Here is a 288,358-nt window from a genome sequence, read left to right on the forward strand (position 1 = left end):
TGCTAGCATGTATGTACATGGTGTGAACCTTATTGATAGTATATCAGGTAATCAAGTCTCCATCTTATACAATCTTACAGTGACTACACATAGAGTATATCCATATCCAACACTCATCATGAAAGCTGTGAATGTTTTAGTAAGCCATCTGAGATGAGGTAAAGAATTGCTTAATGGCCCCCAGTCACAGAGAAGCTTCCACAATTAACACCTAAAAAGAAAGAAAAACTTGCATTTATATAGGTCCTTTTATGACCTCAGGATGTTCCAAAGTGCTTTACAGCCAATGAAGCACTTTTGAAGTGTAGTCACTGTTGTAATGTAGGAAATGTGGCAGCCAATTTGCACACGCAAGCTCCCACAAATAACAATATGATAATGACGAGATAATCTTTTTTTTGTGATGTTGATTGAGGGATAAATATTGGTCAGCGTAACTCCCCTGCTCTTTTTTGAAATAGTGCCATGGGATCTTTTAAATCCACTTGAGAGAGAGGCAGGGCTTCAGCAATGTTCCCTCTTATTTTTGGGGGGGTGCATGGCCCCTTTAAATGAGTGCGCAACTCTTTTAAAGGGACTGCGCAGCCCATTCACAGTTTCGCGCAGCCGGTCCCAGGTTGTGCGGGACTGACAGAGAGGGCACCTTATAGGGAGCGTTGGGCCTCGGTTCAACATTTCATCTGAAAGATGGCACTTCTGACAGTGCAGCATTCCCTCAGTACTGCATCTCAAAACCCTTTCCATCTCAGAGACTGCAGTGTGTGGCTTTTTAAAACTCACTTTGTTTTAAAACACAACACATAACCATAACTCATTCCCAAATCCTTTCTGTGATGAAAAGAATAATAATACTCACATAATCATGGTGTCAGCAACTGTAATAACTTCAACCAGAATGCGCAGATATAACTTAGACCTTATTTTAAAATTATACATTCTAACCTATCAATATTTTCATTCTAATTTCTATGTCCACATTGCTGCAGTTCCTCTACCAATATTTTAGTGAGTACATACCGTGACTGTCCATTTATTCAAGAAATCTAAATACCAGTGACCTTGATCATAAGTACAGGCAGCTGCCTGTAAAGCTTCCGCAATTGTGTAACACACTGGGTGCAGCCTTACTGCCCACCCTAAGAATGTGCATTAATTATCTATCACAAACTTTATTTGCATAAGACATAAAGATCAAATGTTTAAAATGAAATCAGAACCCATTCTGACTGACAGTAATAATCCTCGCCCTTCTGCTTTTTACTGTCTTCATAAAACTTGTTCCTGCAGGGGTAGTTTTTTGTTTGCGGTGTTTAAATTGCATGGCACAGATCAGCCAACCGAAGGTTATTAAATCATTAAACTGCATAAGTGGCATTTGGTTGGGTCAGAGATTTTATCTATAAAATTAATATACTGCACCTTGAAAACAAAAGATCACAGGACAAGGTACAAATGAATTGGAGACAGAAGCACTATCTCCAGCAGTAGAATTTACTAACAAGCAAGCAACATGAAAACGAGTCCAATATTCTGACCCTCAGACTTGATTTGCTGTTTAATGCCCTCCAGACTTTATAACCAATTATTGTGACGTGCTAAAATAGCTGTGTTAAAATCATCGAGTGTGTGGTAGAGCTGGGAAGGGATAGAAACATAGAAAATAGGTGCAGGAGTAGGTCATTCGGCCCTTTGAGCCTGCACCGCCATTCAATGAGTTCATGGCTGAACATGCAACTTCAGTACCCCATTCCTGCTTTCTCGCCATACCCCTTGATCCCCCTAGTAGTAAGGACTACATCTAACTCCTTTTTGAATATATTTAGTGAATTGGCCTCAACAACTTTCTGTGGTAGAGAATTCCACAGGTTCACCACTCTCTGGGTGAAGAAGTTTCTCCTCATCTCGGTCCTAAATGGCTTACCCCTTATCCTTAGACTGTGACCCCTGGTTTTGGACTTCCCCAACATGAGTGCCCTTCTGACTGAAGTACAGTCCATGGTTGTGGTGGAGAAATTTAATAAGCAATGTTAGTGCAATTACTACAAGAGGTGACAGATAAGCTGATCACCATGGGCTAGACTTTCCATTATTATGTAGATCGCCCAAAAATGGGCGCTATTTTCAGCATTGGCATTTATTATGCAGTTTGAGATCGCTGGATTATCGCCCATTTTCAAAACCCCAACTTTCCACTTTATAAAATGGGCGTTACCGCGAGCGAAGTGAAATGGGCATTAGCGGTAAATATTTTGCCCTTCTGCCATAAAATGTCAGCGCCCATAGCAACGCCATGACAATGGTCGTTTCCTGTGTTTCAGGAGGTCAGGGGTCATCAATACATGCGCAGAAGAGGAGAGAGGGAGCAGAGAGGTACTGAAAGTGTGTATGGGTGTGATGTGTGGTGTTTTGGCTGTTGTGGGAGGTAGGAAAGAGATATAGCAGCAGTAAAAAGAATTGAGAGCATAAATAATGTTGTTTGCACGGAGATTTTGTGGAAAAAATATAATTAAAATGGAAGGCACAGAGGAGGCCACACAGCATGCTGTGAAGGGTGAGGACGCAGGCGAAAGCAGTGAGGTGGGAGAGGAACTAGTGGGAGGACGAAAACGAGCTTGGAGATTCTCCGACGAGGCAGATGCCTCCCTCCTGCAGGAGGTGAAGTCATGCTGGGGTCAATTGACCCGGGGTGGGAAGCCCACCCCAAAGGTTTACCAGAAGATTTGGTCTCGTCGGCGATGAACGAGGTGCGCGAGGGCAACTAGTGCCGCAAGTGCTGAAACGACCTTGTTGGATCCGCCAGAATAAGTATTACATTTATTTACATTTACTTATATATTTATAGAATTTGAATTGTAAGTATACTGAGTGATTAAAATCAGATGTGATCTCTTACACTTATACCGGGAATGTTTTACTCAAAGTCTGCGTTGACGGTGTACGTCTTTAGGTAAATAGTGATAATTATCATAATAATCATGATTATATCTGTCAGTTATGTGTTGTATTAGTCTCTGTGACAGTACCTAGCAATGATCTCATGCAATGATCTAATGCCATGTCGTGCTGTTACCTTTTGCAGAAGAAGCTCTCATAGAATAGTGCCAAGCAGTGGCGCACGGATGGTGGGCCACCAGTCATCAACAAGCTGACAGACATCGAGGAGCGGGTGCTGGCTTTAGTACGGAGCCACCCCTGGTCAGCCACGCAAGCAGCAGCAGAATCTGATATGATGCCACGTGAGTAAAGTATACACCATTGCGTGATATTAAGTCAATAGATGCCACACCCACTAATATCCGAACAATAATATATGATAGACGATTGATCAAAGTGTTTTTTAAATAAATATGGCCTCATGAAAATCATTGTAATGCAGAATTTGGTCATGGCCATGAAATGTGATGTCTGTGACGATTTTGAAAGTGGTAATGCTTTTGTTGTGCATATGATGTGTGTAGCGTTTGAATCACCTTGTGACCCTAGCAGCCCCTTCTTCTCTAATAGCCTCATTTATGTTTTGTAGCTCAGCCAGCAGCGCTGCCCCATGCAACACCACCAAGCCAAGAAGCTGCGGGTCCGGCACTGGATTCGCCGGGGATCGTCAATCTGGTGCTGAAGAGCCCGAATCTCGCCTGTGGAGCAGCAGGGTGCCTTCTCCACTGATGACAGTGTCAACTTTGAAGAGCCTGCATTGACAAGCTCCATAGTCTATGCAACACTGATGACATCTAGTGCTCCTGTGGCCATGCCCTCCTTCACCGTGGAGGTAGTGGACCCAAGCACCTTGCCGCAGGGCACCCCAAGTGTTCTCCACGAGCGGCAGATCTGAGCGGGGCCATTGTACACTTGTACAGGAGGAGTGTTGAAATAGGTCAGCAGATCCTCCAGACAATGGGGGGCATATCCCAACAGCTGGCCAGCATGTATGCCACCATGACCGAGTATGTGCCACGGATAGCGGTGGCCCTGGAGGTGATAGCCAAGAACACTGGTGGCAGAGGGCTCCCAGAGCACGGAGCATGGTCCCGGAGCATGGCACTGCACCCCAAGATGCTGCACCCATTGCCAATGACACGTGAGAGCAAGGAGGAAGCTCTTGCTTCTGGCTCGGAGGACATTCCCTCCTCAGGACCGTCCTCTCCCGTATCCGGCCAACCAGCAGATCTGCCATCATCCCCTTCAATGAAGCAGAGCTTGAGGAGCTCTTCGGCAAGGCGGCTTGGAATCGGGAGGGGAAGGGGAAGGGATAGAGGTGGGGAGGAGAAGCGGGGGAGGGGGGGAAAGGAAAGTGAGGTGCATGGCCGCAGGAGTTGTATTGGTCACAGTATTTTTATGTTGTGGTTGCTATTTTGTTGGGAGGTTTGGGGGAAGGGGGGAGAGGGGTACCTTGTTTTTTTGCATTTGTGTTCTATGTTTATGAAGTTTTGTTGGAAATGTGAAAAATTTAATGAATGATATAAATGTTATCAATTTGTTGTGGGGTGGGGTGTTTTTTACAGTTATAATTATGATTTTATACAAATGTTCTCATTAAATGTTTTTTATTTCACATAACCTTGTTGCGCATTGTCTCAGATAAGACCGCTTCTCCCTGTAAGTTCATGGGGTGTAAGTTCTCGTCCTCCTCAGAAGTCTGCCACCTCTTTGACTGGGCACATAATGCTCTTGAATATACCTTCTGCCGTCTCTAGTCTGCAGTATGTGCATAGTCATCAAGACAGGCTGAGAAATTACAGGCCCCATCACAATAACAATCAGTATTATATCTATTGTTCACAAATAATAAATTTACCTACTAAAACACCTAAAAGAAATCGTCCACAGTATGATAAAATGTTTGTTCAGATGTTCAAATCACCTTAAAAGAACTACACAGTACATCAAAACTCCCCAGAAGTTGAAGCAGCCTTTTATATGAATCGACCTCTGACTTACAAAATGGCACTGGGTTTAGTTCAGGTGTGAGCAACTTTTTCTCAGTGTTTTTTTCGGCGAGAGATATTTTCTGCGATATGTGGCCGAGGTGCCGAAAGTAACACTCGGCGATATTATGGGCATTAGTTTCGCCCATTCTGATCTTTACAGCAAAAAAAAGTGGGCGGGCGGTATTATTAATTCTTGGTGTTAACTACATGTTGAAAGTAACACTGGGCGATAAGTGAGCGATACATGGGTATTAGTTTCCATTTTGTTGCGAAATGGGCGATATCTGGGCGCTATGCCTCATCTCAACGTTAAAATGGACGTTAAGTGGGCGGTATCAATGCAAAAATAATGGAAAGTCTAGCCCCATAAGTTTCTGTCACATCACACTCCAAATCTGTTGAAGGTAGAAGAGTCTGAAGGCTCAGTAATGACAAGAGTGGAAAGGTTGAGCCAGGGTGAAGGGAGCCATACTTCTTTTTTCTTAACATGCGAGTCCAATCAAGGTTTGTTGATTGTTCACCAATTATCTGTATGCACAGATAGAACTGAACAGACGTCCTTTCCAATTTCAGCTCGCAAGGTCTATAATTCCACTGGATCTAATAATACACCCTTTGTCCAGCCCCTGATTCTCTCTGCAAAATTGAATGTTGAGCAATATCCAATGTTCATTTCCCTGAAGAAGAAAGTGGCCATAAACAAACATCACAGTAAAAAGATTTGTAGTAATGTAGTAAATAGAACCCTTACTTGGACATCATAGGCTTCTCCGTCCTTTCCTTTGTTCCATCTGCTATGCTGACTCTGTTATTGACACCTGAGTTGTGCTTCTTTATCATCAGGCTAATGTGATCGGGGCCCGAGACCACGTCCACCCCATTTACTGTAGTTCTGGTCTCACTCCATCCCCCTCTATTCACAACAATGATATTATCTCCCTTGACCTCAACCTTCCAGCCCAGCAGCCTCAGTATGCATTAATTTTGATGGATGGAATATTGGAGAGTCTTTTAACAGATGTCTTGTTCTTTGCACCAGACTCACTTTCCTGGAATGCACTACTCTACCCGAGAAGTACAAGAGTGGAAAATTATCTCTCTAAAGAGCTCATTTTTAACATGTTGGCCCTGAATTTTCATGCTGTTTTCTGTATTTGTCTGTACAAAATTGGGGCATCTTTTTTTGGGCAACAAAATTGGGATTTCACCAGTTTTCCACCCCTATCTTGGCCCTTCTGAATTTTCTGCGATGATTTGGCACTTCCTGCAATCCGTCTGTTGAAACATAGAAACATAGAAAATAGGTGCAGTAGTAGGCCATTCGGCCCTTCGAGCCTGCACCACCATTCAATATGATCACGGCTGATCATGCATTCCTGCTTTCTCTCCATACCCCTTGATCCCTTTAGCCATAAGGACCACATCTAACTCCCTTTTGAATATATCTAACAAACTGGCCTCAACAACTTTCTGTGGTAGAGAATTCCACATGCTGACAACTCTCTGAGTGAAGAAGTTTCTCCTCATCTCAGTCCTAAATGGCTTACCCATTATTCTTAGACTGTGACCCCTGGTTCTGGACTTTCCCAAAATCAGGAACATTCTTCCTGCATCTAACCTGTCCAATCCCGTCAGAATTTTATATGTTTCTATGAGATCCCCTCTCATTCTTCTAAATTCCATTGAATGTAAGCCTAGTCGATCCAGTCTTTCTTCATATGTCAGTCCTGTCATTCCGGGAATCAGTCTGGTGAACCTTCACTGCACTCCCTCAATAGCAAGAATGTCTTTCCTCAGATTAGGAGACCAAAACTGAACACAATATTCAGGTGTGGCCTCATCAAGGCCCTGTGCAACTGCAGTAAGACCTCCCTGCTCCTATACTGAAATCCTCTCACTATGAAGGCCAACATGCCATTTGCCTTCTTCACCACCTGCTGTACCTGTATGCCAACTTTCAATGACTGATGTATCATGACACCCAGGTCTCGTTGCACCTCCCATTTTCCGAATCTGTCACCATTCAGATAATAATCTGCTTTCCTGTTTTTACCGCTAAAGTGGATAACCTCACATTTATCTACATTATACCGCATCTGCCATGTATTTGCCCACTCACCTAACCTGTCCAAGTCATCCTGCAGCCTCTTAACATCCTCCTCACAGCTCACACTGCCACCCAACTTAGTGTCATCTGCAAACTTGGAGATATTACATTCAATTCCTTCGTCTAAATCATTAATGTATATTGTAACCTTGCGGTACCCCATTAGTCATTGCCTGCCATTCTGAAAAGGACCCGTTTATTCTTCCTCTTTGCTTCCTGTCTGCCAACCAGTTCTCTATCTATGTCAGTACATTGCCCCCAATACCATGTGCTTTAATTTTGCACACCAATCTCTTGTGTGGGACCTTGTCAAAAGCTTTTTGAAAGTGTAAATACACCACATCCACTGGTTCCCCTTTGTCCACTCTACTAGTTACATTCTCAAAAAAGTCTAGAAGATTTGTCAAGCATGATTTCGCTTTCATAAACCCATGCTGACTTCGACCGATCCTATCACTGCTTTCCAAATGCGCTGCTATTACATCTTTAATAATTTATTTCAACATTTTCCCCACCACCGATGTCAGGCTAACCAGTCTATAATTCCCTGTTTTCTCTCTCCCTCCTTTTTAAAAAAGTGGTGTTACATTAGCTACCCTCCAGTCCCAAGGAACTGATCCAGAGTCGATATAATGTTGGAAAATGACCACCCAATGCATCCACTATTTCTAGAGCCACTTCCTTAAGTACTCTGGGATGCAGACTATCAGGCCCTGGAGATTTATCAGCCTTCAATCCCATCAATTTCCCTAACACAATTTGCTGACTAATAAGGATTTCCTTTAGTTTCTCCTTCTCGCTAGACCCTCAGTCCCCTAGTATTTCCGGAAGGTTATTTGTGGCTTCCTTAGTGAAGACAAAACCAAAGTATTTATTTAGTTGGTCTGCCATTTCTTTGTTTCCCATTATAAATTCACCTGATTCTGACTGTAAGGGACCTACATTTGTCTTCACTAATCTTTTTCTCTTCACGTATCTGTAGAAGCTTTTGCAGTCTGTTTTTATGTTCCTTGCAAGCTTACTCTCATATTCTATTTTCCCCTTCCTAATTAAACCCTTTGTCCTCCTCTACTGAATTCTACATTTCTCCCAGTCCTCAGGTTTGCTGCTTTTTTTGGCCAATTTATATGTCTCTTCCTTGGATTTAACACTATCCCTAATTTACCTTGTAAGCCACGGTTGAGCCACCTTCCCCATTTTATTTTTATGCCAGACAGGGATGTACAATTGTTGAATTTCATCCATGTGATCTTTAAATGTCTGCCATTGCCTATCCACCGTCAATCCTTCAAGTACCATTCGCCAGTCTATCCCAGCCAATTCACGTCTCATACCATCGAAGTTACCTTTCTTTAAGCTCAGAACTCTAGTCTCTGAATTAACTATGTTAAATTAAAAAGTAGGACCTCAAAGGTAGTAATCTCAGGATTGCTACCAGTGCCACGTGCTAGTCAGAGTAGGAATTGCAGGATAGCTCAGATGAATATATGGCTTGAGGATGGTGCAGAAAGAAGGGATTCAAATTCCTGGGACATTGGAACCGGTTCTGGGGGAGGTGGGACCAGTACAAACTGGATGGTCTGCACCTGGGCAGGACCGGAACCAATATCCAAGAGGGAGTATTTGCTAGTGCTGTTGGGGAGGGGTTAAACTAATATGGCAGGGGGATGGGAACCTGTGTAGGGAGACAGAGGGAAGTAGAATGGGGGCAGAAGCAAAAGATAGAAAGAAGAAAAGTAAAAGTGGAGGGCAGAGAAACCAAGGCAAAAATCAAAAAGGGCCACATTACAGCAAAATTCTAAAGGGGCAAAGTGTGTTAAAAAGACAAGCCTGAAGGCTCTGTGCCTTAATGCGAGGTGTATTCGTAATAAGGTGGACGAATTAACTGCACAGGCAGCAATTAATGAATATGATATAATTGGCATCACGGAGACATGGCTCCAGGGTGACCAAGGCTGGGAACTCAACATCCAGGGGTATTCAACATTCAGGAAGGATAGACAGAAAGGAAAAGGAGGTGGGGTCGCGTTGCTGGTTAAAGAGGAAATTAACGCAATAGTAAGGAAGGTTATTAGCTTGTATGATGTAGAATCTGTATGGGTGGAACTGCGGAATACCAAAGGACAGAAAACACTAGTGGGAGTTGTGTACAGACCACCAAACAGTAGTAGTGAGCTTGGGGACAGCATCAAACAAGAAATTAGGGATGCATGCAATAAAGGCACAGCAGTTATCATGGGCGGCTTTAATCTACATATTGATTGGGCTAACCAAACTGGTAGCAATACGGTGGAGAAGGATTTCCTGGAGTGTATAAGGGATGGTTTTCTGGACCAATATGTCGAGGAACCAACTAGAGGGCTGGCCATCCTCGACTGGGTGATGTGTAATGAGAAAGGACTAATTAGCAATCTTGTTGTGCTTGGCCCCTTGTAGAAGAGTGACCATAATATGGTAGAATTCTTTATTAAGATGGAGAGTGACACAGTTAATTCAGAGACAAGGGTCTTGAGCATAAGGAAAGGTAACTTCGATGGTTTGAGACTTGAATTGGCTAGAATAGACTGGCAAATGATACTTAAAGGGTTGACGGTGGAAAGGCAATGGCAGACATTTAAAGATCACAAGAATGAACTTCAACAATTGTATATTCCTGTCTGGCATAAAAATAAAATGGGGAGAGTGGCTCAACCGTGGCTTACAAGGGAAATTTGGAATAGTGATAAATCCAGGGGAAAGGCATATAAATTGGCCCAAAAAAGCAGCAAATCTGAGGATTGGGAGAAATATAGAATTCAACAGAGGAGGACAAAGGGTTTAATTAAGAGGGGGAAAATAAAGCCTGAGAGGAAGCTTGCTGGAACATAAAAACTGACTGCAAAAGCTTCTATAGATATGTGAAGAGAAAAAGATTAGTGAAGACAAACGTAGGTCCCTTGCAGTTGGATTCAGGTGAATTTATAATGGGGAACAAAGAAATGGCAGACCAGTTGAATAAATACTTTGGTTTTGTCTTCACGAAGGAAGACACAAATAACCTTCCGGAAATACTAGGGGACCGAGGGTCTAGTGAGAAGGAGGAACTGAAGGAAATCCTTATTAGGCGGGAAATTGTGTTAGGGAAATTGATGGGATTGAAGGCTGATAAATCCCCAGAGCCTGATAGTCTGCATCCCAGAGTTCTTAAGGAAGTGGCCATAGAAATAGTGGATGCATTGGTGATCATTTTCCAATAGTCTATTGACTCTGGATCAGTTCCTATGGACTGGAGGGTAGCTAATGTAACACCACTTTAAAAAAAAGTAGGAGAGATAAAACGGCTAATTATAGACCGGTTAGCCTGACATCAGTGGTGGGGAAAATGTTGGAATCAATTATTAAGACGAAATAGCAGCGCATTTGGAAAGCAGTGACAGGATCAGTCCAAGTCAGCATGGCTTTATGAAAGGGAAATCATGCTTGACAAATCTTCTGGAATTTTTTGAAGATGTAACGAGTAGAGTGGACAAGGGAGAACCAGTGGATGCAGTGTATTTGGAAACGCTTTTGACAAGGTCCGACACAAGAGATTGGTGTGCAAAATTAAAGCACATGGTATTGGGGGTAATGTACTGACGTGGATAGAGAACTGGTTGGCAGACAGGTAGCAGAGAGTCGGGATAAACGGGTCCTTTTCAGAATGGCAGGCCGTGACTAGTGGGGTGCCACAGGGCTCAGTGCTGGGACCCCAGCTATTTACAATATACATTAATGATTTAGATGAAGGAATTGAGTGTAATATCTCCAAGTTTGAAGATGACACTAAGCTCAGTGGCGGTGTGAACTGTAAGGAGGACGCTAAGAAGCTGCAGGGTGACTTGGACAGGTTAGGGGCGTCGGCAAATGCATGGCAGGTGCAGTATAATGTGGATAAATGTGAGGTTATCCACTTTGGGGGCAAAAGCACGAAGGCAGAATATTATCTGAATGGCGGCAGATTAGGAAAAGGGAAGGTGCAATGAGACCTGGGTGTCATGGTACATCAGTCATTGAAAGTTGGCCTGCAGGTACAGCAGGTGGTGAAGAAGGCAAATGGTATGTTGGCCTTCATTGCTAGGGGATTTGAATATAGGAGCAGGGAGGTGTTACTGCCGTTGTACAGGGCCTTGTTGAGGCCTCACCTGGAATATTGTGTTCAGTTTTGGTCTCCTAATCTAAGTAAGGACATGCTTGCTATTGAGGGAGTGCAGCGAAGCTTCACCAGACTGATTCCCGGGATGGCAGGACTGACATATACGGAGAGACTGGATCGACTGGGCCTGCACTCACTGGAGTTTAGAAGGATGAGAAGGGATCTCGTAGAAATATATAAAATTCTGACGGGACTGGACAGGTTAGATGCAGGAAGAATGTTCCTGATGTTGGTGAAGTCCAGAACCAGGGAACCCAGTCTAAGGATAAGGAGTAAGCCATTTAGGACTGAGATGAGGAGAAACTTCTTCACTCAGAGAGTTAACCTGTGGAATTCCCTACCGCAGAGAGTTGTTGATGCCAGTTCATTGGATATATTCAAGAGGGAGTTAGATATGGCCCTTACGGCTAAAGGGATCAAGGGATATGGACAGAAAGTAGGAATTGGGTACTGAGGTGAATGATCAGCCATGATCTTATTGAATGGTGGTGCAGGCTCGAAGGGCCGAATGGCCTACTCCTGCACCTATTTTCTATGTTTCCCTGTTTCTCCATCTTAATGAAGAATTCTACCATATTATGGTCACTCTTCCTCAAGGGGCCTCGCACAACAAGATTGCTAATTAATCCTCTCTCATTTCACAACACCCAGTCTAGGATGGCCAGCTCTCTAGTTGGTTCCTCGACATATTGGTCCAGAAAACCATCCCTTATACACTCCAGGAAATCCTCCTCCACTGTATTGCTACCATTTTGTTTAGCCCAATCTCTATGAAGATTAAAGTCACCCATAATAACTGCTGTACCTTTATTGCACGCATCCCTAATTTCCCGGTTGATGCCATCCCCAACCTCACTATGAATGTTTGGTGGTCCGTACACAACTCCCACTAGTGTTTTCTGCCATTTGGTGATCCGCAGCTCTACCCATACAGGATTCCACCTCATCCAAGCTAATGTCCTTCTTTACTATTGCGATAATCTCCTATTTAACCAGCAACGCTAACCCACCTCTTTTTCCTTTCAGTCTATCGTTCCTGAATATTGAATATCCTTGGATGTTGAGTTCCTAGCCTTGGTCACCCTGGAGCCATGTCTCCGTAATGCTCGCCTTGAGACACAGAGCCTTCAGGCTTGTTTTTTAACACTCTTTGTCCTTTTAGAATTTTGTTGTAATGTGGCCCTTTTTGATTTTTGCCTTTGATTTTTCTGCCTTCCACTTTTACTTTTCTCCTTTATACCTTTTGCTTCTGACCCCATTTTACTTCCCTCTGTCTCCCTGCATAGATTCCCATCTCCCTGCCCAATTAGTTTAAATCCACCCCAACAGCACTAGCAAACACGCCCCCAGGACATCGGTTCCAATCCTTCCCAGGTGCAGACCATCTGGTTTGTACTGGTCCCACCTACCCTAGAACTGGTTCCAATGTCCCAGGAATTTGAATTCCTCCCTCTTGCACCATTTTTAATTTAATTTACTTTTTAATTTAACTCCTAGCTCCCTAAATTCAGCTTGTAGGACCTCATCCTGCTTTTTACCTACATCGTTGGTACCTATATGCACCACGACAACTGGCTGTTCACCCTGCCCTACAGAATGCCCTGCAGCCGCTCCGAGACATTCTTGACCCTTGCACCAGGGAAGCAACATACCATCCTGGAGTCTCGTTTGTGGCCACAGAAACGCCTATCTTTTCCCCTTACACTAGAATCCCCGACCACTATAGCTCTACCACTCTTTTTCCTTCCCTCCTGCGCAACAGAGCCACTCACGGTGCCATGAACTTGGCTGCTGCTGCCTTCGCCTGATGAGCCATCTCTCCCAAAGTGGTATATCTGTTTTGGAGGGAGATGACCGCAGGGGACCCCAGCACTACCTTCCTGCCACTGCTCTTCCTGCTGGTCACCCATTCCCTATCTGCCTGTGTAACCTTTACCTGTGGTGTGACCAACTCACTAAACATGCTATTCACGACATCCTCAGCATCGTGGATGCTCCAGAGTGAATCTATGTGCAGCTCCAGTGCCGCAATGCGGTCTGTCAAGAGCTGCAGCTGGATACACTTCCCGCACACATATTAGTCAGGGACACTTGAAGCGTCCCTGATTTCCCAGATAGCACAGGAGGAGCGGCCTACAAAAGGCCCAGAGCCGGTTAGGCGTCGGAGAGTCCATTAGAGGCGGGAGTTCCGGGGTCGGAGCGACAGCGGCCTACAAAAAGCTCAGAGTCGGTGAGGCATCAGAGAGTCCAGGAGAGGCGGGAGTTCCGGGGTCAGAACGGCAGCGGCCTACAAGAGGACAGCTTGTGCAGCTGCAGCAGGGAAGCAAAAAAGAAGTAGAAAGAAATCAAAAGGTGATGTCACAGCCAAGGGGGTAAGTAATTGGCTGGTGATTGGGACGTAGTTTTTCTTTTTCTTCCTTTATCAGTAAGTAACCTTTAGCATTGTTGTTCCCATTTAAATTTATCTAAGGGTAAGTCATGGCAGGAGAGCTCGGACACATGTTACGCTCCTCCTGTACTATGTGGGAAGTCAGGGACGCCTCTGGTGTCCCTGACGACTATGTGTGCGGGAAGTGTATCCGCCTGCAGCTCCTGACGGGCTGCATTGCAGCACTGGAGCTGCGGGTGGATGAACTCTGGAGCATCCACGATGCTGAGAATGACGAGAATAGCACGTTTAGTGAGTTGGTCTTATCGCAGGAAAAGGGTACACAGCCAGATAGGGAATGGAAGACCAACAGGAAGAGCAGTGCAAGGAAGGTAGTGCAGGGGTCCCCTGCAGTCATCCCCCTGCAAAACAGATACACCGCTTTGGGTACTGTTGAGGGGGATGACTCATCAGGGGGGAACAGCAGCAGCCATGTTCATGGCACCGTGGGTGGCTCTGCTGCACAGGAGGACAGGAAAAAGAATGGGAGAGCGATAGTGATAGGGGATTCAATTATAAGGTGAATAGATAGACGTTTCTGCAGCTGCAAACAAGACTCCAGGATGGTATGGTGCCTCCCTGGTGCAGGATGTCTCAGAGCGGGTGCAGGACATTCCAAAAAGGGAGGGTGAACAGCCAGTTGTCATGGTACATATAGGTACCAACGATATAGGAAAAAAACAGGATGAGGTCCTCCGAGACGAATTTAAGGAGCTAGGAGTTAAATTAAAAAGTAGGACTTCAAAAGTAGTAATCTCAGGATTGATACCAGTGCCACGTGCTAGTCAGAGTAGGAATCGCAGGATAGCTCAGAAAAATACGTGGCTTGAGGAGTGGTGCAGAAGGGAGGGATTCAAATTCCTGGGGCATTGGAACCAGTTCTGGGAAAGGTGGGACCAGGGAGGGGGTTGTGTGCTGACGTGGATTGAGAACTGGATGGCACACAGGAAGCAAAGAGTAGGAGTAAATGGGTACTTTTCAGAATGGCAGGTAGTGACTAGTGGGGTACCGCAAGGTTCTGTGCTGGGGCCCCAGCTGTTAACATTGTACATTAATGATTTAGACGAGGGGATTAAATGTAGTATCTCCAAATTTGCGGATGACACTAAGTTGGGTGGCAGTGTGAGCTGCGAGGAGGATGCTATGAGCCTGCAGAGTGACTTGGATAGGTTAGGTGAGTGGGCAAATGCATGGCAGATGAAGTATAATGTGGATAAATGTGAGGTTATCCACTTTGGTGGTAAAAACAGAGACAGACTATTATCTGAATGGTGACAGATTAGGAAAAGTGCAACGAGACCTGGGTGTCATGGTACATCAGTCATTGAAGGTTGACATGAAGGTACAGCAGGCGGTTAAGGAAGCAAATGGCATGTTGGCCTTCATAGCGAGGGAATTTGAGTACAGGGGCAGAGAGGTGTTACTACAGTTGTACAGGGCTTTGGTGAGGCCACACCTGGAGTATTGTGTACAGTTTTGGTCTCCTAACTTGAGGAAGGACATTCTTGCTATTGAGGGAGTGCAGCGAAGGTTCACCAGACTGACATTTCAAGAAAGACTGGATCAACTGGGCTTGTATTCACTGGAGTTCAGAAGAATGAGAGGGGATCTCATAGAAACGTTTAAAATTCTGACGGGTTTAGACAGGTTAGATGCGGGAAGAATGTTCCCAATGTTGGGGAAGTCCAGAACCAGGGGTCACAGTCGAAGGATAAGGGGGAAGCCATTTAGGACCGAGATGAGGAGAAACTTTTTCACCCAGAGAGTGGTGAACCTGTGGAATTCTCTGCCACAGAAAGTTGTTGAGGCCAATTCATTAAATATATTCAAAAAGGAGTTAGATGTAGTCCTTACTGCTAGGGGGATCAAGGGGTATGGCGAGAAAGCAGGAATGGGGTACTGAAGTTGCATGTTCAGCCATGAACTCATTGAATGGCGGTGCAGGCTCAAAGGGCCAAATGGCCTACTCCTGCACCTATTTTCTATGTTTCTGTGTTTCGAAACCGGACGGTCTGCACCTGGGCAGGACCGGAACCAGTGTCATAAGAACATAAGAACATAAGAATTAGGTACAGGAGTAGGCCATCTAGCCCCTCGAGCCTGCTCCGCCATTCAACAAGATCATGGCTGATCTGGCCGTGGACTCAGCTCCACTTACCCGCCCGCTCCCCGTAACCCTAAATTCCCTTATTGGTGAAAAATCTATCTATCTGTGATTTGAATACATTCAATGAGCTAGCCTCAACTGCTTCCTTGGGCAGAGAATTCCACAGATTCACAGAAGAAATTCCTTCTCAACTCGGTTATAAATTGGCTTCCCCGTATTTTGAGGCTGTGCCCCCTAGTTCTAGTCTCCCGGACCAGTGGAAACAACCTCTCTGCCTCTATCTTGTCTATCCCTTTCATTATTTTAAATGTTTCTATAAGATCACCCCTCATCCTTCTGAACTCCAATGAGTAAAGACCCAGTCTACTCAATCTATCATCATAAGGTAACCCCCTCATCTCCGGAATCAGCCTAGTGAATCGTCTCTGTATCCCCTCCAAAGCTAGTATATCCTTCCTGAAGTAAGGTGACCAAAACTGCACGCAGTACTCCAGGTGCAGCCTCACCAATACCCTGTACAGTTGCAGCAGACCTCCCTGCTTTTGTACTCCATCCCTCTCGCAATGAAGGCCAACATTCCATTCGCCTTCCTGATTACCTGCTGCACCTGCAAACTAACTTTTTGGGATTCATGCACAAGGACCCACAGGTCCCTCTGCATTGCAGCATGTTGTAATTTCTCCCCATTCAAATAATATTCTCTTTTACTGTTTTTTTTTCCAAGGTGGATGACCTCACATTTTCTGACATTGCATTCCATCTGCCAAACCTTAAATAATTGTTTAAGGTCTCAGCCATTTCCACATTTCCCATTATTAAATCCCCCTTCTAAGGGACCAACATTTACTTTAGTCACTCTTTTCCGTTTTATATATCTGTAAAAGCTTTTACTATCTGTTTTTATGTTTTGCGCAAGTTTACTTTCGTAATCTATCTTTCCTTTATTTATTGCTTTCTTAGTCATTCTTTGCTGTCGTTTAAAATGTTCCCAATCTGATAGTTTCCCACTAACCTTGGCCACCTTATACGCATTGGTTTTTAATTTGATACTCTCCTTTATTTCCTTGGTTATCCACGGCAGATTATCCCTTCTCTTACTGCCCTTCTTTTTCACTGGAATATATTTTTGTTGAGCACTATGAAAGAGCTACTTAAAAGTCCTCCACTGTTCCTCAATTGTGCCACCATTTAGTCTGTGTTTCCAGTCTACTTTAGCCAACTCTGCCCTCATCCCACTGTAGTCCCCTTTGTTTAAGCATAGTACGCTCGTTTGAGACACTACTTCCTCACCCTCAATCTGTATTACAAATTCAACCATACTGTGATCACTCATTCCGAGAGGATCTTTTACTAGGAGATCGTTTATTTTTCCTGTCTCATTACACAGGACCAGATCTAAGGTAGCTTGCTCCCTTGTAGGTTCTGTAACATACTGTTCTAAGAAACAATCCCGTATGCATTCTATGAATTCCTCCTCAAGGCTACCCCTTGCGATTTGATTTGACCAATCGATATGTAGGTTAAAATCCCCCATGATTACTGCCGTTCCTTTTTCACTTGCCTCCATTATTCCCTTGATTATTGCCCGCCCCACCGTGAAGTTATTATTTGGGGGCCTATAAACTACGCCCACCAGTGACTTTTTCCCCTTACTATCTCTAATCTCCACCCACAATGATTCAACATTTTGTTCATTAGAGCCAATAACATCTCTCACAACTGCCCTGATATCTTCCTTTATTAACAGAGCTATCCCACCTCCTTTCCCTTCTTGTCTATCTTTCCGAATTGTCAGATACCCCTGTATGTTTAATTCCCAGTCTTGGCCACCCTGCAACCACGTTTCTGTAATGGCCACCAAATCATACCCATTTGTAATGATTTGTGCCGTCAACTCATTTACTTTATTTCGAATGCTGCGTGTGTTTAGGTAGAGTGTTTTAATACTCGTTTTTAAACCATGATTTTTAGTTTTGACCCCTCCTTCGGCCCCTTTATATTCATACATATTGTCCCTTCCTATCACCTTGTGGTTTACACTTACCCCAGTGCTACTCTGCTCTGTTGCCTCCTTCCTTTTGCATTCTTTCTTGGGATCCTGTTCATCTGAGCTCTCACCCATTCTAACTAGCTCAGAGCCCTCTCCTGTGTTCCGAATACTCCTTGCATTGAGGACCGAGCTTTCATGCTTGCCTTTTTATTACACTTTGACCCTTTAGAATTTTGCTATACAGTGGCCCTTTTTGTTTTATGCTTTAGGTTTCTCTGCCCTCCATTTTTACTATTCTCCTTTCTGTCTTTTGCTTATGTCTCCTTTTTGTTTCCCTCTGTCTCCCTGCATTGGTTCCCATCCCCCTGCCATGTTAGTTTAACTCCTCCACAACAGCACTAGCAAACACTCCCCCTAGGACATTGGTTCCGGTCCTGCCCAGGTGCAGACCATCCGGTTTGTACTGGTCCCACCTCCCCCAGAACCGGTTCCAATGCCCCAGGAATTTGAATCCCTCCCTGCTGCACCACTGCTCAAGCCACGTATTCATATGAGCTATCCTGCGATTCCTACTCTGACTAGCACGTGGCACTGGTAGCAATCCTGAGATTACTACTTTTGAGGTCCTACGTTTTAATTTAGCTCCTAGCTCCTTAAATTCGCCTCGTAGGACCTCATCCCGTTTTTTACCTATATCGTTGGTACCAATGTGCACCACGACAACTGGCTGTTCACCCTCCCTTTTTAGAATGTCCTGCACCCGCTCCGAGACATCCTTGACCCTTGCACCAGGGAGACAACATACCATCCTGGAGTCTCGGTTATGGCTGCAGAAACGTCTATCTATTCCCCGTACAATTCCCCTTACAATCCCCTTACTACTAGGGAGATCAAGGGGTATGGCGAGAAAGCAGGAATGGAGTACTGAAGCTGCATGTTCAGCCATGAACTCATTGAATGGCGGTGCAGGCTAGAAGGGCCGAATGGCCTACTCCTGCACCTATTTTCTATGTTGCTATGTTTCTATGAATCCCCTATCACTATCGCTCTCCCACTCTTTTTCTTGCCCTACTGTGCAGCAGAGCCAGCCACAGTGCCATGAACTTGGCTGCTGCTGCCCTCCCCTGATGAGTCTTCCATCTCAACAGTACTCAAAACGGTGTATCTGTTTTGCAGGGGGATGACCGCAGGGGACCTCTGCACTACCTTCCTTGCACTGTTCTTCCTGCTGTTCTTCATTCCCTAGCTGGCTGTGGACCCTTCACCTGCGGTAAGACCAACTTGCTACACGTGCTACTCACATCATTCTCAGCATCGTGGATGCTATTGAGTAAATCCACCCTCAGCTCCAATTCCGCAATGCAGACCGTCAGGAGCTGAAGGCAGATACACTTCCCGCACACGTAGTCGTCAGGGACACCGGAAGTGTCCCTGAGTTCCCACATGGTACAGGAGGAGCATATCACGTGACCGAGCTCTCCTGCCATGATTTAACTCTTAGATACACTTAAATTGGCAACAACAATGCTAAAGTTTACTCACTGTTATAGAAGAGACAAAAGAAAAACTACTCACCAATCACCAGCCAATCACTTACCCCCTTGCATGTGACGTCACCTTTCTGTTTCTTTCTACTTCTTTTTTGCCTTCTCCCTGTAGCTGCCTCTCGCCGACCCCGGACTCACTGGCCTTTTGTAGGCCTCTCCAATCCCCGGAACTCCCGTCTCTTGCCGACCCTGGACTCACTGGCCTTTTGTAGGCCTCTCCGATCCCCGGAACTCCCGCCTCTCGCCGACCCCGGACTCACTGGCCTTTTGTAGGCCACTCCGATCCCCGGAACTCCCGCCTCTCGCCGACTCGCGCTGCTCCTGGTCTCACTGGCCTTTTGTAGGCTTCTCCGATGCCCGAAACTCCCGTCCCTTGCCAAACTCGCGCTGCTCCTGGTCTCACTGGCCTTTTGCAAGCCTCTCCGATCCCCGGAACTCCTGCCTCTCGCCGAACTCGCTCTGCTCCTGGTCTCGCTGGCCTTTTGTAAGCATCTGTGATCCCTGGAACTCCCGCCTCTCGCCGAGGCGGGAGTTCCAGGGATCGGAGTCTTTGCTAGTGCTGTTTGGGAGGAGTTAAACTAATATGGCAGAGGGATGGGAACCTATGCAGGGAGACAAAGGGAAATAAAATGGAGACAGAAGCAAAAGATAGAAAGAAGAAAAGTAAAAGTGGAGGGCAGAGAAACCCAAGGCAAAAAACAAAAAGGGCCACTTTACAGCCAAATTCTAAAGGGTCAAAATGTGTTAAAAAGACAAGCCTGAAGGCTCTGTGCCTCAATGCAAGGAGTATTCGGAATAAGGTGGACGAATTAACTGCGCAGATAGCAGTTAACGGATACGATGTGATTGGCATCACGGAAACATGGCTCCAGGGTGACCAAGGCTGGGAACTCAACATCCAAGGGTATTCAGCATTTAGTAAGGATAGACAGAAAGGAAAAGGAGGCGGGGTGGCGTTGCTGGTTAAAAAGGAAATTAATGCAATTGCAACGAAGGACATTAGCTTGGATGATGTGGAATCGGTATGGGTGGAGCTACGGAATACCAAAGGGCTGAAAATGCTAGTGGGTGTTGTGTAAAGACCACCAAACAGTAGTAGTGAGGTTGGGGACAGCATCAAGCAAGAAATAAGGGATGTTTGCAATAAAGGTACAGCAGTAATCATGGGCGACTTTAATCTACACATTGATTGGGCTAACCTAACTGGTAGCAATGCGGTTGAGGAGGATTTCCTGGAGTGTATTAGGGATGGTTTTCTACACCAATATGTCGAGGAACCAACCAGAGAGCTGGCCATCCTAGACTGGGTGATGTGTAATGAGAAGGGACTAATTAGCAATCTTGTTGTGTGAGGCCCTTTGGGGAAGAGTGATCATAATATGGTAGAATTCTTTATTAAGATGGAGAGTGACAAAGTTAATTCAGAAACTAGGGTCCTGAACTTAAGGAAAGGTAACTTTGACACTATGAGGCACGAATTGGTTAGATTAGACTGGCAAATGATACTTAAAGGGTTGACAGTGGATAGGCAATGGCAAACCTTTAAAAACATATGGATGATCTTCAACAATTGTACAGCCCTGTCTGGAGTAAAAATAAAATGGGGAAGGTGGCTCAACCGTGGCTAACAAGGGAAATTAAGGATAGTGTTAAATCCAAGCAAGAGGCATACAAATTAGCCAGATAAAGCAGCAAACCGGATGACTGGGAGAAATTTAGAATTCAGCAGAGGAGGACAAAGGGTTTAATTAAGAAGGGGAAAGTAGAGTACGAGAGGAAACTTGCCGGAAACGTAAAAACTGACTGCAAAAGCTTCTATAGATATGTGAAGAGAAAAAGATTAGTGAAGACAAACGTAGGTCCCTTGCAGTCGGATTCGGGTGAATTTATAATGGGGACCAAAGAAATGGCAGACCAATTGAACAAGTACTTCAGTTCTGTCTTCACAAAGGAATTCACAGATAACCTTCCAGATGTACTAGGGGATCGAGGGTCCAGTGAGAAGGAGGAACTGAAGGATATCCTTATTAGGCTGGAAATTGTGTTAGGGAAATTGACGGGATTGAAGGCTGATAAATCTCCAGGGCCTGATAGTCTACATCCCAGAGTACTTAAGGAAGTGGCCCTAGAAATAGTGGATGCATTGGTGATAATTTTCCAGCAGTCTATCGACTCAGGATCAGTTCCTATGGACTGGAGGGTTGCTAAAAAAGGGGGGGGAGAGAAAACGGGTAATTATAGACCAGTTAGCCTGACATCAGTAGTGGGGAAAATGTTGGAATCAATCATTAAGGATGAAATAGCAACGCATTTGGAAAGCAGTGATAGGATCGGTCCAAGTCAGCATGGATTTATGAAAGGGAAATCATGCTTGACAAATCTTCTGGAATTTTTTGAGGATGTAACTAGTAGAGTGGACAAGGGAGAACCAGTGGATGTGGTGTATTTGGACTTTCAAAAGGCTTTTGACAAGGTCCCACACAAGAGATTGGTGTGCAAAATCAAAGTACATAGTATTGGGGGTAATGTACTGACGTGGATAGAGAACTGGTTGGCAGATAGGAGGCAGAGAGTCGGGATAAATGGGTCCTTTTCAGAATGGCAGGCAGTGACTAGTGGAGTGCCGCAGGGCTCACTGCAGGGACCCCAGCTCTTTACAATATATAGAAATGATTTAGATGATGGAATTGAGTGTAATATCTCCAAGTTTGCTAATGACACTAAACTGGGTGGCGGTGTGAGCTGTGAGGAGGATGCTAAGAGGCTGCGGGGTGACTTGGACAGGTTAGGCAAGTGGCAAATACATGGCAGATGCAGTATAATGTGGATAAATGTGAGGTTATCCACTTTGGGGGCAAAAACAAGAAGGCTGAATATTATCTGAATGGCGGCAGATTAGGAAAAGGTGAGATGCAACGAGACCTGGGTGTCATGGTACATCAGTCACTGAAGGTGGGCATGCAGGTACAGCAGGCGGTGAAGAAGGCAAATGTTGGGCTTCATAGCTCGGGGATTTGAATACAGGAGCAGGGAGGTCTTACTGCAGTTGTACAGGGCCTTAGTGAGGCCTCACCTGGAATATTGTGTTCAGTTTTGGTCTCTAATCTGAGGAAGGACGTTCTTGCTATTGAGGGAGTGCAGCGAAGGTTCACCAGAGTGATTCCAGGGATGGCTGGACTGTCATATGAGGAGAGACTTGATCAACTGGGCCTTTATTCACTGGAGTTTAGAAGGATGAGAGGGGATCTCATAGAAACGTATAAGATTCTGACGGGACTGGACAGGTTAGATGCGGGAAGAATGTTCCCGATGTTGGGGAAGTCCAGAACCAGGGGACATAGTCTTAGGATAATGGGTAGGCCATTTAGGACTGAGATGAGGAGAAAATTCTTCACTCAGAGAGTAGTTAACCTGTGGAATTCCCTGCCGCAGAGAGTTGTTGATGCCAGTTCATTGGATATATTCAAGAGGGAGTTAGATATGGCCCCTATGGCTAAGGGGATCAAAGGGTATGGAGAGAAAGCAGGAAAGGGTTACTGAGGGAATGATCAGCCATGATCTTATTGAATGGCGGTGCAGGCTCGAAGGGCCGAATGGCCTACTCCTGCACCTATTTTTTATGTTTCTATGTTTCTATGACACGGGTCTGGCTCTCCTGCCATGACTTAACCCTTAAATTACCAAGAGCTCATTATAATATATAATAGTAGGAACAGTGGCACTACAGCCCTGAATTTCCAAGTTTTATGCTCACAATGCCACTTTAATAAATTAAAATGAAAGATAAAAGGCACAGCCACTGACACAATCAGCCAATCCATAGGAAAGTGAAATGTGTCTGAGAAGTCTGGAAAGTTTGAGTAGCAACTCCTACAGCTGGGAACAACTTTTTGAAGCATTTTCTTTTGGGTATTTGGCTTACATTGCTTTGTACATGCTTTTTGCTGCTTCTGGAAGCCTCAGATCACTGGGAAATTTTATCCCCTCACACCCCACCCCCCACCACCAATCTCAGTGAGGGATTCTCAGGAGCAGATATGGCATTTCCCATGGGTATACCATTGTATTCCTGTATAATGGAAGAGGAGCAGCAGCAGAAGATAGAGGAAAGGAGAATAAAAGGGATGCATTAACCCCATCACCAAAAAATATGCAGGCAACACAAAACCTATAAGGATATTTTTGAGTAGATGAGTATTAAGAGGCTGTGCTTCAATAAAGAGACAACAAGAGAGCTCTACCATCTACTGCATGAGAGCCTGAAGCCATGGCCATCTCCCTGCACTGCTCTGTCTGTGGCTATGAAGGTGACTCAACTATTATGGCACAGGCTCATTTCAGGCAGCCACAAAGGATCTCTGTAATATCAACCAGGATACCGTACAGACATGTCATCATCATAGGCAGTCCCTCGAACCGAGGATGACTTGCTTCCACATCAAAAAGTTTGCAGGTGTTTCAATGATGGGGCTAAAATTCCAGATCCGAACTAAATCTTGAAGGGTGGAAGATGCCTGTGCGTGGATTTTTTAACGTGCGGTGTCCGTTGCACACCAGCCACCACACGGGCTTGACAGAGCTAGATCTTGGTCGAGTAGCAAGGATTAACCAAGACAACTGGAGACCTGCTCTGCTGCACAGACCTAGAGCGCAAACATATCGCAGTGTGGGCTGGCCTGTGCTACCCCTGGGCCTCCGTCTCTCCTGGGCCCCGATCACGTCCCTCTACAGTCTCTCGTCACTCCTTCGCCCCGTTCTTGCTGCTCCTGATGTACCTGCCCACGCTCCAATCACCGACCTGGATCTTGGTGACGTCCCTTTTCACTGCCGTTGCTCTCCTGCTCCAGCACGTGCTGCTCCCTGGAGTGGTATGCTGCCACGCGGTTCCTTCCGCTCCCTGGCCTGCTCCGATGGTGCTCGGCCGGGGGCCGCACAGACTGCTGGGCTAGGCTGCCACGCTGCTCCTTCCACTCCCCGGCCTGCTCCGGTGACTGACTGACTGACACACTCTACTGGAGAGCTGGGAATTTATTGACTTTGGCATCACAGCAAGGCAGCAGCAAGATAGAGCCATCCCATTTTATGGGGAACTTGGGTTTGCCAAGGTCCAGTGTGCAATAAATGGCACTCATGTTCTTTGTGAGCTCCTACAGAACACAACGTCAACATCCTCAAGTTAGGCTTCCACTTCCTGTAAGCAGCGATTGTGTGCAACAACATGGAAAGGATGTTTTGGAAAGGATAGGATCATGTCAATGGCTGATATGCTGGAAGTTGATAAAATGCAGTCATCTTGCAAAATTCGTCCCTTTATGACTTCTTCAAGGAAGACAGTCAAGTCAATGGATGGCTTGTGGATGACAAAGCCTATACCCTGCTCCCATGGATAATGAGCCCACTGGAGACCTGATCAGCAGTAGAGGGTATTAAAGAAGCACTTTCACTGCCTTGACAGGTCTGGGGAGACTCTCTAGTATGCTCCAGCTCACGTGTCCCGCATTGTTGTAACCTTCTTTGCCTAGCATAACTTCACCATGCAAAAAGGCCTGGACTTGGACATTGCTGGGGAGGGGCCTTAGCTGCTTTGGAGGCAAAAGTACATGGAGGAGAACATTATGACAACCTTCACTCAGAGGACTCCTGACCAATTGTTGCAAGGGGCATCACAGCACAACTGATCATTGAAATCTTCTCCTTGGTTTAATAGCTACGTTAGATACCAGTGCCTTAACTCCGTCTCATTGAACTTCAGGTAAAGCACCAATCCAGTATACATCCTCGAACATCACAACATGTCAGAGCTCTTTGTCCCTACTTAGCCATTATACCTGATTGAATGTTTGAATGTAAGCACCAAATAATTGCCCTCTTTCCTATATGTCTCTACCCTCTAGGAATAACAAAGTACAATTCAAGTGCGCATTCTATTTTAATATAATATAGTCCAAAGTGAATACATGCCAACCTACTCTTTCTTCACACTGTACTTCCCCATGGTGGCAAAATGCAAGTCTTTCTTTCTAAACATGCTTTTCGTTCTCCTATTCTAGTGCTTCTCCTAGGTGCAACCTGAGGGCTAATATCACGAGAGGTGGTTGGCTTCTCATGTTCTACAAAATGTCAGGGAAGGTCAGAGGCCTGCTCTGCTGGTTTCCTGAATTGTGGGCTCTTCTTTGATGCCCATTCTCTGGTCAATTTCCGAACTGATCCTGTGGGAAACATTCTTGAAAAGTGGCACAGTAATACTTTGGAGACATCCAGTCAAGTTACCTGACAGTGAGACGAATGGGCATACCATTCTGCTACTTACCTGCTACTGCAATCTTTTAGCCAGAACTGGCTTTTTAAAGGTTGCACTCTTTTGCGCTGGGAGTTACTGGAAGTTAGAGATCCAAATAGATCGCCACCCTCTAAATGGCATCTGAGACCTATGTGAACAGGGCAAGCAATCGTGTGTCTCCTTAACCAATCCAATTGAAGAATTGTTAATGAGCAGTGTAGAATCTGAATGAGGACGTGTCAGTTAGAATAATGAATTCAATGTCAAATCAGGTACAGAAAGCAAAATAAAGAGAGAGAAAGATTGGATTAAGAGAGAGAAAAAAAGAGAAAGAAACATTTTTATTTAAATTTAAAAATAAATCTCTGACAATTATGACTCCAGACTTGTAAAAGTTCATTTTCAGTGCCAGGGAGGTTGTTTGGCAGTAATTAAGACTTATCGCATCATTAAAAGGGTACTTAGACTGAAATGGACAAGCCCTAACTTTTTGTGGCGAGTTTAGTCCATATCTACCACGTAGGTACAGGAACTTCACGCCATACAATGTATTTGAATGGTACATCAGGTGGTGAGATGCTGTTTTCACAAAGCTGACTGAGGGGCAGTGCATCTCGGACAGTAACTTCCTGATTTTCGTGTTTAACTGAGCATGTGCGCTCGCCAGAAGTTGCTGTCTGATTTGCGCATAAATAACTGAATGCTGTTAGCCTCACTATTATTTTCACAGTAAATTCTGTGCCAATGTAGCAACTGCAATGTAACAACCAATGGTCAGGCTGCTGTAGCTGCTCCTATTGGTCTCCATGATTCTTGTGCTTTGTAAGGGATTTTTGCTTTGAGTAGTTAAATACAAATGTGGTTTTCTATATGTTAGAAATCAACCTTCAGGCCTAGAAATTCATAACCGCTTGGATTAACGGCCACTGAAAATGGACACAGCGATACCCGAGAAAAGTTTGCGCTCCTGGTGGTGTTAGTGCAGGCCTGGAAGTTGAAGTTCCGTCCTGAAGTGGCGTTCCAGCTTCTAACAGCCTCTGGGAGCGAGGCTATGGAGTTCTCAAGGAATTATGGGCAATTAAAAGGGCTAAGAATTAAAGGGGCAATGCGTTCAGAACTAATTAAAATTAAAATGAAGTGAAATTTCAGTTTTCAGCCCTTAGTGCCTTTAAAAAAAAATTAACCTTAAAAAGAAGCCCCAAATGGGAGTCTTCAGCACTTAAAGCTGAATTTCCTTTCATACATCAAAAAAATGAGAAAAATGCTTCAACATTAACACAAATGGCTCAATAAACCAGGGAAGGGACACCAGGGTCCCACATGCAACATTTCAGTTTTGTGCAGATGGTCAACACTGCGAGAGAGGTCCTCTACCCACAGGTGCCAGGAGGCCCTTCAGAAATAAGAATGTGGGACCACATCACCAAGGCCATTACTGCCAGTGCCCACCACTTGGCTCCAGTGCCCACCACCTGGCTTCAATGCCCAAACAAGCTTCATGACCTCAGATCACCGGTCAAGGTCACTAAATGCATTTCAAAAGTCATCTCCGACCAAATGCACCACGAGCCTCACACACTGCTAAATATATGACTCTGGTACCCCCCAATCACTCACCTACCAACAATCTGTACCAATCATGAGGCACATCTCCCATTCCTAGCCTCACCTCCTTCCCTTGGAGGAGACAGTGCCGGCCATTCTTGGCAGGGACATGGTTGAGCCCTTGGCCAGCGGCAGGGCAGAAAGGATATAAGATGCTGGTATCAGCAGAGATAGAGAGCAGCGAGGCCATGGAGGGATTTGAAAACAAGGATGAGAATTTTGAAATCGAGGTGTCACTTAACCGGGAACCAATGTAGGTCAGCAAGCACAGGGGTGATGGGTGAACGAGACTTGGGTGCGAGTTAGGACATGGGCAGCCGAGTTTTGGATGATCTCAAGTTTATGTGGGCTAGAACATGGGAGGCCAGTCAGGAGTACATTGGAATAGTCAAGTCTAGATGTAACAAAGGCATGGATAACAGTTTCAGCAGCTGATGAGCTGACGCAGGGGCAGAGACAGGCGATGTTACGGAGTTATGCTGCAGAGATGTGGTCGGAAGCTGATTTCAGGGTCAAATATGACATCAAGATTGCGAACAGTGTGGTTCAGCCTCAGAAGATGGGAGAGGGATGGAATCAGTGGCTAGGGTACGGAGTTTGTGAATGGGACTGAAAACAATGGCTTCGGTCTTTCCAATATTTAATTAGAGAAAATTTCAGCTCATCCAGCACTGGATGTCAGACAAGCAGTCTGACAATTTAGAGACCATGGAAGGGTCGAGAGAAGTGGTGGTGAGATCGAGCTGGGTGTCATCAGTGCACATGTGGAAACTGACGCTGTGTTTTTGGATGATGTCACCAAGGGGCAGCATGTAGATGAGAAATAGGAGGGGGCCAAGGATAGATCCTTGGGGGACACCAGAGGTAATGGTGCAGGAGTGGGAAGATAAGTCATTGCAGGTAATTCTCTGGCTATGTTTAGAGAGATAAGAATGGAACTAGGCAAGTGCAGTCCCATCCAGCTGGACGATGGAGAGGCATTGGAGGAGGATGCAGTGGTCAACTGTGTCAAAGGCTGCAGACAGGTCGAGAAGGATGAGGAGGGATTGTTTACCTTTGTCACAGTCACAAAGGATGTAATTTGTGATTTTGATGAGAGCCATTTCGGTACTGTGGCAGGACGGAATCCTGATTGGAGGGATTAAAAAATGGAGTTGCGGGAAAGATGGGCATGGATTTGGGAGATGAAAGGGAGGTTGGAGAGGGGGCGGTAGTTTGCAAGAACGGAGGGGGGCCAAGGGTTGTTTTTTGAGGAAAGGGGTGATGATGGCAGATTTGAGGGAGAGGGGGACAGTACCTGAGGAGAGAGAGGCTAACATGCGAGTCAGAAAAGGAAGTTGGGTGATCAATACAGTATCCTACTTCTGGCATGCACCTCTTGCTTTCCCACCCTCCCCTCAATACAACTCCACCCTTGTGCCTGCCTCTACTCATTGGAATTCAGAAGAATGAGAGGTGATCTTATCGAAATATATAAGGTTATGAGGGGGCTTGACAAGATGGACGCAGAGAGGATGTTTCCACTGATGGAGGAGACTAGAACTAGGGGGCATAATCTTAGAATAAGGGGCCACCCATTTAAAACTGAGATGAGGAGGAATTACTTCTCTCAGAGGGTTGTAAATCTATGGAATTCACTGCCTCAGAGAACCCTAAGGAGGCTGGGTTATTGAATAAATTTAAGACAGAGATAGACAGTCTCTTAACCGATAAGGGAATAAGGGGTTATGGGGAGCGGGCAGGGAAGTGGACCTGAGTCTATGATCGGATCAGCCATGATCGTATTAAATGGCGGAGCAGGCTCGAGGGGCCGTATGGCCTACTCCTGCTTCTATTTCTTCTCTTCTTATGTTCCTCAGTTCCTCATTTCACACGCCCAAGAAATTCCAAGCCAGTGGTTGGCCAAGAAGAGGGAGAGGAGAGTGAAGAAGAAGAAGAAGAAGAAACACCGTCACTTGATTTGACACTCCCAGCCACCAGCTCCTCACCTGGGTTTTACAGTGGTAATCGCTACCACTCCGACTGTGCTCCCACCCTGTCGGACATGCGTGGACACCCCACTGACTGGCACAACCACCTTTCCGCCCCACGAAGGAAATTACCCTGCGGGAAATTGCCCCATGGGAGCGGCGCCGCTGTCAGTCGGTTCCACTGACAGCTTTCCCCTGCGGGAAGCTGCGTGTGTCTGGGTGGCGCGTCCATTCTTAAAGGAGAGGGCGCACTGCCATGGACGCCATATTATTTTTTTTGTCGGCCAACAGCCAGCTCGGTCCGACGATGATGCCCACGGATTCAGCCGGACCGCCAACAGGCAGCCCCGCACCCCCTCGAGTGCTAGGCCACTGGCCTGGCCGAAACCCTCCCTGGTGGCCCAGTGGACCTAACTTAAAAGTATGCAGAGTTCGCAGCGGCCCTCACCTTTAACTGAAGGTGTTGTGTATGCAATAACTCAATGGAAAGAATACTGTAAACTCTGAACAGGTACAAATATGGCTCTACTTTATTAGGGCCCAAAATGATTACATTACAAAGTGGCTGGCCTTTTATACCTGGGCTGCACACACGTGCGAACAGCCCAATGACCTCCGACAGTGGTGCCACCTGATGCATAACCCAAGCATACATACATGACAATATTCACCTTTAAGATATTAGTAACGGTCTTTTTACAAATTGAGACGGTCCGGGGCTTTTTGCTCCTGAGTTGAACGTCTCAGTTCAACTCCAGCCTTGGGCGAGTGTTCTGAGTCTGTTATGACTGCGGGCTGGATAGCCGATCTGATGGGAGTGGCAATGACCACGTCAGGGATTGAAAGTCCAGATTCATTGACCATGTCAGTGATTGAAAGTCCAGATTCATTGATGACAGCGGAGTCCTCTGATGACTGAAGGTTGGTTGGTCACTGATTGTGTCTTCCTCAGACTGTCCCGGTTCTTCCATGAGCCGCAGCTTTATCTGATCGACATGTTTCCTGCATGTCTGCCCATTCTTGAGCTTAACGATAAACACTCTGTTATGCTCCTTGGCCTTAACAGTACCGGCGATCCATTTGAACCTTGACCGAAATTCAGTAGATACATTGGATCATTGATAGAAATGTCGCGTGACACAGTAGCGCAATCGTGATACCCTTGCTGACTTTGACGTCTGTATTCGACACGATTATTCAAGTCAGGGTGGACAAGAGAGAGCCTGGTCTTGAGACCTCTCTTCATCAATAGTTCAGCAGGGGAGACCCCGGTAAGCGTACAGGGTTTTATCCTGTAACTAAGCAATATTCATGACAAGTGAGTTTGCAGTGAACCTTGAGTTACACGTTTCATACTCTGCTTGATGGTTTGGACCGCACGCTCTGCTTGTCCATTGGATGCGGTTTTGAATGGTGCTAACCTCATAGAAACATAGAAACATAGAAAATAGGTACAGGAGTAGGCCATTCGGCCCTTCGAGCCTGCACCACCATTCAATGAGTTCATGGCTGAACATGCAACTTCAGTACCCCATTCCTGCTTTCTCGCCATACCCCTTGATCCCCCTAGCAGTAAGGACTACATCTAACTCCTTTTTGAATATATTTAGTGAATTGGCCTCAACAACTTTCTGTGGTAGAGAATTCCACAGGTTCACCACTCTCTGGGTGAAGAAGTTTCTCCTCATCTCAGTCCTAAATGGCTTACCCCTTATCCTTAGACTGTGACCTCTGGTTCTGGACTTCCCCAACATTGGGAACATTCTTCCTGCATCTAACCTGTCTAAACCCGTCAGAATTTTAAACATTTCTATGAGATCCCCTCTCATTCTTCTGAACTCCAGTGAATACAAGCCCAGTTGATCCAGTCTTTCTTGAAATGTCAGTCCCGCCATCCCAGGAATCAGTCTGGTGAACCTTCGCTGCACTCCCTCAATAGCAAGAATGTCCTTCCTCAAGTTAGGAGACCAAAACTGTACACAATACTCCAGGTGTGGCCTCACCAAGGCCCTGTACAACTGTAGTAACACCTCCCTGCCCCTGTACTCAAATCCCCTCACTATGAAGGCCAACATGCCATTTGCTTTCTTAACCGCCTGCTGTACCTGCATGCCAACCTTCAATGACTGATGTACCATGACACCCAGGTCTCGTTGCATCTCCCCTTTTCCTAATCTGTCACCATTCAGATAATAGTCTGTTTCTGTTTTTACCACCAAAGTGGATAACCTCACATTTATCCACATTATACTTCATCTGCCACGCATTTGCCCACTCACCTAACCTATCCAAGTCACTCTGCAGCCTCATAGCATCCTCCTCGCAGCTCACACTGCCACCCAACTTAGTGTCATCCGCAAATTTGGAGATACTACATTTAATCCCCTCGTCTAAATCATTAATGTACAATGTAAACAGTATGTTTGATATCATTGAGTTTCATGAACTCTTGAAACTCCATACTGGTGAAGCAAGATCCGTTGTCGCTTACAATGATGTCAGGCAGACCCATGCATAGCAAACATGACACAGAGGCTCTCAATGGTAGCTGTGGATGTGCTGGATGACACTCTATCCATTTGGAATAAGCATCCACCACAACTAAGAACACCTTTCCTAGGAAGGGACTTGCAAAGTCAATGTGGATCCTGGACCATGACCACAGATTCTGCGGCGATTCCGCTGGTGCTTTACTAAGCTGCATGTAAGTGTTGCACTGATGCACACATGATTCCAGATCAGAGTCAATTCCAGGCCACCATACATGAGACCTGGCAATGGCTTTCATCATGACAATACCGGGATGCGTGCTATGTAGATCATGCACAAATTTCTCTCTGCCTTTCTTGGGCATAACAACACGTTTACCCTACAGTAAACAATCTGATTGAATGGATCGTTTGTCTTTGCGACGGATGTAAAGTTTGGTCTCCTCACACATTTGCTTGGGTATGACAGGCCAATCACCATTACGGATACAACGTTTCATAACCGATAATATCGGGTCCTGGCTGATCCAGGTCTTAACTTGTTGGGCCGTGACAGGGGTTCCTTCACTTTCAAAAGCATCCATGACGAACAGTAGGTCTGCCGGTTGTGGTGTTTCCACCTCCGGTGTTTGACAACGGCAGACGGCTCAATGCATCGACACAATTCTCAGTGCCAGGTCTATGGCGAATGACATAATCAAAGGCAGATAATGTCAGCGCCCACCTCTGGATGCGGGACGATGTATTGGTATTGATACCTTTGTTTTCCGAAAACAATGAAATGAGTGGCTTGTGATCTGTTTCCAGTTCAAACTGAAGACCGACAGGTACTGATGCATCTTTTTAGCCCCATACACACAGGTTAGTGCTTCTTTTTCTACCATGTTGTAGGCTCTTTCCGCCTTTGACAAACTTTTTGAAGCATATGCAACAGGTTGTAATTTGCCTGACTCATTAGTCTGTTGGAGCACGCAACCAACTCCATATGATGAAGCATCACAGGCCAATACTAGACGCTTACATGGATCATAATGTACCAGCAGCTTGTTAGAGCAAAGCAGATTAGTAGCTTTCTCAAAAGCTCTATCTTGAGATGCACCCCAAACCCAGTTGTCGCCTTTTCTTAGCAGCATGTGCAGTGGCTCTAATAAGGTACTCAATCGAGATAAGAAATTACCAAAATAGTTGAGTAGACCAAGGAATGAACGCAGCTCTGTCACATTCTGAGGCTTAGGTGTATTTTTGATGGCCTTGGTTTTCGAGTCTGTAGGCCTGATACTGTCAGCAGCAATTTTCCTCCCCAGGAATTCGACTTCTGGTGCCATGAAGACGTACTTCGAGCGTTTCAGTCTGAGTCCCACTTTGTCCAGACGATGTAGAACCTCTTCCAGGTTGTTCAGATGTTTGGGGGAGTCACGACCTGTGACTAGTATGTCACCTTGGAACACGACGGTTCTGGGGACAGACTTCAGTAGACTCTCCATGTTACTCTGAAATATGGCTGCAGCCGAGCGAATTTCAAAAGGGCACCCATTGTAGATAAACAGTCCTTTATGAGTGTTGTGGCACGTAAGTTTCTTCGACGTGTCAACCAGCTCCTGTTTCATGTAGGCCGACGTCAGATCCAGTTTTGTGAATGACTTCCCCCCCCCCGGCTAACATTGCAAACAGGTAATCAGCCTTTGGTAATGGGTATTGATCCTGTTTCAAAACTCGGTTGATCGTAACCTTGTAGTCTCCACAAATCCTGACAGTGCCATCACTTTTCAACACGGGAACAATGGGGCTGGCCTATTTGTTAAATTCGACCGTGATATGATCTCTTCACTTTGTAGTCTTTCCAGTTCGATTTCGACCTTCTCCCTCGTGTGCAGAATTGCCCGAGCTTTATGATTGGTGGGTCTTGCATCCGAGTCCACGGGGATCTGCACCTTGGCTCCCGTGAAATTGCCGATGCCTGGTTCAAACAGTGAGCGGAACTTGCTCAGCACTTGAGCACATGGAATATCCTCCTCCGACGACAACGCTTTGATCTCGTTCCGGTTCCATTTGTTTTTTTCTAACCAGTTCCTGCCGAACAGCGTTGGACCATTTACCTGGAACAATCCATAACGGTAAATCGTGAACTGCACTTTCATACGACACCTTGATTACTGCACTGCCAATCACCGTTATGAGTTCTTTAGTGTACGTACACAACTTGGCATTGACTGGCCTCAGCTTAGGCCTTACAGCCTTGGTATCCCACAGCTTGTCGAATGTCCTCTCACTCATTATTGATTGACTCGCAACCGTGTCCAATTCCATCGATACTGGCACACCATTAAGTTTTACATTAATCATTATCGGTTGGCTCTTTGTTAGAAATGAATACAGTCAATGCATTTCCTCCTCTAGTATCTCGGATTTCATATCTGGATCCGCGCTAGACTGGTCATCATCCTCCATGTGGTGTGCTCAGTTGCGGACACATACGCTGGAGATGCCCCACTCTCGAACAGCCTTTACAAATATACTTTTTAAACCGACACTGATGATGCCGAAGATTTCCTCCACAATGCCAACACGGTGATAGCGGATTCATTCCCATTGGCAGACTTTGAGCAGCCACAGGTTTCGTGTATGCAGTCGGGTAGGCCCTGCCAAATGCAGCTCTGCCAAACGACAATACTGTCTTGTTTACAGTACTTGCCGAGTTTTCAATGATATCTGCTTTAAGTTTTTGTCCGTCGTCATGCATGATTGGGCAATCGTGATGGCCTTGCTCAAATCCAGCGTCTCCGCCGTCACTAGCTTACGCAGGATCACCTCATGGCTGATGCCGATTACAAAGAAGTCTCGCAGCATGTCTGCCAACGCAGTTTCGAACTTACATGGTCCAGCTGGATGTCTTAGGACGGCAATGAACTCCGATACATCCTGGCTGTTAGATCTCTTAATTTTCAATGAGATTCGAAATCTGGTAGTAGGTTAAAATAACTTTATTTCAGCAGCTTCAGCAGCAGCAGCAGTAGTTCTTGGCAGAGTTCCAGCTCTTTGTTACACTGGAGCACATGTCGGAAAATGGCTGAATTTATATCGGATCAGCTTACAACAATGATCTCGTCCCCTTTGATACTATTAGCTCAATTGACTCAACAGTATGAGTTGTTAACCCATGGTTGGCTCTCAGCCCAAAGTCCTGAGATGTTAAATATGATTGATGGCCTAATGCATCGTGCCATTTCACACATACGCAATCTAACTGCTGTCTGTGTTTTCTCCCAACTTTGCAGCTTGCTTGTATTCTCTATCAATCCCCCCTTTGATTCTTTCAAAAACTGAATCATAAAACATCAGGCATCACTGGTTAAATATTCTACAAAATAATTTCATATATGCTAATAGAGTTTCCTTCTAAAATTTGTTGATGTGTTTCGCCACATGTCCGGACTAGTAGCTTCCACACAAATTTACACCAACCCAAATTCCATCATGGCCACAATGAAAGTCTGGTTTTAGTAGGTTAATTAACCTCATTCCAATTTAATCCAAACCAATATCTTAATTCAACCAGTAAACAACCTTCCCTTAAACATAACATACCCCTGTGCCACGTACAGATGGTCTGCTGGGACCTGCAAGGTGTCTCACCTGCGGGACAGCAGCTACAGCCACTTGGTCACAACATAAACAAACAATATAAAAGTAAAATAATTACAACGAATAGAATTAAACCTTCCACCAATGAAGTTCCTATTGAACCTAGCCATTCGGTGGCCCCGCTCCACAAAGTGAATGATGGGGGCTGCTTAAGTTTTCCTATCTCCTTTTGGATATGCTCCACTAAGTGGATAATTTCTTTGGAATTATCTGGGATATATGTGCAATACTCAGTTCCGAGTAGAACGCAAGTACCTCCCTTTTCAGACAGGATGTAGTCAAGGGCCATTCTATTCTGTGGGGCTACTGTGTGGATTGCGACCATTTCTGCATTGATTTTAACTGGGGCCTCTGAGGTATCATTGGCTACCTGTTCCACAACTGATGCCATGTTAATGGATTCCCTTGCCAGTTTGGCAGTCCCATACCAAGGGACCAGAATGGCCAAGAACCTCTCTGTTTCTGTGATAGCTCTCTTAGGATGGTGTAGATGTTCTGACACGGATGTTATATGATACATGTAAGGCACAATGTAGGCTAAATAGCAGGATCCCATCCAATTTTGAGGCAGCCAAGGATAGGCCTTGTGGCCACACACCCAATAGGTGCCATTATAGGCAATGAATGTTAGCTGTTTCTTTGTCATCAACACTCCGGGGCTTCCAGGCCTTTCCATCTGTTTTATTCAAAATCCCCATTACGTTAAGAACTCCCACATCGGCCCAGTTTGGATGGTTCCGTGGCTTGATTACATTATAATTCCGGGAGCAGTTACTATACCTCATATTTTGGCCCCCTGTCATGTTTCTAATCAGACAGACCGATTCCCCCGGTCTTCCTACCCCCATTGTATTAGTGATAACAAAAAATGGGGGCCATTTGGAATTATTGTAGCACGGTTGGTACCCCCCTTCAAAGGTAGTCAGATTGTAACCTGCTGACTTCCATTAAGGTGCCCAGTCTTCCGTATCCTGAATTGCATTGCCTGTTTTGTTTTGATTAATTATCCACTCAGCCATTTCCGAGATATTCAAGCGAACTGGCCTCAAGAGAATCCCTCCCTTTGAGTGAATAGGAATATGCGGACATACCCAACAACTGGAAATGTTACCTTGTTTGGCATAAACGTATGACATATATAAAAAGGTATTTACATGTAATTCCCTGGGTACTCTACTATTTCCCTTTGGTGCAGAAGGTCGGCTAGTAAGAAGGAGGCAAATGCCTAGAATACCTACAGTCAGTCATACAGTAAATTGATACATTTTGGCAAGAAATAATTGTCCTTATCAGATTTCAGCTTCAGTTACGGGTGCTCGTTTAACGTGTGAGGCGTGGATCCAGACTTTCTTTCCTTGGATTTTAACAGCTGCCTGGGTGGTCAATAACATTTAGTAAGGTCCCTCCCACTTGACACCCAAAGGTTCTTTATGCAACTTTTTCACATAAACCCAGACTCCCGGGATGATGTCGTGTCCTCCTTCGGGTGGATTACCCCAAGCTGCCGATACCTGTCGGGAAACAGAACTAATAGCATTGATTAGGTTCTGACAGTATGATAACAAAGTGTCACTCATTAAGTGAATATCAGCTCTGTGTAAATCGATAGTTCCTGGCAGCGACATGGGTCTTCCTGTTATAATTTCAAACGGGCTTAGACCTGTAGTTCTGTTTGGGGTTGCCCTAATGCTTCATAGCACTATTGGTAGTGCCTGGGGCCATGGTGTTCCTTCTTGGTGATATTTGGCAAGCTGTTGCTTCAGAGTTCGATTCATTTGCTCTCATTGTCCTGATGATTGTGAGTGATAAGGACAGTGTAAATCCCACGTAATATTCAGTAACCTACAGACTTCTTGACAGACAGCATCTGTGAAGTGTGTTCCCTGATCTGAGTCAATGCTACTCGGGACTCCCCATCGGGGAATGTAATCCTTACACAAGACCTTCGCAGTGTGATTGGCTGTGGCTCTTTTAGTTGGGACAGCTTCTATCCATCTAGAGAATCTGTCGACCATGGCAAGAATGTTAGTGTATCCTTGGCATGGAGGGAGAGATATATAATCGACCTGCTGGAATGGTCTGACAGGGGCAGGGGGCCTGAGTTGGGGCATTACCGTGATGGGTCCAGAATTATTTTTCTGGCAGACCACATAGCGGTCTGTTACCAGCTGGACATGTTTTTTAAATCCCCGACCCCACCAGCTTTTCTGGAACCGTGTTGTCATCTGTTGTGAGGCCAAGTGTTCCCACGAGTGGATCTGTTGGCCAAAAAAGGCATAAGCGCTTGTGGCGCGACTGGCTTGTCGGTAACTCTTTGTCTCCAGACACCATCTTCACATAGCTTAATTCTTGCCTTGATCTATGTCCATTTTTCCTCTCAGGAGCACTCGTCTTGCATTGTTTGAAGGTCTCGTGTCAGAGTCCTGAGTGCTTTCAATCTGCACAGCTGTGTTGGTTCTTCTGGGGGAGCGCCCTGTGGGGTGGCATCTTTAGCTGCCTGGTCGGCTAGGGCATTTCCCTGTGCTTCTGTGGTATTTTCCTTGGTATGGGCCTTACACTTCAAGATGGACACTTCCTGAGGTAATTGTATGGCCTCTAGTAAGTCTCGGACTTCTTTTCCATTTTGGATAGGTGTACCAGCAGCAGTGAGGAATCCTCTTTTCCGCCATAACAGACCAAAGTCGTGAGCGACTCCAAAAGCATAACGCGAATCTGTGTAGACATTAGCTGTCTGTCCTTCTGCTATTCGACATGCTTCTGACAGGGCCCGTAACTCGGCCTGTTGTGCTGACATTCCTGAGGGTAAACATCCTTTTGCCACTACCTCATATAAGGTTGTAACTGCCCATCCTGCTTTTCTGGTACCATTGTCAACAAAGGAGGAACCATCTGTAAACAGCATGAGGTCTGGGTTGTGCAGAGGCTCCTCTGCTGCTAAGGCTGCTTCTTCTGTTTCTTTTAAAATCTCCATGCAGTCATGCTCTTCACATTCTCCCCCCCTCTTGCTCCCTCGATTCTGACATCAGGAGCATAGTTGCGGGATTAACCGGGCTGGCCGGGACGATATGGAGATTAGGAGCTTCCAAAACTGCTGTCCAACGGGTCAATCTAGCTGCCGTCACCTGAGACAATCTATTCATAGACAGCAAGATGTGTACGGTGTGGGGACACTTGACAATCAGCTTTTGGTCGAGGACTAGACCCGCAGTGATCATTACCGCTCGACATGTAACTTCCATGGCCCTTAGGCAACTTCCCCATCCGAGGGCTACCGCATCCAGTTTTGCCGAATAATAGCCAATAGATCTTTGCCGATCCCCATGTTCTTGTGTCAGTATAGCTGTCATGTATCCTTCTTTCTCATGGACAAACAGGGTAAATGGCTTACCACTGTTGGGGATTCCCAGAGCCGGTGGCGAACACAAAGCCTTTTTCGAACTCAGGAAGGCCTCTTGCTGTTCCTTATTGAGGGTGATGGCTTCTTTAGAGGCACGTTTACCCTTTAAGATATCATTCAATGGCTGAGCAAGCTGTGTGAAGGAGTCAATCCAATTTCTGTTAAAGTTACACAATTCCAAAAAAGACCTTAGTTCCTGAATAGTGGTGGGTTTTTTAGCAGCCCGAATGGCTGCGGTTCTATCCTGGGTAAGTTCTCTCTTTCCTTGTGAAATCTTTTGTCCCAGATATACAACCTCTTCTTGGGATATTTGTGCTTTGTCGATGCTGGCTTTATGTCCTTTCAGCCAAAGGTGGTCCAGCAGAGCTCGTAGATCTTGCTCATGGTGTTCTTCCGTGTTTGAAGCTAGCAGGATATCGTTTAAATATTGGATGACTGTGGATGACAGGGGAGGTAATTCTCGCAAATGGCTTTGTAAAGCCATGTGGAATACCGTAGGGCTGTTGTGGAAACCCTGCGGTAACCGGGTCCAAGTACACTGCTGTCCTTGGACAGTGAAAGCAAACCACTGTCGAACCTCCGATGCCAGAGGCACCGACCAAAATCCCTTGGCCATATCTATAACCGAGAAATATTTATGTTCCGGTTTGAGGGTATTAAAAATGGTGGCGAGATCTACGACCAAAGGAGCTTTTTGATCAATACACTGGTTAGCTTTCCTATAATCGACGGTCAAACGCCAAGTCTCATTAGATGTCTGTACCGGCCATACGGGGCTATTGGAGGAGCTATGCGTTTTAATAAGCACCCTTTGTTTCTCCAATTACTGAATAACAGGTAGGATTCCCGCGATGGCACTTGGACTGATAGGAAACTGCTTAGTGCATGGAGGCTTTGTCCCGGTAAATGATGCAGGCTCCATCTGGAGTAGACCACAATCGTTCTTATCTTTAGCCCATATCGGGTGTTCCTTCAATTCTTCTTTCTTCAAAGTTCTAATTGACCATGTCACCCAACCATCCTCGAAATGCAACGATGAATCTACTTGGATAAGGACGTCCATTCCCAAAAGGGGTTGATCTACTGGGCCTATCCAGACCGGCGTGGTTAGTTCATGTTGACCCAGCCCTATAAGTATTGGTGTTGTCCTTTTAACTTCCATTTTATGATCCCCAACTCCATAGGCTGTACGTGCCCTACCATCCAACGGCAAAGAGTCTCCATATTGTAGGGGTAAGCATGTTAATTCTGCCCATGTGTCTAAAAGATAGTCCACATCCTTATCGCCCACCCTCACAGTTATATATAGCCCATCTCCCCTTTGTTGTATTAGTGCGAGGAGGGGGGCCAGGGCGGGCTCTAATCATTTTTTGCTATCCCAAGTAACTCTTTCTGTTGTTGTATTGTCAGTTGCTTAAATGCTTCCATGAGGTCATTATTTTGTGACAAGCCTGGTTTTTTGGCTGAGTTGTATCCCTGACCACGTTCTCTTCCCTGGCCACGACCTTGCTGTTTCGCCCTGCACATCTTGGCCCAGTGACCTTCTTTCCCACAATAATGACATTTTCCGGGTAATTTTCCTAATGACTGTTTATTGGAATCCTGGGATTTCCATCCCATAGCCTGCAAGGCTCGGACTTTAGCTCCCATATCCCTGTCTAATTGGTTACATCGATCCACCAACGCTGCAAAGATAGTTCCTCTAACTTCCCAGTCCGGTAACATTACCTTAAGCATTTTGGACAGTTCTGCTTTAGACATGCCACGAAAGTTGCTTTCAGGGGTCCAAACACCTGTTCATCCATTTCCTCATCCGTATGATTCATACCCGAATGTTCTAGCCACGTGCATCTAAACCGCTCGTCATATTCCAGGACCTCCTCTGTTGCTTTCTGTTGGCAGGCCGCAATTTTTCCCCAGTCTGTCTTAGCTGGACTGAAGGCTTGCAGCCAATGTTTAATCGCCTCCCACCCTGCGTTTAATTCTTGCTCATCCTGCCCCAAAGCTTCTTCTACCTTGGCATGCAATTTTCTTCCTTGTGTTTTTGGCACCATAATGGTCAAAATTTGCACTCCGTCCCAGGGATGAAGTTGATATATATTTCTTAGGCGGTCCAATTGTTTCCACGTTTTCACTCCCCCTTTCTTTGGATTGGGCAACTCCTTGGACCATTTATCAATTTCTCTGGGTCTGCCGGATCATGAACTAAGTATTTTGTATACTCCCTTTTCTTTGTTCTTTTGTTTCCTTCCTCAGCCGCAGTCTCTTCTGATTTGACTACAACTCGTTTTTTTTTAAACGGGGCAAAACGCACCCCTAATTCTTCATCCTGCGGCCCTGTATCATCGGAGGACTCAGAAACCGTATCTATTCCTTGGTCGTTCTTCGGGTTTGTGCTTTTAATTTATCCAAACATGGGTACCCTGGGAATTGACCGATACATTTTCCTTTTCCTATTACTGTCTCTTGACCTCAAGATTTTTTCCGTTCTTTAATTTCACCTTTAAGACCTTTAACTTCTGCTTCCGACTTTTCAAGTTCAAGTTTTTTCTGTCTTAGTTGGTCCTTTGTACTGATCAGATCCCTATCATGTTGGGACCGCGTCATGATTTCATTCCGCTGTCGGACTTGTCCCATAATGGCTAGGGCCCATCTGGTTCATTCTTTATTTTTCATACGGGTTGTTTTTCCCCAGACCCTTTTGATCTCGTCCAAGGACCATTGTCCTTTGAAGGTACCGTACTTTCGTTCAATCTTGATACAGGTTTAAGATAAGTCGAATTGTTGCTCTATGTATTCTTTCAACTGTTGGAGGATTTCGTCTATCAAAATCTCAGGTGGGGCCCGCCCGTCTTTAACAGTTGTAGGCAATTCTTTGCTCTTAACTTCTGCTGCCATAGTACTGATTTCTTTACTGGGGTCTCGAGTCGTAGGCTTTCCAGCCGGGTCAGTGCGTCGGTAATTAATTAACTAACACACCGCCGAAGTTAGACATCTATACGGGACCTCGAGCCGACTACCAACTGGAGGGTTCGCAAACCGGAGGCTTTCGGAATCGCGTAGAGGGAGGGTGAATTTAGACAATTGACTGAGGACTTTTATAAAGAGGAGTCCTTACCTCTGTATGCCGATGTAGGTCCGATGTCCAAAATTCAGTTTCTTCCCTCAGCGATCCTGTTTGTGATGCCAAAAATTGTTAGATCTCTTAATTTTCAATGAGATTCAAATTCCGGTAGTAGGTTAAAGCAACTTTATTTCAGCAGCTGCAGCAGCAGTTCTTGGCAGAGTTCCAGCTCTTTGTTGCACTGGAGCATATGTCGGAAAATGGCTGAATTTATATCGGATCAGCTTACATCAATGAACTCGCCCCCTTTGATACTATTAGCTCAATTGACTCAACAGTATGAGTTGTTAGCCCATGGTTGACTCTCAGCCCAAAGTCCTGAGATGTCAAGTGTGATTGATGGCCTAATGCATCGTGCCATTTCACACGTACGCAATCTAACTGCTGTCTGTGTTTTCTCCCAACTTTGCAGCTTGCTTGTATTCTCTATCACTGGCCCTCAGAACGAACGTGCGTATAGAATCGATATCTTGAGATGATGATGCCTTCATCTGGTTTGAGATGGTCACGTACCAGAGCACACAATGTTTCATGGTCCTTGTCCATTGGACTTAAGGGCGAGAGGAGATTCTTTATGAGTCCATAGATTTTCGGACCGCAAACCGTGAGGAGGACCGCCCAGCGCTGAACTGCATCTGCCTCTTTTTCCATTTTGTTGGCCATGAAGTACTGGTTGAAGGGAGCTACAAAGTCTGCTCAATCTTTTCCCTCCACGAATCGCTCTAGAATTCCAATTGTGCTCATTTTTGCATATGAAGGTACTTGTGACCTCATCGCCAAATGTTGTGTATGCAATAACTCAATAGACTGAATTCTGTAAACTCCGAACAGGTACAAACCTGGCTCTACTTTATTAGGACCCAAAGTGATTAAATTACAAGATGGCTGGCCTTTTATACCTGGACTGCACACACGTGCGCACAGCCCAATGACCTCCGACAGTGGCGCCACCTGGTGGCTAGTAAACCCAAGCATACATACATGACAGAACGGGAGGGATGCTGTGGCATGTCAGCGATGCTGATGACTGGGCGGGGCGGCTGACCTGACCGAAGGCCACTCCTGCCCCACACCCGCCCGGAACGCCGGTGCGCTTGGAAAAAATTTCGAAGTGCTGAATTTTACCGGATTCTCCGCTCCATGGATTACAGAGGAGAAAAACTTCAAAGGTCGGTAAGTGCGCCCCATTTGTGGCGGCTCAATTTCGGCGCCTGAATCTTGTGGAGATGACGATGATTATAATAATCACAATTATTTTCTGTGTTGCAAGTTTCAAAGCAGTGTTTGTGTTCTTTTGTGAAACAGAGCATGTACTGTCAGTGTAGCAATAATTCCCATTCTGTATCTTTTTTTTCCTGAAAAGCCACAAACCCTGGTGGAAGATACTGGCAGAAAACAAAACCACCTTGTTTAACTCAGTACTCTGCAGCACTGACATCATTTGAAACTGGAACTTCCCTCAAAAGCTAGTAGTGAATTTGAAGAGGCAAAACAGCTTTGTGATGGGTGAGGAAGGATTTAGTTAAAGATGGGGTCGCTGTTCTATATGGAGGTCAAGTATAACCAAGGTATCTGCTGAGGTTCTTTGTGATTCTAACATCATGAGATCACTGAGGAAATGGAGGAAGTCTCAGAAGCGTGAACAGGAGAACAAGTCTTATTGTACAAGTAAAGTTGATGAAAGCTGATTTAGTTAGAGCTGCAAAGTCTATCACCCAGTTGGGTAATGTCATGGAACAAAGATCCTCTGCTCTGCAGACTGCCACAGGAAAGCAAGGAGCCCTCAGACACACAAGGGAGTGTGCTACAGTTACAGCATCTCTCAGGAATACTCTGGCTGCATTGGATAATAGTACTATGCTCTCAACTATTTTGAGTTGTATCAGTAATCAAGTGCCCCCCTAATTAAAGGGGGGGGGGGCACACTCTAAAAACTTTACAATACAAAAAGTGTCCCCTTGTTTTTTTTTTTTATTGGGGGCACTAAGATCACAAATTATACAAGTGTCCCCTGGCTAAAGGGGAGGGGTGGGGGGGCACTAAAACCGACAAACTTAAACAAATTAAACTTTGGACATGGTTCAAATTAAAATTTGGTTGCCGGGGGTGCTGATGCACTCCAATACCTCCGGCGCCCACCTCTCGTGGAAGGCCGAGAGCGTACCGGTGGACACCGCGTGCTCCATCTCCAGGGACACCCTGGCTCGGATGTAACCGCGGAAGAGAGGCAGACAGTCGGGCTGAACGAAGTACTATGCTCTCAGGCCTCCTGGATTATGGTCTGCTGTTGTTCCTGCTGCTCCTCTACCTACAATCTATCTATTAAAATACAAATTTGTTGTTATACCCATGCTGCTGCGCTCACTGAAAAATATAATCTTAAACTTATCTCCTAAGTTATCTACTGCTGGAACTCTGCCTGCTCCCTGTCGTGATTCAACTGTGAAAGGTTAAAGGAATGTGTGAATCAAGTAAACCCTGAGTAAATGGGCATGTTTCATATTAATTGATATTTAATGAGCAAAAACCTATTAAACTGAGTGAGTGTATTAATGCCCATTAGATCTGTTTACTCCTGGGATCAATTTGAGAAGCAGGTACTCTATTATCAAAATGCTGTACGTTAATGTACAATTAATGTATTCACTAATCTGTTGCTCAAGCAAATTAATCCCCATCATTCGCCCTGTCAATTGTTCATTTAGTTTTTTTCTTTTCCTTTTTGCACATGGAGGTAATAACCTGCTTTGAATTGCAGGCTTTCTAAGGGAGACATGGCCCTCTATTCGCTGGAAATTGGAGATGAGTGAGCTGCCCAGCTTTTAAAAATAATGAATACATTCATGAGTAGATAAGCTGTGAAATGTAGACCTGGTATCTATAGAACAATCACATCACATGCTGTTATGCAACATATGTCTTTACACCCAAGTAAAAACAATTAATTAAAAGGACAACACTTACCACAGGAACTTTCACAAATCTGGTGATCAGAACAAATGCACATTGGGGTTATATTGGGCTGTGTAACGCCCATTTTTAAGGTTTTCCACGGCCAAATAAAGCTCGAAAATGGGGTCTGAGATGTGCACGCACATTTCTGACAGGAAGTGCGCAGTACGCCATCTTGGTAAAGGAGTTTGCATGCATGCCTAATGACTGTCAGCAGCATGTAAAGAAGAAGGAAGCTTATAATGTAGGCAGGCCCTTTCTGCCAGGGCTCTACGTGATCAGATTATTCATGAGCGATACCAGTAACCTCAACTATACCTCTCCATTTGCCAACAGTCCCACAATCCTTACCTTTCCTCTATCACTAATGATCACATCATCCTCTTTCCGACAACATATATTGGTTCCTCTCTCAGTTTGCCGTGAAAATAAAAACCAGCACCAAATGCTAATTCAAATCCAAATTTATCAATTCTGCACATATTTAATAATTCATTGGCAGAGGACTGGCGGATAGCTAACATAATACCTATATTTAAGAAAGGAGATAGAACATGTCCAAGGAACTATAGCCGTGTCAGCTGTGGCTCAGTGGGTAGCACTCTCTAGGTGCGAGGGGCTAGGAGTGAGCAGGTGCTGCTGATTACTGCAGGAGTTGAAGTGAGTGTGTAGAAAGTTGGTGATGGGTTTTTGGGTCTTTTAAAAAAAATTTGAGGGCCTTTTGGCCCATAAACATCAGCCAGATGGCTGCTGAGGGGTCTGGAGTGCCGGACCCCTCAGAGGACAATGCTCCCAGTGTGAATTTAATCAGGGGAGAGAATGTCTTGAGAAGAGAGAATAAAAGGCCCAAAGATTTGGGCAGGGACCACAGGAGGTATGGAAAAGAAAACACAGTGATGGTTCAGTGCCAGGATATGGAGATGCTAGCCTGGGGTATCATCCAGGCAGTACATGAGGACTGCGGGGAGGGAATTTGCTTTGCTTTACGACCAAAGCCAAAGGTTGGATTCGAAGTGACGGTCAGTGGCCGAGAGGAGGTGGAAAGACGTTTATTGAGCCTGAAGGTCGGTGAGAAGTACATAGATGTATCTTTGCTGTATTCCGAAGAGGTGGTAGTTTCATTCTTAAACCTGTCGGTTTATGTTGAGAACGATGTGCTGATAAAAAAGTTGGAGCTGTGGGGCATTAAACTTTGCTCAGTAATAAAGAGGAGATATTATCCTGGAGCATGGGTAGCCGATGGAACCCGTTATGTAAAAGTGCGGTTCCCAGAGGGGGTGAAGTCATTACCCTACAGCATAAAATTCGAGACAATGGAAGGAGTGCAATACTTCCGGGTTCTGCATGATAACCAGGTGAAGGTTTGCTATTACTGTCTTGGACACGATCATTTAGTAAGAAGCTGTCCCGACTTGTACTGTTATTGATACGTTCACAATAAAGGATGATCATCATCATAGGCAGTCCCTCAGAATCGAGGAAGACTTGCTTCCACTCTCAGCAGAGTTCTTAGGTGGCAGTACAGTCCAATACGAGACTAAGTTCCCAGGCAATTATGGCAGTGCGGCGTTCCGGTCTGTCTCTGTTGGGGTTGTCCATGAGGGTCCTGACGTTCCAGGTCCCAAATTTCATGTTAGAGGAGTGGAAGATGCCTATGCGTGATTTCTTTTAACGTGGGGTGATCGTTGCATGCCGGCTACCACACGGGCTTAGCTGAGCTAGGTCTTGGTCCAGTGGCAAGGGGGTCCAGGATGATTGGAGACCAGGCACTGCTGTATGGGCCTAATTGCCGGCAGCAAGGTGTTGGCCGCTGCAGGAGGTCCAGCCGGGAGACGCCGATGTGCGGTGTGGTGGGAGGACTGAGGTCTCGGCTGTATGTGTACAGTGTAATGTTTCCCTGTCGCTGTGCCTGCTTGTGTCCGGCGGCCGTCTGGGTAGCAGCTCCCGAGGGAGATCCCCTGCTAAACAGCTCTTCGGTCCTCAACCTTCCACCTTCCACTGTAATAGACCCCAATAGGGGGTCTTAAAGACCTAAATCTCCACCCTAATTATTGACTTCATGGGGGAGTGATATTATGTATTTAACCCCTTGCAACCTGTATTACACTACTACCAGAGGGCCTACCTGTTGGAGTCCCAAGGCATCCCAGCATCCCTTGGGAGCAAGGCATATAAGCAGGCCACCCACGAGGTACTTGCACTCTGGAGTCTAATTAAAGGAGTTAAGGTCACACTTGCTACAAAGAATGAAACTGAGTACTGTGTACAATGAACGAGTGTGACCTTAGCTCCTTCAATAAGACTCCAGAATGCTGGTACCTCGTGGGTGGACTGCTTATATACCGTACTCCCAAGGGATGCTGGGATCTCCTGGGAGTCCAACAGGTAGGCCCTCTTGTGGTAGTGTAATACAGGCTGCAAGGAGTTAAATACATAACATCACTCCCCCGTAAAGTCAATAGGACACTTATTTACAAAGGTGAGATGATCTGGGGCTTTTTGCTCCCTTGTCGATCGTCTCGGTACAAATGCGGGTGTGGGTGAGTTGGTTAGCTCTTCACTGGGCTACTGGGCAGCCGGCCTTGCTGGGCTGCTGTGGATGGTGAGTTTGGCTTCTTAGAAACATAGAAAATAGATGCAGGAGTAGGCCATTCGGCCCTTTGAGGCTGCACCACCATTCAATAAGATCATGGCTGATCATTCATCTCAGTACCTCTTTCCTGCTTTGTCTTCATACCACTAGACCCCTTTAGCCATAAGGGCCATATCTAGCTCCCTCTTGAATATATCCAACGAACTGGCATCAACAACTCTCTGCGGTAGGGAATTTCACCGGTTAAAAACTCTCTGAGTGAAGAGGTTTCTCCTCATCTCAGTCCTAAATGGCTTACCCCTTATCCTTAGATTGTGTTCCCTTGTTCTGGACTTCCCTAACATCGGGAACATTCTTCCTGCATCTAACCTGTCCAGTCCCGTCAGAATTTTATATGTTTCTATGAAATCCCTTCTCATTCTTCTAAACTCCAGTGAATAACGGTCCAGTCGATCCAATCTCTCCTCATATGTCAGTCCAGCCATCCCGGGAATCAGTCTGGTGAACCTTGGCTGCACTCCCTCAATAGCAAGGACATCCTTCCTCAGATTAGGAGACCAAAACTGAACACAATATTCTAGGTGAGGCCTCACCAAGGCCCTGTACAACTGCAGCAAGACTTCCCTGCTCCTATACTCAAAACCCCTAATTATGAAGGCCAACATACCATTTGCCTTCTTCACCGCCTGCTGTACCTGCATGCCAACTTTCAATGACTGATGTACCATGACACCCAGGTCTCTTTGCACCTCCTCTTTTCCTAATCTGCCGCCATTCAGATAATATTTTGCCTTCGTGTTTTTGCCCCGAAAGTGGATACCTCACATTTATCCACATTATACTGCATCTGCCATGCATTTTCCCACTCACCTAGCCTGTCCAAGTCACCCTGCAGCCTCTTAGCGTCCTCCTCACAGCTCACACCGCCACCCAGTTTAGTGTCATCTGCAAGAGATATTACATTCAATTCCTTCATCCAAATCATTGATGTATATTGTAAAGAGCTGGGGTCCCAACACTGAGGCCTGCAGCACCCCACTAGTCACTGCCTGCCATTTTGAAAAGGACCCGTTTATCCTGACTCTCTGCTTCCTGTATGCCTATCAGTTTTCTATCCACGTCAGTACATTACCCCCAATACATGTGCTTTAATTTTGCACACCGATCTCTTGTGTGGGACCTTGTCAAAAGCCTTTTGAAAGTCCAAATACACCACATCCACTGGTTCTCCCTTGTCCACTCTACTAGTTACATCCTCAAAAAATTCCAGAAGATTTGTCAAGCATGATTTCTCTTTCATAAATCCATGTTTACTTGGACTGATCCTGTCACTGCTTTCCAAATGTGCTATTATTTCATCTTTAACAATTGATTCCAACATTTTCCCTACTACTGATGTCAGGCTAACCAGTCTACAATTACCCGTTTTCTCTCTCCCTCCTTTTTTAAAAAGTGGTGTTACATTAGCTACCCTCCAGTCCATAGGAACTGATCCAGAGTCGATAGACTGTTGGAAAATGATCACCAATGCATCCACTATTTTTAGGGCCACTTCCTTAAATACTCTGGGATGCAGACTATCAGGCCCCGGGGATTTATCGGCCTTCAATCCCATCAATTTCCTGAACACAATTTCCTGCCTAATAAGGATCTCCTTCAGTTCCTCCTTCTCACTAGACCCTTGGTCCCCGAGTACGTCCGGAAGGTTATTTGTGTCTTCCTTCGTGAAGACAGAACCAAAGTATTTGTTCAACTGGTCTTTTGTTCCCCATTATAAATTCACCTGAATCTGACTGCAAGGGACCTATGTTTGCTTTCACTAATCTTTTTCTCTTCACATATCTATAGAAGCTATTGCAGTCAGTTTTTATGTTCCTGGCAAGCTTCCTCTCAGACTCTATTTTCCCCCTCCTAATTAAACCCTTTGTCCTCCTCTGCTGAATTCTAAATTTCTCCCAGTCCTTAGATTTGCTGCTTTTGCTGGCCAATTTATATGCCTCTTCCTTGGATTTAATACTATCCCTAATTTCCCTTGTTAGCCACGGTTGAGCCACCTTCCCCGTTTTATTTTTACTCTAGACAGGGATGTACAATTGTTGAAGTTCATCCATGTGATCTTTAAATGTTTGCTATTGCCTATGCACCGTCAACCCTCAAAGTATAATTTGCCAGTCTATTCTAGCCAATTCACGTCCCATACCATCGAAGTTACCTTTCCTTAAGTTCAGGACCCTAGTCTCTGAATTAACTGTGTCACTCTCCATCTTAATAAAAAATTCTACCATATTATGGTCACTCTTCCCCAAGGGTCCTCGCACGACAAGATCGCTGATTAGACCTTTCTCATTACACATCACCCAGTCTAGGATGGCCAGCCCTCTAGTTGATTCCTCGACTTATTGGTCCAGAAAACCATCCCTAATACACTCCAGGAAATCCTCCTCCATCGTATTGCTACCAGTTTGGTTAGCCCAATCTATATGTAGATTAAAGTCGCCCATGATAACTGCTGTACCTTTATTGCATGCATCCCTAATTTCTTGTTTGATGCTGTCCCCAACCTTACTACTACTGTTTGGTGGTCTGTACACAACTCCCACTAGCGTTTTCTGCCCTTTGTTATTCCGCAGCTCCATCCATACAGATTCCACATCATCCAAGCTAATGTCCTTCCTTACTATTGCGTTAGTTTCCTTTTTAACCAGCAACGCTACCCCACCTCCTTTTCCTTTCTGTCTATCCTTCCTGAATATTGAATACCCCTGGATGTTGAGTTCCCAGCCTTGGTCACCCTGGAGCCATGTCTCCGTGATGCCAATTATATCATATTCATTAATTGCTGCCTATGCAGTTAATTCGTCCACCTTATTCCGAATACTCCTTGCATTGAGGCACAGAGCCTTCATGCTTGTCTTTTTAACACACTTTTCCCTTTTTGAATTTTACTGCAATTCAGCCCTTTTTGATTTTTGCCTTGGGTTTCTCTGCCCTCCACTTTTACTTTTCTCCTTTCTATCTTTTGCTTCTGCCCCTATTTTACTTCCCTCTGTCTCCCTGCATAAGTTCCCATCCCCCTGCCATATTAATTTAACACTTCCCCAACAACACTAGCAAACACTCCTCCTAGGACATTGGTTCCGGTCCTGCCCAGGTACAGACCGTCCGGTTTGTACTGCCATCACCTCCCCCAGAACCGGTTCCAATGTCCCAGGAATTTGAATCCCTCCCTTCTGCACCACTCCTCAAGCCACGTATTCATCTCAGCTATCCTGCGATTCCTATGCTGATTAGCACGTGGCACTGGTAGCAATCCTGAGATTACTACCTTTGAGGTCCTACTTTTTAATTTAACTCCTATCTCCCTAAATTCAGCTTGTAGGACCTCATCCTGTTTTTTTACCTATATCGTTGGTACCTATATGCACGACGACAACGGTTGTTCACCCTCCCCCTTCAAAATGTCCTGCACCCGCTCCGAGACATTATTGATCCTTGCACCAGGGAGACAACATACATCCTGGAATCTCTATTGCGGCCGCAGAAACGTCTATCTATTCCCCTTACAATAGAATCCCCTACCACTATAGTTTTCCCACTCTTTTTCCTGCCCTTGGTCCACTATGATGTCAGGTACCACTTGTGTGTGTGTTGGAGGGCCGAAGTTGGTGGTGTCTTCTTTGGGTTGTTCGTAGCTGTTGGTGAACCGCAATTTGATTTGGTCCAAATGTTTTCTGTATGTTGGTCCATTGGCCAATTTGACCTGAAACACCCTACTCCCCTCTTTGGCTGTGACCGTGCCAGAGAGCCATTTGGGACCATGTCCATAATTGAGTAGAAACACAGGATCATTGATCTCAATATCGCATGACAAATTTGCGCGGTGATGGTACACAATTTGTTGATGCCCCCTGCCCTTCACGTGATCATGGAGATCAGGATGGACAAGAGCGAGCCTTGTTTTGAGCGCCCTTTTCATGAGCAGCTCGGCTGGGGGAACTCTGGTGAGTGAGTAGGGTCTGGTGCGGTAGCTGAGCAGCACACGGGACAGCCGGGTCTGCAAGGAGCCTTCCGACAAATGTTTCAAGCTTTGCTTAATGGTCTGAACAGCCTGTTCTGCCTGGCCATTGGATGCGGGCTTAACCAGGGCAGATGTGATGTGCGTGATCCCATTGCGTGGCAAACATGGCTCGTAGACTTTCAATAGTGGCCACGAACGTGCTTACAGACATTATCGCACATTCAATCCATTTTGAGTATGTGTCCATGACAACCATAAACATTTTGCCTAGAAATGGGCCTGCATAGTCCACATGGATCCTCGACCACGGTTTGGAGGGCCACGACCACAAATTTTACGTTGCCTCTCTGGGTGCATTGCTCAGCTGAGAGCAAGTGTTGCACTGGCGCATGCATGACTCTAAACCCGAGTCGATGCCGGGCCACCACATATAGGATCTAGCTATGGCTTTCATCATTACAATGCCTGGGTGGGTGCTGTGCAGTTCACAAATGAATGAATCTCTGCCTTTCTTGGACAAAACCAAGCGATTGTCCCACAATAGACAGTCCGCAGGGACATGTAGGGACATCTCGTCTTTGCGCCTGCGGAACGGCTTAATCACCTCCTGCATCTCCGCTGGGACGCTGGACCAGCTCCCATGGAGGATACAGTTTTTTACCAAAACAGTAAATGATCCTGGCTGGTCCAGGTCCTGATCTAGCGGGCCGTAACAGGGGACTTTCCGTTTTCGAATGCATCCATTACCATGAGCAAGTCCGCTGGCTGTGCCATTTCCACCCCAATGGTGGGCAATGGCAGCCGACTGAGAGCATCTGCGCAGTTCTCTGTGTCCAGTCTGTGGCAGATTACATAGTTGTATGCCGACAGCGTGAGCGCCCATCTTTGGATGCGGGCAGAGGCATTGGTGTTAATCCCGTTGCTCTCAGAGAACAGCGATATGAGTGGCTTGAGGTCAGTTTCAAGCTGAAACTTGAGGCCAAATAAGTACTGGTGCATTTTTTTTATCCCGTAAGTGCACACCAGAGCCTCTTTTTCAATTATGCTGCAGGCCCTTTCAGCCTTGGACAAACTCCTGGACGTATAAGCGACCGGTTGCAAAATCCCCGATTCGTTAGCCGGTTGTAACACATACCCGACCCCATATGACGACGCATCGTAAGCTAGCACTAATCTTTTACAAGGGTTATACAGGACAAGCAGTTTGTTTGAACATAACAGATTCCTGGCTTTCTTAAAGGCAGCCTCTTGTGAATTCCCCCATACCCAGTCGTCTCCCTTGCGCAGTAGCGCATGTAGGGGTTCTAGCAGGGTGCTTAACCCAGGTAGGAAATTACCAAAGTAGTTAAGGAGTCCCAGGAACGACCGCAGCTCCATCACGTTCTGTGGTCTTGGCGCGTTCTTGATGGCCTCTGCCTTGGCGTCGGTGGGGCTGATGCCGTCTGCTGCGATTCTTCTTCCCAAGAACGCGACCTCCTGTGCCACACTTCGAACGTTTCAACCTGAGCCCCATGCAATCCAACTGACTAAAAACCTCTTCCAGATTCTTCAAGTGCTCAATGATGTCCCAACCTGTAATGAGTATGTTGTCCTGGCAAACCACGGTGCGAGGAACCGACTTTAGCAGGCTCTCCATGTTCCGTTGGAAGATTGCCGCGGCTGACTGACTTCCCAACGGGCACCTGTTTAAGATGAACAGACCTTTGTGCGTGTTGATGCAGGTGAGGCTTTTTGAAGAGTCCTCCAGATCCTGCGTCATGTAGGCTGAGGTCAGGTCCAGCTTGGTGAACGTCTTCCCTCTAGCCAGGGTCGCAAATAGGTTGTCTGCCTTGGGTAGCGGGTACTGGTCCTGTGGTGAAAAACGGTTAATTGTTACTTTATAGTCCCCATAAATTCTGACCGTGCCGTCCTCTTTAAGTACCGGGACAATCGGACTGGCCCACTCGTTGAATTCCACCTGCGCAATGATGCCTTCTTGCTGCAGCCTGTTCAGCTCAATTTCCACTTTCTCACACATCATGTATGGTACCGCCTATGCCTTGTGGTGGATGGGTCGCGTACCGGGAACCAAATGGATCTGCACTTTCTCCCCCGAGAAGCTTCCAATGCCTGGCTCGAATAACGATGGAAACCTGCTCAGAACCTGGGCACATGAGGCGTCGTTGACGGACGAAAGCGCTTGGATGTCATCCCAGTTGCAGTGGACTTTTCCCAGCCAGCTTCTGCCAAACAATGTTGGGCCATCCCCTGGCACAATCCACAGCGGGAGTTCGTGTACTGCTCCATCATAGAAGACTTTGACTTCTGCACTGTCAATTACAAGGATTAGTTCCTTGGTGTAAGTCCTTAGTTTGGTGTGAATGGGGCTGAGCTTGGGCCTGTGTGCCTTGTTGCCCCACAGCCTGTCGAAGGCCTTTTTACTCATTATGGAATAACTCGCATCCGTGTCTAGTTCCATCGATACTGGAATTCCGTTCAGTTCAACTTTCAACATTATTGGTGGACATTTCATGGTGAATGTGTGTACCCCGTGCACTTCTGCCTCCTCAGTACGAGTCTCCAATTCAGCCTGATCCACAGTGGATCAATCTTCCTCTGCAACGTGGTGGTTTGCAGCATTTGCAGGGTTTGCAGCTCGCCTGCACATTCGCTGGAGGTGTCCCATTGTTCTGCAACTGTTGCATGCATAGTGCTTGAAGCGGCATTGATGGGGCCGATGATCACCTCCACAGCGCCAACAAGTTGTTAACGGCCTCACATTAACGATTGATGGCGGACTCTGGGTCTTCTGAGATCGGGCAGCAGCAGCCAGCGTGTACGTTCTGCCGTGTATATTCCTGCTCGAAAACGATGTTACTTTGTGCACAGTACTGGCCAAAACTTCTTTACTCTGCGAAATTTGTTTGGTTTTGTTCCTGGTGGACATGAATGCCTGGGCTATCGTTATGGCTTTACTTAGATTTGGAGTTTCAACAGTCAACAGTTTGCGAAGGATTGCCTCATGGCCAATGCCCAGTACAAAAAGGTCTCTAAGCATTTGTTCTAGGAATCCCTCAAATTCGCAATGTCTTGCGAGGTGCCTTAGTGCGGCGACATAGCTCGCCACTTCCTGGCCCTCCGACCGTTGACACGTGTAGAACTGATATCCCGCCATCAAAACACTTTCCTTAGGGTTTAGGTGCTCCCGGACCAGCGTACACAATTTTTCATAGGATTTAGCTGTTGGTTTTACTGGAGCTAGGAGATTCTTCATGAGGCCATAGGTTGTTGCCCCACAGACAGTTAGGAGGATCGCCCTTCGTTTGGTAGCATTCTCGTCCCCTTCCAGCTCATTGGCCACAAAGTATTGGTCGAGTCTCTCATTGAAGGCCTCCCAATCATCCCCTCCTGAGAACTTCTCCAGGATACGAACTGTTCTTTGCATTTTCATGCAGTTGTTCGTTACCTCGTCGCCAATTGATACATTCATAATAAAGGATGAAACTGTGTACAATGAGCAAGTGTGACCTTAGCTCCTTTAATAAGACTCCAGACTCCAAGAACCTCATGGGTGGCCTGCTTATATACCGTGCTTGCAAAGGATGCTGGGATCCCTTGGGACTCCAACAGGTAGGCCCTCTGGTGGTAGTGTAATACAGGTTACAAGGGGTTAAATACATAACATCTATAACTGTGACAAATCTGGACACATCGCTCGGAACTGCAAGGCAGACATCTGTGCGGTTTGTCGCAAAGGTCCCATCTGCTGTGTGAGGCAGAAGGAAGCTCCTTGAGTGATGAGGAGATGGGAGAAGGAGCAGGAGCCGGTGGAGGACACAGCCGCCAAATGGAGTGAGGAAAGAGTGCAAGAAGAGGCAGAAAATTGCAGAGCAGAAAATAGGATGGAGATGGTGGAAAACACACCAAGTATGGTGGAAAAGGACAAAGTTAGCGGAGGATATCATGGGTCAGGGACAGAGTCGAGCAATAATATGGCTTGCCTTCAGGTGTCCGTGGGGGAGCAGAGGCGGGTGCGGGATGCGGGGTAAGTGTAAAGTATTCCAAAGAGAGACGGGGAGTTGTACATCTTGGGGAGCAGGAGGGGGCAAGACCAGGAGAGAGTGCAAGAGGCAGGATCCTTATAGGGGCAGCAGGACGGGAGCGGGGAGACAAAGATGCCAAAAGGGAGCAAGATGGGTGGAGTCGTGCCATTGTCCCAGAGAGAGAAGAAACAGGAAGCAAGGGTCAACGGTGGAGGTGAGGCCAAAGGAAGTGGCACTGTTGGAGAAACCATGTTAGCAGGAGGACTCTCTAAGAGAGATTCTGTATCTGACAGGGAACAGGGATGGAGAATTACAGAAAAGCTCGAGAGTGAGGAGTCAGAGAAGGATGGAGACACGGAATTGGGTGGCGGGGCGGGGCATCATGTGGAAAGGGAAAGGTTAGTGAGGGGCAGAAGGGGGGAGAAGGGGCAGTTCCACAACCTAAATTTAATGTAAGGAAGAAGCTGAAATTGCAGGGAAAGTTAAAACTGGAGGTGAGAAAGAGCCAGAGTCTGCAGGAGAAAGCAACAGCTGCCCAAAAGGTTGGGAAGGAGTATGAGAGGAGGGAAGGGCCAGAGATTAAATGATGATGGGGGGATTATCAGGCACACTTCTTTTATTAGGAGCAATGATTACATTGGTCTTGATTAATGTGAACGGACTGAGGGGGGAGAAGAAATTGCAGCAGTTGTGTCTGCAAGAAACCTTTTGGGATGAGGATATCCTAGAAAGAGTTCAGAAGGTTTGGAAGGGAGAAGTGTTTGCAAGTTGCGCAAATAATAACTGTAGAGGGGTGGCTGTTTTAATGAGTTCATCCATAAAAGAGAACATTCTATTGGTGGACAAGGACACTGAGGGGAGATTTTTACAGCTATAGGTACAAATGAATGAATTAAATTGTGATCTCTTTAATATCTATGCGCCGGATGACCATTGCAAGGTGTCATGAGTTGTTTCGGTGGTTATTCACAGAAGGGGCAGAGGCGGAAAACCCTTGCATAGTGGGGGATTTTAATGTATTTTTATCTTGGATGGACATTTCAGCCCAGATGACCTATAAGGATGATAACTCCAGAGAGATGATTGTAAAAATGATGGCAAATTTAAATTTGAGAAATTTAAGATGGCATCGGAACCCCATAAAAAGGGATTTCTCCAGTAGAGATTGTGTGAGTGATGTTTTTAAACAGAGCCAAATTAGATTTTGTGTTAATGCAGGAAGGGTTAAGTTCTGAGGTGATGGAGATTTATTATAAAAAAAAGTATTGGTTCTTAAAATTAGGAACAGCAGAGTTAAGATCGGTCCAGGGTTGTGGATTTTAAACAATCAGTACCTGAAAGAAATTGCATTTAAAGAAGAGATTTAAAATAAAATAAAGAATGCTCGGAAGGAACCTTTATTTCTGAAAGAAAAAAGAGTTTGGTAGGACAATTTCAAATATGAGTTAAAGTTTTTTCGGTACGTTATGGGAAAGAAAGAACAGCTAACTGGTGTCAAGAAGAAAATATAAACAGAAGGTTTACAAATATCTGTAAAGCAGTTGACGTAGGGGATAAGGGAGCATAGACTAAGTGGAAGGTTTTAAAGGAAGAGTGGGAATTATTGCAAGCTGAAAAATGCAAGGGGGCCATTCTCCGCACAAAGGCTAAAGATGCATTGGAGGGAGAAAGATGCACTAGATATTTTCTAGAGCAAGAGAAGTTGCGACAAAGTTTATCATTAATTGGAGAGTAGAAGGTTGGGGAAAAGATCATTAATGAAAGTGGGGAGATTATGGAGGCAGCTAGTAGCTTTTACCAAGAGTTATATACAAAAGAAGTCATTTCCAAATTGACGATGGAGAAAGTTTAAAGAGGGTTTAAAGGAGGATGAGAGAAGCATGTGTAACAAAGAAGTAGGATTAGTGGAAATAAAAGTAGCAATAAGTGGAATGGGGGTGAGGGATGGGCGCGGGTGGTGGGGGCGGGAAGCCCAGGGTCCGATGGACTAAGTGCAGAATTTTATAAAGAATTTTTAGAGATTTTAAGTCCATTGGTCTTAGAGGTTTTTAAGGAGATTAAAACTAAGGGAAGCCTGGCCCCATCTATGAGGAGAGGTATTATTAGCTTAGCTTATAAAAATAAAGGGGATAGAAGGGATCTGGAGGCCCATCACATTATTAAATGTGGATTATAAGATCTTGGCGAGGGTTATGGAAAATCGTATGAAGGAGGTGATGCCGAAGATAGTTCCACCCTCTCAGTCCTATGGACTCATGGGCCAGGACATCGCTGACTCTGTGGTCTCAATCCGAGATGCGATAGAACTCATGGAAGAGAGTGGGAGTGAAGTTTATGTGCTAAAGATGGATCAAGAGAAAGCCTTTGATAGAGTCCCTCATGAGTTTTATTGATGGTTTTGGAAGTATTTGGTTTTGGGAAAAATTTCATTGAGTGGATAAGGATTTTTTATTCAAACATATTTAGCTGTGTTAAATGTAATGTTTTTTATCCAAGTATTTTCCAATAGAGATCAGTGAAACAGGGTTGTCCCCTGTCCCAATTGTTGTACACATTGGTAGCAGAACCATTAGGTTACATGATGCGAAAGGAACAAGACGTAGTCGCGATTGCGGTTCCCAATTCCAGGCAGGTGTCGGTGATACATCAATATGCAGATGACACGACTTTAACGTTGAGAAATAGGGAGTCAGCGAGGAAAGCTATAGGAGTAGTGGAGGAGTATTGTGGAGCTTCAGGAGCCAGAGTAAATTATAATAAGTCCCAATGCCTGATTGTGGGAAGGAGTAGGAGGGAATGGTTGGGGTAAAGCTCTTTTAAGGTGGTGGAGGTTTTAGAAGTTCTAGGGTGCAAAAAGGATAGGGATGAAGTGGATCGACTAAATTGGGAACTGAAGGTTATGAAAATTAAAAAGATTTGGGGAAATGGGAAAAAAGGTGGTTGAAAGTGCAAGGAAGAGCAACAGTGGTGTCAGCTCTCCTGCTACCTAAACTATGGTACTTATTGACGATGGAGGATATTCCTGAGTGGGCGGAAAAGTCTATCTGAGGGGCTTGTGTAAAGCTTTTATGGGAAGGGAAACCAGTCTTGGTTGCTTACAATACCATCATTGGACAGTGAAATCAGAAAGGACTCAATTTCCCAGATATTGAATTGAAGAAAAAATCCTTTAGAATGAAATGGGTGAAGAGATTTCTTCAGAAGTCAAATACAAGTTTTTGGAAGAGTTGTTTCCAGCATTTTTTTAAAATGAAGTGGGATAGGAGAACAGAGAATATTTTATATGGAATACAACAATATATTTTTGAAATCGATTAAACTTTTCCCTAGGTTTTATAAGGGGGTTGTAGACACTTGGGTCTAATTTTTAAAAAGTGTGCAGTTTATGCCCAAAGATGCTGATGAATTTTTAGAACAACCCTTATTTTTGAACAGGTGGATCAACATTGAAAGAGAGGTATTATTTAATCAAGCTTTTATAAAAGCTGCTATTATGTATGTGAAAGATGTATTATATGAGGTAATTCCAGGTTGGTTGCCGGAAGCTGTAGTGAGGGACATGGTTTGGGAGGAGGATCAGGAGATAGAGGAAAAAGCAATTAAGATCATGTATGAAAAGATTGTGAGGGAAATGTCACAGGACTGGTGAAATAAATAAATACACAAATCTCCAAAGGAGGTATAATGCATCCCGCTTTTCCAAGCTTTCTGTTGGAGAACGTGAAGCAGGTCCAAGTTGACAACTGTAATACTCGCGATTTTTATGAGGTATTTAGAGAATGGAGATTTAAGACCCCTGCAGTTTTGGCAGAATATATACCCACAGCTGGACTTCAACAGGATTTGGAAGGGAGTGTGGGCGAATTTTAAATGTACAGAGTGGATTGAACTGGATTTCAAATTGGCTCATAACTGGATTTTTACCATGATAGTCTTATGTAAGATTGGACGAGTAGAGGTGGCAACTTGCCCAGTGTGTGGGACGCGGAATGAGACTCTGTCCCATTTACTGGTGTTATGTCCGCAGTTAAGGGATTTTAAGTACTATGTTCGACAGTTGTGTGAGGTTTTCTTGCTGGGTGAGGACCGAAGAGCAAGAATGGAAATCCCGTGGGACTCAATTTTGAGATGGAGATTGCAAGAGAGTCTGCCCGAGTCTAGTGGAGTGGCAATTAATGTAACATTCAGTTTGGCTAGATTTGTGATTATGCAAAGAAGGAATGCTCTATTTTAAGGGGAGGAGAATAAACCTAAAAGAGTATTTTAAATATGAACTAAAAGATCATTATAAGGCTCTGTGGATGTTTTATTCAGAAAATAATTTAAAGATAGTATTTTATGATCAATTTTTAAAATACAATAGATTATTATATGTTACAGGAGACAAATTGAACTTCAGGTTTTGATGTTAATATGTGTTGGAGGAACAGCTGTGCAGAGGTGCGAAACGGATTTTTATAATACAATGGGAATGATCATGATGTTGTAACTGTTCTTAATGTTCAATAAATATTAATATTAAAAAAAAGTGGGTAGCACACTCGTCTCTGAGTCAGAAGGTTGTGGGTTCAAGTCCCATCCAGGGACTTGAGCACATAAATCTAGGCTGACACTCCAGTGCACTGCTGAGGGAGTGTTGCACTGTCGAAGGTGCCATTTTTTGGATGAGATGTTAGACTGAGGTCCCATCTGCTCTCTCAAGTGGACGTAAAAGATCCCATGGCACTAGTTTGAAGAAGAGCAGGAGAGTTATCCCCGGTGACTTGGCCAATATTTATCCCTCAATCAACATAACAAAAACAGATTGTCTGATCATTATCATCATCATAGGCAGTCTCCCGGGATCAAGGAAGACTTGCTTCCACTCTAAAAATGAGTCCTTAGGTGGCTGAACAGTCCAATACGAGAGCCACAGTCCCTATCACAGGTGGGACAGATAGTTGTTGAGGGAAAGGGTGGGTGGGACTGGTTTGCCGCATGCTCTTTCCGCTGCCTATGCTTGATTTCTACATACTCTTGGCGATGAGACTCATTATCGGTCATTATCACATTGCTGTTTGTGGGAGCCTGCTGTGCACAAATTGGCTGCCGTCTTTCCTACATTACAACAGTGACTACACTCCAAAAGTGCTTCATTGGCTGTAAAGCATTTTGAGTCGTCTGGTGGTAGTGAAAGGTGCTATATAAATGCAAGTTTTTATTTTATATGCCTGTCCACTTTACATCGGTGGTGGGAAAAATAATGGAATCCCTAATAAAGGAGAAAATGGAACAACATCTAGAAGCCAAAAATATAATAATGAATAGTCAGCATGAATTTCAAAAGGGAAAGTCTTGCTTGACTAACCTGCTTGAATTTTTTGAAGGGGTAACAGAGAGAGTAGACAAAGGTAATGCAGTCAGTGTAAATTATCTAGATTTTCAAAAGGCCTTCGATAAGACATAATACACTGATGAATAAGGTCAGAGAATGTGAAATAATGGGACAAGTAGCAGAATGGATAGCTAGCTGGCTTCAAGACAGAAAGCAGAGAGTAGGAGTAAAGGGTGGCTATTCTCAGTGGCAGAAGGTGGGTGGTGGTGTTCCACAAGGATCAGTGCTGGTTCCATTGTTGTTTACAATGAATATTAATGATTTAGACTTTAGATTCAAAATCAAATTTCTAAATTTGCGGATGACACCAAATTGGGGGGGGGGGATAGTTTATACTAAGTAGGACTGCAACATATTACAGGAAGACATTAATAAACTTGCAGAATGGACATATAATTGGCAAATGAAATTCAACACAGATAAATGTGAAATATTACATTTTGGTCAGAAGAATAGGGAGGTCACTTATTACTTGAAGGGTGCGAGTTTGGGTGGGGCAATGGGATCTCGGAGTATAAATACACAAATCAATAAAAGTAGTGTCATAGGTTAACAAGGCCATAAAAAGCAAACATGGCACTAGGGTTTATTTCCAGAGGGATAGAATTGAAAAGTAGTGAAGTTATGCTAAACCTGTATCGAACCTTGGTTAGACCACACGTGGAGTACTGTATACAATTCTGATCGCCATATTATAAAAAGGATATAGAGGCACTGGAGAGGTAAAGAGAAGATTTAAAAGCATAACACCAGAAATGCGAGGATATACCTATCACAAAAGGATGAACAGACTGGGTCTCTTTACAGTTGGAAAAAGAAGGCCGAGTAGTGACCTAATTGGATCTTTAAAATGATGAAAGGTTTTGATAGAGTAGATACAGAGAGAGTAATTCCACTTGTGGGAAATAGCATAACTAGAGGCTATCAATATAAGATAGTCATCAAGAAATCCAATCGGGAATTCAGAAGAAACTTCCTTATCTAGAGTGGTGAGATTGTGGAACTTTCTATCGCAGGGAGTAGTTGAGCCAAACAGTATAGATGCATTTAAGGAGCGGCTAGATAAGCACATGAGGGAAAAGGGAATAGAGGGTTATGCTGATAGAGTTAGATGAGGAAAGAGGTAAGGAGGCTCGAGTGGAGCATAAACACCAGCATGGACTGGTTGGCTGAAAGGATATATAGCACAGAACCAGTCCAATGTAATTCTATGTAATTCACTCATTAAATATTGCATACAAAATGAAACTAATCACCCTTGTGCATTCCCTTAGTGCCTGTCCTCCATATGCCATTACCTTTCCTAGATGAAGTCCTTATCTGAATCCTCTGCAGCACAACTAATGTGCGACTTCACCCTTTAGTGAGCTGGCACCTGTGTTATACTTTACCCACGCCTTGGTTCCCACGCATTTGTGGCCAGTGTCTCACCACGTGCAGACCCCTCCTCTATCCTAGCCTCTAAAGTATGTGCAGTAAGATTGAGTGATGGTGTGTCTCCCTGATCACTGTCTCCTTCCTCTTCCTCCTCTAATGGGGAAGATTCTGGTTCTTGGGTATCTGAAATGTAAAAGGAACAAGGGTTGGGTTGTGGTGAGGGGAGAGAAGAAAATAAGAAGTGCAAGCTTAGACCATTTGCAGCTTGTAAATCAGAAGAGATTGTGGGATGAGGGAGAAGTGGGACAAGAGAAGGAGGATTAGGTATGTAGAGACCCTGATCATCAATGTCGCCAGCCCCACCAGTAGCCACGGCCTCAGCAGTGCATCTTCCCAGGATGGTCAGCACTGTCTCCTCTATGGGGGTTAAAATGTGCAGGTGCGCTTGTCCTCTTCCAGTTTTTTGTTGCTGCTCCTGTTATGTGCCAACTTATTCTGCAAGAAAGAGGGAAGTGTGTCAATGAGTGTCCTGCAATATGTTTGGGTGATGTGGCTGTCATGCTTGAATAGCTGTCAGTGTGTATGAGCTGTGAGTTGTGGGTTTGAAGCTAGCAACATTGCTAAATGTGAGGGTGAGGCATACCATATGAATTGAATGGTTGAGTACTGATTGATAGAGATTGTTGGTAGGTAATAGATGGGGGTGTAGTGCATTGAGCAGTGGATGAGGCTAATGGTGCAGTTAGTCGAATTTGATGTTTGAAGATGAACTCACATATCTTGATAATTCGCTTCAGATCATTAAACTTCTTCCCACACTGCATCCATGTTCTCGGAGCTGTTATCCTTGCATTGACATCTGCTCTACCTCCTCCCACTGCTTCATGAACATATGTCTCAAGGGTCTCCTGTCCCCTCTGTGGATACAGGACATTATTCCTTCTCTCCACCTCTTGCATCAAGGACTACAGTGCATTATTAGAAAACCTCGGTGTCTCTCTCTCGCAGGTTGAACCACCCTGACAAAATTCTTCAAAATCAATTCACTTCCTAACACCACTTCCAGCAGCCACAATGCACCTACCCTTTAAGAGATGCAGGCTACCTTTAAGTAGTGCTAGCCACTCGTGCTATCGGATCCCCTGCTGATGCGTGCAGCCAATGAACAGCACGGGTAGCACTGGCTGCACACAGCAATCATGGCAATCAGCAGGCAGTATGAATTTAATGTCCTGCCTGCAGTGCAATGAAAAGGCGTGGGTTAATTGGGGACCCGACCCCAGCGCCTGTTTTCAGAACTTATGCAATTTAAACCCCATTATTTGCTGGTCAACAGGTCTGCATTACATGAGATGTTGGGGCCGAAATTCAGTGCCGCCAGAAAGCTGGCAGTGTTGAAGCCTTTTTTCCCCGATTAGTGCAGCGGCCATTGGATCCAAATTCAGCTTTTTGACCACAAAAAAGTGTTCCAGTCTTATTAGCCCTTCAAACCTGAAAGTTTGCAGTCTTAATTGGGGCGTTATTCCCATGGGAAATTCACCCTTAGAGTGATGTGGCTGCCATTGCAGCACAGGCATGAGGGAACGAGCGTATCGGTGCTGCTTTGGAGAGGATGGCCGTGGCTCTGCAAGAGTCGATGGAGAATCTAAGTGCTGTCATATCTGATGGCTTTAACACTGTGGCTACTCGCATGCAGTCTCAGCTGGATGCCTCCCGAGACGTCAGTGTTGCTTTCGTGGTTGGGTCCACCACAGGTCACGGGGGACCTTCCAGTGTGGCGCCACAGCACTGAACGCTCCCTCAGATTGATGGTGGTGGTATTGTGCCACTCCTGGTGAGGTATTTAGGTTCCTCGGGCCAGGATATGGATGATACGCTCCCTCTGGCTCACAGCATTCCTGACCCCAGACCTGTCACTCCGCCAGTGCCTTCACGCATGGCCTCCCAGGAGGATGTTGACCAGTCTCCAGCCGGCCCTTCCAGGCCCAAAGCAGTTCAAGGGCATCCGAGAAAGACATAAGAACATAAGAAATAGGAGCAGGAGTAGGCCATATGGCCACTTGAGCCTGCTCTGCCATTTAATATGACCATGGCTGATCCGATCATGGACTCAGCTTCACTTCCCTGCCCGCTCCCCATTACCCCTTATCCCCTTATTGTTTAAGAAACTGTCTATTTCTGTTTTACCTTTATTCAATGTCCCAGCTTCCACAGCTCTCTGAGGCAGCAAATTCCACAGATTTACAATCCTCTGAGAGAAGAAATTTCTCCTCATCTCAGTTTTAAATGGGCGGCCCCTTATTCTAAGATCATGCCCTGTAGTTCTAGTCTCCCCCATCAGTGGAAACATCCTCTCTGCATCCACCTTGTCAAGCCCCCTAATAATCTTATACGTTTCGCTAAGATCACCTCTCATTCTACTGAATTTCAATGAGTAGAGGCCCAACCTACTCAACCTTTCCTCATAAGTCAAGCCCCCTCCTCTCCGGAATCAACCTAGTGAACCTTCTCTGAACTACCTCCAAAGCAAGTATATCCTTTCGTAAATATGGAAACCAAAACTGCACGCAGTATTCTAGGTGTGGCCTCACCAATACCCTGTATAACTGTAGCAAGACTTCCCTGCTTTTATACTCCATCCCCTTTGCAATAAAAGCCAAGATTCCATTGGCCTTCCTGATCACTTGCTGTACCTGCATACTAACCTTTTGTGTTTCATGTACAAGCACCCCCAGGTCCCGCTCTACTGCCGCACTTTGCAATCTTTCTCCATTTAAATAATAACTTGCTCTTTGATTTTTTTCTGCCAAAGTGCATGACCTCACACTTTCCAACATTATACTCCATCTGCCAAATTTTTGCCCACTCACTTAGCTTGTCTATGTCCTTTTGCAGATTTTTTGTGTCCTCCTCACACATTGCTTTTCCTCCCATCTTTGTATCATCAGCAAACTTGGCTACGTTACACTCAGTCCCTTCTTCCAAGTCATTAATATAGATTGTAAATAGTTGGGGTCCCAGCACTGACCCCGGTGGCACCCCACTAGTTACTGATTGACATCTGCAGCTTCCACAAAGGGAACACAGCAACCTTCCCAGACCCATGAGGCAGCCTCAGGGGAGACACTGAGGCAAAGTCACAGATTAGGCATGCATAAAATCATCATAGGCAGTCCTCGAAGTCAAGGATGACTTGCTTCCACTCTAAAAGTGAGTTCTCAGGTGGCTGAACAGTCCAATGTGGGACCTACAGTCTCTGTTACAGGTGGGTAAGGAGCCTGGGTTGCCGCACGTTCCTTCCGCTGTCTGTGCTTGGTTTCTGCATGCGCTCGGCGACGAGACTCGAGGTGTTCAGCACTCTCCCGGATGCTCCTCCTCCACTTTGGGCAGTCTTAGGCCAGGGACTCAGGTGCCGGTGGGATGTTGCACTTTATCAAGGAGGCTTTGAGGGTATCCTTGAAGCATTTCCTCTGCCTACCTGAGGCTTGCTTGCCGTGTCAAGGCTCCGAGAAGAGCGCTTGTTTTGGGAGTCTCGTATCAGGCATGCGGACGATGTGGCCCACCCAGCAGAGCTGATTGAGTGTGGTCAGTGCTTCGATGCTGGGGATGTTGGCCTGATCGAGAGCACTGACGTTGATGGGTCTATCCTCCCAATGGATTTGCAGGATCTTGCGGAGACAGTGTTGGTGGTACTTCTCCAGTGCATTGAGGTGTCTGCTGGAAATAGTCCACGTCTCTGAGCCTATAGGAGGGAATGTATCACGATTGCCCTGCAGACCATAAGTTTGGTGCCAGATTTGAGGTCCTGGTCTTCAAAAACTCTCTTCCTCAGGCGACCGAAAGGCTGCGCTGGCACACTGAAGGTGGTATTGGACCTAGTCATCGATGTCTGCCCTTGCTGATAGTAGGCTCCCGAGGTATGGAAAATGGTCCACGTTGTCCAAGGCCTCACCATGGATTTTGATAACTGGAGGGCAGTGCTGTGTAGTGGGGTCAGGTTGGTGGAGGGCCTTTGCTTTACGGATGTTTAATGTAAGGCCCATGCTTTCGTACGCCTCGGTGAAGGTGTTGACGATGACCTGGAGTCGTCTGTATTCTGTAGTTTTGATGACAGAGGATAGGATGACCTTGGCGGTGGTGGAGGTTGAACAGATTCCCATTTGTCACCGCTTGGAATGCTGAGCTGGGGCAACGTTTCCAGTCTGAGTCCCTGGATTTAGATTTCAGTTTTCTCTCTGTGAATCTCAAGATCTCTATTTCTTTCTCTCTCTCTCGTTTTTTCTTTCCCCTTTCTCTACTCCTATTTCTTTATTTCTCTCTCTTCCAATCAAATTTTCTCATTCTGTTTCTCATTCCCTTTCCTCACTTCTATCTCTTTCTCTTTTCTCTTTTTCTCCCTTCCCTCTATCTCTCGCTCCCTCTCTCACCCTCTCTCTTTCTCTTTCCCTCTCCCTCTCACCCTCTCTCTCTCTCTCTCTCACCCTCTCTCTTTCTTTTTCCCTCTCCTCTCATCCTCTCTCTCTCTCACCCTCTCGCTCTCTCTCACCCTCTCTTTCCCTCTCCCTCTTTCCCTCTCTCCCTCCGTCTCTCTCTCTCACCCTCCCTCTTTCCCTCTCCTTCTCGCCCTCCCCTTGAATGCAGATTCTGTGCTGAACTCCTTCGGTCCATTGAAGAGGCTCCTGGACTTGTTGCTGAGCAATACGGAGCTGGCTTTGGGATCTCGCCCCATTCGGAGCCAGCTGATCTCCCCCAGATGATCTCTGTGAGACCGACTCAGCTGCTATTACTTCGAGGACTCTGGGGAGCTTCCAACCCATCCTCAGGTTTGGATCTTACCTTCTTGTCACTCTCTGCTCTCATGGCTCTGAGATCTCTGCCACTCTGCACCGGCCCTAAAAGCTGGCGGGGGCATCGTCAGCTGAAGGGCCGGCTTTTTCACGCTGAAAATGGATCCGGGGACGGAGTGGCAGCGGTGCGCACTTTTAGCGTGTCACTACTGCCACAAGCCCCACCCTGCCATGAGAATCGGCGGTGGCCCACGCCGCTGCAAGAACTTCCGGGCCGAATCTATGTCGGGGAGGCCAGTTGAACCCAAAGCAGCGGCCGCAAACAGATAGTAACGGTCCTTCCTGGGACTGTGAATTTCGGGGCCATAATCCTTTTACAATTGATATACTCTCTGAAACCGTTTCTCTGAGTGATTATAGGACTGTGGATATTGACAAGAACAATCAACATTTTAGGATAAGATTTCTGAAAGCACAAACCAGTTTTGCACTGTATTAATCACATGGCCTGACAAGGAAGAGGACTAAGAGGAGACCTGAGAGCATTTTAAAATTATGAAGGGGTTCAATAGGGTTCACATGGAGAAACTGTTTCCACATGTGGGTGAGTCCAGAACAAGGGGGCATAAATATAAGATATCCAATAACAGATCAAATAAAGGATTTAGAAGGAATTTCTTTACATAGAGAGGGGTGAGGTTGTGGAACTTGCTGCTACTTGGAGTGGTTGAAGCAGATAGCATTAGTCAATCTTATAGTTAGAATTTAGACTCAGGGATTAATGCTCTGACCATATAATGTGCTAATGCATTCATACTCAGTTTAGCCATTTTTAATGTCTGGTTTGGGGAGGGGAAGAGAAGGTGCTGCAACAAAATAATAAGAGACATGCAAATAACAGTAGCAGGGCAGAACTTGCAGATTGTGGACTCAATTTCCCCCAGTGATTTTTGCCGTTTTTTTGACGCGCGCCACTTTTTTTTGGCCTAAATTAAAAAATCCAAGTTTCCTCAATCTTTGTGCGCCAGCGTAACTCTGTTACAATTCTCTTAGGTTTGTTTTTGTGCGTCATAGGGGGCGTAACCTGATGTCTGCGTCGGTTTTTCACAAATTTGCAAGTTTGGCCAATTTACATTTCTCCGAGGATGGCGTATATGACCATTCTCAAAAAACCTTCTGGGCACATAAGGAAAACCAGTGCACATTAAAAAATCAGCGCAGAAACACGCCATTGTTTTTAAGCGAAGTTTTGGAGGGAGTCAAGAACACATACATATGCATAATCAAGCTTAAATGTTTAAAATTTAAAAAGCAGGAAATGGAAGTTTAATGGAATTCTTTAATTTTGATTTTTTTAAAACTGATACGCCACCACCGAACGTCTCCAAACCGGGCTCGAGGGGAGGAGCGTCGGCTGGCAAAATCAGTCCCTTGCCCGGACACAGGGGCTCGGGCCTCGGCTTGAAAAGAAGCTCGGGAAGGGGAGGGGGTCTGTGGAAGGTGCATGGAAGTCATGAGAAGCCTTATTACTATGCATCAAATGAAGCCCGGGGAGGGGGCGGTTTCCCGATCATTGTGCCTGCTCAGACCTGAGTGCGATCCATACTAGGGCGTTGACCTTAGTGAGAGAGAGGGAACAAAGAACCTTGTCCTGCCTGCCGTTTTGAGCTTCTTGCAAAGGTACAATTTAATTATGGGGGCAATACTGACAATGTCATACCTTATGCAAGCTTTCTGCATGATGATGCTGCGGAGGAGACAATTGATTCAACGTCATCGCATGAGGAACCTCAGAGCACGTAGGGTGATGAGCAGGAGGCCTTACCTATCTCGGGTATGTTAAGACAAGCATTCGTACATGCACCTGAGTGAAGCAGACTGTCAGAAGGCAGAGTTTCTGCAAAGAAGTTGTAACTGAGATCTATGAGTTAGTAAAAGCAGACCTGCAACCTAGAAGTGTCAGGAAGACTGCTTTGTCAGTTATAGTGAATGTTACAGCTGCACTTTCATTCTATGCATCCGGATCATTCCAGGCCACAACTGGGGATGTGTGCTCCATTTCTCAACATGCAACACATATCTGCATTTGGCAGGTGATTGCTGCACTATATGCCCGGAGGAATGACTACATAAAGTTCCCCATGACCGCCTAGACAATGTGTGAAAGGGCTGTGGGCTTCTCCAGGATTGCTGGCTTCCCAAAGGTACAGGCCTGCATTGATTGTACCCACATTACCTTGTGAGCACCTTTGGAGGATTCCGAGATGTTAAGGAACAGAAAAGGCTTCCACTCCGTTAATGTGCAGCTCGTGTGTGATGACATGCATTGCATTATGTCAGTTAATGCAAGATACCCTGGGAGCACTCATGATGCTTTCATCCTACGCAACAGTGTTATATCTGCCATGTTTCAGTAGCAGCCAGAAGAGCAGAGCTGGGTACTTGGAGACAAAGGGTACAGCCTCACCATTTGGCTCATGACGCCCCTATGCGGAACCCGGACGGAAGCTGACTGGGAATATAATATGTCGCACATTGCGGCGCGCAGCATAATGGAGAGGATCATTGGCATCTTGAAATAGTGTTTCCGATGCCTGGATCATTCCGGAGGCTACTTACAATATTCCCCTGAAATTGTCGATCAGTTCACTGTTGTGTGCTGCATGCTGCATAACTTAGCCATCATGAGGCAGCAGCAGCTGGTGGTAGAAGACCCACCTGCGGTGAGAATGGCTGATGATGATGAGGAAGATGCAGATGACGAGGACGAGGAGGACAAGGACAAGGGAGCTATATAACTACCTGAACCCGGAGCACGACTGCGGAGGAGGGCGGGCCGTCGTGCCCCTTTAACGATTGCTCGAGCCTTGCGCCAGCAGCTCAGCCGTGAATGCTTGGCTGCCTGAATGTTCAGCGGCAACCATTTCAAATGGACCATGTTTACTGTTTGGACCTGTTCCGTAATGTGTTGTGTTAATGGAACAAATGATGGAAATGATTTTTGCTTACTTCAAAAAGTTGTGTTAATCATGGAACAAAATTGTAAATGATTCATTTATAATTTAAAATATGTTATTTAAAAGTTTAATAAACATTTGTTTGTACTTAACTTTAATAAAAATATTCTTGTATCAAACTTTCAAGTTTTCAGTTAAGATCACTTACAAACTCTAAGATCACTTAAAAACTTTAAGGTCACTTACTAACTTTTAAACTTGTAAATTTACATAACTTACAAAAAAACTTTTAATTTGAGAACAGTTACAACAGTAACAACAATAATAGCAACAGCAGCAAAGAAAGACTGCACCCATCTCTCCTCCACCTTATTCTAAGACCGCCCGCTGAGCTTGGTCTTGGTGACTCCACCACCATTGCCCGCAGACGGTGGTGCAGCGTTTCTCGGGTTGGTACCAAGCTTATTCTTTCGAACATCTCGGGTAATGCGCACTTCTTGATTGGGTGGGGGTGGGGGGGGGGGTGGTAGGCAGTAATGTGGAAGGCCCAGCTTGGGCCTCTTTAGAGGCTGGTCTGGGGATTGGAATGAGAATGGCAGTTGATTCTGTCAATGGGCGCAGGGTCTGGGTGTGTTCCCTTATTGCAGCAGCTAACTCTGACATTCCTTCCCTCATGTTCACTGACAGTGTTTTAACCACCTGCAACAGTTCCTCCCTCATGTTCGCCGACAGTGTCTCAGCTACCTGTGACATGCCCTCCCTCATGCTGAGCAAAAGTGTGTCAACTACCTGCAACATTCCTTCCCTCATGTTCACTGACAGTGCTTCAACTACCTGAAAAATTCCCTCCCTCTTGGTCACTGACAGCGCATCAGCTACATACCACATTCCCTCCCTCATGTGCACCGACATTGTTTCAGCTGACTGAGACATTCCCTTCCTCATGTGTTCCCATTTGTCGTGAGAGTGTTGTTACTTCTCCCGACAGTCCGGATACCTCATCGCCCACCCCACTGATGCTCTCCGCACTCATTGCCATCATCTGAACCACATTTGTTAGATCCTGCATCGCAGGCGAGTGTTCTTGAGCTCTCCTTCCCCTCCTCACCCTGGGTGTGGCTTGCTGCATCCCACTGGGACCTGCAGCCTCAGACGGTGGGGCCCTGGGTGTGGCTCGCTGCATCCCACTGGGACCCGCAGCCTCGGACAGTAGGAAAGCATGGAATGTCCCACCAACACATACCACTCATGGAAGGGCCTGGCATCTGCATCTCCTCCAGAGTGAGTACAACAGTGTGGCTTCCATCCATACCCCCACCCTTCCCCCTCACTCCCATGCTCTTGGTCTGGAAGGTGGGATTGGAAGATGCTTCAGCTTCATCAGGATTGGCCTCAAGTGCTGCAAAATATAACAGAACAGACAAATAGTTAGCAGCAAAGAAGGGGGCAGGGTGGCAGGCTCACACAGCACAGGTAGCAGGTTGATTTGAAGGACTATGATGAATGATAGCACATTGCATCAACCGAAGCGTAGCTGACGGAGACATCCCCAGGAACCGAAGCATGGCTCGCCGTACAGTACTTAACATTTAACAAAGCCAGATTGTGGAATTTGCAGGACTTACCCTCTCCCTTGAGTGTGGGCCCAGCTTGTGCAGTGGTGGCTGCTTTTGTCCAGGCAGGACCCATCAAAGCAGCGACCCTCTCTTCCAAGGGTATCAGTGGCTGCAGATTTGAGGGGCCTCCTCCTGTTTGAGTTCTTTCTCGTTTATTGCGTGCCATCTTCCTCTGCAAAGATGAAAATATAACTTTTTAGAGAGGGTGTCTTTCTGCTGGGTGGCACATATAAGGCTAGTCAATTACATTTACAATTTCAATTCCATTAAATAAATGAAAATATTACTTACACTAAGTACTTGACCAAGGTTCTGCCACTTCTTTTTGCACTGGCCTCAGACCTCGGGGTGGTCACCATTACACAGTAATCTTCTGCAAGTTGGTTCCAGCGTTTCTTCATTTCTTTTGGTGGAACTTTTATGTGACCTCCGCTAGTGTCCAGCTTGTGCCAGCTGGCCTCAATGCTTCCACTTCACCATGTAAGAAATTCTTGCTCCTTGTGCCGTGTTGCATCTTGTACTGCAACTCTGATTTTTCCAATGTGAATTAAAGTTCTCACACACAACTGGCTTTTTAAAAATGTCCGAATGCAGACCGGGAGCTGTACTGGGCATGCATGCCCATAGCAATCATGTCAAAAACGTCCCTTTTTTTTGTGCATGCAGGGGGTGGGGAGCGCATTGTTTTTTCAGCGCAGACATTAGGCTCCAACCCCCGAAGCTACAAGACAGGCTACGCAACACCAATTTCCAAAAATAGAATGGGGAAACTTGTTACTTTTTTATGGAGTAGTTGGGGTGAAGAAAAACGGGGGTAACTCTGGAAATACGCCAAAATACAGCATTTGGGAAAATTGAGCATACAATATTCATGTGTTTGATGTCAGGAAGATAAAGTCATTTGCATCACACTGATACCAAACATAATGTTGTCCTTTATAGCAAAATTGGTGGTTTGGCAACAGTAGCAGGACCACCACTGGGGTTGAAATTTAATGAGTAAAGCTCACTGAGTAAACACATACAAGTAATATACACAATGGGAGAGTATGTAAGACTTCCAGTTGATTAATAGTTGTAACTTGTAGTTTTTTGGACTTTATGGCAAACTATGCAGTGTAGTATCCTGAACAGTTTTTTTTTAAATCATGAAAGTCTTATTTTAAACTAAATGGCTTTCTAGCACATTCAGGACCACAAATTTATTCCAATTTTTTTTAAAGATTTTGAGCAATTTAACATGGAGCCCAAAAGTCTGACTTAGATGGGATCTGTTGATTGTATTCTGTTTTTGTTCATCAAAGAACTGTCATGGTTCAGGTATAGCTTATATATAATTGCAACTATTTGAAACCTCTGCCAGTAGAACTTCATAATTTTATGATATATTTAGCTAGGGTCTTTGTCAAAAATCATTGCATTGTCTTCTGTCTGGTTAAAACCATCTGCAAATTATTTTCTGCTGTATAAGATTTCATTGCATTTGTGGCTTTGTACTAAATAATCTGGCCAATCATTCATCAGCATCCTAGGCTGATCTGTGTTAACATATTGTTCTAATATTTGAAGCAAAGCTTGTGTGGAATTCTTCATTTGCACTGCACTATATGATCCATGTATCCAGAGATGCCTTCGGCATACCAGACTTGCATGTCTGATTTCTCTTTTTTGGAAGAGTTTAAAGAAAATTCCAGATCTATCGGCTTGCTTTTAAAATTCTGCAAATTAATGGCTTTCTAAGACCCTTCGAAATCTTGATTCTACACTTTCAAATTTATTGTCAAAATGCTGTTGCTTGGTTTGTGTAACATCAACAGTTCTATCCGACCAGGCTTCAACACACCCCTTCATTCGGAAATAATTCTTTAATTAAAGGTGTTGCAAGATATTGAAATTATATATTTAGGATTTTAAGGAGGAAAAATTCATCCCCTTTGTGTCTCCCGTTAACACCTGCAGATGGTGCTAATAGGGCGCTAGAGCATTATCGTGGGGCGAGGCGAATCTAACGGCGTATGCCAAACCCACCCCCCCCCACAGTGCCACCGGTAGCAGTTATTGTCGGGAGCGTCAATGCCAGGTGGATCGTGACATCAGTGAGTGTGCCTGACCCTCCAAGGGTATTCCAAGAGCACTTCTCCTATCTTCAATTAAGCGAGGAGCAGTGTATTAGAAGGCTCCATTTCACCAAGGAGGCGGTCACAGAACTCTGCCACCTCCTTACGAGCAGACCTCTAGCTTCAGATCAGGGCGACCATGGCTCTCTCAGTGGCAGTCAAGGTAACCGTTGCCAAATTTCTTCACCAGTGGATCCTTCCAGTCTGCATCATCATCATAGGCAGTCCCTTGGAATCAAGGAAGACTTGCTTCCACTCTAAAAATGAATCCTTAGGTGGCTGGACAGTCTAATACGAGGACCACAGTCCCTGTCACAGGTGGGACAGATAGCCGTTGAGGGTAAGGGAAGGTGGGACAGATTTGCCGCATGCTCTTTCCGCTGCCTGTGCTTGATTTCTGCAAGCTCTCAGCAATGAGACTCGAGGTGCTCAGCACCCTCCTGAATGCACTTCCTCCACTTAGGGCCGTCTTTGGCCTGGGACTCCCAGGTGTCAGTGGGGATATTGCACTTTAACAGGGAGGCTTTGAGGGTGTCTTTGTAACATTTCCTCTGCACACCTTTGGCTCGTTTGCCATGAAGGAGTTCTGAGTAGAGCGCTTGCTTTGGGAGTCTCGTGTCTGGCATGCGAACAATGTGGCTGCCCAGCGGAGTTGATCAAGTGTGGTCAGTGCTTCAATGCTGGGGATGTTGGCCTGGTCGAGGACGCTAATGTTAGCTATGTCTCCTGTTGCAGACGCACTAACATCTCGCAGTTCGCAGTCCATCGCTGCATCCGGGAGATCTCAGAGGCTCTCTACAGTAGGAGAAGGGACTACATTTTCTTCCCCATCATCAGGGAGAAGCAGGATGAACATACATGTGGCTTTGCCAGGATAGCGGGATTCCCCATGGTGCAGGGTGCTATTGACTGCGCCCACGTGGCTTCGTGGACACCACATAACAATCCTGAGATCTTCTGTAACCACAAAGGCTACCACTCACTTAAGGTGCAGTTAGTTTGCTGGAGCGCCGGGCCCTGGAACATCGTGGTGAAGGTGCGGTGAATGAGGGTACTGGGCCCAGAAGAGCCGAAGGCCCAGGGGCAGCACGGGCCAGCCCACAATGCGATATGTGTGCGCACTAGATCCGTGCAGCAGAGCAGGTCTCCAGTTGTCCTGGTTAATCCTTGCCACTGGATGAAGGCCTAGCTCCGTCAAGCCCGTGTGGTGGCTGATGTGCAACGGTCACCAAACGTTTTAAAAATTCACGCACAGGCATCTTCCGCCCCCTCAACTGGAGTTCAGGACTGGAACATCGGGTCCTTCATTGAAACATCTCTGAACTCTCGTGGAAGCAAGTCATCCTCGTTCGAGGGACTGCCTATGATGATGAGTTAGTGTGCGACCACAGACAGTGAATCCTCAATGTTAATGTCCGCTATCCTGGCAGCAGTCACGATGCTTTCATCCTGCGCCAGACCGGTGCGCCAACACTCTTCCAATCACCACCTCAAGCTCACGGCTGGCTGGTCGGAGATAAGGGCTACCCACTCTCCACCTGGCTCATGATTCCCCTCCGTAACCCCACCACTCCTGCCCAGTGCTCATATGAGAGCCAAACTGCCACCAGGAACATTATCAAGCCAACCATCGGCCTGCTGAAGCAACGGTTCTGCTGCCTTGACCGCATAGAAGGAGCCCTCCAGTACTCGACTGAGCAGGTTTCCCATTTTGTCATAGTCTGCTGCATGCTTGGCCATCATGAGGGTGAAGCCCTTGCCACCAAGGATTGCAGGACCACCTCAGGAGGAGGAAAATGGAGAGGAGGATGAGGAGCAAGACGACCGAGAGAGGAGGCAGCCATTAAATCGACCGGAAGGGCGGTCGGTGTGTGATCGCCTCATCAAACTGCGGTTTGAATAAATTAAACACCAGATCCCCGTTGCTCACCAGATCCTCATCATTCCATCCCTGTCACAGGCCACATCACACGCAAAGCTGAAATGAGACACACCACAAAAGAATTCAAACTGAATTAATAAATTTATCAAAATCAGTGAAAACATATTTACAACAAAAATATTAACTATTCACCCTTGTACAATTCCTTAGTGCCTCTCGTTACTGTGTCTTTGCCTACTCTAGTGATCATACGAAGTGTTAGCCCAGTGGATGCAGCAGGGCTGGTGGAAGGCTGCTGACTGTCCATCAGGAGACTTCAGATGGCCTTGCACAACTCCCTCAACCAGCTCTGGGCCTGGAAGACCCGACTATAGACTGGGCGGCAGCAGACTAGGCTTGCTGGATGACTGGCAGCGACGAGGGCAATGGTGGAGTGGCAGTGGTAGGAGCAGGTTCCTGCTCCACTAACCCACTGCCACTCCCCTGGGGCAGTACCTCAGCATCTCTTGCTTTCTGTTGGAGCACAGATTGCTGGCCTGCTGTGAAACTGTGAAGGCCCCGATAGATAGTGGTAGACACAGCCACAATAACAGCTGTTATGTCTCAAATAAAGCAATGTGACTGAGTACTGTAGACTTGAGTAAGTGTGACCTTAGTCTCTTTATTCTGACTCCAGAGTGCTGGTACAGCACGGGAGGCCTGCTTATATGCAGTGCTCCCAAGGGATGGTGGAATCCGTGGGACTCTAACAGATGCACCCTCTGGTGGCGGTAGAATGCTGCTTACAAGGTGTTGCATACATAATATCACTCCCTCCCCCAAAGTCAACAGTACACTTATTTACGGGGTGAGATGGTCTGGGGCTTTCCGCTCCCTAGTCGATCGTCCCGGTACAAACACAGGTGCAGGTGAGTTGGTTGGGCCTTCGCTGGGCTGCTGCAGAGCTGGCCTACATACACTACAACTGGCGACGGGAATACGGGATCATGAACTACACGCTCAACATGTCTAACCTCAGCAACTTTCAGCAATTTACGGAGGGGGAGGATTGGGACTCTTTCGTGGAAAGATTGGAACACTTCTTCATAGCCAATGACCTGGACGGGGACATACCGGCCACACTATCGAACAAACGCAGGGCCATCCTGCTTAGCAGTTGTGGGCCCACCATTCTAGGTCTCGTCAGGGACTTACTAGCCCCGGAGAAGACAACCACCAAGATCTATGAGGAACTTGTAACAATCATACAGGAACAACTAAAACCGAAAGAAAGCATCCTCACAGCCAGGCACTGGTTCTACACTTACCGGCGACCTGAGGGCCAAGAAACTGCACACTTAAGAAGACTAGCTGCACCGTGTGAGTTTGGCGACCACCTTAATGAAGCACTAAGAGACATATTTGTCATCAGAATCGGCCACGAAGGCCTCCTACACAAATTGCTCTCGGCTGACACTACGGTCACCCTGCAGAAAGCAATTCAAGTGAGCCAGGCCTACGTGGTTTCGGCCAGCGACTCCAGGCGAATACTGACCCAGGATTCTAAACTGGCGAGCGCAGTGCAGCACAATGACACTTCTAAAGGCAGAAATGCTGCCCCGAGTCCCGCAACCCTGAGTCCGCCACATGGGGCAAACTGGATGGCCCCTTGCTGGCGCTGTGGAGGAAACCACAGGGCCCACCAGTGCCGCTACAAAGACTATGCATGCAAAGGCTGCAAAGAAAAAGGGCACCTTCAGAGAATGTGCAGAAAAGGCTGTACTCACTGTGTCTCTGATGAGTTGGCTAATCACCGGGGCTCCGACACAGATGAAGATGTAGCTGCTCTAACCCTGGGAGAGGAGTATGGAATCTTTACCTGCTCCACTGGAAGTTCTCCATGGATGATGGAAGTGGACATCGATGGGGTCCCAGTCTCTATGGAGATCAACACAGAGGCGAGCCAGTCTGTGATGAGCCAAAAGACCTTTGAAGAAATTTGGAGGAATCCAGCCACTCGACCAAAACTGTCCCGTGTCCAGGCAAAGCTGCTCATCTACACCAAAGGTAAAATCCAAATCGTTGGCAGTGTAGACATCCGGGTCTCCCAGGGCGGCGTGTTGCACAAACTCCCCCTGTGGTTTATAGCCGGCGACGGTTCCACGCTGCTGGGCAGGAATTGGATGAACCGGGTCCACATCAGGCGAAGTGGTGCTGTGGAAGAAAAGACCACCACAGCCTGCCTGCAACAAGACCACAAAATGGCTGCAGCAGACCTGCATTCAAAATGGCCTCCTCCATGCCACGAGTCAACATGGAGGAGCATCATGTGACATCGAGCGGCCAATCGGATTTGAAAGCTCCCTTAAAGGAAACCGGTAACCAAAAAAATTTAAAGGGGAAGTTCCAACTATTTGAGTACACGGACTTTAAAGCTAAAGATGCAATTAAAGGGTGCAAGTATGGAAATGTATGCAATGTAACCATGAATTGTGATGCTGGTTTAACTAATGTGACTAATGAGATGAATGCAGGTGTCAGTAAGGATAAGAACAAGTTTATTATGCTTAACAATAATGATAGAGATTGTGAAATGCCGAATGTAACCATGTCTGTTGAAACCAGGACACCCAAAAGTGATGCAAGTGCTAGAATGTATAATGCAGGCTCGACTATGTGTGATCAGAGCCAAGGTGTCATGTATACCGGTCATCCACTGCCAAAGGACATTGGGTCCTACAGGGACCATGCTAATGCCAATGGAATCCCCCTGTGGGAGACCCCCAGGTCCAGCAGGCTACCTGACCATGTAGCTTGGACCTTTGGAATGAATGTGATGCCCCTTGCAGGACACACACACAGGCAGTGGGAGCAGACCCACTACAGGGACAGTGGTCAATGGGCAGCCCAGCCACCACCAATGGCAACCGGCACCAGACCATCCCTACAGCCCCTGGCCACCAGGACCAACACCAGAAACATGAGGCCAATACCCTCCAGCTTCCCTGGTAAACCCTGGGATGACCTGACCTTCACAAGGAGCCCACCCAGTCTTGTGGCCCTATCCACCACCCCACAATTACCCACACCACAGTGTATAACACCACCCACTGCTGCCATGGTTACCTCCCCGAGGGATCCCACAACAGTGACACCCACTTGGTTTGTGTGTGAGGGAGGGGAAACGTACGAGGCCAGCCTCAAGCACAGGGGTCACACCTGGCAACCACACAACCCCCACCACAACTTCCCATAGCTCACCACTGCTCACCTCCCCTGGTGATGACAACAAGGGTATGAAAAATGCTCAGGGGGGAGTATTGTTGTATATGCATGCCTGTTTACTGTGTGATGTCTGTAACACTGTATGCAACATTGAATGTGCCCTTGTACTGTACACACCTTACTGGTACACTAGAGAGTGCTGTTACTGGAGACCCAGGGGTTACCGGCACACAGCAGGTAACCCAGTATAAAAAGCTGCTAATAAAAGACTGCAAGCCTGCAGAGTTTAAGACCATACCCTGCCTCGTGGAGTCATTACTAAAGGTGCCTACATACACTACAGTTTCAACCTGAGTCCCACACGATCTAGTCGACTTAGAACCTCTTCCAGGTTCTGCAAGTGTTCGATGGTGTCCCGACCTGTGATCAATATGTCGTCCTGAAAAACCACGGTGCGCGGAACCAACTTTCGCAGACTCTCCATGTTCCTTTGAAAAATAGCCACGGCTGATCAAATCCCAAATGGGCATCTATTGTAGATGAACAGATCTTTGTGCGTGTTGATGCAGGTGAGGCCTTTTGAAGATTCTGCCAGCTCCTGCGTCATGTCGGCCGAGGTCAGGTCCAACTTGGTTAACGTGTTCCCTCCAGCCAGCATCTCAAATAGGTCGTCTGCCTTGGGTAGCGGGTACTGGTCCTGCAGCAAAAAATGGTTAATCGTTACTTTATAGTCCCCACAAATTCTGACCGTGCCATCGCCCTTGAGAACCGGAACAATTGGACTGGCTCACTCATTGAACTCCACCAGCGCGATGGTGTCCTCTTGTTGCAGTGAGTCTAGCTCGATCTCCACTTCCTCTCGCATCATGTATGGCACCACACGTGCCTTGTAGTGGATGGGTCGTGTACCGGCAACCAAGTGGATTTACACCTTCGCCCCAGAGAAATTGCCGATGCCTGGCTCAAATATTGATGGGAACTTGCTCAAAACCTGGGCACATGAGGCGGCGTCGATGGACGAAAGCGCTCGGATGTCGTCCCAGTTCCAACGGATTTTTCCCTGCCAGCTTCCGCCGAATAGTATTGGACCATTACCAGGTACAATCCATTGAAACATAGAAACATAGAAAATAGGTACAGGAGTAGGCCATTCGGCCCTTCGAACCTGCGCCACCACTTAATAAGATCATGACTGATCATTCACCTCAGTACCCCTTTCCTACTTTCTCTCCATACCCCTTGATCCCTTTAGCCGTAAGGGCCATATCTAACTCTCTCTTGAATATATCCAATGAACTGGCATCAACAACTCTCTGCGGTAGGGAATTCCACAGGTTAACAACTCTCTGAGTGAAGAAGTTTCTCCTCATCTCAGTCCTAAATGGCCTACCCCTTATCCTAAGACTATGTCCCCTGGTTCTGGACTTCAACATCATCGGGAACATTCTTTCCGCCTCTAAGCTGTCCCGTCTCGTCAGAATCTTGTAAGTTTCTATGAGATCCCCTCTCATCCTTCTGAGCTCCAGTGTATAAAGGCCCAGTTGATCCAGTCTCTCCTCATATGTCAGTCCCGCCATCCCGGGAATCAGTCTAGTGAACCTTCGCCGCACTCCCTCAATAGCAAGAACGTCCTTCCTCAGATTAGGAGACCAAAACTGAACACAATATTCCAGGTGAGGCCTCACTAAGGCCCTGTACAACTGCAGTAAGACCTCCCTGCTCCTGTATTCAAATCCCCTAGCTATGAAGGGGATTTGAATACAGGAGCAGGGAGGTCTTACTGCCTTATTTGCCGTCTTCACCATCTGCTGTATCTGCATGCCCACTTTCAGTGACTGATGAACCATGGCACCCAGTCTCGTTGCACCTCCCCCTTTCCTAATCTGCGGCCATTCAGATAATAGTGTCATCTGCAAACTTGGAGATATTACACTCAATTCCTTCATCTAAATCATTAATGTATATTGTAAAGAGCTGGGGTCCCAGCACGGAGCCCTGCGGTACTCCACTAGTCACTGCCTGCTATTCTGAAAAGGACCCGTTTATCCCGACTCTCTGCTTCCTGTCTGCCAACCGGTTCTCTATCCACGTCAGTACATTACCCCCAATACCATGTGCTTTGATTTTGCACACCAATCTCTTGTGTGGGACCTTGTCAAAAGCCTTTTGAAAGTCCAAATACACCACATCCACTGGTTCTCCCTTGTCCACTCTACTAGTTACATCCTCAAAAAATTCTAGGAGATTTGTCAAGCATGATTTCCCTTTCATAAATCCATGCTGACTTGGACCGATCCTGTCACTGCTTTCCAAATGTGCTGTTTCATCTTTAATAATTGATTCCAACATTTTCCCCACTACTGATGTCAGACTAACTAGTCTATAATTACTCGTTTTCTCTCTCCCTTTTTTAAACAGTTGTGTTACATTAGCTACCCTCCAGTCCATAGGAACTGATCCAGAGTCGAAATACTGTTGTAAAATGATCACCAATGCATCCACTATTTCTAGGGCCACTTCCTTAAGTACTCTGGGATGCAGTCTATCAGGCCCCGGGGATTTATCGGCCTTCAATCCCATCAATTTCCCTAACACAATTTCCTGCTTTATAAGGATATCCTTCAGTTCCTCCTTCTCACTAGACCCTTGGTCCCCTAGTATTTCCGGAAGGTTATTTGTGTCTTCCTTCGTGAAGACAGAACCAAAGTATTTGTTCAACTGGTCTTCCATTTCTTTGTTCCCCATTATAAATTCACCTGAATCTGGCTGCAAGGGACCTACGTTTGTTTTCACTAATCTTTTTTTCTTCACATATTTATAGAAGCTTTTGCAGTCAGTTTTTATGTTCCCAGCAAGCTTCCTCTCATACTCTATTTTCCCCCTCCTAATTAAACCCTTTGTCCTCCTCTGCTGTATTACAAAATTCTCCCAGTCCTCAAGTTTGCTGCTTTTTCTGGCCAAGTTATATGCCTCTTCCTTGGTTTTAACACGATCCTTAATTTCCCTTGTTAGCCATGGTTGAGCCACCTTCCCCATTTTATTTTTACTCCAGACAGGGATGCACAATTGTTGAAGTTCATCCATGTGATCTTTCAATGTTTTCCATTGCCTATCCACCATCAATCCTTTAAGTATCACTCGCCAGTCTATTCTAGCCAATTCACATCTCATACCATCAAAGTTACCTTTCCCCAAGTCCGTGCAGTGCTCCATCATAGGAGACTTTTACTGCTGCACTGCCAATTACAGGGATCAGCTCTTTGGAGCATGTTCTCAGCTTGGGTCTTTGTGCCTTGTTGCACCACAGCCTCTCGAAGGCCTTTTTGCTCATGATAGACTGACTCGCACCCATGTCCAATTCCATGGATACTGGAATTCCATTCAGTTCAATTTTTAACATGGTCGCTGGACATTTTGTGGTGAAGGTGTGTACCCCGTACACTTCTGCCCCCTCGGTTCGAGTCTCTAGTTCAGTTTGATCCGCCATGGATCAGTCTTCCTCTGCAATGTGGTGGTTTGCAGCTCGTCTGCACATTTGCTGGAGGTGTCCCATTGTTCCACAGCCTTTGCACGGATAGTGTTTGCAGCGGCATTGATAGGCTCGATGATCACCTCTGCAACGTCAACAAGGTGTTAATTGCCTCGCATTCACGCTTGATGGCAGACTCTGGTTCATCTGAAGTCGTGCAGCTTCAGGCATGTACATTCTGCCATATGCACTTTGCCTGAAAACGACGTTACTTCGTGTACAAAGATGCTGATGCATCTTTATGCTGCGAAATTTGTTTGGTGTTATCGCTGGTGGATGTGAATGCCTGGGCTATCATTATGGCTTTGCTCAGGTTCGGTGTTTCAACAGTCAATAGTTTGCGAAGGATAACCTCATGGCCAATACCAAGCACAAAGAAGTCTCATAGCATTTGCTCCAGGAATCTATCGAATTCACAATGTCCTGCAACGCGCCTTAATTCGGCGACGTAGCTCGCCACTTCCTGACCTTCAGACCGCTGACATGTGTAAAATCAATACCTTGCCATCAGAATGCTCTCCTTCGGATTTAGGTGCTCCTGGACCAGCATACACAGTTCTTCTTACGATTTGGTTGTTGGTTTCACCGGAGCAAGAAGATTCTTCATGAGGCTATAGGTTGTTGCCCCGCAGACGGTGAGGAGCATCGCCCTTTGTTTGACAGCATTCACATTCCCTTCCAGCTCGTTGGCCACGAAGTATTGGTCGAGTCGCTCCATGAAGGCTCCCCAATCGTCATCTTCTGAGAATTTCTCCAGGATACCAACAGTTCTCTGCATTTTCGTGTGATGGTTCATTATCTATTACTCGTCGCCACTTGTTGTGTCTCAAATAAAGCAACGTGACTGAGTACTGTAGACTTGAGTAAGTGTGACCTTAGTCTCTTTATTCAGACTCCAGAGTGCCAGTGCAGCATGGGAGGCCTGCTTCTATGCAGTGCTCCCAAGGGATGCTGGGATCCTTGGGATTCCAACAGATGCGCCCTCTGATGGCGGTAGAATGCTGGTTACAAGGTGTTGCATACATAACAGATTCTATCTACGAAACTGCAACAGCGCATCCTGTGGAGGAGCAGGATATCTCTGACAGCACCTTCCGGATTTACGCGTTTACCTGCGCACGTTCTGCCACCAGAAGTTGCTGTCAGTTTTACTCAGTAATGATGATGAGCACTGACAGCCTCACTGTTATTACTATTGCAAATTGTGGGCCGTTGAAGTGTAAGCATGTGCACTATAAAGAACCTCCTGGTATTCTCTAAGCTAATTTGTGCAACAACTCAAAATGTAACTTTTCTCAAACGAGATCAGTAATTCTGAAAAAAAATTGTTCTTCCAAGTGACTTCAACAACAACAACAACTTGTATTTATATTATGCCTTTAACATGATAAAATGAAAATTGGACACCTAGCCACATAAGGAGAAATTAGGGCAGATGACCAAAAGTTTGGTTCAAGAGATCAGTCTTAAGGAGCATCTTAAAGGAGGAGAGAGAGGTAGAGAGGTGGAGAGATTTAGGCAGGGAATTCTAGAGCTTAGGGCCTAGGCAACAGAAGACATGGCCACCAATGGTTGAGCAATTACAATCAGGGATGCTCAACAAGGCAGAATTACTTCAAAACAAACAAGTAAACACTTTTGTGGTAAATTTTGACAAAATAATTTACAAATGCTTATCTTTTCTTCAGAGAGATAGAGGGAGACTGGGGAGAGAGGGACAGGCAGATAGTAAAAGACTTTCCTCCCTTGCTTAGAACAGCATGGTGGTAATTAATGTAGATGAAATTGTAATATAGAGCTCGCCCTAGTGGACTACTGCTCAACCTAGTGTGCTACTGTGGTGATGCAACTGCTGATATACATAATAAAAGCATCACATGACATGGTCACATGACAAGTTCCTATAGAGCCATCTTGTGTAGTCTGTGTGTTTGTGATGTAAAGAATATATTACATTGGTGAACGAGGATAGGGTAATTGGATTCCCTAGCTGAAATTTTTTAGTGGATATTTCTGCCAACCAACAGAGAGACTTTGAGAGGTTCTTTGTATTGCAGCACAGGTAAAAATACAAGGTAAATTACAAGCACACTTGGCTTAACTGAAGAGTCCAGATGGCCGAACCTATGGAAATAATAGGGCGCTTGGGTGAGTCCCATCATGACCGAAAGACTTTCGGAGCATAAGTGGAGTGGCTAGAAATGTTTTTCACCACAAATAGTATCATCATGATGAAAACTGTAACCGGGTGGTGTTAGAAAGGAAATAGGATATTTTCCTGACGGAAGTAGGCCCCAAAGTGTTTGAAACCCTGAAAAATGTGCTTGTTCCCATCAAGCCAAAGGACATGCTACTGATGGAGACAGCACTACTGTCCTGAGCCCCTGGAAATTGCTGAAAGTTATCGTCTTGGAATACGAGATCAATTAACTGACGAGAGTATCAGTAAGTACATTGTAGCATTAAAAAAGCTATCCATTCACGGTAATTTCAGAAACTTTCAGGATCGAGCATTGCGTGACCGCTTTGTTTGTGGGATGAAAAATGAAGCAATCAGAAGAAAGTTGGTGACAACCTCTAACTTGACACTATGTCAATGGATGCAGGTTAAAAGTAAAAGCAAGTTGGGCCCCAAGGATCTTATTGAAACATATAAGATTATGAGGGGGCTTGACAAGGTGGATGTTTCCACTGATGGGGGAGACTAGAACTAGAGAGCATGATCTTAGAATAAGGGGCCACCCATTTAAAACAGAGATGAGGAGAAATTTCTTCTCTCAGAGGGTTGTAAATCTGTGGAATTCGCTGCCTCAGAGAGCTGTGAAAGCTGGGACACTGAATAAATTCAAGACAGAAAAAGACAGTTTCTTAAACGATAAGGAGATAAGGGGTCATAGGAAGCAGGCAGGGAAGTGGAGCTGAGTCCATGATCAGATCAACCATGATCTTATTGAATGACGGAGCAGGCTCGAGGGGCCGTATGGCCTACTCCTGTTCTTATTTCTTATGTTCTTATGTTCTTATAAGGCTTCAGCAATTGTCCAAGATAACAGCACATTGAAGTCGTGCTATCGGTTCGTAGGACAGCACATCGCTCAAAGCTGTCCATATGTGAAGGCGGAGTGTTTCTTCTGCAAGAAAACTGGGCATCTTGTGAAGGCGTGCTGATTGAAGAGTAAATCAACTTTCCATGCTATAAGTAGAAATTGCCAGAGGCTACATAGCATTGAAGAGAAGCAACAGGATGAGGGCGTTCTGGAGATACATGTCATCAGAAACACAAAGCTATCTAACAATGATTTGTGATGTATCGTCGTCCAAGTAGACATTACAGGAACCAGGATACCCATGGAAATCGACACTGGTGCATCTGTGAGCATAGTACCAGAATCGCTATATCTCGACAAGTTGAGTGATTTTCCATTGGAGAAGTTAAAGATAGAGCTGCGAGGCTACTCAGGAGAGCATCCCTGTGATAGGACATATCACCGTACCAGTTAAATACAAGGATCAGTTTCAGAGCTTGCCTCTCATAGTAGTGGCAGGAGCCAAGCCTGCCTTGTTAGGTAGAAATTGGTTGGGATCACTGAAACTGGATTGGAATGAGATTTTTCACGTGGAAATTAAATTTGCATCGAAGGATGATGTCATCAAACAGTATCCAAAAATGTTCCGCAAAACAGGTAGTCCGATCCAGCATTTCAAGGTGAGTGTCTGGGTACAGAAGGACGTTAGACCAGTTTACTGCACTTTGTTACGTAAAGCTGAGCCAAGAACTCAAAAGCTTAGAAACTGAGAACATTACCTCTAAGGTAGATCTAAGTAATTGGGCAACACCCATTGTTGTTGTACTTAAGTCATTTGGTAATGCTGATGCTATGTCCAGGTTGCCAGCCCTATCACAAGTTACACCCTATAGAGAAGAAGTGTGCTATTTTTCATACATTGAACTGCCAGTCACAGCTGAAGAGATTGATAGAGCAACCAAGTGTGACCCAGTAATGTCAAAGATGTATGATTACTTAACAAATGGCTGGCCAAACCAGGTATCAGAGGAAGATATTCATCCATACTTCGTTCATAGGAATGAATTATCAGTTGTAAGCAAGAAACCACCATCAGTACCATTACAACCATGGAACTCTCAGTGTGTGGCAAAGGTTATATGTAGATTTTACTGAGCTAGAAGGACAACAATTGTTCATTGTGATTGATAGTCATTCAAAATGGGTAGAGGTGTTTCCGATACGGAAAATAACAAGTAAAACACGAAACAATTTGCGAAGATTGTTTTCTTCATATGGGCTCCCAGAAGAAATTGTGTCTGATAATGGGCCGCAATTTTGTTCAGAAGAATTTGCACCTTTCATGAGCAGAAATGGTGTGAAACATACCAAAATACCACTGTATCACCCTGCTTCAAATAGTGCAGTAAAGCACACGGTACAAATTGTAAAACGTGCTCTCATCAAACAAATGTTGATGAATACTTTGGTTCGGTATTCACTAAGGAGGACACAAACAACCTTCCGGATATAAAAGGGGTCAGATGGTCTAGTAAGAAGGAGGAACTGAGGGAAATCCTTATTAGTCGGGAAATTGTGTTGGGGAAATTGATGGGATTGAAGGCCGATAAATCCCCAGGGCCTGATGGACTGCATCCCAGAGTACTTAAGGAGGTGGCCTTGGAAATAGCGGATGCATTGACAGTCATTTTCCAACATTCCATAGACTCTGGATCAGTCCCTATGGAGTGGAGGGTAGCCAGTGTAACCCCACTTTTTAAAAAAGGAGGGAGAGAGAAAACAGGGAATTATAGACCGGTCAGCCTGACATCGGTAGTGGGTAAAATGATGGAATCAATTATTAAGGATGTCATAGCAGTGCATTTGGAAAGAGGTGATATGGTAAGTCCAAGTCAGCATGGATTTGTGAAAGGGAAATCATGCTTGACAAATCTTCTGGAATTTTTTGAGGATGTTTCCAGTAGAGTGGACAAGGGAGAACCAGTTGATGTGGTGTATTTGGACTTTCAGAAGGCTTTCGACAAGGTCCCACACAAGAGATTAATGTGCAAAGTTAAAGCACATGGAATTGGGGGTAGTGTGCTGACGTGGATTGAGAACTGGTTGGCAGACAGGAAGCAAAGAGTAGGAGTAAATGGATACTTTTCAGAATGGCAGGCAGTGACTAGTGGGGTACCGCAAGGTTCTGTGCTGGGGCCCCAGCTGTTTACATTGTACATTAATGATTTAGATGAGGGGATTAAATGTAGTATCTCCAAATTTGCGGATGACACTAAGTTGGGTGGCAGTGTGAGCTGCGAGGAGGATGCAATGAGGCTGCAGAGTGACTTGGATAGGTTAAGTGAGTGGGCAAATGCATGGCAGATGAAGTATAATGTGGATAAATGTGAGGTTATCCACTTTGGTGGTAAAAACAGAGAGACAAACAATTATCTGAATGGTGACAGATTAGGAAAAGGGGAGGTGCAACGAGACCTGGGTGTCATGGTACATCCAGTCATTGAAGGTTGGCATGCAGGTACAGCAGGCGGTTAAGAAAGCAAATGGCATGTTGGCCTTCATAGCGAGGGGATTTGAGTACAGGGGCAGGGAGGTGTTACTACAGTTGTACAGGGCCTTGGTGAGGCCACACCTGGAGTATTGTGTACAGTTTTGGTCTCCTAACTTGAGGAAGGACATTCTTGCTATTGAGGGAGTGCAGCGAAGGTTCACCAGACTGATTCCCGGGATGGCAGGACTGACTTATCAAGAAAGACTGGATCAACTGGGCTTGTATTCACTGGAGTTCAGAAGAATGAGAGGGGATCTCATAGAAGCGTTTAAAATTCTGACGGGTTTAGACAGGTTAGATGCAGGAAGAATGTTCCCAATGTTGGGGAAGTCCAGAAGCAGGGGTCACAGTCTAAGGATAAGGGGTAAGCCATTTAGGACCGAGATGAGGAGAAACTTCTTCACCCAGAGAGTGGTGAACCTGTGGAATTCTCTACCACAGAAAGTTGTTGAGGCCAATTCACTAAATATATTCAAAAAGGAGTTAGATGTAGTCCTTAGATGGCACTAAAGGAATACTTGCACTTATCGATGTTGTCCCCAGTGGTAGCCACATGGACCAGCTGTCACAGGGAAGGCAACATGTGGGCCCACGCGCCTCTGAACACTTTCTGCTGGATATCTGGCTCACCACCACGAGTCCTCTGTTGCTCTAAACGGTTGTGAAAAACCTTCGCCTGCAAATCAAATAAGGCTTGCTGAGTAGCGGTGTGCTGACGCCTTGACAATGCGTGCAAGTGTGGGTTCATTACATGCAGGTGTAAGTGTGACATGAAAGGAAGCCTCCATTGCCAGAACGCACACATATATAAACAGGCCTCAGCAATCAAATGCTGCTTCAGTGACTATATAGTGAAGTTGGGAGATAAGAGAAGGTGAAGGAGAGGCTCGCAAATGCAATGTGTGGAGTCGGGGGAACATGTACTCACTTTCAGCAGTCGAATGAAGTCGTTGAGCCTTTTGTGGCATCGGGTGGGCGGTGCTGTCATGAATGGAGGTCCCGACACTTCCACAGCGATCTCTCTCCAGTCATCAACAAACACAGCACGAGTCGCTCTGCTTGAGTTGGGGTAAAGATTGCACCTCCTTCCCTCCACACCTTCGATCAGGGTCTCGAGTTCCGCATCGGAAAATATGCTGGCCCTCCTTGCTCCTCCTGGATTCGCCATGCCTTCGCAAGAAACCGATTCCCTGCTCAGGGCCCAGCTGCAAACCCTGCCCTTTCAGAAGGCCAGGGAGCAGCTGGCTCGTTAGCAGTAAATCGGCACCAGCTGAATTTTGTGGCCCAATCGGCCACTCCGCCCCCACACTGCTGCAAACAGCCCATTCCCGCCACCAATACCGCTCCGCTCTTTTCTGCAACCAAAAATTTCCAACTTATGGCCGCCGCATCCATTGCGGCAGTAAGGAATGGCAAAAGGCGGTAGGTACACCTCGTTTTGGGCGGTGGGCAATTTCTGCCCCATCTTGTGTAGTCTGGGGGGCCAAAAGTAAGCTCCTGAATAAGGCCCGTTACTGCCCGTTTGCGGTGGCTATACGGCAGAGTCGAGCGGTCGCTGATTTCTGGTTGAATGGCCGCTGCAAGCTAAATTCAACAGGGGGGTTTTTCTGGTGGTCCCCACTTCTGCCCCGCCGCTGCTGAGCGGCTGTGAGTGCGTCATCAGTGCGCGCATTGCCGGGACCCCCCCCACCTCCCGCGAAATGTAGCCATATAAATCTTGTTGCTGCTGAGCAGTGCCCCCGACAGCTTTTTTTGTTGGTGCACCTTTGATGCCTTCGGTAAACCCTGGCTGCGCGGCCGCCATTTTATTTTTTTTGCCGGCCAACTTCTATGTCGGCCAGACTATTGTTCCACTCGGTTCAGTTGGGCCGCCAGCAGGCAGCCTGGCACCCACTCTTGGGTGCCACCCTCTTGGATGCCAGGCCGCTGGCCCAGCCGAAACCCTCCGTAGTGGTCCAGTGTCCGATCGCGACTGATGGCCGATTCGCTCCCCTTTAATGGAGGCGAGATATGTGGTGATGCAGACGCGCAATGACATCACCATCGCTCCACTCCGCTGCTGAGTGACAGTGGCAGAGAATCTGCCCCGCCTCCATTTCCGCCCCTCATCAGCACTTACTTCCGCCTTTTTGACCGACTTCCTGGCCGATTCAAAAAAAAAACAAAGAGCTGAATTTCATAAAAGAGGGAACCTCTTCCGAAACGGCAGTAAAAGCTCTTAAAAAAACAGTAGGTGAGCCAGCTTTCCGGAGGGACTGAATTTCGGCCCCTGTGCCTTTGTGATGTCGTAAACAATATATCACAGGAATGAAAACCGAACGGGTTCTATAACCGACAAGTGTCAGATTACCATCCACTTGCTGATGACAAAATTGGCACTCCCCAATGATGTGGAACACAGCAGAGCTTGTTTAAATGTACACACAGTGACAATTAACCTTGAAGAAATAGTTGCCGAGTGTAAGAGCTTTGCAATACATTGTGAAAGCACAAGAAGCTGTCACTACTGATGAGGAGCCTTGGTCTGTCTTCATCAGCTTTCTGTTGCCACCTCGCTTCCATTCTCACTAGCGCCCACAGCCACTCCTGCTGATTATTTGCAGAGGTTCCTGTTCGTGCATTCTCAGGGTTTTGAGCCTTGGGCCGGAATTTTCTGATGTCCATGCGAGCGGGATTGGAGCTGGGTCGGAAGGGAAATTTGAAATAAATTGAAGCGGATCAGGAACCCGCCAGCTTCCCGCCATTATGCGCCTTTCCAGCACGGCAGCGACCCATATGGCAGAGGTGGCCAAGTTAATTCAGATGACTATTAGATACTTGTCAGACCCTTAAGCATATTTTAAGCCTACCTTTCAAATTTCCCTGGATGACCACAGGAATAACGCAGCTCAAGGAACCATGTCTGTGAGCCTGAGGCGGAAATTCAGTGGCTAGTGATGGAACTCAATAGTGCACAGCATGGAAAGCACAATAAATACTCGCACTTGACACCTGGTTACTTTCCTGAGGCAGATGCTGTTACTGAGTGCATTGTCAGCACAGATTTAGCTTTCTAGATTTTGCAAATCTTTTCAGCAAAGTTAGGACCACTGTCACCTCATTGGTACCACATCATACCATTGACAGATTACTTCTGCCATCTCTACTTGACCTGCATCTATTACAGAAGCATGGCCTCACCTTGTCCTCAGAATCAGATCACGACGAGCCCCCACACCAGCAGCATCAGGCACACCAGCAGCACCAACAACAACACCACCAATCTTCTCCTCACCAACCTGATGTTGCACAGGACAGAGGGCATCAGTGCAGGGCTGCACCACGCTGGAGACGATACCCCAACACAGTGTATACAGGCAGAGGATGAGCTTACTCAACATGACGGAGCAGAAGTGCCAAAGGAGGCACAGGCTCTCGTGCCAGGTCATTGCAGATATTTGCAGATTGCTGGAGCAAGATCTGCAGTCCAGAGGAGCGGGTGGCCACGCCTTACCAATGGCTGTCAAAGTCACCAGCTCCCTCAACCTCTTCACTTCCGGCTCCTTCCAGGAATCTGCAGCAGACCTTTGCAGCATCTTGCAGTCGGCCACCGATAGATGCATCACAAAGGTCACCGATGCCCTGTTTGGCAAGTCAGCCAATTATATCAACTTTGCCACTGATGAAGCCACTGTTACTAAGCGGGGGCAGAGCTTTGCCACAGGTGCAGGGCGTCATTAACTGCACACATGTTGTTATCAGGGCACTCCATCATCACCCAGGAGTGTTTGTCAACCACTCCCTCAATGTGCAGCTCGTCTCCAACCATAGGAAGATCATCATGCATGTGTGCGCCAAATTCCCTGGCAGTTGCCATGACTCTTTCACCCTGCGCCAGTCCACCCTCCCTCAGCTTTTCATTCCTCCAAACAGACTTTCCAGCTGGCTGCTTGGAGACAAGGGCTATCCACTGAAGACGTGGCTCATGACACCCTTGAGGAGGCCAAGTACCGAGGCTGAAGAGAGATATAATGAAATATATATATATATATATATATATAGTCACACCCCAGAGGAAAGCACAGGTTCAGGAAAGAGAGGGTATGACCATTAGGGGGCCGAGTAGCAGGGATTTTGGAGAGGTTGAGAAGGAGGTCCTGCGGACACTGGTCCTGTCCAACAGGTATGATGTACTCGCTACCTGTGAGGACAAGGAGAAAGACTAATGAGGACAGCCACAATGCAAACTAAGGCACTGTGGCTCAGAAGGCTGTCCAAAGGCGGGGGGGGCGGGGGGGGCAGGGGGAAGAGCAGAACAGAAATATTGTAGTAATAGGGGACTCTATAATTAGGGGGATAGATAGCGCTCTCTGCAGCCAAGAACGAGAATCCCAAAGGGTGACTTGCCAGGGTAAAGGATATCTCACGGCGGCTGGAGAGGAACTTGGAAAGGGAGGGGTAAATCTAGTTGTCATGGTCCATGCTGGAACATAGGCAGGAACTGGGAGGAGGTCCTGCTGAAAGAGTATCAGGATCTAGGCTCTAAATTAAAAAGCAGGACCTCAAGGGTAACAATCTTTGCATTATTGCCTGAGCCATGTGCAAATTGGCATAGAAGCAGACAGATCAGGAGAATGAACACATGGGTAAAGGGTTGGTATGGGAAAGAGGCATTCCTTTTCATGAGACACTGGCACCAGTTCTGGAACAGGAAGGAGCTGTACCGATGGGACAGGCTCCACCTGAACTGGGATGGGACTCGTGTCCTAGCGGAATGGGTAAATAGGGAGGTTGCAAAGGCTTTAAACTAGTAAAATGGGGGGAGGGATCTATAAGAAACATAACCAGCCTAAATATAAACAAAACAGGAATAGAGAGCATAGGAAAGAATAAAGTAAAGGAGGACATTGATGACAAAGGAATAAATAGAGTTATAGAACCCGAGTCTAAAAAGATGGTTAAACATAAAGTGAGAGGAAACCCTATTAAAAAATGAGTTAAACTCTCTGTACAGCAATGTACGCAGTTTCTGTAATAAAACAGGGGAGCTGGAAGCAATCAAGCGTTGCGAGGAACCAGACATAGTAGGGATTACTGAGACATGGCTAAAACAAAATCAGGACTGGGAATTAAACATTGCAGTGTATAACATATTTAGAAAAGATAGAGAGGGGGAAAAAAGGAGGTGGAGTAGCTGTACTTATTAGGGATAACATCATGGCAGTAGAAAAAAGTGATGCAGCTATCAGCAAGACAAAAATAGAATCCATATGGATAGAGATAAAAGATAATAAAGGATCAATCACACTAATAGTTGTAGTCTACAGACCACCTAATAGTGGAAGGGAGGTGGAGGAGGAAATAAACAGACAAATTAGGAAAATGTATAAAACACATAGAATAATAATCATGGGGGATTTCAAGTACCCTGATATTAATTGGACAGAAGAGATAGATAAAGGGGATAAGTGAATAGAGTTCCCACAATGTGTATAGAACTCCTTTCTAAACCAATATTTAAAAAGCTCAAAGGGAGGATTCGCTATTGGATCTAGTAATGGGGAATGAACAAGAGCAGATAAGAGAAGTAAAAGTAGGGGAACATCTAGGCAATAGTGACCATAATATAATACGCTTTAAGATAATAATTGAGAAGGATATAAGTATAACCAGGTAATACATTGGAGAAAATCTGATTTTGAAGGACTGAGAATAGAACTTGGGAAAATAAAATGGGCAACAATATTGTCAAGAAACGATGTAGAGTAGCAATGGGAAACATTTAAAACAGTGTTCAACACAGCGCAGGAACAATATATTCCGCTAAAAGGAAAGAACAAACTAAACACTAATGATACTCCATGGATGAATAAAGCCATAAGAGAACAATTGAGGGGTAAAGAAATAGGCATACATTAAGTACATAGATAGTAGGGGAGTGCATGATAAGGAAGAATATGAAGAGATTGGGAAGGAAGTCAAAAAAACATTTGGGAAGGTAAAGAGGAACTGTGAAATTAAATTAACAAGGAACATAAAACAAAATAATAAAATATTTTGCAGGCACATCAATAAAAATGGAAGGTTTGGATGGGAATATGGTAATTAAGGGATAGACCACAGGTAACGGTAGAGAGATGGCAGAAATATTAAATCATTATTTTGCTTCAGTACTTACCAAGAAGATAGAATAGGTGGACATGACATTGGATGATAAGATTAGTAATGAGATAAGTGCATTTAAAATAAAAAGAGCAGATATATTAAATAAACTAATCAAACTCAAAGAAGATAAAACCCCTGGTCTGGAAGGATTGCATCCATGCATTTTAAAATAATCTAGGAAAGAGATAGCAGAGGCCTTACTGCACATATTTAATAATTTGTTAGAAAAGGGTGTAGTGCCAGAGGACTGGTGGATAGCTAACATAATACCTATATTTAAGAAGGGGGATAGAATATGTCCAGGGAATAATAGACCAGTCAGCTTAACATCGGTGGTAGGAAAAATAATGGAATCCCTACTAAAGGAGAAAATAGAAGAACATCTAGAAACCAAAAATGTAATAATGAATACAAAAGCAAAATACTGCGGATGCTGGGACCTGAAATAAAAACAGAAAATGCTGTAAATCTGGAGAGAAAATCTGAAGAGAAAAACAGAGTTAACGTTTCAGGTCGATGACCCTTCATCAGAACTTGTGAATGTTCGAATGTTTCAGGTCGATGACTCTTCGTCAGAATAATAACGAATAGTCTACATGGATTTCAAAAGGGAAAGTCTTGCTTGACCAACCTTGTTGAATTTTTTGAAGAGGTAACAGAGAGAGAAGACAATGGTAATGCAGTAGATGTAATTTATCTAGATTTTCAAAAGGCCTTCACTAAGGCACCCCATAATAGACTGATGAACAAGGTCAGAGAATGCGGAGTCAGGTGACAAGTAGCAGAATGGATAGCTAGCTGGTTTCAAGACAGAAAGCAGAGAGTAGGGATAAGAAGTAGCTATTGACAGTGGCAGAAGGTGGGTAGTGTTGTGCCACAAGGATCAGTGCTGGGACCACTGTTGTTCACAATTTATATTAACGATTTAGACTTTGGAATCAAAAACACAATTTCTAAATTTGCAGATTACACAAAATTGGAGGCGATAGTCAATACTGAGGAGGACTGCAACAAATTACAGGAGGACATTAATAAACTTGCAGAATTGGCATATAATTAGCAAATGAAATTCAATACAGATAAATGTGAGATATTACATTTTGGTAGGACGAATAGGGAGGTCACTTATTACTTGGAGGGTTTGAGTGTCGGTGGGGTAGAGAAATAAAGGGATCATGGAGTGCAATACACAAATTGCTAAAGATTGCAACACAGGTTAGCAAGGTCATAAAAAAAAGCAAACCAAGCACTAGGGTTTATTTCTACAGGTATAGAATTGAAAACTAGGTCAGTTATGCGAAACCTGTATTGAACCTTGGTTAGACCACACCTTTGGTCACCATATTATAAAAACGATATCGAGGCACTGGAGAGGGTGCAGAGAAGATTTACAAGGATGATACTAGAAAAGCGAGGGTATATATATCAGGAAAGGATGAACAGGCTGGGTCACTTTTCTTTTGAAAAAAGGCGGCTGAGGGGTGACCTAACAGAGGTCTTTAAAATTCTGAAAGGTTTTGATAGAGTGGATACAGAGAGAATGTTTCCACTTGTGGGGAAGAGCATAACGAGAGGCCATCAATATAAGAGTCATCAAGAAAACCAATAGGGAATTCAGAAGAAAATTCTTTATCCAAAGAGTGGTAAAGATGTGGAACTCGCTACCACAGGGAGTGGTTGAAGTGAATAGTATAGATGAATTTAAAGGGAGGTTAGACAAGCATATGTGAGAGAAGGGAATAGAGGTTTATGCTGATAGATTTAGATGAGGGAAGACAGGAAGAGGCTCGAGTGGTTGTAATTTACCAAAATTCCCTGGATTCTGGGGAGGTTCCAGCAGATTGGAAAACTGCAAATGTAACTCCCCTATTCAAAAAAGGAGGCAGACAAAAAGCAGGAAACTATAGACCAGTTAGCCTAACATCTGTGGTTGGGAAAATGTTGGAGTTCATTATTAAAGAAGCAGTAACAGGACATTTGGAAAAGCAAAATTTGGTCAGGCAAAGTCAGCATGGATTTATAAAGGGGAAGTCATGTTTGACAAATTTGCTGTAATTCTTTGAGGATGTAACGAACAGGGTGGATAAAGGGGAAACCAATGGATGTGGTGTATTTGGACTTTAGAAGGCATTTGACAAAGTGCCACACAAAAGGTTACTGCACAAAATAAAAGTTCACAGGGTTGGGGTAATATATTAGCATGGATAGAAGATTGGCTGACAAACAGAAAACAGAGAGTCGGGATAAATGGTTCATTCTCTGGTTGGCAATCAGTAATGATTGGGGTGCCGCAGGGATCAGTGCTGGGATCCCAACTCTTTACAATCTATATTAATGGCTTAGAAAAGGGGATTGAGTGTTAAATAGCCAAGTTTGCTGACGATACAAAGATGGGAGGAAGGGTAATGTGCGAGGAGGACATAAAGAGGCTGCAGGAGGACATAGACAGGCTAAATGAGTGAGCAAGAATTTGGCAGATCGAGTATAATGTTGGAAAGTGTGAGGTCATGCACTTTGGCAGAAAAAATCAAAGAGCAAGTTATTATTTAAATGGAGAAAGATTGCAAAGTGCTGTAGTACAGCGGGACCTGGGGGTACTTGTGCATAAAACGCAAACGGATAGTATGCAGGTACAGCAAGTGATCAGGAAGGCCAATGGAATCTTGGACTTTATTGCAAAGGGGATGGAGTATAAAAGCAGGGAAGTCTTGTTACAGCTGTACAGGGTATTGGTGAGGACACAGCTGGAATACTGCGTGCAGTTTTGGTTTCCATATTTACGAAAGGATATACTTGCCGTGGAGGCAGTTCAGAGAAGGTTCACTAGGTTGATCCCGGGGATGAGTGGGTTGACTTATGAGGAAAGGTTGAGTAGGTTGGGCCTCTACTCATTGGAATTCAGAAGCATGAGAGGTGATCATATAGAAATGTGTAAGATTATGAGGGGTCTTGACAAGGTGGATGCAGAGAGGATGTTTCCACTGGTGGGGCAGACTAGAACTAGAGGGCATGATCTTGGAATAAGGGGCTGCCCATTTAGAACTAAGATGAGGAGAAATTTCTTCTCTCAGTGAGTTGTAATTCTGTGGAATTCGCTGCCTCAGAGAGCTGTGGAAGCTGGGACATTAAATAAATTTAAGACAGAAATAGACAGTTTCTTAAACGATAAGGGGATAAGGGGTTATGGGGAGCGGGCAGGGAAGTGGAGCTAAGTGCATGATCAGATCAGATGAGTGGAGCATAAACGTCGGCATTGACTGGTTGTGCGAAATGGCCTATTTCTGTGGCATATATCCTCTGTAATCCTATAAAAGCCACATTTCCACCAGATGTGTCATAGAGCATACAATAGGCATGCTGAAAATGTGCTTCAAATGCCTTGACAGATCTGGAGGAGCCCTTCAGTACACACCAGCTAGGGTCTCCAGAATCATCGTAGTCTGCCAAACCCTGCACAATATAGCGTAGCAGCGAGGACTGCATGGGGAGCAAGGCTCTGAGCACGCAGTCTCTTCAGAGGAGGAGGAGGAGGAGGAGGAGGATGAGCATTAGCTGGAAAACAAGGAGGAGCAGAAGGAACCTGTGGTCCAGATCCCACCAGCACCCGAGCATGTTGCTGCCCGGGAGGCCAGGGATGGCCTCATCCTGGCCAGATTTGCTTAACTTCAGGCATTATACCCATATGACTGCCATTTGCTGAGCTAGGCTCCCAACATTCCACAGCAACACCACAAAGCATCCGTACATTGACCAGGTCATTCCTTTTACACTGACCACCATTGCTGGAGGTAACTTTATGTCTCACCATTCACTCCAACTCACTAAGCCACTTCTAAAGTTGCAGACACAATTGGCCATGGTGAAAGTGGTAAAAATTAGAAATTTTATCTGTGACATCACATTAACAGAAACTTCACACACAGTTATTAAAACACCCAAGTGATTACCCTTGTGCATCTACTTGTGTTTCATTTTTCTCTTACGTGTGCTTCGATGAGGTGCTATCCCCTGAGGCTTCAGCAGAAATTGAGGCAGCCTGCTCACTTCCTGCTGCGACTGCATTGACACTTGTGACAAATGTCCTCTGGGCCTTGGAGCCTGTGATGGCCCCGTTAAAGTCTACGCCTCCTGTGGCTGTGCAGGGGCAGACTCGGCCATCGCGATCCCAGGAGGCATGTGGGGCTCTGACTGAGAGGGAGGCCATGGGGGAGAAGTGTGAGCACTTTGAGGGGAGCCCACACTTCCATGTCCGCTCTTACCATCATTATGCACATGATGAACATTCACTGGCTGCTGACATCAGTCCCCATATGAGTGACTAATGTACGTCATGTGGATGTATGATATGTAATTCTGTCACCGGGTTGCTGAGATGCGCCCTTTCTCCATCTGCCACCTCTAACTGCTCTGCGACTCCTGAAACCTCCAGGGTGGTCTCCTCTGCTGCAATTAAGGTGGCCAATGATTTGCCACCTCCGGTTCTCTCCCTCTCTTATTGTGGGATCTCTTCTCCTGCAAGGAGGCAAAGAGGAGAAGTTTGAGTGAGAGTGATGGAATGAGTGTAAAGAATGGATAGGTAACATTTTTAGAGGGAGACGATGAGGGAGTGTTAGGCCAATGCCAAATGCCCTCCCTGTGTGTTGTTAGTTGGTATGATTGCATTAAGATGCGGGTGAGTGTGAGGGGTCGTTAGTCAGATGGGGATGTGATAATGTAGATTGAGAGAGAGGGATGGATGGATGTGCAAGGTATATTGGTGTGAGTAATGATGTGCAGGAGCAGGCTTGGAAAGGCAGAGTGATGGGAATGTGATGAGAGGTACAACATGATGATGTTGAATGCAGCTTTGCATTTACCTTTCCTGATCTAATGAGATAATTGAAGTGTTTCTGGCACTGCACCCTGGTCCTCATGACAACATATCTACCGTTGACCTCCTCTGCTATTTGGAGCCAGGCTCCTTTGGTCTGCTGGGGAAGTCTGTTCCACCCATCCGAAGGGAAGAGAATCTCCCTGCGTGCTCTCACTTCCTCCACAAGCATATGGAGGGATTCGTTTGAGAACCTGGGTGAGCCCTCTGCCTCTGTGCAGTCATGTTTGCAAGTGTTTGGAACACTCCAATGGTGCAGTACAATGCCTGTACAATCCTAGATAAACCTTCAACTACAATGTGGCCATGGCTCCTTTAAATTTCCTGGCTGAAAACGCGTCATCGATGCGTCATCAGATCCACATCATTTAATGGAGCCGGGTAACATGCAGGGCTGCCTTAATAGGCGCCATTAATGGTGGCCCCTTTCCGCCCCACATGGTAAATTGCCCTGAGGGAAATTGCCCCGTGGGAAATTGTCCCGCGGGAGCAGAGTGGCCACCAGTCGGTGTAACTGACAGCTTTACCCAGCGGGGAGCTGTGTGTGCCTGGGCGGCATGTCCTCCCTTAAATAGGAAGGCATGCTGCTGACGCCTCCATGTTATTTCAATTGCAATGGTGCCCATGGGTGTGAGAGTGAGGCGGTAGCTTCAGAGCGCTAATCAATGTGAAGTGCAAAGATAACGGCATCAGAGGTTGCTTCCCTCGCTTAAAAGGAAGGGCCAGTGATGGTGTACAATATACTTCTGCTCAGTTCTGCGTTGAAAGGTGACCTGCGCGACAGCCATTACAGCTCCAAACACTCTCAGAGAGTGGAGGGCTTGGCCATGTTGCAACAATGAATTATCGAAAACTTTCAGCAGGTACCAGAATAAAGTTCGGCCTACCTGAAAACCACCGCCTTTAATTAGTGCTTTCCAAGCTTCCAGCCAAGGTGACAACACGTCCTCTTCCTGCCGTTGCTGACGCCCGGTAATACAGCGGGGGGTGGGAGGCAATTTCACATCCGGCGTGGTAACATAGAAACATAGAAATATAGAAAATAGGTGCAGGAGTAGGCCATTCGGCCCTTCGAGCCTACACCACCATTCAATAAGATCATGGCTGAGCCTCCACCTTAGTACCCCTTTCCTGCTTTCTCTCCATACTCCTTGATCCCTTTAGCCGTAAAGGCCATATCTAACTCCCTCTTGAATATGTCCAATGAACTGGCATCAACAACGCTCTGCGGCAGGGAATTCCACAGGTTAACAACTCTCTGAGTGAAGAAGTTTCTCCTCATCTCAGTCCTAAATGGCTTACCTCTTATCCTTAGACTGTGTCCCCTGGTTCTGGACTTCCCCAACATCGGGAACATTCTTCCTGCATCTAACCTGTCCAGTCCCGTCAGAATTTTATATGTTTCTATGAGATCCCCTCTCATCCTTCTAAACTCCAGTGAATAAAGGCCCGATCAATCCAGTCTCTCATCAGATGTCAGTCCAGCCATCCCAGGAATCAGTCTGGTGAACCTTCGCTGCACTCCCTCAATAGCAAGAACGTCCTTCCTCAGATTAGGAGACCAAAACTGAACACAATATTCCAGGTGAGGCCTCACCAAGGTCCTGTACAACTGCAGTAAGACCTCCCTGCTCCTATACTCAAATCCCCTAGCTATGAAGGCCAACGTACCATTTGCCTTCTTCACCGCCTGCTGTACCTGCATGCCAACTTTCAATGACTGATGTACCATGATACCCAGGTCTCGTTGCACCTCCCCTTTTCCTAATCTGCCGCCATTCAGATAATATTCTGCCTTCGTGCTTTTGCCCCCAAAGTGGATAACCTCACATTTATTCACATTATATTGCATCTGCTATGCATTTGACCATTCACCTAACCTGTCCAAGTCATTCTGCAGCCTCTTAGCATCCTCCTCACAGCTTACACCGCCACCCAGTTTAGTGTCATCTACAAACTTGGAGATATTACACTCAATTCCTTCATCAAAATCATTAATGTATATTGTAAAGAGCTGGGGTCCCAGCACTGAGCCCTGCGGCACTCCACTAGTCACTGCCTGCCATTCTGAAAAGGACCCGTTTATCCCGACTCTCTGCTTCCTGTCTGCCAACCAGTTCTCTATCCATGTCAGCACATTACCCCCAATACCATGTGCTTTAATTTTGCACACCAATCTCTTGTGTGGAACCTTGTCAAAAGCCTTTTGAAAGTCCAAATACACCACATCCACTGGTTCTCCCTTGTCCACTCTACTAGTTACATCTCAAAAAATTCCAGAAGATTTGTCAAGCACGATTTCCCTTTCATAAATCCATGCTGACTTGGACCGATCCTGACACTGCTTTCCAAATGCGCTGTTATTTCATCTTTAATAATTGATTCCAACATTTTCCCCACTACTGATGGCAGGCTAACCGCTCTATAATTACCCGTTTTCGCTCTCTCTCCTTTTTAAAAAAAATGGTGTTACATTAGCTACCCTCCAGTCCATAGGAACCGATCCAGAGTCGATAGACTGTTGGAAAATTATCACGAATGCATCGACTATTTCTAGGGCCACTTCCTTAAGTACTCTGGGATGCAGACTATCAGGCCCCGGGGATTTATCGGCCTTCAATCCCATCAATTTCCCGAACACAATTTCCCGCTTTATAAGGATATCCTTCAGTTCCTTCTTCTCACTAGACCCTCGATCCCCTGGTATTTCCAGAAGCTTATTTGTGCATTCCTTCTTGAAGACAGAACCAAAGTATTTGTTCAACTGGTCTTCCATTTCTTTGTTCCCCATTATAAATTCACCTGAGTCTGACTGCAAAGGACCTACGTTTGTCTTCACAAATATTTTTCTCTTCACATATCTATTGAAGCTTTGGAAGTTAGTTTTTATGTTCCCGTCAAGCTTCCTCTCATACATTATTTTCCCCCTCCTAATTAAACTCTTTGTCCTCCTCTACTGAATTCTAAATTTCTCCCAGTCCTCAGGTTTTCTGCTTTTTCTGGCCAATTTATATGCCTCTTCCTTGGATTGAACACTATCCTTAATTTCCCTTTTAGCCACGGTTGAGCCACCTTCCCCGTTTTATTTTTACTCCAGACAGATTTACAATTGTTGAAGTTCATCCATGTGATCTTTAAATGTTTGCCATTGCCTATCCACCGTCAACCCTTTAAGTATCATTTGCAAGTCTATTCTAGCCAATTCACGTCTCATACCATCGAAGTTACCTTTCCTTAAGCTCAGGACCCTAGTCTCTGAATTAACTGTGTCACTCTCCATCTTAATAAAGATTTCTACCATATTATGGTCACTCTTCCCCAAGGGGCCTCGCACAACAAGATTGCTAATTAGTCCTTTCTCATTACACATCACCCAGTCTAGGATGGCCAGCCCTCTAGTTGGTTCCTCGACATATTGGTCCAGAAAACCATCCCTAATACACTCCAGGAAATCCTCCTCCACCATATTGCTACCAGTTTGGTTAGCCCAATCAATACGTAGATTAAAGTCGCCCATGATAACTGCTGTACCTTTATTGCACGCATCCCTAATTTCTTGTTTGATGCTTTCCCCAACCTCACTACTACTGCTTGGTGGTCTGTACACAATTCCCACTAGCATTTTCTGCCCTTTGGTATTCCGCAGCTCCACCCATACTGATTCCACATCATCCAAGCTAATGTCATTCCTTACTATTGCGTTAACTTCCTCTTTAACCAGTAACACTACCCCACCTCCTTTTCCTTTCTGTCTATTCTTCCTGAATGCTGAGTACCCCTGGATGTTGAGTTCTCAGCCTTGGTCACCCTGGAGCCATGTCTCCGTGATGCCAATTATATCATATTCATTAATTGCTGCCTGTGCAGTTAATTCGTCCACCTTATTACGAATACTCCTTGCATTGAGGCACAGAGCCTTCAGGCTTGTCTTTTTAACACACTTTGCACTTTTAGAATTTTGCTGCAATGTGGCCCTTTTTGATTTTTGCCTTAGGTTTTTCTGCATTCCACTTTTACTTTTCTTCTTTCTATCTTTTGCTTCTGCCCCCATTTTACTTCACTTTGTCTCCCTGCATAGGTTCCCATCCCCCTGCCATATTAGTTTAACCGCTCCCCAGCAGCACTAGCAAACACTCCCCCTAGGACATTGGTTCCGGTCCTGCCCAGATGCAGACCGTCCGGTTTGTACTGGTCCCACCTCCCTGAGAACCGGTTCCAATGTCCCAGCAATTTGAATCCTTCCGTTCTGCACCACTCCTCAAGCCACGTATTCATCTGAGCTATCCTGCAATTCCTACTCTGACTAGCACGTGGCACTGGTAGCAATCCTGAGATTACTAGCTTTGAGGTCCTACTTTTTAATTTAAGTCCTAGCTCCCTAAATTCAGCTTGTAGGACATCATCCCATTTTTTACCTATATTGTTGGTACCTATATGCACCATGACAACTGGCTGTTCACCCTCCCCCTTCAAAATATCCTGCAACTGCTCCGAGACATCCTTTGACCCTTGCACCAGGGAGGCAACATACCATCCTGGAGTCTCGATTGCGGCCACAGAAACATCTATCTATTCCCCTTACAATAGAATCCCCTACCCACTCTCGCTCTCCCACTCTTTTTCCTGCTCTCCTGTGCAGCAGAGCCACCCATGGACTTGACTGCTGCTGCCCTGCCCTGATGAGACATCCCTGCCAACAATACCCAAAGCGGTGTATCTGTTTTGGAGGGGGATGACCGCAGGGGACCTCTGCACTACCTTCCTTCCACTGCTCTTCCTGTTGATCATCCATTCCCTATCTGTCTGTGTAACTCTTACCTGAGGTATGATCAACTCACTAAACATGCTATTCACGGCATCCTCAGCATCGTGCATGCTCCAGAGTGAATCCACCCGCAGCTCCAGTGCTGCAATGCGGTCTGTCAGGATCTGCACAGGATACACTTCCCGCACACGTAGACGTCAAGGACAGTGGAAGCGTCCCTGACTTCCCACATAGCGCAGGAGGAGCATGACACGTGTCCAAGCTCTCCTGCCATGATTTAACCCTTAGATTAACTTAATTTGGCAACAACAATGATAAAGGTTACCTACTGATAGGGAAAAGAAAAAGAAAAATTACTCACCATTCACCAGCCAATCACTTGCATGTGACGTCACCTTTCGATTTCTTTCTACTTCTTTGTTTACCTTCTGCCCCTGCTGCAGCTACACCGGCTGGCCTCTCCGACCATACTCGGGACTTCATAGGCCGCTCGCCTCCCAAACTCCTGCTCCTGTGGCCTCTCCGACCATACTCGGGACTTCATAGGCCGCTCGCCTCCCAAACTCCTGCTCCTGTGGCCTCTCCGACGACACTCGGGCCTTTATAGGCCGCTCGCCTTCCGAACTACCGCTCCTGTGGCCTCTCCGATGACACTCTGGCTTTTATAGGCCACTCGCCTCCCAAACTCCCGCTCCTGTGGTTGCCTCCGACAACACTCGGGCCTTTATAGGTCGCTTGCCTCCCGAACTCCCACTCCTGTAATGGGGCGCTGTGCACTTTATGACATCGCGATCTGCGGGGCGCTAGACCGAGGCGGTAACCAGCAAGGAAATAACCCCTTCGCACCTTATTCCTGCCTCTTCCAGGCGCTAACGGGAGGCGCAAAGCAGATAAATTTCTCTCCCTTAAAGTATAACTGCTGGACGGGGTAACCACACATGAGCAGAACTCTCTCCTGGGCAAAATTGCATCTGTAGCCAGGCAGTACAAATAGGGTACTGCCTAGCTGGATCCCATTCTAAGCCTGGTAGCTACACTATAAATGCAGCACAAGAGAGAGAGGGTGAGAGACGATAACCTCTTCCCAATCGACTTTTCGGCTTCAATCTTTGTTTTTTGCTGGTTAGCAAATCTCATTTGGGATTTTGGTGCACATATTAGAGTTAGCTTCAGTTTCCCTGGGCCAGAGATGGGAAAATCAGTCAAGCTTTCTACTCTTGATCTCTATCCAGTGATCCCTGCTGAAAAATATGTATGGATATTGGGTGAGCATTAGATCAGGTGATGCCCCCATATTTGAATAGCCAACCAACGCTAATGACTAGGCTCACGCATAAAGAATGGCCATGTGGGTAAAGTATTGGAGAGGTGCCAATAGCATTAACCATAGCATTTGTCAGTCACTGGTGGCGAGAAAAGCTGAATAAATTGAAGGAAAAACAGCTAAATTCATTCAATTTGGTTGCAAGCTAAGCTTTTAAATACAAAATGTCATACTGTCCTGATGTGATTAGATGCCACAGTCTAGATTTCAGATTGGACAAAATCCCGAGTGGAATAATGATGGGGGCAACATTCGTGCTGACCCTGAGTCAAGTGGGTGGTCCTGTTGCAGTTTCTGTGGTCAGCCAGGTTTCAGTAATCATGGTGAGCTCCCAACAGTTGTATCACTTCTGATTGGGAGCTCACCATTTGAGGTGGGGTTGAGAAATTACCACTTTGAGGGATTCAAAGGCCTGCAACAGCTAAAAGGGGCCAGCTCAGGCAAAAATTCTTGTGGCAGCACAACCCTGATTGTTGTTACAAGAATGTCAATGAGGCCTGCAGGAAGTTGGAGAGTCTCAATTTCAGTTAGAAAGTTATTCTCCAAGAAGTAAGGCAGAGGAGGATCACAGTGTTCCGGTAGGAGGGATGCAGGCACCAACAGCAAAACATCAGTGGCAGTAGGTAGTCATAGTAGTGAGTATGACTGCAACTTGCTTTTTCTCCAATACCTAGCAACCATGGATGCCTGTTTTATATATTCATGAATGCTGTTGGGCATAAATGAGATGATAATGAACAAAACCAGGAAATAAGAACCTAAGAAAGAGGAACAGGAGCAGGCCATTCGGCCCCTCGAGCCTGCTCTGACATTCATTAAGATCATGGTTGATCTTCTACCTCAACTCCACTTGCCTGCACTATCCCCATATCCCTTGATTCTCATAGTATCCAAAAATCTATTGATCTCTGTCTTGAATATACTCAAAGACTGAGCCTCCACAGCCCTCTGGGGTAGAGAATTCCAAAGATCTGAGTGAAGAAATGTCTTCATCTCAGTCCTAAATGGTCTTATTCTGAGACTGTGACTCCTGTTCCAGACTCCTCAACCAGGGGAAACATTCTCCCTGCATCTCTCCTGTCAAGTCCTGTAAGCATTTTGTATGTTTCAATCAGATCACCTCTCATTCTTCTAAGTTCTGGAGAATATAGTCCTAGTCTACTCAATATCGCCTCATAGGACGTATGATGCCAACACATCATTGCTGCCTCACTTAATTATGCCTTCCCATTTCAGAACAGGCACTTCCACCACCCACTGGAAGTGTTGGCAGAAAATTGGATAGGTGCTAAAATGGGCACGGTTCCTGCAGAACGGATCCCTATTCCATTTCCATCTCCTATCTTCACAAATACTACCTCTAAATTGGGCAGTAATAACAACAACTTGCAATTTTATAACGGCTTTAATGTAGAAGACCTCCCAAAGCGCTTCATGGAGACGTAAGGAAAAAATGTATCCGGGTCAAAGAATGAGATATTAGGCAGAGTGACCAAACGAGGTGGATTTTAAGGAGGGTGTTAAAAGAGATGAGGAAAGCGAGAGGTGGTGGGCAAGGCATGAAATATTAGAGTGTGAGGTGAAGGAATGGCTGCTGATGTCTGGGGATGGGAGAAAGAGAGTTTGGATAGAAGGAATGGTACTGGACTGAGGGAAGTTACAGAGATAGCTTGAGACGAGGTCATGGAAGGACTTAAACACAAGGAGAAGAGGAAAATTCTACTTCAAACTGTTATGGTTTTAAAAGCTTGACAGTACCATTAATTTCAATGGATTCAGATCATGCTCAATAGTCTTGAAAGTGTGCCAAAAGGAAATGCACTATGTTATGACATGCAAAATACTTTACTCCAAGGAATTATGGGTATATTAGAATTATGGGCATATTATCATTGAATATTAACATACAAAGTATTGACATTTGATACGCTGATAGGAAGACCTGGCCTGCTATGGATTTCCTCACAAACACATAGTGAAGTGCCGAGTCTGTTACCACACCTTAGACACGTGCATGATGTTACTGTTGTTTACTAAAAATGTTTAGTCAGAAAGAAGTATGGTTAGGTTAGGAGTTATTTAGTGGTGGGACAGTTTTTGCTGACAGTCTGGTATGCATCCGACATTATGCAAGTATCCTGCCTACAGTGAGTTTGATTTTAGCATAGGAACAATGTTACAGCTTGTTACGGGATTGACAGGATCAGGGTGGAGTTGCCAAGTATGTTGGTAGGCAACGGTATGGAATTTGTCTGACATTCATGTTAAAACCTGTACAATCAAAGCACATTCTAAAAAACCTATTTACAAAATTGGAAATTTCATGTCCTTATGCAGTTAACTCAATGCTGGACAGATATGTTTGACCATCTCACACTAGAAAAGGCAGCCTTTCAGCTACAGGAAAATGTATTCATTTGGTCATTTTATTTGTACTGACTTCACTCCCATAATATTCCAAGGTAGATCTTTTAAAATCAGAATGCTCAAGCCTTCGCTTGTTAAAAGTCTGACGAACTGTGATGATCCCACTTACCTACCTTCTACCTGCAGCTTCATTCCTTAGTTATCTGAAAACGGTTTACATCCACCAATATTTTCCTGTAAGCACTATTTTTTTATTGGCAATTGAGAGTACAAGTGACAACGCTTCAGACTTTGGGATAATTTGTACTTCACTTGCATTGAATAATCTGTTAATTGAATGAAGTAAAAAGGCAGTTGATTTTCTGTGATTTTCGCAGATAGTGAAGGAACAATACAATAAATGTCTTGTGTCCATCTTCATGATGCATTTCTGATTCCGATTCATCTTCTGAGGTCGTATCTAATTCCAATCGAGCTTGAGGCATTCAGCACTCACCGGGAACTTGCTGAATTGCAGGTGGGATTTCCTACACTGCAGAATCTATTTAAAGGGCCTTTGCAGCATTCAAAGATAGCTTTAGTTTTGTTGGCAAACATTTTTAAAAGATTTCTTTATTTTTCATGGAAGTCTGCAGTAAGATAATGCAAGGATGACTTCCAGGATTTCAGACACAGCAGTCGAGCTTATGTTGTAGGAAGTGGGGGAGAAGGAGGGTTGTCCTGTTTGACACTCTGGGGCACCATCCCCACAGGAGAGCGTCAACAAGGCCTAACAGGAGGTAGCACGACATATCAGTTCAGTCTGAACAGACAAGACACTGGCACTATATCTGCAAACAGCTTTTGGATTTGAAGAAAATAGCCAATGTAAGATGACCCGCCAGTAACTTGTACCAAGTAGATGGAAAGATATGAGTGTCACAAAGTGTCTCTGTTGTGTATGGAGGAAGAGTCAGACTGAAGACTGTGAGCTCAAAGTAAAGTGTGACCATAGTCTTTTATTGCAGGTCTCCAGTGTGCCTTTCCAACCTGTGAAGCGTCCTTAAATACCTGTGCGCCCAAGGGATCATGGGATCCCTTGGAACTCCAGGGGATGAGCCCTCTGGTGGCTGTACAGAGTAAATACAAGTCCACATATATAACAACACTCCGCCCCCCTCCCCCCAAGTCAATTCTGTAACTATTTACAATGTGAGTCGATCTGGGGCCCTTCTTGCCCTGATTGATCATCTCGGTGTGAAAGCTGGTGTTGTTGAATCATTTGTTGGGCCATCGCTGGGCTGCTGTGCAACTGGCCTTGCAGGGCTGCCTGGTGTGTTGGGCAATGCTGGGCTGCTGTGGATGATGGGTTCTGCTTCGTGGTCAACCGTGGTGCCGGTTGCCACTGGTGTGTATGTTGTGGGATCAAAAAAGGTAGGGTCCAAAGTGGGTTGCTCAGGATAGTCCGTGAATCTGAGTTTGATTTGGTCCAAGTGTTTCTGGTGAATGAGTCCATTTGAGAGTTTGACCTGAAACACCCTGCTCCCTTCTTTGGCCACGACAGTGCCAGGAAGCTAATTGGGACCTTGTCCATAATTTAATACAAATATAGGATCATTGATTTCAAACTCGCGTGACACATTTGCGCTATCATGGTATGCACTTTGTTCAAGCCGCCTGCTCTCGACCTGTTCATGTAGATCAGGGTGAACTAATGAGGGCCTTGTCTTAAGTGCTCTTTTAATGAGCAGTTCAGCAGGTGGGATCCCAGTGAGTGAGTGGGATCTCATGCGGTAGCTAAGCAGGACTCGGGATAGGCGAGTCTGCAGTGAGCCTTCAGTTACCCTCTTCAAGCCCTGCTTGATGGTTTGCACTGCTCTCTCTGCCTGACCATTGGATGCTGGTTTAAATGGGGCAGATGTGACATGTTTGATCCCGTTACGGGTCATGAATTCTTTGAACTCAGCACTGGTAAAACATGGCCCGTTGTCGTTCACCAGGACATCGGATAAGCCATGAGTGGCAAACATGGCCCGCAGACTTTCAGTAGTGGCAGCGGCCATGCTAGCCGACATTATCTCAAACTCAATCCACTTGGAGTACGCGTCTACAACCACATGGAACATTTTACTCAAGAATGGGCCTGCATAGTCGACGTGTACCCTAGACCACGGTTTGAAGGGACAAGACCATAAACTTAGCGGCGCCTCCCTGGGTCCATTGCTTAACTGCGAGCATGTATTACATCTGTGAACGCAGGACTCTAGGTCCGCATCAATACCGGGCCATCACACGTGGGATCTGGCTTTCGCTTTCATTATTATGATGCCTGTGTGGGAAATGTGGAGGTCATTGATGAAGGTGTTTCTGCCCTTCTTGGGGACCACTACTCGATTGCCCACAGAAGGCAATCTGCCTGTATAGACATTTCATCTTTGCGCCGCTGGAACGGCTTTATCTCTTCCCGCATTTCCACTGGGACACTGGACCAACTCCCATGAAGCACACAGCTTTTGACTAGAGATAATAAGGGGTCCTGGCTTGTCCAGGTTTTGATCTGCCGGGCAGTGATGGGTGATTGTTCACTCTCAAATGCTTCCATAACCATGGCTAGATCTGCGGGCTGCGCCATTTCCAACCCCATGGTGGGCAATGGCAGCCTGCTGAGAGCATCGGCACAGTTTTCTGTGACTGGCCTGTGGCGGATGGCGTAGTTGTATGCGGACAACGTGAGCGCCCATCTCTGGATGCGGGCCGATGCATTGGTATTTATCCCTTTATTCTCGGAAAACTGGAATATAAGTGGCTTATGGTCAGTTTCCAATTCGAATTTTAGCCCAAACAGGTATTGATGCATTTTCTTTACCCCATAGATACACGCTAACTCTTATTTTTCAATTATGCTGTAGACTCTCTCAGCCTCAGACAGACTCCTGGATGCATAAGCAACCAGTTGCCATTTCCCAAAATCATTAGCTTGTTGCAATACACACCCGACGCCATATGACGACGCATCACATGCTAGTACCAAACGCTTACATGGATCATACAACACAAGCAATTTGTTTGAGCATAACAGTTTTCTCGCTTTTACAAAGGCATTTTCTTGGCTTTTGCCCCAAACTCATTCGCCCCCTTTTCGTAGTAAGACATGCAGTGGTTCTAACAGTGTGCTGAGACCCGGTAAGAAGTTACCAAAGTAGTTCAAGAGTCCCAGAAACGACCGTAGCTCCGTCACGTTCTGTGGCCTCGGTGCATTCTCGATTGTCTCCGTCTTCGCGTTGGTGGGCCTGATGCCATCCGCCGCAATCCTCCTTCCCAGGAACTCCACTTCAGGCACCAGGAAAATGCACTTCGAGTGTTTTAAACTGAGTCCCACGCGGTTGAGTCGACTAAGAACCTCCTCCAGGTTCTGCAGGTGCTCGACTGTATTCCGACCGGTGGCCAAGATGTCATCCTGGAAGACCACGATGTGCGGGACCGACTTCAGTAAACTTTCCATGTTTCTCTGGAATATCACCAAATGGATATCTGTTATAAACAAAAAGACCTTTGTGCGTGTTGATGCAAGTGAGGGCCTTCGATGATTCCTCCAGTTCCTGCGTCATGTAGGCTGAAGTCAGATCCAGCTTCATGAACATCTTTCCTCCCGCCAGTGTTGTAAAGAGGTCGTTGGCCTTTGGTCGTGGGTATTGGTCCTGCAGGGAGAAACAATTGATAGTTACTTTGTAATCACCACAGATTCTGACAGTGCCGTCTCCCTTGAGGACTGGGACAATAGGACTGGCCCATTTGCTGAACTCGATCGGTGAAATGATGCCCTTTCTTTGCAGCCGGTCGAGCTCGATCTCTACCCTTCCTCTCATCATGTACGGTACTGCTCTCACCTTGTGGTGGATGGGTCGCGCCCCCGGAATTAGGTGGATCTGCACTTTTGCTCCTTGGAATTTCCCGATGCCTGGTTCGAATAGCGAAGGAAATTTGTTTAAGACCTGGGCACGCGAAGTGTCGTCAGCGGGCGATAGTGCTCAGACGTCGTCCCAGTTCCAGCGTATCTTTCCTAGCCAGCTCCAGCCGAGGAGCGTGGGACCATTTCCTGGTACCACCCAGTGTGGTAGCTTGTGCACCGCTCCATCGTAGGAGACCTTTACGGTAGCACTGCCGATTACAGGAATCAGTTCTTTTGTGTAAGTTCTTAGTTTCGTGCGAACTGGAGTTAAGACTGGCCTTGAGGCCTTGTTGCACCACAACCTTTTGAAAGTCTTTTTGCCCATGATGGACTGGCTCACGCCCGTGTCCAGCTCCATTGACACCGGAAGTCCATTTAGTTCAACATTCAGCATTATCGGGGAACAATTCGTCGTGAATGTGTGCACCCCATGTACCTCTGCCTCCTCGATCTGAGGCTCTGGTTCATCGTGATCCTCCATGGATCTGTCCTCCTCTGCAACATGCTGATTTGCAGGTTTAACAGGCTTTGCAGCTCGCCTGCACACTTGTTGGAGGTGTCCCATTGTTCCACAGCCCTTGCAAACATACTCTTTGAATCGGCACAAATGGAAACGATGATCACCCCCGCAGTGCCAACAAGGTGTTCATGGCCTTGTATTCATCACCCTTGATGGTGGACTCTGAGACATCTGCGGTTGTGCAGCTGCAGGTATGTGTGACCTGCCCTGCACATTACGATTCGAAAACAACATCACTTTGTCCGCATCGATACCGGGCCACCACACGTGGGATCTGGCTATCGCTTTCATCATTACAATGCCTGGGTGGGTACCGTGGAGATCACTAATGAAAGTGTCTCTGCCCTTTTTTGGCACAACTACCCGATTTCCCCATAGGAGACAGTCTGCCTATGTAGACATTTCATCTTTGCGCCGCTGGTATGGCTTTATTTCTTCCTGCATCTCTAACGGGACACTAGACCAACTCCCGTGGAGCACACAGTTTTTTACTAAGGACAGTAAGGGGTCCTGGCTTGTCCAGGTTCTAATCTGTCGGGCGGTAACAGGTGATTGCTCACTCTTGAATGCTTCCATTACAATAACTAAATCTGCAGGCTGTGCCATCTCAATCCCGGTGGTGGGCAATGGTAGCCGACTGAGAGCATTGGCACAGTTTATTGTGCCTGGCCCATGGTGGATGGCGTAGTTGTATGGGGACAACGTGAACGCCCATCTCTGGATGCAGGCCGATGCATTCGTATTTATCCCCTTATTTTCAGAAAAGAGGGATATAAGCGGCTTATGCATAAGCAACCGGTTGCAATTTCCCAAATTCATTAGCTTGTTGCAATACACACCCGACCCCATACGACGACGCATCACATGCTAGTAGCAAACGTTTACATAGATTGTACAACGCAAGCAATTTGTTTGAACATAACAGTTTCCTAGCTTTCTCAAAGGCATTTTCTTGGCTTTTACCCCATTCCCATTCATCTCCTTTACGCAGTAACGAGTGCAGGGATTCTAACAACGCGCTAAGACCGGTAAGAAGTTACCAAAATAGTTCAGGAGTCCTAGAAACGACCGCAGCTCCGTCACGTTCTGTGGTCTTGGTATGTTTTTGATTGCCTCCGTCTTCGACTCGGTGGGCCTGATGTCATCCGCCGTGATTCTTCTCCCCAGGAACTCCACTTCAGGCGCCAGGAAAACGCACTTCGAGCATTTTAGCCTGAGCCCCACACGATTAAGCCGCCTAAGAACCTCCTCCAGGTTCTACAGATGCTCGATGGTGTCCCGACCTGTAACCAAGATGTCGTCCTGGAAGACCACGTTGCGTGGGACCAACTTCAGCAAGCTTTCCATGTTCCTCTGGAATATCGCCACGGCCGATCGAATCCCAAACGGGCATCTGTTGTAAATGAAAAGACCTTTGTGCATGTTGATACAGGTGAGGCCTTTCGAAGATTCCTCCAGCTCCTGCATCATGTAGGCCAAAGTCAAGTCCAGCTTCGTGAATGCATTCCCTCCCACCAGCATCGCAAATAGGTCGTCTGCCTTTGGTAGCAGGTATTGATCCTGCAGTGAGAAGTGATAATTACTTTGTAATCACCGCAGATCCTGACGGTGCCATCTCCCTTGAGGATTGGAACAATTGGACAAACCCACTCATTGAATTCGATCAGCGAAATGATGCCCTCTCATTGCAGCCTGTCCAGTTCAATCTCCACCCTCTCTCTCATCATGTAAGGTACCGCTCTCGCCCCGGGAATCAAATGGGTCTGCACTTTTGCTCCTTGGAACTTCCCGATATGAGGGGAACTTGCTTAGGACCTGGGCACATGAGGTGTCATCGACGGACGAAAGCACTTGGATGTCATCCCAGTTCCAGCATATCCTTCCCAGCCAGCTCCTGCCAAACAGCGTGAGACCATCGCCCAGTAGCATCCAGAGTGGTATATCATGCACCGCTCCATGGTAGGAGACCTTTATGGTAGCACTGCTAATTACGGGAATCAGTTCCTTTGTGTACGAATGTGTATCAGGACTGGCCTTGAAGCCTTGTTGCACAACTTATCGAAAGACTTTTTACTCATTATGGACTGGCTTGCGCCCGTGTCCAGCTCCATGGACACAGAGAGTCCATTTAATTCAACCTTCAGCATTATCGGGGACATTTTGTGGTAAATGTGTGCACCCCATATACCTCTGCCTCCTTGGTCTGAGGCTCTGGTTCATCATGATCCACTGTGGATCTGTTCTCCTCTGCAACATGGTGGTTTTCAGGATTAGCAGGATTTGCAGCTCGTCTGCACATACGTTGGAGGTATCCCATTGTTCCACAGCCCTTGCAAGCGTATCCTTTGAAGCGGCATGAATGGAATCGATGATCACCTTCGCAGCGCCAACAAGGTGTTAATTGCCTTGTATTCATCACCCTTGATGGCGGACTTGAGTCATCTGCAGACCTGCAGCTACAGGCGTGTAAGTCCTGCCATGTGCATTGCGATTCGAAAACAACGTTTCTTTGTTCACAGTACTTGCTGCAGCACTAGTGTGCTGGGAAATTTGTTTGGTATTGTCACTGGTGGAGATAAACGCCTGGGCTATTGCTATGGCTTTACTCAAGATTGGGGTCTCTACAGTCAAAAGTTTGCGAAGTATTACTTCATGGCCAATGCCAAGTGTCATGTATTTAACTGTCATTGTAATCCATGTATAAACTGACCTAAGCTGTACACTGTGAGAACACTGACCACTAGGTGGTGAACTTGTGGGAGACACTCCTAACCTGGACTTTCAGGTATAAAAGGGGAAGCTCCATCCACCTTCTGCACTTCAGTGCTGGAATAAAGGTTACTGGTCACAGAGTGACCTTCTCTCAAGTATGGGCCTCGTGTGCATTTGAACTGTACAGTAAGGACATATCACCAAATACAAAGAAGTCGCTGAACATATGCTCCAAGTGTCCTTCAAATTCGCAATGTCCTGCAAGGCGCCTTAGCTCGGTGATGTAGCTCACCACTTCCTGACCTTCAGACCTCTTGTACGTGTAGAACCGATACCTCGCCATCAGAACGCTTTCCTTCGGGTTTAGATGCTCCCGGACCAGTGTGCACAACTCATCGTATGACTTATCTGTGGCTTTCGCTGGAGCAAGCAGATTTTTCATGAGGCCTGCGTTGGTGCCCTGCAAACGGTGAGGTGGACTGCCTTTCATTTGGCAGCATTCCCTTCTCCTTCCAGCTCGTTGACCACGAAGTATTGGTCAAGTCGCCCCACGAAGGTTTCCCAATCACCTTCCTCCGAAAATTTCTCCAGGATGCCCACAGTTCTCTGCATTGTTGCTTTGGGGTTCGTCATCTGTATCTCGTCGCCAGTTGTTATGCCTTGGATAAGCAGTCAGACTAGATACTGCAAGCTCAAAGTAAGTGTGATCGTAGTCCTTTATTACAGATCTCAGAGTGCCTCTCCAGCCTGTGAGACCTCCTTATATACAGGTGCTCCCAAGGGATTGTGGGATCCCTTAGGACTCCAGGGCATAAGCCCTCTGGTGGTTAGACATGGTAATTACAAGTTTACATACATAACAAGGTAGGTCTCCAGCCATCTCAAAGTTAACAGCTGCTGGTCAGCGGCGTCTCGGTGTGCCTGGCCGTCGGAGATGGGGAGTTGGGGGCCTCCCAGCTACCTGGTGACAGAATTAAATGTTAGACAGCCACATGCCATATTGATGTCAACAGTGGGTGAAATATGATCAACTCTGCCAACTCCTCAGAGGAGCTCAATCCCTCTAAGGGTGCACCATCACAGAACCATGCACTATGGACCAGCTCAGATAATCATACTTCGGTGGGACCAGTTAAGAGAGATAGTTAGGATTTCACCTGGTGACTCACACTTCACAAGTGAGCAAGAGCAGATGGGGGAGTCAGGGACATCAGTGGACAGTTCACGTCAGAGAGTGCAGCCCTCTCCAAGCTCTGCTTAGCTGGACACAATTGCTGTATCCCAGACGCTGTCAATGAAGCGAATAATCATTGAATAGCAGCGGAGAACAGGAAATCCAAGCACACTGTCCACGATTGCAGAGAGATTGAAGAAATCGTGCTCAATCATGAATGGGATGCTTTTGCAGGCCATTGTGATGATATCTTCTTCCATGGATAGAGTGGCTAACTGCATGGTGATCAGGCATGGCAATCGAACGAGTGCATGCAGGCCTTCAACAAGGGCTTGCAGACTCTGGATGCCACCTTAAATAGGATGAACAATACCCTAGCCTTGGCTGTGCAGCACTCCACTGATCTGCTGCAAATGTTCTCCAGCGCAGTGGTAGCAGTGAAGTACAGCTGGGCCATGAGAGGGATGATGGCGAAAGGGGACATAAAAGTGGGGACTTCACTCAAAGCCCTCCCACTTCTCAACCATTGACCCCCCCTCAGTCATTACCCGACATGCTGCCTCGTGTTTTGAAGGCCAAGTCTGCTCCTGCAGAGGTGCAAGTGGATCAGTCTTTGGCGGGGCGTTCATAGGCTTACAAAACCCAGACGATGTTGGGCAAGAGCATCTCAACAAGAGCAGCCTGTCTCTACTCTTATGTTTTCAGTATGACATCACAAACACACAGGCTATAAGATGGCTGATAACGTCAGGAAGCCAGTCACGTGACTTGCTCCCTCGTTAGTGTTGTAAACAGCAATGGCTGCAATGCCACAGTAGTCCACTGGGTGGAGCTATATATATTACACTTCCCCCTCCTTAATGAAAAAGTAATTATAACAAACAATCATCATACATAACTTGCATAGTTATACATAACAAAAAATATGGACTTATTTTGCCATATTTACAAATCGAGCTTAACCACTTGTTTTCTGTTTCGAAGAGATACATTCGCTCTCGAACAGAACCTTGCAAACATGGTGTCGAACTTAGACTCATTCTATGCTGATCCTGAGGAAAGTTTTCCTCCAAGGAATGCCCTTGATTTACATTTGAACTCTACAACTTCAGATTGTTTGTCTGCCTGACTCGGAGCGGGCGGGTAAGTGGAGCTGAGTCCACGGCCAGATCAGCCATGATCTTGTTGAATGGCGGAGCAGGCTCGAGGGGCTAGATGGCCTACTCCTGTTCCTAATTCTTATGTTCTTATGTTCTTATGACTCAGACTTAAATTCTGACTTTCTCTTGGACTTGTTTCCAGTACGTTTGATGTAGGATATGTTACTGGTACTTCACTTGTATCAAAACTATCCGATGAGTCAGAAATGATTGAATCATTCCAACCTTCAACTCCTTCCACGTCTGTAGGTAAAATATGATCAATGTGAACAAACCTAACCTGTCCATGATCAAACATCTTGACCAAATATGTGCGAGGACCACATATCTTCACCACACTGCCTGGCAACCACTTTAACCATTTATGGTGATGGTTTTTCACTCTCACCTTCTGATTTAATTTCACACTTCTCTCTTTTACTTTACCTCTATCATGATTCTCTTTCTGTCTTAATTGTTTCTCTTCTACGGACTGTGCCAAGTTTGGTTTTAACAACGAGAATCTGATTCGTGGCTGTCGTTTGAGAAACAACTCTGCTGGTGTTCTACCAGTAGTTTTTTGAGGAGTATTACGATACTTAATTAGAAAATTAGCCTATTTGTGGTCCAATGACGATTGTCGTCTTTTTGGATTTGGATCCATCATCTCTTTGATGAGGGCACGTTTTACAATTTGTACAGTGCGCTCTGCTGCACCATTTGAAGCAGGGTGGTACGGTGGAACCTTGGTATGATTCACACCATTTTTGCTTGTGAACTGTGCAAATTCTTCTGAACAAAATTGTGGTCCATTATCCAAAACAATTTCTTCAGGGAGGCCAAATGCAGAAAATAATTTTTGTAAAATGTCCAATGTTTTACTTGTTGTTATTTTCCACATTAGAAACATCTCAACCCACTTCGAATGGCTATCAATCACAATGAACAATTGTTGTCCTTCTAACTCAGCAAAATCAATATGTAGCCTTTGCCACACCCTGGGAGGCCATTTCCATTGCTGTAATGGTATTGATGGTGGCTGCTTGCTTACCAATTGACATGTCTGTAACGATGGTAAACTTACGACCATACAAGTATTTGTGGAACTTCTTGACCTCAGAAATTAATGCCAAAGCTTCCCTTTCGATTTGCACATAATTACTCTCACTGGCACTGAGAATGCGTGAAGCAAAAGCAATTGGTCTCTCCTCCCCACTGCGTAATACATAAGAGATCACTGCCCCAACTCCATACGGAGCGGCATCGCATGCTAGCTTGATCTCCTTAGATACTTCATAATGAACTAACATGGTGCTCTCCACCAATTTGCTTTTACACTCCTTGAATGCTGTATCGCATTCTTGTGATCATTTCCAATGGACCTGTTTTTTCAATAGTTCATTCAGTGGATGTAACACTGTAGCTAAATTTGGTAGGAACTTCCCATAATAGTTCAAAAGACCCAAAAATGATTGAAGTTCAGTGACACTCTTGGGAGTGGGTGCATTTCTGATTGCATCCAGCTTTCCCTTGGTTGGATGTAAACCATCTTTGTCTACTCTGTACCTTAAGTACTCCACTGAGTTTTGAAATAACTCACATTTGCGAGCAGTCACTCGTACTTGTTTCTCTAGCCGTTTGAGGATTTCATTCAATATTTTATTATGAATTTGCCTGTTTGGCGCTGTATGTCATCTAAATAACATACTACCCCTTCAATATCTTGCAAAATCTGGTTCATCCTCCCTTGGAATATGGCGGGGGCAGAAGACACTCCAAATGGTAGCCTATTAAATTGATATAGGCCGAGATTAGTATTTATAGTCAAGTATATGCCTCATCTAGTTCAAGTTGTAAGATCCAACTTTGAGAAGATTTGACCACCTGTCAATGTTATGAACAAATTTTCTACATTCGGCAATGTATTGGGGAGATTACCCCTAGAACCTGGTTTACGGTTACTTTATAATCACCACACAACCTTACCTTACCATCAGACGTAGGTACAACAACAATGAGTGTAGTCCAATTACATCGATCTATCTTAGAGATAATGTTCTCAGTCTTTAGTCTTTTGAGTTCTTGCTCAACTTTCACCTTAAGTGCCTATGGTGCGGGACGTGGCTTGCAGTAAACTAGTCTAGCGTCCTTCTGTACCCTGACTCTCGCCTTGGAGCCTTGGATTGGACTGCCTGTTTCGCAAAACACCTTTGGATACTTCTTGATGACATCATCCTTTGATGCAAATCTCATTTCAACATGAAAATCTCACTCCAATCCAGCTTCAGTGATCCCAACCATTTTCTTCCTAGTAAGGCAGGCTTGTTTCCTGCCGTTACTAAGAGAGGCAAGCTCTGAAATTGATCCTTGTATTTCACCGGCATGGTGATATGACCTATCACAGAAATGTTCTCTCAAGTGTAGCCTCGCAGCTCTATCTTGGATTTCTCCAATGGGAAATCACGCAATTTGTCGAGGTATAGCGATTCCGGTACTACACTCACGGATGCACCAGTGTCGATTTCCATGGGTGTCTTGGTTACTGCAACATCTACTTGGATGATGATACTTTTCGAATCGCTGTTAGATACTCTCGTGCTCCTGATGATATGTAGCTCTAAAACCTCCTTGTCCTGTTGTTTTTCTTCCATGCTATGTAGTCTCTGGGGATTTCTACTTATAGCTTTGAAAATTGGTTTACTCTTCAGTCGACCTGCCTTCACAAGATGCCCAGTTTTCCTGCAGAATAAACACGCTGCCTTCACATATGGACAACTTTGAGCAATGTGTTGTCCCAGACACCGATAGCATGACTTCAATGCTCTGTTACCCTTGCCAGTTGCTGAGACCTTGCCCCTAACTGCTTTTTACGTTTAACCTGCAGACGATTCACCTGAGTTGTCTGATGACTGGAAATGGTACGAAATTCTTGGGAATATCGGTCGGCCATGTCCATTGACATAGCTGTCTGACAAACAAAATCAAAAGTCAAGTTAGGAGTTGTCAATAACTTTCTTCTGATCGCATCATTTTTCATGCCACAAACAAAGTGGTCACACAATGCTCGGTCCTGAAAGTTTCCAAAATTTCAGTGAATAGATAGTTTTTTTAATGCTACAATGTACTCACTGATATTTTCTTTGGTTAACTAATCTCATATTCCGAAACGATAACTTTCAGCAATTTTCAGGGGCTCAGGATTGTAGTGTTATGTTTTAACTTAATTAGAATCTGCTTAAGTGATGTGTCCTTTGGCTTGACAGGCACAAGCAAATTTTTCAGGGTTTCATACACCTCGGGCCCTGCTTCAGTTAAGAAAATAAGCCCGTTTTCTTTGCAACACCACCCTGGTTATGGTTTTCAGCATCGGGGACTTTGATGACACTATTTGCGGTGAAAAGCATTTCTAGCCACTCCACATATGCTCCGAAACTTTCACAGTCACGTTGAAACTCCCCCAAGCGCCCTAATATTCCCATAGGTGCGGCCATCTGGACTCTGGCAGTTCAGCCAAGTGTGCTTATAATTTACCTTGGATTTTTAGCTATTAATCAAAACAGAGAAGCTCTCAAAGTCTCTCTGTCAGTTGGCTGAATCATCCACCAAAAAAATTTCAGCTAGGTTATCCGATTATCCTATCCTCGTCACCAATGTTATGTTTTCAGTATGACATCACAAACACACAAGCTGTAAGATGGTTGATAACTTCAGGAATCCAGTAACGTGACTTCTTCCCTCTTTATTGTTGTAAACAGCAATGGCTGCAATGCCACAGTAGTCCACTGGGTGGAGCTATATATATTATATCTATCTCTGCTCAAGCCACAGGGGTTGCAGCACACAGGAGCACTAGGAAAAGTAAGAGTAAAGATTTGTGGTTGCACAGGGTACGCACATGGGTGTCTTATATATTGTTGTGTGAAATTTATTTTCCTAATCTGAAGCACATAAATATTGTTTTACACCACTTTCCTTTCTTGCCCTTTTTTGGTTGCTGGTTGGCAAGTGGTCCTTTTAGTTGTCTGATGATGAATGGAAAGACCTGAATTGATGGCGACCAATGTAGGGATGTGAAAGGGATGCTTGGTTGTTTGCATGACTGTTTTGTGTTAGTGGCATTGGTGAGGGTGGGGGCGGGGGTGGGCGGGGCAGAAACTGGCTTTTGCAAAAGGTTGTGAGATGGGTGCACTGGTGGAACCTAAGTGAACCTCACAATAATCAGGGCATCCTGAGCAGCAAGGTGTGCCACTGGTGGTGCAGTGCCCTCATCATCTTCCACCTCATTCTCGCCTTTCTGCTCATCTTCCATTCCCTTGGAATCTTCCAAAGAGGCTCTGTGTGATACGTCCTTACTATACAGTATAAATGCACACGAGGATGGAGTGGAAACCCTTGCAGTTGACAAACACTTTTGGGTGATCCATGGGTGCTTTAATTGCCATGCGTGTGCAGTCAATGATGCCCTGTACCTGTGGGAAGCCAGCCAGAGCCGCAAATCCAAGTGTCCACTCATTCTGACTGATATAATTGCAGGCAAAGTTGACATAATTGGCAACCCTGGCAAACAAGCCATTAGTCGCCTGTCTTATGCATTTGTGTGCCGCCGACTAGGAGATCCTGCAAATGTTTCTGGCAGAGCCCTGGAAGGATCCAAAGGCAAAAAAGTTGAGGGCGTTGGTGACTTTGACAGCCATTGGGTAAAGCATGGCCACCAGGTCCAACTGGCAGCAGGTCTTTTTCCAGCAGGCTGCAAGTATCTGCCATCACCTGACGTGACACCCTGAGCCTCCTGAGACACTGGTGTTCCAACATGTTGAGGAAGCTTGTTCTCTGCCTGTGAACCTTGTGTGTCAGATATAGCCTCCTGCGAGCTGCATGTCTCTGCTGATCCCCTCATTCCTGTGGAGCTACAGGTCTGTGAGCAGCTGTTGTTGGTGCTGTTGTTGGTCATCTTGGACCACATCTAAGGCAGCATAAGCAATACCCATCCTGATCTGATAGATCAGACCTCCAAAGTGTGTAAACTAATCTTTCAGCACTACTGTGAACAAACCCTTTCCACAAGCAGGTAAGAAAGCAGCTGTGAGTACTGAGTACTTATTGCCATTTTCCCCTGAGATTGCTTCAACCCTCTTAATTGCCGCTGGGTACTTGCCTTGCTTTCACTGGCGTGTTCCAGGAAGCCTGGGAAACCCGTGCACCCCAAATTAAAGTGAGAGATCTATCAATATTGCTCTAAAACGATTAACATGTTAATTAACTATCTGCCTCTTCCGAGGGGGTTGCTCACCCACAGCCTGATGCACTGCAGTGAAACCCAGTGGTCAGGTTCCCATCGTGCTGTCAATTTTGCCGGTTCCCCTTTCCCCCACACCCGCTCTTGCACATTTAATCCAGCCCTTAATGTGGGATAGATTATGAAGAGGAAGAGAAGCAAAATTTGATCATGAACACGAAGCTGGCACATGCCCTCCAACTATTCCATCTCTGACACTCTTTATGACCTCCTTCGCCTAAATTCTTCCACAAAGGGGGTGAGTGGCTGGAGATTTGTGTCATCACCTGTTGCAGCTTTCACTTGAGTGTATGGGTTGCTTTGTTGCCATGACGTGCAGTAAACCCAGGTATCGGTATGCGGCCTAGAATGTATATAACGTCAGGTGCAGGTAACAAGTAGTTACATTCCACACAAGGCTTTTCTGGGATGGTGGGGCCCTTGGTGTGGCTCGCTGCACCCCACTGGAACCCGCAGCCTCGGACAGTGTGAAACCAGGAAATGTCCCAACATTCGCACCACTCAGAAAAGGGGTTGGCATCTCAATGGGTGGCATCAGCACCTCCTTCAGAGTGAGTACAACAGTGGGGGCTTCATCCTCCCCCTCTCTCTCTCCCTCACCCCCTTGGTCTGGTAGGTGGGATTGGAACATGTTCTCTGCAGGCTCATCCGCATCTGAATCTTCTTCTGCATCGGCTCCAGCCCCGTCAGGATTGGCCTCAAGTTCTGCAAAATATAACAGAACAGACAAATGGTTAGCAGCAGAGGAGGGGGCAGGGTGGGTGGCATGAGTAGGCTCACACAGCGCAGACAGCAGGCTGATTTGAAGGACCACGATGAATGATAGCACATTGCATCAACAGAAGCGTAGCTGATGGAGACATCCCCATGAACCGAAGCATGGCTAGCCCGCACAGTTCTTAACATTTAACAAAGCCGGACTGTGACATTTTCAGGACTTACCCTCTCCCTCGAGTGTGGGCCCAGCTTGTGCAGTGGTGATTGCTTTTCTCCAGGCAGGACCCCCATCAAAGCAGCGACCCTCTCTTCCACGAGTGTCAGTGGGTGCAGATTTGCCAAACCTCCTCCTGTTGGAGTTCTCTCTCTTTTGTTGTGGGCCACCTTCCTCTGCAAAGATGAAAATATAACTTTTTAGAGAGGGTGTCTTTCTGCTGGGTGGGACATACAGATGTTCACATTTACAATTGCAATTCCAGTGAATAAATGAAAATATTACTTACACCAACTGCTTGACCAAGATCCTGCCATTTCTTTTTGCACTGGCCTCTGGACCTCGGGGTGGTCACCATTGCACAGTAATCTTGTGAAAGTTGGTTCCAGCGTTTCTTAATTTCTTTTGGTGCAAGTTTTATTTGACCTCTGAGGGTGTCCAGCTCGTGCAATCTGGCCTCAATTACAGTCACCAGGGCCTATTCGTCCTGTGAGAAATTCTAGTTGCCCGAACTTGGTCAAAGCCAAGGCCCGCCCAAGTGCCACCCAAAGGACCGCCAATGGCCGCCGAGAGACCAGGCGGTACTTTGCCTGGAAGATTCCTCTAAAAGAGGTGGCAGTACCACCTGGCAGCCAAACAATGGCTTACGCCATTAATCTGGGTGGCAGTGGGTGGGAGCTCTCAATCTCGGTGGCAAAGTCTCTTGCCGCCCAAGTGCCGCCGAGGATGAAGTCGGGCGCAGGGAGGGTGGAAGACCTGCAAATAAAAATCATAGGAAACAAAAAAAAACCCCGGGACACCTTCAGGGAACCTCATCCAGGTAAGTCGCTGCAAAAACAATGTTAAAATATTTTCACTAACCTTCTTTTCCCTTCTTCATACCTACCGTCGGGGTTAGAACAGCCTCCACAGGGGTCCTTGCCCCTGCTGGTGCCGACTCCCGCCCACACCAATCTGACAGCTCGGCAGGCAGGATGCCACTTATGCTACTTGGCCTCCTTTTTCCGGTGCAGACCTTAGACTCCACCTCCCAAAGCTAAAGGACAGGCTGCGCGGCACCAATTTAAAAAATTACAACGGGGAAACTTTCAACTTTTTTTTGGCGTAGTCGGCCTCAAAAAAATGGGCATAACTCTTCAAATACGCCAAAAAACGGCATTGGGGAAAATTGAGCCCATAGTTTCAGCAACAACACAAATAGGGTGTTCGATAGTAATCTTGCAGCCCACATTAAATCAAATGCCCTTTCACCATTTAAGTGCACCATTCTCGTTGACTGATTAATTTTATTAGATTGCTGAGCTAATGGTAAAATAGGAACACAATTCACTAATCAGTACAAGGCATGATATCACACATGTAATGGATAGAAAGCATTATTAATCTGGGCAGACTGGCAGAGGAAATTCACATAATGAGATATAAAGGACAAGTGAATTAAGGATCCAGCTGTACTATGTTTAGACACAGAAACATGCTTTTGTGTTGTAACATTTTTCACGTTCAAGAGAGCCCTATGAGACTTTGTAATACAGCAAAGTTACAGGTGGTTCAAACCTTCTCCACAGGAAATCAATTTCTGTAAATACCTAGTAGTTCAGAGGTTGGTTCTGACTGAATACAAACAAATGAAGAACCTGCTTCAATCTGCTTAGGATGCGCTAACCTTGATGTGACTATGGGTGACTATATCAACTCCTTATACAAACAGTATCTTAACTTATCAACAGATGTAAAAAACTTATTATAAATATTTCTCATACTGTCTAAAGATGATTATGCAGCCTGATACATCCTTACTATACAGTATAAATGTACACAAGGCCCATATGTGAGAGAAGGTCACTCTGTGACCAGTTACCTTTATTACCAAGACCTCAAGTGATGAAGGTGGGTGGAGCTTCCCCTTTTATACCTGAAAGTCCAGGTTAGGAGTGTCACCCTCAAGTTCTCCCCTTGTAGTCAATGTTCTCAAGGTGTACAACTTAGGTCAGCTGAGACATGGGTTACAATAATAGTTGAATACATGACATCACCTCCCCCCCAAAGTCTTATTGGGATCACAGGTTAAGTCTCTCTGGTGGTTTACGTTCCCTTGTAGAGCGCCTGAGTTGGGGCTCCGGTTGTTGGGCGCTGGCCTGAGTGTCTGCTGTTTGCGGTGCCTCAGGCCTGTCCGGACTGTCCACAGTGACTGGACTCTCCTCCTCCTGGCTCCAGTGTTCGGTCACCTGTGGTGGAGTAAACTCTATGTCGTGTTCTTCCTCTGCTTCTTCTATGAGGTTGCTGAACCTCCTTTTAGTTTGAGCCACGTGTTTGCGGCAAATTTGTCCATTGGTAAGTTTAACTACCAAAACCCTATTACCCTCTTTGGCAATCACAGTGCCTGAAAGCCATTTGGGCTCTGCAGTGTAATTAAGGACAAAAACAGGGTAATTGACATCAATACATTGCGCCCTCGCATTCCTGTCATGGTAGTCACATTGTGACTGATGCCTACTCTCAACAATTTCTTTCATAGTAGGGTGTATAAAGGATAACCTGGTTTTGAGCATCCTTTTCATTAGCAGCTCTGCGGGTGGAACCCCTGTGAGCGAGTGTGGTCGGGATCTATTGGCCAACAGGAGGCGTAATAAGCGGCTTTGTAGGGAACCCCCTTGGATTCTGAGCATCCCCTGTTTGATTATCTGCACTGCTCGTTCCACCTGGCCGTTTGAGGCCGGCTTGAACAGTGCTGTTCTGACATGGTTGATTCCATTGCCTGCCATGAAGTCCTGGAATTCAGTGCTTGTGAAGCACGGGCCATTGTCGCTGACCAAGACATCCGGTAGACCATGGGCGGTGAACATTGCCCGTAGACTTTCTACCGTGGCAGAGGATGTGCTTGAATTGAAAATGGCACACTCAATCCATTTGGAGCAGGCGTCTACTACAACCAAAAACATTTTTCCCATGAAAGGATCTGAGTAGTCTACATGGATGCGTGAACATGGCTTGGCGGGCCAGGATCAGGGGCTGTGGGGGGCTTCCCTGGGTGCGTTGCCCAGCTGAGCACACGTGTTGCACCTGCGAACACAAAGTTCCACGTCTGCATCTATCCCTGGCCACCAAACGTGTGAGCTGGCAATTGCTTTCATCATGACAATGCCCGGGTGCTCATTGTGAAATTCTCTGATAAACACCTCTCTGCCCATCTGGGGCATGACTACTCGGTTTCCCCACAGTAGGCAATCGGCCTGAATCGAGAGTTCATCCTTGCGCCTATGAAACAGTTTAAATTCCTCAGGGCATGCCCCGTACATGGCTGCCCAGTCCCCATTCAGGACACATTTCTTGACTAAAGACAATAGCAGGTCTTTATTTGTCCAGACTTTAATCTGACGGGCTGTCACAGATGAGCCTTCGCTTTCGAAAGCTTCAACAGCCATGACCATCTCAGCATCATGCTCAGTTGCCCCCTCAGTGGTGGCTAGTGGGAGCCTGCTGAGTGCATCGGCACAGTTTTCAGTGCCCGGTCTGTGCCGAATTGTGTAGTCATAGGCAGCTAACGTGAGTGCCCACCTCTGTATGCGGGCCGATACATTCGCATTTATGGCCTTGTTGTCAGCCAAAAGGGATGTTCGTGGTTTGTGATCTGTCTCCAGCTCAAATTTCCTGCCAAACAGGTACTGGCACATTTTTTTTACTGCATATACACATGCTAGCGCTTCCTTTTCTACCATCCCGTAGCCCATTTCTGCCTGGGACAGACTTTTGGAGGCATAAGCTACCGGCTGTAACTGACCCTTGGCATTGACATGCTGTAACACACACCCGGCTCCATAGGACGATGCAGCACATGTTAAAACAAGTTTCTTACACGGGTCATATAACGTTAACAGTTTGTTGGAACATAACAACTTGCGTGCTCTATCAAAAGCCCTTTCCTGGCTGTCCCCCCAGACCCAATCGCGACCTTTGCGTAGCAGCACATGTAGCCGCTCTAACAGCGTGCTCAATTTGGGAAGAAAGTTACCAAAATAGTTCAGGAGCCCCAGGAATGAACGCAGCTCCGTCGTGTTACGGGGTCTGGGTGCTCTCTGGATCGCTTCTGTTTTGGACGCAGTAGGTCTGATCCCGTCTGCTGCTACCCTCCTCCCCAGGAATTCTACCTCTGGAGCTAAGAAGACGCATTTCGCCTTTTTCAGTCGCAGCCCTACCCTGTCCAGTCTGCGTAGCACTTCCCCCAGGTTGTGGAGGTGTTCTTCAGTATCACAACCCGTGATGAGGATGTCGTCTTGAAAAACCACCGTCCTTGGAATCGACTTGAGGAGGCTTTCCATATTTCGCTGAAAGATCGCGGCGGCCGAACGAATCCCAAACGGACATCTGTTATACTCAAACAACCCCTTGTGTGTCGTGATGGTGGTCAGCTTCTTCGACTCACTCACCAGCTCCTGGGTCATGTAAGCTGAGGTCAGGTCCAATTTTGAAAAAAGTTTGCCACCGGATAGCGTCGCAAAGAGGTCCTCCACTCTCGGTAGCGGGTACTGGTCTTGGAGTGACACCCGATTGATGGTGGCCTTGTAATCGCCATATATCCTGACCGACCCATCCGCCTTGAGCACCGGCACGATCGGGCTCGCCCAGTCACATAATTTGACTTGCGAGATGATGCCTTCCCTCAGCAGGTGGTCCAATTCGTATTCTATCTTTTCCCGCATCACATACGGCACCGCTCTGGCCTTGTGATGTACTGGCCTGGCGTCCGGGTTTATGTGAATCACTACTTTGGCCCCCATCAAAGTGTCAATGCCGGGTTGAAATAATGAGTCAAATTTGTCCAGGACCTGTGAGCATGATACTCGCTCCACAGAAGAAATTGCATTGACATCGCCCCATTTCCAGTTCATGACAGCAAGCCAACTTCTCCCCAGTAGTGCAGGACCGTCCCCCGGGACAATCCAGAGTGGCAACCTGTTCTCCGAATCTTTGTGGGTCACGACTACTGTGGCACTGCCTAGCACCGGAATGATCTCCTTTGTATATGTCCGTAGCTGTGCGTCAATCAGCAATCATTTTGGCCTCCTGGCCTTGGACACCCACAAACTTTCGAACTGTTTGATACTCATCAGGGGCTGGTGGGCCACATGTCTCGCTCCATTGGTACTGAGATGCCATTGAGGAGCACTTTCATCATTATCAGTGGCGTCCAGGTATATAAACTGTATATGTGCTCCACATGAACTCGTTGAACTTCAGCTTCCAGCGATTTCCCCCAGTATTCATCTGGCCTCGTGGGGCTTACATCGGGCCCGTCCTCCACGTACATCAACCTGACTGCAGTCTTCCTGCACATACGCGCCTAGTGACCACTGACGTTGCAGTTTCTGCAGGTATATTGCTGATACCTGCAAGCTCTGGCTGGGTGTTTGCCTCCGCACCCCCAGCATGAGCTGGAGGCCCCGTTGTTGGAAACAAAAGGTCCATTACCAGTCGATCGTCTCTGACTGTCTCTGTAACTGTCCTTAAGCGCACCATTAACAGGTGTTGATGGCCCCATTACTGGCCGCATTGTCCATTGCGATGGCATGAATCACCGTTCAGCTAGCCATTGTCTCTGTTGAATTCCCCCTTTGGGTTCGACTACATGCTGGGGCATGTCCGATTGCCCGTGTCTGCCTAGAGAACTTTGTGCCGCGTTAACAATGTTGACTCGCTGGTCGTTTGCCGCATTTGAGCCAAGATTTTTGTCATACATCATCCTGGTCTCTTCCTCCCCTGAGATAAATGTCTGGCCTATCTGAGCCACCGCTTCCAAGGTCAAGTCTTTGGTCTCAATCAATTTCCTGAAAACCCCAGCGTGCCCGATGCCCTCAATAAAAAAGTCTCGCAGCATCTCCACTCTGCATGCATCTGTGAACTTACATAGGCTCGCCAGTCGCCGGAGGTCTGCCACGAAGTCTGGAATGTTTTGCCCTTCTTGCCGCCGGTGCATAGAAAATCGGTGTCTCGCCGTGTGCATGCTGCTCACCGGTTTAAGGTGTTCCCCGATCAACTTACTGAGCTCTTTGAACGTCTTGTCCGCCGGCTTCTCTGGCGCTAGAAGGTCCTTCATCAGGGAGTACATTCTGGATCCACAAACGTCAGGAGATGAGCCCTGCGTTTGTCGGCTGAATCCTGTCCCAACCATTCCTTAGTGACAAAACTTTGCTCTAGTCTCTCAATAAAGTCGTCCCAATCATCACCAACACAGTACCTCTCTTCTGTGCTGCTAGTGGCCATGCTCGTGTGGTTTAAATCCCAGTTTCTCGTCGCCAATGATATGTCCTTACTATACAGTATAAATGCACACGAGGCCCATACTTGAGAGAAGGTCATTCTATTACCAGTTACCTTTATTATCCAGACCTCAAGTGATGAAGGTGGGTAGAGCTTCCCCTTTTATACCTGAAAGTCCAGGTTAGGAGTGTCTCCCACAATTTCGCCCCTTGTGGTCAATGTTCTCAAGGTGTATAACTTAGGTCAGCTTATACATGGGTTACATACAATGATAGTTGAATACATGACACTGCCTATATATATAATAAGTTTTATTAATGTTTTTCAAATATAATTGAGTTGACATTCAATACGAGTCATGTTTATGGTAACACGACATGAGAATACACGTCATTCTTAGGAAACAGTTAATACTTCAAACAAAATCACATTCTGCACTTATATCTCCAATAGATCAGATTTATATAATTGCATAAAAACAACAATATACATTCATATAGTGTGCAGGTTTTTATGGGGTAATCTGCCCCAGATCTGTAGCCGACATTATTACAGGAAATCTGTTTGTGGAGCTTGCTGACATTGATTTCCATGTTATCTACATTGCTGTGACCTCTTGCAAGCACATATTGCAAAATTACACACCCAGATGCAGGTACAATACAGAGAAAATGATTAATGACTATCATTCCTGCATGTAACACCTATCTTTCCTGCTCTATTTGGAAGCTAAATCCATGAAAATCCATCCTATGATCTGCTTTGAGCAATCACTTACCTCCATACATATGCCAGATGATATGGTTAGGATTCTCTGCAGTGCCGACTGCCTTCAAGCAGAGACAATGACAGTTGCAATTGTAGTGCCAACCTTTGTATCCAGGCCATTGACACTGTTAGCAAGGATGGCCTCCAAAAGTGGCATGCATGGAACAGCACAGGAGAGGCCAGGTGAAAATAATGCCAGTGTCAGTTCTGGACCATCACATAGACCTGCACAAGTTACTGCTACTGAAAACAACAAGCATACAGCCACTTAGAAAAATGTAGCTCTTAGCAATGATGCAGCTACATCAGTCTTAGTTGGAGATACAGGTTACAGAGTTTTTGTATTCTATGCAGCTCCCTGGTCCACAGAGTGGCTGTCCGTCCCTGCTATCACTCAGCAAGGGGAATTGGGAGCACCTAGGCGTTGACAAGTGGCATAAACCTTATGCAGACATTCATGGCCCACAAGGGGTAAACACAGAAGAAAAACACATTTAACTCATATATCACATACACTGAAATACCACATGCATTCAAACATCAGGGGCTAGATTTTACAATTTTGTGCATATCGCCCAAAAATGGACGTTATTTCCGACGTGGGCAATAAAAATGGGTTTTCAGATCGGCGGCTTCTCACCCATTCTCAAAGCACCTAGTCTCCATTTTTTAAATTGGCCGTTACCGCGAGCGATATGAAATGGGCGGTAGTTTTAAATCTCTCTGACCTTCTGCCGTAAAGTGTCGCCGACCTTAGCAACGGCATGGCAACACTCGATTCCCGCGAGTCAGAAGGTTAAAGGTCATCATGACATGCGCAGAAGAGGAGACAGAGAGAGAGGGAGCTGAGAGGGACTGAAAGCGTATGTGGCTGTGGTGTGTGCTTGTTTGGCTGTTGTGGGAGGCACGAGGGAGATTCACCAGCAGCAAAAAGCCTACTGAGGACCAAGGACATAGTTGGCACCGAGTTTTTGTCCAACAAATAAAATATAACATGGAAGGGATGCTGGAGGCCCTGGAGCTGGTAGCCAGGAAAACTGATGGCAGAGAGCTCCCACTGGTCCCGGAGCTTGGCACTGCACCCCAAGGTGCCGCACCCTCATTACCAACCACACATAAGAGCCAGGGGCAACATCTTGCTTCTGGCTTGGAGCACGTTCCCACCTCGGGACCGTCCTCTCCCGTATCCGTGCAAGCAGCAGTTCGGCCGTCATCCCCTCCCCCTCAATTAATCATCGCTCGAGGAGCTCCTCGGTCAGGCGGCTTGGAGTCAGGAGGGGAAGGGGAAGGGATGGAGGTGGGGAGGAGAAGCGGGAGGGGTGGGGGGCGGGGAGGGTTGTTTTTTTACAGAAATACTGATGATTTCAGACAAATGTTCAGTTTAAATGTTTTTTATTTAACAAAACCTTGTTGTGCATTGGCTCAGATAGCTGCACTGTTACACGCTGGTAATTCCTTGACATCAAAGGGTATAATTACACTTAGCGTCAATCAACTTAAACTTTAACTGTCACCAAGATGATCTCTACCATTGATGTATGATCTGCACACCCAGCAGGTCATACATCAATGTCAGCCTTGTAAATACCACCAGAGTTCTTTCAGGCAAAGTGCTCATTGATGAGCTCCTGATGTAAGGCTCTTACAGCTATGATGCCACCATGGGGTTTTTCATGTGGGTTACAGGGGGGGCGGGGGCATGGCTTCAGCGTCAGCCTGATTGTCTGGGCCGATGTCAGTGTCTGCCTCCTCATCCTCTTCTTCCTCTCTGTGGTGAGGTGGACTGTCAGACTCATCAAGCAATTCTTGTCCCTGCCTGATAGCCAACTTGTGCAGCATGGAGCACACCACCACGAATTGAGCTACCTGCTCAGGGTGATATTGGAGCTTGCCTCCTGAGTGGTCCAGGCATTTAAAGTGCTGTTTCAACACTCCAATGGTTTTCTCCACGATATTGCAAGTGGCTCTGTGGCTCTCATTGTATCGCCTCTCGGCTTCGGTGTGGGTGTCATGCAGGGGGGGTCATCAGCCAGGTGGCGAGGCCATATCCTTTGTCACCAAGCATCCAGCATTGACCTTGTGGCTGATTGTTAAACAAGTCAGATATAGTGCTCACACACAGGATGTGAGCATCATGGATGCTGCCTGGAAATTGAGCATTCACTGCCATTATAATTTGCTGGTGGTCGACAACGAGTTGGACATTCAGGGAATGGAACCCCTTGCGGTTCCTGAAAACCTCTGCATCCTGAAAATGTGCCCGCATCACGACGTGCGTACAGTCTATTGCTCCCTGCACCTTGGGGAAGTTTGCAATTCTGGAGAATCCTAGGGACCTCTCACTCTGTGCCTCCCTCGTCATAGGGAAGCTGATAAAATCCCTCCTGCATGCATAGGGGGCTTCAGTGACCTGTCTAATGCAGCAATGTGTGTCATGCTGAGACTGACCACAAATGTTGCCAGCTGAGGCCTGAAAAGAACCCGACGCGTAGAACAACAGTGCCGCGGTGACTTTGACCTCGATGGACAGTGCAGTACTGATGATGCTGGCAGGCTGCAGCTCTCCCCTTATGAGCTGGCATACCTCAGTGATAACCTCTTTGTGGAAGCGCAGTCTCCGAAGACAGGTGGTGTTGGGCAAGTCGCGGTAAGACTGCTTCTCCCTGTACTTGTGGGGGGTGTAACGTCTGGTCCTCCTCATCAGTCTGGCATATCTTACATTGGGCACATAATGCTGTGGAGTGTACCTTCGGCCATCTCGAGTCTGCAGCATGTAATTGGTCATCAAGAAAGTGTGAGAAAGGACAGGCCCCATTGCAATAGCTCTCTGTTTTCCACCAATTGGTCACAAACAATGAATGTCCCGACTATTATGTATGAATGAAGAGTCTGACTAGATACTGTGAGCTCAAAGTAAAGTTTGCTCTTAGTCTTTTATTGCAGGTCTCCAGAGTGCATCTCCAGCCTGTGAGGCCTCCTTAAGTACAGGTGCTCCCGAGGGATTGACCCTCTGGCGGCTACATAAGGTAGTTACAGGTTTACATATATAACAACACTCCCCCCCCAAAGTCAACTGTGTAACTATTTACAAGGCAAGTCGATCTGGGGCCTTTCTTTCCCTGATTGATCATCTTGGTGCAAATGCTGGTTTTGGTGAATTGTTTGTTGGGCCCTCGCTGGGCTGCTGTGCAGCTGGCCTTGCTGGGCTGCCTGGTGTGGTGAGTCCTGCTGGGCTGCTGCGGGTGATGGGTTCTGCTTCGTGGTCAACCGTGGTGTTGGTTGCCACTTGTGTGTGTGTGTTGGGGGGGTCAAAGAAGGTAAAGTCCAATGTGGGTTGCTCTGGATAGTCCGTGAATCTGAGTTTGATTTGGTCCAAGTGTTTCCGGTAGATGAGTCCATTTGAAAGTTTGACTTGAAATACGCTAGACCGCTCTTTGGCCACAACAGTGCCGGGAGGCCACTTGGGACCTTGTCCATAGTTCAACACAAATACAGGATCATTGATTTCAATTTCGCGTGACACATTTGCGCTATCATGATATGTACTTTGTTGAAGCCGCCTGCTCTCTACCTGTTCATGTAGATCAGGGAGGACTAATGAGAGCCTTGTCTTAAGTGCCCTTTTCATGAGCAGTTCAGCGGGTGGAATCCCAGTGAGCGAGTGGGGACTCGTGCAGTAGCTAAGCAGGACTCGGGAGAGGCGAGCCTGCAGTGAGCCTTCAGTTACCCTCTTCAAGCCCTGCTTGATGGTTTGCACTGCTCTCTCTGCCTGACCATTGGATGCTGATTTGAACGGGACAGATGTAACACGTTTGATCCCATTACGGGTCAGGAACTCTTTGTACTCGGCACTGGTGAACCATGGCCCGTTGTCGCTCACAAGGACATCAGGCAGGCTGTGCGTGGCAAACATGGCCCGTAGGCTTTCAGTGGTGGCAGCGGACGTGCTTGCCGACATTATCACACATTCAATCCACTTGGAGTACACATCTACAACCACTAAAAACATTTTTCCCCAAAATAGGCCTGCATAGTCGACGTGGACCCTGGACCACAGTTTGGAGGGCCAAGACCATAAACTTAGTGGCGCCTCTCTGGGTGCATTGCTTAATTGCGAACATGTGTTACATTTATGCACGCAGGATTCTAAATCCGCATCGATACCGGGCCACCACATGTGGGATCTGGCTATCGCTTTCATCATTACAGTGCCTGGGTGAGTACTGTGGAGATCACTGATGAAAATGTCCCTGCCCTTCTTGGGGACCACTACCCAATTACCCCACAGAAGGCAGTCTGCCTGTATAGACATTTCATCTTTGCGCCGCTGGTATGGCTTTAACTCTTCCTGCATTTCCACTGGGACACTGGATCAGCTCCCGTGCAAGCACACAATTAATTACTAGGGACAGTAAGGGGTCCTGGCTCGTTCAGGTTCTAATCTGTCGGGCGGTAACGGGTGATTGCTCACTCTCGAATGCTTCCATTACCATGACTAAATCTGCGGGCTGTGCCATTTCCACTCCCGTGGTGGACAATGGCAGCCTACTGAGAGCATCGGCACAGTTTTCTGTGCCTGGCCTGTGGCGGATGGCGTAGTTGTATGCGGATAACGTGAGCACCCATCTCTGGATGCAGGCCGATGCATTCGTATTTATCCCCTTACTTTCAGAAAAAAGAGATATCAGTGGCTTATGGTCAGTTTCCAATTCAAACTTGAGCCCAAGTAGATATTGATGCATTTTCTTTACCCCATAAACACACGCTAACACTTCTTTTCAATCATGCTGTAGGCTCTCTCAGCCTTAGACAGACTTCTGAATGCATAAGCAACCAGTTGCAATTTCCCAGATTCATTAGCTTGTTGCAATACACACCCGACCCCGTATGACGATGCACCACCTGCTAGTACCAAACGCTTACATGGATCATCCAACACAAGCAATTTGTTTGAGCATAATAATTTTCTAGCTTTTACAAAGACATTTTCTTGGCTTTTACCACATACCCATTCATCTCCTTTAAGCAGTAAGGCGTGCAATGGTTCTAACAGTGTGCTGAGACCTGGTAAAAAGTTACCAAAGTAGTTCAGGAGTGCTAGAAATGACCGCAGCTCCGTCACGTTCTGTGGCCTTGGTGCATTCTCGATTGCCTCCATCTTCGAATTAGTGGGCCTGATGCCGTCCGCTGCGATTCTTCTCCCCAGGAACTCCACTTCAGGTACCAAGAAAACGCACTTTAAGCGTTTTAATCTGAGCCCAACATGGTTGAATCGACGAAGAACCTCCTCCAGGTTCTGCAGATGCTCGACTGTGTCCCTGTAACCAAGATGTCGTCCTGGAAGACCACCGTGCGCAGGACTGACTTCAGTAAGCTTTCCATGTTTCTCTAGAATATCGCCGCGGCTGATAGAATCCCAAATGGGCATCTGTTGTAAATGAAGAGACCTTTGTGCGGGTTGATGCAGATAAGGCCCTTCAATAATTCCTCCAGCTCCTGCGTCATGTAGGCCGAGGTCAAGTCCAGCTTCGTGAATGTCTTTCCTCCCGCCAGCGTCCCAAAAAGGTCATCTGCCTTTGGTAGTGGGTATTGATCCTGCAGGGAGAAACGATTGATAGTTACTTTGTAATCACCACAGATTCTGATGGTGCCGTCTCCCTTGAGGATTGGAACAATTGGACTGACCCACTCATTGAATTCGATCGGCAAAATGATGCCGTCTCACTGCAGCCGGTCCAGCTCGATCTTCATCCTCTCTCTCAGCATGTACGGTACTGCTCTCGCCTTGTGATGGATGGGTCGCGTCCCCGGAATTTGGTGGATCTGCACTTCTGCTCCTTGGAACTCCCCAATGCCTGGTTCGAACAGCGAGGGGAACTTGTTTAAGATGTGGGCACATGAAGTGTCATCAACGGACGAGAGCTCTCGGAAGTCATCCCAGTTCCAGCATATTTTTCCCAGCCAGCTCCTGCCAAGCAGCGTGGGACCATCGCCCGGTACCACCCAGAGTGATAGCTTGTGCACCGCTCTATCGTAGGAGACCTTTACAGTTGCACTGCTGATTACGGGAATCAGTTCCTTTGTTTAAGTTCTCAGTTTAGTGCAAATGTGAGCCAGGACTGGCCTTGAGGCCTTGCTGCACTACAATTTATCAAAAGTATTTTTGCTCATAATGGACTGGCTCGCGCCCATGTCCAGCTCCATTGATGCCAGGAGTCCATTTAATTCAACCTTCAGCATTATCGGGGGACACTTTGTGGTAATGTGTACACCCCATATGCCTCTGCCTCCTCGGTCTGAGCTCTGGTTCGTTGTGATCCACCGTGGATCTGTCCTCCTCTGCAACATGGTGGTTTGCAGGATTAGCAGGGTTTGCAGCTCGCCTGCACATATGTTGGAGGTGTCTCATTGTTCCACAGCCCTTGCAAACGTATCCTTTGAAGCGGCATGAATGGAAACGATGATCACCCCCGCAGCGCCAACATCGTGTTAATGGCCTTGCATTCATCACCCTTGATGGTGGACTCTGAGACATCTGCGGACGTGCAGCTGCAGGCATGTGGGGCCTGCGCTGTATGTTGCGATTTGAAAACAACATCACTTTGTTCACAGTACTTGTAGCAGTACTCGTGTGCTGAGAGATTTGCTTAGTTTTGTCATTGGTGGCAATGAAAGCCTGGGCTATCGCTATGGCTTTACTCAGGGTTGGGGTCTCTACAGTCAAAAGTTTGTGAAGTATCACTTCATGGCCAATGCCAAGTACGAAGAAGTCCCAGAGCATGTGTTCCAAATGTCCTTCAAGTTCGCAATGTCCTGCAAGGCGTCTCAGCTTGGCGACATAGCTCGCCACTTCCTGGTCTTTAGACATTTTGTAGGTGTAGAACCGGTACCTCACCATCAAAAAGATTTCCTTCGGGTTCAGATGCTCCCGGACCAGTGTGCACAAATCATCGTATGATTTCTCTGTGGGGTTTGCTGGAGCAAGCAGATTTTTCATGGGGCCAGACGTTGGTGCTCTGCAGACGGTGAGGAGGATCGTCCTTCGTTTGGCAGCTTTCGCTTCTCCTTCTAGCTTGTTGGCCATGAAGTATTGGTCGAGTCGTTCCACGAAGGTTTCCCAATCATCTCCCTCCGAAAATTTCTCCAGGATGCCCACTGTTCTCTGCATCGTTGAGTTCGTCATCTGTATCTCATCACCAGTTGTTATGTATGAATGAAGAGTCTGACTAGATATTGTGAGCTCAAAGTAAAGTGTGACCTTAATCTTTTATTGCAGGTCTCCAGAGTGCCTCTCCAGCCTGTGAGGCCTCCTTAAGTACAGGTGCTCCCAAGGAATTGTGGGATCCCTTGGGACTCCAGGGGATGAGCTCTTTGGTGGCTACACAAGGTATTTACAGGTTTACATATATAACACCGACGAGATACCTATTAAATTCCAATCGATCACAGTGCAGTCAAAATGTTTGTACAGATGTTCACATCAACTACAATGACCTCCAGAGTACATCCGAACTCCCCCGAGGTTGAAACTGAGCAGCCTTTTAAAGGATGTGACATGTGATGTAGAACATGGCGTCCATTACGCTGTGATTAGTTCCGGTTAGTTCCACTTTTTGCAGGCCTTTTTTTTGGGCGAGCGATATTATGGCCGATATGTGTGCGAAGTGGTGAAAGTGACGTTGGGCGATCTCATGGTCGTTAGTTTCGGCAAATGTGATCTTTACGACAAAAAAAAGTGGGCGGGCAGTATTATTGAATCTCGGCGTTAATTCCGTGCGGAAACGAACGCTGGGCGATATTGTGGATGCTGATTTTACCCATTCTGATGATTCCGCCCCAAAAAAGTGGGTGGGCGGTATTATTTTTTTCCCGGCGTTACACACGTGGGGAAAGTAACGCTCGACGATAAGTTTCCGAAAAATGCCCGTCAGTTTCCATTTTGTGGCTAAATGGGTGATATATGGGTGTTATACGTCATTTCAGCGGTAAAATGGATGTTAAGTGGGCATTAGGCATGCAAAAAAAGTGAAAAATCTAGCCCCAGGTTATTTAACTTCTATTGTTTTTTTCAGTTTGTCAACCTTTTGTTGTGCAGTGAAGAAAGTGTCAGTTATCTTAAAGTGGGTATCAGTAGCTATGTAGATCTTAGCAAAACCTAAACAGGAAAAGCAACTAGTAGTTCCATAAAATTACCACATACCAAGATAAAGAGAAAATTGTTAGAAGTAGCCAGCACGAGTTTCATACTCGACAAACCTCATAGATATTATAGATGAGGAAAATGCAGTGGATGTAGCATACATGGACTTTAGGAAAGCATGTATCAGATGGAAGATTATTAGAAAGAAGGAAAGACTTACATTTATATAGCACCTTTCACAACCACTGGACGTCCCAAAGTGCTTTACAGCCAATGGAGTACCTTTTTTTAAAGTGTAGTCACTGTTGTAATGTAGGAATTAGAGAGGATTAAGGGGTGCGGAATTAGTGGGAAGATAGTAAACTGGATAAAAAATGGTCAGAAGACAGAAAAAAAGAGAGTAGGAGTTAAGAGTAGTTTTTCAGACTGTTTGGAAGTGGGTAGTGGTGTCTCACAGAGTTCATTTCTGGGTACTTCTGTTCACTATGTATAGCAATAATTCGCATGTAGGCCTCGAGGGATTTTAAGAGGAGACACAGTTAATTCTTTAGAAAAGCAAAATTTGTTGCAACTGGATATCGATAGATGGGAGGATAGGCTAAAAAGTTGCAGATGAAATTCAGTCTCAGTAAGTCTGAGTGAAGCATTTTGGTAAAAAAAAATAACAACAGTAATTATACTCAGTGTCATGTATCTCACACTACTGTACATAACTATATCTTACCATGCTATACATGACTGTAACTAGAGATGACCTGTAACCACAAGCTTACCTTACCACCAGGGGTGCACTTGCAGGAGACACTGGACATCTGTCCCAGACAGGTATATAAAGACAGGTCTCAGGCAAGTGTGGACATTCGAGAGCTGTGTAATAAAGGTGCAGGTCCTGAGTGACCTTGACTTCAGTATGTGCCTCGTGTGAGTCTGTACTGCAGGGACAGGACTTTACAGTGGCGACGAGTTATGGGATTACAGAATCCACAGAATGGCGACCAACGGTTCAGATGAAAAATACAATGCTGGAAATAATTGGGAGGACTTTATAGAAAGGCTCCAGCAAAGCTTCGTAACCAAAGACTGGTTAGGCGACAATAACGCAGACAAGAGAAGAGCCCATCTCTTGACCAGCAGTGGCTCGAAAACATACGCCTTAATGAAGGACCTGTTGGCACCCGAGAAACCAGCAACCAAGTCGTTTGAAGAGTTGAGCACACTGGTAAGAGACCACCTGAAGCCAGCAAGCAGCCTACACATGGCCAGACACAGGTTCTACAACTACAGATGCTGTGTGGGCCAGAGCATACCCGACTTCGTGGCGGAACTTCGGAAGTTGACTAGCTTATGTGAGTTCGCCGATGAACTAAGGGGAGAAGTACTGAGAGACTTTTTTATTGAAGGAATAGGCCACGCAGGCATATTCTGAAAGCTCATAGAGACCAAGAACTTGACCCTAGAGGCAGCAGCACTGGTTGCATAGACATTCTTGGCAGGAGAAGAAGAAACGAGGTTGATCTACAATGCGGGTACGACAACTAACGAAACATTGGAACAAGGGGTTCACAGTGTGAAACAAGCCGCTACTCCCACACACAGATAAAGGCAGGAGAGCAGGCCTTCAATGGCAGGCAGTGGCGCCAGAAGCAATCAAGGGCCACATGAACGGCCGTTCACACCTCATCAACCCACAATGTGAGCAATCAACTACAAACTGAGAGAAGCTCAAGAGAGATCAGCCAGACGCAGCTCATCCTTTGGAAACAATGGAAGCGGTCTGTGCTGGAGATGTGGGGGAAGGCACTCATCAAGGAGGTGTCGATTTCAGCATGTTGTTTGCAGAAACTGCGACTATACAGGGCATCTGGCCCGTATGTGCAGAAAAACGGCAGCTCGGCTGGTATACGAATCGGAAGGGTCGGAAAGCGGACCAGAAGATGGTAGGGACAGTGCCCAGGACACCGAGGTACAGCGGGTCAACACGATCAATGGCCACTGCTCTTACAACAAGACGCCTCCACTAATGATGAGAGTCCTACTCAGCGGGATACCCGTCAACATAGAGCTGGATACGGGAGCGAGTCAATCTCTCATGAGCGCTCAACAATTTGAACAGCTGTGGCCGCACAAAAGTGGCAGACCAAAACTCACAAGGGTCGACACCAAACTAAGGACGTATACCAAAGAAATCATCCCAGTCCTTGGCAGCGCCGTGCTCTCAGTCACACACAAAGGGACAGTGAACCGACTTCCCCTGTGGATTGTCCCCGGAGATCTCCCAGCACTGCTGGGGAGAAGCTGGCTGGCAAAACTAAACTGGAAATGGGATGATGTTCACGCCATGTCGTCAGAGGAACGGACCTCCTGCTCAACAGTTCTAAGTCGCTTTGAACATCTCTTTCAGCCAGGTGTGGGCACCTTCAAAGAGGCCAAAGTCAAAATCTACATCACACAGGATGCTAGACCGGTCCATCACAAGGCTAGAGCTGTGCCCTATGTGATGAGGGAAAAGATTGAACATGAACTGGACAGGCTTCTGCGGGAAGGCATTATCTCACCTGTGGAATTTAGCGACTGGGCAAGTCCCATCGTCCCAGTCATGAAGCCTGATGGATCCGTATGAATCTGTGGGGACTACAAATCTACCATAAACAGAGACTCCCTACAGGACCAATACCCGCTGCCCAGAGCGGAGGACCTATTTGCCACATTGACTGGAGGAAAACTTTTCTCAAAACTAGATCTCACATCTGTGTATATGACGCAAGAACTGACCGATGAGTCTAAGCTACTCACCACCATCAACACACATCGAGGCCTTTTCATGTACAATCGATGCCCATTCGGCATCAGGTCGGCAGCTGCTATATTCCAGCGCAACATGGAGAGTCTGCTCAAGTCCATCCTGGGGACGGTTGTATTTCAAGATGACATACTTATCACGGGTAGGGACATCGACTCCTAATCTCCGCAATTTGGAGGAAGTACTAAAGCGGTTGGATTGGGTAGGCCTAAAAGTTAAGAAATCCAAGTGCCTGTTTCTCGCGCCTGAGGTTGAATTTTTGGGCAGAAGGATTGCCGCTGATGGAATCCGCCCAACAGAGTCCAAAACCGAAGCAATTCGCCTGGCACCCAGGCCCCGGAATGTCTCGGAACTGCGTGCCTTTCTCGGGCTACTCAATTACTTTGGGAACTTTATGCAGAACTTAAGCATGCTGCTGGAGCCTCTCCACATGCTACTCAGAAAGGGGTGCGATTGGTTTTGAGGGGACGCCCAGGAATGCGCCTTCAATAAGGCACGCAACCTTCTATGTTCCAACAGTGTTTTGGCTTTCTTTGATCCAGGTAAAAAGCTAGTTCTTACATGTGATGCGTCAGTATATGGGGTCGGGTGGGTTTTACAACATGTCAATGGTGCGGGTAAATTACAACCTATAGCTTATGCCTCCATGTCACTTTCGTGGGCGGAGCGCGGGTACGGAATGGTGGAGAAGGAGGCGCTCGCGTGCGTGTACGGTGTCAAAAAGATGCACCAATAGGTTTTCGGGGCCAAGTTCGCGTTAGAAACTGACCACAAGCCCCTCATGTCCCTACTATCTGAGAGCAAGGCAATAAACGCCAACGCCTCGGGCGCGCATTCAAAGATGGGCACTCATGCTGGCGTCCTACGAATACACAATAAGGCACAGACCAGGCACAGACAACTGTGCCGACGCGCTTAGTAGGCTACCCCTGGCAAACACAGAAAGGTCTGATGAACAGGACCGCGAGATAGTCGCGGCAATCAATGCCTTTGAGTCCACAGGTTCTCCCATGACGGCTCGCCAAAGCAGAGCCTGGACGACCAGCGACCCCACGTTATCCCTAGTAAAAAGATGTGTCTTAACTGGTGACTGGGCAGAAGCTCGCGATGCCTGCCCCGAGGAGATCAAACCTTTCCATAGGCGCATGCATGAGCTGTCACTACAAGCAGACTGCCTAATGTGGGGCAACCGAGTAGTTATGCCTCTGCGAGGCAGAGAGGCATTTGTCCGGGAGCTCCACCGCGAGCATCCGGGGATCGTTCTCATGAAGGCCATAGCCAGATTCCACGTCTGGTGGCCTGGCATTGATGCGGACTTGGAGCTCTGCGTCCGACGGTGCACCATTTGTGCCCAACTCAGTAATGCCCCCAGGGAGGCCCACCTGAGCCCCTGGCCCTGGCCCACCAAACCGTGGTCGCGGGTGCACGTAGACTATGCGGGCCCATTCGTGGGCAAAATGTTCCTCGTAGTTGTAGATGCATTTTCAAAGTGGATCGAATGCACCATTTTAAACTCAAGAAACATCTCCACCACTGTGGAGAGCCTTGGAACTATGTTTGCAACGCATGGCATTCCTGACATATTGGTCAGTGATAATGGTCCATGCTTCACCAGTGCAGAATTCCAAGATTTTATAAGTGACCACGGCATAAATCACGTTAAGACAGCACCGTTCAAGCCGGCCTCCAATGGCCAGGTGGAGCGAGCAGTGCAAATCATTAAACAAGGCATGCTTAAAATCCAACGTCCCACGCTGCAGGGCCACCTGTCACGACTGCTGCTGGCATACAGATCTCGTCCGCATTCATTGACTGGAGTTCCCCCCACACAACTATTGATGAAACGGACCTTAAAGACAAGGCTCTCATTAATCCACCCAGACATGCATGAAATCGTTGAGGCAAAGATCCATAAGCTAACTGAGTACCATGACCGAAATTCGAGGGGGAGGTGGAATGAGATAGGGGACAAAGTGTTTGTGCTAAACTATGGCAGGGGTCCCAAATGGCTTGCAGGAACAGTAACAGGCAAGGAAGGAAACAGGCTACTGGTGGTACAAATGGACAATGGCCAAACCTGCCGGAGGCATGTAGACCCAGTCAAAAGTAGATTTACCAACAACACTGCTGAACCAGAGGCAGACTACAATGTGGAACTCACACCACACCTGGTGGACAGACAGAGGGAACAACCTGAGGAAAGGGCAATCCCAACTGACTGCCCAGACAAGACACCAACAATCATACTGAACGAAACAGACAGCCCAGGCGAGATATCAGCAATCACACCGAAAGAAAAACAGGCAACAAGGCAAATAACTGAACCACAACTAAGACGCTCCACGCGAGAGCGTAGACCACCTGAGAGACTGAATCTATTAAGACAATAAGACCTTGGGGGAGGGTGATGTCATGTATCTCACACTACTGTACATAACTGTATCTTACCATGCTATAAATGACTGTAACTAGAGATGACCTGTAACCACAAGCTTATCTTACCATCAGGGGTGCACTTGCAGGAGACACTGGACACCTATCCCAGACAGGTATATAAAGACAGGTCTCAGGCAAGTGTGGCATTCGAGAGCTGTGTAATAAAGGTGCAGGTCCTGAGTGACCTTGACTTCAGCATGTGCCTCGTGTGAGTCTGTACTGCAGGAACAGGACTTTACACTCTGAATGGAAGTAGGCTCAATGCTGTGGAAGAGCAGCTTGGGAGTAGAGATTCACAGGACATTATGCCCTTTAGGTTGATAATTCTGTTAAAAATAGTTGATGGAGTTAAAATGTTATCACAAGAATTATGGTATATTAAAGCCAAAGGGTAATGATGAACCTATATAAAATGTTAATAAGACCTTAGTTAGAGTATTGGGTACAGTATTGGGCTCTACACAATGGGAAAGACATTGAGGCTTTAGCGAGGGTACAACACAGATTCATTAGGATGCTGTCTGATGTACGGAAGTACAAATACGAAGACTGATTTAGAAAAAGTGATTTATTTTGTCATTAGAGCAATGCAAATTACAGGGCAATATGATAGACACATTTAAAATTATGAAAGTATGGGACTGGGTAAATAGAAGCAGACTGTTTCCAGCAGTTGGTGGGTAAAGAACAGTGGGCCATGGATACAAGATTAAATGTAAGATATTTAGAACAGAGGGGAGGAGAAACGTCTTCATACAGAGTTGTGAGGCTGTGAAATTCACTTCCAGTGTTAATGGTTGAGGCAGGAACTATGTCAACATTCAAGGTTAAATTGGATAGTTGGATGAAGGAAAGTGGATTAAGGGATATGGAAATAAGCCTTCACTGATAAGCTACATGGTAGATTGTCCCTGTAGGGCTCATGGATCATAGAATCATAGAATCATAGAAACTTACAGCATAGAAGGAGGCCATTCAGCTTGTTGTGGCTGTGCTGACTCTTTGAAAGAGCAATCATGCTTTGTCCGTAAATCTGTAAGCTCCTCATCCTCAAGCACACCCCAAACATAACCACCTTAAGCTTTCTTAAGCATTGCTTCTCTGCTGTGGTCAAGAAGCTGACTCTATTATAATAGTTCTGTTGACTGGAGTAAATTAGTCTGCATATTGTTCACTGCCTATCCCTTCTGCTCTCTGTGCCTACATAACAGCAGTTACTACACTTTAAGAGTAACTCATTTAATGTGAAATACTTTGGGACATCTTGAAAATGTGATAAGGCACTGATGGGGTGTGGGTGGGAGGAGTGGGGGTGGGGGGGGGGGGGTTGGCGTGGTGTTTTTCACATCAACACTCCCAGCATGTAATGCTTGCACATACCAAGAAATCACACCAGGTCATACCTCCTGGCCATTAAAATTAATGGCCAGAAAATCATGGGCTGGGGTGTGTAATTTTGCAATATGTGCTTCCAAAAATGCTAATATAAGTGCTAGTTCTTTCTTCTTTCCTTCTTACTTCCTCCTTCTGATGAGATACCCAGCAATGGCTGCTGTGTCCATGCTGCGTGCCAGAAAGCTCCTCTGTGCTTTCCATTGCAGTCCGTGCTAAGGTGATACTCCGAAATCTTGCTGACGGATACCAGGTGTGACTCGGACATCAATACTAACTTTTGATTTATATTCTACCACCACCCAGTGCAATTCTGCTCTTCTGCACAAATAGTTCATGATTAATCTTTAATAAAGGACTTAACAATCAAAATGTTGTTTTATTCACTTTGTGCTAATTTTCTTGAGCCAAGTTTTGCATGGAAACAATCGTTGGAGCAATTCTGAACACATACAGCTGAGGGTAGAAATGTCTGCCAGTGATGTTATCATACAGAATCTTAATGCAAGTTCAAGTTCTACTCTCCATTAATTTATGGGAGATGTTAACTCAATTAAACTGAACAATGGAGACAGGAAAACAAAACACAAAAAGGCTGGAACTACTCATCAGATCAGACAGCTCTTGTGGAAAAACTGAAATCAGGCGATATTTTAGGTCTTCAGAGCCTATCTCGGTACTTTGAGGAGAAATGAATTTGATTTGACTGCGTTTATTCAAAAACTACAAAACCAGCAAAATATTTGCAACACCATTATACAGAAATTACTTTTCTGCTGGTTTTATCTACGTTGGTTACCATAAACAAAATCTATTAATGATGACAATTCAATCAGTGTAATATATTCACAAAAATATATTTATACTGAAATTACTTTAGGATTCTGGGTGACCTAAAACCAATTAAAATATCAACTCCCAAGAGAATATCTATTGGAATAAAAGGGGTTATAAAACTTTCAAAGCATATGTTATGTTATCTATCATGTGGCCATAAACTGAAAGCAGAACAATCCTTTTAAAAGCTTGATGGAAAGACGTAGGAGCGATAAATTGAAATATATCTCATAATACAATACTTGAGTGATGCAGCAAGGTTATCAAAGAGCTAGCACCAGCCATCCCAAAACCAATCCCACCTCAAATCAAATCAGTTATAAAACAAATGGAGGAGCCAAGGTTAAAAGGTGAACATCACTGAAAAGCCAGACAATAAAGATATGCAGAGACATATTGGCAACATTTATGGCTTTGTTTTACTTCAGCTTCAACATTCCATAGAATGAACTGAGATGGAACTTGCTCTGCTATATAAAAATAAAATCTAGGCAAAGGCATGCTTAAAATTTAAAATTGATATTTTAAATTAGGTGGCACTTTTGAAATATAATCCTTAAATAAAATGTTTAAAAGAAATTCTTACTTAGTTTTACAGTTGTTTTATTTGCAGATGTAAATTTTGCTTCTTTTTATTAGCAGTAACCAATAGGTGAAATTCAATCAGTGTAATATTCACAAAAATATATTTATACTACTAGATAACATAGCAGGCCAGACACTGACCGTTCACCTCTGGGACCTAAGTTCAAATCTTCCCTCTAAAGATAGGAATAAATGGCCAATTTTCCACATGGCTAATTTTTGGTGCAGTTGTAGAGGTACGTCTGATTTTTTAGTAGCCGACTGCGCCAAAAAAAAAAGTTCTAAGTTTCACCGGAACAAGCTTTGAATTTGGAGCAGCGCAGATTGCCCTTAAGCTCTGTGGGTGGAGCTTAAGGTCTGCGGCAAAAACAGGTTGCCATGGTAACGAGGGAAGCACTGAAGGGCTGAGGTTGGAAAATGAAATATATGCCGCTCCTAGCCCGACCCAAAAGGCCCATTGCCACCGCATGTGTTGGGCATGCGAACAATGTGCCCGCCCAACAGATCTGGTCGAGTGTGGTCAGTGCTTCAATGCTGGGGATGTTGGCCTGATCGAGGACACTAATATTGGTGCGTCTGTCCTCCCAGGGGATCTGCAGGATCTTGCGGAGATATCGTTGGTGGTATTTCTCAAGCGATTTGAGGTGTCTACTGTATATAGTCTACGTCTCTGAGCCATACAGGAGGGCGGGTATCACTACAGCCCTGTAGACCATAAGCTTGGTACAGATTTGAGGGCCTGATCTTTGAACACTCTCTTCCTCAGGTGGCCGAAGGCTGCGCTGGTGCACTGGAGGCGGTGTCTGCCCTTGCTGATAAGCGGCTCCCAAAGTATGGAAAGTGGTCCACATTGTCCAGGGCCGTGCTGTGGATCTTGATGAATCGGGGGGCAGTGCTGTGTGGTGAGGTCAGGTTGGTGGAGGACCTTTGCCTTACGGATGTTTAGTGTAAACCCCATGCTTTCGTACGCCTCGGTGAAGATGTTGACGATGATTTGGAGTTCAGCTTCTGAATGTGCGCAGACGCAAGCGTCGTCCGCATACTGTAGTTCGATGACAGAGGATGGGATGGACTTGGATCTGTCTGGTTTCCACTGATTCTATAGTTTAGTTCCACTTCAACGGGGAGCTTGTTGAGTGTGAGGTGGAGCATTGCAGCAAGGAAGATCAAGAAGAGGGTTGGCGTGATGACACAGCCCTGCTTGACCACGGTCCGGACGTTGATTGGGTCTTTGGTGGATCCGTTGGTCAGGATCATGGCTTGCATATCGTCGTGGAACAGGTGGAGGATGGCGACAAACATTGATGAACACAATATAATAAGTAATCATTGGGTTTAATTTAATTACATGCCTGCAGTTGAATTGAAAGGTGACTTTCTTGTTGAGTAATCATGCTGACACCTGAAATACAAATTTGGTGGTGTCATAGAAACATAGAAACATAGAAAATGGGTGCAGGAGTAGGCCATTCGGCCCTTCGAGCCTGCACCGCCATTCAATAAGATCATGGCTGATCATTCCTTCAGTACTTTTCATAACGATGTTGCATTTTCTCATCAGCTTCTCCTTAGAGGAGGATTGGTTTAATGAAAATGACCAGGAGATCCAAGAACTAATAGATCGCAAGCGTAGGGCATTTTTGAGTCTTAAACAACAACACAACTCTGGAGCAACAAGGCAGCATTACAGACAGCTTAAGGCCGAGGTCCAACAAAAAACTCAGGACTTTAAGAACAGATGGTGGATGGAGAAAGCACAGGTGATACAGCAGCTGGCCGACAGCCATGATGTGTGAGGTTTCTTCATCGCAGTCAAGGCCACCTACGGTCCAAAGACCCAAGGCCCCACTCCACTGCTGGCCAAGAACGGGGAAACACTCTGGACACCGAGACAGTCAGAGCCCACTGGAAGGCACACTTCGAAGATCTCCTCAATTGAGACTCTGCCTTTGACTCGAGTGTTCTCGACTCCATCCTGCAGCATGCTACCCGCCAACACCTCAGTAAAAATCCAATACTGCACGAGGTAGAAAAAGCCATAAGACAGCTTAAGAACAACAAGGCTACGAGAGCGGATGGAATCCCCGCTGAGGCACTGACGTATGGCGGAGAGGCACTGTTGATGCAAATACATGACCTCATCTATCTCATCTGGAGGGAGGAGAGCATGCCAGGAGATCTCAGAGATGCAAAAAAGGGGACAAGTCCGACTGCAGCAACTACAGAGGAATCTTCCTGTTATCAGCCATTGGGAAAGTCATCGCTAGAGTCATAGAAACATAGAAAATAGGTGCAGGAGAGGCCATTCGGCCCTTCGAGCCTGCACCGCCATTCAATAAGATCATGGCTAATCATTCCTTCAGTACCCTTTGCCTGCTTTCTCTCCATACCCTTTGATCCCCTTAACCGTAAGGGCCATATTTAACTCCCTCTTGAATATATCCAATGAACTGGCATCAACAACTCTCTGCGGTAGGGAATTCCACAGGTTAACAACTCTCTGAGTGAAGAAGTTTCTCCTCATCTCAGTCCTAAATGGCCTACCCCTTATCCTAAGACGATGCCCCTGGTTCTGGACTTCCCCAACATCGAGAACATTCTTCCCGCATCTAACCTGTCCAGTCCCGTCAGGATCTTATATGTTTCTATGAGATCCCCTCTCATCCTTCAAAACGCAAGTGAATAAATGCCCAGTTGATCCAGTCTCTCCTCATATGACAGCCCAGCCATCCCTAGAATCAGTCTGGTGAACCTTTGCTGCACTCCCTCAATACCAAGAACGTCTTCCTCAGACTAGGAGACCAAAACTGAACACAATATTCCAGGTGAGACCTCACTAAGGCCCTGTACAACTGCAGTAAGACCTCCCTGCTCCTATATTCAAATCCCCTAGCTATGAAGGCCAACATACCATTTGCCTTCTTTACCACCTGCTGTACCTGCGTGCCCACTTTCAGTGACTGATGAACCATGACACCCAGGTCTCGTTGCACCTCCCCTTTTTCTAGTCTGCCACCATTCAGATAATATTCTGCCTTGTGTTTTTGCCCCCAAAATGGATAACCTCACATTTATCCACATTGTACTGCATCTGCCATGCATTTGCCCACTCACCTAATCTGGCCAAGTCACCCTGCAGCCTCTTAGCATCTTCCTCACAGCTCACACCGCCAGCCAGTTTAGTGTCATCCGCAAACTTGGAGATATTACACTCAATTCCTTCATCCAAGTCGTTAATGTATATTGTAAAGAGCTGGGGTCCCAGCACTGAGCCCTGCGGCACCCCACTAGTAACTGTTTGCCATTCTGAAAAGGACCCGTTTATCCCGACTCTCTGCTTCCTGTCTGCCAACCAGTTCTCTATCCATGTCAGTACATTGCCCCCAATACCATGCGCTTTGATTTTGTATACCAATCTCTTGTGTGGGACCTTGTCAAAAGCCTTTTGAAAGTCCAAATACACCACAGCCACTGGTTCTCCTTGTCCACTCTACTAGTTACATCCTCAAAAAATTCCAGAAGATTCGTCAAGCATGATTTCCCTTTCATAAATCCATGCTGACTCGGTCCGATCCTGTCACTGCTTTCCAAATGGGCTGCTATTTCATCCTTAATGATTGATTCCAACATTTTCCCCACTACTGATGTCAGGCTAACCAGTCTATAATTACCCGCTTTCTCTCTCGCTCCTTTTTTAAAAAGTGGCGTTACATTAGCTACCCTCCAGTCCATAGGAACTGATCCAGAGTCGATAGATTGTTGGAAAATGATCATCAATGCATCCAGTATTTCTAGGGCCACTTCCTTAAGTACTCTGGGATGCAGACTATCAGGACCCGGGGATTTATCGGTCTTTAATCCCATCAATTTCCCGAACACAATTTCCCGCCTAATAAGGATATCTTTCAGTTCCTCATTCTCACTAGACCCACTGTCCACTAGTACATTCGGAAGGTTATTTGTATCTTCCTTTTTGAAGACAGAACCGAAGTATTGGTTCAATTGGTCTGCCATTTCTTTGTTTCCCATTATAAATTCACCTGAAAATGACTGCAAGTGACCTATGTTTTTCTTTACTAGTCTTTTTCGCTTCACATATTTATAGAAGCTTTTGCCATCAGTTTTTATGTTCCCTGCAAGCTTCCTCTCGTACTCTATTTCCCCCTTCTTAATTAAACCCTTAGTCCTCCTCTGTTGAATTCTAAATTTCTCCCAGTCCTCAGGTTTGTTGCTTTTTTGAGCCAATTTATATGCCTCTTCCTTGGTTTTAACACTATCCTTAATTTCCCTTGTTAGCCACGGTTGAGCCACCTTCCCCATTTTATTTTTACTCCAGACAGGGATGTACAATTGTTGAAGTTCATCCATGTGATCTTTAAATGTTTGCCATTGCTTATCCACCGTCAACCCTTTAAGTATCCTCTGCCAGTCTATTCTAGCCAGTTCACACCTCATAACGTCGAAGTTACCTTTCCTTAAGTTCAGGACCTTAGTTTCCGAATTAACTTTGTCACTCTCCATTTTATTAAGGAATTCTACCATATTATGGTCACTTTTTCCCAAAGGGCCTCGCACAACAAGATTGCTAATTAGTCCCTTCTCATTAGACATCACCCAGTCTAGGATGGCCAGCTCCCTGTTTGGTTCCTCGACATATTGGTCAAGAAAACCATCCCTAATACATTCCAGGAAATCCTCCTCCACTACATTGCTACCAGTTCGGTTAGCCAAATCTATATGTAGATTAAAGTCGCCCATGATTACTGCTGTACCTTTATTGCACACATCCCTTATTTCTTGTTTGATGCTGTCCCCAACCTCACTACTACTATTTGGTGGACTATACACAACTCCCACTAGCATTCTCTGCCCTTTGGAATTCCGCAGCTCCACCCATACCGATTCCACATCATCCAGGCTAATGTCCTTCCTGACAATTGCATTGATTTCCTCTTCAACCAGCAACACCACCCCACCTCCTTTTCCTTTCTGTCTATCCTTCCTAAATGCTGAATACCCTTGGATTCAGGCTTGTCTTTTTAACACACTTTGCCCTTTTTGAATCTTGCTGTAATGTGGCCCTTTTTGCTTTTTGCCTTGGATTTCTCTGCCCTCCACTTTTACTATTCTCCTTTCTATCTTTTGCTTCTGCCCCCCTTCTATTTCCCTCTGTCTCCCTACATAGGTTCCCATGCCCCTGCCATATTAGTTTAACTTCTCCCCAACAGCACTAGCAAACACTCTCCCTAGGACATTGTTTCCGATCCTGCCGAAGTGCAGAACATCTGGTTTGTACTGGTCCCATTTCCCCGAGAACCAGTTCCAATGTCCCAGGAATTTGAATCCCTCCCTTCTGCACCATTTCTCAAGCCACGTATTCATCTGAGCTATCGTCTTCTCCCTGTGGCTGAGGAGCTCCTCTCAGTCACAGTGCAGATTTCGGCCCCTATGGGGCAAAACGGATATGATTTTTACAGCGCAACAACTGCAGGAAAAATGCAGGGAACAGCACCAGCCCTTACATATGGCCTTCTTCGACCTTACATAGGCTTTTGACACTGTCAACCGCGAGGGTCAATGGAGCGTCCTCCTCCGCTTCAGATGCCCCCAAAAGTTCGTCACCATCCTTCGCCCTGCTCCACAACAACATGCAGGCCGTGATCCTTACCAACGGATCCGTTACAGACCCAATCCATGTCCAGACCGGGGTCAAACAGGGCTGCGTCATCGCCCCAATCCTCTTCTCAACCTTCCTCGCTGCCATGCTCCACCTCACAGTCAACAAGCTCCCCACTGGAGTGGAACTAAACTACAGGGCCAGTGGGAACCTGTTCAACCTTTGTCGTCTCCAGGTCAGGTCCAAGACCACCCCAACCTCCGTCGTCGAGCTACAGTACGCGGACGACGCCTGCACCTACGCACATACAGCGGCTGAACTCGAAATCATAGTCAACTTATTTACTGAGGCGTACGAAAGCATGGGACTTACGCTAAACATCCGTAAGACAAAGGTCCTCCACCAGCCTGTCCACGCCGCACAGCACTGCCCCCCAGTCATTAAGATCCACGGCGGGCCCTAGACAACGTGGACCATTTCCCATACCTCGGGAGCTTCTTATCAACAAGAGCAGACATTGACGACGAGATTCAACACCGCCTCCAGTGCGCCAGTGTAACCTTTGGCCGCCTGAGGAAACGAGTGTTCGACGACCAGGCCCTCAAATCTGCCACCAAAGCTCATGGTCTACAGGGCTGTAGTAATACCCGCCCTCCTGTATGGCTCAGAGACATGGACCATGTACTGTAGACACCTCAAGTCACTGGAGAAATACCACCAATGATGTCTCTGCAAGATCCTGCAAATCTCCATTGAGGACAGACGCACCAACATTAGCGTCCTCGACCAGGCCAACATCCCCAGCATTGAAGTACTGACCACACTTGATCAGCTCCACTGGGCAGGCCACACTGTTCGCATGCCAGACACGAGACTCCCAAAGCAAGCGCTCTACTCGGAACTCCTTCACGGCAAACGAGCCAAAGATGGGCAGAGGAAATGTTAAAAGGAGACCCTCAAAGCCTCGCTGATAAAGTGCAACATCACCATTGATACCTGGGAGACCCTGGCCAAAGACCGCCCTAAGTGGAGGAAGTGCATCCGGGAGGGCGCCGAGCACCTTGAGTCTCATCGCCGAGAGCATGCAGAAACCAAGTGTAGGCAGCGGAAAGAGCGTGCGGTAAACCTGCCCCTCCCACCACTTCCCTCAACGACTATCTGCCCCACCTGTGACAGGCACTGTGGTTCTCGTATTGGACTGTTCAGCCACCTAAGGACTCATGTTTAGAGTGGAAGCAAGTCTTCCTCGATTCCGAGGGACTGCCTATGATGATGATGATGATGATGAGAGGCAATAACACAGTACTCAGAATGAGATCTTCCTTTTGAAGCAAGTTTACTTCTAGGATTATCTAGCTGAACTATAGGTGTTATTAAATATTTTCATTTTAGATATGAGACTGTACAGTATTTATGTTTCAGGGTTTCTCCTCTCCCACCTCTGCTGAAGGAGGTGTCTCACACTGGTGCAGAGATTATCTCCCATATTTGTTGGTGGATGCTCCCAGAAAAGTCATTGCTCATTTGGTAGCATTATCACCTGAGTCCAAAGATTGTGAGTTCAAGTCCCATTCCATGAGACTTCAACAGATTTACACTCCATTGCAAGTAATAAGCAAGTGCTGCATTGTCGGAGAAGCCATTTTTCAGCTGAGATGTTAAACTGAGGGTATAAAAAATCCCATTTTGAAGATGAGAAGGAGAGTTCTCCCCAGTGTTTGGCCAATATTTATCCCTCAACATCAACATCGTTAAAACAAATTATCTGACCATTATCACAATGCTGTTTGTGGGACTTTGCTGTGTACAAATTTCCTGCCACGTTTCCTACATTACGGCACTTCAAAAGAACTTAAATGGCTGTAAAGTGCCTTGGGTCATGAAAGACGCTAGATAAATTTTATTTTTTAACTCCATAATTTATTGGCGTAACTAGTTTGTGGAACACTAACAGAGAAAAATTAGCTAACACAAATAGAGGAGCCATCCATCATGTGCCGTTTTGCTTAAAGTTATATGTCCTATATATATTGCTTAAACACAAGCATAAAATGGGTGAGAAGAGGGGATAATTGATACGGCGTGCCTTGGCCACATTGAATATGTCTACATTCAAAGGGGTGGGGAGGGGACAATGCAATGCACTTTGCAAATGTCATCGATTAATGAAAAATGAACCTCCTATGTTATTTTTCTCAGCCCTGAATCCTAGCCAATGATGTAGAAGCAGGCTTACTTAATAAAGAGAACACAGGATAAATCAATTCTAGTGCAATTTTATATGAGTATTAGTCAGAATTATATTTGTCATAACATTGCAGTAAACTCAATTAGTACACTGCTGCCTATGCTGTTAAACAACATGCTACTATATCAGCAGGAAAAACATGCATATGCACAGAAAACAACTGTACCTACTCCAAACCAGACAAAATCAGTTGTGAGTATAAAATCCAAATGGCCCCTGTACCAGGAAATTAAAATGAGCTCTGGTTGTCCTCTTACAGTTCCCAGTGTGTTAATTTAGCTCTCTTAAAGCTGCCATTCCATCCATGTTAACAATGCAGTTTTAAGCAGGCAATTCCTTTTTTAACTGAACATTGCTTTAAATAGAAGGTTTTAGCATTTTGGCAAAGGTTGTAGATTTTTTTGTGATACTGCTTTACGATGCCCTCTTTAGTGACTCCTTTAACACCATTCTCAGAATGCAGAATGATTTATAATCACTCATTTCACCTGAGATTGAGTGAACACGAATGAAAAGGGCTTTAGAAATGAAATCTAAAAAGGTTTCTGAGGCACGCAAATGACTGAAATCAATCAATTTGTCAATAAGTTAACAGTTATTTCTTTTTTGTAACAGAACAGATATTGATTTGAAGCAACAAAGTGTAATAAAATGGTTCTGCTAGAAATGAGACGAGTGTGACAATGCAACATCAGTAAGATAGATAGTTTACCTGTGAGCCCTTTCAATTTCATGATATGTAAGTTCCAGAGCAAATCCCACATGCGAACTACACACATAAAAAGCATTCGTGATTATCACAAGGTTAATCATATGTAGAGTGTAAAAAGTTATTCCAAATATCTTCTGGATCTCCAACCTTCTAGTTGCTATTGGATATGAAGGAGTTATAGATAATGTTGTGCAAGTGCCAAAACTTTATCGTTTGAGGCACAAAACCCTCACCAACACCCCTTAAGTTATCAGGAGTAACAATACTGGAAGATCAATCCTTATTACAATCAATGAACTGTAAAATTGGTTGGGCTTCTATTGCACCCTACTTTCTCGATAGTGGGCCTAACAGATATAAGGAATGGGTCAGAAGTGGGCATCATTTCATCCCAAATCCCTTTTTAATGAAATCCCTTCTCCGTTTGTGAGCTACATCAGAAAGGATAGAATCTGAACAGGAAGCTCAACCTGCTAAGACAGTGTTTACTGTAATAAGAGGACTTGCAGGCCCTCATCCCTCGGCTGGTTTGGTTGTTTGCATGCAACGTTTTTCTTTGTAATAATGTTCAAATGTGTTGATTGTAATTGCAATTTTAAAAATACAAAATAAAATATATTTATAATATGCAATATATAGCTGATTTATATAATTGATTTGTGTGTTATTTTATTTTTACATGTGCTTTACCATGATTTATAAAAATCTAACAATTTAAACAAAGCAGAATATTCACCTTGACAGATTTAAGTACAAAAAGGTACAATTCTACCCAACTTGTTGGTGCAGAGCTCGAACTCTTTAAATTCTTAAATGTGCTAAAATACACGTTGTAAATGGTCAGTGCTGGCAACATTTCACTATGTTTATCTAGCTCTGTTCCTGATTAATTGATCTACAGGAAGCTATTTGTTGGTGCTGTAGAGGCACAAAGCCAACACATTAGAATTCCGACTTTATAAAGACACATGAAAACAATGCTTTGAATGATTCAGTGCAGCAGCTTTGGTTGTGTATAGACCTCAATGGCAACAAAAGCTGTTCTAACTGGGTATAATGTGCATGTAAAATAATGAAAGTGGAATTACTAAATTAACTTACGGTCAAATGGATTGCAAAATGCTGAGGAACTTGAAAATGCATTTTTTTGAAGATTCCCAGTTTAAACCATTTAATGAGGTCATCTTCACTCACCTGAAGTACTTTAATTGTAATCAGAGGCAGCTTGTCAGCTGCTCTGAAATTCCTTTTGAATGGTTTGCACAATACTGAACTAGAGTCAGTCTGAAGTTAAGTTTGTTGCTATTAGCTATTTTAGTGAATTTCAGGCATCAGTTGTTTCATCCCCAGCTAAAAACCACATTGCACACAGTTTCCAGCTTAATTCTCCAGCTTAAGGGCACCAGTCCTTATCCATGGCCTTCTTCGACCTTACAAAAGCCTTTGACACCATCAACCATGAGGGTCTATGGAGCGTCCTCCTCCGTTTCGGATCCCCCAAAAGTTCGTCACCATTCTCTGCCTGCTCCACGACGACATGCAGGCCATGATCCTTACCAACGGATCCACTACAGACCCAATCCACGTCCGGACCGGGGTCAAACAGGGCTGCATCATTGCCCCAACCCTCTTCTCAATCTTCCTCGCTGCCATGCTCCACCTCACAGTCAACAAGCTCCCCACTGGAGTGGAACTAAACTACAGAACCAGTGGGAACCTGTTTAACCTTTGCCAGGCTGGGTCCAAGACCACCCCAACCTCTGTTGTCGAGCTAGAGTACACGGACGCGCCTGTGTCTGTGCACATACAGAGGCTGAACTCCAGGACATAGTCGACGTATTTACTGAGGCGTACGAAAGCATGGGCCTTACGCTAAACATCCGTAAGATAAAAGTCCTCCACCAGCCTGTCCCCGCCGCACAGCACTGCCCCCCAGTCATCAAGATCCACTGCGCGCCCTGGACAACATGGACCATTTCCCATAACTCGGGAGCCTCTTATCAACAAGAGCAAACATTGATGACGAGATTCAACACCGCCTCCAGTGCTTCAGTGCAACCTTCGGCCGCCTGAGGAAAAGAGTGTTTGAAGATCAGGCCCTCAAAACTGCCACCAAGCTCATGGTCTACAGGGCTGTAGTAATACCCGCCCTCCTGTATGGCTCAGAGACATGGACTATGTACTGTAGACACCTCAAGTCGCTGGAGAAATACCACCAACAATGTTTTTGCAAGATCCTACAAATCCCCTGGGAGGACAGACGCACCAACATTAGCATCCTCGACCAGGCCAACATCCCCAGCATTGAAGCACTGACCACACTTGATCAGCTCCACTGGGCAGGCCACATTGTTCACATGCCAAACACGAGACTCCCAAAGCACGCGCTCTACTCGGAACTCCTTCACGGAAAATGAGCCAAAGGTGGGCAGAGGAAACGTTACAGGGACACCCTCAAAGCCTCCCTGAAGAAGTGCAACATCCCCACCGACTCCTGGGAGTCCCTGGCCAAAGATCGCCCTAAGTGGAGGAAGTGCATCCGGGAGGGCGCGGAGCACCTCGAGTCTCATCACTGAGAGCATGCAGAAATCAAGCGCAGGCAACGGAACGTGCGTGCGACAAACCACTCCCACCCACCCTTTCCCTCAACGACTATCTGTCCCACCTGTGACATGGTCTGTGGCTCTCGTATTGGATTGTTCAGCCACCTAAGACTCATTTTAAGAGTGGAAGCAAGTCTCCCCGATTCCGAGGGACTGCCTTTGATGAATGTGCATGTAAAATAATGAAAGTGGAATTACTGAATTAATTTACGGTCTAATGGATTGCAAAACGCTGAGGAACTTGAAAAAGCATTTTTTTGAAGATTCCCAGTTTGAACCATTTAATGAGGTAATCTTAACTCACCTGAAGTATTTTAATTGTAATTGTTATGTATGCTAAAACTTGATAGACTGAATACTGTAAACTAACACAGGTACAAACCTGGCTTTGCTTTATTAGGGCCCAAAGTGATTACATTACATTATGGCTTGCCTTTTATACCTGGGTCACACACACGTGTGTACAACCCAATGACCTCCGACAGTGGCGCCTCCTGGTAACCCCAAGCATACATACATGACAATATCCCCCTTTAAGATGGTCCGGGGCTTTCTGCTCCCGAGTTGATCATCGCAGTTCAACTCCAGCCTTGGGCGAGCGTTCTGAGTCTGTTATGACTGGGGGCTGGGTAGTCGATCTGATGGGAGTGGCAATGACCACGTCAGGGATTGAAAGTCCAGATTCTTTGATGACAGCGGAGTCCTCTGAGGATTGAGGGTAGGCTGGTTGGTCACTGATTGTGTCTTCCTCAGACTATTCTGGTTCATCCATGTACCGCAGCTTTATCTGATCAACATGTTTCCTGCATGTTTGCCCATTCTTGAGCTAGACGTTACCCTCCTTGGCCGTAATAGTACTGGCGATCCATTTGGGACCTTGACCATAATTTAGTACATACACAGGATCGTTAACAGAAATGTCGCGTGACACAGCAGCGCGATCATGATACCACTGCTGACTTTGATGTCTGTATTCAACATGATCCTTCAAGTCAGGGTGGACAAGAGAGATCTTGGTCTTGAGACCTCTGTTCATCAATAGTTCAGCAGGGGGGACCCCGGTAAGCATGTGGGGTCTTGTCCTGTAACTAAGCAATATGCATGACAAGCGAGTCTGCAGTGAACCTTGAGTTACACGTTTCATACTCTGCTTGATGGTTTGGACAGCACACTCTGCTTGACCATTAGATACGGGTTTGAATGGTGCTGACCTCACATGTTTGATACCATTGAGTTTCATGAACTCTTGAAACTCCAGAATAGTGAAGCAAGGTCCGTTGTCACTTACAACGATGTCGGGCAGACCATGAGTGGCAAACATGACACGAAGGCTCTCAATGGTGGCTGTTGATGTACTGGATGATATGATTATACACTCTATCCACTTGGATTATGCATCCACCACAACTAAAAATATCTTTCCCAGGAAGGGACCTGCAAAGTCGATGTGGATCCTGGACCATGGTTTAGATGGCCATGACCACAGACTCAGCGGCGATTCCGCTGGTGCTTTACTTAGCTGCATGAAAATGTTGCATTGATGCACACATGATTCCAAATCAGAATCAATTCCAGGCCACCATACATGAGACTTGGCAATGGCTTTCATCATGACAATACCGGGATGAGTGCTATGTAGATCATGTACAAATTTCTCTCTGCCTTTCTTAGGCATAACAACTCAATTAACCCACAGTAAACAATCTGACTGAATGGATAGATCATTTTTGCAACGGTTGTAAGGTTTGGTCTCATCACCCATTTGCTTGGGTATGGCAGACCAATCACCTTTGAGGATGCAACTCTTCACCACCGATAAAATCGGGTCCTGGCTGGTCCAGGTCTTAACTTGTTGAGCCGTGACAGGGGTTCCTTCACTTTCAAAAGCATCCATAACTAACAATAGGTCTGCAGGTTGTGGCATCTCCATCTCCAGTGTGGGCAACGGCAGATGGCTCAGTGCATCGACACAATTCTCGGTGCCAGGTCTATGGCAAATAACATAAGCATAGGCAGATAATGTCAGTGCCCACCTCTGGATGCGGGACGATGCATTGTTATTGATACCTTTGTTTTCTGAAAACAATGAAATGAGTGGCCTGTGATCTGTTTCCAGTTCAAACCGAAGACCAAACAGGTACTGATGCATCTTTTTAACCCCATACGCACAGGCTAATGCTTCTTTTTCTACCATGCTGTAGGCTCTTTCCGCCTTTGACAAACTTTTAGAAGCATACGCAACATGTTGTAGTTTACCCGACTCATTAGCTTGTTGGAGCACGTAACCAACTCCATATGGCGAAGCATCACAGGCCAATACTAGACGCTAACATGGATTATAATGTACCAGCAGCTTGTTAGAGCAAAGCAGCTTTCTGAAAAGCTCTATCTTGAGACGCACCCCAAACCCAGTTGTCGCCTTTTCTTAGCAGCATGTGCAGTGGCTCTAATGAAGTGCTCAATCTAGGGAGGAAATTACTGAAGTAGTTGAGTAGACCAAGAAACGAATGCAGCTCCGTCACATTCTGAGGCTTGGGTACATTTTTGATTGCCTTGATTTTCGAGTCCGTAGGCTTGATGCCGTCAGCAGCAATTTTCCTCCCCAGGAATTCGACTTCCGGTGTCATGAAATACACTTCGAAAGTTTCAGTCTGAGTCCCACTTTGTCCAGACGATGTTCCAAGTTATTCAAATGTTCGGCGGTGTCACGACCTGTGATCAGGATGTCATCTTGGAATATGACGTTTGTAGGGACGGACTTCAGTAGACTCTCCATGTTCCTCTGAAATATGGCTGCAGCCGAGCGAATTCCAAAAGGACACCTGTTGTAGACAAACAGTCCTTTATGAGTGTTGATGCACGTAAGTTTCTTCGATGTCACGACCAGCTCCTGTGTCATGTAGGCCGACATCAGATCCAGTTTAGTGAATGACTTCCCCCTGGCTAGTGTTGCAAACAGGTCATCAGACTTCGGCAACAGGTATTGATCCTGTTCTGAAACTCTGTGATCGTAAGCTTTTGTCCGTCGTCATGCATGCCTGGACAATCGTGATGGCCTTGGTCAAATCCAGCGTCTCCTCCGCCAGTAGCTTACGCAGGATCACCTTGTGGTTGATACCGATTGCAAAGAAGTCCCGCAGCATGTCTCCCAATGCATTTTTGAACTTACACGGTCCAGCTAGACGTCTTAGGTTGGCAAGGAAGTGGCATACAAATTGGCCAGAAATAGCAGCGAACCCGGGGATTGGGAGAAATTTAGAACTCAGCAGAGGAGGACAAAGGGTTTGATTAGGTCAGGGAAAATAGAGTATGAGAGGAAGCTTGCAGGGAACATTAAAAGGGACTGCAAAAGCTTCTATAGTTATGTAAAGAGAAAAAGGTTAGTAAAGACAAAAGTAGGTCCCCTACAGTCAGAATCAGAGGAAGTCATAACTGGGAACAAAGAAATGTCAGACCAATTGAACAAGTACTTTGATTCAGTATTCACTAAGGAGGACACAAACAACCTTCCGGATATAAAAGGGGTCAGAGGGTCTAGTAAGAAGGAGGAACTGAGGGAAATCCTTATTAGTCAGGAAGTTGTGTTGGGGAAATTGATGGCATTGAAGGCTGATAAATCCCCAGGGCCTATTGGTCTGCATCCCAGAGTACTTAAGGAGGTGCCTTGGAAATAGCGGATGCATTGACAGTCATTTTCCAACATTCCATAGACTCTGGATCAGTTCCTATAGAGTGGAGGGTAGCCAATGTAACCCCACTTTTAAAAAAGGAGGGGGAGAGAAAACGGGGAATTAGAGACCAGTTAGCCTGACATCGGTAGCGGGGAAAATGATGGAATCAATGATTAAGGATGTCGTAGCAGCGCATTTGGAAAGAGGTGACATGATAGGTCCAAGTCAGCATGGATTTGTGAAAGGGAAATCATGCTTGACAAATCTTAACATAAGAACATAAGAACATAAGAATTAGGAACAGGAGTAGGCCATCTAGCCCCTCGAGCCTGCTCCGCCATTCAACAAGATCATGGCTGATCTGGTCGTGGACTCAGCTCCACTTACCCGCCCGCTCCCCGTAACCCTTAATTCCCTTATTGGTTAAAAATCTATCGATCTGTGACTTGAATACATTCAATGAGCTAGCCTCAACTGCTTCCTTGGGCAGTGAATTACACAGATTCACAACCCTCTTGGAGAAGAAATTCCTTCTCAACTCGGTTTTAAATTGGCTCCCCCGTATTTTGAGGCTGTGCCCCCTAGTTCTAGTCTCCCCGAGCAGTGGAAACAACCTCTCTGTCTCTATCTTGTCTATCCCTTTCATTATTTTAAATGTTTCGATAAGATCACCCCTCATCCTTCTGAACTCCAACGAGTAAAGACCCAGTCTACTCAATCTATCATCATAAGGTAACCCCCTCATCTCCGGAATCAGCCTAGTGAATCATCTCTGTACCCCCTCCAAAGCTAGTATATCCTTCCTTAAGTAAGGTAACCAAAACTGCATGCAGTACTCCAGGTGCGGCCTCACCAATACCCTATACAGTTGCAGAAGGACCTCCTTGCTTTTGTACTCCATCCCTCTCGCAATGAAGGCCAACATTCCATTCGCCTTCCTGATTACCTGCTGCACCTGCAAACTAACTTTTTGAGATTCATGCACAAGGACCCCCAGGTCCCTCTGCACCGCAGCATGTTGTAATTTCTCCCCATTCAAATAATATTCCCTTTTACTGTTTTTTTTCCCAAGGTGGATGACCTCACACTTTCCGACATTGTATTCCATCTGCCAAACCTTAGCCCATTCGCTTAACTTATCTAAATCTCTTTGCAGCCTTTCTGTGTCCTCTACACAACCCGCTTTCCCACTAATCTTTGTGTCATCTGCAAATTTTGTTACACTACACTCTGTCCCCTCTTCCAGGTCATCTATGTATATTGTAAACAGTTGTGGTCCCAGCACCGATCCCTGTGGCACACCACTAACCACCGATTTCCAACCCGAAAAGGAACCATTTATCCCGACTCTCTGCTAATTCTCTATCCATGCTAATACATTTCTCTATCCATGCTAATACATTTCCTCTGACTCTGCATACCTTTATCTTCTGCAGTAACCTTTTGTGTGGCACCTTATCGAATGCCTTTTGAAAATCTAAATACACCACATCCATCGGTACACCTCTATCCACCATGCTCGTTATATCCTCAAAGAATTCCAGTAAATTAGTTAAACATGATTTCCCCTTCATGAATCCATGTTGCGTCTGCTTGATTGCACTATTCCTATCTAGATGTCCCGCTATTTCTTCCTTAATGATAGCTTCAAGCATTTTCCCCACTACAGATGTTAAACTAACCGGCCTATAGTTACCTGCCTTTTGTCTGCCCCCTTTTTAAAACAGAGGCATTACATTAGCTGCTTTCCAATCCGCTGGTACCTCCCCAGAGTCCAGAGAATTTTGGTAGATTATAACGAATGCATCTGCTATAACTTCCACCATCTCTTTTAATATCCTGGGATGCATTTCATCAGGACCAGGGGACTTGTCTACCTTGAGTCCCATTAGCCTGTCCAGCACTACCCCCCTAGTAATAGTGATTCTCTCAAGGTCCTCCCTTCCCACATTCCTGTGACCAGCAATTTTTGGCATGGTTTTTGTGTCTTCCACTGTGTAGACCGAAGCAAAATAATTGTTTAAGGTCTGAGCCATTTCCACATTTCCCATTATTAAATCCCCCTTCTCATCTTCTAAGGGACCAACATTTACTTTAGTCACTCTTTTCCGTTTTATATATCTGTAAAAGCTTTTACTATACGTTTTTATGTTTTGCGCAAGTTTACCTTCGTAATCTATCTTTCCTTTCTTTATTGCTTTCTTAGTCATTCTTTGCTGTCATTTAAAATTTTCCCAATCTTCTATTTTCACACTAATCTTGGCCACCTTATACGCATTGGTTTTTAATTTGATACTCTCTTTTATTTCCTTGGTTATCCACGGCTGGTTATCCCTTCTCTTACCGCCCTTCTTTTTCACTGGAATATATTTTTGTTGAGCACTATGAAAGAGCTCCTTAAAAGTCCTCCACTGTTCCTCAATTGTGCCACCGTTTAGTCTGTGTTTCCAGTCTACTTCAGCTAACTCTGCCCTCATCCCACTGTAGTCCCCTTTGTTTAAGCAGAGTACACTCGTTTGAGACACTACTTCCTTATCCTCAATCTGTATTCCAATTTCAACCATACTGTGATCACTCATTCCGAGAGGATCTTTTACTAGGAGATCGTTTATTATTCCTGTCTCATTACACAGGACGAGATCTAAGATAGCTTGCTCCCTTGTAGGTTCTGTAACATACTGTTCTAAGAAACAATCCCGTATGCATTCTATGAATTCCTCCTCCAGGCTAACCCGTGTGAATTGATTTGACCAATCGATATGTAGGTTAAAATCCCCCATGATTACTACCGTTCCTTTTTCACATGCCACCATTATTCCCTTGATTATTGCCCTCCCCACCGTGAAGTTATTATTTGGGGGCCTATAAACTACACCCACCAGTGACTTTTTCCCCTTACTATCTCTAATCTCCACCCACAATGATTCAACATTTTGTACATTAGAGCCAATATCGTCTCTCACAACTGCCCTGATATCATCCTTTATTAACAGAGCTACCCTACCTTCTTTCCCTTCCTGTCTATCTTTCTGAATCATCAGATACACCTGTATGTTTAATTCCCAATCTTCTGGAATTTTTTGAGGATGTTTCCAGTACAGTGGACAAGGGAGAACCAGTTGATGTGGTGTATTTGGACTTTCAGAAGGCTTTCGACAAGGTCCCACACAAGAGATTAATGTGCAAAGTTAAAGCACATGGGATTGGGGGTAGTGTGCTGACGTGGATTGAGAACTGGTTGGCAGACAGGAAGCAAAGCGTAGGAGTAAATGGATACTTTTCAGAATGGCAGGCAGTGACTAGTGGGGTACCGCAAGGTTCTGTGCTGGGGCCCCAGCTGTTTACATTGTACATTAATGATTTAGACGAGGGGATTAAATGTAGTATCTTCAAATTTGCGGATGACATTAACTTGGGTGGCAGTGTGAGCTGCGAGGAGGATGCTATGAGGATGCAGAGTGACTTGGATAGGTTAGGTGAGTGGGCAAATGCATGGCAGATGAAGTATAATGTGGATAAATATGAAGTTATCCACTTTGGTGGCTAAAAATAGAGAGACAGACTATTATCTGAATGGTGACAGATTAGGAAAAGGGGAGATGCAACGAGACCTGGGTGTCATGGTACATCAGTCATTGAAGGTTGGCATGCAGGTACAGCAGGCGGTTAAGAAGGCAAATGGCATGTTGGCCTTCATAGCGAGGGGATTTAAGTACAGGGGCAAGGATATGTTACTGCAGTTGTACAGGGCCTTGGTGGGGCCACACCTGGAGTATTGTGTACAGTTATGGTCTCCTAACTTGAGGAAGGACATTCTTGCTATTGAGGGAGTGCAGCGAAGGTTCACCAGACTGATTCCCAGGATGGCGGGACTGACATATCAAGAAAGACTGGATCAACTGGGCTTGTATTCACTGGAGTTCAGAAGAATGAGAGGGGATCTCATCGAAACGTTTAAAAGTTTGATGGGTATAGACAGGTTAGATGCAGGAAGAATGTTCCCAATGTTGGGGAAGTCCAGAACCAGGGGTCACAGTCTAAGGATAAGGGGTAAGCCATTTAGAACCGAGATGAGGAGAAACTTCTTCACCCAGAGAGTGGTGAACCTGTGGAATTCTCTACCACAGAAAGTTGTTGAGGCCAATTCACTAAATATATTCAAAAAGGAGTTAGATGTAGTCCTTACTCCTTGGGGGATCAAGGGATGTGGCAAGAAAGCAGGAATGGGGTACTGAAGTTGCATGTTCAGCCATGAACTCATTGAATGGTGGTGCAGGCTCGAAGGGCCGAATGGCCTACTCTTGCACCTATTTTCTATGTTTCTATGTTTCTATGACACATCCTGGTCCTCAGAACGAACGTGCGTGTAGAATCGATATCGTGAGATGATGATACCGTCTTCTGCTTTGAGATGGTCATGTACCAGAGCACACAATTTCTCACAGTCTGTGTCCATTGGACTTGCAGGCGAGAGAAGATTCTTTATGAGTCCATAGATTTTCGGACCGCAAACCGTGAGGAAGCCCGCCCTGCGCCTCACTGCATCAGTGGGTTCCTCCATTTTGTTGGCCATGAAGTACTGGCCCAGGCGAGCTACAAAATCTGTCCAGTCCTCTCCCTCCACGAATCTCTCCAGAATTCCAATTATGCTCATTTTTGCATGCGAAGGTTCTTAATTTACCTCATCGCCAAATATTATGTATGTATAAATTCGATACCATGAATACTGTAAACTAACACAGGTACAAAACTGGCTCTGCTTTATTAGGGCCCAAAGTGATTACATGATGGCTTGCCTTTTATACCTTGGCCGCACACACGTGCGTACAGCTCAATGACCTCCGATAGTGGCACCACCTGGTGGCTAGTAACCCCAAGCATGCATACATGACAGTAATCAGAGGCAGCTTGTCAGCTGCTCTGAAATTCCTTTTGAATGGTTTGCACAATACTGAACTAGAATCAGTATGAAGTTAGTTTGCTGCTATCCAGCCATTTTAATGAATTTCAGGCATCATTGACCTGGATTTTGGTGACGTCCAATCCAGTTGCCCTCTTGGCTACAGTCGCTCTTTTGCTCCAGCATGTGCTGCTCCCTGGAGTGGTATGGCGCCACGCTGCTCCTTCTGCTCCCCATCTCTTCAGATTTTACAAATTTATACAGTTCCTTTGTAACATAATAATCGAAACAGGTTTCATTAAGTTCTCAGCAGAAGGTCATTACAAAAGTCTCATCATTCATCTGGAGTAAAAATAAAACGGGTAAGGTGGCTCAACCGTGGCTAACAAAGGAAATTAGGGATAGTTTTAAATCCCTGGAAGAAGCATATAAATTGGCCAGAAAAAGCAGCAAACCTGAGGACTGGGAGAAATTTAGAATCCAGCAGAGGAGGACAAAGTGTTTAATTACGAGGGGGAAAATAGAGTATGAGAGGAAGCTTGCTGGGAACATAAAAACTGACTGCAAAAGTTTCACTAGATATGTGAAGAGAAAACGATTAGTAAAGACAAACGTAGGTCCCTTGCAGTCAGAATCAGGTGAATTTATAATGTGAAACAGAGAAATGGCAGACCAATTGAACAAATTCTTTGGTTCTGTCTTCATGAAGGAAGACACAAATAACCTTCCGGAAATACTAGGGGACCGAGGGTCTAGTGAGAAAGAGGAACTGAAGGATATCCTTATTAGTCAGGAAATGGTGTTAGGAGAATTGATGGGATTGAAAGCCGATAAATCCCCAGGGCCTGATAGTCTGCATCCCAGAGTACTTTAGGAAGTGGCCCGAGAAATAGTGGATGCATTGGTGATCATTTTCCAACAGTTTATCGACTCTGGATCAGTTCCTATGGACTGGTGGGTAGCTAATGTAACACCACTTTTTAAAAAAGGAGGGGGAGAGAAAACGGGGAATTAGAGACCAGTTAGCCTGACATCGGTAGCGGGGAAAATGTTGGAATCAATTATTAAAGATGAAATAGCAGCGCATTTGGAAAGCAATGACAGGATCAGTCTAAGGCAGCTTGGATTTATGAAAGGGAAATCATGCTAGACAAATCTTCTGGAATTTTTTGAGGATGTAACTAGTAGAGTGGACAAGGGAGAACCAGTGGATGTGGTGTATTTGGACTTTCAAAAAGCTTTTGACAAGGTTCCACACAAGAGATTGTTGTGCAAAATTAAGCACATGGTATTGGGGGTAATGTATTCACGTGGATAGAGAACTGGTTGGCAGACAGGAAGCAGAGAGTCAGGATAAACGGGTCCTTTTCAGAATGGCAGGCAGTGACTACTGGGGTGCCGCAAGGGCTCAGTGCTGGGATCCCAGCTATTTACAAAATACATTAATGATTTAGATGAAGGAATTGAGTGTAATATCTCCAAGTTTGCAGATGACACTAAACTGGGTGGTGGTGTGAGCTGTGAGGAGGATGCTAAGATGCGGCAGTGTGACTTGGACAGGTTAGGTGAGTGGGCAAATACATGGCAGATGCAGTATAATGTGAATTAAAGTGAGATTATCCACTTTGGTGGCAAAAACATGACAGCAGAATATTATCTGAATGGCGGCAGATTAGGAAAAGGGGAGGTGCAATGGTACATCAGTCATTGAAAGTTGGCATGCATGTACAGCCGGTGTGAAGAAGGCAAATGGCATGTTGGCCTTCATAGCTCGAGGATTTGAATATAGGTGCAGGGAAGTCTTACTGCAGTTGTATAGGGCCATGGTGAGGCCTCACCTGGTATATTGTGTTCAATTTCGGCCTCCTAATCTAAGGAAGGACATTCTTGCTATTGAGGGAGTGCAGCGAAGGTTCACCAGTCTGATTCCTGGGGTGGCAGGACTGACATATGAGGAGAGACTGGATCAACTGGGCCTGTATTCACTGGAGTTTAGAAGGATGAGAGGGGATTTCATAGAAACATATAAAATTCTGATGGGACTGGACAGGTTAGATGCAGGAAGAATGTTCCTGATGTTGGGGAAGTCCAGAACCAGGGGTCACAGTCTAAGGATAAGGGGTAAGCCATTTAGGACTGAGATGAGGAGAAACCTCTTCACTCAGAGAGTTGTGAACCTGTGGAATTCTCTACCGCAGAGAGTTGTTGATGCCAGTTCGTTCGATATATTCAAGAGGGAGTTAAATATGGCCCTTATGGCTAAAGGGATCAAGGGGTATGAAGAGACATCTAGATAGAAATAGTGCAATCAAGCAGACGCAACATGGATTCATGAAGGGGAAATCATATTTAACTAATTTACTGGAATTCTTTGAGGATATAATGAGCATGGTGGATAGAGGTGTACCGATGGATGTGGTGTATTTAGATTTCCAAAAGGCATTCGATAAGGTGCCACACAAGAGGTTACTGCAGAAGATAAAGGTACGCGGAGTCAAAGGAAATATATTAGCATGGATAGAGAATTGGCTGGCGAACAGAAAGCAGAGAGTCGGGATAAATGGGTCCTTTTCGGGTTGGAAATCGGTGGTTAGGGGTGTGCCACAGAGATCGGTGCTGGGACCACAACTGTTTACAATATACATAGATGACCTGGAAGAGGGGACAGTGTGTAGTGTAACAAAATTTGCAGATGACACAAAGATTAGTGGGAAAGCGGGTTGTGTTGAGGACACGGAGAGGCTACAAAGAGATTTAGATAGTTTAGGCGAATGGGCTAAGGTTTGGCAGATGGAATACAATGTCGGAAAATGTGAGGTCATCCACCTTGGAAAAAAAACAGTAAAAGGGAATATTATTTGAATGGGGAGAAATTACAACATGCTGCGGTGCAGAGGGACCTGGGGGTCCTTGTGCATGAATCCCAAAAAGTTAGTTTGCAAGTGCAGCAGGTAATCAGGAAGGCAAATGGAATGTTGGCCTTCATTGCGAGAGGGATGGAGTACAAAAGCAGGGAGGTCCTGCTGCAACTGTATAGAGTATTGGCGAGGCCGCACCTGGAGTACTGCGTGCAGTTTTGGTCACCTTACTTAAGGAAGGATATACTAGCTTTGGAGGGGGTACAGAGACGATTCACTAGGCTGATTCCGGAGATGAGGGGGTTACCTTATGATGATAGATTGAGTAGACTGGGTCTTTACTCGTTGGCCCCTCAGGACAGTGAAGGTATGTTGAGTTCCTTTGCAGCGTTTGGCAGGCCATTTAGCCTTGACACCACAATCCTTCAACTCTTTCCATAAGACTTCCATTTCCAAACGCCTTTCCTGGTCCTAGCTCCCTCCCCTGTAGTGAACCACTTTTCTCTGGCTTTGTGCTTTCAGTTGATCAACCAGACAGACTGGAGTCTGCATGTCAGCCTTCGACTGCGGGAGATGTTGCACAGGAGGAGGAGGTGGAGGAGGACGCCTCTATTGACGTCATAGGTGGCGATGGGTGATGCTCCGATAAGCAGTAGCCGGTAGCAATGACACGGGGGAGGGGGAATTCCGGGGGCCAGCTCCCCGGAGGGAGAGTGTGTGCCTGGGTGATGCTCAGCAATACTCTGATGAGGAGGCCGAATTACAGGTTGTCACGGCAAACATTGCGGCTGTACCGCGATCTGTTGGGTGCACTGGCAAGGGTGCCCAAGAATCTCGATGCACTAGGTGTGAGGATGGAGGATGGCAGATGTAATCCTCAAGGTTTACACCTGCCTCTCAGCAGCCCACCGAGCCCATACTTGGTAGAGACCAAGAGATAGTCACCTTGTTGGAAAATGAACTCATGTATATAGTTTCACTTGGATGTCGATGGTAATGTTTGAAATGATCTTGTGGGTTTGATTATTTGCTGACGATTATGGAGTTATGTTGTGTTATTTTACAGCACATTATGGTTTTTCTGTTCAATAAATGAAATTTTGATTTTTGACATTATTGTGTTGAGATTTATAGACAGGGAGGCTTGTCGGGTGGGGAGTGATGTGTTCAGCAGATCCCAAAGTGTATAGGGTGGCCATTCAGCTTGTCTAGCGTCATTCACTGGAATCGATGCGCGATGAGTCTCTGACGAGCAGCCCTTCCAGCCGCAGCAATGTCAGGATCGGTCACCACCCCCTTGCCGAACCGGAGCCGCCTTATGCATTGTTCCTCAGACATATCAAGGTAACAGTAATGCGCACGGTAAACTCTGTATGTGTACGGCCTCCTGTCCCAACATCTGGGGCCTCTTCTCTGGCGTGGACCCATACTGATCTGAAGCCATCTCTGTAGCCGCCGCCTTTGAAGTCTTCGCCGCAGGACGACATGGTGTGCCACCACTGCCCCCATTGAGTTGCAGAGGTAACAGCAAGTTACGAGTTGCCAATGTCAATGACCTGAAGCCCACTAATGTTTGGGAAACCCTAACAGTCAAGCTGAGTAGTCAGCAGACGCAGCTCGCTAATACCTATGCACTACATGAGGACCAAATGCTGCACTGACCGCGACCTCTGTGCCCCAGCTGCAACTCCGTTTAAATGCCGTCCCAGAATCCTTGTGAACAGCAACTTTTGGTGGCATGTTGGCCGGCAGCCGGTAGGTGAGGCAGCAAAAGTGAATTTGGCGAGACCAGCACCGACGAGGCAATGCACACGAACTGATGTAATGATTTCCATGGCGGTAATGTACGGGGCGGCAATTCTTTATGGCCTTGAACCAGAACCGAATTTCACACCAGGCGTCAACGCCACCCAATGCCGGCATGAAGTCGCTGCCGCCCAGTCAATGCCTAACGCCGGTGTTATCAGCAACCCAATTTCAGCCCCCGAGTATGCTGTGGTAGACAGACATACCAGTTCAGCTTTAGAATAAGTAATTTGCAAAACTTGGATGGGTACATTACTGTGCCGTCAGCATCGCATTCTACATGCTCTAGCAAGGCGGTGTCAACAGAGAAGGGCTGTTGACCATGTCATCAGCCGAAGGAGGAGTGCCCCTTGACGTCGGGGCAGGAGGCCTTACCCCACCACGGCTTTACCAGCGGCAAAGCTCATACCTAGACCTGTCGGAGGAGCAGTGTGTCAGAAGGCTGCGCTTCCAAAAGGAGGTAGTTACAGAGATATGCCATCTCCTGCAGGCAGACCCTGCAGCCTCACATTGGCACCAGGGCTGCGCTGCCTATCGAAGGGAAGGTCACGGTGACACTCACCTTCTATGCCTCCAGTACATTCCAGGCTACATTAGGGGACATATGCAGCATCTCACAATTCGCAGCACATCACTGCATTCACGACATCACACAGGCTCTCTACACACGCCGAATGGACTTCATTACCTTCCTGAGACCATGGAGAAAAAGAATGAGCGACATATGGGTTTGGCACGATATTGGGCTTCCCGAGGGTTCAACAAGCAAGGTCGCGGCAGACGCAAAGGTGGAATGGCAGTGGTGGGAGCCAAAATTATGTCCTCCTGAGAGAGGACATCATGTTCCATCTTGTCTGACTAGCTGCCACTCCCCCGGGGCAGAGCCTCAGCATCCAGAGCAATCTGGTGGAGCGCAAACTGCTGGCCTGCTGTGGCACCATTAGCTCTCCTTTGGACTGATGGGGACCCAAACACAATGGCAGCAGACAGTGCTTGCATGGCATCAATTTGACTCTACATCAGAGCACACAGCACATTGATGCCACCATGCACTGACGACATTGCAGAATGCAAGTGTAGTGTTGGCTCGGTCTGCCACTCAATGGCTACTGCCACGTCAGCCATGGTCCGCACCATCATGTCTGGGATCCCATGGTCAATTGTGACTTCCATCATCCATTGGTATCTACCAAGGATGGCCTGGATGGGCTGCTGAGCCGTAAATGCAAAGCTTGAGGCAACCTCCACCACACTCGCAGCAAGTGCATCCACGCTCTGAGGCACCCTCACCAGTGCACCCATTAGCTCGCGGTGCATCTGCACTGACTCCCTAGACATAGCCTCCAAGTCCAGGTCATCAGCTGCCTGTCACTGAGCGGGACTCCTGGGCCGACTTAGCCTCCGGAGAGCTGGCCTCAGAGCTTGCCCTGGGCATTGTTGCAGGCCACTGGGGCCAGGAGCCTCAGCTTCATCCAACCTCAGGAAGACAGCCTCTTCCACCGAGGTAGTCTCTCCACTTGCTGGCAATGAGGACGGGTCGCGCTGTGCTGGTACACTGGTCTCCACCTCCTCCTCATCTTCGCCATCATTTGAAAACATCCTTCACGGGCATGCAACCGCTCTTCTGGCTCATTATCTTTAAGCACAAAGCAGCAAAAGTCAGCTGAGGAGGGGGCAGGAAGGCAAGAAGGAGGGGGCATCGTTATTTTGGTTGAAACATGTTGTAAGGCATGTGGGTTCAAGGCAAAATGGACTCCCAGAAACTGCCCATTTCATTCACATACCGTCACTGTCGAGCAGGGGCTCTGTCTCTCTGCCCTCCACCGCCACGACTGGAGCGTCCATGAGGGCGGACACTCGCCCAGATAGGTTGTGGAGGCAGGGCTCACCTCCGCCCCGACGATGTAGCTTGTGCATATTGTGGGCCAGTTTGAGTTGCAATGACAAAAACAAGAAGTTGTTAGTGGTTGTGTAGCTGCTGGTGTGCCACATGTATCTGCAGTAGGGTACTCGCAAGTAATATGCTGAAGTGTGCATATCTGCATTTCATCCTGCATGGATGTGTCAGTGGTGGGTCTAGGACTGGGCACAAGCAACTACCAGTAATTATGACGCTTAGGCCTGTAACTGCATATGAAGAGTTGAAAGGTGCTGCTAGGTGGGCTTAGGCTGAGTAAGGAGCTAGAAGATGAGAGATGCTTGGATGGGTAAGGCATGTCTGGTTAGGTGATAGAGAAGTCTCAGGCTGGCATCAGCAAGGAGGAGTATGGCCTGGTAGACATAGAGAAGGGGTAGGCAATGCAAAGTTTTTACATTGTGTGGGACAGTGAGGTTCAGATGAAGGCATTGGAAGGTGAATGGAAAAGGTCCTCACCCTGACGACCCTAGTAATAAGGTTGTTGAATTTATTGCGATATTGCGTCGCTGTTGTGGCTATCGTGTTCCAGGCTGAAACGAGCTGGGACACCTGCCTCCACAGCCTTTTACAAACCATAGGCGGTGCCCTTTGTGCCCCTCCAGGCTGAAGGGCATTCCAGTGCCTCGCCACTGCATCCAACAACGCGTCAATGGCTGTGGGCGAGAAGCGGGGAACCAGCTGGCATCCTCCTAGCTCCTCCATTTTCCCGCTCTGAAGACCCTGTGGAGGTGGAGGTGCTCATGCACTAACTTACCTTGCCTCGCCTTTAAGACTCGGTTTTGCCCGGCATCGCAATCAGAGATTGACGCATGCGCAATGGTTTGGTTAAATGTAATGTGGCATTTTGGTTAGTGACCCCCAGGTCAAGTGTGTAACGGCTGATTTTGCGTCACCTTCAGCTCTTCGCCCAATTCTGACAAATTTCTCGGCGGGAGGCGCAAACTTTTTCAAGGCGCTAAAATTGCCGATATCCTGGATTACCGACCCAACTGAGAAGCGACTGAATTTCTCCCCCATTGTCTTCTGTCCCCACCACAAACTCCCCAGCCATTGACTGTATCCCTCTCCCTAGCAACTGTCTGAGGCTGAACCAGATCGTTTGTGATACGTCCTTACTATACAGTATAAATGCACACGAGGCCCATGCTTGAGAGAAGGTCAGTCTGTGACCTGTCCTTTATTCCTTAGCACTCATGTGATGGAAGTGGGTGGAGCTTCCCCTTTTATATCTGAAGGTCCAGGTTAGGAGTGTCTCCCACAAGTTCAGCACCTAGTGGTCATTGTTCTCACAGTGTACAACTTAGGTCAGATTATACATGGGTTACAATGCTGGTTGAATACATGACAGTTTGTAATCTTGGTGTCACATTTGACCCCGAGTTGAGCTTCCGACTGGATATCTGCTACATCACAAAGACTGCCAACTTTCATAACATCGCCTAACTCCGTCCCACTTCAGCTCACCTGCTGCTGAAACGATCATCTATGCCTTTGTTACCTCTAGAGAAGATTATTCCAATGCTCTCCTTTTCCACCCTACATAAACTTGAGCTCATCCAAATCTTTGCTGCCCATATCCTAACTCGCATCAAGTCCCGTTCACTCCTGTGCTGGCTGGCTTACATTGACTCTCAGTCGAGTACGGCTTGATTTTAAAATTCTCATCCTTGTATTTAAATCCCTCTATGGTCTCATTCCTCCCTATCTCTGTAACCTCTTCCAGCCCTACTACCCTCCGAGATCTCTGCATTCTTCCAAATCTGGCTTCGATTTTAATCTCTCCAGCATTGGTCGCCATTTCTTCAGCTGCCTAGGCCCGAAGCTCTGCAATTCCCTCCCTAAACCCCTCTGCCTCTCTAACTCGCTCTCCTCATTTAACACATTCCTTAAAACCTACCTTTTTGACTCTCTTTATGTGACTCAGTGCTGAATTTTGTCTGATAATGCTTCTGTGAAGCACCTTGGGATATTTTATTACATTGAAGGTACTATATAAATGCATGTTGTTGTTGATTACATTTGTGCTTCAGATATAAATGAGAAATAAAACACAGGGAAATAACTTTGGTTCTGAATAGGAGATGTTAGAAAGTAATATATTTCCTATATAAAATACCAAAAAGAACTGATTTGATTTAAAGCAACATGACTAAAAATGTACCTAACCTTGAATAAGTCCAAAGCGATAGCCCAGGCGTTCATTGCCACCAGTGACAATACTAAGCAAATCTCTCAGCACACAAGTGCTGCTACAAGTACTGTGAACAAAGTGATGTTGTTTTCGAATCGTAATGTACAGGGCAGGTCGCACATACCTGCATATGTCTCAGAGTCCACCATGAAGGGTGATGAATGCAAGGCCATTAACATCTTGCTGGCGTTGCGGGGGTGATCATCGTTTCCATTCATGCCGATTCAAAGGATACGTTTGCAAGGGCTGTGGAACAATGGGACACCACCAACGAGTGTGCAGGCAAGCTGCTAAGCCTGTTAAACCTGCAAACCACCAGGTTGCAGAGGAGGACAGATCCACGGAGGATCACCACGAACCAGAGCCTCAGATAGAGGAGGCAGAGGTACATGGGGTGCACACATTCACCACGAATTGTCCCCGATAATGCTTAATGTTGAACTAAATGGACTCCCGGTGTCAATGGAGCTGGACATGGGCGCGAGCCAATCCATCATGGGCAAAAAGACTTTCAAAAGGTTGTGGTGCAACAAGGCCTTAAGGCCAGTCTTAAATTCAGTTCGCGTGAGACGAAGAACTTACACTAAAGAACTGATTCCTATAATCGGCAGTGCTACCGTAAAGCTCTCCTACGATGGAGCGGTGCACAAGCTACCACTCTGGGTGGTACTGGCCGATGGTCCCACGCTGCTCGGCAGGAACTAGCTGGGAAAGATACACTGGAACTGGGACGACGTCCGAGCGCTATCGCCCGCTGACGACACTTCGTAAGCCCAGATCTTAAACAAATTTCCTTCACTGCTCGAACCAGGCATCAGGAAATTCCAAGGAGCAACAGTGCAGATCCACCTAATTTCGGGGGTGCGACCCATCCATCACAAGGCGAGAGCAGTACCGTACATGATGAGAGAAAGGGTAGAGATTGAGGTAGACCAGCTGCAACGAGAGGGCATCATTTCACCGATCGAGTTCAGCGAGTGGGCCAGTCCTATCGTCCCAGTCCTCAAGGGAGACAGCACCATCAGAATCTGTGGCGATTATAAAGTAACTATCAATTGTTTCTCCCTGCAGGACCAATACCCACTACCAAAACCCGATGACCTCTTTGGCGGGAGGAAAGACGTTCACGAAGCTGGATCTGACTTCAGCCTACATTATGCAGGAACTGGAGGAATCATCGAAGGCCCTCACCTGCATCAACACGCACAAAGGTCTTTTTGTTTATAACAGATGCCTGTTTGGAATCCGAACAGTGGCGGCAATATTCCAGAGAAACATGGAAAGTTTACTGAAGTCGGTCCCGCACACCGTGGTCTTCCAGGACAACATCTTGGTCACAGGTGTGAACACAGTCGAGCACCTGCAGAACCTGGAGGAGGTTCTTAGTCGACTCAACCGCATGGGGCTCAGGTTAAAATGCTTGAAGTGCGTTTTCCTGGCGCCTGAAGTGGAGTTCCAGGGAAGGAGGATTGCGGTGGATGGCATCAGGCCCACGAACGCAAAGACGGAGGCAATCGAGAATGCACCGAGGCCACAGAACGTGACGGAGCTGCGGTCGTTTCTGGGACTCCTGAACTACTTTGGTAACTTCTTACCGGGTCTCAGCACCCGGCTGGAACCACTACATGTCTTACTACGAAAAGGGGGTGAATGGGTTTGGGGCAAAAGCCAAGAAAATGCCTTTGTAAAAGCGAGAAAATTGTTATGCTCAAATAAAGTGCTAGTGTTGTATGATCCATGTAAGCGTTTCGTACTAGCATGTGATGCGTGGTCATATGTCGTCAGGTGTGTATTGCAACAAGCTAATGATTTTGGGAAACTGCAACTGGTTGCTTATGCATCCAGGAGTCTGTCTAAGGCTGAGAGAGCCTACAACATGATTGAAAAAGAAGCGTTAGCGTGTGTCTATGGGGTAAAGAAAATGCATCAATACCTGTTTGGGCTAAAATTCGAATTGGAAACTGACCATAAGCCACTTTCCCGAGTGTAAAGGGATAAATACCAACGCATCAGCCCGCATCCAGAGATGGGCGCTCACGTTGTCCGCATAAAACTACGCCATCCGCCACAGACCAGGCACAGAAAACTGCGCCGATGCTCTCAGTAGGCTGCCATTGCCCACCACAGGGGTGGAAATGGCGCAACCCGCAGATCTAGCCATGGTTATGGAAGCATTTGAGAGTGAACAATCACCCGTCACTGCCCGGCAGATCAAAACCTGGACAAGCCAGGACCACTTATTATCTCTAGTGAAAAGCTGTGTGCTTCACGGGAGCTGGTCCAGTGTCCCAGTGGAAATGCAGGAAGAGATAAAGCCGTTCCAGCGGCGCAAAGATGAAATGTCTATACAGGCAGACTGCCTTCTGTGGGGCAATCAAGTAGTGGTCCCCAAGAAGGGCAGAGACACCTTCATCAATGACCTCCACAGTACCCACCCAGGCATCATAATGATGAAAGCGATAGCCAGATCCCACGTATGGTGGCCTGGTATTGATGCGGACTTAGTGCCCTGCATTCACAGATGTAATACATGCTCGCAGTTAAGCAATGCATCCAGGGAGGTGCCGCTAAGTTTATGGTCTTGACCCTCCAAACCGTGGTCTAGGGTATACGTCGACTATGCAGGCCTGTTCTTGAGTAAAATGTTCCTTGTGGTTGTAGACACGTATTCCAAATGGATTGAATGTGAGATAATGTTGGCTAGCACATCCGCTGCCACCACTGAAAGCCTGCGGGCCATGTTCGTCACACACGGCTTACCCGATGTCCTTGTGAGCGACAAGGGCAATATTTTCCCAGTGCTGAGTTCAAAGAATTCATGATCCATAACGGGATCAAACATGTCACATCTGCCCTGTTTAAACCAGCATCCAATGGTCAGGCAGAGAGAGCAGTGCAAACCATCAAGCAAGGCTTGAAGAGGGTAACTGAAGGCTCACTGCAGTCTCACCTATCCCGAGTCCTGCTTAGCTACTGCACGAGACCACACTCACTCACTGGGATCCCACCTGCTGAACTGCTCATGAAAAGAGCACTTAAGACAAGGCTCACGTTAGTTTACCCTGATCTACAAGAACAGGTAGAGAGCAGGCGGCTTCAACAAAGTGCATACCATGATAGCGCAAAGGTGTCACTCGAGATTGAAGTCAATGATTCTGTATTTGTATTAGATTAAGGACAAGGTCCCAAGGGGCTTCCTGGCACTGTTGTGGCCAAAGAGGGGAGCTGGTGTTTCGGGTCAAACTTTCAAATGGACTCATTCACTGGAAACAATTTGACCAAATCAAACTCAGATTCACGGACTACCCTGAGCAACCCACCTTGGACCCGACCTTTTTTTGATCCCCCAACACACTCACCAGTGGCAACCGACACCGTGGTTGACCATGAAGCAGAACCCCTCATCCACAGCAGCCCTGCAGAGACCAATACACCAGGCAGCCCAGCAAGGCCAGCTGCACAGCAGCTCAGCGAGGGCCCAGCAAATGATTCAACAACACCAGCTTTCACACCAAGACGATCAACCAGGGCAAGAAGGGCCCCAGATCGACTCACATTGTAAATAGTTACACTATTGACTTTGGGGGGGGGGGAATGTTGTTATATATGTGGACTTGCATTTACTCTGTACAGCCACTAGTGGGCTCATTCCTCAGACTCCCAAGAGATCCCATAAGCCCTTGGGAGCACAGGTACTTAAGAAGGTTTCACAGGTTGGGGAGGCACTCTGGAGACCTGCAATAAAAGACTAAGGTCACACTTTATTTTGAGCTCACAGTGTTCAGTCTGACTTTTTCTCCATACACAGTAGTGAACATGGTTGCATAGCCAGCCTGATTGTCAGGCCTTAGGTCAGCATCCAGCCCTTCGTCCTCCTCTTCCTCTCTCTCCTGAGGTGGAGCATCAGTCCCTTCTGGCAATTCTTGGACCCTCCTGATGGCCAGATTGTGAAGCATGGAGCACATGACCACAAATTTAGCTACTTGCTCAGGGTTGTATTGTAGCTCCCCTCCTGAGTGGTCCAGGCATCTGAAGCACTGCTTAAGCACAGTTATTGTTTTCTGGACCACATTGCGCTTGTCTCTGTGGCTCTGGTTGTCTCGCTTCTCGGCCTTGGTGTGGGTGTCACGCAGGTGGGTCATCAGCCAGGTGGCTGGGCCATATCGGTTATCATCAAGCATCCAGCATTGTCCTTGTGGCTGACTCTTAAACATGTCAGAGACAGCGCTCTTACGCAGGATGTGAGCCTCATTGAAGCTGCCCGGACATTTGGCATTCACTGCCATTATGATCTCGTTGTGGTCGACAACTAGTTGGACCTTCAAGGAGTGAAATCCTTTTCTGTTACGAAAAAGCTCTGGGTCCTGAGAAGGTGCCCGCATGGTGATGTGAGTGCACTGCATTGCTCCCTGCACCCTGGGGAACTTAGCAATGCGGTAGAATGCTCCAGCCCTGTCAGTCTGAGCCTCCGTGGTCATAGGGAAGCTTGAAAAGTCCATCTTTCATACGTACAGGGCCTCCGTGACCTGTCTAATGCAGCGATGGGTTGCATGGTGAGACAGAGGGCAAATCTCGACCGCAGAGGCCCGAAAGGAATCAGGCGCGTAGAAAGACAGTGCTGCGGTGACCTTGACCTCGACCAACACTGAAGTCCTGATGGCAGGCTGCATATGTGGCCTGATGAGCTCACATATTTTATTGATCACCACCTTGTGGAAGCGCAGTCTCTGAAGGCAGATGTGCTAGGACACGTCAAGGTAAGATCTCTTTTCCCTGTAAGTGCAGGGTGTGTATGGTCTGGACCTCCTCCTCATTCTTGCACATCTTAAATTGGGCACATAATGATGTGCAGCATCATTGAGCCATTTGCACTCTGCAGCATCTGCGTATTAATCGATGCAGGCTGAGAAATGGCTGGCCCCATTGCAATGGAAGTATAATAGCGATTGATCAAAAGCAATAATTTCCTCACTAAAATACACCTGCAGTAAACCTCCAATAGTCCAGAGTCTGAAAGTATGTCTATTGAGATGGTCACTTCACCTGAGAAGAACTCCAGAGTCAATCCAAACTCCCCCGAAGTTGAAGCAGCCTTTTGAATGCAGCGACCTGCGATTTTTTAAATGGCACCCACACCTCTGTGATTCATCCAGAACAGTTCCACTTTTTCTGAGCGGTGTTTTGGGCGAGCGATATCGTGGGCGAGATGTGTGCGAGGTAGTGAAAGTCACGCTGGGCAATCTCCTGGGCGCTAGTTTTGGCAAATATGATCTTGATGACAAAAAAAAGTGTGTGGGCGGTATTATTGAATCTCGGCGTTAATTACGTGTGGAAACTAACCCTGGGCGATATTATGGGCGTTGATTTCGCTCATTCTGAAGATTCCACCCAAAAAAAGTGGGCGGGCGGTATTATTTTTTCCGGGCATTACGCACATGGGGAAAGTAACGCTCGGCAATAAGTGTCCAAAAAATGGGCGTCGGTTCCCATTTTGTGGCTAAATGGGCGATATATGGGCGTTACATGTCATTTCGGCGGTAAAATGGACGTTAAGTGGGCATTATGCATGGAAAAAAAGTGGAAAATCTAGCCCATAGAATCTAGAACTGTTCCCGCAGATTGGAAGGTAGCAAATGTAACCCCACTATTTAAGAAAGGAGGGAGAAAGAAAACGAGTTACTACAGACCAGTTAGCCTAATATCAATAGTAGGTAAAATGCAAGAATCTATTATTCAGGACATGGTAACAGGGCACTTAGAAAATAATAATAGGATTGGGCAGAGTCAACACAGAATTATGAAAGGGAAATCACGTTTGATGAATCTGTTTGAGTTTTTTGAGGTTGTAACTAGCAGAAGATAAGGGGGAACCAGTGAATGTGATGTATTTGAATTTTCAGAAGGCATTCGATAAGGTGCCACACAAGAGGTTATTGAACAAAATGAGGGCTGATGGGATTGGGGTAATACACTAGCATGGATTGAGGATTGGTTAACAGACAGAAAACAGAGAGTAGGAATAAACGGGTCATTTTTGGGTTGGTAGACTGTAACTAGTCGGGTACCGTTGGATCAGTGTTATTGGTAATTGTTAATGTTCAGAGGGACCTGGGTGTTCTTGTACACAAATCACTGAAAGTTAACATGCAGGTATAGCAAGCAATTAAGAAAGCAAATGGTATGTTGGCCTTTATTACAAGAGGATTTGAGTATAAGAATAAAGATACCTTATTGCAATGATATCGGGCCCTGGTGAGACCACACCTGGTGTATTGTGTACAGTTTTGGGGTAGGATTTTCAGCTCCCTTGCACCTCTAGTAGTGACCCAAAGAGGCTGTAAAGGGTGTTTTAAGACATAATGGCGGGCGGCCAGCATTTACTGCCCGGCTGGCAAATTCGGCTCAGGGTTTGCAGTGACGCAAAAACATACCGCCCCGCCCTCTAGTTTCAATAAAGTCATGACGTCAGTCATCGTGCAACGCTCTGCTAGTGCCCCGACTGAAAAATTAGGCCCCAACGCCACATTATATGCCCGAAGAGATGCCTGAAAAGCCAGGCAGTCCCACAATCCAGTAGGCGTTATTTGCCGCGTATTTAAATTGAGGGAGGAGAATCCTACATCTCAGGTCACATTGACTGCAATGTTTGCACACAGCCTGCTGTGTGAAGCTCAGACTTGAAAGCGGTACTTTTATTTGCCATTACAGTGGCTTTACAAAGTCAGTGAAAGAATTTAATGGGGCAATACTAATTTGCCATCATGCTCCATGCTATTGCTAGACGGTGTCAGGAGAGAAGAAGGGCTCTTGGCCGTGTCGGCCCACGGATGAGGAGAGGCCGAAGATGTCTGGAGTGGAGGTATACAGGCACCAAAGCTCATACTGAGGAGGAGCTCATACTCTCTGAGGAGCAGTGTGTGGGAAGGCTGCACTTCTGAAACCAAGTGATGACAGACATATGCCACCTCCTACAAAGAGACCTACAGCCTTACAGCGCTAATACGACTGCACTGCCCATCGCAGTGAAGGTGACTGTGGCCTTCTATGCCTCTGGCTCCTTCCAGGTTGCAGCAGGGGACTTATGCAGCATCTCTTAATACCCTACACATCGCTGCATTTGCCATGTCACAAAGGCTCTGCACGCCCGCAGAATGGACTTCATAACATTCCCAATGAGCAGGGAGAGCCAGAATGAGCGGGCATGTGGGTTTGACAGAATTGTGGACTTCTCGAAGGTTCAAGAAGCCGTTGACATGTAACCTTGCGGCACTATTACGCAACGCAGAGGTATTCAGAAACTGAAAGGGATACCACTCCCTAAACATGCAGCTGGTGTGCGGCCACAGGCAGCATATCCTCACAGTGAGTGCCCGCTATCCAGGGAGCGCACATGATGCTTTCATCTTGCGTGAGAGCACTGTCTCACGATTGTTTCAGCCACTATAGGAACAGTGCGGCTGGCTGCCCTGGGACAAAGGATATGGCCTAGCCACCTGGCTCATGACCTCCAATCCGCAACCCCACCACAGAAGCAGACCATCGCTACAATGAGAGCCATGCAGCCACCCACAACATCATCAAACAGACAATTGGGGTGCTCAAGCAGCGATTCCAATACCTGGACCGTTCTGGAGACAGCCTTCAGTACTCCCCTCAACAGATATCCAAATTTGTTGTGCTGCATGCTGCACAACTTGGCCATCATGAGTTGCAGTGAGGATTGCAGACCCATCTCAGGAGGAGGAGGATGACGAAGTGGAGCCTGGCGAGGCCCCAATTGGACAGCTACACTATCCACGGGGAGGCAGCATGGAGATGCTGCCGGGCCAAGAGCCGCACGTCACCAGCTCATAATGGACCGGTTCTCCTGAATGGAGGAAGCTGAGGGATGGAGCTAATACTGGCCATGCTATGTGCACTTTGGAGTGATACACAAGACATCAATTGCAACGGGTCAAAGTAACATTTTACTGCGACAAAGTAACAAACACTCCCCCCACCAAAAGAAAACCATACAATATACAACGTTCTGTTGCAAGACACTCAAGAACAATGAAGTGCATTAATTCCATGTAACTATTTACAGGCATCATAAAACAAAATCAGGGCATCTCCACAACGTTGTCCTACACCGTAATCGGACTTTCCCTGAGCTTTCCCCCTCTACCCTTTGACCCCCTCTCTCACGCCTGCTGCTCCTTCGCAATGAGGCCTCAGTGCTTACAGCAAGGCCGCTTGAGGGCTGCTGTGTTAGTGGGCCAGAGAGTGCTGACGGGCTAGGACGATGCCTTGGACCAGCTCTGGGCCTGGAAGGCCCGGCTGCGGACTGCTGCGCCTCAGTATCGGTGGCAGCAGTCTCTGATGGATTGAGAGGGCACCCTTTTAGGTGCATGGTGGGAGAGTCAGCAGTGGGAGCCGGAATGCTGTCATCTTGAGGAAGGACAGCAACTTCCATTTCCTGGGGACCACTGACACTCACACGGGGTTGAGTCCCAGCATCCAGAGCACGATGTGTCACCACAACTTGCTGACCTTCTTCAGCACTGTCACTTCCCCATTGCACAGTAGGGAACACAGAGAGGATGGCAGCAGCCAGTGATCACATGACATCACCTAGCTGGAGCGTAGCTTGGGCCTGCGATGCAATCACTGCGGCCACGTCACCCATGGCATGCACCATCCCCTCTGGGACTCTACTGTTGTTGCGAGAGCCCATCTGCCTCTGTGAGTGGGTAAGGATGGGCTCGCTGGAGTCCTCAGATGCACGGACAATGCATGAGGCTGCCTCCGCCACACTCACAGAAAGTGCGTCGATGCTCTGCGGGACCCTAACTAATGCACTCATGAGCTCGCGGTGCATAAGAACATAAGAAATAGGAGCAGGAGTAGGCTATATGGCCCCTCGAGCCTGCTCCACCATTTAATACGATCATGGCCGATCCGATCAAGGACTCAAGTCCACTTCCCTGCCCGTTCCCCATAACCCCTTATTCCTTAATTGGTTAAGAAACTGTCTATATCTGTCTTAAGTTTATTCAATGATCCAGCTTCCACAGTGCTGAGGCAGTGAATTCCACAGATTTACAACCCTCTGAGAGAAGAAATTCCTCCTCATCTCAGTTTTAAATGGGCAGCGCTTTATTCTAAGATTATGTCCCCTAGTTCTAGTCTCCCCCATCAGTGGAAACATCCTCTCTGCATCCACCTTGTCAAGCCCCCTCATAATCTTATACGTTTTGATAAGATCACCTCTCATTCTTCTGAATTCCAATGAGTAGAGGCCCAACCTACTCAACCTTTCCTCATAAGTCAAGCCCCTCATCTCCGGAATCAACCTAGTGAACCTTCTCTGAACTGCCTCCAAAGCAAGTATATCCTTTCTTAAATATGGAAACAATGGGCTCAAATTTCCCCAAGAGTTGCCCCATTTATTTTGGAGTAAGTAGCTTTTTTTGGACTAACTTAAAAATCGTAAATTTCCTCATTTAACTTGCTCCAGTAAGAAGTTAGTTTGGTTGTTTTCTAGTTTAGTTTGTTCTCTCCAAAAGGGGGTGTGACAAGCCACTTAAGCCTCTTCTGGCTATAGAAGCAAATTTGGTCAGCTGAAAGTTACTCCAAGCTATCTTAGGCCAGTATATGTGGCCACTTTTGTAGGCACAGAAAAACCTTACCTACATTTAAGAAATCAGTGAAGGTAGCCAGAGATAGGGGGAGTGGGGTGGGGGGAAGGTGAGTTAAAGGATTCTAAAGCACTAAAGACCTTCACAACGTCAGCGCAACATTACAACATCTTCAGCACAACAGCTGCACAACATCATCAAAAATAAATGAAAGATAAATCAGCTACTGAAAATAGAGCTGTCCTACCTTGCTGACTGCAGAACACACCAGCTAGCCCTCCCGCCAGGGCTAGGGGCGGCAGGCACGCATGACTGTAGGGGTGAGGGATTTTTACTTTTTACAGTTGTCCCTAAATATTGCGTGGTCCTAATGGAGCATGATTCAGTTTTAATGCAAAGTATCTTTTATTGGATATTTTACAGTTCACTTCAAAGATAACAACAACAAAACAACAACAGCAACAACAGCAAAGAAACACTGCACCCATCCCTCACCCACAGCTCGGTGAAAGTGCACTTCCTCATAGGGTCGGTGATGGTGGTTGGGGGGGGCGGAGGTTGGGGCCCGGCTTGGGTCTGACCGGTGGCTGGTGCCTGGATTGAAGTGGGAGTGGCATTTGAGTATCCGGCCTTTGTGCCCTTATTGCAAAAGCTAGCTCCTTCATGGCATCTGCCATCATCTGCACACCCTCTGAAATGCCCGCCCTCACTTCCCGTCTCAGTGCTGAGATTTCACCCGACAGCGTCGCTACCTCATCACGCACCCCACTGACGGCCGCCATGAGTGATCTTGTGAAGGCATTGATCTCCTCACCCAATGACACAACCTTAATGAATCTCTGCTGAGGTTGCATCTCAGGAGAGACTGGTCAGCTTCTCCTTCCCCTCGCCGTGGGTCTGCCTAGTGGCACCCCTCCAGTGTGAGGTGCAGGCTGGGACGGTGGGTGTCCCAAAATGCATTTCACGACCACCACTAGGACCCGCAACCTCGGCAGGTGTGAACCCGTGGAATGTTGTCGAGGAGCTCATGGAGGTTTCTGGCAGTGTGATGCCCTGTACCATGGACTGATCCATATCACGATCAGCATTCTCCCATGCACATATTTCCATGGACCCCTCCTCCCCCCACCTGCCTTGGTCTGGAGCGCACGCATCAGGATCCTCTGGTGGATCTTCAGGATGTTGAGGAGTGTCTTCTTCTTCTGCAAAATACAACAGAACAGTAAACTGGTTAGCAGCACAGGAGGGGGCAGGATGGGTGACATGAGTAGTCTGACCCATAGCAGGCCAGTCAGCAAGTTGATTTGAAGGGCGACTATGCATTTTAATGACTCACCCTCACCCTCGCGTGTGGGTCCAGCTTGTGCAGAGCTGATTCTTTTTCTGCCAGTGCGACTCAGCAAGGCAGCGACCCTCTGTTCCAGGAGTGATAGTTGGTGCAGATTTGGCAACCCCCCTCCTGTTCTAAGTCTTTCCCTTTTGTTGTGGGTCAATTTCTTCTGCAAAGATGAAAATATTAATTTTCAGACATGGTGCGCTTCTGATCGGTGGGACACATACAGATGATCACATTTTCAATTGCAATTCAATTTAAAGATGAAGATATTACTTACACTCACTATTTGAACAACGCCCTGCCATTTCTTCTTGCACTGGCTTCCAGATCTTGCGATATTGACCCCTGCGGAGTATTCTTCTGCAACTAGATTCCATCTTCTTCTCATTTCCTTGGGTGAAACTTTTGACGGACCACTCTTGCTGATATCCAGCTCCAGCCATTTCTCCTCAATGACAGTCACTAGTTTCTCCACTTCCTCATGGAGGAAATTCTTTATTCGTCTTGCACACTCTTGCGCCATTCGTCTATTGGACTCACATTCAAAAATCACACTTCTCACCTTTCTGCCACTTATCCAGCACTCCTTTCCACTCCCTCAGCCACACAAAAATCAATATTTAAACCTTACCTTTATATATGCTCCGTTACCAATGATACTGAGGACTCTCTCCCTTTAATTGGCCGATTGCCAAGCTTCCTGTTGCACTGCGCATGCGCGCACACTGAAACAGACATGTGTTCACCTGCCGGCACTCCACAAGATGGTGGGTCCATGCCCTGCCCCCCTGCCGGCCGCACTGAGCAAGTGCGGCCGAAGCTCCGCAAACCACCCCCCCCCCCCACAAGGCTCTGCAGCGCCACGCCGATGGATTCGGACGACGAGGGAGACGCCAAATTAAGAGGTATATTTTTGCCGCTTTTTTTTGCCCCAAAAAGTCAGCATACCACCCCTAACTACACTGCTCTAGGCGGCTGTGGAAATTTGGGCCCCAAAACTGTACGCAGTATTCCAGATGTGGCCTCACCAATACCCTGTATAAGAGAGCCAGGTAACATTGTGGCTCAAGGTCACGTTTGAGCAATGCTATCAACAGTGGAAGAGGAGTGCGAGGAGGGGTGATAATGATTAGGGGGACAAGAGGGCCCGTGCATCCTGAATGCAGAGGGCATGGCTGGAGAAGTGAGCCTGCAGCTTTCAGGTGGCTTCAACAACCCACACCATGGCCTGGAACACATAGAGAAGGGGCAGCTCTGTCAAAGACTTAACATTGTGTGAGACAGTGATCTTGCAAGCATGGCAGGCCTACATAAAGGTAAAGGGTACTCATCCTGATGACCCTCGTGAGGTCGTTAAAACTTCTTGCGGCATAGGGTGGCAGTTCTCGCCACCGTGTCTGCCGCTGACACTTCCTGGGCTGTCTCCCTCCGAATCCTTTTAAAGACACTAGGCACAGGCCTCCTTCCACCCACTAGATGCAGTGCAGGCCACCTCCTCACTTTGGTCTGCACTATTGCCTCAGCAGCAGCAGCAGAGGAGCGGCATGCTCTCTGTCTTCCCTCCTGCTGTGCCATGTCTCCTGCTGTGATGGCAGTGGGCCAGTGCATTTGCGCATGCGCAAAGGAAATCCCCGCGCCCTAAAGTTTTGACTGTGCCCAGGAAGATTCGAATGCGTCTGCGCATGCGCCAAATGTAGAAGTTTTACAACACCGCAATTTTTGGCTGGGGTGGAAAAACTCCCTTATGTAACGCCTGATCATGGAAACTCACATTCTGCTAAATTTTGCAGACGAGGGCGCAAACTTTTTCCAGGCGGTATCCGAACCGTCCCGCTGTCATTGCCAACCAGAAATCTCAAAAGCCGAAGATCCAGCCCTTGGTCTCCTTACCCAAGGAAGGATATACTGGCCATAGAGGGAGTGCAACGAAGGTTCACCAGACTGATTCCTGGGATGGGGGATTGTCCTATGAGGAGAGATTGAGTAGACTAAGGTATATAAGGGCCAAAATTGCCCTCTGCCCCAAACGGAGCGCACTTACCGGGACAGATAATCCGCCAAAATTCAGGAATGTTTTTTTCCCCAATTGGAGCAGTGTTGCAGTTATCAGCGGGACTGAAATGCGGGCGGGTCAAAATGACATCAGCGCGACGCGGATGTGCCATGTCACGCTGACACATGCAGCCACTTTAGTGGCAAACACTGGGCCACCAGGGAGGGTTTCGGCCGGGCCAGCAGCCTGGCACCCAAGAGGGGGTGCCAGGTTGCCTGTTGGCATCCCGGCCGAACCCATGGCCATAATTGTCAGCTCGACCTGGCCGTCGGCCGGAAATAAAAAATAACATGGAGTTGCCAGCAGCGCGGCCTCCCCTTTAAGGGCAGAAGTGCCACTCAGCCACAGACAGCACCCCACTGGGGAAAGCTGTCAGTGGCACCAACCAGCGGCGGTGCCGCTCCCACGGGACAATTCCACGCCGGGGTCGGAAAGGGGGTCGCCACCGGTAGGTAAGGGGTCGGCACATGCCCGACGCGGCAGCAAAATGGACGGTGCGGTAACCCGTTCCCGCCGCTTCCATCCCGGGGGCAATTTCAGTCAGGTCGGCCCATCCATCTGCCCCCCGGTCGGTAAGGCCCCTCCGCTCCATTCTTGCCTCTTTGAGGCAGTAATGCAACTTATGAAGGGGGGCAATTTTAGCCCCATATTCTCCACAGTTAAGAAGAATGAGAGGTGATCTAATTGAAACATACACAATTCTTACATGGCTTGACAGGGTAGTTGCAGGGGAGATATTTCCCTTGGCTGGGGAGTCTAGAACCAGGGGTCACAATCTCGATATAAGAGGTCGGCCATTTAAGACTGAGATGATGAGAAATTTCTTCACTCAGAGGGTAGTGAATGTTCGGAATTCACTACCTCAGAGGGCTGTGGAGGCTCAGTCGTTAAGTATATTCAAGACAGAGTTTGATAAATTTTTGGATATTATGCGAATCAAAGGATATGGGGAAAGTGGAGTTGGAGTAGAAGATCAGCCATGTTCTTATTGAATGGTGGAGCAGGCTCAAGGGGCCGAATGACCTACTCCTGCGCCTATTTCTTATGTTCTTATGTTCTATTGTCATGGACAGATGCATCTGTAACATGTAGATTGATGAGGACGAGATCAATTAAGTTTTTGTCTCATTTTGGTTCTCTCACCACCTGCCGTTAACCAATCTGGCAGCTATATTCTTCAGGTCTCAGCCAGCTCAGTCAGTGGTGGTGCTACCAAGCCACTCTTGAATTCCTCCATCCAGAGTACATTCTGTGCCCTTGCTATCCTCAGTGCTTCTTCTAAGTGGCGTTCAACATGCAGGAGTACTGAGTCATCAGCTGAGGAAGGGCGGTATGTGGTAATCAGCAGGAGGTTTCCTTGCCCATGCATGACCTGATGCCTCGAGACTTCATGAGGTAAGATGTCAATGTTGAGGACTCCAGGACCACTCCCTCCTGACTGTAAACTACTTGTTTACCTCTGGTGGGTCTGTCCTATCGGTGGGACATGAAATGACATACCCAGAGATGGTGATAGAGGAGTCTGGGCGTTGGCTGATTCTGTGAGCATGACTATGTCAGACTGTTGCTTGACTAGTTCGTGGGATATCTTTCCTAATTTTTGCACAATTCCCCAGATGTTAGTGAGGAGGACTTTGTATGATCAACTGGGCTGGGTGTACCCTTGTCTTATCCGAATCTGAGGCCTAGGTCGAAGCTGAGTGGTCTATCTGGTTTTATTCTTATTATACTTTTTTGTAAGTGATTTGACACAATTGAGTGGTTTGCTAGACCATTTCAAAGGACAGTTAAGTGTCAACCACATTGTTGTGGGCCTGGAGTCATATTTAGGTCAGACCAAGTAAGGACGGCAGGTTTCCTTCCCTAAAGGACATTAGTGAACCAATTGGGTTTTGCGATGATCCGAGAGCTTCATGGTCACTGTTACTGATGCTAGCTTATTACTCTAGATTTATTTAATTGTTTTTTCAAACCGAATTCAAATTCACAAATTGTCATGGTGGGATTTGAACTTGCGTCTCCAGATTATTAGTTCAGGTCTCTGGATTACTAGTCCAGTACGCTACTGTACTTGGTAAATGAAGGAAAACACATCCAGCAGCAGGCAATAGATAGCAATAGCACAGTAAACTCAGTTAGGCAATTCAAAATCAGCAGTCGCAATACAAGTCTCAGTAATATGCCAAAGTAACTTTAATTGTGGAGTTTTTCAGCTAATATCTGGGGAGTCTCCCAGTGCCCACTTTGTACAGATGCTCAGTGAATCAAGAGTTCTCCTACAAAACAGCATGGATGGAAAACTCACTGTGGGACTAATTTACCAGCATTAACATAATTTCATATATCTATTATACATTATAAAGTGTGCAATGAGGCCAGCGTACGCTTATAGCCTGGCCTAAAACATTGAAATTCCCATGGAATCAGGAGTCCAGCACTAAGTGTACTGAGATCTACCTTCTTGATTCCACGGGATTTGCATGGCACGGGCAAGGAGTGACTCTCCGAGTGGATCACCGTTGAATGGATAGTCTTTATCAACTAAGTCATCAAGTAGGATTGACAACTCTGGCTGGAAGTATTCCTGGAGGTTTCATCATATGACTTCCCACCTCTAACCACCTCCTGCCCCCCACACTTCTGCCATTGGTCGCCCAACAGGTCCTCCATTCTCATGCAGCACCCCCTTCCCACGCCAATTGGAAAGTGAATAGACTCTCTATTACCCTATTGGATTATTCTTCACTCAGTCTAATGGCCTTTTTCCCTATCTCCAATATTTTTTATTTCTAATATACGAAAGTGTTAAGAAAATGAAAAAATATAATATTTTTTAATGTCTGTATGATTGTACTCCAGGTTGCTCGCACCAATGTCCAGGAATTTAATCTTTAATCCTGGAGACTCCAGGGCAATCCTGGAGGGTTGAAAACTCTACCATTAGGGGAACTGCTCACTGTGTTTGATGCTTGGTAATAGTCTACATTAGCTGATCCACAAAGTAATAAGTATTTATTGCTAGAAAATATATGATTTAGGTTACAATAATACATATAATGCAAACAGTGATCTTCTGAGCACATGTAAAATAATTAAATATATCAGAGAATTAGAACCATGTTGAGAAAATGTTGTGATGGGTTTATAGATTTGCAAGGCAATCAATATGTGCTAATAATAAAAGGCTTCTTTCCAAAAGCTATTTGCAATTGTAATCTTAGAATATTGATTTTTTTTAACTTCTTTACAACATACTAAAAAACAATCTGCTTTAGTCATCCATATTGGAACATCTTTGCTGTCGCTGCAGATTGATTTCATGATGTAAAGTTCTAAATCTTTTGGAACAATCCAGCCATGCAGTAATTCTGTGAGACTCTAAGAGGTAGATTTTGGTCTGGACCCTGTTCGGGCTCAGACACGGCGCTGTGCGACCAGCGTGTGCCTGAACCAAGATGTCCAAGGAGTGATGGAAATCGGTCCGCGTTAGTGTACAGTACATTAGTATATCACCCGAATAATACTGAGCGGGCCCGACGCCTGTACCGCTGATCACCCACTCATTTGAGGATAGGGTTCTTCAACAGGCATTAGGTTCCTGATTTGCATATTTAAGGGGCCTAACACCTGTCCAAAAAAAAGGGCCCCACGAATTTAGCAGTGGGACCAACGCCTGCACAGATTGGGGGTAGGCTGTCTTACTGCTGAATTAGCATGTTTCTGCCTATTTTCTGGCCATAAATGGGCACAAAGCATACTAATTGTTATCTCTAAGACAGATTTGGCACTGAGGCCAGAAATATTAGTAACCACAGGAACAGCAGCCACCTCCCACGGAGCTGCTTGAAAAAACTTAGAGAACTCATTAAACCCGTAGTTTGTTCATAAGCAGCTATGTGGGGAGTGGCTTTTTGTAAGATCAAAATTTAAGACCACGCTGAACAATGGCAAAAACCACCAAAAATCTATTCAAACTGACTGCTTACTATTTATTCTAGATTGATTCAAGGTCAGGCTGCAAAAGGCGTCTAAAAACCTGCACATATTTTAAACTCGGCATCTAACTTTGATGTGTATCCCAGTAAACACCTTTTTGTCAGAAACCATGGTGTAGCGCCGGCCATTGAGGCCGGTTTTGTTGAGAAAATGGCAGCCACCTTGCTTCCACTCACTTCCGATGCGATACATGGCAGCCACCATTTTGGTGAGGGCCATAGCGCTGCCGTTGACAGCACCAGCCTCTCAAATTTAAATAAGCAGATTGTGATGTCAATCGGCATTCAACACCTGATTTGACACCACCACTGCTATTTTGGACGTTCTCACATGCAATAATGCCCTGTCCTAAATATGCACAGGAAAATGTGCGTGGAGCAGCCCTGCAGAGGCATTGTCAGCGCTTCTTAAAGGGACACACACATCTTTCAGGTAAGTTTGGATTTCAGCATTTGGACTTTTAAAAATATTTTATTGAAGTAGTGGCTTGGTGCAATACAATAAAAAAGTTGTTAAAGTGTGCAGGGAGCGATGCTGGATGCTTGAAAGGCTTTGGATAGTAAAGGAACACCTCTGAGAAGACGGAAAATTCTGGAAATACTCAGCAGGTCCAGCAGCATCCATGGAGAGAGAAACAGAGTTCACGTCTCAGGTCGAGATGCTGCCTGACCTGCTGAGTATTTCCAGCTGTTTCTGTTTTTATTTCAGATTTTCAGCATCCGCAATATTTTGCCTCTGAGAAGACCACTTGCTCACAGTCCTGGGGGGCACATGGAGATGAAGCAAAGGAGACAATCTTCTTCTTCTTCTCCTCCTCCTCCTTCTCCTTCTCCTTCTTTTCCTCTTCCTCTTCCTCTTCCTTCTCCTTCTCCTTCTTCTTCTCTCCTTCTTGCTCAACCACTGGCTGGGCAGGCCAAATTTCCTGGCTGTCTGAAATAAGGAAGACACAAGGGTAGAGTTGTGGTGAGGGGAGGGCGGGAAAGCAAGAGGTGCATGCTTACACCATGCACATCTTGTAAATCAGAAGATATTGTGGGCTAAGAGGGAAATGGGATGTGAGAAGAAGGATAATGTATGAGGCTACCAGTATCTTGTATTCTTTCATCTGGCACTGGAGCCAGATGATGGGCGCGACACTGCTGGCAGTGACTTTCACCATTTTTTTACATGCAGAAGGCAGTTCAGCTTTAGGATAGTATAGTGAACAGTGAGGAGGATGGTGATAGATTTCAAGAGGACGTAAACAAGCTGGTGGAATGGGTGAACACGTGGCAGATGAACTTTAATGCAGAACTCAGCAGAGGAGGACAAAGGGTTTGATTAGGGCAGGGAAAATGGAGTACGAGAAGAAGCTTGCAGGGAACATTAAGACGGATTGCAAAAGTTTCTATAGATATGTAAAGAGAAAAAGGTTAGTAAAGACAAACGTAGGTCCCCTGCAGTCAGAATCAGGGGAAGTCATAACGGGGAACAAAGAAATGGCAGACCAATTGAACAAGTACTTTGGTTCGGTATTCACTGAGGAGGACACAAACAACCTTCCGGATATAAAAGGGGTCGGAGGGTCTAGTAAGGAGGAGGAACTGAGGGAAATCCTTATTAGTCGGGAAATTGTGTTGGGGAAATTGATGGGATTGAAGGCCGATAAATCCCCAGGGCCTGATGGACTGCATCCCAGAGTACTTAAGGAGGTGGCCTTGGAAATAGTGGATGCATTGACAGTCATTTTCCAACATTCCATTGATTCTGGATCAGTTCCTATGGAGTGGAGGGTAGCCAATGTAACCCCACTTTTTAAAAAAGGAGGGAGAGAGAAAACAGGGAATTATAGACCGGTCAGCCTGACATCGGTAGTGGGTAAAATGATGGAATCAATTATTAAGGATGTCATAGCAGTGCATTTGGAAAGAGGTAATATGATAGGTCCAAGTCAGCATGGATTTGTGAAAGGGAAATCATGCTTGACAAATCTTCTGGAATTTTTTGAGGATGTTTCCAGTAGAGTGGACAAGGGAGAACCAGTTGATGTGGTATACTTGGACTTTCAGAAGGCTTTCGACAAGGTCCCACACAAGAGATTAATGTGCAAAGTTAAAGCACATGGGATTGGGGGTAGTGTGCTGACATGGATTGAGAACTGGTTGTCAGACAGGAAGCAAAGAGTAGGAGTAAATGGATACTTTTCAGAATGGCAGGCAGTGACTAGTGGGGTACCGCAAGGTTCTGTGCTGGGGCCCCAGCTGTTTACACTGTACATTAATGATTTAGATGAGGGGATTAAATGTAGTATCTCCAAATTTGCAGATGACACTAAGTTGGGTGGCAGTGTGAGCTGCAAGGAGGATTCTATGAGGCTGCAGAGCGACTTGGATAGGTTAGGTGAGTGGGCAAATGCATGGCAGATGAAGTATAATGTGGATAAATGTGAGGTTATCCACTTTGGTGGTAAAAACAGAGAGACAGACTATTATCTGAATGGTGACAGATTAGGAAAAAGGGAGGTGCAAAGAGACCTGGGTGTCATGGTACATCAGTCATTGAAGGTTGGCATGCAGGTACAGCAGGCGGTTAAGAAAGCAAATGGCATGTTGGCCTTCATAGCGAGGGGATTTGAGTACAGGGGCAGGGAGGTGTTGCTACAATTGTACAGGGCCTTGGTGAGGCCACACCTGGAGTATTGTGTACAGTTTTGGTCTCCTAACCTGAGGAAGGACATTCTTGCTATTGAGGGAGTGCAGCGAAGGTTCACCAGACTGATTCCCAGGATGGCGGGACTGACCTATCAAGAAAGACTGGATCAACTGGGCTTGTATTCACTGGAGTTCAGAAGAATGAGAGGGGATCTCATAGAAACGTTTAAAATTCTGACGGGGTTAGACAGGTTAGATGCAAGAAGAATGTTCCCAATGTTGGGGAAGTCCAGAACCAGGGGTCACAGTCTAAGGATAAGGGGGAAGCCATTTAGGACCGAGATGAGGAGGAGTTTCTTCACCCAGAGAGTGGTGAACCTGTGGAATTCTCTACCACAGAAAGTTGTTGAGGCCAATTCACTAAATATATTCAAAAAGGAGTTAGATGAAGTCCTTACTACTAGGGGAATCAAGGGGTATGGTGAGAAAGCAGGAATGGGGTACTGAAGTTGCATGTTCAGCCATGAACTCATTGAATGGCGGTGCAGGCTAGAAGGGCCGAATGGCCTACTCCTGCACCTATTTTCTATGTTTCTATGTTTCTAAAGTGCAAAGTGATACATTTTGGGAGGAAGAATGAGAAGAGACAATGTAAACAAAATGGTACAATTCTAAAGGGGGTGCATAAAAAGAGAGACCTGGTGTTCGCAGGTTGAGATAGCAGTTAAAAAAGCATACGCGATCCTGGGCTTCATAAATAGAGGCATAGAGTACAACAACAAGGAAGTTATAAAACATTGGTCTGACCTCAACTGCAGTATTGTGTCCAATTCTGCCACCGCACTTTAGGAAAGTGTGAGGCCTTAGAGAGGGTGCAGGAAAGATTTACAAAATGGTTCCAGGGATGAGGGACTTCAGTTACATGGATAGACTGGAGAAGCTGGGGGTGTTGTCCTTAGAGCAGTGAAGGTTGAGAGGAGATTTGATAGAGGTGTTCAATATCATGAGGGGTCTAGACAGAGTAGATAGAGAGCAACTGTTCCCTCTGGGAACATAGAAATATAGATACATAGAAAATAGGTGCAGGAGTAGGCCATTCAGCCCTTCGAGCCTGCACCACCATTCAATAAGATCATGGCTGATCATTCACCTCAGTACCCCTTTCCTGCTTTCTCTCCATACCACTTGATCTCTTTCGCCGTCAGGACCATATCTAACTCCCTCTTGAATATATCAAACGAACTGGCATCAACAACTCTCTGCGGTAGAGAATTCCAGAGATTAACAACTCTCTGAGTGAAGAAGTGTCTCCTCATCTCGGTCCTAAATGGTTTACTCCTTACCCTTAGACCGTGACCCCTGGTTCTGGACATCCCCAACATCAGGAACATTCTTCCTGCATCTAACCTGTCCAGTCCCGTCAGAATTTTATGTTTCTATGAGATCCCCTCTTATTCTTTTAAACTCCAGTGAATACAGGCACAGTCGATCCAGTCTCTCCTCATACGTCAGTCCCGCCATCCTGGGAATCAGTCTGGTGAACCTTTGCTGCACTCCCTCAATAGTAAGAACGTCCTCCCTCAGATTAGGAGACGAAAACTGAATACAATATTCCAGGTGAGGCCTCACCAAGGCCCTGTACAACTGCAGTAAAACCTCCCTGCTCCTATACTCAAATCCTCTCGCTATGAAGGCCAACATGCCATTTGCCTTCTTCACCGCCTGCTGTACCTGCATGCCAAACTTTCAATGACTGATGTACCATGACACCCAGGTCTCGTTGCACCTCCCCTTTTCCTAAGCTGCCGCTATGCAGATAATATTCTGCCTTCATGTTTTTGCCACCAAAGTGGATAACCTCACATTTATCCACATTGTACTGCATCTGCCTTGCATTTGCCCACTCACCTAACCTGTACAAGTCACCCTGCACCCCCTTAGCATCGTCCTCACAGCTCACACACCCACTCAGCTTAGTGTCGTCTGCAAAGTTGGATATACTACACTCAATTCCTTCATCTAAATCATTGATGTATATTGTAAATAGCTGGAGTCCCAGCACTGAGCCCTGCGGCACCCCACTAGTCACTGCCTGCCATTCTGAGAAGGACCCATTTATCTCTACTCTCTGCTTCCTGTCTGCCAACCAGTTCTCTATCCACGTCAATACATTACCCCCAATACCATGTGCTTTAATTTTGCACACCAATCTCTTGTGTGGGACCTTGTCAAAAGCCTTTTAAAAGTCCTCATCTACTGGTTCTCCCTTGTCCACTCCACGTGTTACATCCGCAAAAAATTCTAGAAGATTTGTCAAGCATGATTTCCCTTTTATAAATCCATGCTGACTTGGACGGATCCTGTCCTTGCTTTCCAAATGCGCTGCTATTTCATTTTTAATAATTGATTCCAACATTTTCCCCACTACTGATGTCAGGCTAACCGATCTATAATGCCCCATTTTCTCTCTACCTCCTTTTTTAAAAAGTGATGTTACATTAGCTACTTTCCAGTACATAGGAACTGATCCATAGTCGATGGAATGTTGGAAAATGGTCACAAATGTATCCACTATTTCTAGGGCCACTTCCTTAAGTACTCTGGGATGCAGACTATCAGGCCCTGGGGAATTATCGGCCTTCAATCCCATTAATTTCCCTCACACAATTTCCTGACTAATAAGGATTTCCTTCAATGCCTCCTTCTCGCTAGACTCTCGGTCTCCTAGTATGTCCAGAAGGTTATTTGTGTCTTTCTTCGTGAAGACAGTACCAAAATATTTGTTAACTGGTCTGCCATTTCTTTGTTCCCCATTATAAATTCATCTGATTCTGACTGCAAGGCACCTACGTTTGTCTTCACTAATCTTTTTCTCTTCACATATCTATAGAAGCTTTTGCAGTCTGTTTTTATGTTCCCAGCAAGCTTCCTCTCATACTTTATTTCCCCCTTTAATTAAACCCTTTGTCCTCCTCTGCTGAATTCTAAATTTCTCCCAGTCCTCAGGTTTGCTGCTTTATCTGTCCAATTTATATGCCTCTTCCTTGGATGTAACACTATCCCTAATTTCCCTTGATAGCCACGGTTGAGCCACCTTCCCCGTTTTGTTTTTACTCCAGACAGGGGTGTACAATTGTTGAAGTTGATCCATATGATCTTTAAATGTTTGCCATTGCCTATCCACCGTCAACCCTTTAAGTATAATTCACCAGTCTATCCTAGTCAATTCACGTCTCATACCATCGAAGTTACCTTTCCTTAAGTTCAGGACCCTAGTCTCTGAATTAACTGTGTCACTCTCCATCTTAATAAAGAATAATAAAGAATAAAGAATTAGCAATCAACAAGATTGCTAATTAGTCCTTTTTCATTACACATCACCTAGTTTAGGATGGCCAGCCCTCTAGTTGGGCTGGCCATCCTAGACTGAGGACACAGATTTAAGGCGATTGGCAGAGGAACCAAAGACGACATGAGAAAAAACTTTTTTACTCAGCGAGTGGTTAGGATCTGGAATTCACTGTCTGAGAGGGTGTCGGAGGCAGATTCAATTGTGGCTGTCAAAAGGGAATTGGATAAGTACCTGATGGAAAAAAAATTGCAGGGCTACGGGGAAAGGGCGGGTGAGTGGGACTAGCTTAATTGCTCTTTCAGAGGCTCGACGGGCCAAATTGTCTCTGATGCGTTCATAATAAAGGATGAAACTGAGTTCTGTGTACAAAGAGCAAGTGTGGCCTTAGCTCCTTTAATAAGACTCCAGTGTGCAGGTACCTCGTGAGTGGTCTGCTTATAGACCGTGCTCCCAAGGGATACTGGGATCCCTTGGGACTCCAACAGGTATGCCCTCTGGTGGTAATGTGATACAGGTTGCAAGGGGTTAAATACATAACATCACTCCCCCGTAAAGTCAATAGTGCACTTATTTACAAGATGAGACAATCTGGGGCTTTTCGCTCCCTTGTCGATCAGCTCGGTACAAATGCGGGTGTGGGTGAGTTGGTCAGTTCTTCACTGGGCTGCTGGGCAGCCGGCCTTGTCGGGCTGCTGGGGATGGTGAGTTCGGCTTCATGGTCAACCATGATGTCGGTTGCCACTTGTGTGTGTGTTGGAGGGTCAAAGTTGGTGGTGTCTTCTTCGGGTTGTTTGTAGCTGTTGGTGAACCACAATTTGATTTGGTCCAAATGTTTTCTGCACGTTAGTCCATTGACCAATTTGACCTGAAACACTCTACTTACCTCTTTGGCTATGACCATGCCAGCAAGCCATTTGGGACCATGTCCATAATTGAATACAAGCACAGGATCATTGACCTCAATATCGCGTGACAAATTTGCGCTGTCATGGTATACACTTTGTTGATGCCGCCTGCCCTTCACGTGATCATGGAGATCAGGGTGGACAAGAGAGAGCCTTATTTTGAGTGCCCTTTTCATGAGCAGCTCGGCTGGGGGAACCCCAGTGAGTGAATGGGGTCCGGTACGGTGGCTGAGCAACACCCAGGATAGTTGGGTGCCTTCCGACACGCGTTTCAAGTTTTGCTTAATGGTCTGAACTGCCCGTTCTGCCTGGCCGTTGGATGCGGGCTTCAACGGGGCAGATGTGACGTGTTTGATCCCATTGCAGGTCATGAATTCCCTGAATTCAGCACTGGTGAAACACGGCCCATTGTCGCTGACTAGGACATCAGGCAGGCCGTGCATGGCAAACATGGCTTGTAGGCTTTCAATAGTGGCCGTAGACATGCTTACAGACATTATTGCACATTCAATCCATTTTGAGTAAGCATCCACGACAACCAAAAACATTTTGCCTAGAACTGGGCCCACATAGTCCATGTGGATCCTCGACCATGGTTTGGAGGGCCATGACTACAAACTTTGCGGTGCCTCTCTGTGTGCATTGCTCAGCTGAGAGCAAGTGTTGCACTGGCGCACGCATGACTCTAAATCTGAGTCGATGCTGGGCCACCACACATGGATCTGGCTATGGCTTTCATCATTTCAATGCCTGGGTGGGTGCTGTGTCATTCACAAATGAACATATCTCTGCTTTTCTTGGGCAAGCCCACGCAATTGCCCCACAAAAGACAGTCCGCCTGCAGGGACATTTTGCCTTTGCGCCTGTGGAACGGCTTAATCGCCTCCTGCATCTCCGCTGGGACGCTGGACCAGCTCCCATGGAGGACACAGTTTTTTTACCAAGAACAGTAAAGGATCCTGGCTGGTCCAGGTCCTGATCTGGCGGGCCGTACTGGGGGACTTTTCGTTTTCGAATACATCCATTACCATGAGCAAGTCTGCAGGCTGTGCCATTTCCACTCTGGTGGTGGAGAATGGCAGCCAACTGTGAGCATCGGCGCAGTTCACTGTGCCCGGTCTGTGGCGGATTACATAGTTGTATGCCGACAGCATGAGCGCCCATCTTTAGATGCGAGCAGAGGCATTGGTGTTAATCTTTTTGCTCTAAGAGAACAGCGATATGAGCGGCCTGTGGTCAGTTTCAAGCTCAAATTTGAGGCCAAATAAGTTCTGGTGCATTTCCTTTACCCGGTAAATGCATGCCAGAGCCTCTTTTTCAATCATGCTGTAGGCCCTTTTGGCCTTGGACAAACTCCTGGACGCATAAGCGACTGGTTGCAAAATCCCCGATTCGTTAGTCTGTTGTAACACATACCCGACCCCATATGACGACGCGTCGCAAGCTAGCACTAATCATTTACACGGGTTATACAGGACAAGCAGTTTGTTTGAACACAACAGATTCCTGGCTTTCTCAAAGGCAGCCTCTTGTGAATTCCCATACCCAGTCGTCTTTCTTGCGCAGTAGCGCATGTAGGGGTTTTAGCAGGGTGCTTAACCCAGGTAGGAAGTTACCAAAATAGTTAAGGAGTCCCAGGAACGACCATAGCTCTGTCATGGTCTGTGGTCTTGGCGCGTTCTTGATGGCCTCCATTTTGGCATCGGTGGGTCTGATGCCATCTGCTGCAATTCTTCTTCCCAAGAACTCGACCTCCTGCGCCAGGAAAACACACTTCGAACGTTTCAACCTGAGTCCCATGCAATCCAACCGACTAAGAACCACTTCCAGATACTTCAAGTGCTCAATGGTGTCTCGACCTGTAACCAGTATGTCGTCCTGGAAAACCACGGTGCGAGGAACCGACTTTAGCAAGCTCTCCATGTTCCGTTGGAAGATTGCCGTGGCCGACCGAATCCCGAACGGGCATCTGTTATAGATGAACAGACCTATTTTGCGTGTTGATGCAGGTGAAGCCTTTTGAAGACTCCTCCAGCTCCTGCGTCATGTAGGCCGAGGTCAGGTCCAGCTTGGTGAACGTCTTCCCTCCAGCCAGGATCGCAAATAGGTCGTCTGCCTTGGGTAGCGGGTACTGGTCCTGTAGCGAGAAATGGTTAATCGTTACTTTATAGTCCCCATAAATTCTGACCGTGCCGTCCTCTTTAAGTACCGGGACAATCGGACTGGCCCACTTGTTGAATTCCACCGGCGCGATGATGCCTGCTCGCTGCAGCCTGTCCAGCTCAATTTCCACTTTCTCACGCATCATGTATGGTACCGCCCGTGCCTTGTGGTGGATGGGTCGCGTACTGGGAACCAAATGGATCTGCACTTTTGCCCCCGAGAAGCTTTCAATGCCTGGCTCGAACAACTTTGGTAACCTGCTCAGAACCTGGGCACATGAGGCGTCGTTGACGGACGAAAGTGCTGGATGTCGTCCCAGTTCCAGCGCATTTTTCCCAGCCAGCTTCTGCCAAATAATGTGGGGCCATCCCCTGGCACAATCCACAGCGGGAGTTCGTGTACTGCTCCATCATAGGAGGCTTTGACTTCTGCACTGCTAATTACAGGGATTAGTTCCTTGGTGTAAGTCCTTAGTTTGGTGTGAATGGGGCTGAGCTTGGGCCTGTGTGCCTTATTGCACCACAGCCTGTTGAAGGTAGTGCAGGAGTCCCCTGCGGTCATCTCCCTCCAAAACAGATATACCGTTTTGGATACTGTTGTGGGAGTTGACTTACCAGGGGAAGGCACCAGCAGCCAGGTTCATGGCACCATGGGTGGCTCTGCTGCACAGAAGGGCGGGAAAAAGAGTGGGAGAGCAATAGTGATAGGGGTTCTCGATTGTAAGGGGAATAGATAGGAGTTTCTGCGGCCGCAACCGGAGTTAGATGTAGTCCTTACTACTAGGGGGATCAAGGGGTATGGTGAGAAAGCAGGAATGGGGTACTGAAGTTGCATGTTCAGCCATGAATTCATTGAATGGCAGTGTAGGCTCGAAGGGCCGAATGGCCTACTCCTGAACCTATTTTCTATGTTTCTATGTTTCTATGTTTCTACTCCAGGATGGTATGTTGCCTCCCTGGTGCAAGGATCAAGGATGTCTCAGAGCATGCCAAAAATTGCTGGTCACGGGAATGTGGGAAGGGAGGACCTTGAGACAATCACTATCACTAGGGAGGTAGCGCTGGACAGGCTAATGGATCTCAAGATCGACAAGTCCCCTGGTCCTGATGAAATGCATTCCCAGGGTATTTAAAAGAGATGGCGGAAGTTATAGCAGATGCATTCGTTATAATCTACCAAAATTCTCTGGACTCTGGGGAGGTACCATCAGATTGGAAAGCAGCTAATGTAATGCCTCTGTTTAAAAAAAGGGGCAGACAAAAGGCAGGTAACTATAGGCCGGTTAGTTTAACATCTGTAGTGGGGAAAATGCTTGAAGTTATCATAAAGGAAGAAATAGCGGGACATCTAGATAGGAATAGTGAAATCCAGCAGATACAACATGGATTCATGAAGGGGAATTCATGTTTAACTAATTTACTGGAATTCTTTGAGGATATAACGAGCATGGTGGATAGAGGTGTACCGATGGATGTGGTGTATTTAGATTTCCAAAAGGCATTCGATAAGGTTCCACACAAAAGGTTACTGCAGAAAATAAAGGTACGCGGAGTCAGAGGAAATGTATTAGCATGAATAGAGAATTGGCTGGCTAACAGAAAGCAGAGAGTCGGGATAAATGGGTCCTTTTCGGGTTGGAAATCGGTGGTTAGCGGTGTGCCACAGGGATCAGTGCTAGGACCACAACTGTTTACAATATACATAGATGACTTGGAAGAGGGGACAGAGTGCAGTGTAACAAAATTTGCAGATGACACAAAGATTAGTGGGAAAGTGGGTTGTGTAGAGGACACAGAGAGGCTGCAAAGAGATTTAGATAGGTTAAGCGAATGGGCTAAGGTTTGGCAGATGGAATACAATGTGGGAAAATGTGAGGTCATCCACCTTGGAAAAAAAAACAGTAAAAGGGAATATTATTTGAATGGGGAGAAATTACAACATGCTGCGGTACAGAGGGACCTGAGGGTCCTTGTGCATGAATCCCAAAAAGTTAGTTTGCAGGTGCAGCAGGTAATCAGGAAGGCGAATGGAATGTTGGCCTTCATTGCGAGAGGGATGGAGTATAAAAGCAGGGAGGTCCTGCTGCAACTGTACAGGGTATTGGTGAGGCCGCACCTGAAGTACTGCGTGCAGTTTTGGTCACCTTACTTAAGGAAGGATATACTAGCTTTGGAGGGGGTACAGAGATGATTCACTAGGCTGATTCCGGAGATGAGGGGGTTACCTTATGATGATAGATTGAGTAGACTGGGTCTTTACTCGTTGGAGTTAAGAAGGATGAGGGGTGATCTTATAGAAACATTTAAAATAATGAAAGGGATAGACAAGCTAGAGGCAGAGAGGTTGTTTCCACTGGTCAGGGAGACTAGAACTAGGGGGCACAGCCTCAAAATACGGGGGAGCCAATTTAAAACCGAGTTGAGAAGAAATTTCTTCTCCCAGAGGGTTGTGAATCTGTGGAATTCTCTGCCCAGGGAAGCAGTTGAGGCTAGCTCATTGAATGTATTCAAATCACAGATGGATAGATTTTTAACCAATAAGGGAATTAAGGGTTACGGGGAGAGGGCGGGTAAGTGGAGCTGAGTCCACGGCCAGATCAGCCATGATCTTGTTGAATGGCGGAGCAGGCTCGAGGGGCTAGATGGCCTACTCCTGTTCCTAATTCTTATGTTCTTATGTTCTTATGTAGAGCATTCTGAAGAGGGAGGGTGAACAGCCAGTTGTTGTGGTACATGTAGGTACCAACGATATAGGTAAGAAGCGGGAAGAGGTCCTACAAGCTGAATTTAGGGAGCTAGGAGTTAAATTAAAAAGTAGCACCTCAAAGATAGTAATCTCTGGATTGCTACCAGTGCCACGTGCGAATCAGAGTAGAGGGAGCAGGATAGTTAGAATAAATTTGTGGCTTGAGCAGTGGTGCAAGAGGGAGGGATTCAAATTCCTGGGATATTGGAACCAGTTCTGGGGGAAGTGGAACCTGTACAAAAGGGACGGTTTGCACTTGGGCAGGACTGGAACTGATATCCTGGGGGTAACATTTGCTAATGCAGTTCAGGAGTGTTTAAACTAATATGGCAGAGGGATGGGAACCTATGCAGCGAGACAGGGCGAAGTAATATGGAGTCAGAAACAGATGGTAGAAAGGTAAAAAGCAATAGTGGAAGGCCGAGTAAACAAAGGCAAGAAACAAAAAGGGCCACACTACATCATAATTCTAAAAGGACAAAGCGTGTTAAAAAAACAAGCCTGAAGGCTTTATGTCTTAATGCAAGGAGTATCCGTAGTAAGGTGGATGAATTAACTGTGCAAATAGATGTTAACAGATATGATGTGATTGGGATTACAGAGACGTGGCTCCAGGATGATCAGGGCTGGGAACTCAACATCCAAGGGTATTCAACATTCAGGATGGATAGAATAAAAGGAAAAGGAGGTGGGGTAGCATTGCTGGTTAAAGAGGAGATTAATGCAATAGTTAGGAAGGACATTAGCTTGGATGATGTGGAATCTATATGGGTAGAGCTGCAGAACACCAAAGGGCAAAAAACGTTAGTGGGAGTTGTGTACAGACCTCCAAACAGTAGTAGTGATGTTGGGGAGGGCATCAAACAGGAAATTAGGGGTGTATGCAATAAAGTTGCAGCAGTTATAATGGGTCACTTTAATATGCATATAGATTGGGCTACCAAACTGGAAGCAATATGTGGAGGAGGATTTCCTGGAGAGCATAAGTGATGGTTTTCTAGACCAATATGTCGAGGAACCAACTAGGGGAGAGGCCATCTTAGACTGGGTGTTGTGTAATGAGAGAGGATTAATTAGCAATCTCGTTGTGCGAGGCCCCTTGGGGAAGAGTGACCATAATATGGTGGAATTCTACATTAGGATGGAGAAGGAAACAGTTAATTCAGAGACCATGGTCCAGAACTTAAAGAAGGGTAACTTTGAAGGTATGAGGCGTGAATTGGCTAGGATAGATTGGCGAATGATACTTAAGGGGTTGACAGTAGATGGGCAATGGCAGACATTTAGAGATCGCATGGATGAACTACAACAATTATATATCCCTGTCTGGCGTAAAAATAAAAACGGGAAGGTGGCTCAACCGTGGCTATCAAGGGAAATCAGGGATAGTATTAAAGCCAAGGAAGTGGCATTTAAATTGACCAGAAATAGCAGCGAACCCGGGGACTGGGAGAAATTTAGAACTCAGCAGAGGAGGACAAAGGGTTTGATTAGGGCAGGGAAAATAGAGTACGAGAGGAAGCTTGCAGGAAAAATTAAGATGGACTGCAAAAGCTTCTATAGGTATGTAAAGAGAAAAAGGTTAGTAAAGACAAACGTAGGTCCCCTGCAGTCAGAATCAGGGGAAGTCATAACGGCGAACAAAGAAATGGTAGACCAATTGAACAAGTACTTTGGTTCGGTATTCACTAAGGAGGACACAAACAACTTTCCGGATATAAAAGGGGTCAGAGGGTCTAGTAAGAAGGAGGAACTGAGGGAAATCCTTATTAGTCGGAAAATTGTGTTGAGGAAATTGATGGGATTGAAGGTCGATAAATCCCAAGGGCCTGATGGACTGCTTCCCAGAGTACTTAAGGAGGTGACCTTGGAAATAGCAGATGCATTGACAGTCATTTTCCAACATTCCATAGACTCTGGATCAGTTCCTATGGAGTGGAGGGTAGCCAATGTAACCCCACTTTTTAAAAAAGGAGGGAGAGAAAACAGTGAATTATAGACCGGTCAGCCTGACATCGGTAGTGGGTAAAATGATGGAATCAGTTATTAAGGATATCATAGCAGCGCATTTGGAAAGAGGTGACATGATAGGTCCAAGTCAGCATGGATTTGTGAAAGGGAAATCATGCTTGACAAATCTTCTGGAATTTTTTGAGGATGTTTCCAGTAGAGTGGACAAGGGAGAATCAGTTGATGTGGTGTATTTGGACTTTCAGAAGGCTTTCGACAAAGTCCCACACAAGAGATTAATGCGCAAAGTTAAAGGATTGGGGGTAGTGTGCTGACGTGGATTGAGAACTGGTTGTCAGACAGGAAGCAAAGAGTAGGAATAAATGGGTACTTTTCAGAATGGCAGGTAGTGACTAGTGGGGTACTGCAAGGTTCTGTGCTGGGGCCCCAGTTGTTTACATTGTACATTAATGATTTAGTCGAGGGGATTAAATGTAGTATCTCCAAATTTGCGTATGACACTAAGTTGGGTGGCAGTGTGAGCTGTGAGGCTGCAGAGTGACTTGGATAGGTTAGGTGAGTGGGCAAATGCATGGCAGATGAAGCATAATGTGGATAAATATGAGGTTATCCACTTTGGTGGTAAAAACAGAGAGACAGACTATTATCTGAATGGTGACAGATTAGGAAAAGGGGAGGTGCAACGAGACCTGGGTGTCATGGTACATCAGTCATTGAAGGTTGGCATGCAGGTACAGCAGCCGGTTAAGGAAGCAAATGGCATGTTGGCCTTCATAGCGAGGGGATTTGAGTACAGGGGCAGGGAGATGTTACTACAGTTGTACAGGGCCTTGGTGAGGCCACACCTGGAGTATTGTGTACAGTTTTGGTCTCCTAACTTGAGGAAGGACATTCTTGCTATTGAGGGAGTGCAGCGAAGGTTCACCAGATTGATTCCTGGGATGGCGGGACTGACATATCAAGAAAGACTGGATCAACTGGGCTTGTATTCACTGGAGTTCAGAAGAATGAGAGGGGATCTCATAGAAACCTTTAAAAGTCTGATGGGTTTAGACAGGTTAGATGCAGGAAGAATGTTCCCAATGTTGGGGAAGTCCAGAACCAGGGGTCACAGTCTAAGGATAAGGGGTAAGCCATTTAGAACCGAGATGAGGAGAAACTTCTTCACCCAGAGAGTGGTGAGCCTGTGGAATTCTCTACCGCAGAAAGTTGTTGAGGCCAATTCACTAAATATATTCAAAAAGGAGTTAGATGTAGTCCTTACTACTAGGGGGATCAAGGGGTATGGCGAAAAAGCAGGAATGGGGTACTGAAGTTGCATGTTCAGCCATGAACTCATTGAATGGCAGTGCAGGCTCGAAGGGCCGAATGGCCTACTCCTGCACCTATTTTCTATGTTTCTATGTTTCTGTGAAGACCTTTTTTCTCATTATGGACTGACTCGCACCCGTGTCCAGTTCCATAGATACTGGAACTCTGTTCAGTTTAATTTTCAACATTATCGGTGGACATTTCGTGGTGAATGTGTGTCCCCCGTACACTTCTGCCTCCTCGGTCTGCGTCTCCAAATCGGCCTGATCCACAGTGGATCGATCTTCCTCTGCAACGTGGTGGTTTGCAGGGTTTGCACGGTTTGCAGCTCACCTGCACATTTGCAACCGTTGCACGCATAGTCCTTGACGTGGCATTGATGGGGCCGATGATCACCTCCATCGCGCCAACAAGGTGTTAACTGCTTCATATTAACGATTGATGGCGGACTCTGGGTCATCTGAGGTCGTGCTGCAGCAGTGTACGTTCTGCCATGTATATTCCTTCTCGAAAACGATGTTAGTTTGTGCACAGTATTGGCTGAAACTTCTTTACTCTGCGAAATCTGTTTGGTGTTGTTGCTGGTGGACATAAATGCCTGTGCTATCGCTATAGCTTTACTTCGATTCGGAGTTTCAACAGTGAACAGTTTGCGAAGGATTACCTCATGGCCAATGCCCAGTACAAAAAAGTCTCTAAGCATTTATTCTAGGAATCCCTCAAATTTGCAATGTCCTGCGAGGTGCCTTAATTCGGCAACATAGCTCGCCACTTCCTGGCCCTCCAACCGTTGACACATGTAGAATCGATATCTCGCCATCAAAACGCTTTCCTTAGGATTTAGGTGCTCCCGGACCAGCGTACACAATTCTTCATAGGATTTAGCTGTTGATTTAACTGGAGCTAGGAGATACTTCATGAGGCCATAGGTTGTTGCTCCACAGACAGTTAGGAGGATCGTCCTTCGTTTGGCTGCATTCTCGTCCCCTTACAGCTCATTGGCCACAAAATATTGGTCGAATCTCTACACGAAGGCCTCCCAATCATCCCCTTCTGAGAACTTCTCCAGGATACCAACTGTTCTTTGCATTTTCGCGCGGTTGTTCGTTACCTCGTCGCCAATTGATGCGTTCATAATAAAGGATGAAAGTGAGTACTGTGTATAATGAGTAAGTGTGACCTTAGCTCCTTTAATAAGACTCTAGAGTGCAGCTACCTCGTGGGTGGCCTGCTTATATACCGTGCTCCCAAGAGATGCTGGGATCCCTTGGGACTCCAACAGGTAGGCCCTCTGGTGGTCGTGTGATACAGGTTGCAAGGGGTTAAATACATAACAGTCTTCTTCTGTGCTGTAATCATTCTATGATTCAATGATTCTAAGAGCTAAAGATTGCCATTTTGGAATTCTTTTAAAAAAAATTTCAGAAGGCAGTTGACCTCTAAGGGCTACAGACTGCCTATTTTTAAATGATTTTTATTTTTTTCATCTTGGAAGGCAGTTCCCCTTTAAGGGCTCGAGACTGCTTTCTAAAATGACAGGCTAGCTTTAAAACAACGCCGCCTCACATTAACCTCGCCCTGCAGTGGCCCCACCCATTTTCCCACTTTTTCAAATTCCTCGGCCCATGTCCTTGAAGCTATGCTCTCTGATTTCAAAAGTTCACTTCTTCATGAACTTCATGGATGCACTGTGCAGATTTTCTATAATTCCACAAAATCACTATTTTCAACAATTGAAAATAAATGTTTTTAAAGTTACATAGCACTGTGTTATGCCAATTAATTTAATTATATTACAGTTACAAATTAGAGCCAAATGTTTAATTTATGTGCCAAACTCATTCTGCAATGAAAAAATGACATGTGGAACAATGGTTAACTTAACAGAAAACTGTAACTGGGAGTTGAATAAATCACATATTTTTGACTGCTTATAATTAACAGCAAACCTGCTTATCACAAATGATTAAATTAATTATTACGTTTTCTTTAAATGTGCTGTTAGAATATATATCAAAACAAATATCTATCACAATTACTTCTGTCTAGCAGTTTGTTACGTGAACATCCAGCATCCACTTTACATTTCTCACACTCTTTGGGGGCTAAATTCAATTGGTCCCGAAAACGAGGCGTGGCAGTTCGAAGCACGATGTACCCGTGCACGATCAAAGTGGTGTAGGCAGCACACAAAATTCGTTCTGCCTACTCATTATAATGATTGGAGCACTGGGATCAGCACTCAAGAGTGGGCCAATATTGGGTGAAGTCTACTGGCCAATAAAACTTTGCCTAGGCTCTCTGCACTTCTTAAAGGGGAGGTGCTTTTTTGCAGATCCAAAGACAGCAAACTGGAGCGGGGGACCGCTGGCTGCCTCCTCCCATCCTCCTCCCTTCTTCTTCCTCCTGAGGCGGTCGCAGAACCTGTGGCAGCAAGGGCTGTGCCCTTTTGATGGCAATATTTTGGAGAATGCAGCAGGCCACCACAAAATGTGACGCCTGCTCCGGGGTGTACTGGAGGGCTCCTCCCAAGCTGTCAAGGCAGTGGAACTGTTGCTTTAGTACCACGGTGGTCTGCTCGATGACATTCCTCCTGGCAGCATGGCTCTCATTATATGATTGCTGGCCATGAGTGCTGGGCTTGCAGAAGAGAATCATCAGGAGGTGTAGAGTGGATAGCCCTTGTTTCCGAGCAGCCACCCTCAAGTTTCATGTGGTGGCTGGAAGATTGCTGGCACACCGGACTGGCGCAGGATGAAGTCACCATGATTGCTGCCAGGAACCAAGCATTCACTATCATGATGTGCTGCGCGTGGTCGCAGACCAACTGCACATTAAGTGAGTGGTTGCCTTTGTGGTTGTGGTACGTCTCAAGATTGATATGCGTCGTCCGCAAAGCTACCTGTGTGCAGTCGATTATGCCCTGCACCATGGGGAAGCCCGCTATCCTGGCAAAGCCACATGCGCACTCCTCCTGCTTCTCTCTGTTCAGAGAGAAGGCAATGAATTTCCTTCTCCTGGAGTACACAGCCTCTGTGATCTCTCGGATGCAGTAATGGATGGCAAACTGGGAGATGGTAACTATGCCTCCTGCTCTAGACTGGAAAGATCTGGTGGTGAAAACGTTGAGGGCCACGGTGACCTTGAGGGCCACTGGCCACGCCATCATCGCCCTGCTCTGAGTCTCCAACTCTGGTTCTTGGAGGTGGCAGTATTTTGTGACCACCTTCTTATTAAAGCTGAGCCTCTGAATGCACTGCTATTGGTTTAAGTGCCGCAGTACAGCAGGATCTGGGCATACTTGTGCATGAAACACTAAAGGATAGTATGCAGGTACAGCAAGTAATCAGGAAGGCCAATAGTATCTTGGCCTTTATTGCAAAGGGGATGGAGTATTAAAGCAGGGAAGTCTTGCTACAGCTATACAAAGTATTGGTGAGGCCACACCTGGAATACTGTGCGCAGTTTTGGTTTCCATATTTACGAAAGGATATACTTGCTTTGGAGGCAGTTCAGAGAAGGTTCACTAGGTTGATTCCGGGGATGAGGGGGGTTGACTTATGAGGAAAGGTTGAGTAGGTTGGACCTCTACACATTGGAATTCAGAAAAATGAGAGGTGATCTTATTGAAATGTATAAGATTATGAGGGGGCTTGACAAGGTGGATGCAGAGAGAATATTTCCACTGATGGGGGAGACTAGAACTAGAGGGCATGATCTTAGAATAAGGGGCCACCCATTTAAAGCAGAGATGAAGAGAAATTTCTTCTCTCAAAGGGTTGTAAATCTGTGGAATTCGCTGCCTCAGAGAGTTGTGGAAGCTGCAATATTGAATAAATTTAAGACAGAAATAGACAGTTTCTTAAACGATAAGGGGATAAGGGGTTATGGGGAGTGGGCAGGGAAGTGGACCTGAGTCCATGATCAGATCAGCCATGATCTTATTGAATGGCGGAACAGGCTCGAGGGGCCGTATGGCCTACTCCTGCTCCTATTTCTTATGTTCTTAAGTGCAGGTAGGAGAAGTGCTCTCAGAAGACCCTAAGTGAGTGAGACCTGCTGCTGAGAGTCCTCCTGCCCGTCCTCCTCCTCCCTCTATGACCAGCTTGTCCTCTTCTTTGCTGGCTATGCTCCATCTCCCTGCCATGCTCCAGCGCGAGGGGGACTGCAATAGAGCCTCCATATCTGGGAGCAAATGGTTTGAGCAGGACCCTTGAAATCAGAAGTAAGGCCGTCTCCACTTGCAACGCTACTCCCTGTCATCTCAATTTTAAATAACTGTAGAAAGCTCCAAACAGTAGCACAAACTTACACAGAGCCAGTAGAAATCAAAAAGCAAGACACCTGCAAGTTTTTGATGATCCCTTTAAATAGCGCGGGTTGGGGGGTCTGTTGAGTTGCTGAACGCACGTTCTGCTGTGCATGATTTGGAGAGTGTGTGCAGACGAGCAGTGATGTCCAAAATAGCAATTCGAGCGTCAAATCAGTATTGCACGCTGACTGATGTCACGATCTGACTGATTAGCATTCTTTTGGTGAACGCAGGCAACGACCATGCTATCGACCTGCCCAAAATGGCCGCAGCCTGCGCCGGAAGTGGGCGGAAGTGAAGTGGCTACCATTTTTTTTGCCGAAACAGGCCTTAACAACTGGCACTAAGTTGCCAAATTTCACAGCTTTTGCATTTATTTAGCAATTCCGCACATCCTGTCCTAAAGTGCTTAGCAGCCAATTCATTTCTTCGAATGCTGTTGTTATATAGGTGAATGCAGCAGCGAATTCAGCACAACAAGGTCCCACAACAGAAAAATGATCTGTTTGTTTTCTGGTGGCGTTGGTTGAAGGGTGCCATGAGATCTTTTACTGAACATGTAGATGGGGCCTGTAATGTCTCATCCAAAAAATGGCGATGCAGCAGTCCCTCAGAAATCCACTGACGTGTCAGCCCAGGTCATGTGCTCGGATCCTGGAGGAAGGATCAACTGAGCCATGCATAGACTAAATGCTCTGGCATTCTCTGGAATGTCAAAAAATCAGACAGTAGTATACCAAAACAAAAATTACAGTAAAGATACATACAAACAACAGAAAACAACCCCGCCCCGTCACAAAAATTCACATTGAAAATAATAATTTCCAATAAAAATTATGATTACATTTTTAATCCATTTGCCTCAGGTTAGGTTCCTTTCTACCACACAAACATCTTTGAAATGAAAAAATAAAATAGTATCTGTAACTTGACTGTTAAGAGGGACCTGGTGGCACTTGCACTCGGCACGGGTCTTGCCGCTGACCCTGTTCAAATCTTTAGCGGGATTGCTATTTGCATGCTCCAGACTAGCTCCCTGTCCTCTGCTGGGAGTCTGCCAGGAAAGGGAACGGAGATTGGCTACAGCAGCATGGTCGACAGTTTTTGTGATGATGGTTACATTTTTAAAAGCAGCACGTAAGACTATGTTCGTGTCAGCTGTGGCTCAGAGGGTGGCACTCCCTAAGTGGGAGGAGCTAGGAATGAGCAGGTGCTGCTGGGTGCTTGCTTACTGCAGGGAGTTGGAGTGAGCTTGTAAAAAGTTGGTGGCGGGTTTTTGGGTTGTTCTTTTCAGATTTAGGGCCTTTTTGGAGTGCCGGGATCCTCAGAGGACAATGTTCCCAGGATGAATTTAACCAAAGGAGAACATGTTGGCGGAAGGGAGAATAAAAGACACAAAGATTCGGTCCAGGACCCCAGGAAGTTTGGAAAAGAAAATACAGTGGTGGTTCAGTGCGAGGATAAGGAGCTTGGGATGGTATCCAGGCAGTACATGAGGCCTGCAGCGAGGGAAACTGCTTTTGCCTGCCGAACAAAGCCAAATGTTGGGTTCGAGGAGACGGTCAGTGGGCGAGAGAAGGTGAAAAGACTTGTACTGAGTTTGAAGGTTGGAGATAAGTTCTTGGAGGTATCTCTGCTGTATTACATGAGAACATAAGAAATAGGAGCAGGAGTCGGCCATTTGGCCCCTCGAGCCTGCTCCGCCATTTAATAAGATCATGGCTGATTTGATTCTGAAGAGGTGATAGTCTCATTCTTAAACCTGCCAGTTTATATTGAGGACGATGTGCTAATAAAATAGTTGGAGTCGTGGGACATTAAAATTTGCTCGGCAACAAAGAAGAGATACTATCCAGGAATGGGGGTAGCAGATGGAACCCGTTTTGTAAATGTACGGTTCCCAGATGGGGTGAAGTCGTTGTCCCAGAGCATGAAATTAGAGACAACGGAAGAAGTGCAGTACTTCCACGTACTGCATGATAACCAGGTGAAGGTTTTTTATTACTGTCTTGGACATGACTATCTTGTAAGAAGCTGTCCAGACTTGTACTCTTACAACTGCGGCGAATCTGGATACATCGATCGGAGCTACAAGGCGCAGAGCTGTGGGGTGTGAGGCAGAAGGAAATCCCTTGAGTGATGAGGAGATGAGAGGAGGTGCAGGAGGTGTGAGTGGAGGAGCGGAGCAGGCGGAGGACATAGCTGGTGAATGGAAGGAGAAAAGAGCACAGGAAGAGGCAGGAAATTGCGGAGTAGAGAACAGGATGGAGATGGTGGAAAACACACCAAGTACGATGGAAAAGGTTAAAAACAGTAGAGGGCAGCATGGGTCGAGGGCAGAGTCAAGCCATAATATGACTCGGCTCTCTCTAAACAATCGGGTGTCCCTGGGGAGAGCGGAGGCGGGAGCGGGATGCAGGGTAAGTGTAAGTGCTTCAAAGAAAGATGGGGAGTCAAGCATCTTGGGGAGCAGGAGGGGGCAAGACAAGGAGAGGGTGCATGAGGCAGGAGCCTTAAAGGGGCAGCAGGATGGGAACGGGGAGACAAAGCTGCCACGAGGGAGCAAGATAGGTGAAGATGCGCCATTGTCCCAGAGAGAGGAGAAACGGGGAGCAAGTGTCAGCGGTGGAGATGAGCCTGAAGGGAGTGGCAATGTTGGAGAAACTGTGATAGCAGGAATACTCTATAAGGGAGATGATGTATCTGACGGGGAGCAGGGATGGAAGATTATTGAAGAGTTTGAGAGTGAGGAGCCAGAGAGGGACAGAGATTTGGAAGTGGGGGGTGGGGTGGCATCATGTAGAAAGGGAAAGGTTAGAGAGGGGCAGAAGGATGGAGACGGAGCAGCTCCTCGATCTGAACATAAGGAAGAGGCTGAAACTGCAGGGAAGGTTGAAACAGGAAGTGAAAAAGAGCCAGAGGCTGCAGGAGAAAGCAATAGCTAACTGAAACTTTGGAAAGGAACATGAGAAGAGGGAAGGGCTGAGATTAAATGATGGAGGGATTATCAGGAACACTTCTTTTATTAATAGCCATGATTACATTGACCTCGATTAATGTGAATGGACTGAGGAGTGAGAAGAAATTGCAACAGTTGTTGCAGTGTTTTAAAGACACTGACCGATTGTGTCTGCAAGAAACCTTTTGGATTAAGGATATCCTAGAAAGAGTTTAGAAGGTTTGGAAGGGGGAGGTGTTTGCAAGTTAGGAAGGACAGCTCTATTTTTTTAAGGGGAGGAGAATAAGAGTATTTTAAATATACGCTAAAAGATCATTATATGGCTCTGTGGATGTTTTATTCAGAAAGGAATTTAAAGATAGTATTTTACGACCAATTTTTAAAATATAATAGATTAATATCTGTTATGGGAGACAAATTAAATTTCAGGTTTTGATGTTAATATATGTTGGAGGAACGGCTGTGCAGAGTGGCGGAATGCTTTTGTATAATACAATGGAATGATCACGATGTTGTACATTTTATTAATGTTCAATAAATAATTTTTTAAAAGTGGGTAGCAAAAAAAATGTGGGCAACACACTCGCCTCTGAGTCAGAAGGTTGTGGGTTCAAGTCCCACTCCAGGGACTTGAGCACATAAATCTAGGCTAACACTCCAGTGCAGTGCTGAGGGAGTGCGCCACTGTCGGAGGTGCCGTCTATCAGATGAGACGTTAAACCGAGACCCTGTCTGCCCTCTCAGGTGGATGCAAAAGATCCCATGGCACTATTTTGAAGAAGAACAGGGTAGTTATCCCCAGTGTCCTCGCCAATATTTATCCCTCAATCAACATACCAAAAACAGATTATCGGGTCATTATCACATTGCTGTTTGTGGGAGCTTGCTGTGTGCAAATTAGCTGCCGTGTTTCCCACATTACAACAATGATTACACTCCAAAAGCGCTTTGAGACGTCCGGTGGTCGTGAAAGGTGCTATATAAATCTTTTTTATATGTAATATTTTTTATATGTAATCGATGAGTTTTGGCCCTTTAAATTGTAGCGGGTCACTCCGCTGCCCAATGCATCCCTTGTGTCCAAAAATCAAAATACTGCAGATGCTGAAAATCGCAAACAAAACGTAGAAAATGCTGGAAACACCCAGCAGGCAAAATCAATGGAGAGAACAGATCTCTAGTATCCTGAGTTTCTGAGACTTTCTAAAACTATTTTTGTGTTTTTGTTTTTTGAATTGACTCTGGTTTTCTCCAACTCCCACATTTTCTGACCTTTGACTTGAATGTAGAAATGTAAAGGACCAGAGAAGACCATTGTGCTGCAGCTGGTTCATCTGAATGTCAGTCTGCAGGAACGCCCCCAACCATTTTATGTATTACATCAAAAAATTCTTGTGAACATTTAATCAGAGAAGTATGAAAAATAAAAAAAATACTGGCCCTGTAATCCTTCAAGGGTTCTGCTGATCTTTTGCTCTATCTCTGGCAGGAGTTGAGCAAAAACCTCAGGAAAACAGCAGAGTCACAATTGTGTTGTTTCTGGAAATATGCAGGAAGCCTTGTAAGGGGAAAAATTTCCATCCACTTCTTATAGGGCAAATGGTGGCCAGTGCTTCTGATCCTCACTGTGGTGTACTCAAATCAGTTTTCCACTAAAATTTGGATTCAGTTCTCCACTGGAGAATCGGGCGCAAAACAATGTAACTGATGGCGTTCGTCACCAAAACCACCTTCGTGGGAAAATCTGAGCCAGCTTTTAAATTGTTGAAGGTATTCAGGGTTTTTTTTTATTTCTCGGGAATTTTCTTTTTTTTCACATTTCTGAGATTTTCATTTGCCTTCGTTTAATTTCCTTTTAAGTTTTATGCATGGTTTTTACTAATAAGGGAATTAAGGGTTATGGGGAGTGGGAGGGTAAGTGGAGCTGAGTCCACGGCCAGATCAGCCATGATCTTATTGAATGGCAGAGCAGGCTCGAGGGGCTAGATGGCCTACTCCTGTTCCGAATTCTTATGTTCTTATGGGACTGATTCTGAGTTTGTACTAACTTCTCAGGAATGTTATAAATTGTTTATCTGCTCAGATTGGCTTATTTTCCTCCAATTTGTTGGTTAAAGTTAGTTTTTGCTTTAAGAAAATAAATACCATTGGAAAAGCTTGCCTTGGTTTTCCTTGGTGGAATGGTGCTGCAAATACAGTCTCACCTTGGTCCTCAGAATCGGGCCAAGATGAGCACCACCATCAACAACACCAGGCACACCAGCAGGAACAGCAGCAACTATAACAGCAGCTTTCTCCTCAACGACCTGGTGCTCCACAGGGCTGCAGCACGCCGGAGGCGACCACCAACACAGGGTGTACAGGCAGAGGATGAGCTTCCTCAGCATGACGAAGCAGCAGCGCTTCAGGAGGCTCAGGCTATCATGCCAGGTCATTGCAGACATTTGTTGCTTGCTGAAACATGACCTGCAGCCCAGAGGTTCTGGTGGACATGCCTTACCAGTAGCTGTCAAAGTCACCACCACTCTCAACATCTTTGCCTCAGGCTCCTTCCCGGGATCTGCAGCAGACACTTGAGGGATCTCCCATCAGCCACCCACAGATGCATCACACAGGTCAGCGATGCCATATTTCACAAGCCGGCCAATTATATCAACTTTGCCACTGTTGAGGCCAGTGTTACTGAGCGTGTGCTCGGCTTTGCCGCTCTGGCTGACTTCCCACAGGTGTGGGTATCATTGACTGCACATATGTAACCATCAGGGCACCCCATCATTACCCAGGCGTGTTTGTCAACTGCAAGGGCTTCCACTCTCTCAATGCGCAGCTCGTCTGCAACCATAAAAAGATGATTATGCATGTGTGCGCCAGATTCCCTGACAGCTGTCATAACTCTTTTGTGCTGCCCCAGCCCACCCTCCCTCAGCTCTTCGCACCACCAAACACATTTACAGGCTGACTGCTTGGAGACAAGGGCTATCCGCTGAAGACATGGCTCATGACACCCATGAGGATGCCAAGTACTGAGGCCGAGGAGCATTATAATGAGTCACATATCCACCAGATGTGTTATTCAACAAGCAATAGGCATGATGAAGATTTGCTTCAGATGTCTTGACAGATCTTGAGAAGCCCTTCAGTAGGCACCAGCCAGGGTCTCCAGAATCATCGTCATCTGCTGCACCCTGCACAACATTGCGCAGCAGCGAGGCTTGGAGCTGCTGGAGGAGCATGGCGCACAGCACACAGCTTGATCAGAGGAGGAGGAGGACGAGCAGGTGGAACACAAGGAGAAGGAGGAAGCTGAGATGCAGATGCCACCAACAGTGGCGCACATAGATGCCCGAGAAGCCCGAGATGGCCTCATCATGGTCAGATTAACTTAACTTGTTCCAATGCAGCCACATTCCTGCCACATGCTGTACTAACTTTCCCTGCCCCTGCCCCCTGCCCCCCCACCCCCACCAACTACACCATAAAGCATCCCGACAATGGCCAAGCATTGCTCTCACCCAAAGGCCCAATGCTCAAGGTTAAATAATGTCTCATCATTCACTTCAAGTGACAAAGTCATTTCCAAGGTTTGAGGCAAAAATGGACAAGACCTGAAAGTGGTGCAAAGGAAAACACTTATGTATCCAATCAAAACAACTGAAGCTTAGTGCTAACATTTGTTGATACACCCATGTGCTTACCCTTGTGCATTTACTTTTGTGTCATTTTTCGTTTGCGAGTGCTTCTCCCAGGTGCAACCCCTGTGGCTTCTGCAGAAGCAGTTGCAGGCTGCTCACTTCCCTGCTCAGGCGACCGAAGGCTGCGCTGGTGCACTGGAGGCGGTGTTGGACCTTGTCGTTGATGTCTGCCCTTGCTGATAGTAGGCTCCTGAGGTATGGAAAATGGTCCACATTGTCCAAGGCCGCGCCGTGGACTTTGATGACCGGAGGACAGTGCTGTGTGGCGGGGTCAGATTGGTGGAGGAACTTTGTCTTACGGATGTTTAGTGTAAGGCCCATGCTTTCGTACACCTCAGTGAAGATGGAGTTCAGTCTCTGAGTGTGCGCAGACGAAAGTGTCGTCCGTGCAATGTAGTTCAGCGACAGAGGATGGGACGGTCTTGGATCTAGCCTGGAGGCGACAAAGGTTGAACAGGTTCCCACTGGTTCTATAGTTTTGTTCCTCTCCAGTGGGGAGCTTGTTGAGTGTGAGGTGGAGCATTGCAACGAGGAAGATCGAGACGAGGGTTGGCACGATGATGCAGCCCTGCTTGAGCCACATTGTCCGCATGCCCGACACAAGACTCCCAAAGCAAGAACTCTACTCAGACCTTCTACACGGCAAGCGAGCCCCAGGTGGGCAGAGGAAACGTTTCAAGGACACCCTCAAAGCCTCCTTGATAAAGTGATAAAGTGCAACATCCCCACCGACACCTGGGAATCCCTGGCCAAAGACCACCCTAAGTGGAGGAAGAGCATCGGGGAAGGCATTGAGCACCTCGAGTCTCATCGCCGAGAGCATGCAGAAAACAAGCGCCGGCAGCAGAAGGAGCGTGCAGCAAACCAGACTCCCCACCCACCCTTTCCTTCAATGACTGTCTGCCCCACCTGTGATAGAAACTGCAATTCCAGTATTGACTGTTCAGTCACCTGAGAACTCACTTTTAGAGTGGAAGCAAGTCTTCCTCGATTTCGAGGGACTACCTATGATGATGACTTCCCTGCTGTGACTGCATAGACACTTTTAGCAGATATCCTCTGTGCCCTCTGGTGAGTAGTCTCTGTCCCTGTCAACACCATGTGCTCTTGCTCATTTGTGAATTGTGAGACAACACTACTCTATGGCACAAAGGAGCCACCAAGGTGTGCGTATCTGCGCTGGTGCTGTATGCACTTGGGTCTGGTGACGTTACGTCCTCAGCGGACAGAGGTTCCTCTGAGGAGTCGCCTTCCTCCTTTAGCTGGACAGTGGGGGGAGGGCAGTTGATGGACCTGTGGGAGAGTAAAAAGATGAATTAGAAGTGTTATAATAACGATGGGTATCGTTATCGTTATGCACATGATGACATTTCACTGGCTGCTGACATCAGTCAGTATGGGTGACTGTTGTATGCCATGTGGCTTTATGAGATGTGATTCTGTCACATGGTTGCTGAGAAGTGCCCTCCTCGCCGGATGCCACTGCTAGCGTCTCTCGAGCTCCTGAAATTTCCAGAGCCACCTCCTCTGTTGCTGTGAGGTGTTCAATCACTGGTGGGCCACCTCCGGTTCTCTCCCTCGCCCTGTTGTTGTGGGCTCTCTTCTCCTGAAAGGGGGGAAAGTCGAGAAATTTGAGTGAGAGTGATGGAGTGAGTGTAAGGAATGGATGGGTTACCTCTGTAGAGGGTGACTTTAAAGGAGTGGGGTGCCAATGGCAAATGGCTATGATTATCATAGACACGTAGGGCTCAATTTTGGCCAGGGGTTGCTCCATTTTTTTTGGAGTAACTTGGTTTTTCTGGTGTAACTTAAAAATCCCCATTTTGCACATTCAATTTGCACCAGTGTTAGTTACGATTTTGTTAGTTCAGCTTTTTTTCTCAAAAGGGGGCGTTACCAGACACCTACGCCAGTTCTGCCCATTTAGGCAACTTTGGCGAGCTAATAGTTACTCCAAATCTACTTAGACCAGCGTATGTGGCCTCTTCAGAAAACTCTTGCAGAGAGTTCAGAAATCAGCGCAGGTAGGTACAGCGGAGGCCATTCGGCCTGGGATAAGGGCGGGAAGGGAAGCGGAGAGGACCTGCACCTAAAGCACCAAGACTTACAAAGCACTAAACTTTAGAAACAAGAAATAATAAGCATTCAATAACAAATAAAAAATTGAAGTACATCCTACCTTCATCTTAAAACTCGGCCCAGGAAGGCACCGGGCCGGCCAGTGTGGGAGGCCACTCGGCCAGGGCTAGGGGCTGGCAGGAAAACTGATAGTGCTCCTGCCTGGATGATTTCTATCAGTTCTCCTGCCCGCCCGCCCTTAGCCCTGGCCGAGTGGCCTCTCAGTGGGATTTCTAAGAGATTGATCGCACCAGGAGGCCATTCGGCCAGGGCTAGTGGCGGGCGGGCAGCAGAACTGATCGTGCTCCTGTCTGGATGATTTCTATCAGTTCTCCTGCCCGCCCGCCCCTAGCCCTGGTCGAGTGGCCTCCTGGTGCGATTTGTAAGATTAAAGTGATTAAAGCTTCAAATCAAATGGAACTAAGCAGTCCGTGCAATTGCCACTCTACTCACAACAACATTTGGCTGGCATTGGGTCCCACACAGCGGCTGCAGCAAGACATGGAGAGGCTGGGGGTGAAGAGCTACTGCGCATGCTTTGAACACTCCACTGCATATGTGCAGACATCCCGGCACTGTTTTCGGCACAGGACGCTGGCTCCACCCCCAACTCGACTGGCCACACTGCGCGACCACAGAGTGGAGGCCGGACAGCGGCCAAAGTGGGAAGGAAATTTTTCGGCACACTTCTGAATGGAGAAAAGCGGCGCATCTCCGGTAAGTGTTCTGAAAAATGGGCTGGGCCAAAATTGAGCCCATAGAATCATAGGGCCCAAAATTGGTGAATTCCAAGGTCCGCCTAAGTGCTGCCCAAAGGCCATCGATGGCCGCCGAGAGACCGGGCGGTACTTTGCCAGGAAGATTCCACCCGGCGGCAAAATAACAGCTTACCCCGTCAATCTGGGCAGCAGCGGGCGAGAGCTCTCAATCTCGGTGGCAAAGGCTCTTGCCGCCCAAGTGCCGCCGAGGATGGAGTCGGGCCCAGGGAGGGTGCAAGACCTGAAAATAAAATTATTACAAAGAAAAAAAAGCACTGGAACACCTTCAGGGGACACCATCCAGGCAAGTCGCTGTAAAAAAATGTTTTTAAAGATGTTCACTAACCTTTTATTGCAGGTCTTCATACTTACTGTCGGGGTTAGACCAGACTCCACGCAGTGGTCCTTCCCCCTGCTGGCACCGACTCCCGCCCGCATCAATCTGGCAGCTTGGCGGGTGGGAGGTCACTTACGCTACTTGGCCGCCAGCAGTCGTCAGCGGGCGGTTCCTGGCGGTACTCCCCTCCCGCCCAAGTGGAAACTGGCACAGAGGGGAGACCGGATTAAAACTTGGCGGCAGTCGATGTCAGTGGGCAGCATTGGGCAATAAGGCCACCAATATCGGGGCCATTGCAAATATTTTTCCTTCAGTTACTTATCCAATTCCCTTATTAAAGCAATTATTGAGTCTGCCTTCACCACTCTTTCTGGCAGTGCATTCCACATCCTAACCTCTCGCTGCATAAAAAAGATTTTCCTCATGTCACCTTTGGTTCTTTTGCCAATCACCTTAAATCTGTGTCCTTTGTTTCTCAACCCTTCATTAAGATGAGGGTGTGAGTGAGGGATGGTGAGTCAGATGGGGATGTGAGTATGTACATAGAGAGGGAGGGATGGGTGGATCTGCAAGATATGTTGATGTAATGAATAGGCTTGGGAAGCTGGAATGATGGGGATGTGCTGACAGGCACTTCAGGATGACGGTGAGTTTGGCATTGCACTCACTTTTCCTGACGTCATGAGATCATTGAAGCGCTTCCTGCACTGTATCCAGGTCCTCCTAAACGCATCCCTGCTGCTGACCTCCTCAGCAATATCCAGCCAAGCTCTCTTTGTTGTTTGTGGAGGTCTCCTTTGCTTGTCTGCAGCGAAGAGGAACTTCCTGTGTGCTCTGACAGCCTGCACAAGAGTATGCAAGAAAGAATCTGAGAACTGGGGTGCAGCCCTCGGCCTTTGGCTATCTGTGGCTATCCACAGATTTTTGAATGATAAAGGAGTCAAGGGTTATGGGTAGCAGGCAGGGAAGTGGAATTGAAGCCAAGATCAGTTCAGCCATGATCTCATTGAATGGCGGAGCAGACTTGAGGGATCAAATGGCCTACTCCTGCTCTTATTTCTTATGTTCTTATATGTTTCAAAAGTTTTATCTCTCCTGTGGCCTTTCTTTCACACCTTCCTCTGGAAACCTTCAAGTGAGTTGAGTGCAAGGCAGCTTTAAATATGAGTGCTGGAAACGAGTCATCGATGACGTCAGAAGACCCGCACCATTTAATAGAGCCTGGAAATGCGCATGACCCTTTCAATTGGGGCCATTAAGTGAAAATTGCTCTGAGCACATGTTCCTGAAAACATCGTGTTTTTGACCCGCTATGCAGCCCGCCCGCTCCCAACCCGATGTGAAGGTGAAAATTCTGGCCAGTGTTTTTGTTCTGGTGCATTAGATGGAAAAGGGGAGTGTGCCTATCCTGAACTCAGCAAAAAGAAGGTGACGTATGAATTAATATGGAGCTGTTGCATTTCACCTATCAGCCAGTAATAAGCAGTCCATAGTATCAGTAGCTGTGACAAAAGATTGCAAACAATTACTGCAATGTAACAAATACCTAGAAACCATCCAATGTTATGAGTTGTTTCGATCTGTAGATTAATGTTTTAAAAAATAATTAGTGGGAAGAACCAAATGCTGTTCTTGTATTAATTATAATTTTTTGGAATGCATTGTTCTAAATAGATCAGACACCTGTTGTCAAGACACTCAGCTATCCAGCTCTGCTTATATTTAGGATACCCAGGAGATTCAATCTTCACATAACTATTTTGATCTACATATCAGTGTAAGAGAACGTGCTGACTGGTTAAACTCTACAGCTGTCGTCCCTACATCGCCACATCACCAGCTTCAGGGGAGAAAATTGGAGAAAAAAATTGTACAAGTGCCATAAATGTTTTATTAAACTGCAGCATTTATTTTACATACATATCAAAAAATATTTTGCATGTCTTCAAATTGTTCTTTATGATAACTAAGGGTAAGTTCTACCTTCAAATTTTAACTTTCTGTTTTTAATTTTTAAACTTTTATTCATGTTATCTAATAAGCTGATTCTGAGTTTATTTTAAATTATCCTCACAATTGGTCTTAGCTGTCCAACAATAAAAAGCAATTTATTCCAAGACAAATGTAGGTGCAATATTTTATGTCTCTTTTTTCAATTTTTACCTCTCCTCACCATGAGGGTGATGATTCCTGCCAGAAGGACAATTCCATAGTTTCTAGAACTTCGCCCAACAGTTTCCCTGCAGAGGTTACAGGACACGAAGGAGGCGATTTTCCACGGACACTGGATTAGCCCGTGTTTAGCGCAAGACACCATCTTGGTAAAGCAGTTGAAGCTTGCGATAGGAACAGCTGCCTGCAGGATCTTGAAGGGGCTGATTGCCACTTAAATTGTGTGCTAGCGTTCATTACGTTGACTGTATGGTATTTTGGTGGCTAGCACTTGAACTAACACACTCTTCTAACAGCAAACAGCTGATTGGAGTAAACAAGTTGTTGCAGAGGATTTTGAGCGCTACCTAAAGATAGATCACCTTTTACTGTTCACTTATTGATGGAAGTTTGAAGAGGACTTTTGAAACACATCGGGAGATTTTCTGGGACACTTTGTCAAGACTTCACCAACACTCCAGCAACATTTATTCTGGAAATTCTCTGAGGAGTTCACCTAAAAAGAGTAAGTGCTGTGCTACTCCACCGTATTGGACACTTTATAAAAGTCACGAGGCGAAAGGGGTGCTTGGTCATCGGCATCTTGCTAGGGGTCCGCCTTGGCCTAGGCGGAATGGGAGGAGGACATGAGGCCAGGCAGAGCAGCACCAGTTGCTGCAGGAGAACGGAACAGGAGGGTGAGGTGGACACTGCGGCGTACTCGTGATACGACTGCTGGCGTTGACATCGGGTTTCGACATGATCATTAAGGTCAGGATGGACTAGAGAGAGCTTGGTTTTGAGGCCTCTCTTCATCAATAGTTCCGCAGGCGGGACCCCGGTGAGCATGTGTGGCCTTGTCCTGTAACTGAGCAATATACGTGACAGGCATGTCTGCAAGGAACCGTGAGTTACGCGTTTCAGGCTCTGCTTGATGGTTTGAACTGCCCGCTCCGCTTGACCATTGGACGCGGGTTTGAACGGGGCTGACCTCACGTGTTTTATGCCGTTGCGGTTCATGAACTCTTGAAACTCCAGGCTCGTGAAACACGGTCCGTTGTCGCTGACAGCGATGTCTGGCAGATCATGTGTGGCAAACATGGCTCTCAGATTCTCAATGGTGGTAGTGGAAGTGCTGGATGACATGATCACACATTCTATCCATTTGGAGTATGCATCCACCATCACTAAAAACATTTTACCGAGGAAGGGGCCCGCAAAGTTGATGTGGATTCTAGACCAGGGTTTGGATGGCCATGACCACAGACTGAGCGGAGCTTCCTTTGGGGCATTGCTTAACTGCATGCAAGTGTTGCACTGATGCACGCATGACTAAGTCCGAGTTAATGCCAGGCCACCAAACATAGGACCTGGCGAGGCCTTCACCATGACAATACCGGGATGCGTACTATGTAACTCCCGTACAAATCTCGCCCTGCCTTTCTTGGGCATTACAACATGATTATCCCACAGTAAACAGTCGGACTTGATGGAAAGCTCATCATTGCGACGGCTGTACGGTTTGGTTTCATCACCCATTTCCTCAGGGATAGTCAACCAGTCACCATTAAGAACAGAACGTTTTACAACCGATAGGGTCAGATCCTGGCTGGTCCAGGTCTTAACTTGTTGAGCATTGACAGGCGATCCATCACTCTCAAAGGTGTCCATGATCATGAGTAGTTCTGCCGGCATTGGCGTTTCCACCTTCGATGTGGGCAACAGTAACCGGCTCAATGCATCAGCGCAGTTGTCGGTGCCTGGTCTATGGCGAATGACATAATTATAGGCAGATAATGTCAGCGTCCACCTCTGGATGCGGGATGACGCGTTAGAATTGATACCTAAATGTTTCGAGAACAACGATATAAGCGGCTTGTGATCGGTTTCCAGCTCGAAGCAAAGCCCAAACAGGTACTGGTGCATTTTTTTACCCCATAAACACATGCTAAAGCCTCTTTCTCTACCATGTCGTAGGCTCTTTCTGCCTTGGACAGGCTTCGAGATGCGTATGCAACTGGCTGTAGTTTTCCTGACTCAATGGCTTGCTGGAGCCGATCCCATAGTTCTGGTCAAAACTAGACACTTGTATGGGTCATACAGTACCAGTAGCTTGTGGGAACACAACAGATTTCTAGCCTTCTCAAAGGCTCTGTCTTGAAGTTCACCTCACACCCATTCATCTCCTTTCCTGAGCAGCTTGTGCAAAGGCTCTAATACTGTGTTCAATTTGGGTAAGAAGTTACCGAAATAGTTGAGAAGACCCAGGAACGAACGCAGCTCTGTCACATTCTGGTGCCTGGCCGCATTTTTGATGGCCTCTGTTTTCGTGTCTGTAGGCCTGATTCTGTCTGCAGCAATCTTTCGTCCAAGGAATTCAACCTCTGGTGCCATGAAAACGTACTTCGAACGATTCAGCCTGAGTCCCACTTTGTCCAGATGATGCAGAACCTCTTCCAGATTGTGCAGTTGCTCAGCGGTGTCACGACCTGTGACTAGGATGTCGTCTTGGAATACCACGGTCCTGGGGATAGATTTCAATAGGCTCTTCATGTTTCTCTGAAATATGGCTGCTGCCGAACGAATGCCAAAAGGGCACCTGTTGTAAATAAACAATCGTTTGTGCGTGTTGATGTACGTAAATTTCTTTGATGATTGTTGACAGTTCCTGTGTGATGTAGGCCGATGTTAGATCCAATTTGCTGAATGATTTTCCCCCGGCTAGCGTTGCAAACAGATCATCAGCTTTCGGTAGCGGGTACTGATCTTGTTTCGAAACTCGGTTGACCGTGACCTTGTAGTTTCCACAAATCCTGACCGTGCCATTGCTCTTTAACACCGGAACAGGGCCTTGGTGAGGCCACACCTGGAATATTGTGTACAGTTTTGATCTCCTAATCTGAGGAAGGACATTCTTGCTATTGAGGGAGTGCAGCGAAGGTTCACTAGACTAATTCCCATGATGGCAGGACTGACATATGAACAAAGATTGGATCGACTAGGTTTATATTCCCTGGAATTTAGAAGAATAAGAGGGGATCTCATAGAAACATATAAAATTCTGACGGGATTGGACAGGTTAGATGCAGGAAGAAATGTTCCCGATGTTGGGGAAGTCCAGAACCAGGGGTCACAGTCTAAGGATAAGGTGTGTCCTCACCAAGGCCCTGTACAACTGCAGTAAGACCTCCCTGCTCCTATACTCAAATCCTCTTGCTATGAAGGCCAACAGGCCAATTTAGGACCGAGATGAGGAGAAACTTCTTCACTCAGCGAATTGTGAACCTGTGGAATTCTCTATCACAGAACGTTGTTGAGGCCAGTTCGTTAGATGTATTCAAAAGGGAGTTAGATGTGACTCTTACGGCTAAAGGGATCAAGGGGTATGGAGAGAAAGCAGGAATGGGGTACTGAAGTTGCATGATCAGCCATGATCATATTGAATTGTGGGGTGCAGGCTTGAAGGGCCGAATGGCCTACTCCTGCATCTATTTTCTATGTTTCTATGTTTCTATTACACACAGTATGTATGTAAAGCTCCACTGTGTATGTTTCATTTATTCATAAAATGCATTCTTTATCAACATCTCACCTGCTGAAGGACAGGTTGTATTTATAGTGAAAAAGGTATTTCATTGTGACATTAAAAACATAACAAAATTCGAGAACATGTACCTTAACTCTCCCATTTCTATTGGCTTCTACAAAATGTACGGTTTTAATCATCTGTTCGGACAATTACACAGAAATGGGAACTAACAATCTGCTTCACCATTTGCCTGATGGTTAAGATCCTCAATTAACAATCCTTCGTCATGTGAAACTTGTGAAGTGGTTCCTGCCATTTCAGCCAGGGTCAATCAGTCTGGTTACATTTCAAGTGAATTTCCTTGTGATGCAGCACAATAACATTGAATCCATCAATCTTCTTGTTACAGCCTTGTGGATTTATAGATGTTTAATTGATTTGCTTATTGCATCCTTGTCCATTGTGACATTTTTAGGTGAATTATTTGCGTTCGGGTTTCAGAATAAAAAGGGAAGGTGCACCTGGCAGATTAATTCCTTTCAAAGGTATAGAATTGTTCAAGATCATATGCAAAGTTTAAAATTGGGTTATAACTTTTTAAGTAAAAGTTAATTGAAGGACAATTATTGTCAGGAGTTTTTCAGTTTAAGATTTCAAGGTACTTAAACATTTTTTTTTAGTTTTTCAGCATCTGATAACATGGAAGCTTTTTATCAGTGGGAGTGATTGAATATATTTTCTGCTGTATTAATATTATAGTTTTGGCATCAGTGACCTTCTGTCTTGGGCAGTGAATCAAGGCCAACGTTTTGGTTCAAGGAGCTAAATGCTCATTAATATGCTAGTTCTGAGGGCACCTGGGAGAAGTGCTGTTTGTATCAGTAATCGGGCATTAGCAGCAGTATAAACATGGCCCTTCTTGGAAACAGTTCCAGCCCTCTCCTACCCTGCACAGAATCTGTAAAAACAGAAAACTGATTTAGCATTGCTCTTTACCACCCCAAAAAGGGTGTGAGTGGACAGTACAAATATGTATGGTTTACTTGAACTGCATTGAAACTGGTACTCTGACACAGGTACTGACAGTATAAATGCAGCATTAGTTCATTAGTGTGCTTGATAGCTCATCTACATCCCACTTGAGGTCTTGAACTTGTTTTTGAGTAACTGGAGGCACCAAATTCCATCTCTTTCATACTTCATACACACCTGGCCTCCTAGACAGAGCACTTTATTTTGCTGACAATTTGTCATGTTGAGACAGATCTTGGGTGTGCTCTTGGTGCAATAGCAAGATGAGGCTGATGTATTTTTTTAAAATTGCTGTGAATTTTTTTTAAGTGCCATAGGTATCCAAGAGATTAGTCATCACCCAGGAAAAATAAATCAAATTGCTCCCCATCCACCTATTGATCCCCATGGCTCCAGCTGACACCTTTTATGCTGAGTCCTTGGATTTTTTGTTCCAGTTGCCTTCATTTACCTCTCAGCAGTAGATCCATTTGCAAGGTGACTATTGCTGCATTTATATAGCAGCCCATGCCTTGAGACAGTGAGCTAACTTTGCTGCCCTCCTCCTCTCCCCCTGCTCCATCCCTTCCAGACATTGCATTGGGAAATCTTTACAGAGAGAATACCATGTGTGCATGGTGATGACATCAATAGCTGCTGCCCGAACAGCACATTCACTGGCTCCAGAAAGACTGGGTTTATTGGGCCACCAGTCTTAAATAAATCTAAAGTTTATCTTGCTGCCGGCTGTGTGGGATCTGCTCTACAGAAGTGTGGTAACTGTAATGATTTGGCTAACTGTGATTTAGCAAGCTCCAGTAATCTGGAGGCGCATGAGTTTTCTGAAAAGCAGCATTGTATGTTATGTGTAAGGAACTCCTTCCATGTTTCTTTCTCTTTCTATTATGTTATTTGCTCTGGTGGATTTCCTGCTGCGTATATTGAATTCAACCACCAAACTTCTCATTATTATTGGTTTCTGAATATTGCCAAAAAAGATTAACAGAATGTTATATTACAGTTATTACACAATAATGGAAGTCTGCTAATTATGCGCTTTCATTTGGTATTGAATCGTTTGCAATGTAATTTGCATGCAGAGGATTCATTAATTAGGGATAATTTAGGGATTCATATTCTTAATTACCATGGAATATTGGAAACTTTCCCACATTAGATAAGACTGAGGTGCAATGGAAATATATAACAGCAACTGCGTCCACGATTAACTTATAGCCTTCTGTTTTCTTTTTACAAAAGTTCCCTCGGAGAGTGCTTTGGTTCTGTGTATATAAATTTCGATGGGGAGCAATATGGGGAAGGGACGGGTCAGAATAGATTTTGATCCTAAATGATTCTACCTGGTTTAGAGATAACTCTTGCGCCATCTTAGACAAAAATGCCTCTCTAATGTTCAAGATGTGATATGTAATCCTCCCTTTAATAATATTCAGCTCGAGTTAATGCAAGATACACTTTGGAGCAACATCTGTTAAAAAGAATTAGCTGAATGACATCTAAGCTGCTCTGTGGTTTGACTACACACACCCAACATCTAGAAGTAGTAATCCATTTGTATTTTTGAACAACTTCTGAAATGTACATTCTCTCTTGACTTCTAAATGGTTTAGAAAAATTAATGAAAATATCTTTTATCTCAAATCACCCTGAAAAAATAGTAAGCAATGTATCCTGGGTTAACCTTTTATAAAAATTGATTCATACTTTTTAAAGGCCCCAGAACCTGTATTTTAGATTATTTACATTTTCCAAAAAATCATGATCCTGATATACCTGAGTTTGTAAAAAACACGAACAACACTTTTCTTTCCACAAACATGTAGTGGATCTGCTCATTGAAATTGCCATAGCACCAACCAGGCCAGCAATTCCAGGGGGGCCTGCTCGCTGCTGCTGGTAGTGGAGGAGAAGGAGCCTCCAGCTGCCAGTCTGACCAGTGTTCTGCCTGGACCAGATCCTAAGAATGCGGTCATTTAAATAAAGGGCCGGCTTATTGTGCTTCATGAACATCCACTCTGCAAGGGCCAGGAATATCGGGGTGCCACCTTGCTGCTCCATTTGTGGCGGGGAAGGGTTGGCCATTCTGACTGAAGAGAAACATTTAACAAAAATGCTGGTAATGCATTTGCTGTGACAACTGCGGCTCAGTGGGACAGAGAAGAGAAACTATAAAAGGAAGGTTACATTAGACCCCCATGTCCTCTTGTGTACAGTAAGTACACTTGCATCATGCAAATACATTTTCCCCTGGCCAAAAAAAAGAGGAAATAGTGGGAGTTCTGGCAAGGACAACATGCCCCTAATCCTGCTTCTTTGAGAGATGTTAGGATGGAAGTGGGGCATAAGAGGATTGCTAAACCAATTGGAATTTTGCCTTGAGGCTAGAATGAGGCAGATCCACAACCTTCTCCAAACTTTAGCCCCACTGCCCAGAGCCACCTTACCAGGCCCAGGAATTCTGGGGTCTATATTGTTACATGGTGATTGGGAAAAGTGTGGCAATGATAAAGTAGCAGCCAATCGTGTTGCACCTGCAATGACTTTTTCCTGATTTTGAAACAGCTAACTTGAGTACTTGACCCCTATAAATTTCAGAGTCTGAGGTTTAAAAATTTGATTAGGCCTGAAAACGGGCACAGGGATCGCGATGCATGATCAGCACATAGCTGTTGAAAGTAGTTCAGGCAGCCTGCAACATTCGTGCTGCCTGCTAATTACCATGATTGATGTGTGCAGCCAAGCTCTGAGTACACTGCTGAGTGCTCAGCAGGGAGCCAACGTTCATGCAAGGCTAGCTCTATTTAAAGCTTGCCTCCACTTTTAAAGGCAGTCTGCATCTCTGAAAGGTGAGGTGCATGCTGCATTCAGCAGCTGCTGGAAGTGCTTGTCAAGGCAACTGTGACTCAGTAACGGCTCAGCAGGGCAGAGGAAGGGCACAAGGTTCTTGGAGGCAGCACCCCCTGCCTAGTGCAGGGGGTAGAAAGGAGGAGACAAGGCCTCTACTCGCAGGGGCCAAGAGGCCCTCTAGTCACACAGTCAGAAGGCAGTGGGAGTGGATAGACGAAGCTGTCACTACCAGCAGTCTTGCCCCAAGGACCTGGATCCTGTGCCGAAAGAAATTCAATGACCTCACACGAGTGGTCAATCAGCGAATACATGTTCAAAAGTGATCTCCCACTAACTGCACCACTAGCCTCATACACTGCTCAATGCACAACAGCCCCATCACCCACCTTCCAATAATCTCTATAAATCATGACTCAATTCATATTCATAGCTTCCCTCACTCTTACACACTTACCACTGCTGCAACCCTCAAACCCACATCTCACACCTTGCACTTGCTGCCAGCCATTCAACCATGACAGGCACATTAACCAAACACATTGCACCACACTCACTGACACACTTCTCTTTCTCTTGCAGGGCAAGGTAGCTCATAACCGCAGGTAGCAGCAGCTAACTGGCAAGTGACGGGAAAGCCTGCATATCCTGACCCAGCTGGAGGAGATCGTGCTTGACATTATTGGAGGGGCCGTCACTAAGGCTGTGGCACTCGCCGAGGCTGAAACCAATGAAGGTGATGGTCTGCTGCCATTCCACTCCCCCCTCTTCCCACAATCTCTTCTCACTCACAAGCTGCTGATGGTGTAAGCATGCACATTTTGCTTCGTCCCCCCCACCCTCCCCCACTCCCCTCACCACAACCTTACACTTCTGCCTTTCTCCTTTCAGATACCATGAACTCCAACATGGCCAGCCAGTGCAGGAAGAGCAAGAGGAGGTTGATGGAGAAAAAGAGACATTGTCACTCGATCTCACGCTCGCAGGCACCAGCTCAGAAACTGGCACTGCGCGTACTTTAGAGGGTTGCATAGACGCAGGATCTGTACGTGGTGAGTCACCGGGCACGAGTGGGCTGCAACCAGAGTAGGAGGAAAGGGTAGTGCAGGTGCCAGCTTCCCGGAGGGTGAAGTCACACACGAGTTCTGCTGCAAGTGGACTCAGATGAGGACTTCGTTGAGGCGACCTACAGAAGGGTGATGGGCATGCACTCAGAAATGCTTGGGTGCATTGGCAAGCCTGCCAGCGAGCTTGTTTTCACTGTCAAGGAGCATGGAGGAGTTCAGCACCAACTTTGCATGGGGCTTTGCGCAGAGCTTGGAGCCCATAATTTCCAGGATGGAAGTGACGGTAACTCCATTAGTGCACTTGTGGACCCAACCATGATGCAGGATCTGATGGCCGATGTCTCAGCTTCCACTGCAGCATAAGCGGAAGCCACCCAATGTCTGAGTGCTGCAGTCGAAGCTTAGACTTCTGTCATGCAGGCTCAGCTTGCTGCCACACAAGCTCAGACTGCTGCAATCATGGCTGCGTTTACAAGTGTGGAAAGGGGCTTGCAGGATGCCACAGCAGTCCAGCAATCTGTTCTCCAAAATATTACTCGGATTGATGAGGAGCCACCCCAGAGGAGTTGCAGGGTTTCCATGGAGCACGAACCTGCTGTCCTTGTATAGGGTGACAGCATTCGTACTTCCACGACTGCCACTCCACTGGTGCCCTTGATGCTGCCTGTCAGCCAGCCAGTTCAGACTGCTGCTGCCCATTCCAAGGTGGTGCAGTCTACAGCCAGGCCTTTTAGGCCCAGAGCTGCTCAAGGTCGTCCTACAAGGCCAACTGCAGTCTCCCACACTGAAAGTCAGCAGCCTTCTGCCAGCCATGCTGCAACCAATGGGATAGCACTTCATAGGAGCATTAGGGCGGGCAAAGGCACACAGAAGACAGGCACTAAGGGAATGCACAAGGGCAACTAGTTGATTTTATTATGTAGTATTGGATTGAATGATTTATAAATGTGGTTTGGAATGTTTGTTCTGTGGTGCTTTTCATTTCAGCATTGTAAGAACATAAGAAATAGGAACAGGAGTAGGCCTTAAGGCCCTCGAGCCTGCTCCGCCATTCAATAAGATCATGGCTGATCTGATCATGGACTCAGCTCCACTTCCCCGCCCATTCCCCAACCCCTTATTCCCTTATCGTTTAAGAAACTGTCTATTTCTGTCTTAAATTTATTCAATGTCCCAGCTTTCACAGCTCTCTGAGGCAGCGAATTCTACAGATTTACAACCCTCTGAGAGAAGAAATTTCTCCTCATCTCTGTTTTAAATGGGCAGCCCCTTATTCTAAGATCATGCCCTCTAGTTCTAGTCTCCCCCATCAGTACTCTCTGTATCCATCTTGTCACGTCCCCTCATAATCTTATACGTTTCGATAAGATCACTTCTCATTCTTTTGAACTCCAATGAGTAGAGGCCCAACCTACTCAACTTTTCCTCATAAGTCAACCCCCTCATCTCCGGAATCAACCTAGTGAGCCTTCTCTGAACTGCCTCCAAAACAAGTATATCCTTTCGTAAATATGGAAACCAAAACTGCACGCAGTATTCCAGGATACTGTAGCCAAAAAGATGCTGTGATATTCTGTGACAGAGGGATGGTAAGGTGGGGAAGTGTTGAACAATGGGGATCTGGGATTTTATTCAGCTTGTGCAGAACATAGATGTGCAGGCTGGCTCCTTCCTTCCTACTCCTCCTGCTCCTCTTCCTCTTCCACCCCAACCTCCTGAGGTGGTCACGGAATCCATGCTGGAAAGTGCTGCGCTCTCATGACGGCCAAGTTGTGGCAGATGCAGCAGACCACGAAAATTTGGGACACCCGCTCCTGCGAGTACTGGAGAGCTCCTCCCGAACGGTGCCTGCTGTACATAGTCCATGTCTCTGAAGCATATAGGAGGGCGGGTATCACTAACTGCTCTGCAGACCATGAACTTGGTACCAGATTTGAGATCCTGGTCTTCAAACACTTTCTTCCTCAGGCGGCTGGAGGCTGCACTGGGACACTGAAGGCGGTGTTGGACTTCGTCATCGACATCTGCCCTTGTTGACAGTAGGCTCCCGAGGTATGGAAAGTGGTCCACGTTGTCCAAGGCTTGGTCATGGATTTTGATAAATGGGGGGTAGTACTGTGTGGCAGGGGCCGGTTGGTAGAGAACCTTTGATTAATGTAAGGCCCATATTCTCGTACGTTTTGGTGAAGGTGTTGACGATGGTTTGGTGTTCGACCTCCGAGTGTGTGCAAAAGCAAGCGTCGTCTACATACTGTAATTCAATGATAGAGGATGGCACGAGCTTGGAACTGGACTGGAGGCAACAGAGGTTGAATAATTTCCCATTTGTTCTTTAGATTAGCTCCAATGCAGCGGGGAGCTTATTGAGGGTGAGATGGAGCATTGCAGCAAGGAAGAACGAGAAGAGTGTTGGTGTGATGACACAGCCTTGCTTGACCCTGGTCCGCACTTGTATTGGGTCTGAGGTGGATCTGTTGATCACGGCTTGCATGTCATCGTGAAGCAGGCGGAGGATGGTGACAACTTTTGAGGGCAGCCGAATTTGAGGAGGACACTCCATAATCCCTTCTCGTTGACAGTGTTGAAGGCCTTTTTGAGGTCAAAGAATGCCATGTACAGAGGCTGGTGCTGCTACCTGCATTTTTCTTGAATGTGACGCGCGGTGAAGATCATGTCCATTGTGCCCCTTAGTGGGCGGAATCCGCATTACGACTCTGGGAGGAGCTCTTCAGCTACTGGGAAAAGGTGATTCAAGAGGACTCTTGCGATGACTTTCCCTGTGGCAGACAGCAGGGAAACTCCTCTGTAATTACCGCAATCGGACCTGTCACCTTTCTTGAAGCTGGTCACAATTACAGTGTCTCTGAGATCCCCTGGCATGCTCTCCTCCTTCCAAATAAGAGAAATGAGTTCATGGATTCGCGTCAATAGTACTTCTCCACCATGCTTTAGTGCTTCGGCGGGGATTCCATCTGCTCCTGAATCCTTGTTCTTCAGTTGGCGGATAGCCTTTTCAAGCTCATGTCGGGCTGGGGTTGTGCTGAGGTGGTGACGGGTAGCATGCTGTGGGATGGAGTCGAGGACACTCATGTCGAAGACAGTGTCTCGGTTAAGGAAATCTTCGAAGTGCTCCTTCCAGCGGGCACTGACTGCCTCTCTGTCCTTGATGAGTACCTCTCTGTTCTTGGCCCTCAGTGGGGTACGACCTTGGGTGCTTGGGCCGTAGGTGATCTTCACTGCGCTAAAGAATCCACATACTTGTGGTTGTCGGCTAATTGCTGGATCTCCTGTGCTTTTTCCACACACCATCTGTTCTTTCGGTCACGAGTTTTATGTTGGGCCTCGGCCTTCAGACGTCTATCGAGTTTTCTTGTTCTCGAGTTGTGATGCTGTTTCCAGTTCAAAATGACTTGCGTTTGCGGCTTATTAGCTTCTGGATGTTCTGGTCATTCTCATCGAACCAGTCTTGATGTTTCCTAGTGGAATGACCAAGCGTCTCTTTACAGGTGCTAATTATGAAGGCCCTGAGAGCAGACCAGGCGCTGTGGACACTCAGCGTCTCCGGTTCACTGGAAGTCGTCAGATTGGTTGTGAGGCATTAGCTGAATAGGGTTTTCTTAGCTGAGTCTTTGAGTGCTCCAGCGTTGATTTTCGTGCGGCATTGTTTCTGTTGCCATCGCTGTTTTGGGGTCACATTGATGTTAATGACGGAGCGGATTAGGCGATGGTCCATCCAGCAGTCATCAGCTCCTGTCATGGCGCGGGTGATGCGGACATTCTTGCGGTCCCTCGCTCGAACGATGATGTAGTCTAGCAGATGCCAGTGCTTGGAGCGAGGGTGTTGCCATGAGGTTTTGTACTTGTTTCTCTGACGAAACAAGGTGTTGGTTATGACAAGACCATGTTCTAAGCATTTCGTCAGGAGGAGGGTAAGATTAGAGTTGGTTTTCCCTAACCCCTCTCTGCCGATCATACCTCCCCAGGGGTCCGTGTCCTTCCCAACTCTGGTGTTAAAGTCGCCAGTTGGGACTCGGGACAGGGATTGTTCAAGGCTGGTGTAGAATTCTTCTTTGGTCTCGTCTGTAGGGTTGGGGCGTACGCACTATTGACCGTAGCTCAGTGGTTCCGGGCCAGGGTGAGCCGAAGGGTCATGAGGCATTCGTTTATCCCACAAGGGGAGTCTCTGAGACGCCCAACCAACTCACTTTTTATGGTGAAGCCTACCCCATGGAGGCAGCGTTCTTCTTCTGGTTTGCCTTTCCAGAAGAAGGCTTAACCACCATCTTGTTCCTTGAGCTGGCCTTCCCCTTCCCGCCGAGTCTCGCTTAGGATGGCAATGTCTATGTTGAATCTTCTGAGTTCCTGGACAACGATAGCAGTACGGTGTTCCGGACTGTTGCTGTTGGGATTGTCCATGAGGGTCCTGATGTTCCAGGTCCCGAACTTCATTTGACCGGGTGGAAGATGCCGGAGCGTGAATTATTTTAACGTGGGGTGCCCGTTACCCCATGTTACACCAGCTACCACACGGGCTTGACAGACCTAGGTCTTGGTCCAATGGCAAGGGGATCCAAGACAATTGGAGACCAAGTTCCACTGTATATGCCTCATACACACACACACACACACACATATTCTTACTGTCCCCCTCCCTCCTTCCCACAGATTCTCTCTCCCTGGTTTTCAGAGAACACAGTGTAGGCTTCCCGACCTCGCTGTTGGCCCGTGCTGCACCTTCCCTGGACCCTGACCTTGCTGCTGGGCCTCGATCCTGTTGCTGGGTCCTGACTTCACTGCACCTCTCCTGGGCCCCGCTCCTCCTGACCTCGCTGCTGGGCCCCGACCTCACTCCTCCCGACCTCATTCAACCTCGCTGCTCCTCCCGAACCCGCTCCACCCGACCTGGATCCCAACCTCGCTCCTCCGGAACTCACTGCTCCTCCCGGCCTCGCTCCTCCGGACCTCGCTCCTGGGTCCCGACCTCGCTCCTCTCGATCTCACTACACCTCCCGACCTCACTCCCCCTGACCTTGCTCCTCTCGACCTCACTACACCTCCCAACCTCGCTCCTCCCGACCTCGCTCCTCTCGACCTCGCTACACCTCCCGACCTCACTCCCCCCGACCTTGCTACACCTCCCGACCTCACTCCCCCCGACCTTGCTCCTCTCAACCTCGCTACACCTCCCGACCTCGCTCCTCCTGACCTCGCTCCTTCCCACCTCGCTCCTCTCGACCTCGCTGCTCCTCCCGAATTTGCTCCTCTCAACCTCGTTCGACCTCACTGCTCCTCCTGATCTTGCTCCTCCGGACCTCGCTACACCTCCCGACCTCGCTCCTCCGGACCTCGTTACACCGCCCGACCTCACTCCTCCCAATTCCGCTCCTCCAGACCTCGCTGCTCCTCCCGACTTCGCTCCTCCGGACCTCGCTGCTCTCCCGACCTCGCTGCTCCTCCTGACCTCGTTCCTCCCGAACTTGCGCGACCTCGCTGTTTCTCCCAACCTCGCTCCACTTGAGCTCGCTCCACCTGACCTCGCTCGACCCGATGTCACTCCTGGGTCCCGACCTCGCTGCTGCCTCTCTGATGTGGCTCCAACTCGATCTGATGACATCGAACGGCGAAGAGCCCTGCATCGGGAGACGCCAAGCGGTGAGAATCGGTGACATATATATTCAAAAAGGAGTTAGATGAGGTCCTTACTACTAGGGGGGTCAAGGGGTATGGCGAGAAAGCAGGAATGGGGTACTGAAGTTGAATGTTCAGCCATGAACTCATTGAATGACGGTGCAGGCTTGAAGGGCCGAATGGCCTACTCCTGCACCTATTTTCTATGTTTCTATGTTTCTATTCACACTCGGTGGCAATGGCGAGAGCAATCACGGGAACTGAGGGAGGGAGTAGGAGCTTCCATGCCTGCCATCAACAAAGCTCATCTTGGCATGTGAGACCTTATCAAAAGCCTTGCTAAAATCCATATACACTACATCAAATGCACCACCCTCATTGACCCTCCTTGTTACCTCCTCAAAAAGTTCAATCAAGTTAATCAGACACGGCCTTCCCTGAACAAATCCATGCTGACTGTCCTTGATTAATCCGTGTCTTTCGAAATGAAGATTTATCCTGTCCCTCAGAATTTTATCCAATAATATTCCCACCACCAAGGTTAGCCTGACTGGCCTGTAATTACTCGGTCTATCCCTTCCTCCCTTTTTACACAACGGTACACCATTAGCAGTCCTCCAGTCCTCTAGCACCACACCTGTAGCCAGAGAGGATTGAAAAATGATGGTCAAAGCCTTTGCTATTTCCTCTCTTGCTTCTCTTAACTGCCTGGGATAAATTTCATCCGGGCATGAGGATGCTAAACTCTTTAATAGAAACATAGAAAATAGGTGCAGGAGTAGGCCATTCGGCCCTTCGAGCCTGCACCGCCATTCAATAAGATCATGGCTGATCACTCCCTCAGTACCCCTTTCCTGCTTTCTCTCAATACCCCTTGATCCCCTTAGCTATAAGGGCCATATCTAACTCCCTCTTGAATATATCCAATGAACTGCCATCAACAACTCTCTGCGGCAGGGAATTTCACAGGTTAACAACTCTGAGTGAAGAAGTTTCTCCTCATCTCAGTCCTAAATGTCCTACCCCTTAACCTAAAAATGTCCCCTGGTTCTGGACTTCCCCAACATCGGGAACATTCTTCCCGCATCTAACCTGTCTAGTCCCGTCAGAATCTTATACGTTTCTATGAGATCCCCCCTCATCCTTTTAAACTCCAGTGAATAAAGGCCCAATTGATCCAGTCTCTCCTCATATGTCAATCCAGCCATCCCTGGAATTAGTCTGGTGAACCTTCGCTGCACGCCCTCAATAGCAAGAACGTCCTTCCTCAGATTAGGAGACCAAAACTGAACACAATATTCCAGGTGAGGCCTCACTAAGGCCCTGTACAACTGCAGTAAGACCTCCCCCTGTTCCTATATTCAAATCCCCTAGCTATGAAGGCCAACATACCATTTGCCTTCTTCACCGCCTGCTGTACCTGTATGCCGACTTTCAATGACTGATGAACCATGACACCCAGGTCTCGTTGCACCTCCCCTTTTCATAATCTGCCACCATTCAGATAATATTCTGCCTTCGTGTTTTTGCCCCCAAAGTGGATAACCTCACATTTATCCACATTATACTGCATCTGCCATGCATTTGCCCACTCACCTAACCTGTCCAAATCACCCTGCAGCCTCTTAGCGTCCTCCTCACAGCTCACACCGCCACCCAGTTTAGTGTCATCTGCAAACTTGGAGATAATTCGTCTCTCACTATGTTTATTTTATCTAAAGTTTCACACTCCTCCTCCCTGATTGCAATGTCTGTATCGCCCCTCTCTTTTGTGAAAACAGATGCAAAGTATACATTAAGAACCATACCCACGTCTTCCACCTCCACAAACAGGTCTCTAATAGGCTCTACTCTTTTCTTTAGTTATCCACTTGTTCTTAATGTATTTATAAAATATCTTTGGGCTTTCCTTGATTTTACTTGCCAATATTTTTTCATGCCCTCTTTGCTTTCCTAATTTCAAACTAAATCCAAAACCATCCCCTCTCATGTTGGGCTTGTTGCATACTGACTAAAAAAGTGCTCTTGAATGCATTTTAAGAATTCCGCATCCTCTATACCCTTCACACTATATTTGATCCAATAATTAGGATAGTTAAAATCCCCTACTATTACTGCCCTATGGTTTTTGGACTTCACAGCAATTTGCCTACATATTTGCTTCTCTATCTCCCTCCCACTGTTTGAGGGTCTATAATACACACCCAGCAGTGTGATCACCCCTTTTTAATTTTTTTATTTGATCCATATGGCCACATTTGATGATCCCTCTAACATATCATCCCTCTTCACTGCTTAATAGTTTCTTTAATCAATACCGCGACCTCACACCCCCCTTTTTACCCCCCTCTCTGTCTTGTCTAAAAATCCTGTAACCAGGAATATTGATCTTCCAAACCTGCCCCTCTTTCAGTTATGTCTCTGTAATGGCTATAATGTCATACTCCCAAGTGTCTACCTGTGCTCTTAGCTTATCCGCCTTATTCGCTATTCTCCTTGCATTAAAGTATATACCATTTAGCACAGGACGACACCCTTGATTACTACTTACTAACCCTTGTTTCCTCTGTCTTACAGATTCGCTTTCTAAATTCTTGCTATCCAATTTCTGCTTTATTTCCTTCCCTATTGAATTTATTCTCAGATTCCCATCCCCCTGCCAAGCTCGTTTAAACTCTCCCCAACAGCATTAGTAAAACTCACCACGAGGATATTGGTCCATTGAGGTGCAAACCGTCTGGTTTGTACAGGTCCCATCTCCCACAGAAGCGGTCCCAATGTCTCAAGAATTTAAAGCCCTCCTTCCTACACCAACTCTCCAGCCACGTGTTCATCCTCTCCATCCTTCTATTCTTGTACTCATTAGCATGTGGCACCAGTAGTAACCCGGAGATTACTACCTGTGAAGTCCTACCCTTTAATTTTCTTCCTAGCTCCCTAAATTCTGCTTGTAGGACCTCATCCCTCTTTCTACCTATGTCGTTGGCCCCGATATGGATCATGACCTCTAGCTGTTTACCCTCTCCCCCCAGAATGTCCTGCATCCGCTCTGTGACATCCTTGACGTTGGCACCAGGGAGGCACCATACCATCCTGGAGTCACATCTGTGGGCCGCAGAAACGTTTCTCTGTTCCCCTAAATATAGAATCCCCTATCACTACAGCTCTTTTATTCTTCGTCCCTCCTCCCATGTGCAGCTGAGCCACCCGTGGTGCTTTGGAATTGGCTCTGGCTGCACTTCCCAGAGGCACCATTGCCTTCACCGATGCTCAGAAGTGAATATTGGTTTGAAAGTGAGATGGACTCACGGGGGGACTCCTGCACTACCTGCCGAGCATTCTTAGTCCATCTGTTGGTCATCCACTTCCCCTCTACCTGCACGCTTCCTCCTGAAACATGCTATTCATGTAGCTCTCAGCCTTGCGGATGCACATGGCTGAATGAAGGGCAGGAATGGCAGCTCAACATTCCTGGTCACAGGGTTTTCAGATGAGATGGAGAGGGGTGTAAAAAAGGAGGTGGGGTCACAATATTGATAAAAGAAATAGTTGCAGCTGTTAGAAGGATCATCAAATGAGAATATATGGGTTGAACTGAAGAATAAAAAAGGGGCAATCACACTACTGGGAGTGTACAATAGACCCCCAAACAGCCAGAGGGAGGTAGAAGAGCAAATATGTCGGCAAATTTCTGAGAAGTGCAAAAACAATAGGGCAGTAATAGTAGGGGATTTCAACTACCCTAATACTGGCTGGGATAGAATTAATGTGGAAGGTATAAACGGAGCAGAATTCTTAAAATGCATTCAGGTGAACTTTTTTAGCCAGTATATAGCAAGCCCAACAAGAGAGGGTGCGGTTCTGTTCAGTTTTAGGGAATGAAGCTGGGCAGGTGGAAGGGGTATCAGTGGGAGAGCATTTAGGTGCTAGTGATCATAATTCAGTTAGATTTAGGGTAGTTATGGAACAGGACAAAAATAGACCAGGAATAAAAGTTCTCAATTGGGGAAAAGCTAATTTTACTAAGCTGAGATATGATTTAGCCTAAGTGGACTGGAAACAGCGATTTGAAGGTAAATCAGTGTCAGGGCAGTGGGAGGCATTCAAGGAAGAGATAGTGAGGGTCCAGAGCAAGTATGTTCCCTTAAAGAAAAAGGGTGGGACTAACAAATCTAGAGCCCCCTGGATATCAAGGAGAATACAGGGTAGGATAAAGAAAAAAAGGGAAGCTTATGACAGATAAGTCTTGGCCTTTATTGCAAAGGGGATGGAGTATAAAAGTAGGGAAGCCTTGCTACAGTTATCCAGGGTATTGGTGAGGTCACACCTGGAATACTGCGTACAGTTTTGGTTTCTGTATTTACGAAAGGATATACTTGCTTTGGAGGCAGTTTAGAGAAGGTTCACGAGGTTGATTCCGGAGATGAGGGGGTTGACTTATGAGGAAAGGTTGCGTAGTTTGGGCCTCTACTCATTGGAATTCAGAAGATTGAGAGGTGATGTTATCGAAACGTATAAGATTATGAGGGGGCTTGACAAGGTGGATGCAGAGAGAATGTTTCCAATGATGGGGGAGACTAGAACTAGGGGGCATAATCTTAGAATAAGAGGCCGCCCATTTAAAACTGAGAGGAGGAGAAATTGCTTTTCTCAGAGGGTTGTGGATCCGTGGAATTTGCTGCCTCAGAGAGCTATGGAAGCTGGGACATTGAATAAATTTAAGACAGAGATAGACAGTATTATGTATGTAAACCTGTAAATACCATGTCTAACCACCAGAGGGCTTATCCCCTGGAGTCCCAACGGATCCCATAATCCTTTGGGAGCACCTGTATATAAGAAGGCCTCACAGGCTGGAGAGGCACTCTGAGATCTGTAAAAAAGGACTATGGTCACATCTTACTTTGAGCTTGCAGTATCTAGTCTGACTCTTTATTTAAGACATAACAACTGGGGCAATGAGATACAAATGACAAACCCCACCACAACAATGCAGAGAACCGTGGGCATCCTGGAGAAATTTTCAGAGGGCGATGATTGGGAAACCTTCGTGGAGCGACTCAACCAATACTTTGTGGCCAACGAGCTGGAAGGAGAAGCGAATGCTGCCAAACGAAGGCCGATCCTCTCACCGTTTGCGGGGCACTAATGTATGGCATCATGAAAAATCTGCTCGCTCCAGCGAAACCCACAGACAAGTCATACGATGAGTTGTGCACACTGGTCCGGGAGCATCTAAACCCGAAGGAAAGCGTTCTGATGGCGAGGTATCGGTTCTACGCGTATAAAAGGCCTGAAGGCCAGGAAGTAGCGAGCTACTTCGCCGAGCTAAGACGCCTTGCAGGACATTGTGAATTTGAAGGACACTTGGAGCACATGCTCAAGGACTTCTTTGTACTTGGCATTGGCCATGGAGTAATACTTCGCAAACTTTTGACTGTAGAGACCCCAACCTTGAGTAAAGCCATAGCGATAGCCCAGGCGCTTATCGCCACCAGTGACAATATCAAACAAATTTCTCAGCACACAAGTGCTGCTGCAAGTACTGTGATCAAAGTAACGTTGTTTTCGAATCGAAATGTACAGGGCAGGACTTACATGCCTGTAGCTGCACGTCCGCAGATGACTCAGAGTCCGCCATCAAGGGTGATGAATGCAAGGCAATTAACACCTTGTTGGCGCTGCGAGTGTGATCATCGATTCCATTCATGCTGCTTCAAAGGATACGTTTGCAAGGGCTGTGGAACAATGGGACACCTCCAACATATGTGCAGGCGAGCTGCAAACCCTGCTAATCCTGCAAACCACCATGTTGCAGAGGAGGACAGATCCACGGTGGATCATGTCAAACCAGAGCCTCAGACTGAGGAGGCAGGGGTATATGGGGTGCACACATTTACCACAAAATGTCCCCCAATAATGCTGAAGGTTGAATTAAATGGACTCCCGGTGTCCATGGAGCTGGACACGGGCGCAAGCCAGTCCATAATGAGTAAAAACACTTTTGATAAGTTGTGGTGCAACAAGGTTTCAAGGCCAGTCCTGACTCCCATTCGTACCAAACTCAGAACATACACAAAGGAACTGATTCCTGTAATTGGCAGTGCTACCATAAAGATCTCCTATGATGGAGCGGTGCATGATTTACCACACTTGGTGGTACCGGGCGATGGCCCGACGCTGTTCGGCAGGAGCTGGCTGAGAAAGATACACTGGAACTGGGATGACGTCCGAGCACTTTCGTCCGTCGACAACACCTCATGTGCCCAGGTCCTAAGCAAGTTCCCCTCGCTGTTTGAACCAGGCATCGGGAAGTTCCAAGGAGCAAAAGTGCAGATTCATTTGATTCCAGAGGCGCAACCCATCCATTTCAAGGCGAGAGCGGTACCTTACATGATGAGAGAGAGGGTGGAGATCGAGCTGGACAGGCTGCAAAGAGAGGGCATCATTTTGCCAATCGAATTCAATGAGTGGGCCAGTCCGATTGTTCCAGTCCTCAAGGGAGATGGTACCGTCAGAATCTGTGGTGATTACAAAGTAACTATCAATTGTTTCTCACTGCAGGATCAATACTCACTACCAAAGGCAGATGATCTATTTGCGACGGTGGCAGAAGGGAAAACATTCACGAAGCTGAACTTGACCTCGGCCTACATGACACAGGAGCTGGAGGAATCTTTGAAAGGCCTCCTCTGCATCAACACGCACAAAGGTCTTTTCGTTTATAATAGATGCCTGTTTGGGATTCGATCGGCCGCGGCGATATTCCAGAGGAACATGGAAAGCTTGCTGAAGTCGGTCCCGCGCACCGTGGTCTTCCAGGATGACATCTTGGTTACAGGTCGGGACACCGTCGAGCACCTGTAGAACCTGGAGGAGGTTCTTAGTCGGCTTAATCGTGTGGGGCTCAGGTTAAAATGCTCGAAGTGCATTTTCCTGGCACCTGAAGTGGAGTTCCTGGGGAGAAGAATTGCGGCGGACGGCATCAGGCCCACCGATTCGAAGACGAAGGCAATCAAAAACGCACCAAGACCACAGAACGTGACGGAGCTGCGGTTGTTTCTAGGATTCCTGAACTATTTTGATAACTTCTTACTGGGTCTTAGCACATTCTGTCCTCAGGGAGGACAGAAACCTCCCGTGGAGCAGAAGGGCAAAAGCTCGCTTAATTTTGATTTTCAGTATGAATAGAACCCCTGCACTCTTTACTGCATAAAGGAGATGAATGGATATGGGGTAAAAGCCGAGAAAATGCCTTTGAGAAAGCTAGGAAGCTGTTATGTTCAAACAAATTGCTTGTGTTCTATGACCAGCATGTGATGCATCATTGTACGGGGTCGGGTGTGTATTGCAACAAGCTAATGAATTTGGGAAATTGCAACCGGTTGCTTATGACTCCACAGATCTGTCTAAGGCCGAGAGGGCCTACAATATGATTGAAAAAGAAGCATTAGCGTGTGTTTATTGGGTAAAGAAAATGCATCAATATCTGTTCGGGCTCAAATTTGAATTGGAAACTGACCATAAGCCACTTATATCCCTCTTTTCTGAAAATAAGTGGATAAATACGAATGCATCAGCCCACATCCAGAGATGGGTGCTAACGTTGTCCGCATATAACTACGCCATCCGCCACAGGCCAGGCACAGAAAACTGTGCCGATGCTCTCAGTAGGCTACCATTACCCACCACCAAGGTGGAGATGGTACAGCCTGCAGATTTAGTTATTGTAATGGAAGCATTCGAGAGTGAGCAATCACCTGTTACCGCCCGACAGATTAGAACCTGAACGAGCCAGGACCCCTTACTGTCCTTAGTAAAAAAACTGTGTGCTCCACGGGAGTTGGTCTAGTGTCCCATTACAGATGCAGGAAGAAATAAAGCCGTACCAGCGGCGCAGAGATGAAATGTCTATACAGGCAGACTGCCTCCTATGGGGTAATCGGGTAATGGTACCAAAAAAGGGCAGGGACACTTTCGTTAGTGACCTCCACATTACCCACCCAGGCATCGTAATGATGAAAGCGATAACCAGATCCCACGTGTGGTGGCCCGGTATCGATGCAGACTTAGAGTTCTATGTGCACAAATGTAACACATGTTCCCAGTTAAGCAATGCACCCAGTGAGATGCCACTAAGTTTATGGTCTTGGCCCTCCAAACTGTAGTCTAGGGTTCATGTCAACTATGCAGGCCCATTCTTGGGAAAAATGTTTTTAGTGGTTGTAGATGCATACTCCAAGTGGATTGAATGTGTGATAATGTCGGCAAGCACGTCCACTGCCACCATTGAAAGCCTTCGGGCCATGTTTGCCACGCACGGCCTGCCTGATGTCCTTGTAAGTGACAATGTGCCATGCTTTACCAGTGCAGAATTCAAGGAATTCATGACCCGCAATGGGGTTAAAAATGTCACGTCTGCCCCGTTTAAGCCAGCGTCCAATGGTCAGGCAGAACGAGCAGTTAAAACAATCAAGCAGAGGTTGAAAAGGGTAACTGAAGGCTCACTGCAGACTCGCTTATCCCGAGTCCTGCTTAGTTACCGCCAAGACCCCACTCGCTCACCGGGGTTCCTCCCACTGAACTGCTCCAGAAAAGGGCACTTAAGACAAGGCTCTCGTTAGTCCATCCTGATCTACACGAACAGGTAGAGAGCAGGCAGCTTCAACAGAATACATATCATGATCGTGCAAATGTGTCATGCGAAATTGAAGTAAATGATCCTGTATTTGTGTTGAACTATGGGCAAGGTCCCAAGTGGATTGCAGGCACTGTTTTGGCCAAAGAGGGGAGTAGGGTGTTTGTGGTCAATCTCACAAATGGACTCACCTTCAGAAAACACTTGGGCCAAACCAAACTCAGATTTACGGACTATCCAGAACAACCCACAATAGACTCTACCTTCTTCGACCCTCCAACACACATACACAAGTGGCAACCGACCCAGTGGTTGACCACGAAGCAGAACCCATCACCCGCAGCAGCCCAGCAAGACTTACCACCCCCAGCAGTCCAACAAGGCCAGCTGCGCAGCAGCCCAGCGAAGGCCCAACAAATGACTCACAAACATCAGCATTTGCACCAAGACGATCAACCAGGGAAAGGAAGGCCCCAGATCGACTCACATTGTAAATAGTTACACTATTGACTTGGGGGGGGGTGGGAGGGAGTGTTGTTATGTATGTAAACCTGTAATCATCATGTCTAACCACCAGAGGGCTTATCCCCTGGAGTCCCAAGTGATCCAACAATCCCTTGGGATCACCTGTATATAAGGAGGCCTCACAGGCTGGAGAGACACTCTGAGATCTGTAATAAAGGACTACGGTCACACTTACTTTGAGCCTGCAGTATCCAGTCTGACACCTTATTCATGACATAACGGATAGGCCGAATAATTACAGGCCTGTCAGCCTGACCTCAGTGGTGGGAAAATTATTGGAAAAAGTCCTGAAAGACAGGATAAATCTACATTTGGAGAGGCAAGGATTAATTAGGGACAGTCAGCATGGATTTGTTAAGGGAAGATTGTGTTTGACTAACCTGATTGAATTATTTGAGGAGGTAACCAAGAGGGTCGATGAGGGTAGTGCGTACAATGTAGTGTATATGGACTTTAACAAAGCTTTTGATAAGGTCCCATATGTAGACTGGTCACGAAGGTTAAAGCCCATGGGATCCAGGGTAAAGTGACTTGTTGGATCCAAAATTGGCTTAGAGATATGAAGCAAAGGGTAATGGTTGATGGATGTTTTTGTGACTGGAAGGATGTTTCCAGTGGGGTTCCGCAGGGCTCAGTACTGGGTCCCTTGCTTTTTGTGGTATATATCAACGATTTAGATTTGAATATAGGGAGTATGATTAAGAAGTTTGCAGATGACACTAAATTGGCTGTGTGGTTGATAAAGAAGAGGAAAGTCATGGACTGCAGAAGGATATCAATCTACTGGTCAGGTGGGCAGAGCAGTGGCAAATGGAATTTAATTTAGAGAAGTGTGAGGTAATGCACTTTGGGAGGGCTAATAAGGAAAGGGTATATACATTAAGCTGTAGACCACTTAATAGTGTAGATAAACAAAGGGACCCTGGAGTGCTTATCCACAGATCCCTGAAAGTAACAGGCCAGGTGGATAAGATGGTTAATAGGGCATACAGAATGCTTGCCTTTATTGGCCGAGGCATAGAATACAAGAGTAGGGAGGTTATACTTTAATTGTATAATACTTTGGTTAGTTGGTCGCCGTATTATAGGATGGACGTGATTGCACTAGAGAAGGTGCAGAGGAGATTTACTAGGATGCTACCTGGAATGGAGAATCTTAGCTACGAGGACAGATTGGATAGGCTGGGTTTGTTCTCATTGGAACAGAGGAGGTTGAGAGGAGACCTCATTGAGGTGTACAAAATTTTAAAGGGCCTGGATAAAGTGGATAGCAAGGGCCTATTTCCATTGGTGGAGGGGTCAATTACGAGGGGGCATAGTTTTAAAGTGGTTGGTGGAAGGTTCAGAGAGGATTTGAGGGGGAGCTTCTTCATGCAGAGGGTTGTGAGGGTCTGGAACTCACTGCCTGGAAGGGTGGTGGATGCAGAAACCCTCACCACATTTAAAAGGTGCTTAGATGGGTACTTAAAGTGCCGTAACCTGCTGTGTTACAGACCTAGGCCCCAAGTTTCCACATGATTTGCTCCTGATTTTTAGGAGCAACTGGTAGAGAACGGAGTATCTTAGAAATCGCAATTTTCCACATTTAAGTTTTCTGCAGTTCTAGGCAGTTAGAACAGTTTCACTTTTGAACAGAATTTTTTTTTCAAAAGGGGGCGTGTCCGGCCACTGACGCCTGATTTGAAAGTTTCCACAGTGAAAACGTACTCCAAACTAACTTAGAATGGAGCAAGTGAAGGGGGGGGATGGGGGGTGGGGGGGGGAAGTCATTACATTCTACAATAAATCCTTAGTCATACTTATACAAATATTATACAAATAATTCCAACCTGAATAAAAATTTATAAGCAAAGAAAAGATTAAATAAACCATGTTCCTACCTGTGTGAAAGTGCTTCAGGCAGGGAGAAGGCTGCAGGAAGCCTCACAAGTTGAGGCAGCCGTTCCCGACAGCAGGGGGGTGCGGAGGAGGCAGTAAGGGCCCGACCGACTGCAGCGGGGGGAGGCAGGGAGAAGGCAGCCATTCCCGACGGCAGGGGGGGGCGGAGGAGGCAGTAAGGGCCCGACCGACCGCAGCGGGGGGGAGGCAGGGAGGAGGCAGCCGTTCCCGACGGCAGGGGGGGGCGGAGGAGGCAGTAAGGGCCCGACCGACCGCAGCGGGGGGGAGGCAGAGAGGAGGCAGCCGTTCCCGACGGCAGGGGGGGGCGGAAGCAGTAAGGGCCCGACCGACCGCAGCGGGGGGGAGGCAGGGAGGAGGCAGCCGTTCCTGACGGCAGGGGGGGGCGGAGGCAGTAAGGGCCCGACCGACCGCAGCGGGGGGGAGGCAGGGAGGAGGCTGCAGGAAGCCTCAGAAGTTGAGGCAGCCATTCCCGACGGCGGAGGGGGGAGGCCCGTCGGGAAACGGCTGCCTCAACTTCTGAGGCTTCCTGTAGCCTTCTCACTGCTGCAAGAAGCCTCAGTGCTGATCATGGAAGGGCAATGTGCTTTTATTAAAATTTTTTAAAAATTTAACAGCTACAAAGAACTACAAAAATGGCCGAGTGCCAATGTTTCCTTCACACTGCGCGAATGCTCCAACGCGCACGCGCAGGGTTGCCGGCACGAACAAAACTCATTTAAATGGTACCCGCCCCCTCCTACTTACAAAATCGGCGCGAGTGGTAGGCTCCGCCCCCTGGGCGCCACGCCAAGCTGACATCGAGCTGCAAAGCGCTCGAGAATAGCGCGTTTTTTTTCAGGCGCCCAGCTCAGAGGGGCGCCTGTTTTGCCACGTGTGAAAACTTGGGGCCCTAGAGCTGGCAATTGGGATTAGACTGGATAATCACTTGTTGGCTGACACAGATACGATGGTAGGTACTGCAGGGAATTGAATATGGCCAGGGTGATCTCCTGGATGGGTCGGAGAGGAATTTTCCCAGATTTTTTTTTTCCCTAATCTGTTTTTTGCCACACCCAGGAGATCACATGGCTTCAGTTGGGGTGGAAGGTAGAATGTTTTAGTTTAAGGGTTGTCGCAGTTGTGTGGGGCAGATTGGTTGGATTGGGTACTCTTTACCTTTCATTGTTCATAGGTTTATATGTAACCTTCAGGGCTGCTGACCGAGGGCCGTGTGGCTCTTTGTCAGCCAGTGCGGGCACAATGGGCCGAAATGGACTCCTTCTGCGCTGTAAATTTCTATGTTCTCTGTTCTGTAGGATTGCAAAATTCATGGGAAAACCCCCCCAGTGTTTGGATTCATTGGAAAGGTAATTTAATTTGGAACTGTTAACTAGACAGTTTGGGATACTCAAGTGCACCTGGAAGAAACTACGAGTTTTAATCGAATTTGGGATATTACAAGGCAGATTGAGTCCGTGTGGAAAGGGCTGACTATCCTTCAAAGAAACCAGTTTGGGTATTGAAGTTGTCTGGGGTATTGAAGTTAAACAAATCGTCTGGGGAATTGTGTAAACTCGAAAACCCTTCTCCCCGGGAGACATTAACATAGCAACAATCAATACAGGAATAGCCAGCCATCACTCTGAGCAGGAAACCTATCCACCGCGTACATAATGATAATGGTCCATCCAGCCCGCATGGAAACCCAGGCCTAGGCAGACATTGCAAATACCAAAGTTAATTTTTCCCGATCAAGAAACAAATTCAAGAGATCATCACATCCGAGACAGGTTAACATTAATGACAAAATATGACAAAGAGCTATCAAGCCCGCCAAAAATTAAACAAAGAATCGGGGCTGATTTGGCACGTAGATTAGAATGGCTCCAAAAGTGTAACTGGGGCCCAGTTTGTAACGGATAAGGAAGCAAGGGAGGAGGAAGCGAGAGAGCGAGCGGGCATTCATCTACCGAAAGAAGAAGGAAGAACATCATCACGGCAGAAAGCAGCTTCCAGTAACTTCAGACATCGCCATCGCGGTAACAACTGACAACAGCCAACATGGTAACATCGAAAGCACTGCGATCGACCAACTTCAAAACCAAAACTCCTCAAGAAGAAACCGAAGATTCGAAAGTTTCCACTCTACAATCTAGTCCTAGCTACCAACAGGTGAAACATTACCTAAAAAGATTTTAAAATCTATTTCTAACGGAAGAAAGTGGGTACTCACCCCATAAGTCCAATACGCGCCCTACCGCATTAGCGGACACCACCCAACTAAAGGCTACGCAGTCAGAAGTCCTCTATGACGTTCAGGATACGGCAAGCAGAACCTACAGAGTCCAGCGAATTCCAAAATCGCGAACCACCGCCAACGGATAATAAAGGACTGGTGAGCATAATCCCTGTTTGCCCTGGAGTTTAACCTAGTCAGAGTTAGGCATTGGGAGGTGGGAGTTGTAGTATTTTCTGTAACCCCTTTTGAATGGGTGGTGAAGTGTTTTTTATTCCAGTCATTTCAAGCTTGATGTACTTTTCTTGTCTGCAATAAAATCAAAGTTCTTTGCACCAAAACCAGTTGTCTCTTGTACTTTGTCACATCCCTCAAATAAATCCAAAGTCTAGAACCCAGGGAGTGGGAGCAATTTGAATCGCTCAGAAGGTCAGAGGTGAACCTGACCCCACACACTACCCCTACAGTTCTATGTTTCTATGTTCTATGTCTCAGTAGTAGCTATAATATCATACTCCCACGTGTCTATCTGTGCCCTCAGCTCATCTTGCGGAGGGGAGCCTTCAGCCAGGTCTAGAATGGATAGCCCTTATTGCCGAGCATCCACTCTTGGGTTCAATGTGGTGGCTGGAAGATTGCTGGCACAGCAGACTGGCTCAGGATGAATGCATCATGACTCCTGCCAGGATAGCAGGCATTCACCAGCATGATGTACTGGGCCTGGTCGCACACCAACTGTACATTAAGTGAGTGGAATCCTTTGCGGTTACAAAACATCTCACCATTGAGATGCGGCACCCACAAAGATGGCACCATGGGGAAGACCGATATCCTGGCAAAACCATATGTTTAGAGAGAAGACAATGAAGTACCCTTTCCTAGTGTACAGAGCCTCTGTGACCTCCCAGATGCAGCGATGGACAGCAAACTGCGAGATGTTTGCTATATTGCCTGTTCCAGCCTGGAGGAATCGCTGGTGAAAAAATTCAGAGCCACAGTCACTCTGAGGGCACTGGCTGTGCCGGCATCACCCTGCTCTGAGGCTGCAGGTCTGGTTCCAAGAGGAGGCAGAGTTCTGTGACCACCTTGTTGAAATGGAACCGCCAAACATACTGCTCCTGGCTTAGGTGCAGGTAGGAGAAGTGCTCCCCGAAGACCCTAGGTGGGTACAGCCTCCTGCTGAGAGCCTTCCTCCTCTTCCCCCTCCTTCTGGGAGAAACTTGTCTTTGTAGTCTCTGCTCCATCTCCCTGTCCTGCTGCAGGGCAAGGGTGACTGCAACTAGAGCCCTCATGATTGGGAACAAGTGGTGTAGTCAGAGGGCTTCTTGAAGCAGCTAATGCCTTCCCAACGTCCATCAGCATTCCCTGAACACTTTAACAACTTTGAAGTCTCTTCCAGCAACCCTCGAAACTCTGGACGAGCCAGTACAAAAGCAATAAGTAACTTACCTGCAAGTTGGATGCTTCCCTTTAAGGAGCATTGGTGGGGGCTACTTCATGCAGCTGAACATATGTTCATCTGCGCGTGTTTAGGAGAGGGCGTTGAATGGAGCGGCGACATTGATAAGGGGTAAGCCATTTAGGACCGAGATGAGGAGAAACTTCTTCACCCAGAGAGTGGTGAACCTGTGGAATTCTCTACCACAGAAAGTTGTTGAGGCCAATTCACTGAATATATTCAAAAAGGAGTTAGATGTAGTCCTTACCACTAGGGGGATCAAGGGGTATGGCGAGAAAGCAGGAATGGGGTACTGAAGTTGTATGTTCAGCCATTAACTCATTGAATGGCGGTGCAGCCTCGAAGGGCCGAATGGCCTACTCCTGCACCTATTTTCTATGTTTCTATGTTTCTATGAAAAAGGCAGGTCATGCATCACAATCTCCCTACTCTGCATACTGCCGGTACATGCATGACCCGACCACGCTATTGCCCTCACTAAGATGGCGAACAGCGTGGGCGCGGTGGAAGTGAGCGGATGCCTTTTTTTTTAAAAACGGCCAAAACTACCAGTGCTACAGGGTTGAATTTTGAAGCCTGAGGTTCTGGTTTTGGAGTTTGGAACAATATTGAAAAATAGTTCAGACAGCCCAAATTTGTTTCAGCAAGAAGGATTTGCAGCAGCTGGGACAGACAGTTATGGAAACACAAAACAGCCCACTAAACAGCAAAGGAGACACCAAACATGGCCAAGTAGCCGTGTCGATCCTATCTCCTCCATTCAGAGTATTTGGAAAGAGGTGTGGAAGAAGTTGGCTGATTTAAAGAAAGGCACAAGGTTAAAGCATGAACATTACTTTAAAGTAGGAGCACAGGACATACCAGGGTACATTTCAAACTGCCCACGCTGGTGCTGGTGGTGCAGAATGGGGATGTCAGAAACAATCAGAGAGAGAGCCCGTCTGTTGGCTCACCTCCCATAATGTGCCATGCAGGGACTTCTGGTGGGGGTGTAAAGCAGGTGGACAAAGCTCTATCAAAAAACAGGCAAAGCTTCAATACAATATTAAATTCATTATTAATGATATGAGATGAGCGTACAGGGACTTTACCAAAGCATTGGAGGAATTATTCATCTCTGGGGATGATTTCCTTATTTATGGAAGTACCTTTGCAAAATTCGGCTTTAAGGCCTGGTGATGTATGTTAGGGCCATGTTTAGGCATGTCATGCAGAGACAGTGTAAGGCTCAGGCCAACTCATAATTATAAGGGGGGGAACTATAAGCCAATGAGATTATTCTGAGCTGGCCAGTATGTCTTGTGCTACTATGCTTTTTGCTTACAGTCAGAAAATGATCAAATGTTTCTACTAATTTAAGAAATACCGAGTGTTAGCATTGTGAGGTTGAGTAATGTCTGTATCTGTATCTTTTAATAGCGAATGGCTTTGTTCATATCTGTTACAATTGTGTAGAAAGGGGGTGTGTTATGCTAGAAAGTTAACATTTGGAATGTAACTAAAAGATATAGGATGATCGGATAATGATCTGCCCTGACCTGACCTGACAACAAGGCTGGTTATATATGCGGTAATGTCTAGGTCTTAAAAAATAGCATTACCTTAACTGAGCAGAAATTGACCTAAGGACAGATCAAAGCAGCCACAGTTAAAGTATAAAAATAGATGGCATAGGTTCTGGCAGAACAGACCTGAGAAGCCACTGTACTTCAGTTCTCCAGACTGAAGTAATTATGCTCTTTCTGTATGTGGCAATGCTGCTGATAAAGACACCGTTGTTGTGAGCTTGATTATCTAGTGTCTAAAACAATAAGACTCCAATCATTAGAGTCAACAAACAATTTGGAAACAGCGACCACAACATAGTCATCATCATCATAGGCAGTCCCTCGAAATCGAGGAAGACTTGCTTCCACTCTAAAAGTGAGTTCTTAGGTGACTGAACAGTCCAATATGGGAATTACAGTCTCTGGCACAGGTGGGACAGACAGTCGTTGAAGGAAAGGGTGGGTGGGACTGGTTTGCTGCACGCTCCTTTCGCTGCCTGCGCTTGGTTTCTGCATGCTCTCGGCGATGAGACTCGAGGTGCTCAGTGCCCTCCTCGATGCATTTCTTCCACTTAGGGCAGTCTTTGGCGAGGGACTCTCAGGTGTCGGTGGGGATGTTGCATTTTATCAAGGAGGCTTTGAGGGTGTCCTTGAAACGTTTCCTCTGCCCACCTTGAGCTCGCTTGCCGTGTAGGAGTTCTGAGTAGAGCGCTTGCTTTGGGAGTCTTGTGTCAGGCATGCGAACAACGTGACCCGCCCAACGGAGCTGGTCGAGTGTGGTCACTGCTTCAATGCTGGGGAGGTTGGCCTGATTGAGGACGGTAACGTTGGTGCGTCTGTCCTCCGAGGGGATTCCACTCCCAGTGAAGTTCAATGGATACAAAACTGGCTAAATTTCAGGAAACAGAGAGCAATGGTGAACGGTTCTTTTTCGGACTGGAGGAAGGTATATAGTGGTGTTCCCCAGGGGTCGGTACTAGGACCAAGGGCTAGACTTTCCATCGGGTTCACCCCGCTACCACCCAGTTACCGCCCATTTAACTGCTAAGATTTAATCTAATGCCCATATTTCAATAAAAATGGAAACTAACACCCAATTGTCGTCCATTTATCGCCAGCATTAGTTTCAGCATAAAGCTAACGCTGAGAATTAGCTGAACCACCCGTCCATATATATTTTTTAAATTATGACATCAGCAATCATGCACCGCCCAGAAGTCTGTTTATAATGGAAACTAACGCCCTGAAACCACCCAGAATATTGCCGAGCGTTACTTTTGGTATCTCGCCCATATATCGCCCAAAAGATCGCTCGCCCAAAAAATCACTCAAAAAAAGCTGCAATCACCCAGCGGTATGGACGCCATTTTGTAATTCGGCGGATTTTCATGAAAGGCTGCCTCAAGTTCATGGGAGCTTTGAAGTAATTCGTGAGTGCTTTTAAGGTGGTTTTAAAATCTCTATAACCATCTATCATATTGTGGAAAATTTGCATTTTTTATTGAGTTTTTAGAGGACAATTTATTCATTCTGAATACATATTAATACTGCATTTAGTAATAGTAATGGGTTCTGTAATTTCTCAGCCAGTATTGATAACTACACACATGCTGCAGACTAGAGATGGGAGAAGGTATTTTGAAGAGCATTATGTGCCCAATCAAAGAGGTGGCAGACTCCTGAGAGGAGAAGACATTACACCTGATGCACTTACAGGGATAAGTGGTCATACCTGAACTTGTCCAAAAACACGTGCCTTAGGAGGCTGTACTTCCGAAAGGAAGTCATCAATGAGATATGCCAGCCCATTGAGGGAAATCTGCAGCCTAACAGCACCATCAGGATCGCACTGCCCGTTGAGGTCAACGTTACTGCGGCACTTTCCTTCTACGCATCGGGCTCCTTTCAGGCCTCAGCTGGCGACATTTGCAGTATCTCTCAGCACACCACACATTGTTGCATCTGACAGGTGACTGAAGCCCTTTACGCACGCAGGATGGACTTTATAAGCTTCCCTATGACCAGGGAGGCACAGACTGAGAGGGCTTTGGGTTTCTCGAGAATAGCAAACTTCCCCAAGGTGCAGGGAGCAATAGACTGTATGCACATTGCCATGCGAGCACCTGTTCAGGATGCAGAGGTGTTTCAGAACTGAAAGGGATTCCACTCCTTCAATGTACAATTTGTTGTCGACCACAAGTAAATAATCATGGCAGTAAATACTAATTTTCCAGGGAGCATGCATGATGCGCACATCTTGCATGAGAGCACTGTTTCTGACCTGTTTAAGAGTCAGCCACAAGGTCACGGTTGGATGCTGGGGGATAAAGGATATGGCCTTGCCAGCTGGCTCATGACCCCCTTGCGTAAGACCTAGATGGAAGCAGAGAAGCGCGACAACGAAAGCTACATAGCCACACGCAATATCGTCAAAAAGACAATTGGAGTGCTTAAGCAGCGCTTCAGATGCCTGGACCACTCAGGAGACGAATTACAATACCACCCTGAGCAGTTTGCTCAGTTCATTGTGGTGTGCTACATGTTGCATAACTTAGCTATCAGGAGGGGACAAGATTTGCCAGATGGGACTGTCGGTCCACCTCCGGAGAGAGGGGAGGCGGAAGAGGAGGATGAGGAGGTGGACGATGACCTCGGGGAGGACAATCAGGCTGGTGTTGAAACCATGCCCCCGCCCCACCCTAGACCACAGGAAAAGCCCCATGGTAGTTACGCAGCTGCAAGACTGTTGCGTCAGCAGCTCATAAATGAACGCTTTGCTTGAACTAATGTTGATGACAGTTACAGTTACAGTTGTGTTACGTTACGTTTCATCTTTGCCTTCCCTGGCCCCGCCAGTGTTTGCAAACTTTTTATGTGCTTAACGTTTCTGCTATTTGAAGCCACTGCACAACAATGAAACATTTTAATGTTATAATAGTGTAAATCAATATTTTTTTAAAACAAACACCATTAAAAGTGAACACCCATGTACCCGCTACCCCACCCCAACAGTGACAATGTTATAAAGAACAAATAACAATAAAAAGCATAGCAACAACAACATACTTTTAAAAACCATTATAAATGTAACAAACACCCACCCAAACATTCAACAATTTTTTTTAACAACAACAGCAATTAGAAAAATCCCCACCCTCCCTACCTGCGGTCATGCTTCTCCTTTCCTTTACCCCCCATCATCTTAACCCCCCCTTCCCCTACCAACTCCAACTCCAAGCCGCCTTGGAGCAGGTCACCTCGAGCATTGCTGCTATGTGGGGGGTGATGGCAGACGAATAGATTGGGCTGGAGATGGAAAGGATGTTTCCGGGGACAAGCCCTCCGAGCTTCCTCCTGACCTGCATGTGTTGTTGGCAATGGCGGTACGGCACCTTGGGGTGCAGTGCCGTGTTCCGGGACCACTGGCTGCACTCTGGCATCCATGGACTCGGCTATCCTCGCCATCACCGCTACCATCCGCAACATCTCCTGCGAGACGATCGCGGTTAGAGTGGCAACGTGGCCAATTAGCCCGCCCATTGCCTGAAGGAGCTGTCGACCTATGTCGACGCTCGTCCTGGACAGATTTACCATGTCCACACTCAAATCTGCCGGTCTTGGAGCAGACCAACCTCGCCAAACCAACCTCTGCGGGATCGGCACAGGCATGGAACCAATTGTGGTACCCTGCTGTAAGGCGCTTGGCCCCGCTACCTCCTCAGTTGAAGAGGACGTGGCCGCAGGAACACAAGACGAGAGGGCTTCACCTCCTCCTCCATCTCCTCACTATCCTCAGTGGATAGGAGGACCTGTAGAAGCACGAGGCTCTTGCCTCCTCGCCTCCGGAGACAACAGGTGTGACCACGACCACGGGTACCTGGGGATCCTGTGAAGGCTGACGAACCTGGGGTTCTTCGGGAACCTGGAAAGTCTGTGCTATTTGGTGACCTAGAAAACATAAATGAGGTTAGTAGAAGAGAAGGGGATGCTAGAGTCACATGAGAATGCTTACGCTATGCAGGCATATGCATGAGGAGCAACACTACTGCTATAAATATAAGATTTGCCAGATGGGACTGTCGGTCCACCTCCGGAGAGAGGGGAGGCGGAAGAGGAGGATGAGGAGGTGGACGATGACCTCGGGGAGGACAATCAGGCTGGTGTTGAAACCATGCCCCCGCCCCACCCTAGACCACAGGAAAAGCCCCATGGTAGTTACGCAGCTGCAAGACTGTTGCGTCAGCAGCTCATAAATGAACGCTTTGCTTGAACTAATGTTGGTGATAGTTACATTTACAGTTGTGTTACATTACGTTTCATCTTTGCCTTCCCTGGCCTGGCCAGTGTTTGCAAACATTTTATGTGCTTAACGTTTCTGCTATTTGAAGCCACTGCACAACAATGTTAAGTTAAATAAAACATCACATACAATTAACATCATGATAGTAAAGAATCTGCATTGCATTACAATGATATTTCATGATCCCATCATTAATTACATAACATTACATAACATTATATTACATTACATCAATCATATATTATATGGAAGTGCCATTAAATTAATTTAAATCACCAATGGTTTATACATTACTCACGTGGCGCAAGAACTGGTTGGCAGACAGAAAGCAAAAAGTGGGAATAAACGGGTCCTTTTCAGAATGGCAGGCAGTGACTAGTGGGTTACGGAAGGTTCAGTGCTGGGACCCCAGCTATTTACAATATATATTAAGGATTTAGACGAAGGAATTAAATGCAATATCTCCAAGTTTGCAGATGACACCAAGCTTGGTGGCAGTGTGAGCTGTGAGGAGGATGCTAAGAAGCTGCAGGGTGACAGGTTAGGTGAGTGGGCAAATGCATGGCAGATGCAGTATTATGTGTATAAGTGTGAGGTTATCCACTTTGGTGGCAAAAACAGGAAGGCAGATTATTATCTGAATGGTGACAGATTAGGAAAAGGGGAGGTGCAACGAGACCTGGGTGTCATGGTACATCAGTCAGTGAAAGTAGGCATGCAGGTACAGTAGGCAATTAAGAAAGCAAGTGGCATGTTGGCCTTCACAGCGAGAGAATTTGAGTATAGGAGCAGGGAGGTCATGCTGCAGTTGTACAGGGCCTTGGTGAAACCACACCTTGAGTATTGTGTGCAGTTTTGGTCTCCTAATCTGAGGAAGGACATTTTTGCTATTGAGGGAGTGCAGCGAAGGTTCACCAGACTGATTCCCGGGATGGTAGGACTGACATATGAAGAAAGATTGGATCGACTAGGCTTATAGTCACTGGAATTTAGAAGAATGAGAGGGGATCTCATAGAAGCATATAAAATTCTGATGGGATTGGACAGGTTAGATGCAGGAAGAATTTTCCAGATGTTGAGGAAGTCCAAAACCAGGGGTCACAGTCTAAGGATAAGGGGTAAGCCATATAGGACCGAGATGAGGAGAAATGTTTTCACCCAGAGAATTGTGAACCTATGGAATTTTCTAACACAGAAAGTTGTTGAATCCAGTTCATTGGATATATTCAAAAGGGAGTTACGGCTAAAGGGATCAGGGGGTATGGAGAGAAGGCAGGAGTGGGGTACTGAAGTTGAATGATCAGCCATGATCATATTGAATAGTGGTGCAGGCTCGAAGGGCCGAATGGCCTGCTCCTGCACCTATTTTCTATGTTTCTGTGTTTCTAGCACCATCACAGGTGGCCGACCAGTTGTGGACCCCCACCAAGGCCAACGCCCGCTCTTCCAGGTCAGTCAGCAGGGTGAGATCTTCTGGTCCACCACCAGTGCGCCTCTGCTCACGCGAGTCTTCGAAATCTTCTTCTGCAAAGGTTACAAGAGCATGGCATGGCATAAGATCATTGCCTAGGTGCTATTACAGATATGACAGATATCAGATTGCTGACAGATATCATATTATTATTATTATTATTACACAACACACAGACAATCCACAATTAGTCATCCCATGCTAATCATCATCAACGTTAACGCTATATGCTAATACACTTCGTATGCAATTAAATGCATGGTTATATCTACCATCTGAGAATAACTTGAATAATATCGCGGTTATGATTAAATGCATGACAACAAGATTACCAACCTAACTACAATCTATCAGATCTACATTTAAATTAATCATTGCATCATTACAATTTAATAACTAAATAAATGTAATACTTACTCTGCCAGAACCAACGAGATCATTCCAGCACTTGCGGCACTGGTTCGGCTCTTTCACTTCATGTGTTGTCGATGATACGATTTCTTCTATCTCTCACCAGATTCGCTGGTACACCCTGGGGGGGTGGTTTCCCACGACAACCCTGGGTCAATTTGGCCCATCTATTCTCCACCTCGGAGACCAGGGCAGCATTGACCTCTTCGCTGAAGCGCTTTGCGTGCCTTCGTCCAGCCATCTCACCCACTTCGGTTACATCCTCCTCTTCACTCACGCTTACCTCCTCAATTAATTCTATATTCTCCATTTTGCAAAAAAAATCTCCAAATATACCAATACCAAAACCACACCAACAATACTCTCAACAGCTTCCTCCTCTATCTCTCTCTCCTCTTTCACTCTCTTCTGCGCATGTGCAGATGACCCCTGACCTCATGAAACGTGAGAAAAGACCATTGCTATAGAAGCCAGCCTTGCACGATGGAATAAATTGCTAATGCCCATTTCACATCGCTGCGGCTAACGCCCAAATTAAAAAGTGGAAACTAGCAGGTTTTAAAATGGACAATATTCCGGCGATCACAAAAAAATATATAATCCCTAATGCCGGAAATACCGCCCACTTTTGGGCGATCTGGACACCAATGCAAAGTCTAGCCCCAAGACTTTTCTTGATATATATATATTAAAAACTTAGGGCCCCGTTTGGGGTGATAACTTTGGGTGGGAGCGCAAAAGTATCGCCTGGCGCTACACAATTTAATTCGATGCGAACTTCCGGTTTGCTGCTCCAAGATGGAAGTGGAGCGCTAAATCAAGCGCTACCACTTACTTGGAGCACTAAAGGGAGCGAGAGGGGCCGTAGTGTCAGAGCGCTGCACAATATTCCGTGCAGCGCTCCCGGATTCAAATACTCCTATTCTCCCTTAAAGGGAAGGGCCAATGTTGAGGTCATTGGAGGCTAAGACTGGGAATGGTCGGCAATGGCACCTGCAATCCGCGAAGAGCAGCCCCAAGCACTCTAAGAGAGTGCAGGGCTGATCAATCATGGCCTGGAACAAAATGAAAATACAGCACTATGAGGCTATTATTAAAATTTGGCCTGCCTGATCACCAATGCCTTTAATTACCGCTCCCCAAGCAGCCGGCTGAGGTCACAACAGCTCCTGCAGCTGCCGTTGTTGACACCCTGCTATACTGCAGGAGGTGAAAGCAAATTTTACATCCGGGGTGATAACAGAGTGCTGCGCACCAGATGACGTCACGATCTCCGGGGAGCAGGAGATCGAAGCGGTAAGTTTTAGCATCAGTGCTAACCCGCCATGGAAGTTCGCAGGCATTGGTAATTTCACCACGCCCGGTCGGTAAGCCATTATCACCCCCCCGGCGGTGCTAATAGCAGGCGCAAGGGAAGCAAATTTCTCCCCGTTAGACTTGGGTGTACAGGGCACAATTTCAACATTTGCAGATGAAACAAAACTTGGAAGTATAGTGAACAGTGAGAAGGATAGTGATAGACTTCAAAAAGACTTGGGGCTAGATTTTACACTTTTGTGCTTATCGCCCAAAAATGGGCGTTATTTCCAGTGTGGGCGGCAAAAATGAGTTTTCAGATTGCCGGCTTCTCACCTATTCTCAAAGCACCTAGTCTCCATTTTTGAAATTGGGCGTTACCGCGAGCGATATGAAATGGGCGGTAACGTTAAATCTCGCTGGCCTTCTGCTGTAAAGTGTCGCCGTCCTTAGCAACGGCATGGCAACGCTCGATTCCCGCGATTCAGGAAGTCAAGGGTCATCACGACATGCGCAGAAGAGGAGACAGAGAGAGAGGGAGCTGAGAGGGACTGAAGGAGAGTCCGGGTGTGGTGTGGCTGCTTGGGAGGAAGGAGGGAGACTTTAGAGCTTTACAGCAAATAGGGAAACAAAAATTAGCTGTTATCAGCCACATATTTACCCGAATTTGGCCTATAATGGAGGGAGAGGAGGAGGCATCACAGCACGCTGTGGAGACTGACACTGGAGAGAGCAGTGAGGTGGGAGAGGAGCACCTTGGAGAGCGTAAAAGAGCGAGGAGGTTCTCGGACGAGGCAAATGCCTCCCTCCTGCAGTAGGTCGAGTTATGCTGGGGTGATTTGACACAGGGAGGGTGTGGGAAGCCCACCCCAAAAGCCTACCAGAAGATATGGACCAAGATAGCAGAGGTGGTCTCGTCGGCGACCAACGAGGTGCATGAGGGCAACCAATGCCGCAAATGATGGAACGACCTTGTGGGATCCGCAAGAGTAAATATTACATTTATTTACATGTACTTATGAATTTATATAATTTGATTTGTAACAATTATGAGTGGCTATCAGCAGATGTGTGGTCTTCCACTTTTACCGGGAATGTTTTACTCAAAGCCTGCGATCACGCTGCACGTCTTTAGGTAAAGAATGATAATTATCATAACAAGCATGATTACATCTGTCGGTTATGTGTTGTATCAGTCTCTGTGACAGTACCTAGCAATGATATAACGCAATGATCTCCTGCCATGTCGTCCTGTCACCTTTTACAGAAGAAGCTATCGATGATGAGGTCCGTGCAGAGGCGAACGGGTGGGGGGCTACCAGTCCCCAGCGACATCATTGACATGGAGGAGCGGGTGCTCGCACTCATGGGGAAGCACACCCGGACAGTCACGCAAGCATCTGCAGACCCTGAAGTGATGCCACGTGAGTAAAGCTTACACCATTGTGTGATGTAAAGTCAATAGATGATACACCCCCTCATATCCGAACAATCATATATAAAAGATGATTTCTAAAATTGTCCTAGAAATAATACTGGCTTAATGAGAATCATTGCAATGCACAATGTGTTGATGGTCATGAAATGTGATGTCTGTGATGATTTTGATAGCGGTGGTACTTTTGTCATGCATATGCTGTGTGTAGCGCTGGACTCACCTTGTGACCCTTGCACCCCCTTCTCCTCTAATAACCTCATTTGTGTTTTGCAGCTCAGCCAGCGGCACGGCCCCAGGCAAGACCACAGAGGCTGGAAGGTGGGGGCACGGGGCCCGACTCTCCGGACAATCCTACATCTGAAGCTGAGGAGCTCCGATTTTCGCCCATCAATCCGCTGGGTCTGTTCTCCACGGATGAGAGCGCGGACTTCGAGGAACCTGCATCGCCACGCTCCAGAAGCCATTCCAACCCAAGGCCATCTAGTGGTCCTCCGGTCATTCCCGTCTCCACTCTGGATTCCGGCCCCAAGCACCTCGCCACAGGGCACCACATTTCTTCCCAGGACGGCGCCAATCCCACGGAGGTCTCGTGGACGCAGCAGGTCTGGTCCACGAGTGCCACATGAGAGTGGAGAGATGGTACAGTTGTCCAGGAGGACTGTAGACATTGGTGACCAGCTCATCGAAGCATTAGGAGGCATAACCCGACAGCTGGCCACCATGACTCAGTACATTCCGCGGATGGCAGAGGCCCTGGATGCGATAGCCAGGAACACTGCTGGCACAGGCCTCCCAGTGGTCCCAGAGCATGGCACTCCACCCCTAGGTTCCGCACCACCACTGCGAACGACAGATAAGAGCAAGGACCAAGATCCTGCTTCTGCATCAGAGAATGTTCCCCCCTCGGCACCCCCCGCTCCCATACCTGTGCAACCACCGCCTCTGCCTTCATCCCCACCACTGAGGCACCGCCTGAGGAGCTCCTCGGCTAGGTGCCGTGGAGCAAGGAAGGGAAGGAGTAGAGGTGGGGAGAAGAAGGGGAGGGGGGGAAGGAAAGTGAGCTGCATGTCCGCAGGTGATGGCTGTCTTATATCTCCATCTGGGTGTATGCAATTTGTTGGAATGTATGGGGGAGGGGACCACCCTCCTGTTTTGCCTTTGTATTCTGTGTTGCTGGACATGTTGAACATTTGATTGATGTCAATGGTGGAAAAAATGGGGTGTGGGTGGGGGTTGGGTGTTTTTACCTGTGATACTTATGATTTCAGACCAATGTTGGTGTAAAAAAAATGTTATTGCACAAATAATTCTAGAGCCCCCTGGATGTCGAGGGACTTACAGGGGAGACTTAAGAAAAAAAGGGATGCTTATGTCATATATCAATGGCTAAATTCTATAGAATCTTTAAAGGAATATAGAAAGTTAAGAGGCAAAATTAAAAAGGATATTAGGAATGCTAAGAGAGAGCATGAGAAATTGTTGGCCAGCAAAATTAAGGAAAACCCGAAGATGTTGTATAAATATATTAAAAGTAAGAGGGTAACTAAAGAAAGGGTAGGGCCTATTAGAGACCATGAGGGTAATCTTTGTGTGGAGGCGGAAGATGTTGGGAGGGTTCTTAACGAATACTCAGCATCTGTTTTCACAAAGGAAAGGGGCAATGCAGATACTGCTATCGAGGAGGAATGTGATATTCTGGATGAAATAAATATAAGGAGAGAGGAAGTATTAAGGGGTTTAGCAGCTAGATAAGTCCCCAGGCCCGGATGAAATGCATCCCAGGCTGTTGAGCGAAGTAAAAGAGGAGATAGCAGAGGCCTTGACCATCATTTTCCAGTCCTCTTTGGATCTGGGCATGGTGCTAGAGGATTGGAGGACTGCTAAAGTAGTACCCTTGTTTAAGAAGGGAGAAAGGGACAGGCCGAGTAATTACAAGCCTGTCAGCCTATCCTCAGTGGTGGGAAAAGTTTTGGAAAAAATCCTGAAAGACAGGATAAATCTGCATTTGGAAAGGCAAGGATTAATTAGGGACAGTCAGCACGGATTTGTTAAGGGAAGATCGTGTCTGACTAACTTGATTGAATTTTTTGAGGAGGTAACCAAGAGGGTCAATGAGGGTAGTGCGTACGATATAGTATATATGGACTTTAGCAAAGCTTTTGATAACGACCCACATGGTAGATGGTCATGAAGGTTAAAGCCCATGGGATACAGGGCTAAGTGTTAAGTTGGATCCAAAATTGGCTTGGAGGAAGGAAGCAAAAGGTAATGATTGATGGATGTTTTTGTGACTGGAAGGATGTTTTCAGTGGGGTTCCGCAGGGCTCAGTATTGGACCCTTGCTTTTTGTGGTATAAACAATTTAGATTTGAATATAGGGAGTATGATTAAGAAGTTTGCAGACAACACTAAAATTGGCTGTGTGGTTAATAATGAAGAGGAACGTCATGGGCTGCAGGAGGATATCAATCTACTGGTCAGGTGGACAGAGCAGTGGCAAATGGAATTTAATTCAAAGAAGTGTGAGTTGATGCACTTTGGGAGGGCTAATAAGGAAAGGGTATGCACATTAAGTGGTAGGCCACTTAATAGTGTAGATGAAAAAAGGGACCTTGGAGTGCTTGTCCACAAATCCCTGAAAGTAGCAGGCCAGGTGGATAAGATGGTTAAGAAGGCATATGGAATGCTTGCCTTTATTGGCCGAGGCACAGAATATAAGAGCAGGGAGGTTATGTTTAAATTGTACAATACTTTGGTTAGGCCACAGCTGGAGTATTGCATGTAATTCTGGTCGCTGTATTATAGGAAGGACATGATTGCACTAGAGAGGGTGCAGAGGAGATTTACTAGAATGCTGCCTGGAATGGAGAATCTTAGTTATGAGGACAGATTGGATAGGCTGGGTTTGTTCTCATTGGAACAGAGGAGATTGAGAGGAAACCTCATTGAGATGTACAAAATATTGAGGGGCCTGGACATAGTGGATAGTAAGAGTCTATTTCCATTGGTGGAGAGGTCTATTACGAGGGGGCATAGTTTTAAGATGGTTGGTGGAAGGTTTAGAGGGGATTTGAGGGGGGGGGGGCTTCTTTACGCAGAGGGTTGTGGGGATCTGGAACTCGTTGCCTGCAAGAGTGGTGGATGCCGAAACCCTCACCACTTTTAAGAGATGGTTGGATGGGCACTTAAAGTGCAGTAACCTGCAGGATTGCAGACCTGGAGCTGGTAATTGGGATTAGACTGGATGACCTTTTGCTGGTAAGTACTGCAGGGAATAGAATGTGGCCAGGGTGATCTCCTGGACTAGTTTCAATCTCCTGGATGGGTCGGAGAGAAATTTTCCCAGATTTTTTCTCCCTAAATTGGCCTGGGTTTTTATCTGTTTTTTGCCTTTCCCAGGAGATTACATAGCTCCAGTTGGGGTGGAGTGTTTTAGTATAAGGGGTGTTGCAGTTGTGAGGCGGATTGGTTGGGCTGGGTGCTCTTTGCCTTTCTGTCATTGTTCATAGGTTTATATGTAACCTTTAGGGCTGCTGACCAAGTGCTATGTGGCTCTTTGTCAGCCGGCGCAGACACAATGGGCCGGAATGGCCTCCTTCTGCACTGTAATTTTCTATGTTTCTATGTTTCTATGTTTCTAACCTTGTTGCGCATTGTCTCAGATAGCTGGATCGTAACACACAAGTGATTCCTTAATATGAAAGGGTTAAATAAAACTGAACTTCAATCAATGTAAACTTTAACTGACACCAAGGTGATGGGTACCGTTGATGTCTGAGCTGCACACACACAGGGTGTGTCAGCATTGTCACTCAGAGCAACATTCCTTCAGGCAAATCGTTCAGATATCAGCTCCTCACGTAAGAGTCTTGCAACTATGTAGCCACCACAGGCCCTTTCCTGTGGTCTGGAGGGGGTCGTGGGCATGGTTGCATACCCAGCCTGATTGTCTGGCCCTAGGTCAACATCCAGCCCTTCATCGTACTCTTCCTCTCTCTCCTGAGGTGGCGCATCAGTCCCTTCTGGCAATTTTTGGCCCCTCCTGATAGCCAGAATGTGCAGCATGGAGCACACGACCACAAATTTACCGACTTGCTCAGGGTTGTATTGTAGCTCCCCTCCTCAGTGGTCCAGACATCTGAAGCGCCGCTTAAGCACAGTTATTGTTTTGTGGACCATATTGCGTGTGACTCTGTGGCTCTGGTTGTATCGCTTCTCGGACTCGGTGTGGGTGTCACACGGGTGGGGGGGGGGGGTCATCAGCCAGGTGGCTAGACCATGTCGGTTATCACTAAGCATCCAGCATTGTCCTTGTGGCTGACTCTTAAAGATGTCAGAGACAGTGCTCTCACGCAGGATGTGAGCCTCATCGAAGGCGCCCGGACATTTGGCATTCACTGCCATGATGATCTGGTTGTGGTCGACAACTAGTTGGACCTTCAGTGAGTGAAATCTTTTTCTGTTACAAAAACACTGCAGATCCTGAGAAGGTGCCTGCATGGTGATGTGAGTGCACTGTATTGCTCCCTACACCCTGGGCAACTTAGCAATGCGGTAGAAAGCTCCAGCCTTGTCAGTCTGAGCCTCCATGGTCATGGGGAAGCTGATAAAGTCCATCCTTCTCGTGTACAGAACCTCCGTAATCTGTCTAATGCAGCGATAGGTTGCATGGTGAAACAAAGGGCAAATCTCGACCGCGGAGGCCCAAAAGGAACCGGACGCGTAGAAAGACAGTACGGCAGTGACCTTGACCTCAACCGACACTGATGTCCTGATGTCAGGCTGCATATGTGACCTGATAAGCTCACATATTTTATTGATCACCACCTTGTGGAAGCGCAATCTCCGAAGACAGGTGTGGTTGGAGACGTCGAGGTCAAACCTCTTTTACCTTTAAGTGCGGGGTGTGTATGGTCTAGCCCTCCTCCTCATTCTTGCACGTCTTAAATTGGGGACATAATGATCTGCATCACACATTGAGCCATTTGCACTCTGCAGCATCTGTGTATTAATTGATGCAGGGTGAGAAACAGCTTGCCCCATTGCAATGCAAGTATAATAGCGATTGATCAGAAGCAATAATTTCCTCACTAAAATACACCTGGAGTAAACCCCCAATAGTCCAGAGTCTGAAAATATGTCTGTTGAAATGGTTACTTCACCTGAGAAGAACTCCAGAGTCAATGCAACTTCCCCCGAAGTTGAAGCAGCCTTTTGAATGAAGCGAACTGCGATTTTAAAAATGGCAGCCGCACTGCTGGCTTTAGTTCAGAACAGTTCCATTTTTTCTGGGCGGTTTTTTGGGCGAGAGATATTGTGGGCAATATGTGTGCGAGGTGGTGAAAGTGACGGTGGCCGATCTCCTGGGCGTTAGTTTCGGCAAATGTGCTCTTTACAACAACAAAAAATGGGCGGACAGTATTATTGAATCTCAACATTAATTCCATGCGGAAAGTAACGCTGGCCGATATTATGGGCGTTGTTTTCGCCCATTCTGATGATTCCGCCAAGAAAAGTGGCCGTGCAGTATTATTTTTTCCCGGCGTAATGCACATGGGGACAGTAACGCTCAGTGATAAGTTTCAAAAAAATGGCCGCCAGTTCCCATTTTGTGGCTAACTGGGTGATACATGGGCGTTATACGTCATTTCAGCGGTAAAATGGACGTTAGGTGGGCATTAAGCATACAAAAAAACGTGGAAAATCTAGCCCATAGACAAGCTAGTAGAATGGGCGGACACGTGGCAGATGAAATTTAATGCAGAAAAGTGCAAAGTGATACATTTTGGTGGAAGAATGAGGAGATGCAATATAAACTAAAGGGTACAATTCTAAATGGGGTGCATGAACAGAGAGACCTCGGGGTATATGTGCACAAATCATTCAAGGTGGCAGCGCAGGTTAAGAAAGTGGTTAGAAAAAAATATGGGTTCCTGGGCTTCATAAATAGAGGAATAGAGCACAAAAGCAAGGAAGTTATGATGAATATATATAAAACACTGGTTCAGCCTCAATTGGAGTATTGTGTCCAAATCTGGACACCACACTTTAGGAAGGATGTGAAGGCCTTAGAGAGGGAGTAGAAAAAAATTACGAGAATGGTTCCAGGAACGAGAGACTTCAGTCACGTGAATAGACTGGAGAAGCTAGAGAAAGAGTACTAGGCAAACTAATCGGACTACAGGTGGACAAGTCCCCTGGACCTGATGGCTGACATCCTAGGGTCTTAAAAGAAGTGCTGAAGAGATAGTGGATGCATTGGTTGTAATCTACCAACATTTTCTGGATTCTGGAGCGGTCCCAGCGGATTGGAAACCCGCAAATGTAATGCCCCTAGTTAAGAAAGGAGGGAGACAGAAAGCAGGAGACTATAGACCAGTTAGCCTAACATCTGTCATTGGGAAAATGCTGGAGTCCATTATTAAGGAAGTAGTAGCAGGACATTTATAAAATCATAATGCAGTCAAGCAGAGTCGCATGGTTTTAAGAAAGGGAAATCATGTTTGACAAATTTGCTGCAGTTCTTTGAGGATGTAATGAACAGGGTGGATAAACTGGAAAAAGTAGATGTTGTGTATTTGGATATCCAGAAGACATTCGATAAGATGCACATAAGAACATAAAAACATAAGAAATAGGAGCAGGACTAGGCCATTTGGCTCCTCGAGCCTGTTCCGCCATTTAATAAGATCATGGCTGATCAGATCATGGAGTCAGCTCCACTTCCCTGCCTGCTCCCCATTACCCTTTATTTCCTTATGGCTCAAAAATCTGTCTATCTCTGCCTTAAATATATTCAATGACCCAGCCTCCACAGTCTCTGGGGCAGAGAATTCCACAGATTTACAACCCTCTGAGAAAAGAAATTACTCCTCATCTGAGTTTTAAATGTGCGACCCCTTATTCTGAGACTATGCCCCCTAATTTTAGCTTCCCCTATGAGTGGAAATATCCTCTCTGCATCCACCTTGTTGAGCCCCCTCATTATCTTATAGGTTTCGATAAGATCACCTTTCATTCCTCTGAATTCCAATAAGTATAGACCCAACCTACTCAACCTATCTTCATAAGTCAACCCCCTCATCTCCGGAATCAACCTAGTGGACTTTCTCTGAACTGCCTCCATGCAAGTATATCCTTCCTTATTCGGGGCCCAGAAGAATCGAGGGCCCAGAGGCGGCACGGGCCTGCCTACAATGCAATATGTGAGCGCAATAGGTCCGTGCAGCAGAGCTGGTCTCCAGTCATCTTGGTTAATCCGTGCCACTGGACCAAAACCTAGCTCTGTCAAGCCTGTGTGGTGGCTGGTGTGCAACGACCACCGCACGTTAAAAAAATCCACGCACAGGCATCTTCCACCCTTCAAGATTTAGTTCAGGATCTGGAATTTTAGGTCCTTCATTGAAACACCTGTGAACTTTTTGACATGGAAGCAAGTCATCCTCGATTCAAGGGACTGCCTATGATGATCCTTCCTTAAATATGGAGACCAAAACTATGGAGACACAGTACTCTAGTTGTGGCCTCATCAATACCCCGTACAATTGTAGCAGGACTTCTCTGCTTTTATACTCCATCCTCCTTGCAATAAAGGCCAACATTCCATTTGCCTTCCTGACTACATGCTGTACCTGCATGCTAACTTGTTGTGTTTCATGCACAAGGACCTTCAGGTCCCTCTGTACTGCAGCACTTTGCAATTTTTCACCATTTAAATTATAATTTTCTTTTTTATTTTTTCTGCCAAAGTGGATAACCTCATAGTTTCCCACATTATGCTCCATCTGCCAAATTTTTTCCCACTCACTTAGCCTGTCTGTATCCCTTTGCAGATTTTTTGTGTCTTCCTCACAATTTGCTTTCCCACCCATCTTTGTATCATCCACAAACTTGGCTACATTACACTCGGTCCGTTCATCCAAGTCATTCATATAGATTGCAAATAGTTGAGGCGCTAGCACTGATCCCTGCGGCACCCCACTTGTTAATGTTTGCCAACCGGAAAATAACCCATTTATCCTGACTCTCTGTTTTGTGTTAGTTAGCCAATCCTCTATCTATGCCAATATATTACCCCCAACCCTCTGAACTTTTATCTTGTGCAGTAGCCTTTTATGTGGCACCTTATCGAATGTCTTCTGGAAATCCAAATACACCACAACCACTGGTTCCCTCTTATCCACCCTGCTTGTTACATCCTCAAATAACTTCAGCAAATTTGTCAAACATGATTTCTCTTTCATAAAACCATGCTGACTCTGCTTGATTGAATTATACTTTTCCAAATGTCCTGCTACTGCTTCCTTAATAATGGACTCCAGCATTTTGCCAACGACCGATGTTAGGCTAACTGGTCTATAGTTTCCTGCTTTCTGTCTGCCTCATTTTTTTAAATGGAGGTATTACATTTGCGGCTTTCTCATCTGCTGGAAACTCCCCAGAATCCAAGGAATTTTGGTAGATTACAACCAAATCTATCTCTGCAGCCACTTCTTTTAAGACCCTAGAATGCAAGCCTTCAGGTCCAGTGGACTTGTCCGCCTTTAGTCCCGTTATTTTACCGAGTACTACTTCTTTAATGATAGTGATTGTACTGCACAATATAAGAACACACGGGGTTGGCGGTAATATATTAGCACGGATAGAGATTTGGCTAACTAACAGAAAACAGAGAGTCGGAATTAATGGGTCTTTTTTAGGTTTGGCAAACTGTAACTAGCGGGATGCCACAGGGACCAGTGCTGGGGCTTCAACTATTTACAATCTATATTATTGACTTGGATGAAGAGACCGAGTGTAATGTAGCCAAATTTCCTGATGATACAAATATAGATGGGAAAGCAAGTTATGAGGCGGACGCAAAGAATCTGCAATGGGTTATAGACAGGCTAAGTGAGTGGGCAAAAATTTGGCAGATGGAGTATAATGTGGGAAAATTTGAGGTTATCCACTTTTGTAGGAAAAATAAAAAAGCTAATTATTGTTTAATTGGGGAGCGATTACAAAATGCTGAGGTGCAGAGGGATCTGGGGGTCCATGTACATGAAACATAAAAAGTTAGCATGCAGGTACAGCAAGTAATCCGGAATGCAAATGGAATGTTGGCCTTTATTGCAAGGGGGATGGAGTATAAAAGCAGGGAAATCCTGCTACAATTGTACAGGGTATTGGTGAGGCCACACCTGGAGTACTGTGTGCTGTTTTGGTCTCCATATTTAAGGAAGGATATATTTGCATTGGAGGCAGTTCAGAGAAGGTTCACAAGTTTGATTCCTGAGATGAAAGGCTTGTCTTATGAAAAAAAGGCTGAGCAGGTTGGGCCTATACTCATTGGAGTTGAGAAGAACGGGAGGTAATCTTATTGAAACATAATATTCTGAGGGGGCTTGACAGAGTAGATGCAGAAAGGATGTTTCCCCTCGTGAGAATCTAGAACTAGGGGGCATAGCTTCAGAATAAGGGGCCGCCCATTTAAAACGGAAATGAGGAGGAATTTCTTCTCTCAGCGCGTTGTGAATCTTTGGAATTCTCTACCCCAGAGAGCTGCGGAGGTGGGGTCATTGAATATATTTAAGGTGGAGATAGACAGATTTTTGAAAGATAAGGGAGTCAACGGTTATGGGGAGCAGGCAACGAAGTGGAGTTGAGGCCAAGATCAGATCAGCCATGATCTTATTGAATGGCGGAGCAGACTCGAGAGGACAAATGGCCTACTCCTGCTCCGATTTCTTATGTTCTTATATAAGCTGGGGTTGTTCTCCTTAGAGCAGAGAAGATTGAAAGGAGATTTTATAGAGGTGTTCAAAATCAAATAGACAGAGTAGATCGAGAGAAACCGTTTCCATTGGCGGAAGGGTCGGAACCAGAGGGCACAGATTTAAGGTGCTTGGCAATAGAACCAAAGGCGACGTGGAAAAACTTTTTTATGCAGCGGGTGGTTAGAATCTGGAATGCACTGCATCAAAGGGCGGTGGAGGCAGATTCAACTGTGGCTTTCAAAAGGGAATTAGATAAGTACCTGAAGGAAATACATTTGCAGGGCTACGGGGAAAGGGCACGGGAGTGGGACTAGCTGAAGTGCTCTTCCAGGGAGCCGGCACAGGCTCAACAGGTCCATTCTATGATTCTATGTAAGAACAGAGAGCGATAATGAAGAGTCAAAGATGAGGGTACTGCTCTGGAGAAAGGAGAAAGGACAGAGATAAGAGATCTGTCCCAAATTAACTGGACAGAAAAGACAGAAAACAGCATGTTGGATCTGTATAAAAATTAGAATGTATTAGAGATGGTTTTCTAGACCAATATGTCGAGGAACCAACTAGAGGGCTGGCCATCCTAGACTGGGTGATGTGCAATGAGAAAGGACTAATTAGTAATCTTGTTGTGCGAGGCCCCTTGGGGAAGAGTGACCATAACATGGTAGAATTCTTTATTAAGATGGAGAGTGACAGAGTTAATTCAGAGACTACTGTCCTGAACTTAAGGAAAGGTAACTTCGATGGTATGAGGCCCGAATTGACTAGATTAGACTGGCAAATGAAACTTAAAGGGTTGATGGTGGATAGGCAATGGCAAACATTTAAAGATCACATGGATGAACTTCAACAATTGTACATATCCTGTCTGGAGTAAAAATAAAACGGGGAAGGTGGCTCAACCGTGGCTAACAAGGGAAATTAAGGATAGTGTTAAATCCAAGGAAGAGGTATATAAATTGGCCAGAAAAAGCAGCAAACCTGAGGACTGGGAAAAATTTAGAATTCAGCAGAGGACAAAGGGTTTAATTAGGAGGGGGAAAATAGAGTATGAGAGGAAACTTGCTGGGAACATAAAGACTGACTGCAAAAGCTTCTATAGATATGTGAAGAGAAAAAGATTAGTGAAAGCAAACATAGGACCCTTGCAGTCAGATTCAGGTGAATTTATAATGGGGAACAAAGAAATGGCAGACTAATTGAACAAATACTTTGGTTCTGTCTTCACGAAGGAAGACACAAATAACCTTCCGGAAGTACTAGGGGACCGAGGGTCTAGTGAGAAGGAGAAACTGAAGGATATCCTTATTTGGCAAGAAATTGTGTTAGGGAAATTGATGGGATTGAAGTCCGATAAATCCCCGGGGCCTGATAGTCTGCATCCCAGAGTACTTAAGGAAGTGGCCATAGAAATAGTGGATGCATTGTTGATCATTTTCCAACAGTCTGTCGACTCTGGATCAGTTCCTATGGACTGGAGGGTAGCTAATGTAACACCACTTTTTTAAAAAGAAGGGGGAGAGAAAACAGGTAATTATAGACCATTTAGCCTGACATCAGTAGTGGGGAAAATGTTGGAAGCAATTATTAAAGATGAAATAGCAGCGCATTTGGAAAGCAGTGACAGAATCAGTCCAAGTCAGCGTGGATTTATGAAAGGGAAATCATGCTTGATAAATCTTCTGGAATTTTTTGAGGATGTAACTAGTAGAGTGGACAAGGGAGAACAAGTGGATGTGGTGTATTTGGACTTTCAAAAGGCTTTTGACAAGGTCCCACACAAGAGATTAGTGTGCAAAATTAAAGCACAGGTTATTGGGGGTAATGTGCTGACGTGGATAGAGAACTGGTTGGTAGATAGGAAGCAGAGAGTCGGGATAAACGGGTCCTTTTCAGAATGGCAGGGAGTGACTAGTGGGGTGCCGCAGGGCTCGTGCTGGGACCCCAGCTTACAAAATATATTAATGATTTAGATGAAGGAATTGAGTGTAATATCTCCAAGTTTGCAGATGACACTAAACTGAGTGGTGGTTTGAGCTGTGAGGAGGACGCTAAGAGGCTGCAGGGTGACTGGGACAGGTTAGGTAAGTGGGTAAATACATGGCAGAAGCAGTATAATGTGGATAAATGTGAGGTTATCCACTTTGGGGGCAAAAACACGAAGGCAGAATATTATCTGAATGGCGGCAGATTAGGAAAAGGGGAGGTGCAACGAGACCTGGGTGTCATGGTTCATCAGTCATTGAAAGTTGGCATGCAGGTACAGTAGGCGGTGAAGGAGGCAAATGGTATGTTGGCCTTCATAGCTAGGGAATTTGTGTATAGGAGCAGAAAGGTCTTACTACAGTTGTACAGGGTTTTGGTGAGGCCTCACCTGGAATATTGTGTTCAGTTTTGGTCTCCTAATCTGAGGAAGGACGTTCTTGCTATTGAGGGAGTGCAGCGAAGATTCACCAGATTGATTCCTGGGATGGCTGGACTGACATATGAGGAGAGACTGGATCAACTGGGTCTTTATACACTGGAGTTTAGAGAGGGGATCCCATAGAAACATATAAGATTCTGACGGGATGCGACAGGTTAGATATGGTAAGAATGTTCTCGATGTTGGGGAAGTCCAGAACCAGGGGACACAGTCTTAGGATAAGGAGTAGGCCATTTAGGACTGAGATGAGGAGAAACTTCTTCACTCTGAGAGTAGTTAACCTGTGGATTAACTACCACAGGGAGTTGCTGATATCAGTTCATTGGATATATTCAAGAGGGAGTTGGATATGACCCTTACGGCTAAAGGGATCAAGGGGTATGGAGAGAAAGCAGGAAAGGGTTACTGAGGGAATGATCAGCCATGATCTTATTGAATGGTGGTGCAGGCTCGAAGGGCCAAATGGCCTATTCCTGCACCTATTTTCTATGTTTCTATGTAAGATCTAACAACAGGTCCCATGAGATCAGAATCACAGAGCTCTGCAGCTGAGGATGAAAGTAAATTGGTCCTCTGGCCAGCAGGTTCTTGCTCCTCTTCCTCCAACACCTGCTCCTGCTCGTGCTCACTCGTGCCTGAGAACCATTAAAGTCAGTTTTAACGATGATTAAAAAAACAGGTTTTTAGGTGTTTATCAGGTTCAATTTTTAGTGTCAAAAACCAGGATAAAATTAAAGGTGAAAAAAATCTGACTCCAAAAATTCTGGGAAAATTCAAAGAATTTATTTGGAACATCATTAAAAATGAAGAAAACATAGATAAAAATCACAAAATTTCAATCAAGTTAATTATACCTCAGTGTACCTCAGTTGACCTCCACTTTGTCACAATTGCCACATCCAAATACACTGGTCCCAATTTTAAAAGGGTGTAATGATGCCCATGAGCCCCAAAGAGGGCAGCGCACCTGGCAGACAGGTGCAGGAATTTGGCGGCAGGAGGCGGCAGCAGTCAGTGCGATCAGAGGCTGGAAGTGATTGGTGGGGTGGGCGGGGTTGGGGGGGGTGCGGAGAGTGGGGGCAGGGCTGGGAAGGCACAGGGACTCCTTCTGGGATCTGGGGTGGGAATTTCTGCGTCTCCTGGCACACAGGGAGTTCTGACAGAAGTAAACTTTTAAAATTTACCTTGGCCTGTTCTGGCCAGTCAGCGCTTCCCCTGAGGTTCTGCTGCCGAGCTGCAGATAGCATGCAACTCCCCCTGATTTTAAGTTCCAATCACTTCGCAGCGTCAATGGCGCAATCGGGCCACGACTTTTGAATGTAAAGTAATCCCCGCGTGTCTGTAGCAGGAACCTCGGCCAACTTGAAAGACGGCACAGGTAAGATGGTGCCAGGAGGGAATGGACAACCTCAGGCCAATAAATTGACTCAGCTTAATCGTAACCCCTCCCATGTGCCATTCTCGCTGCACGAGGGGGTTTAAAATCACTGCATCTGATTATTTGCAGCTGTTTGGTCTGTAATCTGATCCAAACCATAACTTCCAAGTGATAACACATCGATGATCCCTGGAATTTCCTGCTAAAAATCAGGTCCAGAGATGGGTACACATGTTTGATGTCAGCACAGCACATATAGTTTGCAAAATTTGATCTGGTATCGCAGATGCGATTTTATGCATCTTTGAACCCGATTTTAGGTAAGAAACAAATGTGATGTTTTGGTGGAGGGGGCCTTGAAAAGGGCTTTTACCAGTCCACCACTCAAAACAAATCTGAAAATAGGTAAACAAGTAGGTTGCCCGGAGGGGATGTACGTGTGCTGGTGGTGCTATGGTTGAAGTCAGTGGTGCAGAATACTGCAGTTTCTTCTTTGGGCACATCTATAGAAACAGAAGAGCCATATGTTACGATGGTGTCAGAGATGAAGCCATGGACCAGGCATTAGATTGTGCATTATTGAGTGAATGGAGCTTTGTTACTATGCATGCATGAATGAATGTGTGAACAAGTAAAGGGAGGATGACTAAGAGGAAATGTATGGTATTGTCTCTGACCTTCTCAAAGCTCTCTAGCCTTCCATGTTCCACACCTTCTATAGCTTTTAGTATAACCGAGTCCAGTGCAGTCTGCCAAAATATGTGAAAGGTCTGAACTAAACGAATCCTCCTCAAATTGAGCTCTGCCCTCTTCTGTTCTGAGAACTTCACCCTGCAAACAGAGGAGTAGTGAGATGCTGGAAGAGACAGTGACATGTTAAGCTAGCTTTGTGGCATCATCTTTCCAAGAGGTTATATGACAACAGTTGCAGTTCTAAATGACAGTAATAAAGTGTGTCTTGCTGCAGTCTTCATAGGAGGAGAATTAATCAAAGTTTTTAAAATTCTAAAAGGTTTTGATAGGTGACTAGGGAAAATCTATTTTGTCTGGTTGGGGAATAAGTGACATGGGGTCATCAATTTAAAATTGTCGTAAAGAGAGTGCAGCGAGGTTAGGAGAAATTTATTTATGCAGGGAGTTGGAGCATGGAATGCTTTACCATGGAAAGTAGTTGAGGCAGAAACCATTACTTCTTTTAAGGGAAGAGGAGATAAATATTTGAAGCAGAAGAAGGTATAGGCCTATGGAGAGTGGGTGAGACAATGGATTCATTTTGGAATGTGCTACCAATGTGAAGGCATAGACATTATAGGTCAACTGGCTTCATTCTGTGCTGTAAACATCTACGGTTCTAACTGGCAGCAGGCATCACCTCAGAAAGTGGTAAGTCAACAGTGACTTTAGCACCAGGGACACCATGGTTTAGTGCAGGTGCACCATGCTTAGTTGCAGATACACATAATGGGTGTTCTGTATCCTCTATGCAGCCATCTTCCAAATGTTATTCTTCAACTTGAATTGGTTTTTCTCCAATTGACCTATCCTTCCTTTTTCCTGTCATTCCATCACTCATTATGCACATCGACTTTGTTGATCATTTACAAAATACCCTGGCTCACAAATGGATCTGGTGGCATAGTGCTGTCTCTAAGGACTGAAGTTCTTCCACTTAGCTCCAGATTACCCTGCAATCCAAGGACCTAGCGAATAGGGTCTGCACTGGGTCCACTGGGCAAGCAGCAGGAAGCTTATCTTTGTACTGTGTTTACAACAACAACTTGCATTTATATGGGGCCTTTAATGTCCCAAGGCGCTTCACAGAAGCGACATCAAACAAAATTCAACATCAAGCCATATAAGCAGATATTAAGACAGATGAGAAAAAACTTGGTCAAAGAGGTAGGTTGCAAGGAGCCTCATAAAGGAGGACAGAGAGGTAGAGAGATGAAGAGGTTTAGAGAGGGAGTTCCAGAGCTTAGGGCCTAGGCAGTTGAAGGCACAGCTGCCAATGGTTGAACAATGAAAATCAGGGATGTACAAGAGGCCAGAATTGGAGGAGCACAGAGATCTCAAAGGGTTGTAGGGCTGGAGGAGTTTACAGAGATAGGGAGGAGCAAGGCCATGGAGGGTTTTGAAAACAATGATGAGAATTTTAATGTCGACATGTTGCCAGATCGGGAGCCAATGTAGGTCAGCGAGCACAGGGGTGAACGGGACTTGGTGAGAGTTAGGATATAGGCGGTACAGTTTTGGATGCGCTCAAGTTTATGCAAGGTAGAAGATGGGAGGCCATCCAGGAGAGCATTGGAATAGTCTTCCGGAGAGGTGGTTGGAGCTCTGAGGTGTGATGAGGGGTGGGGATGAGAGATGCTGGGGCCCTGCTCCATTTTAGCTTCTCGAAGGGTCATGAGAGAAGTCAGAGTGGTCACTGCCATTCCCTTCGGCCAGCTCAGAGCCTTGACAGGACCTGTAATAGCTAGCTTGTGCGCTGGAGAAGTACCACCAGCGCTGCCTCCGCAAGATCCTGCAAATCTACTGGGAGGATAAACGCACCAACGTCAGTGTTCTCACGCAGACCAACATCCCCAGCATCGAAGCACTGACCACACTCAACCAGCACCGTTGGGCAGGCCACATCGTCTGCATGCCCAACACGAGACTCCCAAAGCAAGCGCTCCACTCTGAACTCCTACATGGCAAGCAAGCCCCAGGAAAGCAGAGGAAACATTTCAAGGACACCCTCAAAAGCCTCCTTGATAAAGTGCAACATCCCCACTGACACCTGGGAATCCCTGGACCAAGACCGCCCAAAGTGGAGGAAGAGCATCGGGAGGTTGCTGAGCACCTCGAGTCTCATCGGCGAGAGCATGCAGAAACCAAACGCAGACAGCGGAAGGAGCATGCGGCAAACCAGGCTCCCTACCCATTCTTTCCTTCAACCACTGTCTGTCCCACCTGTGACAGAGACTGTAATTCCCATATTGGACTATACAGCCACCTGAGAACTCACTTTTAGAGTGGAAGCAAGTCTTCCTCAATTTTGAGGGACTGCCTATGATGATGAGGATTGGAATAGTCCAGTCTAGAGGTAATAAAGGAATGGATGAGGGTTTCAGCAGCAGGTGAGCTGAGGCAGAGGTGGAGTCAGGCGATGTTATGGAGGTGGAAGTAGGCGGTCTTGGCGATGGAGCGAATATTTGGCCAGAAGCTCATTCGGGGTCAAATACCACACCGAGATTGTGACCAGTTTGGTTCAGCCTCAGACAGGTGCCAGGGAGAAGGATGGAGTTGATGGCTAGGGAACGGAGTTCGTAGCAGGGACCAAAGACAATAGCTTTAGTCTTCCCAATATTTAGTTGGATGAAATTTCTGCTCCTCTAAAGAGATGCCAGACAAGCAGTGTGACAAATCAGAGACAGTGGAGAGGTTGAGAGAGGCGGTGGTGAGGTAGAGCTGGGTGTCTTCAGCGTATATGTGGAGCCTAACATTGTGTTTTCAGATGATGTCGCCAAGGGACAGCATAAAGATGATAAATAGGAGAGGTCCAAGAATAGATCTTTGGAGAACTCCAGAATAATGGTGCGGGAGCGGGAAGAGAAACCATTGCAGGTGATTCTCTGGCTATGACTGGATAGAATGGAACCAGGTGAGGGCAGTCCGTACAAACTCCAAAAATACCCCTGCACACAATTGAGGCTGACCTAGACCTTTTGCAACCTTCTCCATCAGAAAGACCACTTTCTTCTGCATCTGCAACATAGTTTGCACCCCCCTATATCTCAGTCCCTTCGTCACTTCCATACTCGAATGTCCCTCTTGCTGGACTCTCATTCTGCATTCTCCATAATCTCCAAACTGTCTAAAACTCTGTTACACTCACGTCCAGCATTGAATCCCACTTTATTTTAACCTCTGTTCCCCCTAAGCTGCCTCTGCACACCCTTTCCTACAAAAAACCTTCTCAAACCCCATCTCTGACCAAACTTTCAGTCACACATCCTAATCTCTGCCTCCATGGCTCAGTGTCAATTCTCCTTATGCATATCTGTTAAACACCTTGACACATTTATTACATTAAAGGCGCAATTTGGTGTTGTGGTTGTTGACCTTGTTTCCCAGAGCCTAGCTGGACCCTTATCAAATCAGGATTCATTCCAAATGCATCTACTAAGACTGGACCTGCTCACACTGAACTTCCTATAATGTCACAAATCAACAAAATTAACTCCCCTAAGCAATTATTGAAAACCAAATACTACAGTAGTTAAAAATACATCTGTGTTCCAGGTGGTTGATTTCCAATTATTTTGTTAATGGACATGTATAATACAAAGTGCTTGCTCAGTCGATATTTTGGCTTTTAAAAGAAATGAAATGCTTCTATTGCACACTTTGTATTAGGAATGATTATTTTTGGGTGAATTCTCTACATTTTTTTGCAAATCTTTAACATCAAGCAGCTGCTGAGGTGTTAACACTTTCCGACTGTATTGAGACTGCAAATGATCTGTCTGGCAGGACTGTAGCTTGTGATGTGCCAGGCATGTTTCAATACCTACAGACTCTTTATCTTTCAAGTTTCACTGTCGTTTATCGTATTTGAAGGAAACGTGTTCTGTAAGCATTGGGGGTTTCAGGAGTTTCCAGCTCATGGCAATGACTGCTCTGAACATGAGAAAGGAGAAACGTTCTCCTCTTCTTTTCGTCATAATGCTTAAATGAAAGAAATTGCTGATAACTCCACTTACATTTTTATGTGGTGTGCTCATATGCACAAAACACAGAGAATAACTTTTCTCCTTTCCTGTTTCTTTCTCTGTTGCCTGCCTGCCTTTGTTGCTAGGTCCATTGCTAGGCAAGATAATAATGGAATTTGCTGTGCCATAATCTGGCACATATAATTTGTTTGAACTAATTCTGCTATATCCTCACTCACTGGTCTGAACACCTTACAAGTAATGACCCTTCTCCCCTCTGTTGGTTCAGCAAATAAAAAGAAATATGTGCTTAAGTGTGTACAATCTATTTATGTGTGTTATTAATTTTACATTTCTCTCACTGATAGAGTCCATTAAGCAGGGCAGTAGGTAGAGGAAAGGCACTGCACAGTAGGGCAAGCCAGCAATGGGAGGGTGAAAATGATCAGATAATGAGCAGCTTTCTCTTTGTAGCCTCTTTTCATAAGACTGGATCAGAATATAAAAGGATAACTCCATGAACAGGAATGCACCAAATTTGAATAATAAACTTGAATTAAAACAATTGAGTTATCAGATGAATCAGTGGACTACAGAATGAAATAAATAAAAAGGGTGGATGTTCTTTATATGGCAGTTGCTAGATAGAGCAGATGAGCTGGCTGCCTGACCTCCATTTCAAGGGCCGAACCTCATTAACATGCCACCAGTGAGCAGCGTCTCCCGAATGGACAACTCGCTGCAGTGCTATATCGGGCTGCCTAGAGGGCAACCCTGCCAGGAGGTAGGCCCAGGCAGCGGGTGCAATCTCGGATTGGGTGGGGGCGGATGCGGCTTTGGTTACCTGGGATGGCAGTGGCCGACATTATTGTTGTGGTGCCCAGAGAGAACTGCTCCTCTTGACCCCATGAAGATCATTTTAGCACTTACCTTTTAGATCCTCTTCTGTTATAGATCAGGTATTACTGAGTGGACCAGCCACAGTAAACACTCCACCCAGTAGGCCGTTAAAATTGCAATAGAATCCTACGTACGTCATAGGTCCCCAATTTGTAACTGATTCAGGCACGTATGTTCCATCTATTAAGCTCTGCACTTTGAGAAAACTACCACACAGAAAAAATGTGGTGTTTTTTTTTCACTGCTAGTGGCTTCCCATGGGGAAACAGATGAATGAGTTTGTCTTGGTAAACAAGGTATCTGTCATCTGCTGTATATACTAGTGCACTGTAGATTGACTGATTTGGCAGATATCCAATCAGGTGGTTTGGAATTGCATAAAAGTTTGAGACTACAGTCACCTTCACAGTGGAGTCATCTCTTAGGTGACGATCTGGCTCAGGGAATTGGTAGAGCACTAGAGTTGCTAGAACTGGAATTGCTGTCCCAGAAAGTCAGAAATGAAAAATACTGAGTTAAAAATTTGCACAAACTAGGCCAGAAACCAAATAACCAGCAAATAAAATAAAACATGCTAAACAAGTGCAGCAGCAGTTCAGAGTGAAAAGGTAAGAGTTTGGTAAGTGGGAGAGTTCGGGCAAGTGGGAGCAGGAGGTGTTGCTTTGTCTTGTTTTCCCCACCAGTGCTAACTCCCCGACCTGGGAGGAAAAGAAAATGAAGTGTGACGTCACAGCCAAGAGGGTAAGTGATTGGTTGGTTGATTGGTGAGTAGTTTTTCTTTTTTCCTTATCTTGTCAGTAAGAAACCTTTGGCATTGTTGCCAAATTAGGTTATTTTAAGGGTTAAGTCATGGCAGGAGAGCTCAGACCCATGTGGTGCTCCTCCTGTGCCATGTGGGAAATCAGGGACGCTTCCAGTGTCCCTGACAACTATGTGTGCAGGAAGTGTATCCAGCTGCAGCTCCTATTAGACCACATGACAGCACAGGAGCTGTGGATGGATTCATTCTGGAGCATACGCGATGCTGCGGATGTCGTGGATAGCACATTCACTGAGTTGGTCACACCGCAGGTAAAGGTTAAAAAGGCATATAGGGGATGGGTGACCATCAAGCAGAGCAGGAGTAGGAAGGCAGTGCAGGAGTCCTCTGCGGTCATCTCCCTCCAAAACAGATATACCACTTTGGATACTGTTGGGGGAGATGGCTCACCAGGGGAAGGCAGCAGCAGCCAAGTTCATGGCACCGTGGATGGCTCTGCTGCACAGGAGGGCAGGAAAAAGAGTGGGAGAGCTATAGTGGTAGGGGATTCTATTGTAAGGGGGATTGTTAGGCATTTCTGCGGTCGCAACCGAGACTCCAGGATGGTATGTTGCCTCCCTGGTGCAAGGGTCAAGGATGTCTCGGAACGGCTGCAGGGCATTCTGGAGGGGGAGGGTGAACAGCCAATTGTTGTGGTGCATATAGGTACCAACGATATAGGTAAAAAGCGGGATGAGGTCCTACAAGCTGAATTTAGGGAGCTAGGAGTTAAATTAAAAAGTAGGACCTCAAAAGTAGTAATCTCAGGATTGCTACCAGTGCTACGTGCTAGTCAGAGTAGAAATAGCAGGATGGCTAATAACCTGATAGGCTGCATTCCGGAGTACTTAAGGAAGTGGCCCTAGAAATAGTGCATGCATTGGTGATCATTTTCCAACATTCTATTGACTCTGGATCAGTTCCTATGGACTGGAGGGTAGCTAATGTAACACCACTTTTTAAAAAAGGAGGGAGAGAGAAAACAGGGAATTATAGACCAGTTAGCCTGACATTGGTGGTGGGGAAAATGTTGGAATCAATTATTAAAGATGCAATAGCAGCGCATTTGGAAAGCAGTGACAGGAGTCAGCATGGATTTATGAAAGGGAAATCATGCTTGACAAATCTTCTAGAATTTTTTGCGGATGTAACACATAAAGTGGACAAGGGAGAACCAGTGGATGTGGTGTATTTGGACTTTCAAAAAGCTTTTAACAAGGTCTCACACAAGAGTTTGGTGTGCAAATTAAAGCACATGGTATTGGGGGTAATGTATTGACGTGGATAGAGAACCGGTTGGCAGTTAGGAAGCCGGGTGTTAGAATAAACGGGTCCTTTTCAGAATGGCAGGCAGTGACCAGTGGGGTGCCGCAGGGTTCAGTGCTGGGACCCCAGCTCTTTACAATATACTTCAATGATTTAGATAAAGGAATTGAATGTTATAACTCCAAGTTTGCAGATGACACTAAGCTGGGTGGCGGTGTGAGCTGTGAGGAGGATGCTGAGAGGTAGCAGGGTGACTTGGGCAGGTTAGGTGAGTGGGCAAATGCATGGTAGATGCAGTATAATGTGGATAAATGTGAGGCTATCCACTTTGATGGCAAAAACGCGAAGACAGAATATTATCTGAATGGTGACAGATTAGGAAAAGGGGAGGTGCAACGAGACCTGGGTGTCATGGTACATCAGTCATTGAAGTTTGGCATGCAGGCGGTGAAGAAGGCAAATGGTATGTTGGTCTTCATAGCTAGGGGATTTGAGTATAGGAGCATGGAGGTCTTACTGCAGTTGTATAGAACCTTGGTGAGGCCACACCTGGAATATTGTGTTCAGTTTTGGTCTCCGAATCTGAGGAAGGACGTTCTTGCTATTGAGGGAATACAGCGAAGGTTCACCAGATTGATTCCCGGGATGGCAGGACTGACATATGAGGAGAGACTGGATCAACTGGGCTTGTATCCACTGGAGTTTAGAAGAATGAGAGGGGATCTCATAGAGACATATACAATTCTGACGGGATTGGACAGGTTAGAGGCAGGAAGAATGTTCCTGTTGCTGGGGAGTTCCAGAACCAGGGGTCACAGTCTAAGAATAAGGGGTAAGTCATTTAGGACAGAGATGAGGAGAAACTTCTTCACTCAGAGAGTGGTTGACTTGTGGAATTCTCTACCGCAGAGAGTTGTTGATGCCAGTTCGTTAGATATATTCAAGAGGGAGTTAGATATGGTCCTTATGGCTAAAGGGATCAAGGGGTACGGAGAGAAAGCAGGAAAGGGGTACTGAAGTTGAATGATCAGCCATGATCTTATTGAATGGTGGTGCAGGCTCGAAGGGCCGAATGGCCTACTCCTGCACCTAATTTCTATGTTTCTATGTTTCTAATGGCACTCACTTTTAAAAGTGCAATCCCCAAAATGGCAGAATGTGTTTGCAATGCAGCATCCTTTCTAAATGACCATTCAACAACTTCAGTGCATTCTTGGTAAAAAAAACCCTGAGAAATGACACCAAACGGTACTTAAATTGTGAAAGTTTAGAGGCTACCCAAATGAAATATGTAATGGGTCCCAGTGCGTTGAAGCAGGCACGAGGGCATTCTTCTCCCTGAGCTGCCTTTGCAGCAATCTCCGTTCTTTTTCAGAAAAACTATGAAATCCCATTTTGTTGCAACATTGTTGTAAAATCGGGGCATCTTTCTTTCTTGGGTAGCAGATTGAAGTGAAGATGGTATCTGACAGTTTTTGTGTCCCAAAAATTGGCCTACAAAAGGTTTCAAACACGATTTGGCCCTTTCCTGCAATTCACTTGCCGAGGAGTCCCCAGCCAGCTCATTTTAATCTATGGTAATGAGGGCCAGTGGTACTGTTGCCCAAATAGAAACATAGAAACATAGAAAATAGGTGCAGGAGTAGGCTTTTCAGCCCTTCGAGCCTGCACCACCATTCAATAAGATCATGGCTGAAATGTCCTGGATTTGCACTCACAATGCATTCTGGGTAAGTTAGAATGAAAGACATGAGGTGTAGCTGCTGCCAGCATCAACTGAGACAGGCGGAATTGAGGAGCCGCTAAGTCGGAAGATTTACTAGCAATTACTACTGCTCGGAATAATTTTTGTAGGTTTGTTTTTGCATTCTACCTATACAGCCTTGGACTTGCTTCAGGCAGTGTGAGACCACTGGGAAATTCTGATCCATTCCCACTCTATGAGGGTTTATCAGGAGGAGGAATGGCATACCGCCTCATGTTCCTGAAAAGTGTAATACTCCAGTAATACTCATGAGCCTTCCAGTCAAGTTGCCTAACAGTGAAGTGAGTGACTCAATCACTCTGCAACTTACCTGCTGCTTCAACCTTCAGCCAGAACAGGCTTTTTAAAGGCTGCGCTCTAATTTCCAAGCAACCAAGAACATTTTTCCTGCCTTACACAAGATTTACTCCAATACTCCTCCAAATGATTTGCAAATGAGCTGATTCACAAAATTCTGGTGCAAACAACTCATGTCCCATCGGTGCAAATGCAGCATAACTCACCTGATGGAATTTCAGGGCTTAACTGATTTATTTTTAGAGTGTAAAGATGCTAAAGTGACATCAGTCATCAAAATGCCATTTATTTGCATCTATCAATGATAATTTAAACTGCATAGTAATAGCGGGAAGAGGATATATATAAGAGCAAGGAGGACATTTGGTGTTAGCCGTGGCTCAATTGGTAGCTCATTTGTCTCTGATTCCAAGTGGGTTCAATTCCCACTCCAGAAACCTCAGCACAAACTCTAGACCGAAACTTCAATGTAGTAATGAATACTTGCCAGAACTGTTTGGGTTCTTTAATTCTTTGAGTGCTGAATGATGCTTTAAGTTGTCCAGCTGTACATTTTTTACACATAACAAGAGCAAATCAAATTTATCTTTCATCAGAACTGATGAAAGGCCATCGACTTGAAATGTTAACTGTTTCTATTTTCATTGATTCTTCCTGAACTGCTGAGTATGTGCAGCATTTTCTGTTTTTATTTCAGATTTCCAACATCTGCAGTACATTGCTTTTGTCAATTTTTTTATCATGCTAACTATAACAGGAGAGATGTATAGAATGAAAAACATCACCATTCTTTGTATTATCAAAAACCTCAGTTTCATTTTTACTTTGTTGTGTATTGCTGTAAATGCTAGTGGTTCGTTTCAGTGTAGGGTAAGAATGATATCACTGACCTTGTCTGTACACTGGGGCCTCTCTGTGATGCCACCTTTAATGGTTATAAAAAATAACATTGCAGGGATGGGTTACGATAAGGAAATTACATTGTAAATTATTTCTCTATCCATAATTACCACATGCTGTAGGAGCACAAAATATGAAAATACAGGTAAGTCATCGACCAGAATCAATACAGGATGGCAACATCACAGCTATGAAGAGGGACTGTCCTGGTCTAGAGTAGAATGGATTTGTTTTTGTGTCATACATAACAGTTGAATTTTCCCTCTTACTTCAGAAGTAGGAATTGCACAATTAATTTAAGTTGAAGTTAAATGGATCCAAAACTTGGCTGTCCGTGTCCTAACTCGCACCAAGTCCCGCTCACCCATCACTCCTGTGCTCGCTGACCTACATTGGCTCCCGGTTAAGCAACATCCCGATTTCAAAATTCTCATCCTTGTTTTCAAATTCCTTCATGGCCTCGTCCCTCCCTATCTCTGTAATCTCCTCCAGCCCCACAACCCCCAGAGATGTCTACACTCCTCTAATTCTGCCCTCTTGAGTATCCCTGATTATAATCGATCAACCATTAGTGGCCGTGCCTTCTGGTGTCTAGGACCCAAGCTCTGGAACTCCCTGCCTAAACCTCCCCACCTCTCTACCTCTCTTTCCTCCTTTAAGACCTACCTCTTTGACCAAGCTTTTGGTCACCTGCACTAATTTCTACTTATGCTCGGTGTCAAATTTTTTATTTCATAATACTCCTGTGAAGTGCCTTGGGACGTTTCACTACGTTAAAGGCGCTATATAAATACAAGTTGTTGTTGTTGAAGCTGATCCTAAACAGGACAGAAGTCCATAGATAGTTTGCACACAGCCTGCTAGCAGCGACACATTGAAAGTTTAAAAATATGTATGAACCTAACTTTTAGGAGCAGGAAAAGGTGATTAGGCCCACCATGCCTGCCCCTTTTTTAAAAAAGAGATCAACCTTCTTTATCTACAAATGATTATTATCTCTTTCCAAGATGTGTTATTGCATTGGAACATACTCTAGAGTGTTGTCCCATATAACATGTAATACATAAGACAGCAGAATTTATTTCACTGAATGACACAAGTGAATATTATAACTGCTCCCAGCTGAAAGAGAAGGCTATATGGTGGGTCTATGGGAACTATTGGTGAAAACAACAAAAAGCGGTTTGCTGCCAGTTTCCCCCTCAAGTATCATTCTTTAGTATATCAACCCCTCAATTTGTTGCCCTTCCCTCCTAAAGAAACTGCTGAGGTATGCTTCCATAGCGACTGGTTACCCTCCTCTCCTCCCCGCTCCTCGTCTCATCTCCTCTCCCCTCCTGTCTTCATTCCTCTCCCTCCCTCCTCCATTCTCTCCTACCCATCTCTTGCTTCCCTTCTTCCTCTTCCTCTCCCTCTCTTCCAACCCCTTTTTCCTCCTCTCCATCCCTCTCCTCCATCCCCTTTATCTTCTCCCCTACTGTACTCCTCCCCTTCCCCCGAGTTAGTATTCAGGGTTTCTTTTGTAAAGTAAAAGGTTCACAACCTATAGTAAAGCAATTTGATTCTGCCTATCTTTCAAACACAAAAACCCCCCAGAAAAGTTGTAACAGATATTCCATAAAATTCTAGAAAATGTATTAACTCTTTTCTTCCATTAACAGATGTCACCCGAACATTGCAATCTCTAAAGCACAAGGTACAATGGCAACAGGCTGGCTTTCAAAAGGATTATTGAAGTATGTGTAATTTCTAGTATGTGAAGTACGGTTTG

Source organism: Pristiophorus japonicus, chromosome 3, assembly GCF_044704955.1.
Source record: "Pristiophorus japonicus isolate sPriJap1 chromosome 3, sPriJap1.hap1, whole genome shotgun sequence".
NCBI lineage: Eukaryota > Metazoa > Chordata > Chondrichthyes > Pristiophoridae > Pristiophorus > Pristiophorus japonicus.